Below are 288,358 nucleotides of genomic sequence, written 5' to 3' on the forward strand. Positions count from 1 at the left end.
GAGAAGCTGCCCCAGTGAAAAAGTCACCCGTAGCACTCAGCGCGCCTCCTCGCTTTGACATCATATGCTCTCAGACGCCGCAATGGATTGCCGTTTTCGCGCACTTTGTATGACTTTCTTCCTGGCATCGTTCACCCGGAGGTCAGGTGCGGTCGGGCCGGTGATCCGATGCGAACCGTGTGACGACGGAGCGCGGCTTTTGTGCAAACCTTTACCGAAAGATTGCGTGGAGAAAGTCCGAGAACCGGGCTGCGGGTGCTGCATGACTTGCGCGCTGAGCTCCGGCCAGCCCTGCGGCGTGTACACCGGACGATGTGGCTCCGGACTGACGTGCCAGCATCAGCCCGGTGAGACGAAACCCCTGCAGGCTCTGCTGGAGGGTCGCGGGATTTGTGCGAACGCCACGAATAAACGTCTCGTCGACAGACCGCCGCCTCCTGTCAATGAACTACCAGGTAATTCCCGTGCGTGCACCTCTTCGCGCCTTCCGTGCGTAATTCACTTCGCCCAGTTAGAGGTCTTGCAGGCGTCAAACGAGCGCGTTCGGCGTCCAATAAATGGATGCGGTGTTTGTTTATTGTTAGTTTTTAAAAATGCCTTGTGATTGAAAAATTGACATATGTGTGTGTGTGTGTGTGTGTGTGTGTGTGTGTGTGTGTGTGTGTGTGATCCCACTTATTATCTTATTAAGATAATCATGTCATATGTCAGAGAGGAGAATTTTTAAGTCCTATTTTGCAAAGGCAAAGTGCAATTAAGAATTCCACCCTCTCAGATTCAAACCCATAAAGATTCAATTTTGATTTGGTTAATTCAGGAAATGTTAATTAACTTCTGGCTAAAAACAACCCAAAATGATGGTAATAGTCCAAACTCCCACCCAGATGCTAAACAAAAAGATACTTGATTTTTTTTTTTTTTTTTTTTGTGAATGGTGGTGCTTCACTTTGAAAACAACCCAAGAATTGCACAAATATCTTAGTATGCTGTTTTATGAATAAACGCATGTTGCTTTCAAATTTTGGCAGACACTTTTCAGGCTCAGGATGAGGAGCTTAATTCCACTGTCTCAGGCCTTCAAAAATTGCACAGCACCCACAGACCCATGGGACCCATCAGACCTCCGCTTCACCCCTTTCTCCCCTCTGCCAAGTCAGACATCCTAAGAAGAGGGCAGCAGAAGAGAACCCAGAGCTTTAAAATGGAGGAGCTCCCAGGACCACTCATCACAGACCAACAAAACTTCTCTCTAGAGATCAAACAGGAGCCTGAGTATGTAAGTACCACAACCAATATTTTCCTGTCTTCAGAGCATAGAGAAGGAATGTTTTTCTCCTCTTTCTCTGTGTTTTGGTGTTTTTCTCTCCCTGCGGGTGATGAAATGTTTTGGGTAGCGGTGCTAATGGTTGGCAGGCATCACGAGCAATAGAATGGCATGGCAGCAAGCGGGGACGATGGCCCTGCGGTTGACCTGGGTCAGGCGGTTGTTTGGCCACAAGGCGTCCGCGTGCCGGGTGTACTGAGAGCCAGTGAATGATGGATTGGCCAATGTGAGTGCCTGTTGGGAAGCCCTGCTGCTATTTTGATCTTCTCTTTGGCCAGAGAAGTGAGCACACACTAGTAATGGGCTTTGACTGGCTGCTTTGATTAGTGACTAAAGTACTTGGCCTTGAGGACAAGCCTTTTGGCTTCGCCGTTGAGCTCTTTGAATTCACTTTATCCTTCAACTTTTGTGCAAAGTGTAAGAGTTCTGAGCAGCTTTGGCAAACTGCTAAGCCTCTCCAAGTTGGTCAGATGAATTCATTTCTCATCCACCTCCACCTCTTTCGTATTGTGGCCACCATTGTTGAGGTATTACGCCAAAGGAGTGTGATGCAACGTGAGTCAGCTTTGCTAAAGTCTTTATTCACAGTCCCAGACAATTCATGTCCAAATGACTGCGTGAACGGGATAGACTCGGGGTAGCCACACACTCGGCTGTTTTTTTTTTTTTGCTTTCATACCGAGGTACTGATTTTATAATGCAGACGATACAGTAACATTTTATGTGTTCCCTGTCGTGTAGGGTCCCTGTCGGCGAGAGATCGAAAGCATTCTCAGCAGCCTCAAGATTACAGACATTCTCAACCCCAGAGGTTTCCGCTTACCAAACTGTGACAAGAAGGGCTTCTATAAGAAAAAGCAGGTAAAAAACAAACAAACAAACAAACAAACAAACAAAAAAACGCACGTTCGGTAAATTCCTAAAAACGCGTGATGAATTTCGACGGTGGCTACAAATTCTCATCGACATGTTAAATCTTATTCGGTCAAGACTTTTTTCAAAGCTACGAAAGGGAAGCAAGCATTTCCCTTCATTGCAGGCTACATTAATAAAGACTCAAAGCTCAAGTATAATGACTCAAGCTGTAGGCCTCCTGCAGCCCAATTATAGATTTGAAGCTGTCCTCCTGTATTCATCGGTAGTTATTAGAGCCTCATCATTGCACCACCATACCAGTGAGGTCGACCCTAGCCACTGGCTCTGGAGACAGGAACCACAGGGGCCAAACCCCAGTGGCGTTGACGGCTGGGACGATGCTCGTTTAACGGGAACCTTCCCAGGGACACAGACGTCAAGGTGGCCACCGGCACCCGATGCGCTCGCCCCATAATTGCTGGACTTTTGAGAAGCAAGCACAGAAATAGAGTTGCAGCCATCCCCATGCTCACATGGTTCACCCACGATCGGGTTGTAATAAATGAGTGGTTCTGACGCATTCATATGGAGGCACTTAGGGCTTCTGCGCCACTGCATCACCAGTACAGCTTTTCTTATTATACTGCAGTCCCTCCTGCTTAATGGAAGCGTACTGCTTAACTTGCAATCATCTTATAACCGCCCGCACAATGCCAGGCTCATTGTTTGCGTTTATGTAGGACGGCTCTAGAGTGATATGCGGGGAGACGACAGGAGCTGCAGGCATGTGGGGCGTTGCGCCGTGCACATGCGCATCTCCTACCATTCACTACCTGTGCATTTACATGCATAGGTAGGAAATGTGACTGGTTCTATTAATGTCAGGAAACATCTCCAGATGTTATAGATCAAGAAGTAGAGAATCAAATTGATCAAATTGCACACTTAATTAAACTTTGCTCTCAGTAGCAATGGGTTTGATTACGGTACAAGTATCCAATGCTATTTGCGATGCATAAGTTGACCCTGCTATCAAATGAACACTTAGTCACAAAACCGAGTGAAAATTGTGGGTGCTTTAGGATGAGACGTGTTTTTTTTTTAATTGTTTTTGACCTCACCTGCAAAAAAAAAAAAAAACAACAATCCGTTCAAGTGAGAGTGGTTTCCTCAGTTTAGACCAGATTTTGTGAAACCTTAAAGGTATATAAATAAGGATGATTTTGTCCCTGATCAGCTCTGACTCCTCTGAGGAGCAGCAGTACAGTTTCTTTAGCCCTTGAAATGAATGGCTGCATGCTTTACTAGAGTGGAGGTTGACCTTTAGTAAAATTGGCAGTAAAATAACAGCCCTTGGGTAGCTCCACAGACTCTGTAAGTCATTTGTAGTACCCATAATTTGGAGCTGTGGGGTATAATCAGCAACAGATGATTCGTACTGGCCACCAGCTTCTGAAAATAGATCTTGGTTCTCAGTTGTTCACGAACGGGACTAAGCAAATATTTTACCAGGTTTCTGTTTACCTTAAAGGTCTCTATATGTGTGTGTAACAGGAGGTAGACCATAAAAGTAGCTCAAAATACCACAGTGTGTTGGATAGTCAAGGCTGCGTCGACTCAGCACAATCTGCCCATTAATGCCTCTTAACTATTGCTGTTATACTTCATTGACTAAAGTGGGCTGTTATCCATAATGCTGCATATTCAACTGGATTTACACACTCGGTTGCACCCCTCTCTCTCTCTTCACCTTGTTCCTTCTTTTACTTGCAGTGCCGTCCATCAAAGGGCAGAAAGCGCGGCTTCTGTTGGTGCGTGGACAAATATGGACAGCCTTTACCGGGGTTCGATGGGAAGGAGCGAGGAGTCATCCAGTACTACAACTCTGAGAGCCAATAGGAGCAAAACAGGATGGAGGGAGGGAGGGTGGGAGTGAAAGATAAAGAATTGTACAAACAAATGGAGACACTGCGGATATTGGTATAGAGGTCGAGAGATGGCTCAGCCGATATATGGATATTTGCTATTTCTATCTGCTGCCTGTGGGACCTTTTGCAAGGCAAAGGAAGGGGAACAGAGGAACAGTGCCATGAGGAAAACAATCCCCCAAAATATAGCTCTACTTGTCTACCGTGGACGGATTTTTCTAAAACTGTTTACCTCTGGCCAAAACCCGACAATTTCTGACAAGAGGATACACTCAATGATTTTATCCCAGAAGCCCGTTTTGCATATCCCAAACAGAGACAAACGTACTCGTCCCGAACATCGAAGAAAGTACTCTTTATCGACACGCCGTTCCATGGCATTGCATAGATGCTTGTGGATTTCATCAATAACGTGTACACCTGTGACTTTGTGTGAAGTCGTGATAATGATAAATGTATATCTGAATATGTCTTGCTGAGTAAGCATGCGTTTCCTGTAAGACTTACAGTGAATCCATGTTGTGGATTCAGTTTTTTTTTTGTTTTTTTGTTTTTTTTTCCCAGTTGCCTCCTGCTCCTCAGGGAGCTGGGCAGGCCTGTGCAGCTCAAACACTAAAGTACATTCAACTTTCTGATGATGGATCTCATGCTAAAGACAATGGGATAGTCCTTTAATCAGTACTGTGGTTGTTCATTTTTTTTTTTTTTTTTTTTTGTCATTTTGCATAAGCTGGACTCATGGGGATTAAGGTCTAAAAGCCATTGTCTCTGATGTCTATATAGTCATTTTTATGAATTGTCTTGGCTGAAGTAAATATGCTTTTTGCATGTACATTGCAACCCTCAGAGTTCTATTTATACTTAATGTAGGCGGTATAAAATGACACAGGTATGTGACGTGTTTTTTCTCTCTATCTCTCTCTTGCCATGATTATTTCTTTTTGTTTGTCTGCGTGTTTTTAACATTTGTAAGAGACACTTTTCTTCACCGGTTGACACAGTTTAATTAGATGCACATTCACAGAGTAAAAGAATACATACGGATCCTGTTACGATAATACCAACAGTGGACTAGCAGCAGCATTTACAAACAGTTTACCGCTTACGACCTCAACAACACAAATAAAAATACATGATTGAATAATAATAAATATTAGCATAGATTCACAAATAGATAAAAAGTGACCCTCAAGACAAAAATGAGATAGATACATCCGTGCTCAGCAATCCACTGCTAAAGCAGCGGACCTGCAGAGACCAAGAGAGGTAGACAAATGTGAAACAACCAATCTCAAACTTCACAGTGGCTTGGATGAGCCCTGATATGTTTGTGCTTGGCCACCATGTGCATACTTGTGGCACTTTAAGTATTTCCCCCCATACCCATTGAGGAAACGCCAATGGAGATACATTCAGACAATGTCAACATGTTGAATGAATGAGTGGCTGTGTTGTTTTGTGGCCTGCACAGCTCTGGATCTGAATGAATATATTATTTAAAAAAAAAAAAAAAAGGATCCTGAAGACTCTGAAATGGGCTTGGCAGAATTGCAGACCTGTGGTTTTGAGGAATGGAGTTATTTAGTCAGAAATACAAATGTATACAGTGTTGCCCTATTTACAATTGAAAAAAATAGGCAAAAACTAAAAATGACGAATGGTTAATGCTAGTAGGAATATACAAGTTCTGAATAAATAAGTCTTGATACATCCATGTAAATAAAATGACCTTAGTTTCCTCTAAGAAATATTTCACATTTTGTGTTGATTTGCAATATATAAACTAATGTGAAAACCAACATCTCACTGGCTTGTGTAACGTCACATTCATCCCTCAGTGGGTGACTTCTTGATGGCACTCCGAATCAGCAAGTAGGTCACTAGCACCTGGGATCCTCTTCCCATTCCAGGAGGAGACACACCAGCAGCGAGAAGGTGGCCCGACGAGGGATGACTCACACTGTAACAGAGAAGGGAACCGTATTAAGAAGTCATGCGGGAACTTCAGAGGAATTACTATAAACGGGTGGAATTATATGTAATTATATCTGTTCTGTAAAAACCCTTGAATGATTTTACCTGCTTGGCCTTGTAAAAGCCATGCATATCACAGTTGGGAAGGTAGAAGGTGGTGAATTTGTCTCCCAGCTTCTGCTGAGAGCTGGCAATCATGTCCAGTGCACCGTGCAGCTCAATGTGGCAAGGACCCTGTGCATGAAAGAAAGTCAAACACTGAAGAAGATATCCACGCATTCACTGCATAGTTTTACCAAACCCGGTTTTCGTTCTCTTGTTCTCGGCCCCCGGCGCTCCCTCTAGTGGAAGGAAGGTACATTCGCCGTGTTTTCACCTGCTGTCCAAGTTTGCTCCAGATGGCATTGACTTTGGCCATGATGCTCTCCTGGACCTCTGCAGTGTCTTGGTGGTCAAAGGAAAGATTGAGGCCCAAAAGGTAGTGAAGGGAACCCTGCTCAGGAACTCCATCAGCCTCATCTGGATATGACATTTTCAAGAGAAAATTTCTTAAATTAATACTTCTTAATTTTGTTTAGCCCACGGAAGAAGAACATGTTTAGGCTTTTGGATTTCTTCACGTTACTCGACAATTTAATCATCTTGAATCGACCGACTATTCGCGATCCAGGTCTACGCTTTTACCTTGGCTCAGGTCCTCAGTGCAGACCCCCTGTCCTCTGGTCAGAGCGTGTAGAGGCCTGGCCTCATCGGGTCTAGGAGTGCACCGGAGGCCCTCGCCACAATGTGCTGTGTGGACTCCGCAGGATGCTCCTTTTTCCAGAGCGCAGGCCATGCAGCAGCCGCAGCCAGGCTCCCTCAGCACCTGCTTGCACTCTGCCGGGATGGCCGGACAGTCATTCAGTTTCTCCTGGGTACAGGGTGCGCAGCGGATAGGCTCCGGTCCTATCACCGGGGAAGACCTCACAATTACCGAGACGGCCAGAACCACCGCCGCCCTAAATATCAGTTTCTCGTATAATCCAGGCATCTCAAGTCTTCGGATAGATCAGCTGTTTTCGGGTGCCTTCTCTTCAAGTGTATCGGTTGGACTGTAGTTTTCCTCGTAATGGGGTGTCTTGAATCCACCTGTATTTATGAGGCAGTCTAGCCTCCACAGGGGTTAATGATTCACACAGTACCTAAAGATATAAAATATTTGTGACATGACTGCTGTAAACATCGGATGACCCTGCTTGATGTGCGTAGATACAGGTTCACAAGGTCTGTTGTCAATATTGACTTTGGAACATAAGGTGATTATACATCAAAACAACCCCTTCTAGGGGCCAAACGATCTATGACTTATGATCTATGGGTTATGAAAACAATCGAATGAAATCGAAGAAACGCAAAAAAAAAAAAAAAAAATGAAAGAACACAAGATTTAGCCTATGAGTATGCTTTGTTACGATTGTGTGCGACTTAATGTTTCACTCTCCCTTTATGAAGAAATGTGAACAGATTACGCTTTGACCCTGTTTTGGCACGGGACGTCTGTTTGCCCCTTCAGTCTCTGTCATGAGGGTTCATCTTACTTAGACCGATAAACAAGATGATGCCCCTTTAGTATTGCATAACCCTAGCATTAGGGTTGCATTTCTCTGCGAGTATCACAACATGTTTGTCTGAAGAGAAGTGTTTATAAAGAGTTGTTTCCATGGTGTACTATTTGCCTATGCCTATATATGGCAAAAGCCAGAAAACCCCATAAACTGACATTTACAGAGTCACATTTAAACCACAACTGTTCTCACCTCACATTATGTTAATCCACGGTTTTCCTTTTCATGAGCTAGCCTTCTGAAAAACATCCGATATAATAGCATGTCACTCAAGATGTAAAATAACTTAATTTAGAGATCTAAGAGCCAAAAAATAATTCTTTAACCAGGGGAATTTTGGATGAATTACTTTTTTTTCCTTCTAAATTACAGGGCTTGTAGGCATAATGATATATGATAGATATGAGTTGAAGATTTAGTAGTGATCCTCCATGCAGAGTCAGTTGTGGTCGTGAATGCTAGTGGCAACGGGGAGATAGAGTTGCAATGCAATTAAAAACAAAATGAGGAGCATATGTTCCACGCACATGTACAGTGGATATATTTGATTGGGATGTTATGGTCAGAGAGTGACCGAGTTGAAAAAAAAGCAGCATCTTGTCCCGGTGCACTAGAATGAGCCCGATGAACACATGACAGCAATATAATGACTTAAATTTGGACTATGCAGGAAAATATTTAACCGGTGTCATGAGAAATGCCAAGGCAAGGTGGTCACTCACTGAAGATATGTAGGAGAAACAGATTCTTTGTTGCAAACACGGTAAAATTCTTGGATTACGATTTCCTCTGAAGCATAACTCAACTGTATGAAAGTTATTTAAAACAATTCTCCCGAACATATGAAATAAATTTACGCTTAATGCTTTAGTTCTTTTCCATTCAACCCACATACAAATGCCGTTGGGGCATTTTGCTCTTAGCAAAGACAACCTTTAGTCTATTGCTCTAAGTTAAACACTCCCACCCATCCAATCGGCGTTTGTGTATGTGATGGTGAAAGAGCCTTGGCCTCTTAAATAACATTTTGCTCTGACATTCATATCAAAACAACACAAACCCAGAAAAAGGTAAAGGGTTCAGGCCAAAGCTGATAAGGAGCGATGCACCGGCATTAGGGAGGAATTGAGTTCAGTTGGGCTGTTGGTGAAATTAGAAGCAAATGATGGAGGGGTTTGTCAAAAAAAAAAAGCATTTATTGAAAAAATAATATTAATCCATGTACTCCATATATCAATTCTGCTTTAATGCTTTTGACAAGACATGGACCACATTGATTTTACTCTGGCAGGGTCAAAAACCCTTATCTTAACATTCACAGTCTAGGTCAACGCTTAACATAGTCATCTTTTAAAGTTACTCCACTGGCTATTCAACCAGCAGTTGATGAGTTTTTGCTTCTTCAATGTTTACCATCAGTTCCAACAGCCACTGAGGGAGCTGCACTTCCTTGGGGGAATAAGAAGAAAATGGTTAGGAAAGAAATAGAAGAGGGAAAAAGAAAAAAAAAATGGGGGTAAATCCTAACCGTAGGTAACTTCTTGTATTGTTTTTGTTGTTCTTTCTTTTTCTGCATGGGCTGCTGTAGTTTGTGGTTTGTCGATCTTTTTGGGGGGACCTTTAAAAAAAAAAAAAAAGATAATAATATAAAATAGAAAAAAGTTCTTTTATTCGAGTACCATACCTACCTTTACTTTCAGCTCCTCAACGCTGAACCATAACTTCTGTGGCACTTGTTTGGTGCTTTTAGACTTACAGGGTTTTCTGATACTTTCCTTGACTGGTTGCACTGAAATAAAAGTTCTTTGGCTGGGGGAGCGTAACAGTCGTCTAGGTCTCAGAACCTTTAGCGAAACATCATCGTCATCCTCTTTTGACTCATTCCCTGCTATTGGGGCTTCATCCAGCATGGCCTCTTCAGTATGGAAACACTCCTGTCCCTTTCTTGATTTGCTTCCTTCCGTTTCATCTTCATGCTCGGACTCTTCCTGGATCGGCTCCAGATGTGACTTCTGTTCCACGGTATAAATCCATGTTCATTTAGAGTGTCACATATTCCCATTTATATTGTTCAGTTATGGGATTTTCTTTTATATCTTGATTCATGTAAACTGTATTGAATCAAACAAATTTAGGGATCTCAAACTCACACACTGCTGCTGAAGATCCATTCAGGTAGATGATGGGATGATCCCCTGACATGAAAAGATCCTGCGTTTTTTCCAACTGCAGGCTGAGCGTTCACACACCTGACTCAAATCCTTATTTAAGTCAGGTGTAGCAGATATGCAATTACCGATGGAAAGCGGAGGCAGTGGAAACAAGCGGTGTCCGAGAGAGCTAAAGGGAAATCATACATGGATTCGAAATTCTGAACGTGAGTAGTAGTAGGCTTTTTTTCAGGGAGTGTTTATAACTGCTTTTAAGCTGAGCAAGCGAAAATGTGGGTCGGTGTCCAAAAAATGAAACTGCCGTTGTTGTGTCAATATTTACTTGAAAATGCTAAAACTGCTATCACTCACCAAATTCAGATTTTACTTTTAATATAAATTTGTCTCATATATGGGCAACTTTATAACAATACCATTAACAAAATACCACATAAAGATGATACAACCTCACTCATTCTTGTCCCCTTTTAGGTCTGACATGTTTGTTAACAGTCCTTTACCTCAGATAAACCGAGCTGTGGCATGACAGTCTGGGCCGTTGACCACGTCAGTTTATGCTTAGATTATTTTCTTTCCCATGAGTTAAGAGCTATGTCAGAAAGCACCATCATTACATGTAATTTACAACATTTAAATATATATTTAAAACAAAAAAAGGTAAAAAAAAAAAAAAAAAAAAAACAAGTCCCATTTGTCTGCCTGGAAACACGATTGAGAGAGCCAGGAATGTGTTGACCAAATATCTATATAGAATGTAAACCAATATAAACATTTGGCCAGAATTTGAGAAAACCATCTAGTTGTACGTTTTTCAGGATTATCTTAAAAATTAAGCTTTGCTAAAAGGTGATTCATAAACTGACGTGTTGAAAAATATTTCAAACAAGGTTGGCAGAAAACAGGGATTTTGCGAAGAACGATGACTTGCCTGAGTGTCAAAATGTTTGTGTCAAAATGATGGGAAACTAAATCATGTTGGGATATAAACTTGTAGACGCTTGCTTGTACACTGAACAGATTTTGGACTTTGATAAGAATCAATATTCAAAACAATATGTATTTCATATTTTATACACCAATATTGTCTTTATTACAAAATATTCAATAAACCAACTTTACACTGTACAAGATACAACATAGTTTACAGCTTTTGGCTATATACAAAAAAAAATCTGCATATTAAAGTGAATATCTCTAAAAAGGCAGGTTGCAATCACTGTAAGCTTATTGAGTAAGGCAAAAACTTGAAATATGATGTATTTACACTTTTGCAGATCAAGTAATAATATGCTGATATAGTCTATAATAAAGTCTGAGCCAGCAGAGATGTGCTAAAGCTGATAGATTTTGAGGAAAACTCAAACATAGCTCAAACATGACTTCAAGCTGGATTATAGTGTAGTGTGTCTGACGGACAACAGTTGTTGGATCCTGGGTCACTTTTTCTTCATCTGCTCTGAAATGCGTGACTGTCGAAGGAACATCGGCGTTGTGAGGGCAAATAGAAAAGTTGTTTGATGTGGTTAAATTCTGTGCTCTCTTTCGTGTTGTTTGTGTTTGTATGGGCCACAGATGAGGGTATATTGGTGCTACTGTAAGGTATTTGCACTTTGAGACTGGTAGAGTTTTGACAATAACTGCTTCCATAAACATATGTTCTAACTGTACTGAATAGCATTGTAGATGCATGCGTCTGTCTGTGTTTGGCCCACTTTGAAATCCAAAAGTACATATTATTCTGTTTACACATTTGAATGGCACCGTGACTCAGGGCAGAGCTTAAACATGGGAGCCAAGTTGCTTTCGATTTAAATCAAAGTTAAAAAAAAAAAAAAAAGTCCTGCAGACACCTGAAGGTGTCTCGAGAAGACACATGTCCCAGACACATGTTTCTTGTAGCATGAGGCAATTGACGAACAAACTATGGAAACCTCATAACTTTGGTTGTCTTACAAAAGGAGTCACTATGGCAAATAACTATTGAAAAAAAATCATGCACCATTCATGGTAAGTGAGTCTAACGGTGACAGCCTGTTTTGCAGGGTGAGTTGTGAGTATAAAATGTAATTTTGTGCTGTTTTCTCTACAACGCATCATTTATCACACATGCATACACATTCACAAGTATACACATGCATGCTTACATGCACCAGAAAGAAACACAACACTGTAAATAATGCAATGTATCCTTGGCATATTCAGAAAGACAGTGCAAAAGCAATGGCAAAATCAGTCTTTTTTCTCAATATCAATGCACATACAGTATCCCTTGTACACGGAATATATACTGTACATGTAAAACAAAGATGCACATTGTATCTGAATTTAAGGGACCCAGGAGAAGCACAAAATCTAAACACCTGGCAAAGAGATGTTAAAGAAGAGACGTTGTGCGTTGGTCCACAATTGTATGTCTGTCCTCAAAGAATGGCAAGCAGTTCACATTTCCAAGAATAAAATATGATTGTCTGGATCTCCATGCGATGACTGGAAGTTTTTTGGTGTTTTCTTTTTATCCTGAATGAGTGTAATGGTTGTTGCACTGGCAGTTCAGGATAAGTCAGAAATACCGTGACAGTCTCATCTCCTCTGAGCTCTCACCGGGACTTTCTTTCCACTAAACATCTCAGTTTAATGTCTTGTGTTTGACTACACAATAACATCTGCAATAGCTGCCACAGCCTGAATCTCAATCTCTGTCACCTCTACATCCTCCTCCTCCTCCTCACCAACCACAGGCACGCAGGAAGAGGGCAGGCATGCTGCTTGGCTATTGCTGCTATTGGCAGTGTTCATCTGAATGTTGCTACCCATGCTGGCATGAATAGTCAGGCTGGCGGCCGAGGAGACACTGCCCAGATTGGTTGGGACGCTCGTCTTGCCGCAGGAGTGGATGCGGCGTGCCAAGCTGGCAGAACGCACCACTGAAGAAGTGGTTACAGTACCCACGCCCTGAACCTTACCTTCCAGGAAATAGGTCATCATCTCACCTTTCCCCTTAACACTTACTTTGCCACGACACACCAGGTCATAGTTAGAATTCAGCATCCGATAGACCTCTTCAGTGACCTGTTTTGTTCGGATGGATAATAAACACAAGTTTTTTTTCAACAAATTAGCGAAGGGAAAAAATTTGCTCCTTAGTAATTATGCAAGTTCTGCAAGGCAGTATTATTTATGTTATATGTTGTTATGGGAAAAGACTCATGGTGACATCCTGACATGATGTTTTGTTTTGTTTTGTTAAAATAACAGTGCATTTTACATATGAAATGAACCTCATGGTTGTTATCATTGTAGCAATTCAATTTTGGTGTAGTATTTATTGCATAGCATCATACAACTCTAACAAAACACTACTGTAGACCTTTGGTTGCATTTTGTTTGTGCAATAATTTTGTAGCTGGTCTATTCAGGACATTTTGGATGACATTTATAAAACAACATATATATATTTTTCTAAGCCTCTTCTAAAGTCATTTACAACAAAACCTCAGCCTTCCCGGGGTACCTGAATCTTTCCCGGTATTCCAGTGCTGTCCATGCGACTGGCCACGTTAACCGTATTCCCCCAGATGTCATACTGAGGCCGCCGTGCACCAATTACCCCCGCAACCACCGGGCCCACATTGATCCCTGCAAGAATTTAAAAAATATTCGTAAAGGGAGATGCAGCACGGTTATAGATTTTTTTTGTATTTCGAGATATACAATACCATACAAAGGAAGAGACATACCCACTCTCAAGACAAACTCATTGTATGACTGATAGTTGATTTCATCCAAAACATCAAACATCTCAATGGCGTAGTCTGCTATTGTGCTAAGATGGTCATAGACAGATTTTTTGGCCTAAAAAGGGAAAATTTCACAATTAATTTCCAAGTGAAGAACACGCAGATGCAAAAAAAAAAAAAAAGAGCAATATGTCACCTTGGTACCAATGGTGGGGACGAGACCCACAGCTGCCATATATGTGCTGCCAATGGTTTTGATTTTCTCTATGTCTTTGTAGCACTCTTTATCCATGAGCTGAAAAAGACACGTTCAAATAACTGCACAAAGTCAGGACCAAGTCGAGGTATGTTCACTGTCTTTTTTTTTTCAATGAATACAAGCGTTGCACCTCGTCAAAATCTGCAATTATCTCATTTAGCAGTCTCAGGCACTCAACTCCCATGTTGTTGCCATCCAGTTCGATGTAGAAATCATTGAAGTTGGGGATTGAGGCGAACAGGACACCTACTTGTGCATATGACTGATAGTACAGATCCTGATGGAAGAAGAAGAAACCTTAATCAAAATATTGATATCGCTTTATTTCTTTTCTATTTTTCAATATTTTTAGCTCTCTGCCTGTCTTGTGAGGTTCACCATGTTCCTTGGGTTTGATAACAGGAAGTGTTGGGCCACATGTGCAGGCAGAAGGTTGAAGAGAATCCTCCTGTTGTCAAGTTTGACTTTTTCCATGCCATCCCTCTCCTCCTCTGCCTGAAAGAATATAATACTCAGGAAATCGTTTTGATGACTGTGGCTTGTTCCAGGTTTCCACCACCTGGGGTCAGTAAAAAACCTCACAACATGCATTCCTGAAGCTCTAATAGCAGTTATTGCTGTTGTTAAATAATGTTTTATTTTTTCTTCGTGCTATGCAAAATTGTCTTATTTTTTTTACATCTCTGATGCCAAAGAAACCCAAGCCAAAACAAGCCTTATTTTTGCCAAAGAACAGACAGCTGGCAGCCTATAAATATAAATCCTCCGCACAAAACCCGAGAGTTTACATATAACAAATACCAAATGGCAGCATTTCCGCTTCTATGAAAAGTTAGATTATAATAATGAGATTCAAGCCTCTCCAGGCCAACTTCTATGGCTCTCTCATGTGCAAGACCACATATAGATGCACACTTCCTGACCTGCACAGCCCAAAGGAAATCCAAGCGTAGTTTGAGGTCAAGTTGCCTGGAGTGGAGGGCCAGGGCACTGACAAAGAGCAACAGAGACAGGATGGGCTCATAGCCTCGGATGTGGAAGGACCCCCCACTGTGGAAGAGACCAACACACAATTCAGCACTGGGTAAGACCACACAGAAAACTGCACGGGAGGGTTGAATGGATGCCCTATAGTGCCAAGAGCAATTATACGTGAAGGTATATGGGTGCAATACGTAAAATGTAGATTTCAACATCAAAACAAATCATTACGGCTAGGAAAACACAGCGATGCAAGTGCTTTGAGTGTGGCCGAGCTCTAGAAACATACACATAGTTTAATTACTGCAAGTGGTTATAAATAAAGCAAGGTTTTTCCAAAAGAGATTGTTCCTTACACTGGAAAATTAAACAAAGTCACTTTTGAAGGGCAGATTTATGATCTAAGCGCCAATAGAGTTGGTCAGGTCCTGTGACGCTGAGGTGAAGCAGCTAACGTGCTCCTATCATCCAACCCACATCATCCTTCCAGGGGTTTTGATCTTTAACTAACGAGTACATGTGCTGCTTCAAAGGGTGGTAAATGAAAGAGTGTGTTGGCTACAGAAAAGCAAAGACTCTGCGCGTGCCTGTCTTCATCTGTGCACACACACACACACACACACACACACACACACTCGTACACATCCTTGCAAATGTAACTGTAAAATCTCTCTGGTTATCTGTTCCTTCGCTGGATCAAACAAATGTGAAACTGTTGCATGACATTCACAGACAGTCACTCTTTCCAAGGCCAAGATAATGCCCCGTCTGTGTTTGTGTGTGTGTGTGTGTGTGTGTGTGTGTGTGTGTGTGTGTGTGTGTGTCAGGGGGGCGTTCACTATAGCTCATAGTCTTGGGCATTTAGAAAGGATACTTTTTCAAAGGGTTTTTAGCAGAGTACTACACATCACTGCAAACACATCATTGCATCAACAAAAATGCGCTGAGATAGAAATGCATTATGTTTGTAAAAAGTCGGTTATGAATTTATGAATGCATTGCTTATTTAAATTGTTGTGTTCAATTTTCAGGATATAACCTGCAAGATTCATCCTGTTATATCCAAGATTTTTGCGTTGTATATTTGTGGTGTAAACAATTGATCGGTGAAGTTCTATTGATCTATAAATACAACCGTTTACAGCAAATGAAAGTTTAGGTTTGCGTTATTTAGATATCGTGAAACTCCAGGCTCTTTCGGATTAAGTTGAGATATTTGACTGATGCTTGTTTTTGTTGTCGAATATCAGAAACTGAGATTTGATTTTTACAAGTGAGAGAATTTGATGTTTTTCAACAAGTTGTGTCATCTTCCTCACCCCGCAGTCTTGCGAAAACCACTGAGCTCCAACACAGTGACATACAGGACTCCCAGAAGGAGCATTAGCATCATCTTTGGCAGCCAAGAGACACGCAGGAAAACCGCCAAGGTAAGGGTGCCGACCACGCAGGACAGAAAGGCATATCTGGCGCCATCGCAAGGCAACTCTGCCATGGTGTGGTTGGCGCCGCTGTCCACATCAATGATGATAATCGAGCTGTTAGAATTGGCACTACCCCACAACCAGGGCATACAGCCCACCTGCAAGGATGAGCACAGAGATATAGGAACAAGTAAACACATTTGTGAGGAAGCCTCTCGGATTACAGGTGAAATTTCATCAAGGAAAGAAACCTAGTCCAGTTGCCACTATGAGATTTGACTGGGATTGGCCATCACCTCCATGACTAAGAACCTCCACGTACAAGTTATCACATTCATCCTGGTGATTCTTCCCACATCCTGATAATGCCTGACAGATTGAGGCATCCTAAAGTCACCTTCATCTACCACGCTCATCTACTTAGAAGCAAGCGAGACGATGTTTGAGCACTTTACGGTTGCATTTGCAAACTTGAAATGACTCGAATAACAATAACGCCTCCTCATGTTCTTTGACATAATAATATGGATAATAATTACAGCCCCGTTGATACAATTTTCTTGCTGGTTGGCTGGTAAAGCGAGACATTTCTTGTAAACTGCAATTTCCCTGCTGCCTTGCTCCCTTACCACACATGCTTGGGCCACAGCGTAGATTAAGAGCACTATGAGAATGCAGAGAGCGGTCCGGATCTGAATGGTTAGGCACCCTGGAAAACACTGAGAAACACAGAAATAAAGATAAAAGCATTGGTTGAATTTATATTATTCAAGCTTATGTCCATGCAACTGATCTCCAATAATAAATGAATAGGCATATATTGCCACATTGGAACATCACAATAGAAGAAAGTGTTGGTAAAATGGTGTAGAATAGAACAGCAAAATAATATTCAGGTTGAACATAAATCAAATTGAAAAGAGCAAAAGAGAGACAGAGAAGGATTCTGAATGTCTGTTTGACCAAGAAATCATAAAAAAACACATGGTTAGGAGCTTTCACACTGTTAGTGTTAGCAAGAGCTGAACTTACTAAACCATAAATTTCCATCTTAATTTGAATTTAATGTAAGGGCTTCACCGGTAATTACATACTGAAGGAATATTGAATCATTTTTTAAAGGCTTTCCTAAAATACAATTACATTTTTTTTGTCTTAGGTCAGCAAAAATAGCTGTAATACAATGAAGTAAAATTACCAGCCCTATTAGGCTCCATGCCCAAGAAGAATATGCTCACAGATATAAATTTGTGACTGCGACATGAATGATGATGAGCATAAGTTTAAAAGTTAAAAACAACTTTAATTAAAAAAAGATAAAAAAATACCTGAACTCTTGTGATATGCAGGTACATTATACAAGCGACCAGGAAACAGATGCAGAAGACGAGGAGGACAAGTACGACTGTGCCCCTGGAAGGGAAAAAAGAAGTTGGGGAAAACAGCTTTCAACTTATGAAAGAGAAATAAGAGGAGGTAAAAATGGAGATGGACCAGCTGTTAAAAAATGTCATATGATGAATGATTGTACTCACTGCGGTATGATTAAAAGATAAACAAGGCCACACAAGGCTGCAAGGATCAGAGAGAGGACCACTGCGCTGGTGAAGTACTCATCAGGAACCTGGTGGTACTTCGTAAGATCATAGATCGGATAAAAGTGGGTCACAATCCATGACAGTTAAATGATTTCTTACAGAATGTACCAGGAGGGTCCCTTACCCTCTGCTCACGCTCCGAGCATTTATACATGAGTGTGAGGAAGTGAAGGTCGGCAGTATCAGACTCCGTCTGGCGAGCCTCGATCAACCGACCGATGTAGCGATTGACCCGGGTTCGGGGACTGCTCTGGATCACATTAGCCTGGTTAGCATTTGAGCGGTTCCTGAGTTTCTGTGGAGCGGTCCTCATAGCTCTCCGCTAAAGGAATAAAAAAAAAAGACGACTATCTGACACAGTGAAATTACTCAGATGCCTGTATTATAATCTTGTTTTGACCAACAGTGATCAGTTAGAGAGATTATCATATTATGAAGATGACAGTGGCCCCACACTGAACTTCATGTATATATGCACCTCTGAGTCTATAAAAATAAAGATCTCTGGTGCTGGAGCCAAGCTAAAGAATTCACATGGATGAGAGAGAGCAATTGTGATATTGATCTCTGGACTTTTTATGCCCCAATTGCTGGGTTTGAGTAAGTTAAGTCGACGCCAATTTGAAATGTTTAGCTCGATGACAGCGACAGGACAATCACTAGTTTATGACTTCATTACGTGAGATACGTACAGGTTTCTTGCTTACGAGCCAATATCTATTTACCCTCACTTGTTGAGTCCCTTCACTTCCCTACATTTCATTTGCACCCCTTTCTCTCTGCTTCACATGATTCTCTCTCTTGTCTCTGTTATCTATATCTTTATTTTATCATTTTGTTATTTCCATATTTAATGTTCCTGCCTATTTGTGTTTTTTCAAAATCCCCACTAAATCTACTTTTTGTCTTTACTTCTATAACACCTTCCTCTCATTATTTATTTTAATGTCTTCCTAACTTTCATTTCCATCTCAGTCTTACATTTTCCTCACAGACCATGTTTTTGCCATTGTAGTACAAAACTCATCCTACAGCCGTGTCTGCTGCACCAAAAATGCAACGCATGCATCCCCCTGCCCCTCATATCACTTTTCTCCGTGCCTTGAATACATATGTCATTTAACACACTTGCAGAGTGTGTGGTCTGAATGTGAAATTACCAGTCAGTGGAAGATGTGTGTATAACTTCCCTCCCTGTGTGTATTGCTGCAAACTGCCTTTCATGTATGCTTTGAGAAGCTTGTGCTGAAGAGGACACGTGTTAAGGGTAGACATTTATATGATGCAGCCTCTGAGGGCGTAATGATAGCATTATGACGATGCTTACTTACTGAGAAACTCTACATAGTCTACGGTGCAATTTCATCCAAAATCTAATGTCATGACCGACCAGCCCTTGGCTTAAAACCCAGCGGTATACTAAATCCTTATCAAGTCACAAAATAAAGGATGATGAATCTGCCGGGGACTATTATTGGGCAGGTTTCACGCATGCACCGACACACCCCCACCCACCCAGTGACACACACACACACAAGCACAGCAGCGCATCAGGAGTACCACAGTTGGTGGAAGACATTTACAGCTGCCAGGTCAGAGGATTTCTCTTCAGACTCACAAGGTCAAATACGCTCTTTGACATTTAGCCAGGCTGCCAGTGATAGTATATGGGTGGAAATTGCTACATTGCTCTCTTGCTCGAGAAATATGTTGAGGTCATTATAGCTGACAGGATTGTGCACTCGGTGACCATCTCACACTCGCTCCGCATCTTGCTGTGTGAAAGAATGAACGTATTCAAAGCCACACAATATTTTTCCTTTTCTTCTTCTAAATTCTGCTAAAATCCTGGATTACATTTTCAGCTAAAATAGAAATTATAAGCCCTAGGGCACAATGTTTTGTTATACAATTAATGTCCTTTTTTTCTAGACATTGCTGGAAGCTCTCGGTGAAACAGCCATTTACATTAAATGTGTGAACTTGTTCTGTTAAAGCTGCTTTATGTTAGGGTTAATGTTAGGGTTCCAAAATAAGATCCAATTGAAATATATAATTGGAATATTATATATAAACTGTCAGCTAACTAATGTGAACAACCCCTTTTTTTTTACATTTAAAATACTCGTTTTGGGGTATACACAACCTCTGTGATATAATCAAGCTGCACAAAATCAGCTTTAAAACACTGACTTATGAGCATATACTTCACAAAGGTTAAATTGAACATTTGTATCAATATATAAGGGGAATGTCTTTTGACATACATCTTGTACATCTTTCCCTGTGCTTACATTATGAAAGGGCAAGTGAACTGAGCAAGAGACATTGGCTCGTATGGCTGTATCTCTAAAGATTGCAAAAGAAGTTTCTGTTTTGCGCAAAAGAAGTTTCTGTTTTTGCACAAAAGCCCCAAAAAACACCAACTGATTGAAATCCAACATTGAAAAATAATGCAGCTCCAGTAACCAAGAGTCCACTGTATATCAGGATGATGTAATGCAGTAACACATGAAGTCAAACAAAGAGTTAAGTTTTCACAACTACAAACCGTAAATACGAACAACAATGGATTTAAATGTAAATGTAAATGGATTTGCCTCCACCCCATTAACACAAACACAAAAACATGAATACAGATACGGAGAGATAATACCTTATCACCATCCTCGCAGTTCATGACATTGGAGAAGGGAATCTCAGCCTTGAACATCTTCCTGCAGTGCATAAGCTGCACTAATAAGTAGCACACTGTTTTGAACTTCATCTTTTTGGCAGGCTTTATATCCGAAAGAATCAGTCCTGGGAATATCTGTCACCGGACAAGAAATGGGAACAGGGATTAAATCATGATACCCCACACGATAATATTATGTAAGGGTCTGCATTCCAAGCACAGGTCATGGACAATGTGAATGTGCACAAATGCATGCACGCACACACACACACACACACACACACACACACACACACACACACACACACACACACACACACACATATATATGTATATCTGGCTCAAGATTTGAACTGGGAAAGAGGTTAAAATAAGGTAGGTCAGTCCCAAAGGCCCAAAGGAAATTCAAACAGTTGAAGGACTAAGTTGCCTTGATTTCACTTTCATGAAACTATTTAAAGGTTTGTGTGTCATGTGCTGTACCAAACACGCAATTAGATTGATACCCTGGCTGCCCCCCTCCCCCCTCCGACCAGGTGTAATCAGTGGTACCATAACAGTGAGTTGCAGAATATTCAACGCAGCTTAGTTTTAGCACATCTTCCTTTGAGTCATGTCTCTGATGAGGTCTTGCCATCAGTTTCATTAAGAGGCTTAGCGGAGCCCCCCCCCCCCCCCCTCCCCGCTTATCACACAAACATACACGCAACTGGGATCTTATAGGTTCCCTGTGTGCAAGCCTTGTCTTGCAAATAATGCAACCTGCTAGAAGAGGATGAAGGAAGAGAAGAGAGGGTTGTAAAACAAAAACAAGACTGAAATTCCCTCTCCAGCAACTTGTGGCAGATCTGTACATGTGCCTGTTTGTGTGTATGAACTACCACACACATATCTGTGTGCTTTATGAACTGTGCAAATTTGAAATGATAGATGCCATGGGCTTTTTTTTTCCTTTCTCTTTAGAGTGTCAGTCCAATACATTACAACTGGAAGTGAGAGCATACTAACAATAAATATATATGAGAACTCCATCATATCAAGTTAGACACAACAGCCAACATTATCGTTCTACATCAGGAACAGTCATTTCTGCAGACCTTGGCATGGGAGTAAAGTCTAGTCAAGTTCAGCCTGCATTCAATCTAGTCTTGTATGACTTTCCATTTATATTTATTAACATTGGATGTACCATGTGAGTATATATATATATATATATGTATAGCATATCTGTATATGCAGTATGCATGCATGTATTCTATAAATGTATATCATGTATATATAGTGTGTGTAGTTTATATATTGCTTCTTAAAATGGTGCAATGTTCATCTTACTGTGCCTGAAAGATACACACAACAAATATATTAAGTGCAAGAACAAATCCAAATATTTTTTTATCTGGTGTGAAGTTTATTATTTATTTTTTTATTTTATCTGTTACAAATTTAATGTTCTATTGTAATTATTCTTATTCATGAAAATGCTGTAGAGTGCAATGCAAACAAAATCTTGTCCAAGAAGTGCATTGTGTGTATGTCTTGGAAAACAACATTTTTGAATCTGTTATCAGAATCTACTGTAAATCTTGAAGTACACCCTCCAGGTATTGCTCGCATCTCTTCATTAAAAGACATTATAGAGAGATTATAATGAAAAAAATCAACTCATCATATCATTTTAATCCTGTCTTTTTAGGATTTGTTTGCAAGGAATCACAATGCGGTACCTTCCGTCGGTGTGATGGCACTATAAAGAAAGTTTCAATTTCGTGTTTTTGGAGGAAGGCATTCCTTTCATGGCCATTTCCAGGTTCCACCTCATAATCTCCATTTAGGCACTCTAGAGTAGATCTTGTGATGTGGACTTTTCTGTGCAGCACAGAAGCAGACAGGGAAAATAAAATATGCATTAAGTAACTTGCGAGCAAGCCAGAGCACAGCTACATTATACATTTCTGGAAAAATGGTAACTGTAAATGTTAACATCTTTCTGTTGGAGTCACTGGTGACATTGAGGTAAGGTTTTCCCATTATGAATTTTGTGATTTTACTTGAGGCAACGACTGGTATCATTAAAGCCCAGTAGCTATATAAATGGTGATAAATAGTTTTCCATAGTTGCTATTAACACTGATAATGTCAAATACTGACCCAGGTAGTCCTCCAGCTTCCATCACATTGGCCAGTGTCACATCATTGGACCATACATCGTACTGCCACTTTCTGAGGCCGAGCACGCCGCACAACACCCGGCCCGTATGCAAACCAACCCGCATGTTCAAGTTGACTTCTGTGGCTTCTGCTACTGACCTGCGGTAACAATGAACATTTAAATTTGAATATCTATTTCTACATCTTTATATCCATACGTCTTCATCTATGTCTACCTGACCTCTCCTTTATTTGTGTTCATAAGCAGACGGTTTAATTTTATTGCATAATCTCATTTTCTGAGACACTCAGTAATGAACAGCCTTAAAGTTTGTAATACATTTTTAACAGCTTACACTTCAAAGAAAATATGAAATTTGTAGCAGCAGTGACTTTTTTTTCAAACATAAAAAACTAGATTGTGTTAAATCAATGCTTAAAATGCTCTATTTAGCTTTAACAAACAAACTAACAAAAAACACATTAACGGTACAAAAGAGAATTGTTTTGTTGCCATAACTGTAAAGAATGTGGCCTCAAAAGGTGCCTTTGTCTGTTTTTGAAAATGTAGAGAGAGAGTGAGTACAATCAAGCTCCTGGGAAAAAAAACTGTGTTTTCTTTTTGTTTCTCAGCCAATTGTGTTTCTGCTTCTCAGATGTTCAGTGACAGAATGAACTCCAAGCACACGTGGTTTATCAAACTGCTAATCTGGGTATTCTCTCATCACTGGCTTGATTTAACAGTGAGATGCGAAAAACAAAACAAACTGATGTGGACATTATTTTTTAAGAAAAAGACTATTGGACAAATAAAGTAGATATCAATATCACACTTCAAATGTTAATCAAATGAAATGGTTTTGATGGTATTCAAATGTAAAATATATATTTAATGTGTATATTGTGTGTGTAAAAATATAAATGACGCGTGATCACTCACGTTATAGTATCAATCATATCTAGGCCCATTTCTACACAGCAGTGAGCGTGGTCAGTCTTGGGTTGGGTCAGTCCAGACACACAGTAATAACAATCCCCGAGGATTTTAATCCGGCGACAATGGTTCTCCTGTCAATCAAAAGACAAAGGGAGAGAGACAGATTGAATTTTAGAAGAACAAATCAGATAAGAAAATGCATATTGACCTCTGTGTTTTTTAAACCACAGACTGACACAAGCACAGCACCTCAATTGAAAATATATCGTACATATAATTGATGGTCTCCTCAGTCAAAGATGAATTTCGTAGCGTTCGAAGTGTCCGTCAGAGTTTAGAGAGCTAATATCTAATTTTAGTTCATGCATTAAACTCATTAGTTTGAGAGACATCCCTCAAAGAAATTGAGAGAGTAGCTTTGGCTATTAATTCATTCTAGTTACACAATTAAATGAATTCTGAGAGTTGCTTTTTTCCCTTTCAAATATGGAGGATTTTTCCATGAATTAATGAGCTTTGTGTAAACACTGAAACCCGTACCCAAATTTAAAATCTGTCAGCATTATTGTTAAAATAAATTATTTATTAATAGTTGATTGTTGTCACACTGATGCTAACGTGTCTATTTTATTTCTTCCACCTGTTTTATTTTGGACACATATTAAGAGAAGAGAGGGGTGTTGATATTCTAATTTTACTCAGAAGAGGAGGACTTGAGACAGCCAAATCCCTTAACACACGCACAATGTTTTAACTCCAAAATGTCTTGTTCAATGGTCATCTGCGTGACCGAACAGATGCAGGTACGTAAAAATACTACATTTGTGACAATGATGTCCCAGGGTCTCCAATGCAGACTCATTTAATGTTGAAATCACAGCAACACTGAAGCAAGTCTCACATGTAGACCGAAAAACACAGCTGAGAGTCACACTAGAAAACAAGATGAGTTGCTTTCTAACTTCTCAGGGAAAGTATCGAGTTGCAGGAAAAGTTGGCTTGCAAATAGAAGCCAATATTAAAGTGTTTGAGCAGTAGACATTCATTTTTCCAGGGTGACAGAGTGTCAGTCGACGCCGTCTCATAACCCTTTATTGTTTCCATGGCGGTAAAGGGTTCACTGGCCATGCATATGAAGAGCACAAAGACTTATAACTATGCATATCGGTAGGCTTGAGACAAGACAGATGCTTTATCTTTAATATGCAAGCAGTGTGAGTTTGACAAAACAATAATTACACTAGCCTGTTGGTAACTCATGTGATTTGTGTTTGGTCTCACATGCTTCAGTTCAACTATTGGAGCGCTAATCTGTGCATGTGACACTGATGTCACATGCACATATATGCAGATATGGTACAGTGACGAACTGCAATTCGTTCATAACGGAACTTGTAACGGCACAAAAAAAGCTCAAAAAGCATTTCAGGAATACAATTAGAGACGGAAAGCGCAACACATTTAACAGAAACAATAATTCCAGTGGCAAGTTAAATCCCACAGAACTAGTACTCATGAAAAAATGATTGAAAGAACATGAGCCATACATTAGTCGTTAGAATGGCTTGAAAGCTATTTCATTTAGATTCATCTTAAGATGACAAACCAGAAACAACAGCTTTTGCAGCAGCACTTTAAATGTAGGGAAACACAGAAACATGTCAACTTAAAAGTTGTCTATAAGATGTTTACTGTTCCAAATCATTAGATATGTGTTTTGGATCAAAGTTGTTAAGTTCTTTGCAGGTGAGTAAAAAATGTACAACCAATGAGGCAATCAGAGATAGAGATTGTGACATTCTATCTCTTATTCCAACCCTTGTACTAGTGTTCCTGATCAACTAACCATCTAATTACTGACTGACCGTAATAAACAGACCACAGGCCCCTGTAGCAGCTCATGCACTCCGAGGTAAAAACATTTATATATTTCTTGTTTGTGACCTCAAGACTTCTTTCCTCTTGAACAAAACTGTGCACTTTCTGATGATGACAGTGGGAAGTCTGAATGCAGCGCCCCGGATGGCATGACATCGATAATGAGGTAGCCAGGATTAGATTTATATGTATTTGTGTACTTCTGTAATGCTGAAAAATTGTTCTAGCAAACAGTCTATTAGTTTATATTGGATTTTTTCGTCAACCATTCTGGTGCTTTTTCTTCCAGAATGAAGTGGTGATACTTTATAAAAGCCGCAGTCAATGAAATTAGCTCAGTACTGAGCTGCACACAGATGGCCGTGAAGTTACTGTTTTTCCATCTATTATAACACTTTGACTGAGAGATATTTCCCTCTGACACATTGTTGTTGCCAACTTGTTAATTTTCTTTGCAGTCTCTACATGTGAAGGAAAAAATTCACATGAACGCCCTTAGAAGGGACATCAAACTTGTTCAATGAATATAATAGGAAAATCTATTTGAAATTGACAATTTTGGTGTCTTGTGACTTGATTTTGATTAACCTCTAAAATCCCATTCATATAGAATTAATTTAAATACACTTTAGTACAGGAAAAGTTTGCTTAATAGCGAAAAAGCTAATGACATCTCTCAAGTGTCACTCAGGTCATAGACAGTCCTTAACAGATGGTGCTACAGTAAGGCACAGCAACACCGGCAGGAAGCTGGGAAAGCCCCGGTACTTAAAATGTCTTACTCTGTACTTTCCTCTGCTAATCTGCACTGTGTGTTTAGGAGCTGATTCAGACCCAAGCAGGATTACAGCCATCATGTGACTGAAGCGTAGTGGGTAAAATCTGGACGGTCATGAGCAAAGAAGAGAGACGGGTGCAATGTGCTTGACTCTAGCCGTTGTGGTGTTTTTGTATATTTTCGAATGATACTACTTTCAACAGAACACCTATGGTCAGGTGTTGCGTGGCTGTCAGCACTAGCGCTTCATGTGGTTTCATGGAGACAAATTAACAACCACTTCAGTATACAAGGATAAAGAGGACCGAACAAAAAGGAAGAGACAAATAATACAGCAGGGGAACATTTAGTAAATGAATACAAAAGAAAAGGTGAGGTAACAGCACAAGTGAATTTGCTATGAGCTGCTGAATAAAAATCAGCAAACTCTATGGTTTGTTTTTGATGAAAACATCAATACCGGCACACTATCAATAGAGGCCTTACTATAATACACCCATTACTGAATTACTAAATCTTTTGAAGGCTTAAAATAGACATATATACTCATTGTAGGAAGGGATTATAAAAATATACAGTTAGCCCCAGACATTTTTGGACAGAGACACAAGTTTTGTTATTTTAGCTGTTTACAAAAATATATTCAGGATACAATTCTAATAATTAATATGGGCTTAAAGTGCAGACTCTTAGCCATAAACTGGAGCAAGGGTTTCGGAATTACAGCTCTTTGATACGTAGCCGCCTCTTTTTCAAGGGACCAAAAGTACAAGTATGCAAAAAAATACCAAGGCTGCATTGGGCTCTTCCCTTAGTAACCTGTCATCAATTAAGTAGTTAAAAGACCTGGAGTTGATTCCAGGTGTGGCGTTTGCATTTGGAAGCTGTTGCTGTGAACACACAACATGCAGTCAAAGGAGCTCTCAATGGAGGTGAAACTGACCATCCTGAGGCTGAAAAAAAGAAGAAATCCATCAGAGATAGCAGAAATGTTAGGAGTGGCCAAATCAATAGTTTGGTACATTTTGGGGAAAAAAAAGAGTGCACTGCTGAGCTTGGGAACTCAAAAAGGCCTGGACGTCCACGGAAGACAACAGTGGTGGATGATCGCAGAATCCTTTCCATAGTGGATAAAAACCCCTTCAACATCCACTTAAGTGAAGAACACTCTCCAAGAGGTAGGTGCATCAGTATCCAAGTCTACCATAAATAGAATACTTTATGAGAGTAAATACAAAGGTTTCACCACAAGGTGCAAACCATTAATCAGCTTCAAAATAGAAAGGCCAGAATTGACTTTGCCAAAAAAAACACCTGAAGGAGCCAGACCAGTTCTGGGACAGCATTCTTTGGACAGACGAGACTAAGATCAACCTGTACCAGAATGATGGGAAGAAGAAAGTCTGGAGACGAATTGGAACAGCTCATGATCCAAAGCACACCACATCTTCTGTAACACATGGTAGAGGCAGTGTGATGGCATGGGCATGCATGGCTTCCAATGGCCTTGGATCACTTGTGTTTATTGATAATGTGACAAAAGACAGAAGGGCTAGGGTTAGGATGAATTTTGATTCAGAATTCATGCAGTAAAGGCCTGGCAAAGCATCACAAAGGAGGAAACCCAGTGTTTGGTGATGCCCATGGGTTCCAGACTTTAGGCAGTCATTGCTTGCAAAGGATTCTCGACAATCTATTAAAAAGTAACATTTTACTTGGGGTTATTTGGGGGAGCGTTTGTATGAAAATAGCTACAATTCCTACATGTTTAATCATAGACATTAGTTCAACTCCCTGAATTAAACCTTAAAGTCTACACTTCAATGCCATTGTAGTTGTTTCATTTCAAATCCAATGTGGTGGCATGCAGAGCCCAAATCATGAAGATTGCGGCATTGTCCAAATACTTCTGGACCTGTGTGTGTCTGTAGAAGCCATTTCTTATGATCAGGATTTAAGTGTAACTCCTACTAAGGCCCAGTTAATTAGTAGAAGACAACTCTGTGAAATATTTTGGTGTCACAAAGGTGGGAAAGCACTTTATGAATAAAACAAAACATTCAAAGATGTCAAACTGTTCTTTTCGTTTTGGCTTTTCCCTTCAGGGAAAATGAACCTCCTCCACCCAACTCTGTTCTCTGTATCTTCTTCTCTCACATCAACTATCTTCATGTCTCCTTTCACTACATCTGTAGGTCTTTTCTTTGGTCTTCTTCTATGCCTCCTGCCTGGCACTTCCAATCCCAACATTCTTCTACCAATATATTTACTATTGTTTTCACAATTGTCCCCAGGTGACAAATACAATTTATTGAATTGAACTGATCCTTCCTCTGTACATGACCAAACCATCTCAGCCTGACCTCTCTTTTAACTTAAGATACAAAACTGGCTCTAGTTGTTCAAGCCTATTTGCTGTAAAGTTACAGTAAGTCAACAAAGCTTCAAAAAAGTGTCCAAGTACCCAAGAGGACGGTAGTAATAACCCTTAGCAGGTACCTCCCAGGACAAGACATTATACTATCACACCTTTTTTCCAATTTTACCAGCCATGTATAGAATACAGAATAATTTGTTTGAATCTGTTTTATCATTCCTCTCATACTGTAAGAACCCTGAAATTCACAGATTAAATTTGACATAGGAAATGTAAAACAAGCCAACAAAAAAAAAAAAACAAACAAAAGGAATTTGACCATGACTTGGAAGGGCGAAAACGTTCACAGACAATAATAGCAGCATCCATCATAGTGAGAAGCTATATTAAAAGAATATAAGATCATCATTTTGATTTAATTGCAATATTTTATGAGACTCATTTAAAATGTCAAGAAGACCAAATGAGGATCCTCCAAACCGAAAAAAAAAAACAGTGCAGCTCCCTGTGTAGCTTCATCATAGGATTCAACTGAGTAAGCTGACTAAGAAAATAACAGAAATTCTTTGAAAAGTCTGTTGAAAAATTCCTACAGTTGAGGGGCCTATGTGCAAAAAAAAAAAAAAAGGAAGGAAACAAACTTTGTAACTTACCATTAAGTATGGAGCCATTTTTTTTGTGCAAACAAGTAAAGTAGTTGTCAAAAATAAGGTTATCTCACATATTCATAAAATTCTACAAGAAGAATTAATGGATAACAGTCTTGATGCTCAACACAAATCCAAATTGGAAATGAATACTATAATTCCAGATGAAAAATGGAAGCATGCAGAGAGTGAAACACTAACGAAGAGCCCAGTTTGGAAAGAGTTTCACTGCAAAGCCAAGATGAGATTTTTTCAAAACCCCCTTTTCTCATGTCCAAATTTGTTAGCATGTCTGATTGGTGTTGGCAGGGTTTTGGACTACTGAGAGATCACACACACACACACACACACACACACACACACACACACACACACACACACACACACACACACACACATACATATGTTCTGGGACTACTCCAAATTGACTACTTGAAATTTGACTTCGGCAAATTAAATAAAACAATGTTTCTGGAGTGGTCTTGCCAGTCTCCAGAACTGAGCCCAATAGGAAATCTTTGGAGGGAGCTGAAAGTCCATATTGCCCAGCAACTGCCCCGAAATCTGAAGGATCTGGAGAAGATCTGTGTGGAGGACTGGGCCAAAATCCCTTCTGCAGTGTGCGAACCTGGTCGAGAAACTATAGGAAATGTCTGATCTGTCTCTACCAAGGTTTCTGTGCCAAATATTAAGTTCTGTTTTTCTGATGTATCAAATACTTATGTCATGCAATCAAATGTATTACTTAAAATCCAGTGACACGCAGTCAGTAGAGGCAGGGGCGGCCGGGCCTCACCTGTCATTATGGAAAGAAAAAAATGCAAAATGAAAAAAATTAATTAAATAGTTATATTTATTCAGTGATTTGTACTATAAAGTTATTTTCCACGTAGCGTCACCATTTATAGTTTTTTTTTGTTTTTTATTTATTTATTTGTTTATTTATTTTTTCATTTAAAAAAAAAAAATCACATTTACTGTTCTAATACGAGAGACCTGCGGTAACGCGGCAACCAGCTGAACCCACTATGGATTGCGCAATGATTCTGCCACCTGTGCTGCCATGCTATGCACTGAGACCATAGTGCTGTCTCTGTGGATGTCACTATTAAAAAAACACTTTTAATAGAAGAACCACATTTCCATAGTTTAGCTGATGTGTCTAATGTTTTTCTTCAACAACTGTAACGTGTTTTTCGTGTTTCTCGTAAACATAAAACGACTGAGAAGAGACGTTAAGTGAGGCACGCAGTGACGGTGAAGACTTCTACTAGCAAGCTATCGATGCTTCAGAAGGAGCGGCGCATGGACTTCATTTCTAAGTAAAGGTAAGGGATAATAATGTTATTTTTACATGTGCTTGTTTCTATGCTACAGTTTGAATATGTAAAGAATGCTGATATGCTATTTTAAACACTACACGTCAAATGCTGCCAATAAAATGGTGAATAAGCTACTCTGTAGGTTCCTGTTTGTAAATCTGACTGTGATGACGTCAGTGCCTCACCTGCCATGAACCACACCGCACGTCACATTGTATGATTTTATTAAAATCATACAATGTGTTTTTCTGGATTTTTGTTTTAGATTCCATCACTCCAATTTGAAGAGTAACAATGATAAAAATTTCAGACCAACATGCTTTTTAAATGGGAAAACTTGAAAAATCAGCAATGAAATACTTGGGCTCCAGTTCTGTTACATTTCTGAGCCTGATCATAGGTCTTTATAAATATGTATATATTTTTTTTGTTGCTTGTTGTATATATATATATATATATATATTTTGGTTTTTTTTTCCCTCCATGCCTGTTCTGAGTGTGATATGAGAGGTATGCGGTCATTATTAAGTTACTTGTAATATCCGTTTAAGCTCGTTTTCTCTCCTTACTCCTCAGCCCTGTATGTCCATTGAAGGGATGGTCAGATAAGAGGATTACTACATGGACTTTTGTATTCATATGCATCTGTATAATCCCTGATGACTGAGGAACCGATTATCATTTGTTTAAATGTATGAACACATGTTCGATTCTTATTAAACAAATGGTTCAAAAATAGAAAAGTCTGCTGAAATGAAGGCTGCAGGATCTCAAGAAAATGTATACATTTAAACAGAAATGGCTTCTGGTATAAACACTGTGGGCACAATTATTAGGCGAGTGATTATTTTGACCATATCATAATTTTCTCCATAATTTCCAATTTAAAGCTGCTGTAAAAACTTTAAAAACTTGTAAAAACTCAACTGTTCGGCTGGCCAGTAAAGGCCTTAAAGATGAAAAACTAATGACATGGCCCCCTTCTTCACCTGACTTAAGCCCCATTGAGAACTTTTGGGCCCTTCATAAGCAGGAAATTTACAGTGAAGTTAAACAGTACACCTCTCTGAACAGTGTCTGGAACGCTGCGGTTGCAGCCGCACAAAAAGTTGATTCTGACCAGATCAAGAAACTGACTCTGTGAATGGAAGGCTTGTGACTGTTATTGAAAAGAGGGGTGGCTGTATTGGACACTAAGGTTTTGTTGTGAAAATAAACAAGTGAGATGAGGAAAATCTTTGTTTTTCATTTAGTTGGATAATAATTCTGCACACTAATAGCTGCCCAATAATGGTGTACATATAGATATTCTCTTAAGAAAGCCAAAACTTCACTTTTACGACTTAAATGTTCAGGTTTGAGGGTTTGTTAACATTCTGGATTGACCAAGAGCACTGTAGTTATACAATAACAAAATTAATCCTCAAAAATACAACTTGTCTAATAATTGTATATATTATTAGATGCACATTATTAAATGGACGACGCTGTTTCCTACATTTTTTCTCATTCATTATCATAACCATTCACTTTCTCATTTGCATGTCTGGGCAATTTAGGGACTGCAATGAACCTATTACTTATTTTTGGATTGTGGCAGGGCAGACACGGGTAGAACATGAAACCTGCACAGAAAGCCCCACTGTGGAATCGAGCTAGGGACGTTCTTTCTGTAAGGCTGCACCACTGCTTTCCCAACATTATTTCAGAAAATAAATGTGATAACAATATCACACAATTTTTAATGGAAGCTGAAAGATTTCATGTCAACATTTAATCAATATAGGCAAAGGAATTATTAACTGCAGGGGACTGGTGTCAAGAGAATTCTTCCAGAGCTCTATAAATGTCTCATTGATTCTTTATCCACACAACGGGCTACACAAGTTTTGCCTTCAAGCAAGCAGTGACTAAATATGTTCTTTTGTTTTCCACTACTTTTATTGATTTGATTTAATTTATTATCAGTTGTGTGCAACAACAAATTAATAATTTATCAGCATATATCCTTGGTCTGACACAGCCTGGTGGGTTGAAGAAAGTGGGTACTGAGGAATAGTGACGGAAACCCATTTATGTACATATATTTAACAAATATAAAGGACATGATAAATAAATACTACTATGTAATATTATACTCTTAACGATGAGAACTAAAATGAAAATTACTTATTTTGTTGGCAGATTGACGACTGCGTGATTTCTTAAAAATAACTTACAAATGTGTTGACTCATGCTTTAATTACTGCACAGTTACTACAAGTCTGTCTGTTAAAGTATACTTCTATAAGACAAAAATTCCTCTATATGATTTAAGGATAGTCATTGGTGACTAACAACACATAAAATGGATACAATTTCATGCATGAAAATAAATGTGACATAATGTGGGACATCTTAATCTAGTCAGAGATTACATAACTGAGTTTCAGTCTAATCAACCGTACTGTGTGTGGGATGCTTCAGTACATATGTACATAGTACATACAACATGGGTTAAAAACTCATTCTATCAATGTAGTTCTTTATCAACCTAGAGATACAACCAAAAACAGTGGTTTGCGTCTTCTTTTCATCAGTCGATTATAAAAAATTCTTCCTCCAAATAACATTTTGGTGTTACTTGTGTTAACAGCTGGTAAAGAATTGGATTTGTAAACACAAATAATGACCCTCAGTCTTCTCGAGACCTTCACAAACATGTATTTTCTTATAGAAAAAAAAGAGAGAGACAAAAAATAAATAAATAAAAGGGTTCCAGAATAATTTCATTATTATCATGATAAATTTAAGCAGAACATGCCATTGTTGACAAATTATTTATAAGCTTGGTTATTGCAACCCTCCATTTTTGATAAAACAAGTCATTACAAAAAAAAAACAATAGCATTTTATGGTCCGCTGAGTAGAATTAAATCATAATATATCTAGATGATTTATTGTTGGGAGTGTGGTTAAACAACTTACTTAACTCGGCTAAAAAGTTATTTATAATGAATGTTGCAGATCTTATTAGTCTTGGGTGACTCTTGGCCGTTCTCACAAGCATAATCCTTCACAGTGTGGCAAACTGCAGTGGCCAAGAAGGAACATTATCATCTACATTTCCCTGTCCTCAATAATCGGAGCTGAACTGCTTTTCAGCAAGGCACCTAATCCCCAATGCCACATGTTTCTAGGCCTGCACACTATTCATTTGTGTGGCTACCGCGTGTGCGTGTATTTACATAAGGCAGAAAAGAATTTACACCATGGAACGAATGAGCTATAAACACAGACACACTTTGCTGCTGTTTGCTGTCACAACCATTTTGCACAGATGCCTTCGTCACATTGCTCTGTAACACACTGGAATTTCTTTTGATCATACATAAAAAGCAACACAGAAGGTATAGATTCTCCCATTAACAACTGAAAATGGTCAATGGTCAAATTGACATGTAGAATATGACAGAAGTTGTTTGCATCTTTTTCAAAATTTGAAAATATCCTATGAGGATTTGAGACAATATGACTATATCAACTGATAATAATTAAATTGTAGACCAAACACAATTTTATTCCTGACATTAGAAATGTCCTTTTTTCTGACTCAACTGTCAGAATCCCAAGCTGGGTGTTTGGTTTAGGTTAAGCTTCAGTCCACAGTTTCTACCACACAGGCATCTGAGGGAAACAGTGGGACTTGACAGTGATCCGTGCACCTGCTCATGGGACAAACCCAGTTGGGGTTATTTCAGTTGTGTTTACACCCAGATTTCAGTGTCTGGCAGGCGGCTGTCACAGTGTGGACACTGACAGTATGTATTCTGAAAATGTATTAAAGTAAGCAAAGGTAGGTTCTATCTTAGTTTTATGCCTCTTATGTACAAGTGATCCAATCTATCGGTTGGAACACTGAAATTGGCCTTTGTGTAGAGGATGTGTTGGATGTTATAAGCTTATTTTAATTTTTTCCATTAAGTATTTTTCTGTATTAATTATGGGACTATAGTCATTGCAAGTGAATATAAGAGATTATCTTTTTGGTTTTGAAAAATACATTTCATACAATGAATATACCATAGAGCAAAGTGACTTGGGTCCAAATTAAAAGAAGCTCTCGACTATAAACAGGGATACAGTACATAGATATATCATTGAACTATCTAAAAATGGCAACATGAGACAGGAAGAGAGTGCAGAGAACCACAGGGCACCACAGTTGAAGGAAGTAGGCTGCTGCATGTCAATCAAAAAGCTGAGAAACAAGGAGCGGAGGAGTCTGAAAGCTGTGATGCAGGGAGGTGTTGTAAGAAGAAAAAAAAACCACAGACAGGAATGAATCGCTGTATGGAACTTCTGCCATGGAAACAGCAAGGACATACACACACACTCACACATGCACACACACATAAACACACGCATAAACTCACAAAACCATTTTTATTCCAGGTCTATTAATGTTACATAGCATCACAACAGCCATAAATTAATCACAGAGTCCCTCACACAAGTGAAACTGTTGTTTTTGGTGCCGGACAGACTGGTGGAAACATGGCCAGGGAGAGAGTGTTTCAAGAGCGAGGGTGCTTGAAGTAGGACCAGTTGGTGTGTCAGTTTACAGTCTTGCTATCATCCTCTGAAATGAATCTCCATCTCCAACAGTTTCTTTTTATCATACTGATGATATGAATCTTCAAATTCAAAAGTGAGGAAATAATTTAGTTACAAAGCTCTCACTAAATACCTTGTGTAATAAGTCAGTCTTAATGGATTTTGTTAATTGCATTGCCAGATATAATAAAAAACCCAACAATCCCTCCAGGTTTCTCATACACCTATTGTTGGCGCATGGAATTATTGCAGCTCTGCGTGTCACTGTTATGTCATTTTCTAGATTTAAATTTAAGTGAGATTTGGGTAGTGATAAGATTTCATAGCTTTTCAGGGATTTCTCTTCAGTCTCAGTGGTAGTCAGCAGATTCTTGGGCTGGTGGTGAAGAGTTATAATTACTCCCAGCTTGTGTCCTTGTGGGTGGTGGGATTCAAACAGCAAATACTGATCACTGTGAGTGGGTGTCGTGTAAACCTCACTTTTCAAGCCTCTATCGTCTAAGAAGGCAATTTTTTACTTTTATGTTCTTTGATTTAAATACGGTGCTCTCTGTTGACAGAGATATTCAGAGCAAAGGTTTAGATTGTCAGAAAAAGTTGTTAATCATCCATAGAGTCATGAATAGCTGTTTTTTTGGTTCACTATATATCATTCTGGTTCTTGCTGATGACACAGAGGCAAAAGATAATAAGGGCACAACAAGAATGTCCGCAAGGACCTTAAGAAGACATCAAAATGGAGCTTTGACCTGCTTTTTTGAGGGCCTGTTTGTCCCAGCCAGATTGCATCAAATTTACACCTAAAGTTTCCCGTGAGAATCAAGACTTCTTCCAACATCTCTTTTATTTTCCATGTTATTATTATCACTCTTTATTTGTTTGTTTGCTGATTTAGTTATGTGGTAAAATGGTTTTGCCTGGTTTCATCTTATTTCCCTCTGGACATTGAGTATCTAATTGCAAAAGCAGGCAAGTTAGGTTGCAAAACATTGTCACAGAGAGAATTCTTCAGATATGCACCAACCAATTTAAAAAAAATAAATAAAAAAAAAATACCATTGATGAACGTTTCTTACCAGAAACCTTCTAATAATAATGATCTACTTCTCTGGCTCTATGCATTGTACATCTAGGATGTTTCAGCAATTTATCATGGGGCTACAGTCTCACAGTTCTCATTACCCCCTCTACCAGAAGCATCGGGCCACAAAAAGCTCTTTTATGAACCCTATTTTAAACATCTGCTTAACATATAATTGCAGACAACTGTAAACAAGTTCAGTACCAAACCAAATATCACAAATGATTTGTCACCGAGCTTAAATAAGTACGTGTGATGGATTTACGAACAGGCATCTGGATATGCTAAGACATCCAAATGATATGTCAACATACCACTTCATTTTTTTCTGAAGTCCCTCAAGAGGCTTCCAAAATCAATCAATATAATAATATTCGACTATAATCAAACCCTATAAAATTGTCAGAATCAGAATGTTAACAAAAAATGGGGAAAATGAATGAGTGAGTGAGTGAATGGTTGTCTGTCTATATATGTGGCCCTGCGATTGACAGGCGACCAGCCCAGGGTGTCCCTGCCTCTTGCACGATGATAGCTGGGATAGGCTCCAGCATCCACCACGATCCTGAGTGCAGGATAAGCGGCAGACGATGGATGGAAGGATGGATGGAATTTTAACATAAAAATATTAGATTCAATAATAATCAATAATAGTTCAATTCTCAATCAAAACTTCAATTCACAAGTAACATTGAATTAATCATTTCAACTCTGACATGTGTTGAAAACATCGAAATAAAAATTCCTTTTGTTTATGTTTTTGATGACCAACATTTCGATGACAATGTCTTAAATGTTGCAAAATGGATGAGAGAACAGAGGAGAGGAGAGGAGCGGAAACGAGACGAGACGAAACGAGACGAGACGAAACGAGAGGAAAGGATAAGAGGCTTGGTCTGCGACATGAACAGCCCTCCAGGAGAACACTGCGTTCTTGGCCCACTCCCTATGCAGCTTGACTAGTCCAAAGAGTGGACAGGTGGTGTGGGGATGGTGCTGGAATAGTATTATGAGATGATGCCCAGTGGCCATGTGGCATCACCCGCTATTCGTATGGAACGAGAAGAGTCTGCATGGCCAGAGTGACCACAGCTATGAGTCACTGGCACTGCCACTTCCTGCCTAAGCAGATCAGAATGAGCGGGGCTTTGGGTCAGGGAAAGGCTGGTACATTAAATGACAAGTTTCACTGCAGGGGACCGCCTTTTGGTGTAACACCAGGCTCTCGTCCAGCTAGCCAAGTGAGATCTGACCAATATATTTAGTTGTAACTCAAAGAATGAGAAAGGTTGATTGAGACTGAAAAGAAAATGGTTTTCTGTAACAAAAAAATCAAAATTAAAATTTCATGTGTGAGTGTGTATGCATTTGCGTGTGTGTCAACCTAGACATACCTGTAATGCCTGAGACATAGCATTCCTGAAGTAAGCACCTTCCAATTATAATCTCTTGATGGTGGATTCCTAAAATGTGTGCTTGTTTCTTTGTTTGTAATTTGGATTAATTGCTCTGATTTATTTTTTTTGCATAAAATGATTAGTTCCCAAAATAAGAGTAAGATGTGAAAGGAAACTTTAAATAGTTGTTAATGTGTCATAAATGGAAATTTCAACTGCTTTCCAATCCCACTGTTATTCCCACACATAGAAGCGTAAACTCTCAAAAGGTGACAAGACATATAGACCTTAAAAGCAAAATAGCTATAACAGCAACCAGTAAGAGAAGACTTCTCACATATTCATACAGATACTTGCATAGAATGAAATGCAAGTAATGTTCTTTATAAGTGATAGAATATTGGATATTTATCAGTTGGTTGAAATAGTAAAAACTAGGGGGAAAAATGTTTCAATCAATAAGAATAACCATGGAAGTGAAATAAATTAATAGCCAAATTATTTGTGTGAAAAAGCATAAAGGTAAGTAATTCAAATGAATAAAGTGAAAAACTACAAGGGTAAAGTTAATATCAAAACTGAAAAACTAAAAGAAAATGGAATTTTAGTTTAAGGTTTAAAGAACATTATTGTCAAGCCCTCTCAAAACCTCAGTTAGGCAGTTTTAGTATTTTGGAGCAGAACAGCTAAATACAAACAATTTTGGAAAAGGAGAGAAGAAGCAGTGGTTGTAGTTGGTTTTTCATGGATCATAAACCAGAGGCATTTCTGAGAGCCAGTATGGCATAGTTGTGTTTTTGAAAGTTATCTTGAACTTTATGAAATTATTTTTGGGTCACCATTGCAGAGATGCAACATTTGCTCTTTTAATCTGACTTTGTATGAGTGCAGCGCAATTTTAATTTAATTGCATTTAATTTAGTTTTGATGGTGCAGAATAGACAATTTTTAGAGTGAAGCATAATGTTCCTCTGGGTTGCAATAAAGAAGGAGTTAGTCTCAAGAAGGTCTATTCAAAGTCTATTCAAAGGTTCCCTTAGGAAACTAAGAGGAATTACAAGACAATATAAAAAGTCAAATACAATGCATTCTCTGTTGAAACGTTTCTGTATTGTACTATTTCTGCAAGCAGACAAGCTAAAAATAGTACTCTAATCTATGCTAAGAAAAGCCTTCCATGAAAGCAAAAAGGGTTAAGTTGTAATACGTAGTGGATTAACGGAGTTGACAAGAGCGTGTGCTCGTAAATGTAACAGAGGCCAGACTACATAAAGAAAAGGTTGCGGAAAAGTGTTCTTCTGGAAATACACCAAGCAAAACCAAAAAAAGAGGAAAGTGCACTAATGAGTATTTTCCTCATGCAAACTTGAACAAACACAAACATATCCCACATCAGAGTTCTCAGAGATTAAGTAACATTAAGAACATAAATGCACATTCTAAAGCATCTATATAAACACGGGTGTTGAAATTTAAAAGAAAAGTTGAGTGGACTTCATGCACTTGAAAAACAAGATGTGAAATACTGACAGATGGGAGAGCTGAAATCCTTCTTACATGCAAACCAAGAATGACTGAGTTCCTTTATTTATTCTATTTTGCATAGCCACAGTGGAGGCGAGCTTGAACCTGATCAAATCTGGACCAGATTAAAGAGGTCTGTCAATGCTTCATCAAATGAACTGCTGGATGACATTATTAAGCATCGTATGGGTCTTCGCTATCTGCAACGTTATGTGAAGCTGTTACACAAGTGGTATGTTCTACCCGTCTGCAGCTGAAGCAGTCTGCACAGTCTTGCCATGTCAAAGTTTGGCCACAGGGAAAAAGAACATCCTTTTATGCCAACAGTGCCTGTAATTGAGGGATATGTGTTCATAGAAGGGAAACAGACTCACCGTGGCGAGCTCATCAAACTTTCCAAACAGCTCATTTAGTAGCTTAACCAGTTCCTGGGCTGTACACTGGGAGGCCAGACTAGTGAAGCCCACGATGTCTGCAAACAGGATGCTGTAACAGAAACAGAGAGAGAGAGAGAGAGAGAGAAAAGTGTTTGATTCAATGCAAGTTATTTTTAGCAGTACGTTTTGCTGTATCAAGGAAACAAGATTATCGGTTGCCAAATCAGATTAGTTTTGAGGAATATTTTTAAAAACGGTCACAAAGCCTGAGCCGAAGACAATTTTGAAAATGCCCATTGTACAAGTTGTTTATGCCAAACTAATCAAAGATTTCAATTAAACGCACAGGAATCAATAAGAAGAGACATATAGAAGGGGGGGAGAGAGAGAGCGAGTGCGAGAGAGCCTGCTCCATTTTCAAATTGACTGGTGGAGCAGTCAAGCAGAGCCTCTCAAAATAGAAGCAAGAGCATTCTCACGGGGATCAAGGTGGAGATGTGTCCTGTTAGGAATGGGAGAGAAGTCATTCTTGGCTATAATGCAACCGTCACGTCAACAGGTGAATTCATGTCACGTCATGACAGCTGACATGCTGGACTAAAACTGACCGAGATATAAACTTCGCATCGCAATGATAAGTGAGGCTCATTTTACTTTCGATTACCTTATGTATTATGAATTAGCAGAGAGGCCCCCCGGGGGGAATGGTTGTTTAAGATGAAAATCGGTGTCCCCTTACCAGCTATTATCAATTAGGATTGGAGCGGTAACTTTGCAGATGAAAGATGCGCCCCGAGTACTCCACGGAAATGCAGGGTGTGAAAGGGATTAGTCATCAAACTCTTACTGGCCTGACAACTTGCATGTCGGCATTTCTCATGCTGACGGCAGACAGTTTTCATGTGGGCTGTAGTTTCACAATGTGACAGAGTGCTGTTTCTCTAAGGGGAATCTGCAAAATGTCACTGTGTTGTCTCACAGCATGATGATGGGCAAGGCATTCAATTTACGAGACGTTTTGACCGGCAACCATCTGCGGTCGGGAAATATTCTCAATGGTGGATTTTGCTTGACTGCAAAATGATGAGTTAGGTTTACTTACTTAAAGTGTTTAAATAAAGGATTTCAGTGGACAAAATAAAGGAGTACACATGCGTTCAAATTAGCATGAGCATCAACAATAAATTGGCTGAAAGCAGGGCAAAGAGCTGGATGATGCCCAAATTAATATTAAGTGATCAGCCTACACAACACATGGTCACATATCTAATCCCACAAGCTAACACAATAAATACTGTTTCAGGCTTGCAAGAGATGCCGAGCCAGAACATTTTCAGTTTTTTCAGGTTTTTCTTGTAAAGCATCTTTCATATACTTAAAATAAATTGAACTAGTCTTTGGAAAGTTAAGCTGTGCATCTCCAGCCTCCTGTGTGATAAATTTAAAGTAAATCATGCTGTTTGTACAGTTATTAAACATCCATACTGTTCCCATCCAAACTGAGTGCAATCGATATACCAAATGTTCTCAAATCTAGTGTTGTCATTTTGTTTTTGTCGAACAACATATAATATCTCATTATCTTTTTGTGAAATACATTTTAAAGCCCTGCAGGCAGGCCTGAAAGTTGCCTCCCATTCATACTTTTGGAACGATGCATTCTGACAGACCCGTGCAAAGTTAAATGTCTCAGTTTAAGGTTTGGTCATGATTACTATGGTCTGACACAAAGACTGTGGCATGTATCTTTTTGGCAGTTGAAGGTATAATCATGACCTCAAACTGAATTCTGACATCAGCATTTTATTTTAGCAAATGCCATTAGATATATATATATACTGCACGCTGTTGTTACAAGTCAGCGGTGACTGCCTTTCCCGTGCTGGACTCAAATTACCCTCTGAGGCAAAACAGATGCACAAAAAATGATAAATGCATGTAATCCAGGATAACTGTTATCTCTGCATGCTCACTGTTGGTTTTTTTTTTCTGTCTCAGGGATGTATACTAACGGTGAATAGAGAATTTAGAGGACAGGAATTTCGGTGGCTGTGACAAAAAAATCCATTCAATGTTTCACTAAATTCTCAGTCTAAGCCTGAGGATAAAAAAATCTCTTTGAGATGCATCACATGATAGATGCCATTCTTGCAATTCCACAGTTTGGCCACGGCAAATATTTGCCCCACATTTTTCCTTGTTCCAGATTTTAGAACACATAGATGATCAATCTGTAAAACATCTATAAAACTCATGGAAACCACACATCTCATACTGCAAATTGCATTAAAAGCATAGAAAGAAATAAAGTCCTCAGGTCAACTCTTAAAGTCAGGTTCCCAATGGCTCATGACTTCATGACCCAGTTATTTTGGGCTTTATTACCTCATTTGAACCACATGCACACCATTGTCTCCATTCATTTGAAGTATGTACAGAGCACAGAACTTGCTTCCATTTGAAGTTGAAATTAGAAATTAAAGCATTGCGCTAATTATATATTATTACTTATATAAAGCATGCAAAAGAAGAGGCCTGTCAAGTGCGGTACCATAAGAGAAAACAATGTTTAGACTCTGTTTTGTTGTAAAGTCATGGACCAACATATACAAATGTTAATTATTTCAGACATATGAGGAAATGTTTCAATCAACGCATCAGTCGGCAAAAGGAACTTCACTCCAGAAATACCGTTAAACGCAGGCTCACTAAGTAACGACTGTCATCCTATTTGTATGAAATGGCAAGGTATTTGCCGCAGACATAAAGGTGAAAATCATTTTCTTTGACAAATAGATTGAAATGAGAAAGGTAAATGGCACACAAAAATGATTATTGCTGTGATGAGTATAATTTTTGAATTATCTATTATTGCCTAATAAAAACCCCTCACTTCCTCATCTATCCTGTTCTCTCCACTGGTACATATTCAAAGAGTTGCTCACACAATTATCATAAGCTCTTGCTACCCTCTGTGGGAGACATTACTGTAGCTTTTGGCAGGCATGGTTTCAATTTAATTACATAACAAAATACACAAGGCACGTGCCAACTTAGAGTTTAGTTCTAATGTGCCCCTCTGGACCTACAGTATATGAGCAGACAATGCACTGTCTTTGGCACAAGGGAAATAGATTGAAAAAAACAAAAAACTTGATGTGATCCATTGGTTGACGCAATGGCGACAACATTTTTGAAGAAAGAAAGGAATGTTTTTTAATTTTTAATGCATATGAATGACCTTTTTGCTTCATAAAAAAAAAAAAAAGTATTTTTCTTTTGAATATCCTTTTGAAGTGTGTATCTAACACATATTACTACGGCGGAAATCTGAAACTCACAAGCAGAACCTGGAACTACATTTTTAAGCTTTAAACTGAGGGTGCTGTAATTTCAGATTAATTTACTGACCGGTAGTTTCTTTTCATTGAGACACACATTCAGTCACTAAAATGCAAGCTCAAGAACTGAACTCCTTTCCCAAAAGAATTTTGAAACGACAGGAAAACAGCCTATGTCAACTTTAAAGGCCAAATTTTGTTTGCTGTTCGTTGTAAAACTTTTATTTTATACACATCACATGTATGTGTCATCATAATGACCTCTGATGACACAATAGGTTTTTTAGCAGATCATGGTTCATTATTCATATCACACGAAAAATCTATAGTCATATTGAAGATAAAGAGTTCTCAATGATCTGATGTTTATCTCACGTAATCAGCATAATGTACTTTAACTTGATATTCCGAAGTAAACAAGACAACAAAAATCACTGAGCTGATCAAATTGCACAGCTATTTTGAACAACGAGATATCTAGATTTTTTAATATATCTATAATCTGTTTAATCCGCATTTTAAACTGATAATTTAATGTGATTAAATCTAATTAATTAAATCAAATTTAATGTACCGGTATGTCCTTTAGGGTAGAATCACTATGTGTTGTAATTATGCAATAGATTTTGATTGAAAGAAGAGTGGTGAAAACACTGTCATGTTTGAACGTTTGGTGAATGTAAACAGTACAGTAAATCTGAACGTGCTTTCTTTAAGCATATAGGAGTTTAAATAGTCCCTGTTTACAATAGATAACATCATCTACATTATTTAGCATTACTGAATGATTTAAAACATTTTAATTATTGAAACAGTTTGCAGTATTGAGAACAGCTAAAATTCATTATATGTATGACTTACTTCATACAGACAAAATTCTGTGTACCCCCGGAAAATGCCTCTCCATCCCGCCCGGAAGTAACTAGATATAGACATTCATTCATTCATTCACTATCTATACCTCTTATCCTGCACTCAAGGTTTCGCAGTAGCTGGAGCCGGTCCCACCTGTTATTGGGCGAAAGGCGGGGTTCACCCTGGACCGGTCAACAGTTAATCACAGGGCCATATTGAGACCTATAACCATTCACTCACTCATACACACAACTGGTCAACCCAGGAGAAACCCATGCAGACGCAGTAAAAATATGTGGCCCAGATATAGACATGTATAATAAAAATGAGAGAGCCTTCTTATTGAGATTTCATGCATATCCATGTGCACTCTACTTTAACTCCTGGCTTGTTTATTGACAAGACTGGTCAAACACCACAGTACTATTGCCGTGATGGTGAGAGTTCATATAGCAACATGTATCTCTAGTTCCTACAATAGTATGATATAAGATATACTATTCAGATAATATATAGTTTCAGTCATGGATTTGTATTCATGACAAGGGTGGTTTTTTGCATTGGCAGGGGTCTGTGCTTTGCAAGTGTTCTCAAGGTTTTTTAATCACATCAGTCACAATATTTATATGCGGAAATATTGCTTGCATATATTAGTATGGGGCTTATTAATATCCCACATCTTATCAAACAACAGCAGCAACATTTTGAATCATATTCTTATATTTAGTGACTGATTACACCAATATCTCTGTGGCTGCATTTTAATCAGATCAAGCACTGCCCACAGTCTCAGAGCATAATGAAGGAAACTGTGAGTAAATTGAGCCGCATACAGTTTACTTCCTAATTACAGTCCACCCAAATCACATAAATCATGTCTGCATCCAGTTTATATCACTCTCAAGGGGTGGTGCTAGCTAAAGGAGTTCAAGGCACAAAACTAATCAGCAGAACTCCACTGAAATGTGTCCATATTCATCCATAGCCAGCATGTGCACTCACACAAACGCAGCATTATGCAACAAGAATTTAGTCTCGATTGCATTTAATCCCCTGTAGCAACTTAATCCCGGGGCTGAGCAAACTCTTATTCCCAAACCTCCCTGCTCCACTGAAAACACAGACAAAAGATGTAAAGATGGAAATATTTGAGCAGGAAAGACAACGATTAACAATACAGCAAAAGAGGCATTAATGGCTTCAGGATATGTAATGAATTTGTAGGCAATATAGAAGTTAATGTAGTTTTTTTTAGGAACAATGTTTAGAATCAAATTTTAAAAAGACAGATCAAAGCTGACGGCGTCATAAACTTTTAATTTTCCAGTTCCAGTGTTTTTTATTTTCGTTCAAATAAATGGTGTGGTTTTGAGAAGTTATATTTGATTCTGTCTGCATTAAGATGTTAAAAAACAAAGGAAATCTGACTGTGGTTGAATTAAGAATGGAACAATAAAGTAGTAAATTGGGACAAATTCCTACAGAAGGCTGTAAATGGTAACTATGAAGTAGCTGCTAAATGTATTGTGGCTTCCTGTCTACATTGTGATAAAAAGCAGCATCCCTGCCCTTGAAATTTTTTTTTTTACTATGTGTCTGTCTGGCAATGGTATTTCATCACTATTGAATCAGCTGTCAAGAGTTTGGAAAAGAGTTCAGCACAAATAAGAAGTATAGAAGCTTAGAATTACTTACAATGGTAAAACAACAACAGTAATTCAGGTTTGCGAAGCCTGAAAGAAGGCAACAAACAAGCACACCCTTGACAATTCTTTCATTTCCTTTTTATCCTGAAGAAACACCTGCTGCCTGCTAAGAGGAGCTGCTAACATCATCAATTTATCTGGAATTAGTGTACACACAAACTTGAGGGGGGGGGACAGGGCACACTCAACGCTCCAGAGGCTAGTCAGCAAATAGTGTGTATCTACAATATGTGGGAATCTATTTTCCCTAGAGAGATGCTTAAAACCTCTAAAGAGGAAAAAACATATCATAAAAAAACTGGACGTGGATTTTGTATTAAAAAATAAATAAAATAAATGAGTTTATAATTGTTTTTGTTTGCAATGGGAATAATAATAATAATAATTAATAATAATAATAATAATAATAATAATAATCATAATAATAATCATAATCATAATAATAATGGGCAAGGTGGCGCAGTGGTTAGCTCTTGGGCCTCACAGGACAAAGGACCCTGGTTTGACTCTGACAAGGGTCAGAGTCTGCACCACGCAGAACTGAACCTTTCTGCGTGGAGTTTGCATGTTCTTGTATGCTTGGGTTTTCTTCCGGTTTCTCCGGTTTCCTCCCACAGTCCAAAAACATGCAGCAGGTTAATTTTTAAAAACCTGGAAAAATTGCCCAGAAGGGGTGAGTGAGTAAATGGTGGTCTCCAGCATCACCACGATCCTTAGTGAGAATAAGCCGCAGGATGGATGGATAATAATAATAATGATAATGAATCAAATGTACATTATTTGAACATTTGCAATAAAATTAGTCCTACATTGTTGCATACTTTTTTAATTCTAAAATGTTTTCAGACTTGCTGTGCTCGGCATCGTAAAACACGATGAAGGAATTAATGATCTCGTGAAAAAAAAGTTACTCCAAATGAATAAGGGATGTTAGACAAGTGCCATATGAATCTCCCTCCTTAATGAGACGGACTTAATCTGCCTTTCTCTTTCTTAGAAGAAAACTGGATTTTAAAAGTCTTGTTTCCAAAGGTGGGAGGTGAAATATGATGCCTTCAGCTGTGGTATGTATAAAAGAAATGTAACCCAATCAATATATGGTCATATTTTCATCCTTGGTATTACTGGCTGCAGAATTAGTTTTGAGAAAGCTACTATATCATAGAACATGTAACTCATGATAATCAAAGTGAAAGAGTAACCTCATTTTGTTTTTTTTTTCTTGCATGAGTTATCTGGGCTAAAAATATATTAGTGTGTCGCGGGCTGGTCTTTTCAACATGAGGAGTGTAATATTTTGCTTTTTCTATGCCCGAGTATGATAATCTAAGGACTACACTGCGCGATATAACGCCACATAGTTTTAAAGCCTTTAGTTCTTTTTCAGAGTACATTTTGCCCAGGGTTTGGTTTTATTTGTAACATACACTATAAAGCCTTGAGACACATAATATTACAGATTATTCCAGAGATTATACCCACATATACCTCTCTTTTTTTTGAATACATTAGTTCACAAGAAGGAGGGCTTAAATTATGGATGCCATTGGTTGTTCGAGTCTTACCTCACATTGTCATGGCGCTGTATGTAGATTTTGTGAAAGATCCTTTCTGGGGGCTTCAGGAAGTCCTCTTTCATCTCCATAGCTACATTCCTAGGCAACAAACTCATTAACAGGCGCTCCTGAAAATATATGTGTTTTTTGTTGTGCGTGAAAGAGGGGAAAAGACAGAAAGTACGGGGGAGAAGAGGAAGTTTAGCAATATATTATTACATCGTCAAATCCAGCAATCATAGAACAGAGTTTGCAGTTATGCGGAATAATCCAAAACAAGTAGCAGAAATTAATAATATGTTGAAATGAGTCATTACTCAAAGGGGGAGGAGGGAACATCTAATTTTACCCACTTCACCAGCGTACAGGTGCCTGTACCTGTTTCTCATTTTCATCCTCCATGCGGAGTCTCTCTTCTATGCAGTTGCGAGCCTGCAGGAAGGCCTTCCTTTGGGCTCGTTCTGTCAGGATGCGCACAAAAAGTCCTGACAGGTTGACACTGGTGAACAGCACTGTGTTGGCAACTAACTGCAAACAGGGAAAACAAACATGGAAAGGACTATTTAAAATACTGCTATACATACACACTCGACCCCACACACGTGTGTTTTATTTATATATATATATATATATATATATATATATATGTAAAAGTCGTATTTGAGTGTTTACATATATATATATATGTATGTAAACACTCAAATACGATTTATATTTGTGTGTTTTCCTATATGAAGTTAGTTATTTCTTAGGCCTTTTTGTTGGCACAGAAATTACGCTCCAGTCATCAGTGCCACAACCTTCTCCTTGAAAGAATGCAGAGAGAACATTGGCTAAATAGAACCTGTTTTTTAGGGAGTACCATTAATATGGATGAATTATAATCATTGAAAGAAATGAGTATGGGGGCATTCTTTGTTACACACACTATCGTGCTACTATTCTCTTCGGAGGTCTGTAGAAATGAGGAGATCTGTGAGCTGGTTCATCCATCATAACAGACACATAACAACAAGACTGCTTGCAAACTTGCAAACGGGAAAAAAACAGGCGAGAATGTTTTTTTTTTACTTTGTTTAGCTGCTTTTTACAGTGTTTTTTACTTTGTTTGTTTGACTGACCAACCACACAAGGTCTTACATTCCCCTTATTAGTGTTATACACTAATAAGCTATTGTCCTGTAACAAATGGGTTAATACAATAGTCATTAAATAAAAGGATTTCGCTCCTGCTATATGAAAGACACCATCATTTTATCATTATTTTTCCTATAGTTAAGTCAATGAAATGTGCAAGGTACAGGAAAAGCTTGAACAAATTCACCATGCCCCACTCCCACTCCCTACCATTGCAGTGTGTTAGAGCATCAATCCAATGTAAACTAATAACAAAATGCCTTGAAAGACTATTTTGGCAGCAGGCACCAATCTTCATGCTTAGCTTCCATGCTGGCAAGCATCAACATGCACTGCCCAAGTTAGAGCCTTGACTAAGTAGATGTTAAGTGGTGTAAAGTGTTAGCTCTTAAGATCTTGATAACTGGCAGTATTACCTATTTACAGAGATGCCTCTGTACAATAACATGTTTGTATCTCGTTACCAAGAGCAATGTAACATCATTACAAACACAAACTCTATAAGAGGAGGTTTCAGTGATGAGACTAACTGCTGTTTTATTCGTAGCTCGAAGGGGGGTCAAAAATCTTTTAAGCCGTGCTTTATTTTTCTTTTCTGCTTCTTGAGTACAAACTATCATTCAACTATCAACATGACTGCTGGACGTATCAATCAAATACGGTGATATCGTTTGGTTATCACCTCTTGTTGTATCACAGCATACAACAAGACCAAGCTGAAAATCTGGAAACACGCAAGAAACTACATTCGAAGCAATGCGAACACCTATTATTCTGCCCTTCAGGTACAAGGATCCATGATGCAGAGTAACTGTCTGAGATCTAGGTGGGTGGTTGGAGCAAGCTCGGGCTGTGCAGGGTCATGCCACACAGCTCATCTCTAAGCTTAATGGATTAGCTATCTCTGGTCACACAGCTAACACTGTCCTTCACATGGCTACGAAGGTATCTCATAGCCCACATAGAGGGAAAACAATCTCCGCAAACATGCAGTCATCATCCGAGGGGCATGATGAACTGATCAAATCTCAATTTTGCTTCCAAGAAATGCACAATCTTCACGTCAGCATGTTGCACCGAGGCAGAAATGTTCCATTACCTCTGAAGGGTTTGACTGATGTGACATATCTTCTTTCCTCACACCTGATGACAGTCAGAAAGGGGGAGCATGTCTTTGTGTGTGTGCCTGTCTGTGTGTGTGTGTGTGTGTGTGTGTGGTTGTGCGTGTGAGTGTGTGGTGTGTGTTTGTGAAAGAGAGGGAGGGAGAGAGAGAGACAGAGAGATGTGAGGTCTGTATATTATGGTGTGTCCCCTTTTTTAATTTCAGATTCGGAATTGAGTGTGTTGATTTGGCTTTCAGTTCCGAAACTCGGGCTTAAAGCATTAAGAAAGTGAGGTGGGTTTGTGCTACTTTAACTTGCCCTATTTCTGATCCTGGCAGGATGTCACTCTGGTTCTTCATTTCCCCGCCATCTCCTTCGGGGATGATTTATATCCCCCAAACGGAAACGGTCAAAGGCATACACATATACACACCTCTTCCTCCAGGTTTTATTTGTTTTCACTCCAGTCGCGGCGCGGCCTCATACAGTCTCACTTTCAGTGCTACCTAATAAAAATCGAATCAATCTCAAGCATTAATTTAAGAGCGGTGTGCAACACAAATCAAAGCATGATTCATATGTTGTCCCCTCGAAAAGCTTTTCATCCACATTGGTCCTCTGTAGTTTTGCGCTTTTACGGGACAACATGAACTCGATGGTCTTATTTGTTATCATAACAGACACCTGGCAGAAATGTGCCCTCTGCTGAATTTGACAAAAATATAAACATATGAGCAGATCTTTCAGGTTCCAAAAGGGAGCGCTGTCCTTAGTGCTGAACTGGTCATAACTATGTTTCTACAAGGGGGCCCATATTACAGGCTATTCACATCTTTTTGGGGGAATTGGGTACATAAATAATGGGAGGGAAGGGGGGGTAAAGGCCTGTTAATGGTTAAAGTAGCACCCGAAGCGACGTGCGACACTCACCGTTCTCCACAACTTCTGCGTTTTCACCGTGACTGACGTGGCGGTCACAATCAAATGCGAAATGGAGACCATTATTCCGAACACGACGGCCAGGAGCGTGCGCACGGGGAGCAGCGCGTACGCGACGAAGGTGACGAGGATGAGCTGCCACATGCCCTGGTCCGGGGACGTGGGGGGCTCCATGCCGATCGCGCCCAGGGAGAAGGGGCAGCAGAGGAAGGAGAAAGTGAAGCCGAAGAGGAGGGTGAGGTTGACGATCTGCTGGAGCTGGGTCACCTGCAAGTACTTGACGTTGGTGACGATGAAGAGGGACACGAAGATGACACAGTGGACCGGATGGGAGCCCTTGGAGATGGTGAGGCTTGGTCCGGACAACAACTCCACCACGGCCAGAGTGGAGGACATGAAGATGAGGACGCCCAGGGCTTTTAGGGTGGACGTCTGCTCCAGCTTCAGGTTGTAGTTCTGGAAGAGCGACTCCAGTTCTTTGCAGTCGAACTCGTCCTCGCACACGATGGTGGTCAAAGGGACCCCCGGTGGACAGTGACTTCTCTTCCGCCTCGTTTTGACTTTCTGAAACGGTATTTCCTCCATGTCAGTGCCATTCATAAACTGAATACCTGCTCAGGTGGTTTCAGGGTCAAGCGGAACCACCGATGCCAGCTACGCAGACCGGAGCCCAAAATCGGACGGGGAGGTTGGGGGGGTGATGGGGTGGGTGAGGGTCGGGGTGGAAGCGTCCCAGATAGCGGCGGAGGTTGAGGGGGGGGGCAGGACGCGCAGTATCCACAGGTTGGACTGCGTTGCTCAAAGACACAGGCGACGGGGGCAAGCGTTCATGCCCCGCGCTCCGCTCCGCTCGACGACCTGCAACGCAGAGAGAGCCGTGAGAAGCGGAAAAACAAAAGACGGAACGCAGGGTGAAGTGCGGTGCGCACACGACGTCCAGTCCTGACCGTAACTTACCAGCTTTTTGCGGGGCTCAGATAGGGATCACGCCTGCGCATTGTGAGGCGAGGATAAGACAGGACGGCGACTGGGCGTCTCGACGCGCAGTCAAGACGATCCGAGCGGCGGGGACGCGGCGGTCCTCCCCTCGGCAGCCCGGCGGATCCGAGCGTCTGCAGCGGCGTCCGCAGCGAAGACGTCCCCTTCTTCCCGGCGTGCACGCGTTTCCATCGCTGCGCGACTCACATACAGATCCGGTGGACGCGCTTTCCCCCTCCTGACTCATTCACACACACGCCGGCGGAGATGGGAGGATGCCCATCGCTTGGATACGTGCACGGATACGGGACACGCTTGTGCGCGAATAACCATCTCTGTCGCGTTGCCACCCCCTCTTCAACAGCACCCCCCTCGGTATGCAGGGGGGGGTTTGTCATTGATCACAGAGAGAGTGTGTGTGTGTGTGCGGGTGTGTTTGTGTGTGTGTGTGTGTGTGTGTGTGAGAGAGAGAGAGAGAGAGAGAGAGAGAGAGGAGGGGGGGATTAGTCATCCGTCATCGGCGGCCCTTACCATGACCCGTCAGTGTCAGGGAGGGTGTAGAGGAGTCACAGATGGATGGCAGGATCCCCAGTGCAGGGAAGTCCGACACTTTTACCATGCGACCCTGCATGATACTCCAGTCCTGATTATTTTAGTCTCTCTCCCTCCCTCCCTCCCTCCCTCTCCGTGTGTGTGTGTGTGTGTGCGCGTCAAGCATTCACTGATCCACTCGGTTATTGACTGAGTGGATGTGGGGTCGTGGGGGGTGGGGGGGGGCAGACAAACAAAGGTGGAGGTGTGGAGTGGAATTGAATGCAGTGAAATAGAATAAAAATATATAAATAAGTATCAAATTAAAAAAAAAAAAAAAAAAAAAATGGCACCCTACCCAATTCTGAGACCAAAATAGAAGCACAGCTTTCTAAAGGATTAATCCGGCCGTGGAATAACATCAGTGTTTTATGACGCCAGCGAAAATAAGGAAAGAAAGAAATCATTTATTATCGAGGTGAGATGATTATTTGTAGAAAAAATAATTTTGCAAATATTTTGATCGAGGAAAGTCACCATCATTACTTCTGTCTATCGCTTAGAAAGTAATGCACGGAGTTAACATTTTAATTGTGCATTGTCTTTAGTAAAATGAAATATTGCATCAGGAGAGTGAAGATTAGGTAATTTAAACATTATCCTCTTAATTTCCTCAATTTATGTGGAGTCATTCAGTCATACTATCTCATTTCATACGTATACAGCATACTTTAGAGATTTTATTTCACCCAGCTGTACTTGACAATTTGGTGAACATTTTTATATGATTATTAAAATTTAAGTTCTTAGATTTGAGCATTATTTGGTTGCTTAAACAGCATGACACCAATCATCTATGATAATGCATTAAAACATTTATGAATTAGTCTAAATCAATAATTCAAGAACTTCAGTACCACAGCTACATAAGATCACAAAGTTAACCAAAAAAACCACAAGCCCTTCCTACATTTCTCCTCATACAGTAAACTATTCAAATGTTGTTCATATTATCCTCAATATCAAGGATATATTGATCTTCAGTAATGAGGCAAATATCTTGTTGGCTTGAGAGCATTATATTTTTTTGTTTGCAAGACCACATCCATGAGGCACCATGATAATAGTAGAGAAGGTAAAAAAAAAAGCCCTGATGTTTGATGAGCCATCAGATTTTTCAATTTGTTCCAAAGCAACTCCATTAGTTTTGTAGTATAAATTATGCAATATTTTCTCCAACCCAACAGTCACACAGCCTACCAACTCACCACAGATTAAGCAGTCAGTATCGCACATCTGGTTATAGCTAAAGTTCAGCTGAATGGTTGAACTGAGCAAAAACTTTGCAACACAGCAGGTTTGCACCTCCAAGGCTTAAGTGCTTGGTGAAAGAGGTGTAAAAAAAACATAGCAATGACGTGACTCCACATCGATTGCCTTAAGATATATTAAGGCGATCGGGAAAGGAATGGTAGTCTGGCTGAGCTGCCAATCGGGTAGTGGCACAACAAGTGAGATTCAGCAAGTAGTCTGGCATTGAATTTCCAAAGATCTTTCTGTGATCGTAGCTGAATAGAGATGCCGCTCGTCCCCCCTGTTGCCCCATTACCCCATTGCCTTTGCCAACTTGTGGCCTTTGTTTTGTAGGTCTGCAGGACAACATATTCACACCAGGTCGAGTCACTGCATCTTTTAATGCGCTTTGCTGCCTTATAACATAATTTTTTGCCATGCTGACACCGCCTCTGCCTTTTTTTAAAGCACATTTTTACAGAAAAGAATATTACTTTATATTACTTTGTATGTGTGTTATTATTACTCCTTATTACTCCTTTATTTAACCTCTAGTTCCTTTTTTTCAGATCGACAGTTCTATTATTGATCATTTCATTTTCCCTCGGTAAATCCTTTGTAATGTTCTTTTGAAAAGTGTGATATAGAATAAATTTACCATCGACTTTGTCGGAAAAAAGCGAAATATTATGTTTTCAGCTATTTGTTCAATTATTCCTCGGGATAACACTGCAAATTAATGTCTACTTACAAACCCTTTTGTACTTTTGTTCAGTTTTAATCATTTCAGATTCTTACACTGATAACCCCAACATTGAGCCTGCCCCGCATATACTTGCCACACTCAAACCATTATTGATGGGAATCTCAAAGATTTTCTAGTGAGGGATCATGCCCCGCCACCAGGTTTGCATAAATAAACCAGTTCTCATCGACATCGTGCATCTACATCTCCACTTTCTGCTATTCTCTCTTTGCTGAAGGCTGGGGTGCGAGTGTTCAAGCTGAGTTGCAGCTAGTTGTATGTGTTATTTGCTAACAATGCCAGATTGTGTTGAGAATTTCTTTTAGAGTACACGTTAACTGAACTAAATTTAGCTTGAGCTAGGGCTCTGTGCTTGGGATGTTTTGCATCTAGATAAGCAACTGAATGAAGTTCAGTCAAGTCATACGACATCGGAATACTAAATTATACGTGGAGACATTCAGTCATACTCTCCTTTCCTATCCAAACAAGGCACAAAGAAATATTATATAACCAAACATCTTGGACCACCAACATATTACTTGAAGATTCTAGTTAAAGAAAAAATGTCAAGAAAATAGTTATGGTTGCTGATATAAGATCTTCCATTCCATGTCACTATTTGAAATACAATTAAATAGTTCCTTTGAAAACAAAACAATTTTCATTACACAGCTTTGACTCTTTTCATATGTGTGAGTTCCAGATCTGGGATGAGAGGAAAATCATTTTAACAACAGGAATAATAAAGAAGACAAAGAAAGACTAATAGCCTAAAGATTCTTTTTCTGCTGACCGATTTAAAGTCAAGCGCAATCTGGTTACTCGCAATTTTATTGTTACTTGCAACTTTTATTGCAAGTAACACAAAATGCTTGCCGTCAAATGATCTGCCACACTGCTTTTCGGCCTCAGCCATATTGTTTTCCCTCTTAGCATTATGCACATTACTTTGCTGCACTGTTTATTTTGGAAGTGCATCATGCTTTATTATGCTTATTTTTGTACATTTTGTATATATAGCGCCCATGTTTATTGTGCATATTTTATACATATTTTTATTTTATCTCGTTTTGCTCCTAATTGCTATCTGCTGGGCCTCTGTAAATTTTCTTCCAGTGTCATTAGACACTGTCACTCCTTGAATCCTTTAACAGAGATTCATCAGCTGTGAGAGAAAACAGAATCTCTTACTGTAGTTGGACAGGGAAAATGTAGAGAGCCTGAACCTCAGTTAAAGGTGATGTGCAGATTATGTTAAACAGCATCATTATTTAATGCCTTTTGACCGCAGTGCAATTAATCTGGCATATCTTCAGTGTCATTGCCTTATCAAGACTTCAATATTCCTTGTGCAGCAGGTCACCAAATTTATCTGAATAATGAGTAACACGTTTGGTAAGACATTTCATATTCCTTTGATGCAAATGTCACAGTATATTCAGAAAAGATGAATATCTGACATTCACATTGATTCAAATAGCCATTTATGTGTCTGCTCATGCAGATCGGGATTGCTGATTGGCAGCTGGTTTCTTTGCATTAGTGTGAAGGTGTGCGGAATCCCGCAAGGAGCCCTTGGCCTACTTGTGCCAAGACACTTTGGGAAACAGAGGAGGCATGTAAAAGTGTTATTGCCTCTTCTTTTGATGGCTTCTGGGTGTAAGTGCATGGCCGAACTGTACCGGTCCTCATCTCCCGAGAACAAAGAGGGGTCTTATGGGAGTTCACTTCACAAAGCAACATACCAAGGGAATCTGCCAAGTGGATAGAAACCTACTTCCAGCTGTCTGACTCCTCAGTCGTCTTTTCTATTTCCGTCAGTTCCGTCAGTTACCCGCTTGTTAAAAAGTCCTCGATATGAAACAGCTGAACATCTGAAATAACATAAAATAGCTGATTATGCTGCTGTCACATTAACATCGCAAAATCATCATTAGAATAACACCCAGATGACTTGTCTATGTGCTTGATCTATGTGCAGCAATTAAAATCTTCTTTACCCCATGTCACCTATATAGTTTCTTTTTGAGTAGCATATAGAAGATCCTGTGCTATTTTTGCCATCCAGTTTGACTCTCAAAGAGCTTTTTGAAACGTTGCCTTTTCATGTACAGTGAGCTGTGAGAAAAGCCACCCTCTCACAAAATGCTTTGCAAAGATTTCCATTGCCTTTGATTCCACAACCAGCAGGATGTCTGCATCTGCAAACAGATCAACTAGTGTGTCGCTGGTTTAGTTCAGAAGAGGGACAAGGAGATTAAACTGCAGTGGATATAGAAAAGAATACTTAGGGTTGCCACATCTTTGTAAACAGTGCTTTACAAATGGCTGTCATCAAGCGATTATCCGAAAGGATCCCATCAGTGTCCAGATGTGGCAGAATTATTGCTATTGCAATTACAGACACACTGACTTAACACCAGCAAATGAAACAGCCAAGACAGACCCAATAGGCAATGGAAATGCATGTTGTAAACTAGCTAATGTCAGCTTTAATTAAAATGTGCTAAGTAACTCCCCCCTCCCCCCGTTCCCAGTTATATGTTAGACGTGCTGCTAATGCATTCCCTTCATGGGCTGTCAGTGTGAAAAAAATACTACAAGCTTGTTATTTGCATTTCTTTCACAATATGGGCAAAGGATTCAAGATTCAAAGCGTTTATTGTCACATGTACAGTGTAAAAACGTGTTTCCCTGTACAGTGAAATTCCTACTTTGCTGACCGTCGTGCATTTGGATATGTGTTCATCGTGTTGAACAATATTATAAATATGATTATAGATATGGATATGAACAATGCAATATAACAGTGACAGTGCAATAAGACGTTTGAGTGCAGCCTGGTGTTTAACTCACAAAGTCCAGGCGCAAAAATGAGTGCAACTTAAGCGGCCAGTAGACTTTCCATGTGCAAGAAGAATGAGTGTCTGCTGTTTAGGAGTCTGACGGCAGTCGGGTAGAACGAGTTCTTTAATTGTGTTGTTCTACATTTCACACTCTTGTACCTCTGGCCGGAGGGTAGAAGTGTGAACAGTCCGTGTTGGGGGTGGGCGTGATCCTTGGCAATGGAGGCAGCCCTCCTGTGGACTCCATGGTGGTAGATGCTTCGCAGAGAAAGCAGTGGGGTTCTGGTGATCCTCTCTGCAGTCTTTACCACTCGCTGAGGATCTTAAGCGACATGCCAAACCTCCTCGGCCTCCTCAGGAAGTACATCCGCTGTTGAGCCCCCCTGACCGTCTGCGTGGTGTTGAAGGACCAGGTTAGGTCCTCGCTCATGTGGACACCCAGGTATTTGAAGCTGCTCACCCTTTCAACCTCAAGACCTTGGAGGAACAGTAGCTGATGATGTTGTCCTCATGGGAGGTGACACAGTCATGGGTTTAAAGGATGGGGCTGAGTACACATCCCACAGGAGTGCCCGTGTCCATGGTGCTGCTGGCTGAGGACCTGTTACCTATCCTGACAGACTAGGGTCTGCCGGTCAGGAAGTCCAGGAGCCAGTCACAGAGGGTGGGGTGCAGGCCATTCTGTTCGTTAGTTTGTGGGATGTGATGGTGTTGAATGCGGAGCTGCAGTCCACAAAGAGCATCCTGATGGAGGAGTCTTTGTTTCCTTGCTGGAAGAGGGAGTTGTGGCGGCTATGGCGTCTGAGGTGGACCTGCTGGGCTGGTATGAAAATTGCACGGGATTTAGGGTTTCCAGGACTCTCTCAAAGCACTTCATAATGATCGGAGCGAGTGCTACTGGCCTGTCATTCAGGCTGGTGGGTGGGCTCCTCTTGGGAAGGGGGACGATGGTTGTGTTCATTAAGCAGGTAGGGACAGTGCTCTGACTGAGGGAGAGGTTGAAGATGGAAGAGAACATCAGCCAGCTCATTGGCGCAAGCTCTGAGGGCACGTCCCGGGGATGTTGTCAGGTCTGGTTGCCTTGCGGGGGTTGACGCTTCTCAGCGCTCATTGTACCTGGTCTGATGATACTGTTGGGAGAGAGGAGGAGCAGGGGGGGCGGGGTGTTGTAGTTCTTATGTGTGTGTGATTCACCTCTGTTTTGTGGTTGGGGTCCTCGAAGTGGGTGCAGATGATGTTGAGGTCGTCCGGCAGGCTGTCTGCGGAGATGCGGATGCTAGTCGTGGACTCGTAGTCCGGATGTGCTGCAGGCTTTTCCACAAAGAGTCTATTTATTCAAATGTGAAAAAGAAGAGGTATCATAAATCACATGTAACCCAAGGTCAGTCATTTTTCACATAATCTTAAAGGAAATGACTCTTGGATTTTGCCGCCAGCAGTGACCAGTGCAACTCTATTTGTCGTAATACACACATAATAACTAAATCAAAACTGGATTCCGGGAAAAAATCCACAAGCATATCTTTTATTCAGGAGAAAGCAAGGTTTCCACTTCAGACCACATCTAGAGTGCAGTCCCAACAGGTAAGGGTAGAGGCTGTATTCCCGGAATCGACAACACCCGTGTAATTCATCTCTCCTGAAGGCGTCAGAAGGTCAATGGGTACATTTGGACTAAATTTTATTCTATTTTCATTTTTTGCTAAATAAATGTCATTGTCAGTTATCATCACAACATTCCGATTTGCAAACAAGTTGAGAAAAAAGCTAAATCAATGAGAATAAAAGAATAGGTTGATATAAATGCAACACAGCCAAATTGTGGTTCATTGGAGAGCCTAAATTATCCACCAATGTGAATGAGGGGGTGAATGGTCTCTATATGTGACCCTGTGATTGACTGGATGTATCCCAACTCTCGCTCAAAGAAAGCCGGGATAAGCTACAGATAGGCTACTGCATCCCCACTGTCAAGGATAGATAATGTAGATAGTGAATGGATGATAAGTAATGAAAATACAGCACGTGATGCTACTAAGCTTGATCTACTTTGTCATTACTCTGTATTGGTGAACTTGGTGATAATATACTGTCGATATTATCAGTCATATCAATGATAATATAAACAAAATATGGAGCCATTTTTTTTACATCAGGAATAATGTAAATAAAGGCAGTTGAATAGGGTGTGAAATGGTACTCATTTTTCTGTGTAACTAATACGAGGGGAGTGAAGTTTAAATTGCTGCAAATCGAAGCCATATAAATTGACATATATTTTGTAGGCAACGAAAAAAGAAAAGGTTGTTATTTCAAGCATGGCTTCATTATCAAATGTTACACAGCTACTGTATCTCTCCATTCCTGAGCAATATGAATGATGCAGTTCACTTATGACAGTTTGCTGATTGCAACCTTTTGCTTATCAGCCAACACATTTATGGGTCTCACGCTGTCTCTTCTATTAAAGATAGCACTAGCTGCCTAATCTCTCACATCAGCATAGCTAATCAACCCCAAAGTGAGTGCTTACTGTTCATGTTTCAATAGCAGGCTAAGCTGGAATTATCAATGCGTAAATAAAGTCACACTAGCATCATTTATTTATCTGTTAATTTGTATATAGCCTCCCTTCAATAATCAGTGGATTACTCAAAGCTGGTGTAGATTTGTGCTATTTTTAAATAAATTAATTGTAAATGTGAATTCAAGGAAATACAACGTTGCTGGAAGTAGAATATCCAAGACCACGAACACAAAAAATGAGGCCGCAAGGTCAGAACCTTGTTGTTAATGACAAGGGATAACAAGTGTGCCTGTTTCATATGTGTGTCAGTGGGCAAGCTTAGAATGGATCAATAGCCATCAGGTGTATGAGATTCAAGAGTAACACCCTCCTATTGTGAAATCCTCTTAAAGCCTCTGATGGCTCAAGTAATCTAGGCAAAGCAATTTGTGTACGTGTATCAGTGCATATGTGTCAATTTGTTTGTTTGTTTGCGTCCGGTCTACGTGTCTCATCTCCTTCCTGGATAGCGGCAACAAATGTACCACACTGGATCTGAAGAGCTGAATCCATAGTCACGGTAACGGTGCAGCGTTTAACGTCAACTCGTGATCTGTGTTAATTCGGCAGTCTTAATTTTAATGAAACAACCAACATTCATGATGCTGATAATGGTGCTGGAGTGAGAATGTTAGTCAAGATAAAATGAACTCTATTGTTAATTTCTGCATCATATATTCTCTTTTGACAGGTCTTGTTATGCCATAAATACATATTGGGAAAAAAACTACAAACATTTTGGAGAGAAAATACCAAATTACAAAGATCGATTTAAAATCTATAAGTGGCACGCAAGCACAGCCTGGTTGAGGTCAAGTGTCTATTTTCAGTTGAACAAGCCAGTCAAAGAATAATTAATGGGCAAAGATAGGAAAAGGTAAGGCCTGGAGGGCCATAGAAATAAACTGCTCAATAATCTGCAGGTCTGTTGAGGTCAGTCAAACCGTCGTATCCGTAACAAAGAAACAAACAGAGCTGACCAACTGGAGTCTGATGGATGAGGGATTGCGCCACTTGGAAGGGCCTGCTGTTTAACAGGAACTCCATTTTGAATTTAAAAGGCCCAAACAAGATTCAGCTGGCATAGGTTGAGAGCTCCCTCTTATGTGTGCCCTGTGTCACTCTCGCAGGAGCCAAACAATCTTCCGGGGAAGGTGGGGCCAGTGATCAATAACCCAGAGAAAGTGGCCATGAGCCTTGATCCTAATTAGTGAAGGGTTAGAGCAGATTAGTTTGCACCTGAGCCCCCACCTTAGCTGCTCTGAATCAACAACAACTCCCTCCTGATTGGAGAACTTCGGTGCATCAGCAGCACCACCATTTAGTTATGGAAGAGTGACACTGTGGTTTGTATAAAACAGGCAATCTTTTCCTTAACTGTCTGTTATTATTGTGAATTTTTTAAACGCTCTACTTTTAAGCTTCTATTACAGATCAAAAAAATGACAGAGGATGGAAGGGGTTCTCATAGCAAAGGAGGATTAACTATAAAGACTTATCAACCTGGCCGAGTCCTTAAAACACACGCAGTTCAGGGAAAGGTCGTGAAGAGGACACCGTGGGGGGATTGCACTATGTGCATGTGTTTGTGTGTGTGTGTGTGTGTGTCCTTTTGTGTTTGTATTCACTGTAGTGTTACTTGGTTTGTAAACAGTGTACTATCAATAGGACCTGGGCTTTCATAAGCATTCATTGTATTTTTATATGATTATATATATATATACACACACACACACATATGTGATATCCTTAATTTACACACACACACACACACACACACACACCTATATATATATATATATATGTGTGTGTGTGTGTATGTATATGTAAATGAAGGACATTGCTTTAAATTGTACTTTAAATGTTACAGTTGCTTCTACATCTTCTTTGATTTGTTTACCGGTACTCTGCCATTTCAATGGTTATTCAATTTCTAGCCATTTAAATCAAAATGCTAGCATTGTTTTTTAAAGGTACACTTTAATTCTGGTCATAGGTTCTTGCACTTCTTTATAGCTTAAATGTCTTTGTGTCTTGTATTTTACCACAGGTCTGACCGAGCATCCCGGGACCATGATTTAATTACCCCCGTGTTTACTCACTTTCACCATATCAAATTGTAAATCTTAATTGAGAGAACCAAAGATCATCAAAGACTCCAGTATAACTACAAAGGTACAAAGTTTGCATCTGTACTTTTCACGCTTACGATTTGCCCTGCCTGACACCAAAGCTAGGATAAACATTCTGATTACCCACCATCATTACCCGATACTTTGCTTTTTCCAAACAGACAACACCCAGAATAGGTCATGAATTCAGTCAACTCACATCTTGAAAAATGTATGCATGTGCACAGACACGTACACTTGAAATCTCTTAAGACAGTCTACCTCCTTGAAGTCATGTGAATCTTTTTTCAAGAGTCTCCTCCATAATAGGTCATATTGAAAATTGCATGTTGAAGCATGTCTTCAAACAACATTGCAGGAATCATTCGCTTGCAGTTCTTGGCAGCCAGGGAATATAATACAACACAAAGCATAAAACAGAAATCAACAGGCCTGTCTTTTTGTGTTGTCGCAGAAATACATTTTCAATATGGATTTCTGATTTTGCTGCAACATAGTGTCCAGGTCTTGCTAGTAGTTTACTGTTACGTGGGCAGCCACATGAGAACATTTGATTATGACTAGGACGTCTCTTAAGCGCCTCCTTATGTACTAATGCATTACTGACAAATGACACTTGACCTTACCTCTTCTAGAAAGGAAGTAGTGGTAATAGAAAGGGAAATGAGTAAATTTGATCATGGCAGTGATGATGATGATGACACTCTGTAATAGATGATGACATTTTATGTTAGTGAAGAGATTTGATTTGGGAGCTAATTGTGGACCATAAAAAGCAAGCGCTTGGATGGCTCATTGAGAAGTAATAATCAGGATTTTGGGGATGAAGGACAAACAGCGGAGTTGTGCTTGGCACTGTAATGCAGTGCAGACAAATGATAATATGTGATGTAGGCAAAAATTAAACTTTGGTAAGGTGTCAAACATAAATGACATATGTATTTACATAGCAGGGAACATGATTTTCTCACTCTCGAACACATCCTGTCTCCTACCTCAAAAAATTCCCGTATTAATGTCAACTGGACATTGTATTTGACAACTAATTTCGGGTTACGTAGTTCTCGATGTCTCCCACTCCCTCTAAGTACATTTATTATTTCAGTAAATTCAACTAGTAATGACAAAGCAACCACTTTGAGCCTATACCCCCCAGAGAAGGACATCTGCAATCATTAGGGAGTGAGGGATTTCGGAGAGGGTTCAAGTAAGCTGTTTGCAGCGTAAAGTTGTAATGCACTGCTAATTACATTTTGCATTGAATTACAACAATGAATTACCTAATGTATCATGAACAGGGCACAACAAATTCTTTCATGCATGACCCTTGAGAGTAATATGGAACAACACCACAAAACCAGAAAATGTCAATTAAGTGGTTTAATAATAACAGTGAGGATATTTTCATTGACCCCCTGTAGAGGATACATTTTAGATGTTACGCAAGCTGATTACAAGCAAATGTGAAAACATGTAATTGTAGCATTCAAAATTATTTGGTTCCATTTTTTTCCCCGATCAACAGTTGTTGAACACATTTCCAAAAATAGACATTTTATTATGTAAACATGTATTCACTACATCATGAATAAACCATGACATGTGACCATACTTACATTATATCAAACACATCACAAAATATGAGAATGAGAAAACAACATTGTGCTTTGTACATTTCAGGTTTAAACCAGAATTTGGTCAAGGTTGTATAAACACTTTCAAAGGCACAAGATTATGTTATTTATGAGCTAATCTGTTCATTCATAACAGAAGATAAATGACTCTTGGCACAAAGAATGGGATATTAAATGGTACAGCCTTTTTTTATAGTAAAGCATAGCTAAATATAGTAATTCCCTGCCAGCACCGAAGACATGATATGTAAAACATAAACTGACATGGACTATTGTGCTAATGGTAACATTCATTACATATTTTATTTTTTGAAACCAGTTGCATAGCTTCTTCTTAAAGACTATCACATCCGACAATTTCCCATTTGCAGTTCAACCAGTTGTGTATTCAAGTATTGACAGATCTACAAAGATAAATTATATACAACCCTGCCGCTACGAACCATAAAGAGTTGAACAAATTTCAAGGCAAACACTTGGAATGATAAAGAAATCTTTTAGGCTTTGAATTGCTATAGATTACATGAGAGGCAGCTCTTTTCTGTCAGCAGGTCAGTCCAGGGGTTCTTAAATAACCTCTGACTCGTGTCGTGCCAAAGCTGGAGGCAGTGTAGTTCCACATGGGCCAGGGAAATGGTACCTGTGCCAGATAACACACGAAAAAGAAATATAGTACAATGAAATGAGAAAGATGAGTTATGTTGCTGAGCATATAATGGGAAAACTTTTTCAATACTGCTATTCCATGACCTAAGAGATCCCAGTCGCCTATTTCAGAGTCTCAGACACCAGACCATTTAGACCATTGATCATTAATTCAAACATTTAAAGTTTACACAAAGGTACTAGACACTTGACTGACTTACGTAAAGTACTCGGTTTTTGGTGTTGGTTGTGTGTTGAACTCTGCCACGGGTACACCCCTCGATGCAACCCGAGGGCCAAACATGGCTGCCGGGTATACGATAGAAGATGTGCCCACCTAAAGGTAAACAAGAGGGTGCAATTGCAAAAGCGTTAGCGCTTCTCCAGGACCAGGTCTTGAAAGGTTACAGGAAAATACAGTATTACACAAGGTAAAACAAATAGGAACAGGATATGACATACATGTTGAAGAGCAGCTTACCACTAGACAAAGGTCACAGATTTCTAGTTGTTTCTCCACCTTGGTCAGGACATGAGAGTCCAAAGTCTCCCCAAAAAACACCACATTGGGCCTCAGCAAACCTTGGCAGTCACTTTCATCACACCTAGATACAGCAGTAAGGTCCACCATGTGACATAAAGTGTGTCACAGCGGTGGACACATAACAAACAATTGATGACAACACAGAAACATTTATCCAAAAAGGTGAAAGTGCAAGTGTATGGCATTTCTGGACACAAAAATTACTAAACAGGTAGCAATTTGGATTCAGCTGGTAGGTCAAATCCCTTGTTGTGACATCAGTGATTGGGTGTAGTAAACCCATATGGAGTACTTTGAGACAGATTTCTGACATCTATTTGACAATTGAGGACATAAGAGCAATGGAAGAGTCAAAAGCACTAGAAACCAACGTTAGGGAGGGTAAATCAGCACTAGGGCCTGTCCTGTGAAATTATGATCGGACTTAAAAAGGATCTCATTCTTGACACTGCAAGGGTCAAACAATTATGTAAGTCATTTCATTGCTGATTTAAAAACTTGAAGGATATTATATAAATGAAAAAGGTATGGGGAAAAAAAATCAAAAGTAAAAACAATGTCTCACAGTAAAACTAAAAAAGGGATACATATGAGATTTTGAATCTGATGGTCCAATTTCTAGAACATATAGTAGTGTTTCCTGAGAGCAATGCAGCGATGAGCCATTAGTGCGAAGGTGTGAAAAGGGGATGGTTAGGATGCAGGTGACAGAGTGCAAAGTGGGTTGAGGTGGATATGGAGGTGTAGTGGTTGTATTATTAGTTGAGGGTGAGCTGGAGTTGCACTCTATTAATACTGTATGGATTGATATAGTGCATGAATTAGAACGGGGGTGCATGGGCCAGATGAAATGACATAACTTCTTTTTCTGTACTCTTTGTGTGTAATTATTGGTAAAAAAAAAAAGCTTGACAACACAGCTGTATACATACAGTGTCATTTTCAGCTGCACTTGTTGGTCAAGGGTCTACAAGAAAAGTTGAGATATTCATGGTACTTCGCTGCCCCCATGTGGATATGCCAACATCTTCATCCATGGCATAAATTAGTAAGAGTCTGCAGAGACTTTTGAGAACATTGATTAGTGGGTGAAAAATGTGCCAATGCTTCTAACTGGATTGAAACTTGTGGCAAAATACACTAAACCCTAACTTACTGTTTGAAGCAGTACAGCAAAGGGCTGTCGCAAATAACAGCCTCAAAAATAAATGAGTGAAAAAATAAAAAAAAGCTTGCAGCTGATGACAGAGGAAGGGGGCTAATACTCAATTTAAGGGCAGAATATTAGCTGTATTTCCAGATTCACAATTCTTTAGTAAAAAGAATCGTGTGAGTATCAACTCTAAGAGAATATGGACTGGTAAGACACAAATGAGATATTGCAGCGAGACATGGGTATGGTTCATATACAGTATAAGTAGATATCAAGGCTGAGGAACAGCACAGAGGCTCTGATCAAGCAGTTGCTCTCGGCATATGATTAGTGGACAGAGGAAACCATGACAGAGGCAGACCATCTTAGTTGCAGGATATTAAATACATGCAGGAAGAGAGTACATGGACAGCACCTGAGATATGTGAACTCGAACATCTGTTCTGAGAAAAGAAAGGTGTTTGAAAATAGTAGAGATAAGATCTGATGGGGCATCATGTTTCAGTCAGAAAAGCATATACTGGCTACCAAAACATGCATGCAAAACATGAAAACAAACAAAACATGAGCAGTCAATGAGCACCAAAACTGAGATACAGTAAAGCCCATTCTGGAATGAGGATACCAAGAAGCTACAGAAGATTCAAGAATTAAGGGGAGAACTTCTTTTAAACTGAAGGATCCTGTGAGAACCAGACTTGGGATCCTGACTTCGAAACTGGGAAAATGTCTCCAAAAGTCACATCTGTATTCTGTAACTATATCAGTGTCTTTTTAAGAATATTTCAGCTCACTAAAGATTCACATCACTGCAAAATGGTAAGAGGGAGATTATGTATATCAATCGTAAACTCACACTCTTTCAAGTGCAACGGGTGAAAACTAAAAGGTTGGCAAATGCATTCAACTGACAAAGGTGAGGATTAGGAAGGAATGAATGGTACCTGACCCAATAAAGTGACATAAATTGTATAACTTGGAAATAGTAAAATATGTTGAAAATACTGTTGATCACCCACTAATACTGTTGAAAGGCACTACTCCTTGGACACTGCACTTTCCCATGGTTTTAAAATATGAAACTTAACAGGCTAGATACATAAATAAGAAAAAAATAACATGTTTGCAAAGAATAGTTGAAAAAATTTACAAGGCAATGATCAATGTCATGTCGGCAGTGCATCTGAGTATTCTATTTCCTATTGGAGAGAATTTAAAAAGTAATAATATGATAATAATAATAACAACAATACACACCTTCATATTGTTAACACATTCTCAAGACACTGTATAATTGAGAAATTCGGTAAAAATGATCAAGTTTGCCCTCATATGGATAAGAAGTTGAGGTGAGAGTGAAAATGATCCCACCTTGGTAGTTTATCCACAGGAATCTGAGCATCGGCAACATCAGCGTCAGGTGCGCTTAAAAAAAACAAGGGAGGGGAAAAAGCACAATACCCTTATCATAATTAAATTTAGTCACATTAATGTCAAATGGAAATGACAAGCCAACAAATCTCTTATGGTTTCCAACATGTGTTTACTGTGTACAGTAACTGATTCTTACCCTTTGTCCTTCAATGCAGTACAAATAGGGCTTTGCTTATTCACGGTCACATGTCCACAACTGACACAGCGTGTTTCCATTAGACTGCCTACAATTACATGAATAAATCAGTTAGGCCCTGTAAATCACAAAAGTGCTTTCATTTAGTTGAAATTTCTACTTTTAGGTGTTGCCTCATTGTCAAAATGTGACAAAGATGCCAGAAATACAACATGAATGCTTGAACTAACATGAACGAATACGTTGTTCCATGTTCATATGGAAGTTAACCATTTCAGCAGATCTTATTACGCTGTACCTTTTGGAGTTGTATGACTGCCATATTTGAGTAAAACATGTTTCCATATCTAATGGTTGTCAAATCTCATCGTGGCAAATGGACTTAAATTAATTCCCTGAAGACACTTCACTGTTCATCTGGGGAAACTCAAATGAGCCTCTTGAATGAGATTGAAGGTCTTCAGGAAAAGAAACTAAGTCCATTCCCAAAGACTAAGGTTTGACAATTATTGAACCTGGGTGACTTAGAACCCTTCACAGATGCTTTCCATAGCTTAGTTAAACCAGTGGTGATTACGTTTGTAGAGTGGATGACCCTCCAATCGAAAGCTTGGAGGTTCAATTCCAGACTTCCCCTGTCAACATGCCGAAACATCCCGAGGCAAGACGCTAAACGCCCAGTTACCGCCCTGCTCTTTGAAACCACAAGTTTTTGAAAATGCTATACAAGTGGGAATCACTTTCAGTCATGCAGAGATCTCAACATTGTAAAACATACAGTTTGTGAAATCTTGCTTTTTTAAGTTCACAACTGTAGTCTGAGCTGCACATTCATTAGCAAAGAATTATGATTCCTTTTTTTTTTTTTAAGTAACCTTTCACATTAACATCCAATGAACAAGGAGCTTTGAATAAGGAGCAATGAATAAGCTTTATTTCAGTTTTGTGTTTGCTTCTCACCGTGAATCTTGAGCACATGTTTGGACCCGGCTTTCTGGTGTAGATCATCAATACACTGGGTGATGACAACTAGAGAGCGTCCCTGCTTCCTTAGCCGGGCCTCACACTCTGCTATAGCCAGATGAGCAGCACTAGGCTTTTTGGTCAAAGCAAGCTCTCTTCTGTAATGGTAGAACTCCCACACCCTGGATGGCGTGCGAGAGAAAGCCTCTGGAGTAGCTAAGTCCTAGAGAATTGACATTTTTTGGGACAAAGCAAGAAGTTTTTCAGGCTTTGAACCAAAAATGTATGCTTTCAGGCAGGAAGACGGATACTAAAACACTGAGAAGATATTAAAAAACCTGATATTTGACAAGAGAATCTTTCATGCATTTTTATGAAACCTTTGAGCAAAATAATGGTAATACATAACATAAAAAAATTACCTGTGACAGCCATTTCCTCCATCTCTCATTTTCCCCCCTAAAAGTTGGAACTCCGCTCTCTGCACTCACGCCTGCTCCTGTGATGATTGCTATGTGCTTGGCTTTAGAAAAGACCTTGCGGAATTCTGACATGTCTATGAAAGTAAAAAACAGAACCATCATATGTCTCTTGAACATAATATGTGAACTTTTACTCACAGGTGACATTTACACAAGAGATGGCCATCTAATACATCTTATTTGGTATATATTTAGACATAAAGTGCTTCATGTTTCAGTAAGAATTCAAGCATGGGACATAAATGCTGTTTAGTCATAAATGTTAAACTATATCAAATCATATTAGGGAGACAACATTTGCATGATAATACATTCGGTTTTAGGGAAATAAAAGTTTTATTCTATTCTAAAAAAAACAGGCACTGCCTGTCGCTAAAAACATGCATCACAACACTTTCAAACATATATTACACAGAGTAGAATTGTTGATCGCTTTTTTTTTGATGTCCTTATAAACACCGAATGCTTATAGATGACGTGATGAATTGATAGTTTTGAACATAACCAATCCTTCATTGCAGTGTCTAAATAACCTTAAAAAGACTATAGCTGTTTGTTCCTTTGTTTATGAATCTTAAATGCTTTAATTAAAATAAGTGGCTGAAATTTGAATTTCTGGTCCATTCATCACGAGATGTATGAGGTTACCTGAGAGTGCTCTTGTTGTGTCCGTCGAAGGGCCTCTTGTGGTCACATGAGTCGAGCACATGCGAAGACCGAGTGAAACAACAGCTCGATGTTGGATCAGCATTGTTGCTGTTTGAGGTTAAAAAAAACAGATGATTTTTTGGCAGTAGTCAAATGAAGGAGAGGTTCTAAAACGACAATGACAATTGATAAATTGTCAAAAATGTCTCTGAATTTGTTTTTTCCACTATGTAAACTCGCAACTGTAAGAAGTGTCACGTGTTTTGTCAAATACAAAATATGTGTACACAATACTAAGAGAACTGAGTTGTGAAATCTCAAAGCAGTGATACCCTCAGTCCAAAAGTGCAGAAGCCTAGATTTTGGCTGGGATAAGTACAAGACTGTACATTTGCACAAAGGGCATTGCAGAATTAGCCTTCAGATGGTGTCCTCAGTCAAAAAGTTATTAACAACAGACGATGGGTGAGCCTTAAAAGCCTGGGCGGAGTGACATTCAACTCTAAAGAGACAGGTTTTTCAAGTTGCCCCGAAAAAGCAGAAAATACATTTTACTTTGTAATCAGAACGAAAGGATAAAGCATGCGTCCTTGGCGAAATGCACGAACAGCGTGCATTTAAAAAAATGTCTTCTTTCATGACTATCAAACAGTTGCTTCACGCTAAACCATGGACATGTGGCTGACATAAAGGGGAATTTACATTTACATGGCTTTTATAAACTCTTAAGATATATGTTTACTTACTAGCTTGGGATGATCAGTTAGCCGAGCTCATTGTCAAACAAGAACAAACGTGTAGATTCAATCGTCCGTGCTTTTCCGTAAAGAACATTTCGCAAACAACCTTCTACATGTTGGTATTTTAAACAACTTTCATCCAATTAAATAAAGAAAGAAATGCAACAAAATGCTCGTGTTTAACTTACCACGTCCGACGTTGCGGTCACAGTAGCAGGTCAGAAAACGACGGCAGGTTTGCGTGTTTACTTCCGTATCGCTGCAATTAAAGCGAGGGGCCGTAAACGGATCGCACTGTCGTAAATTTTCCTCCAGAAGAAGCGGGACTGGTTGAGACGCTGGAAAGGGGATGGAGCTGCAAGAGCAGAAGATGTGTGATTTAGGCGAGCCATCTGGCGGCATGAAAGTGAGATTCATTCAAGGATGATTCATTCATTCACGTTACGTCGAGGTTGCAATTTCCAATTTAAAGGCAAAGCGTCGCTTTGCGTGTAGAGACGGTTAACAATTCACTAAGCAGCTAAACCCCACGGTCACGAAAACACACAACGATGATTAAAAGCAACCATACATGGACCATGTGCGTTTTTCTACGTGGTTTCTGCCTGTAAATCCCTGTTTTCCAATGATTTCATGATCTCTCTCTCTCTCTTTCTCCCTCCCTCTATTCCCCCTCCCACTCGCTCCTTCCGATTGTGTGTGCGCGCATCCTCAATAGCCTCCCACGGTGTGAGTGGTCGCTGACTTGCCTGAGCCCCGTTCGGCCAGCAGTCCACACTAAGCAGTGGTTGAAATTGATGGCGACCACCACAGACAGCAGCAAAGACCGCCGACTTATCAGGAGACTGCGTTCAAAGAGCGACACCCCATATCTTGTAGAAGCCCGACTCTCCTTCAACCTGCGGACAGGTAGGCGCTCATCCCCCTCCACCCCGAGTGTCCATGTCGTCAGATGCTCATGCCAGGTGCCGGAACGTGGGTGTGGGTTGTTTTGTTTTTGTTGATGATGACTCCCCCAATAACCACCAAATGTGATATTGCTATAGAGTTTGCGTTAGTTTCTGTTATGTGCATTCAATAACATCCGATCCTGATCTATTCCCGTTACTAGATGTGTGACCAAAATGTTATGCAACTTTGTAGACCGATCCAGATACTGCTGACTGCTGCAGATGCATTTAGGCATTTTTTTTTAAATCAAGCGTCATTATAACAGCTGTGAATTGTGTGTGTGTGTGTGTGTGTGTGTGTGTGTGTGTGTGTGTGTGTGTGTGTGTGTGTGTGTGTGTGTGTGTGTGTGTGATTTGGGATTTATCGGCTACCAGTGTCTTTCAACGAAGTTACATAATATAAAGAAGCTTCAACGTGACCTGTAGTTGCTCAAGCATCCGAATTTGCGGTGCCCAAATTCGGAGATCATATCCGGATCGCTCTACTCCTCGTTTTCGATAGATCTGGCTGTTTTAGATCCCTCTTTGTGAATTTTGTCTCATCACATTTTACACATCTTTTTGCATCCTCTGTTGCCATGGTGACTTGGGCTTTCATGTGGGCTGAGTCAACACTCGATCGTTTGCACTACAGTTTAATTTTGGTGTACGCCTCATACCGTTATTAAAAAATCTCTGAAGGATGATTGGCTCCTTCACAGGAAGGATTTTCTTTGTGTGTGTCCCTGTGTGTTTGTGTGTGTGTCCTCCTGTAAACAACTGAATGAGATCAGTAGTTTTTGCAGCTCAGTGCTGATGTTGTGAGACAGGAGTGATACAACATGTCAGTCCACACCCAGTAGCTCAGCTTGCTGCATGCACACAATTTCATCCATTCAGCAAAAAATGTCAGATGAATTCAGTGCCATAGATCTGCAGCAATTGCATTAAGTACATTTGAGAATCATTTGTCTTACATGCATTTTTGCAATGCTTGGCTTTCAGTCTTAAACTTATGGCGAGAATTTGGAGCAAAACATATTCTATTTATATGTTTCCTTTGTGTTCTTTCAGAGACTGGCTAGCCCATAAATCAGGATTCATTTTGCACAGTTCATCTACTATAATACATAGCTATTTTCATATCATGAAAGCATTTGAAATATATGTATTGTGATGAAACCTATACGAACATCACATTTAAAACAGAAAGTCATATATTATAATCCTGAGGGTGAATGCAAACAGGATTTTTGTTTTATTGTAAAAGGACATTAAGACAAGTTTGTGCAATCTTGCGTGTGTCAGTTTAGTTAAAGAGCTTCATATTTTTCCAGTGTGGCTCCTCAGAATTCACCAGTTTTATAGCCAAATGTTCATCTCTCAGGTGTGCAATATGAGCCTCGACCTCAGTTTCTGTTTAGGAATGTATGTCTGTTATAGGTAGACCCCCTCTGTTTGCTGCCATCACGAGCCACCATCAGTGTTTGGACAATGAATGAATGAATGAATGAATGAATGAATGAATGAATGAATGAATAAACAAATATGTGAAAGCTTTTTGTGTTAGAGAAACATTTCCAGCTCGTTTTCTTGCAATTTTCCATGTGGATATACTTAATTGCAAGATATTTCCATCAGGCTATATGCTTCTCTATTATTCCTCTACTTTATAAGTCCTCAAAAAGCATGAGGATGGTACGGGGGCGATTTGTACAACAGTACTGTTGACTCACTTCCACCTGATGAAGTGTAGCAGTATTTAGCTTGCTTATTACCAAGGAAACCAAATGTCTCATGGTAGTTTTCCTAGCTCAATCATTTTAAATGACCAGTGCTACTGTGAACTTGCACAAATACAAGTCACTTGCCTTTGTGTTACTCAGAAAAAGATATCTTGTATTGTTTCTATTTTCAGGTTGAATGTATTGATTCATATACAAAGTTCACACAAATGACTGAATTGCGATAGGTGTGCCATCCAGAGGAGACAAAACCCTCCTGATTTTTTATCGTTTATCTCAGAAAACTCCTGTTTGGCGTTTTAACGCATGGCCACAAATGTTTCATTTACATGCTGGGTGACATGATATCATATTTGAGGCCTTGGTATTTTTTTCTCTTCCATAGCATATCCCAAAATTTTGGAGGTCACAAACAAGTTCTTGACATAGCTACATAATATTGAGGTGACCAAAAGTGTGGCTATATTTTACACCAAAAGTGGCTTTTTTTATATGTAAAATGCCCATTCATTATATTGTGATCTAAAGGTCCCTCTTTTATTCCTACTTTTACACTATTTTATTTTGCTTATAGCCATACATGTCATGTTGGGGAGGCAGCATCTTGTTTAAGAAATAAAACTTGTGATTTTGATGTCATCTGTCTTTAAAAGCAAAAGTTACTTTTAGGTATACTCATCTGTAGGGAAATTAATCACAAAACATGAATCACGCAACGTACAAGGAGACTTGTTCTCTCGGCTTTTCCCTTCAGGGGTCGCCACAGCAAATCAACCTTCTCCATCTAACCCTATTCTCTGCATCATCGTCTCTCACACCAACTACCTTCATATCCTCTCAACTACGCCCATAAATCTTCTCTTAGGTCTTCCTTGAGACCTCCTGCCGGGGAGCTCAAATTCCAGCATACATCTACCAATGTATTCACTGTCCCTTCTCTGTACATGACCAAACCATTTCAGTATGACTTTTCTGACCTTCTTTCCAAAACATCTAACATGGGCTGTCTCTCTGATGGACTCATTCCTGATCCTATCCGTCCGGCCACTCCAAGAGAGAACCTTAATGTCTTCATCTCTGCAACCACCAGCTCTGCCTCCTGTCTTTTCATCATTGTCACTGTTTCTAGACCATACAGCATCGCTGGTCTCATCACTGTCTTGTACACCTTTCCTTTCATTCTGGCTGATACTCCTCTCCTGCATAGAACCCCTGACACTTTTCTATACCTCTTTTCCACAATCTCAGTTGCTCTGGACTGTTGACCCTAAGTAATTGAAATCCTCCAATCCTCCTCTTGATCTGCACTCCCTGTCACCTCAAGGTTCCACCTGGGTTCCTCTCATTCACACACATACACTGTCTTGCTGCGACCAATCCTCACTCCTCTCCTTTCCAAAGGATATGTCCACCTCTCAATATTTTCCTCAACCTTTTCTCTGCTCTCACTACAGATCATAATGTCATCTGCAAACATCATGGTCTATGGAGATTCCTGTCTAACCTCATCTGTCGGCCTGTCCATCAACACTGCAAACAAGAAGGGGCTCAGAGCTGATCCCTGATGGAGTCCCACCTCCACCTTGAACTTCTCTGTTACCCCTTCAGCACACCGTACCACCGTCTCACAGCTAGCATACATCTCCTGCACCAGTCTAACATACTTCTCTGCCACTCCAGACTTCCTCATACAATACCAGAATTCCTCTCTCGACACCGTGTCGTATGCTTTTTCAAGGTCTACAAAAGAGCAAAGCAGCTCCCTCTGACCGTCTCTGTACTTCTCGATTAGCATTCTAAAAGCAAATACTGCATCTGTAGTACTCTTTCTAGGCATGAAGCCATACTTCTGCTCACATATGCTGACCTCAGCTTTCAGCCTAGTTTCCTCCACTCTTTCCAATAACTTCATTGTATGGCTCATCAACTTCATCCCTCTATAGTTTGCGCAATTCTGCACATCCCCTAATTCATCAGAATGGCACCATCACACTTCTCCATTCCTCTGGCATCTTCTCACTCTCTCTGTGTTCCTTTTCTTGATACCTAACCTGCCCATCCTGCTTCATTTCCTCTATTGCCTGCACCAACATCTCCACTGAAGTCTGCATCAATTACCACTCTCTGATCTCTGGGGATATTCTGCATCACTTCATCTAATATATTCCAGAACTTCTCCTTCTCCTCATATCCCACCTGTGGGGCATAGCTACTGACAACATTGAGCGTCACATTTTCAGTTTCCAATTTCTTCCAATTTCCAATTTCCAATAGACTCATAAGTCTGTCTGACATTATTTTCACTTCCAGAGCATTCCTCACAAATGCCTCCTTCAAGATAACTCCTACTCCATTTCTCTTCCTGTTGGTACCATGATAGTACAACTTAAAACCTGCTCCTCAGCTTCTAGCCTTACTACTTTTCCACCTAGTCTCCGGGACACAGTATATCCACATTCCTTCTCTACATCATGTCAACCAACTTTCTACCTTTTCCTGTCATCGTCCCCGTAATCAAAGTCCCTACTCTCAGTTCCAGACAGTTGCCTTTCTGCTTTTCTCTCTGCATCCGAACACATCTTCTCAGCTCCTCTCCTTCTTTGACCCACAGTGGCCTAATTTCCACTGGTACCCTGGTGGTTATCGGCACCAATGGCAGTTATTGTTAACCTGGGCCTCTACTGATCTGGTATGAGATTCTTAGGTTTGATTTGCATATTAGGTTTTGGGACAAGTTTTACGGTGGATGTCCCTCCTGACACAACCCTCTGCATTAATTCTGGCTTGGGACCACCTTAGGGAGATACTGGCCTGTGCCTTTACAAATACACAAGGAGCACATAGCTTAATTGTGTTGAATTGTTGGATCCTGGATTTGTAAGAGGCTGCTGGTATTTGAAGCATCTACCCTTCTCTTACCTGGCATGAATGTAAGCAGTAATGGCTGCATTGCAGTTTTGACAGACATAGACAGTATTTTGCATGCATAATTTTCTGTGTTAGTATAAGAGTTCATATGCATGTGACAAAAATATGAAAAAAGGATACATGCATGGAGAACGCTTAATACATGAATAAACATATGAAATAAATTCACTCTGTAACCTTATTCTGTATAACAACCACATTTGTAGAAAAAAAAGCTAAACTCAAGACGTTCACCACCCACTACTCCCTGTATGCTGCTCTGTGTTGCAATCACTGTGTACAGTGAGCACTGCTGTCTGAAAAAGTACAATCAATACATAACAGATGCACAGTGGGGCAGGCCAGATTTCTTTTGCAGAGCCAGGCTGATTTACACAGATCCTGGTCTGGGCAATATCATAGTGTTTTTCAGAAGTCTTGGGTGCATGCAAATGATGCTTTGTTTATTCCTTTTCACGAGGAGTGTAAAAAAATGGGTCCAAGGCCAGAGCAGTCTGTGATATGTTATATAAAAATATGTTAGATGTAAACAGGTTCCACCAGGAGAGATGCTGGTGATGTTTTTGGTTGGTTGAGTAAATTCCTAAATCTGTCTACAATTCTTATTCATCAGACAACTGCCAGAGTTCAATATATAAAAAGATAAGTGCATGTTAGCCATAGCCTTCTAGTTGTAATTCATTGTTATGGGGGTAGGCTACATCATGCTGTATAAAGCTCAGCTGTGCAGTTAAAGTTAATATGTTTTCTGATGATATTGTTTTAATTTGACTTAATTTTATACAGAGTTCCAGATCTTGTTGATTCCAATAAACCACTAACCACCATGCAAAATCTGCGCCTTATTTCCCATTGCCAGTCGTGCATATTTTGAAACTGGCACATTTGCTACGTCTGTGAATTGTTAAAACAGGACTAGTAACGGCGAACTAATAGTGCAGCTACTTTTATGATGTAATTCCTCTGTCTTCTTGATAGCATTCCAGTTCCTCAGCTCCCAACACCTCTGTTAACCCCCCTCGCTTCCCCACCTCTACCCCTTAAGTTTATTGCTATTTATGGTATATTTGTATGTGTACAGTACACTGTATCAATGTACAGTTTATTGTATGCTCATTGTATAGATGTACATATATTTATAGATGTACAGTTTATTATTCAGATATACATTTTATACATAGATGTTTGGACCTTCAGACACTGATGCTACCCCATGTGCCCTTGAATTGCCCCTTAGGGACGAATAAAGTGATTTTGATTCTGATTCTGATTCTGATACACCACATGTATTTCAGGGAGTTCATGTGCTAATAGTCCCATAGATACATTCATGGCATTCTTATGAATTATAAACAAAGCCACCTACATCACTTGATGCAGGAGGCCAAGGTTGACCCCTCCCCTACCTCTACCCACATCAGTCACAGCCTAAGAAATTCCTGTTAATTTTCTTCCAGAATTACATTTTGGCTGAAATGTAACTTTCCATTGCAGCAATGTTGGTGGTGTGGGAGCTGCTGCACTCTTCTGAAGAACTTCTGATTCCTCTGTACAGCATGTAATTAGTAAATTGAAGAGATTGTATAATTCATGTGTGGGTCAAGACTTCCTAAGGTTTCACTCAGATGTTTCAGGCTTACATATCTCCCACACTCACACACACACATCATGTGATTTACTAAAAGGCATGAATCTTAAAAAAATAGACGTCTATTTTCCTTCCTTGGCTTGAAACACAGCCTTCTTCTGCTGAAGCCTTTCCAGCCTGAATAAAACATGAGAGGGTTGAAATTGAGAGCAGAAATAGAAATGCTACATCCAAGACTGCTGCAGTGCAAGTATGCGATTGACCATCAGTGTCACCTGTCCAGAAAACTGTCGCAAATATGTGGCAATGAGGTTTAAAGGAAAAGGCAGGCAGGTGTTTTCTGAGAGCCTGCAGAAAGCTGTGTCTACTTTCATTTCATCTCTCTTCCTCCGCAACACTTGGGAGACGGAAAATGCACCTGATATGCTTTCCTCCCAATAGCTGGGAAATGACACCTTTTCAAAAGCTTCCCAAGATGAGGAAGGTGACAATGTACTTATAGGTCATATTTAAAGCATGGCAACACACTGAGCAGAGAGAAAGATAATGCTATGTGAAGAGAGCACTGCCAAGAACCAAGCTCTACCAGGTTCAGCGTTGCTTAATTTATGGCTATGAAATGAGTGGAACAAACACTTGAAGAAAAAGTATTCCACTCTGTGTCTCTTCTTAAAATAGAAGACCCCTGCTGTGTTTGCCTCACTGCTTTTATGTGAAAGCATACTAACAAAATAACAATATTAATGCACAACATCGGTGTTATACAGGTGATGTTCATATGTTTGACTAATAGCAGCTATGCCTCTATTTGCTTTGTAGCAATGTATGAGCACAAACTGAGTGTATCCTGATTGGCTTGAATAGTGAGAAATCACTGACTTTGGATTTCTGTTGCTTGTACCTTCTTACCAAATGTTGCCTCAATCTTGAGTTGCCTGGCTTTTGCAAGGAGCGTTATGATATGGTGACAATTACCATAATATTATAACGCAACCTTGATCTTCCAATTGCTAGACAATTCACACCTGGTTGCCATTAAGAAAAAAAACAATGACTGGAAAAAGGAAACTGACACTGGTACATTATTGATTTCAGCCAACTGGTGTAAGTGGCTTTGACCAAGCTACTTTTTCCCCCTCAAACATGCTGTGCAGGAAAGATAATGATGATGATGATGATGATGATGATTATTATTATTATTATTATTATTGTTATTTAATAAGGATATGTTAATCAGGGAACATGAGACTGTTGTGAGGAAGCATTTACTGAATTAGACAAAAAGTCTATATAATTCCAATCATTGACTATATTATGAAAGAAATCAATAGTCCATGGCAGGTGGGCATTTAATGGGTTTACATGAAGTGGATATTATGGATGTCTAGTGATATTTGTAACAGGTATCTCCAATGCAGTTTTGTTGGTGCACCAGCTCTATAACACATTTCTGCTGAGTAAGAGACCCTGCAGAGTCGGATCTCTTCAACACTGCTGTAAACCTGGGAGTCTGTTGAATCGAAGCTGCATTGCACCATTCAACAATCCTGTGAAACTGCATTTTGAATAATAATGGAAAAAAAAACATCAGGATGTACTTTATGAATACGGTTCTCAAGATTCCAAAATGTTAAATTTATTTTCAAATGCAGTTTTAAAATATCAAGGATTTTATATTAGATAACCAAAGTGAGCATCCAATACCCCTTTAAACTTTAGGTCATATCCTAATAACTACAACCAATCAATTATAAGGAAATATACCTTATTACAATGTAATAAGGTATGGTGTTTATGCTCAATAATGACCAAGAGTTATTTTAGATGACACAACAACTACTCAGCCTAATGTTTGGGACCTGATTAGCCAGCTAAATAGCCAGCTAAATCATAGTAAGACGACAAAAGTAGAAATTTTCTCGCAATCAATTGAATGTATTACTTAAGAGGCACCATTGCTAAATGTAGCCACAGAGAGAATCTGACCATGATCAACTTTCAGAGCACCAAAAAGTACATTTTCTTGGGTGGCAACTCAAGAGTTGACCCAAAATCAAACATCAAGTTGCTGAGCTTTACAGCATGTTTACAGCACTAGAACAAATGGCATCAGTTTCGATGCTGACTTGTCATAGCTCATTAATAACTGAGGGAACTCAATACCTGAAACAGGTGAAGAAGCTGAACTGCAAGAGCAAGTTATTGGAAACATTAGGGATCTAATCCCATTGGTTGGTAGTCCTCTCCATATAAGGAGAGCTCACTGGAGAATGCTCAATTCTGATAATAGTTTCCCATTATTGTGTTAATTTGTGTTAGCCTCCTACATTCAGTATGACCTCAAACTTTTACTTCCTTGCGAGTGTTTGTCATTGCTTTTTCTGCTGAGAATCTCCTTTTTTTTATGCCTTTCAGTCTGGCCCTGGAATTTCACAGAGCCCGAAATCAGAAATACAGTTTGCTCATCAGAGTAAGAGTTCTGTATGGAGGTATAAGAAAAAGTCAAATATTTGGGGCAATAATGAATGACAATGAATGACATGTCATTATCATTATTTTTCAAAAAAGCAAAGATTAAAATCACATCTCAAACTATGCCAGCCTGGTATCTGTTCAGATTATCTCACAATTCCAATTCAGGTTTTGCAAGCATAAACTTTTGTCCCCTTTTTCGAATGTCATTCGACATGACAACACAATGATTCAATTATGCTGGATTTTCCTGATGTCATGAGAATCTTCAACTCAATTACTCAATTATTTATAGAGAGTATATTCTGACTGGATAATAGTCATGAGGAATTCTTTGGAGCACTGCTGCTCTCTAGTGGAGATAGCCTTTCTTGCACAGTGTGTATACCGTTACCGTTACAAATGTATTATGGAAGAATGCAAAATGGTAATCATTACCAGTAAAGAGTGAAAGGCTAATTATTCATTTAATGCCTCTACCCTATCTTGATTTTATTTATTTACTTATTCTACTTTTTGTAGAAGTAGTTCACAATTTACTGTTCATTAGAAATGACACAGGGTTTTTTTTTTAATATATCTGTACCTGCTTTTCTTTACAGACAATTTGTTCTCCAACACTCCAGGACAGTAATACTAAGTGCCATTTGCACAAGCTCAATTTTTGTCAGGTACAATTGTCCAAGTGCATTGGTGGCACTGTTTTTGCCAGGATGTTATTTGCCCCAGTCACAACTTGGGGAAAAACTCTCATGGAAGCATTTTTTGGTACAAAGAGAATTACTAATTGCATCTTACAATATATTTTCATTATTTCCTCACCTTCTCAGTTTGTTTTGGATCTCTCCTTTTCAGGAAGAAGCATTTATGTTTAAGAGGTGCGAAGTCCAACTAGACTCTGGCTGTACATACAAATCACTCACCGGGACCACTTGCATGATTGTGTTGACACACGTCTAACATGTCTAACTGTGCCTCAGTCCTAGGCAGCCAACTACAGATCATGTGGATCTGTATTGTCAAGTTAAAATAGCACTGGTCTAATTAAAATTGCCTTTCTGGATAATTAGTTTCAGTCATACAAGTCATACAAGATTTCAGTGCACAAGATTTCAATGCACAAGTGAAGTCATCTTAGTAAAGCAAGTAGTGCACGACTTCCAATCTATTCATTTTTCTTTGTCATGGTTTTGCTAATCAGTACTGATAAGTTTATTTTATTTGCTGAAGAAAAAGAAGAGGAGCTAGCATGCAGAGCAATTTGAATATTACCATTCAGACTATTGCCAGGTTTTTTAATGTATTTTATCAAACTACTGATGAGTTTGTGGAGGCTAAGTGACCAATTTAAGAAGCATCAATTTTTCCTATTGGATTCATAGATCCAATTTTTGATTCACTCATCCTCTCCAGAGGTTTAATGATCATGCTTATTTTTACCGTTAGATGCAAAGCGCTTTGTGGATTCATCTCTCAGCAGGGAATTTAAGCAACATCGACAGTTTCTGTTTCTGTTACTCATAATGTCCTCCGAGCATTACTTTACAATATGACCAAAAGTAAACTTTCAAGTGAATGAAAGTTAGTTTACCTGCTTATATAACACACTATCATCAGATCAGGTAATACCTTTTTCTTTTTAGCATTCAGAAAGGAGGATGATTTGGGATACACACACACACATGTAAAAGGTGCTTTGCTTTTTATTTTCTGTATATATTTATTCACTTTAGTAAACACAAAATGTACCGTTACCTATAGAAGTTCTGTAACATAAGATAAAAATCATTAAAGCTGGTAAAATTCAGTAATTTTAGTGTTTTCTGAAGTGGCCTTGTCGTCCACTAGATAGCAGCATTGCAGTGGTCTGTGGAACACTGTCCGACAATGAGTGTTGATCGTTATTGTCAATTTTTGAGTGTATTCTCGTTGGATGTAATAAGACACAACTGAAACCAAATAAATAAATATGATGTACGTGCTAATAATTAAGCAAACATACAAATGGACATTTTGGCATGCACAATAGATCTACAAATAGCGGCATTATTCGAGCAATACAGCATGATACAGAATAGTATCACAATCCAGGACATTCATTTTAGGTTGTGAGTATATTATACATGCTACTGCAGGTTTTGTCGATGTAACCCTAACCCTGTACCCTGTTTCAAGATTTTTAAAGTGAGTTACAGTTTTCATGATCAGTCAATTTTCTTCATTTTTCACAATAGGAACAATTTTTTTTTTTTAAACTTTGTTTAATCACTTATAATGTTATAAAAATGCCACATGACCCATATATCAGGTTACCTCCTGATAAAAATGTAAATTATGTACATTTGAATACAGTGGTTTCCCAACCAGTCACGGTCTGCAGATCATTTAGTAGTGGTCTGCAAAGAAAAACTTTCTGGCACAAATTAAAGTTTTTTCATTATACCTTCCGGATCATATTTTGAAAAAAACAGCTGTTTCCGCCTTATTGTAATTGCCTTACATAAAGTGTAATTGTTGTATTCAGATTAAATACTATGAAGTGACAAAAGTTTTTATTATTTGAACACCTGCGCTTCTAACCGGTCCACAGAAACATGTTCATGCATAAAACTGGTCCCTGGTTCAAAAAGGGTGGGGACTGCTGCCCTTAGGAATGGAATAAGAAAAGAAAAGAAGGGAGGCAGCCCCGACTATATTGGGAACTTAACACATTTTACATGGCGCTCATAAAAAAGGGTAGTGTTTTTAGTCAATAGGAAGATGAAATTTGGTGCTGAAAGCAAATAAAAAAATAATTGCAAGAAAAAAATGGATGTGGACCATTTTCAGATCATAATTCTTTTTTCTCTCCCTTGAAAAAGAGGTTTTTAATCTCAATGGTACTTCCCTGGTTAAATAAAGGTTAAAGAAAAGAAAAAAAAAAGAATTTCCCTCCATCAAATAGAGTTACTGAAAAAAGGCTCACATTTAGTCCAAACAGATTTAACTCACTTTAAGACATCTTGGACTAATTCATTTTGAATTGAGGTTTAAAATTCAATTTAGGTTTAAGATTAGTGTCAGGATATGTTTACCATGGTTAAGGCTTTAGAGCCAGGTACAAGAGAGTGTTTTATGCAAGTAATGAGTGCTACGAATTCAGTGCTTGCATTTATATAACGACGAGCTAGTTAGACAGATAATAGCCCAGAGAGAGAGTGACAGATGGGTTGAGACAAAGAGACACAGAGAGAGGGGCGCGCTGACTTATAGTGACGGACTGTTCAGTCGGAAGTCACAAGACTGCATAGCCCAAAATTCTCAGCACAGGTATTGAAACTAGTGTAAACAAGGACACCAAAAATGGTCAAATCAGTGATATTTCCTCTCTTTGAAGTAAAGTATACGCCACAAGATTTAGACATGGTCTATTTTGGAAAGCATCGGAGTCGCCTCCTAGGCTTTGAAGTCGGGAACTGATAAGTAGGCCTAGTCAGGTATTGGCAAATAATTCTTTGAGTAAGTGAGGGAGCCTGAATTTTCATGGCATTTTCTTTGTCATTAACTAATAGAAGAAAAAAAAAACAGAAATTCCATGCTGCCCCAATGCTACAGCATTAAAGTCATTGAAGACATCTCCATGGCTGATATCGCCAAAGTCATCAAAACTCATCAAAACAATCCTCTTCCTCTTCTGTTCCTTCAGGCTGCTCCCTTCAGGGGTCGCCACAGCAAGTCATCTTCCTGTATCTAACACGGTTCTCTGCATCCTCTTATCTCACACCAAGTAACTTCATGACCTCTTTCACTAGAAGTAAACAGCGTTGCTCTTTTTCTTTCTCTTTGTTTCACAAAAACACACACGCCTATATCAAATACCATTAAATACACATCTGTAGTTTAACTTACAGCCTTTTTCGGGTGGAGGAAAGCGTCCTCCCGGGCCATACGCGTAATATTCAGTTGCCATTTCAGCAGCAAAGGAGATATTTTTGAAGCCAAAAACGGGTACGCTTGGGCAACTGCTGCATTGCAACGAGGTGGGATTAGATCGAGTGCCTCCGTCCAGCAGTTCTGAGAAGGCTTTGGTTTCTCTGGAAAAAGCTGTAGCTCACTGAGGGAGCATCAAAGTTACACACTGCAACCCATGACCATTCAGGGGTCTGTTCACTTTTCAGTGTTCAAAACATCATTAACTCTTTATCAGTGTTATTCATTGCATTAAAAACATAATATCTTGAGTGACTATTTGGAATTTGTGATGTTGAGAGAGAATATTTAATGCTTGTCTTTTTCTGCAGGCTGCTCTTTCTCATTTGAAGTATTGAGCTCACTGATAAATCTCCCCATGCTATTTATTTTCTTTGATTTTGATTCTCTTTGCTCTTGTCTGATATCACGCTGGCATAAAATAAGACATTTTAACATTTGTATTCCTATCTGTGAACTTTGTTGTGAATAATTTCATGTAGGAAGTTCTATTCTATTCTCTAACCAAACTATACACTCCAATCATTGTCCTTCAAACTGCTCGTATGATTATGGTTGCCAACTCACACAATAATTTCTGTAAAGAGATGTTATTGCTTAGATCTCCAAATGCATTTTGGGCACTTTTAGTGCCACATAATAAATACTAGGTCATTTGCCAAATTGGTTGGTAAGGCAGACTTCTTTTGACCCTTAACAGACCTAGATCTCTGCAACCCACACCTACTGACAAGAGAGAAAAATACATTTTTCACCTCCTTTTTCCAGTGAGCTGTCTCTTTAGAGGCTCAACAGCTCAGACCACCTTGAATGTGTTAGAGTCAAAGTTAAAGCAACTTCTCAGCCTAAGCAAAGAGGTTAAAGTGGAATGGACTGAAAACATGTGGTGTGTGTGTGTGTGTAGGTTTGTCTATGGCTGCATGACTTCTGTTTTTTTTAATTGCTTATTTATTCATTTGGTTTGTTTAAAAAATGATAAACGGGGTACCTGTTGACTCATAAAAATATGTGATGTCCATCATAACTGAAGATGCTTTTGAGAGGTTTGATTTGTGTGTGTGTTTGTGCGTGTGTGCAACCAGGACAAAACTGGACTGACTGAACCAACACTGTCATTATCTGCACCCTCATTCTATTTACCCCTATGCAGGCTATTTTTATTTTTATTTTTTTAGCATCAGTAGACTTATAGTCGTAATAGCATGAGTAGTTTTCGTATAATAATAATAATAATAATAATAATAATAATAATAATAATAATAATAATAATAATAATAATAATAATAATAACCACAATAAATTATAAATAAATAAATGACCCAATAAATTATTATTATTGGTTTTATTATTATTATAAAACAAGCATGTGACGGTAAATTTTCCTCCATCCACGCTGGCCTATTGGAGTAGCGCACTGCGCAGCCAATCAGAGCCGCGCACCGCTGCGCTCCTAATCGTGGATTAGCCACAATCGACTGCAGTCTGCAGCTCTTTGGAGGACAGGGAGGCTGTCACTACTATTCACTCCTCTCCTTTTTCTTTTATTATTAGCTATCTTGGATTTAGCAGCGGGGGCGAGTGTCGACTGCCTCCCGCGCACCTTCGGATCTCAGGTAAAGGTGCGGCGATTCGGCGGGATAATGAGGTTTTCGGAGCCAGCGTGGAGGCTGCGTTTGTAGTTCAGGTAGGAGTGGATCGGTGCGTTCGCTGAAGCCACCCACCGTCGTTGTACAACCGCGAAAGCGTCCGCGTTTCCCATGTTCAAGACGGCCAACTACCCCGCGGTGGACCCCGCACCCACCATCATGCACGGCACTTGGTTTGCCACGGGGTGCCGAGAAACCATGCCCGTAGCCGTGGAGAAGCCTAAGAAAAAGACCTTCAGCTTGGCCAAAATCATGTCGTTGAGCAACAAGAAGGCGCACGGGAACCAGCCGCACTACAACAACAACATGCCTTTTACGATCCCATGTCACATCGGCAAGGAGATCAAGCACATTTGCAGCAACTGCAGCCGCGGGAACGCCGCTCAGGAAGGTGAGTGAGATCCCTCGGTAGCCCTGCGGTAACTGGCGCTGCCCTCCATGCTCCATCCGCTGCGCTCTTCTCCAGTGTTTGGGGGATATAATCCATCTACTATCGGTTCTCTTCGCTCGAGCAGTCATCCGGATTGTTAGTGTTTATTCTGTGAAAGCTACAGTCGGATGTGTTTATGGGGAAACTGCCTGTGGCTGCCTGCTTCACAACTATCTGGTCGGGAGTTGCTACTCTATGCTCAATAGATTGATGGGAAGCTCTCCATTTTGGAGAAACTCACCCCCGCACCTTTAAATTACATTTAAATGGCATGAATGTGCAGGCTTCTTGCATCAAGTGCTTATCTACCTTTGGGTCATTACATCATCACTCAGCCATCTTGCTGTGCAAAAAATGTTGTAATTGATATAAGCCACATGGGTAGTGCAGGTAAATCAAATGCAACACGGCCACCAGAGTGTCATAAAACTGACCACTTGGATTATTAACCACTATCATCGCACTCGTTTCTCATTGGTCCCATTTTGGCTCAAGATTGCAAATATTGAAGTCATGCTCCCAAATCTCATGCTTCTTCAGTTTGTGGTTTCTTTTGCTATGATTTCATATTTGAACCCCTGCAAACAAGCGCTTCCTTTCACTTCAGAAAGCCAGATTTTTTTTCTTTTCGAGAACACTTCAAAAGCCGATCTCAATGCATTTTACTTGAAGCAGTGCACATGAAAAGTGTTAGGCTTGCCCTGTGAGATGTTGGTTAAGTAAAGGGCAGCCTTTCTTTGTCTGCAGCCCAATTAAGTCATCATCATCAGTCTATGAAAGCATGGTTTCTATTTGGTTACTGGATTTTTTTTTTTTTTTTTTCATTTCTTTTTTTTTTTTACCTGTGTTTACTAGCTTTTGGACCTGTAATGATAACATTTACTCCCACTGGATTCAATTAGCATTGACTGTCGAGTTATTTATAAAGTGATGTGGTGTCAGGATTGCTAAGGTTGTTGGGTTTGAGGCACCAGATGCTGCAAATAATGGACCATAGGAGTGATTTTCACTGCATTACTGTCACATTATTTACCATTCTGTCTAGGATCTGATTGGCTCTGCAAATTGATATGTTGGCAAACACCATGATTGGGAACATGAATTATTATTTTAAAAGAAGGACCTGTCTGACAGCATGCTAAGGGTGATGGTCTGATAAAATGCTGTCTAATTTACCAACATTTTATTGTGAGCCATACAGGGCTCAAAAAAGGAAATATAAAGGAAATTGTTTGGTTCTTTGTTGGTTGTCAGGCTATTCAGCTAAAATCCAAACTTCCAGGAATTGATTAATTAATGTCTTGCATTGTCTTCAGCGTGATCCCCCCCCCCCCCCCATCTCATTCATCAATTGTTGCCTAGCAGAGACAAAAGTAAATTAATTAATCAGGGAAAAAAATGCTGTTTAAATTTAAAATTTAAATTCCCCTTTCAGTATTTAACTACAAGCTGTATTTCTGTTTAGTTTTGGAAAATTGTACCTCTTGTCTTTTGACATGTGTTTTGGGCCAGTACAGCAATTGGCCCCACAGTGGATGTATCGGAAGGCAGAAACAAATTCTAACACAAACAATTGAGATTGAACTTTTCAATAAAATGTTTTTACCTGTAGCTAATTCTTCATCACTCCATTTATTTCAGTCTGCTTTACGAGTATCAAGTATTCCCAGACACTCGCTTCAAGTCCCAAGTCATTAATCATTTTGTAAAGCTAACAACGCAGAGTCGACAGGAAAACTGATGTGTTTTCATCTTTTGTGGCTGTTTGTTACACTTGTATTAATACATTTGCCAATAATGACCTGAAAAGGTATGGAAGTAGTTCACTGGCAGCCAGAAGGATTAGTTGCATTTATAATAGTTGCATTTAATAGTTGCATTTATGACCAACAAAGTGGCTTGTTGTCTGTGGAGGTTCTTGGTCATCCGGGTCATGGTGATTTCTTGTCGAAATCTTCATGTCTTGGCAACTGGACTTGAATGTCTTCACTTGAAGACGTTTCACCCCTCATCCGAGAGGCTTCTTCAGACTTGTTGAAAGAAGGAAAGAACGGTGTGTTTTTTTAACTATGTCCTAACGTGTGTGTGAGCCACGTAAGTTGTAGTTTAGAGTCACTATCCTCCTGTTTTCCACCAGAGAAATGCAAATATATAATTTAAAGAAAAAAAATTATCCACTGAAAATCCATCCGAACACATCTGATTATACATTTGGTGAAACAGCATCACAATTTGACAACTCAATGAGTGACAACTCAATCTTCCTATCATAAAAGTGCACCAAATAGATATTTATGGTGTCAGCGTGTAATTTTCGACCATTTTTAGTTACTTTCCCAGATTGGTCTGATTTTCTTCTTTGCAGTCACTGCAGTGATTACGTGGACAACTTTTACCACAATGGGCTTTGACCTGTATATGCATTGCAATAAGCGTTCTCTGTTTTTAAGTCGTGCTGTCACTTTAAAAGATGCTCTAATTCGTACATGAATTGAAAAAAACATTTTTTTGATGTCTCATTTTAAACAATCATCTAATGGGCTGGTCTTTGTGAATATTTAAAGAAGGGAAGGAAGTTTTCGCCATAATGAGGTGCCTCTCATTTTCATAAGTGGATTTGGTAGTCCTCTGTAGAACACTCAGTTAAATGCAACCTAAATGCTAATCTCCAGTTCTTGTTTTTTAAACTTCTCCATCTTTTTCCTGTCTTGCTACACTTTTAGCTTCACAATATGAACGGATGTACAGTTTGACCAAGAAGAAAAACCACACCACGTCGTCAAATGGATAAATGAAAGGAAATGTTTTCTTGATTCTTAGTCAGAGCCAAGAGTATTTGCAACCTCAGAAATATTTCAATGCTGTTACAAGTTCATTTTTATCTAATAGAAGTTACGTGTATATGATCCATGCAGCAGAAGTACATTGCATCACATTGCATACAATAATTCAGAGATTTTTTTTCTGCAGTGATAATCTTTAAACACCTTTAAGTTACACTATATTTTTCTGTAAAGGCATTTCCTGGAGAATACTGAGAATAGTCCCACGATTTGGGTTTTCACAAGACAAAAAGTGTCTGCTGCATGCTTTGCTTTTTATTTTATGTCATTTTTCACCAGAATATCACCACGTCTGCTTCCTTACTTTAATGGGATCACTCTCGATGCTCCTATGTTACAGCTGAGGAGGTAGAGAGGCTGGCCGTAATGCGTTCTGAGTCCCTCGTCTCCGGCGCCCACACTCCACCCATCCGATGTCGGAGCAAGTTTGCCACACTGGGACGCCTCCTCAAGCCCTGGAAATGGAGGAAGAAGAAGAGTGAGAAGTTCAAACAGACCTCTGCCGGTACATACTCCATTTTTTTTTTTTTTTTTTAAAGATAATTTCAGCCAAGAAACTAATGCAGATTCCACCTATACTTGTGAAGTACTGTTCTCTGTCTCGTTTTGAAAAACGGAATTCACTGTTGCTCGACATATGTCCTCGGTTTCGGTCTCTAGAGTGATCAAAATGCAGCAGATTGAATCAGCAAAAGTGCAGCTTTGGATTTTCATGTACCGAGGACTCGAGTAACTTTGATCTTGCAGTCCAGTGTTGTCAGGGGCGAGTGAAGGACATGCTCTCATCAGATGCGGCTGCATTTATTTTTCTTGGCTGACGCATCGTGAATTCCGTTGTCAGCCTGGTTGACAGGAGCTGGCTTTGTCAGACTGCATCTCCTGGGTTGGAGGCAGAATTTTGCTTTTGTTGAGGATGAGCAATGCACAAAGAACTGCATCTTGTCTCACCAGAACAGGGCGTTCTGATACTGCAGCATCATTAAATAGCATTAAAAAAAGCATCCCAGGAAAAATTTGCTGCATGAAGCAGTCTTTTATTTGAACATGCATGCTATGAAGTCCTCACTGCCTCTATAACGCCTGATTTTGTCTGTATTTTAAGTATTATATGAGGGATAAATGTGGTAAACCCCATCATCTCCCATGACTTGCCAGCAGCACAAACCTGTTTTGTGCTGTGATAAACCTTTGGCGAATGCAACTTTTACACCCAGACCTTGACTGTTACTGCTCCCAAATATTTATTTTCATCTTCGAAACATTTCGCAATGATCTCATAAGTTGATTCTTGAATATGCTCAATGAATTATACTATAGCCAAAGCTAAGGTTTAGCATTATACTCACTACTTTTCGATTTTCTGTATTTTAAAATCCAGCAGTGCTTTATGACACGATGACCCAGCCTATTCATTGAGTGGTGCGGTCATTTATGACCGCACCACTCAATAAACCAAAATGGACAACAAACTGATTTTTTGTTATCTGATGTTACAGTGTCAATATAAAGTACAACTGAGTCACAAAGCTCATTTGACCCCATTGTTGTCCACTTATTTGTATGCATGAAGCTGTAGTCTCCAAATTTATTGTTTGCATTGTTCTACGCAAAGCTGATCTGGACAATAATTCACAAGTGGCCTGTGAATGAAATTTCTGCATGGTTTTGAAGTGCTGCAGCTGCAGCTGTTGCAGCTCAATTTCTCAAGGGCCTTCAAGGCTTAGGCAGGTGTTTTAATCACTGTGGCCCGCTGTCACATCATGTCCAGGGAGACACATTGACTCAGAAAGTCCCAAATGTGAATTTCAACGGGAGTTGGCATCTAAGGGGTCAATTTTCCTTTTTTTTTTTCCCCCCATTGACCAACAAAAACAAGTTTTGTTTTGTGTTGAGTTCTAATAGCAAATGTAGAATTGTAAATGAAAGAGGGGAGGAAGGGCAAGTCAGCCTTGCTGCGATGTGCACCATGGGAAAGTTGGCACGGTGATCTACTCCCGCACACAGCTTTGTTTACAAAACTGTTTTGCATCTCTATTTTCTTAACCTTATTCAAGTGCTTTTGTGCTTGAATATAACTCTTTCTTTAAAAAGGACATTTCATTGCAAGTACTAGATTTCACTGTAAGTCCAGCCAAAATATTCTCTGCTTAAACCAAAAACAGACCTCTCAGTCACGTAAACACGCAACCTTCTCTTCAGTGGGTAAAGTATAATTGCAATACTGTTTGTAGTGTAGTCATTGAAATCATATATTTTTGTCATACAACGAACTTGAAAAGGGAATTGCATTTCATTTACATGGATTGATTGAAAGGCTAGATCTATTCAGTTAAGAGTGAAACACAACAGTCGTGCCTGCTAATCATTCCTTTCGAAGTCAGTGAGCAGCTAAGAATGCGGTTATATCCTTAAAAGAGCTTTTTGCTGAAATAGGGTAAGATTAAGTTCCATTCACATTGTACCAGTTCAGTAATTTTTTTCAGTGTTGCAAGTACAACTGCAGAGGATGTTCATCCACTCCACCGCGCTCAAATACTTCAGCTACTTTTTTTTATCAGAGTAAAAATTCATAAAAGGCAGAATTTATCTGCCTTTTCACTGACTCAAAAACAGTGCTAGTGTTTTATTTTTGTTCCATCAAAAAACCATGGGCCAAGGTTACTTTTACAACTTCTTAGACCATATTTATTTACTATAAACTATATATTTTAATATAGTTTATTGGTTTTATTTTTATTGGCTATTAGTTAACATTGTTTTATGTAAATATACAAAATGTAGGTGTCATGGTATTTTTTGAGTCCCCATAAGTTTTTGCGACAATTTTAAAGTAACATTTGTCTGTATTTGTATGTATTGATAAAAACACAAACGTTCACACATTTCTTTATAAGCAAGATGGTGCTTTTATCACAAAAAAACTTCACCTAAATTCATAGCTCAAGTTTTGTCCTGAATTTCAGTAATTGTACATTTACAACAAAATGTGTGATTGTTACATCTTTAGTCATTTGTTTTCGTTGAACACAGTGGAGAATTCCTCCACCTTCGTTCCCCTTGAAGCCGCAGTCTCCCGTGATGCCTTACTGTCGATTATGTTTCCTGTGTCAGCAGGGAACTATCGAGCCACTGGGCATGCAGATGTTGTCATTGGTAATTGTACATCGAGCGCAATAGCAGATTATGAATTTATTGTGAAACTAAGCAGATGAGGGTTAGCTCTCTAGAACGACACTCCTCAACTTCAGACGGAAGGAGGGAGGGCTCGACAGCTGGATGTCTCATGATGTTGTTTTGCAATGCTCAGTATGTTCTCGCTGTGAGCTTGTAGGCAAAGTGATTGCACTCGATCCAAGATAAAAAGAGCATTCACTGGGTAGCCACATATTCTATTTTAAACCAAGTAGATTGTACAATTCTCTGCAGTCTACTTAATGTTCTCTCCTTGATTTATCCATGGACCTCTGAATATACCCCTGTATACTGATAGTGCTATGAATAAAAGAAAATATCTTCAAATTCCTAACCTGCTGTCTGTTTTGGAGAGGGCTTGTCTAGTTGTATCCCATCCTAATTTTTATTTTATTATTACTTTTTTTTTTTTTTTTTTTTTTACTTTCATGCTTGTGCCTTTCGTTGATAAGAAGCCATGAAAGTTTTAATACATTTTTTATGAAGTGCAGGCCAAGAGAATTGCCTTGGTAAAAGCCTCAAGTTTGAGCTATTGAGCCTCGGGCTTGGTAGGATGTCTTCTGACTATCTGGGTCACTTTGCAGTGGAATATATTTTCCCTTTTAAAAAAAGAAACATAACTCAGTGCAACATTCCCACATCAATACGGGCTACACTCAGATATGCAGGTTTCATTTAATATGCCTTGAGCTACATCTCCCTGATGAGTGTGTAATCGTCTCATCTTGTAACTGATTGAGTGGCTGGAGCATTGGACCATGACATCACTTGGGCTTCTGCGGAGTGAACACAGGCTGTCCGTAATAGGGCTTGGTTTATATTTTAAGCCATTTTTCAAATGAATATATTGATGAAACCTTCTAGTCAAAATCTTTTTCTCGTGGCAACTGGACTTGATTTTCTTTCCTTGAAGATGTTTTGCCTCTCATTTGAGAGGCTTCTTCAGTTTGGATGAGAGATGAAACGTCTTAAACGGAAGAAAATCAAATCCACTTGCCACGAGAAAAAGATTTTGACAAGAATTAGCCATGACCTGGATGACTGAGAACCTCCAAAGACTTGATGAAACATTGTACCATTAACTCTCCTTTGGTATTCATTCACCAGGTTGTTTTTTGTAAACATGTCCCTGCTGTACCATTTATTTACAGAGTTAAAATATCCTACTTCAAACTGACCGATAATACCAGTGACCTATTCAGGTTTGCTGATGTGTGATCACTGTTATGCAGTTGTTTTGTTCAGCCCTCTGTGATGAAATCGACACACAATCCAACTATACCTGTGACTTCTGAATCATCCGTCCACTGACTTGTTCCAAAAAATTTTTATCAAATACTTGTGGTTTCATTTTATAAGCTACAATACACGTTAGATCCAAAGACATGTTTTTGTTAAAACTTCTGAGGTAATGGTATTGCGTAATCTTGCACATCCCGTGGCACAGCTATTATGTCATAAAGCTTTGAGTAATTACTTCTCATTTTGGATGAAACAGCAGTATAATCCTGAGCATATTATAGCATTGCCAGACTGCTGTTGACCTTTAACCTGTAGTCTTCCCCCCTCTAGCAGGGAGACAAAGATTTTAAAAGATAGTTCTTGTTTTGTTTCAACTATGATTTAGTGAACAATATATACATATCTTTAACTATATTCATAGAAGATGCCCTTCCCTTAGTGAAGTAGAGTTCTTGAATTCCAGTGTTAAACTGCTTAATTTTCCAGTTACCGCTAGATGTGCCTTGAATGGAAAGACTAATAGAAATGAAATATTCTGAATAATAAATTTTGCATCTATCATCCATTATATCTAATCATACATTACCTTTGTACTGGTAAAAACAGAATTTGACTCTCTAGTTTATGTTTAAATGGAGAACATGTGTTCTCATTTACCCAGAAGCTAAACACAGTTTCTGTCTTTGGATCGTATTCCCACCTCACAAGACTTTTTCATAATTGAAAGTGCCACTGAGATGGTTGACAGTATTAATGGAGGGCCCTCTTACTAAAGTGCTGCAAATTGTAATGAAGTTTGACAATGCAGGTGCTGCTGGGTGAAACATGAGATACTCTATCTGAGTTGCCTCTTCAAGCCTGTGGTACTTTAGGAAATTATCAGGACTATTTGGATTCATTTCCAGTCCAGGAACTGTTGACCTGTGGCAACACGTTTTTGTTAGATCTATACTATATCACCCCTGAGATTCGATGTATAGTTAATTTTTATTTTCCTCTGAGAAATCTCATTGTGACGCAGTCCCAACGTAAGAATTCAAAGTAGCACCTGTGAATGACCACTGCCTCTCATTTCACACTATCTCTTAACTCTGAGTCGATCTTTATTGGCCATCTTTTAGAAAAAATAAAATAAAATGAAGTGTTACGTGATATAGAACATCTAGCATCCTAGAAGAGCTGCAAATTGAGTTGTTAGTTATAACTTTCTCTGCTTTTATCTTTGAAATTCAAATTCCTGCCTTGGAGACATTTATATGACTCTATTGGTAACCCAACATTTTGTTTAAAATCAAATTTGCTGTGACTAAGGGCAAGGAAAAGCGAGGTCTAGCAGATAGTATTTTCAGAGCTCTACACTGTACATGAATTGACAGAGAGCACAGCTGTCATCTGACTGAGGCGGGGCAGTGCTTCTGGATCACATAAAAAGCATGAGCTGGAGAGGCCTGCGGGGAGACTCCTGCTCCATGTGCTCAAATGTTGTTGCTGATCCTAATTTAACATTCTTAATTGGTTTCTATGCCGGGGTAGTTTGCAACAGCCAGCATGATTTCCAACTGCTTTCACTCAATGCACTGATTGAAGATGTTATGCGCTTTAACCTTTGAAACCTTAAAATAGAAACAAGCACGAGCTCCGGACACGCCACCCTGTGAATAATGCTTTTCAATGTGAAGTGTTGTTGGTGTATCTCTCTTCTTTAATACCATGTCATCTCTTTTTTTTTTTTTTTTTTTTTTTTTTTTTTTTTTGTTAAATCTTTTTTGTGTTAATGAAGGCTTAAAGTTTAGCTGTTGAGATGTAGTCAGATAATCTTTTATCTTTTAAAAACACAGGAGTTTGAACACAAGCTCCTTTTGAATACTGAATTAGAATGTGTGCACTGACAGAGTTTTTTGATTTTTGTCTTGCTATCATGACCTGGGTGTTTGGTGATAAACTCTAAAACATCTCAAAAATGTTTTGACATGATTTGCAGTGCTGGAGAGGAAGATGTCAGTGCGACAGAGTCGAGATGAACTGATTAAAAGAGGAGTACTTAAGGAGATTTTTGAAAAAGGTAAGCTACTGTACACAAGCAAAAAACAATCACATCATATACTGTATGTCTAATCCAATCACAAACTTTGTTCAATTTTTGGTTTGCCATGGTTACGTGATGAAACTGCAACTGTGGTCATGAATCTGCTGACTTTTTGTTCCACCCTAAGTAACTAGCGGTTTCTAATGTTCTCTCTTCAATATTTATCTTGGAATGAGATACAGTACAATCTTTTATTATGGTTTTGGAGACTGTGTATATATATATATATATATATATATATATATATATATATATATATATATATATATATGTATGTATAAACTAGGCTCACAGCAACGTTATACACGTTTTTTTAGAACATCAGTTAATTGACTCCAGCTAAATGTTAAGAGAGTAAAGGAAAACATTTTTTTCATATTTCATTATAAAATAAGAGTAAAACGAACAGTATGAACACTTAGTTACCATTTCATTCACGTGGGGAAAAAAAAAATCGCTTCAGCTTTTTCCACATCTTCCTTTCAATTAAAAGCCCTCGATATCAGGAATGTGTTGTGTCCATAAGTATTGATTGATCATAAATAATAAGCATTTGCTTGCACAACCTCAGGGGTATGAAAGCGCTATTGTTTTATCACACCATGACGGAGACACTGAAGAATTAATTATTAATTTTGCTGTGTGATACTAAAAATAGATATCGAGCTGGAGGAGCAGATCACGCACGCACACACACACACACAGAATCTCATTAGACTATTTTAGATTTTTAATCTACTTTTCTTAATCATCACCTTTGAATGACATGTAGTAGAATAAGAGGCAAATCTCAGTTAGAAGTGCAACCGTCCTTGGCTTTTCTACCCTTGGATTTTTTCCAAGGCATGATAACCAGAATAATGGTATGTTGGAATGGGATACCTCAGAGCTATCACAGTTTCCAAAAAAAAATTGACTGAGGTGAAATATCTCAGAGACAATGATCACAAAGTTAAAAATCCATCTCAGTCTAGTTCTTTTATAAAAACTTGAAAACTTATGATACTTGGAAACTAGTTGAAACATCATTGCAGACAAGAAGACACCAAATAGTGGTTGAGGCTAAGTTGCTCTCAAAAGCCTTTTATTGTAAATTTATTCAGAATTTGTTCTGGATTCATATCAAGCTTCCAATACTCTGTCTGTGCTATATTGTCCTAGAGCTGAAACATGTATCACAAGCCAGTTGAATCTTGCTCTCTGGTCTGCATTTAAAGGATGTACTATAATGTTGCCTGAATTAACTAAAAATGTTTTTACAAGTGCATTCAAGTGAGAAGAAAATAACCTTTTTATACTGAACAAAGAAAACTTATGGTATGACCCAAAAAATGCCTAAGAAATGCCTGGTAGTGGAATAAATTTGACATCAAAATTCGGAGAATATGTTGCACGGTGGCCCAGTGGGTTCCTTAGAGGAAGAAGGTTCCTGGTTTGATTCCAGCCGAGGGCCTTTCATTGTGGGGTTTACACGTCGACCCCTTGCCTGTGTCGGTTTCGTTGGGCAAAAAACATGTAGGTTAATTGGTCTCTGAATTCCCCAGATTTGTCCCTGTGATCGGCTGGCAACCAGTCCAGGTTGAACCCTGTCTCTCGCACGATGACAAGTGTGATACCATGGTTACAATCCAGCTGACTAAATATTCGTGAAAAAACTGATTAAAAAGACCCTGAAAATTAGATGATGTTAATGCAGCTTTGTAATTCGGGAGATACAAGTGTCATATCTGTTTGAGAATGCATTTTTTCTTTAAATTGCATTAGTGCTGTGTGGGGAGAAAAAAAAAATCAAAATTTACAAGTATAAGTAAACACACCATTTTGAACGTTTGACCTCCCCACAAATTTTCTGGCATGTGCAGTAAAACTGTTTTTTTTTTTTTTGCTTCTCTATTAAGCAACAGTTGAGTTTCGATCATCAATGGATGGCAGTGTCTGTACTCAGGAGCCTTCTATCAAGTCATCTACGGTCCTACCCATCAAGAAAACTGTCACCTACCCAGGTGACCTTCAGGATACCCCAGCCAAGCCACCGCTCTATCACAAGCAGCCTCCTGCACTCCCTCCAAAGCCTTTCTCTCGGATCCCAAATCATAGCACAGGTCTGTTTTACGAATTGAATTTTTAAAACATCTTCGTTTCTGCCAATATCGTTAATAAAATTAAATTTAACAGCAGACAAAAATAACTCATACAATAGTAGTCTGCATTTTTTTTTTTTTTTTACGCACAAGGTATGACTGCTCTGAAAATATTTTAGGATAACCTCATCCCTGAGGGAGCAAGCATTTTTTGTTTTTGTTTTTTTTTTTGGAACAACGGCATCTTAGAATGAACACAACAGAAAAGTGCAAATAAAACAGAAAACACGACAATGGAGTATAAATATAGATCAACACACGGAGAATAAAGATGTGTATTTGGGATTAGTACACGTGTGTGCGTTGCTACACATGTGCAAAGGATTATAGTAGTCTCATTAAATTCCCCTTTGGTTTGGTCAGCTGGGCTATCTCTGTCTGTCACTCTCAATCTGTCTATCAGAGCAAAGTGGCATTACCCTGGCCTAATTCCCATCACTGTGCGCCATGTCTGAGCCTTATGAGCTTTGTTTGTCTATCCTAACATAAAGAATGGAATAGCAGTTTGACTAGTAGTGAGTATAAGTGAGTTTCATGGTTTTCTGTTTTTTTTCTTCTTTTTTTTATTTCGAATTTAGATTCTTGTCAACCAATGAAATTGCCCTGTATGCCCAGTGGAAAGCACTCGCCGCCACTGCCTCCCAAGAAAGTAATGATTTGTGTGCCTCCGGGGGGACTGGACTCCACCTCCCCCTCTCCATCCCCTATTCCTCTGAGCACTCTTTCCCAAAAGTGTGCCCTCCCTCAAGGTTTGTCAAACCACCACGGCACCTTGCTGCCCTCTCAGCTCGCCGGTCTATCTGGTCTTCACTCGAGCCACGGTCATCCGCTCCAACTTCAATATGGCAGCTTGCAGCCACCCAGCCGCATCATCGAGGAGCTCAATAAAACCCTGGCGTTGTCTATGCAGAGATTTGAAAGGTTAGTCATCGGGTCGTCACATGTGATTGTCCTTGATCCCAGAAGTTATACTATGAACCTTGCTGGATTGTTTACAGAATATTGGGATGTGTGTCTGTCTCCCTGAATTAAGCAAGAGTTTAGGCTTCAACAAGAACCCTTTAAAATGATAGCTGTTGCTAAGACATCACAATCAGAACAATTCATAATCAACAGGTTGTATCCTGACTAGTTTTTTTTTTTTTTTCTTAATCAATTCGTCTGCCACTTTTAAACATATCAGTGTTATTTAGGTCATATTCTCCAATGTAGGGCTCGTATACAGGTCTAAATCAGCTCACTTCCTCATAGGGCAACATGGCCTAATTTTGAAGTAAATGTGTGTATGTGTGGGCACAGGCACATGGAGTAGGCATTCATCCAGCAGTTGGCCTGACATAACATGGTCAGCTGCTCTCTACAAGGGCCCGCTTCTTCATGTTTGGAGAAACGGGACAGGATAGCGGATTGAACATTATGTAATCTCTTACATTAGGATCTTGTTTTCACCAAAGCCATTGGGCCAGGGATAAGCAAAGTAGTGGTCCCAAGGCTTTTCACAATTAGTCTGAAAGCTAGAAATTGTTATATAATCGTAGCTAATCAAATGAAACTGAACTGATTATAGATTTATCAAATACCACTTGTTTGCAATTGATGGGCTATTTATTGCGTGGTTATGTTTTAGTACATTTCTTATCATGTATCTTGTTTCTTTACAGGTTTAATTTAACTTAGTTTGCATGTTACTTCTGGTCTCATGATTGAAATCCTACATTATACTTTGCGTCCCTTTTATCTTGCTTTTCTGTGCCTTCTGTCTTCGTTAAGAGCATTTGATTTACCAAATGTGGTTGTTTGAAAATAAATCTTTAACCTTCACATATATTCCTACCCCGGTATATATTTACCTCCATTACATATGGTCGTCTTACACAACCAAATGCTCTGGTAATGAAGACCTATAACTTTGAAGCTCAAATTTGTTTAAAAACCCGACACCCTCCCCTTTGACTTCCATCAGCTCCATATTGCATAGTAGTCAGTGTGCTCCTCTGGACAGACGAGAAATACCATCAGTCATCATTAACTATGAGGATGACAAGGAGAACATGCCCAACGAGTCTGACTACGAAGACCTGCCCAGCATGTATAAAGACGAGGACGATGTAGATGATGATCATGATGATGAGGACGATGAAGACGATGATTCCATCTTTACAAGTTAGTGGTTCCCGTTGAAGCACTGGTTAAACATAGCCTGTAAAGAATTAGAATGCATTTTCACATTTTCCTAAATTTTCCTTCACTGTATTGATCACTATATATATTTTTCTGATTGTTTGATCATTGACCCTTTAATCTCCTAAACCCCCCCAAAAATATATTCTAATGGTATCTTTTTCTCAGTGTTTTCAAACTATAATTTTGTTTTCAATCAAGTAGAGGTTATTGAGGATGTGTAAAATGCCAAACATATGTAAATTTTTAAATTCAGAACTATCTGATTTTGTAGATGTGAAAAACATCTGTGCACAGGTATGATGTCACGTTTGCTTGACTTATTCTGATACCCAGTGCAGTCAGCGTAACATAAAGTGTCGTAGTACACAGATGGTTGTTTGACCTTTAATGCAAGGACAAAATTGTGTTCGCTAAAGTGTATTCAGACACTCATCCGATACCTCTTGCAAAACAGATGAGATTTGCAAAGCTTTTTGTACCTCAGACTTCCAATCCTTATTTTCACATGAATGAAAGTTAGTTGGAATTGGTCACGTGTCCTAGACCTCACCGGACTTTACTGTAACTTTTAAGGCGCACTGGAACTAATACGAGACCTTAAATTTGCAGGACACTTTAATCCATCTTTTTACTTATTTGGAGTGTTCAAAGCATCACATAACATTTGCTGTTTACATCTATGTCTGGAGATTGCTGGATTCAATATTTTGACCACATTTTATCACAGAGGTAAACTGCTCGCATTTCCCCCGCAGGTAAATCATTCAAACTAATGGGAGGTGGGGGCAGTTTCAGACATTTAAAAAGTACAGTTAAATCATGTCAAAATACTCTGGTACTTCAGGCTTCAGAGACAGGGTTTGTGCCTGCAGCTCCTCATGTTGAATAATGGTGTCTTGCTTTAGGTACACTGGCTCAGAAGGTCCTGAGGAAAGACTCTCTGGCCATCAAACTGAGTAACCGTCCATCCAAAAGAGAGCTAGAGGAGAAAAACATCCTGCCTATGCAGACAGACGAAGAGAGGCTAGAGTCAAGGCAGCAGATAGGCACCAAACTCACCAGGTGAGACACCTGCATGTGTGTGCGTGTACACACACACACACACACACACACACAAATATGTTTAATAAACCTGCTTGGTATTGCAGTTGTCAACTCAACAGATTTGTTTGGGGAAAATGCTGATTCTTGGCAGCTGAAAAGAGCGTTTTGACTTACATTGAGCTGACAAATGCCCAATGTTCTGGCTAATGCTGCTGAGAATCTCTCTATAGCTGATGAAAGTATGAGACTTTTTTTTTTCACTGAAACGCTTTTATATTCTTTCATTTGTTCCTTTTCAACATCCGATAAGGATAAATGCTTTATCTTGGTGAAATGAGACTGTGAAAATGGAGCTGACCTAATTTCAGCAATGCATCACCCCTCCTCTCTTTTTTTTTCCTTCTCTAGTCTTCTCTCTAGTGTGCTCTTTCTCTCTCTGTCTCCTTTTTTTCCCTCTGCCTGACTTCCTCCCTCACTCACTGAATCACCGCGGTGATGCATGTGCCAAACTATCTCTACCCGACTCCTCCACACAGCTACATCACACCAGTCACCTCGCACCCGCAGTTTACACACATACTCAACACTGGTGCAGCATGTACAAAATACAGGGATTTGTATACATGTATTGAGATCATAAGTAGGAAAACAGACAAGATCAAACAACATTATGTTTTCCCCAAATGGATCAGAGGCCTCATTTGGTTTCACTCTGTTCTTTGAACATGACTTGCATATCTGAATGAAAGGAGATGTAATGAGGCGTTGAGAAGAGGCAGCTGGGAGTAAGGGTAGGAATGAAAGCCTGGATAGCAAAATAAGAAGGGATATAGAGGAAATATGATTGCAAGGGAGTGAAAAAATATTATCTAGAGACACTGGCAGAAGAGTAACTATTCCCCACTGTGACTTGAAGCAGTGTGTGTTCCCAGAAGGTCTGTATGATTTGCTATCAAGCTTCCAAAAATCTCTCGGTGTCCTTTTCATAGTGTTATCCAAGTCACAATACAACATCTTGTGTTTTTTTTTTCCTGTAGCATTTTCATCTCCTAACCATGTTTTGTGCCTGGTCAATCAGGATTGATTACTTTCGGAGGAGTCATTGACTTTGACTTAAACAAGTTAACAAACTGAACAATCAAGTAAATTGAAACTCAAAGTTATTAAAGAAATTGTTTTTTTTTCTGAAAAAATAGGTTATGCTAGAAATGGTTAAAAAGGCATTGAAACAAAGAGAGTCCATCAGTTCCTTATATGTATGTGTTATGCTGCTGTCTTTTATTTTGCATATTGTCCACTTATTTGCTGTGGGATCAAAACGTACTGGCAGATTAGTTGAATGAAGGAATAAAAATGTATTTCATTAAACCAGAACTCTTTTGCTGGAAAGAGCAATAGTCAATCTTTTAAGCCTATGCAATAGCTGATTTTCAGTGAGGCAGGCAAAGAATTAACTGTAAAATGTCCCACCGTATCACAGTAGAAATAATATTATTTCTTGAGAATCCATCCATCTGGATGGATCTGTCCGCAGCACACAGACAACCATTCACTCAGTCATTCGGGGCAATTTTCCCATTTTTTTTTTTTTCGAATTGACCTGCTGCATGTTTTTGGACTGGACACACAGACAACATGCAAAACAACACACAAAAAAGGTCCCCTTGTTGGAATCAAACCAGGGTCCTTCGTGCTGTGAGGCTGAAGCGCTAACCACTACGCAACCGTGCCGCCCTTTCTCAAAAAACGGAGTGCTTTATTTTTTTCCAAGGTTGTCTTCACAGCTGGACAGCACTACCGACAGGAGTCTTTAAAATTTAAAGGTTTATTTTTCCCTTTTGTAGTAATCTATTTTAATTAAAAAACACACTTTAAACACAATAGTGAACAACTGCAATGCCTCTTTAGGTGATCAGAACTTAGCAACTTATGCTTCATTCCAAATATTGTCCAATAGCGATTAGCCAAATGTGTTTGCCTATTTTTGTTTTTTGTTTTTTTGTCTTCCCTATGTCTGGAAGAAAACTTTGTACCAATTGAAATAAAAATAAAACCATAAATTGCAGATAGTGAACAATGGCATTTAAATGAAAAGAACACTCAGTTACATGTAAGTCCTTAAAGAAACACTAATTTCTTATCAATCAAGTGCCCGATGTTGAGATATTTTTGATTGCAGAAGACTCAGCAATCCATTGAAAACTGATAGATTTATGGCTAGTTTTGAACTAATCACCAACTATTTGGATAATTGATCAGTTGTGTGAAATTAAAATTTAAATTGTGTCATTCCATATCATCAGTTGGAGTGTCATTTCTATTACAGTAAGTCAAATATCTTTGTAATTTTTGGAAATCTCCAAAAGCCGTTCTGCAGTATTCTGTATCAGTCGAGAGCTCCGTCCTCCAGATGATCCAAATTCTCACTGGCGCCGTCCCATACAACAACGCGTTATCGAGCAATTATTCATTTAAAAAGGAAGGACCGGTGATCACGATGGAATGCTCTTTTGGGATGACTTAAATTAAGAGCTAAAATTACAACCGCCGGGGGGGTGAGGGGGGGAAACGTAAAAAAGCCTAATGATCTAAAATAATGGATTCTAAGAATCCAGATGGCATTCCACTGAATAGCTGCTGGGGACTGCAGCATAAGGTTGTCCTCTCAGTAAAGGATTCATTTCTAAAGGACGCCATAAATTGAAAATAAGAGGAACTATAAGTCATGCCACATATATACAGTTGAAGAATATTTATCTATCAGATGTGTAACGATGACGCAACTTTTGTTCCGCAGACTAAGAAATTTATGTTTCAGCTCCTCCTTTCCCTTCATGTTAAGTAAATATTTCCTGCACTCTTACCTGCGATTGCACCCTGACTATGGATGTATATTTTATTTCACCAGACGCCTGAGCCAGAGGCCCACAGCGGAGGAACTAGAGCAAAGGAACATTCTCAAACGTGAGTTAAATTTATTGAAAACGTCCTATCCTGTCAGTTGTTGTAGGCACCGTCAGCTCTGAATAGCTAATTTAATGAGACTTACCATATTTAGAGGGCAATTTTTGCCCACACAGGCTTTGTACAGTGCAACCAGTTGCGGGAGAGGTCATGCGATGTGAATGCTAGTGGCATTCCCTCTTGGGCTGCTTTCTCGTCCGTTGTAGGCAGGCAGCAGCAGGGTTCCCAAAGGAGCCCTGTCCAGAGAGACTGGTCTCGCAACAAAAACACACGCTATCACAAAGAAGCAGTTCTGTTGCTGGGAGCCTGCAACTTGCGCATCAAAGGGTGGTTTACCAGTGGCTGCTGCTCTCCCAGGGCCTGCATGATTGGAAGAACGCAGGAAGCAAACAAAAAATAAATCCTGGAATGTATGACAAGTCCTGCCCCTCCTCTCCCAAATTCTGACATGCATACAGCACCAAGGACAAACAAACAGGGATAGTTAATAGAGAAGTTTTCATTGGAAAGGAGCAGGATTGGAGATACAGTATTTGTTAAACACGAGGACACATGCAGAATGTCTACTGAGGCTTTTGCAAACTGGAGCAACATCCCAAAATGCCTCCTGTTTACTCTCCTTTTAATTTGCTCCTCTTGAGCTTGAGGCTTTTGTCTGGGTAATTGAGTTGGAACATATAATGTAGTACATTTCTGAATTTTAACAAGATATGAAAAAAAAGAAATCACACATTTTATTATTTCTTTCTAATCTATTTGAAAATAGGTTAATCATCTAATCATAAACATGAACCGGAGAAGCCTTGGATAACTTGAGAGGAACAATCATGTACCCCAGACACCCATCCCTAATGGTGGTTAACAGCCAATTTTGGAAACTATTTTGGTCTATAAGGACATTACCCGGTTTAGCATGAATTCATTGCCTGTTAATTGCCCATATTAGATCAGTCAAATGTGTTTATTTCCCTCATTGCTCAACATTCTGCCAGCCTCCTCCTCTTTGTTTGGAATCACATTTTAACACATTTTTTTTTTTGTTCACTGAAGCTCGCAATGAGCAAGAGGAGATGGAGGAGAAGAGGGAGATAAAACGGAGGCTAACAAGAAAGGTAAGGCCAAAATAGCTCCAAAGGTGTAAACTCACTTTTGATCTTGCCGCACATGGATAGAGTAAACTGTTCACCAGAATAAACAAATGCTGCGACAGTGACTCATCTAGTGAGAAGTCTCTTCAAGGACTGGCATTGTTGCTAGTAGATCTCCCCCAAGAGACACTGATGTCCTGATTGTCCTTGGTCTTCAGCATATTGGCTGCCAAATCGTTCGACCCCATAGGGAGGCGCTGAGCAGAGTCCCATCATTTTCAATTAAATAATAACACTTTTCCACATATCTGCACACGTGCTGTTCACAACCCCAAAATAAATCTGCTTGATATTACATTGCTGTTTACATTGTAGACATTTAAAAGACTTGCAACTTGCACCGAATTTTGATAAACAGCATGTAATCCTGTAGCTTGTTCCTTTTACCACCAGTGTATATGTAAGAACTTGCATGTTGTTGCAAATGTCCTGTACAGATAACAATTTGCTGCTGTTGTTTTTTTTAATACAGAATAAGCAATACTCTTTTTTTTTTTTTTTTTTCTTTGCATTTATTCATTTATTGGATGTTGGATATGGTCAAAATGAATTTCTTAAAATTACATAACGTGTGTCAACGAGTCTTGATTTATTTATAAATTATTTGATTTGAGGTATTTTGAATTTATGTATTTTTCTCTTTGTGTTTGATCATTTCTGAAACCAATATTTTGTAGTGTTTTTATACATTTCTGGGTGTGTTTTGTTTTAATGGTCCATATTTTGGCATAACTGTTGGTTGACTACAGTCCTTCACCAGAATTCCTGGAGGACTTCTTGGACCACTTATCCCTAAAAATCCCCCTCTCATGTGTTTATGGCATGCAAAATACTTAAATGCATCCTACAGTTCGTGTCTATTATTGTAAAAAAAAAAAATTGTGTTATACCAAAAATCTATATATCAAAATCTTTAAAATTCAGTACATTTACCTTGCCGTTCACAGTATTTGTCACGTGGAGGCTAGTGGTTTGTGCGTCATACTTGTCTGCCAAATATTGGTCTGGGACTGGCTTCACATGTTTTGGATGACAAAAACCTTGAAATGACATTTTCTTTTACCTTAACACACACTTTGATCAAGAATTCTGTGTGTGTAGGGGGGGACAACACACACACACAAACTCTGCACAATGCATCTTCTATTTTGGGGGCGGGGGGTTATTTCTTCTTCAACTCTTTTGGTGTTCTTGTCCTAGTTGAGCCAGAGACCCACGGTGGAGGAGCTGAGGCAGGCTAAAATACTTATTCGATTCAGTGACTACGTGGAGGTTTCCGATGCCCAGGACTATGACAGACGGGCAGATAAGCCCTGGACCCGGCTGACCGCAGCTGATAAGGCTAGTATCATTTTCATAATATTACGTTTCATTGACATAATCTTCATTAACCTCAGGATCCATGACTGCCTGCTTAAGAAAATATGAATATAAACTCCCACCCCGCCTGCCTCATATGATGCTATGTTTAATGCAGAACAGTAATGGAGAGTACATTGCGCTCCTTTTATTATAGCACGTTCCACCTCAGCTGCCTTGTTTCCCGCCTTGTGAATAAATACTCTACGGCTATCTGGCTGCCCAAGTCCCATGTTCCTTGCTCCTGACCTTTTAATGGGGTTTTGATTTTTATTGAGCTGCAGAGCCGAAGCCCTCCATTCTGTTGTCCTGAACACTTGGTCACACCTGAGAATCACTCATGTGAAAATCATGGGGATTCAGCATTTTGATTATGTAACCGCTCTCCTTACATAAGAGTAATCGGACAAGTAGTGCCTTAGGTCCCCTCGGCTTCACCGTTGCACTGCTGACATTATTTTTTCTTGTTTGAACCATCATCTTGCTAAGATTTGAATATTGCTTGTTTCCCCTATTTCACAAATGTCATTCCCATAGCATGAGAGGTTTTGTTGAGAAAAGAGGACATCACAAAGTCTGGTCTATTGCCAAACATGACATTTAAGTGGGGATGTAAAGTCATTAAAATGTGTATGGCTTAATGTTTCATCCCCTGGGATCTTTATTGTTTCAATTTCATAATTTGTCACTCCTTTTACCCATTGGCTATGATTTAATGGGAAGCGATGTGAATATATATCTATGTATATCTATAAATAGATAATGACATGAATCATCTTAAAATATTCAAAGAAAATAGATTTTCTGCAAAATATAAAAGGCAAGACTAGTACTTACAATTAAACCACGGTATCCAGACATTTTTGCACCGATGGCCTATTTTCATCTGTCTTTAGTCTCAAGAGACTGTATGTTGCTCAAGCTTTTCATCCAAGGACTAATAGCTGGTTGCATAGAATACCTATACATAGGATTAAATGTTCTAAAAATACGTAATAGGAGCTTGTAATTTATTTTTCTATTCTTGTCCTAAATGGATGCAAATTGCTGGCATCACTGCTACAAAAGCCGGGATGGTATAAAAAGTGAAAAATGTTGCTGTGGTCTGACTGCAACTAGGCTAGTTCTTTAACTGTTCCAGAGGTGATAATTGAAGCATCGTGTTATGTCAGTATATACCAGAATTACTCCTTTTTCATTGGCACTACTGATGCATGAAGCATGCCAAAAAGAGCGAAAGTCAAGGCGTAGAATTTGCTGCTTTTTTGTACTAAGCCTTTGCTGTCTCTCAATCCTCCCTTTTTTTGTCATGTGCAGGCAGCTATACGAAAGGAACTCAATGATTTCAAGAGCAATGAGATGGAAGTGCACGAGTCAAGTCGCCATTTAACCAGGTAACTGGGGCACTTATTTATTTGCATATGAAATGCAGGCATAATGATTGCATTATATATTGATTGGATGGAACCTTATTTTCATGCGACGAAGTGCTTCACACAAGCTACCTAAGCTGAGGTGCTGAGATACACTCCTTGAACCTGTTCTTGTATCTGGATTTCAGGTTTCACAGACCCTAGGAGACCACCACTGTCTCAAGCAGTGCCAGAACGGTACTGTCCTCCCCCCTGAGAACCTTAAGTGCTGGACAGTAAAATGGTAACCGTTTCTACAATAAGGCCATGTCTTCAGAAATGCCTTTTTCAAGACCCAAAACAACGGAGTTGGTACTACACCCAAGATTTAAACAACCACTGCTCCATCTACTGTAGTAGCACATAATGAGTCCAGTTGATTCTTAACCCTGGCTTGCCTGCCTCATACATCTCAAGCAGGAGCTCAGCTCCGTGGCAATCAGACAGCCGGGCACTTTTTGATTGATTGACTCCTTCTCTGTCTGAGGGCAATAGACCATTTTCTCTCTCGCAACACCAACAGACCTTCCTCTCTCTCCTTTCAGCATTGTTATGCTGTCACATCACTACCCCGAGACACAACCGCATGAGGATGCAGGGTTTACTGTTTGGAGGGCTCACTCTATCCGCAGGGGATCCATCTTTATTGAACCTTGTGGGACTCTGGAAATGGCTTTAATAGACACGTGTGAAAGAGAGAAGTCGAAACATCTGAATCATGTGCAATATTTTATTTCTTCGTGTTTCTGAGTCTATAGCACCCTCTGGAGTTTACTTTGTGTCTCACCTAGCCCCGTGTTACCTCTTTGCTCATACAGTACGTGCAATTTTCACTGTACTGACAATGTTGTCATCGAATTGCTAACTGTGAATCTGAGAGTTTGCACCGCACTCTCTCCAAATGTACATTTTGTTTATACTGAAGAATGAACGTAACATTTAAAGAAGAATCATGCTTGACAAAAGTTTCATTTGCGTCAGAATCTTCTATATATTTAGTGTAAAAAATTGCAGCTGCCAGGTATAGTAGAGTACCAGTGTGTGCAACAATTCTAGGTTTTATATTATTTTAATGAGTTTTTATTAATTTTTTTTATAGAGGCACTTAAATCATAAATTTACAATGTCTTGACATGTCCTTGCTCTTTGAGTTCATAGTCTTTTTTTTGGAGTTGATACAATGAGCAAGTCTCTTCACGATGGTATCTTTTAAATTTTGTGTTTGGAAATGAGTGTGCAATGATTTTTCGTTCATGATGTGCATTGTATTAAAGTCTTTACTTTTATAGTTGTAACGTCATAAGCTTTTAAACAAGCAATATATTTTGTTTGTGGAAAAAAAGGTTAAACTACAGGTACCTCCCCTCTCATTTTTACTCTTACACGACCTCTTTTCGGAGTTTTTAGTTTTGTTTGATACTCAACATCAGGACTACAGGAAGATTTTTTTTCCGAATATGTCTTGGCTGAGCCACTCAAAATATCTGCCTCTCATTTGAATAAGATGCGATCCAATCTCAGATCTAATGCACTCACAATCATTTAAACTGTTTCAGATTTTCGTGGATTAAATGAGCCAGGATTTTTAAATGTTTTTTGCCAAATCTTTTGCACTGTTAAAGAGGCTCACTTTTCAATGGTCATTGTTCCGGTTTGGGTTCAAGTGTGTAAACTATCGTTGGATGTCTGATCTGTGACCATGTTGTCTCTTTACGCAAATGGTCTTGTCACATGATCACTGATCCCACACCAGTATTCCAGTGCTCATAAGCTTTATGTACACAAAATATTTTTCTTACTTTCAACTGAATTACTTCTAAAACTGCAATATTTAACTCTTGTCAGTAGTACAAAAAGTAGTATAGTATCTGTATACAAAGGAAAATAAGTTCCCTTTATTTTCAAGGATATGATTAACGTTTGCAATTGAAACAGACTTTTTATGTTTTTTTTTAATGTAACAACGTCAGACTCCGAATCTGTATATAGATTGTTTCGCATTGCACCTGTAGCCACAGTCAGTGTTTCATTGGGTCATCTAACCTCGGAGACATGGAAATGTGGGGTGTTTTGTGTTAGAACCAGCGTCTGTATGATTCCAGTAACACACCACTGAATGTCCATCCACAGATTTCAAGCAGTAGAGCAAACTGAGAAAAACCTTTGTCCAAATGCACCCCTCTTCTATTTATCAGCTCTTGACAGTGAATTTGAGTCATGGGGCTGAAAACATGAGTGTTTCCTTTTTGCTGGAATCAAGGAACATGAATTCAGCAATAATCCGTTTCTTTTTACATGTTGATGGAGCAACCGTAACAAGTTCAAAAGTGTTGCTTTTTTGTTTTTTTTTTCCATTTTTAGAATAATGAATATCATGTACAGGATACATCTTACCAATTAAATTTAATTTCTGAATGCATTTTCATTGTTAACCTTGTCTTTTTTATTTATTAAAAACATTCAGATCTGGTGTGTATTACCGCTTCAGTACAAGTATTTCTACTGATATATATACTATATATATATATATACTCGATGGGGACTATAATCATATTTGTATTTCTGTACAAAAGATTGGCTGTCAGAGTACATGTTATCCCCAACGTCACTAACATAAGGTATTTCAGACATTAGCAATTATTTGGTCTTCATAAATTGTTGCCAGATATTCAGTAGTACATTACTCCAATTATTACTATAATGTATACAGTACATTATTCCAGTTATAACTATAATGCCTTTTACTTCATCCTATTCCGGTAACAGTTCCAATGAAAAGTCATCATTATTATTAAAATGAAACAATTAGACCTCTTCATGTGGCACACATGGGGTGATGAATAATGTAAAACACCTGATGCTCCAGTACAACTAGGCAACACATAAATCAGAAGTAGCATTTTACAATGAAGGGCTGCACGTTGGCACAGTGGTTAGCGCTTCGGCCTCACAGCATGAAGGACCTTGGTTCAACAAGGGGACCTTTCTGTGTGGAGTTTGCATGTTCTCTCCCGTGTCTGTGTGGGTTTCCTCCCACAGTCCAAAAACATGCAGCAAGTTAATTGGAAAAAAATTGGGAAAATTGCCCCGAATGAGTGAATGTTGTCTGTCTTTGTATGTGGCCCTGCGATTGACTGGTGATTAGTCCTAAGTGTACCCCGCCTCTGACCTGATGACAGTTGAGATAGGCTCCAGCACCCCCAGCGACCCTGAGTGCAGGGTAAGCAGAAGGCAGATGGATGGATGGATGGATGACTAATAAATGATCATGTGTATTGGAAAATATTTGTGATCAAAGTGAATACATTAGTATCATCGCTTTGTATTTACATTTAAAAAAAACATTGGTTTCCTCATTTACAGTAATAAAAGCAACTTTCCACAATCAACTGAAATCGGTAAAGTACAATGGTTTGCACCTGCATTCAAGCTCCCATCCTGGCTGAGATCGATTTTGGGCCAAAATGTTGAAATTGAGGTGTTTATCAAACCAGAGCCAATTCCTTGTATGGGTGAATATTTTTGACCAATAAACCTGATTCTGATATTATTAGGTATCTTATTCCAAAAGGACTCACCAATGAAAGATCACTAGTAGACATTTAAATGTTACTTAATTAGGGGATGATTTTTTTTTTTTTAAATATTCTCATCAAAAATGTTTGATGAATGACCCAAAATCATCAAAGACAAAGGTGTCTTTTTTTTCAATTGAAAACACATGTGGGTACTTTGACTAATCATATTTCAGATTGTGAGTACTTTGGGAAAGTTGATTTAAATTTAGTTAAATATGTAAGTGCAAATAATTTAAAGATTATAGGCCTTGTATTAACATATGTACATGTGATACTTCCTCAAAGTATCCCATTTGTATATGACACAGAAAAACCCTTTCCAGTTTGTCTGCAGTCTGGAATTATTTCAAATCTGATATTAAGAGACTTCCCTGCCTTTTCCCTTCAGGACATTAAATAATTAAGCTGTGGAAGCATAACACACAGCCATTCTTTCCAGCGTTAATTAAATTCAATCCAAATTACTGTTGTTATTTATCCAGTATTATCCCATTTTTTAATTTGCTGATTACTTGTTTATTTCATAATTTAAGAGATTGGTAGAAAATGGGGGCAGAAAAGCCTATCTGTAAGTTTGTGAACAAAATATTCCGATAAGTGACACAATGGATGAAAGAGGTGTGAAATTATTACTTTTTATTCTTATTTTGGTGGTTCATTGTTTCAATAATTGACAATTTATTTCAGCTCTGAAGTGAAAGAGTTGCTTTACTCTGTATTCAAGGCGTTTTTCAGAGCGAGCAAACTGTTTCGGTTTAATATGAATATGTAGTTCAAAGTCTTTGGATCCATATAATTAAGAAATAGTGTCACCCAGCATTTCGAACGAAAATCCAAGGGGTGCAATTTGTGTTTTTACCTCTAGGTGGCGACAAACACGACGGAACAGGACGAAATGAAGTTGGTTCCAATCTGGTAGATAAGGAAAAAGATGAGGGACATTTGCACTGACGCGTTCTGGTGGTTTATTATCACTGTTCTTACACGTTCAATGTGAAGCCTCAACTATCATTTTGAACTTCACTCGATCTGTGAAAGTATTATGTAGTATGGCTCAAGGTGTGCGTATGCTTGTCATTGAAGATACACCGGACCACTTGAACATCATACCAAAAACAAAACAAAATACAATGATACGAAGCAGCAATCTAACAATATACACGGATAATCATGTCATACCTGTCGTAGACTATCTCAAACAATCTTAATCTGATTTGTGAAGCAAAAAACAAAAAAAAAATCTATACAGGTCAAGTCTGTACAACCTCCAGTGATGACAGCAGATTATTCAGATTCAGTGTTACAAATATTTAAGACAACAATTGCCGAACGGACATGCAACGCACAAAGGGCAAAATCCAAAGTGTATTTCAAACGTGATGTTTTCTGTCTTGATGCAAATTAAATCAAAGAGTAAACTGTTTCGTTTTCGTACACGATACAATAACTTGTGCGGTTGTTTTCTTTTACATAATCGTAATAACGATTTCACAAAAGTGTACATTTTGTTTGATGTGATTATCGAGGGATGGGTCAGACGGTTCCCGCATCCAAATATTAAACAAAAAAAAACAGAATTGTCCCTTAAGCCTTCCCTTAGCTGCAGAATCGGAATGTACGAATCTCAAGCCAACTTCAGCGTCGGGCCTGTAAAGCTGAGTCTGTGTGTGAAATGGCGTCCTGATGAGATGGTGCTTAACTTATTTGCCGCGTCACTACTTTGCTAACACAACTCTTCCCACGGCGGAGACACGCACAGGCCTCTGAAGAATGTTGTTTTCAGAGAACATTCACACTTATCTTTGTACATGGTATCCACAGTCATTTTTCGTGTTCAACAGATGAGAGCTTGAAAAAAAAAGTTTGTCTAAATACTGCAGGATCTGTCTGCGCTGACGATAAGTTTCATTTAGTATTTAATAACCATAAGATGTGTCCCTTTAATGTGTCAATCACTGTAGCTTGTTGGCTTGCGCCAATATATGAAGTGTGTTTACGCCTCCGCTCTGCCTGCCATCTAACCTGATGAAACGGACCAAAGGGTCGCTTGGGAAATGTAGTTTTTGTGTCATTTCTTTCCAACACACATCAACGCGAGATAAAACGCGAACGCCTGGCATTTCCCACAATGCATTGCGCCGCGCGAGCTACCCCATCTTGTGTCCTCCTCATGAATATATAGCAGCCAGTATTTGCGTAGGAGGTCGGCCGACGTTCATTGCATATTCTAGCGCCGTATTTTGGTCCAAATGGGACGTACTGTCACGTTTGCCTCGGTCTGTCCCCGCGCCTCCTGCCTCTTCCCAGCGAATTTAATCGGTAAAATGCTTCTTCGGAGCGGCGGCGGAGACCCCGGCAGGGAGAGGACGGCGAGAAGTGAATGACCACTGGGAGAATTAGAAGCCAACATCGCCCGCTCGGCGGATAGTTCGACACGGTGGGCACGTTTTTTAAATGTAGACGCAGTAGGAGAAACCAAGTGCGCACCGTTATTTATTTAGAGCACGGGACTTTTCATTGGCGGAGATGGAAAGTGTTCAGGCTGCCGCTGAGGTCTGCGGGTCCGACGGAGGCGCGACCAAGTTAATGAAGAAGCCGAGCGGGCTGTCTGTCGCCCGGGGGACTCCGGCGGACGATTGCGCTGGACATTTGCCACCCTCCCGCTTAGATGTCAAGAACGGGAACGGCCTCCCTCATGCCGCTCTTACAGCAGGATCTTGTGCGTCAAGCAAAACTGTGGCGTCTGCTAATGGCCGGGGCTTATCCAGCAACTCCAGCTCCCTCCTGTTGAGACGGAGGCGCCTGAAGAGGAACCTCTCCGCCGCAGCTGCCGCCGCCACCCCAGCTGTCACCGCCGCCTGCAGTGCAAAAATGAACTCGGCCCTGTCCTCTGCGTCTTTACATACCCGTAGTCTGGATCGCAAGTCTTTACTGAAACACCGACAGAACATGCAGCTGCAGCCCACAGATCGCGAGTGGGTGCGAGCTGATCTCCACCGCGGCTCCATCCACGTCCATGACAGACTGACGCCCTCGTATCCCAGGCCGGTCCTTTGCACTATGGACACTACTGCCGGCGAAGTAGCGCTCCGTCTAAGTAAACTAAATAGTAAGTCAAGCTCTGTTGTGCGCATTTTCAGTAAAGAGAACTCCAAAATTGACCAGAATGGCAACTGCAATGTGAAGTATGAATATGATTATAATCACCGCAAGATAACCGAGGACCCCAGTATCAAATGCAACCACTTGACTCCTTTGGATGCCACAGAATTAAGGGGTCATTCGAGTGACAAGCTGAGACTGCTGCTCATGAAGAATGCAGACGACGGGCAAAAGCAACAGGGCATTGATGGAAAACTTTTCACCCCCGAGTCGGAATCACAAGACAACATAACCTGCTCGCTGTCAGATTTGCATTCTAACTCTAACATGGATACCCCGAATGATGACGACTCGGAGCAAAGAAACGGCATGGACATCTATGGCTTGAACTCCGGCTCAGATGTGGAAAGCAGTGCATTTGATGACCTGAGCTCTGGGGCCCAGCTCAGCGAGCACAGGGACTCTCTGAGTGATGACATGATTCTTGGGACGGACGCATCCATCCTCAGCCCGTCATTTGATAGCGCCACAGAGGGCCACGATATGTACGGCAGCTCCTCTGATGAACTGGAACTGGATTGTCCTGCATCGAGTACAAGCATGGACCCCATCTCCCAGCATCAGAGCAATGGCATCAGTACGATCACCGCCAACTGCAAGCAGTGCGCCATAGGGCATTTAAACGACATGACAAACAATTCACACATTCTTGGCAGCGTGCCACCCAGCAGTAGCACAAGCTTATTGTCAAGTGCCTGGTCCACAGATAATACACCTGACATCCAAGATCCAGACTGCGGACAGGGTGCTGTTAAATCAGGGCTAGCTACAGACTACGATGGAGAATCTGGTGACTCAGTCCCCACACTGTACGTCCAGTTGCACGGTGAAGCGGTTAGGAGGCTTAACCCAGATGAGAGGCCGCTGCAGATCCAGACTGACTTTCTCTTTAAGCTTGGATTTAAGGACCCATGGAGAGTTCAAGAGGAAGGGCTGAACACAGAAATTGGCTCCCTGTTACGTTTCTATGCAGGTAATATTCATTTGTTGAATTTTGATGAACGTTCATGATGGCTTCAAATGAAATAGGGCAATGCCACTTCTCTTGTTTCTATTTTTTTGTCCAATGTGCGACTGGTTCTGTCTTTGCATTTCCCTTATGTCAGAGATCAGACTGCAGAGTCTGAGATTTGCACTGTTTATTACAATTAGACGACCTTTTTTCACAGGGAAAAAAAAGTTGTATGCATTTAGATGAATAATGAATTCTGACAAATTGGTATTTAACACATTACCATTCATTTGACAAGATTAAAGGGTCGGGGGAACAAGAATTATGTTGAGTTGCTGTCAAACAAGTATGCTTTGTGCTGTTCAAAAGGTTTGTGCTTTCTTCAATATATGGTGTTACACTTGTTCTATGCTTGGCTAAAACAGCTTCATAACGGCAGCTTTCCATGTTCAAGATTTACTCCCTGGGTATAGACCGAGCTTATGGTCCAAAAGCTAATGGTTTGGCAGACCTGCCTTTCCTCTTGAGCTTTGTTTTAATTTTCTTGTCTTCTTGTCTATTTTATTTTTTTGTTGTTTGGTCTTCTGGCCTTGACCATCTTTGGCAGAGCATAGCAGCACACTGTGCTCCCATGGACACGCATGACATCACCACAAAGCCATCACCACAAGTTATGGTGCTCAGACATGGGGCCCTTTCCGGCTTTTGCCCCATTATCATCCTAATGAAAAGGCTGAATGCCTTTGTGGTTGGATGGAGTGTAGGGGTGGGAGCAGTATGGCTAGGAGGACCATAAACTCTCTCTGGGGACTCCGTGAATTGTAGTCATTGAGATGCTGCTCGGGGCCTGTTCTATTGGTATTGAGCAACGCCACTGTCACAGTAACTAACTGCCTGCCACACTAGGTTAAGATGGCCCTCCAAAGCTTGGGAAGTCCTTTTCTTTCCTATGCTATTGCCCCAAATTCTGCTACTGTTGCTATTGATGCCGATGGGAGTGAAATGGAGGGCAGGGAAAGTGGCTGATGAGGACAGAGGAAAAGAAACAGCTTGTTGGGCTTACTGTATGGAATAGAGATGCTCAAACACTCGCCGCTTTGTGTCCCGAGAGGCTGTTGAGCCAGAGGTCAGTCAATATGAAGCTGATAATGGCCACATGCTCTCTTTGACAAAGTCCCTTTCATATTAGGACTCATCGTCTCCTTAATACTGTTTCATGGGATGTTGCGAAAAAAGAAAGAAAAGAAAAGATAAAAAGTCACGATGCCTCTGCACCACACCATAGCTATGTCAAGTGGCGTTTTTTTTTTAGTCCACCATTTGTCTGTCCTATTATATCAGGAACACTTTGACATCATTTCACTTTATACGTGTCATGGTTAGGAACTGGACTGCCAAAGTTCAAGTTCACAACCTGAGAAAACATTAATTTATCCAAAACTATAGGGGCCATATGCTTAAAATTATATTTTTTTGCATAGATATTCTCCTCAGAATCCTGGGGGGTTGCTCCGGGAATATGGGATACTGAACCCGTTATACGGGCTGTTCAGTCCCCGTATGACCGGTGTCGGACAAGTTGGTCTCCGCCAGGGCTGCCCTTTGTCACCAATTCTGCTCATAACTTTTATGAACAGAATTTCTAGGTGCAGCCAGGGCATCGAGGGGCCCTGGTTTGGTTCTTTTTGCAGATGATGTGGTTCTGTTGGCTTCATCAGTCCATGATCTCCAGCTCTAGCTGAAACGGTTCACGCTCAAGTGTGAAGGATCAGCACCTCCAAATCCAAGACCTCGGTGCTCAATCGGAAACCGAGCTCAACTGGAAACCGGAAACCGGAGTGCCCACCCCGGGTGGGAGAAGAGTTCCTGCCCTGAGGAGTTCAAGTATCTCGGGGTCTTGTTCACAAGTGAGGGAAGAATGGAGCGGGAGATCGACAGGTGGATTAGTGCAGTGTTTGCAGTAATTTGGACTCTGTACCGGTCTTTCGTGGTGAAGAAGGAGCTGAGAGAGGAGCCAGATGAGGTGGCTTGGGCATTTGGTCAGGATGCCTACCAGGGGAGGTATTCCGGGCCTGTCCATCTGGGAGGAGGCCACGAGGAAGAGCGAGGACATGCTGGAGAGACTATGTCTCTAGGCTGACCTGGGAGCGCCTTGGGGTCTCCGCAGACGAGCCGGGCCATGTGGCTGGGAAGAGGGAAGTCTGGGCCTCACTGCTTCGGCTGCTGCCCCCGCGACCCGGCTTTGGGTGAGCGGCAGCAAATGGATAGATGGATTCTCATCAGATAACTAATGAAGTTTGATTGAAGTTTAATGAATTTGATAAACTGACATTATTATGTTTGTGCTGTGGGCTTTGATGGCAGAGACATACAGACTGTCAGTTTTTCTTTTTGAGATTGAGCATCATAAGCAGTTAATCAAAGCATGTACAATGGAGATCACGTGAAAAGATGTGCATGCAGGACACAAATAACATTATTTATGTGAGTCCCTGCGGCAGGCATTGGGAAGAATAAGTAGTCAGAATATAGGGTAGATTAAGTGCACACTTTGTCAAAAGTTCATGGCCGCTGGAAATATGGAAATGTGACCACCGGAATTCATCACGCATTCTCCGTCTCTGGCTCTTGTAAGGGCTTTACTTGATTCATGAGCACGTGCCAAGTGACAGCCAATCATAATCATTATTTATTTGCTGACACCATTGATATGCAGCATACAAATGGGATGATATAAGAAAATGAGTGCATACATTGTTAATTGTTCAAATGTCAGATCAACTTTCTGGCATGTTAGCACCGTGTTTACCTATAAAGCAGTATTTATTCACTTTTTTTTTTAAAAAGGAATAAATCTCTCTGGTATTGTTCTACCAAGAAGTCACCTGTGCTATCAAATAGCGGAAGCAGGGAAGAGAAGCCCTGACATACCCCTCAGTTCACGCCCCCATATCCCATGTGAGACAGCTTAACTGCGGTCATCTGAGCACCCCCTCCCACTCAGACACACACTCACACAGACATGCACGCACAGCCAGCAATAGTGCTCAACACAAGGCAACCCCGATCTGCATAAATAAAAGGCCCTAATTTTAATTCTGTCAGTGAGGCCATGGAAGATCACTTTGCCACACTTACAGATGGAAGCCATGTTAAAGGACAGTAGTCCTGATGGCCTTGCGACATCTATGCTGCTCTTTCACCTGCTGGTGCAATGACGGAATGTTGGGAATGTACATGGACTTCTCCAGAATGTGAAGCATGCCTGCTGAGGAGGAAGTAGAGTGACGTGCTACGGGGGACTGGTTGTACAGGGGAGGATACCATGTTTACACATGTTGCACTGACTTAAAATGTTTGTCCTGCTCTAATAGTGGAGATTCGGCCAGCTTCAGCTGACTTATTGGCTGAATCTCAGGCGCAGCTGCCACAACTGTAGACCTCAGTCACACTAAAGGCCTTTTGTCTGCATGCCTGTGCATGCAGAGGGGTCTGTGATACAAGGAGTTTTGTATCCAAGTCTTTATTATCACTCCTTTACTCCATGTATCCTGACCTGTTCAATTTCAACCCAATGGATTGCACTGTATATTTTCATGGGAATGAGTAGGATGCAACATGTTTACATAAGCTGTGCTATAATAGCTATAATACACTCTAAAGAGAAATTAGTTGCTGAGGTGCACCTTGCCAGATGCTGTGCACAATGCAGTAGCTAGCTTGACTTTGAAGGGGTCAGGTCATGTTTGAGTGCACAGGCTTTACAGTGACCAGATGAGAGAACTCTCTTTGCCCTGCCAGGCTCACAAACACATGTATACATACACACGTATAGAAGCCAGCCTAGATCAAAGGGCCACTGTCCTTGTTGGCACCCTGACGAGTGATCCTTTCAGAGCTACCCACACAGGAGCCTTTTGTAATGCCTAGCCAGCACTATTCGAGTTTGAGTGTAACAAAAAAAGAGTGATGAAATCAATAAATGCATAGCTTGTTACTCACAAACGCAAGCTGCCAACCTCTAATAAAAGTATCTGCTGCTATAAGAGACTGAACCAACAGGCTTTTTAGAGTGTAACTCCTAGCTACAATAGTGCTGCACACCAAGGTATGACTGTACAGGTCAGTTTGGCTTAGGAAGAGAAAAAGAGCTTCTGCTCTCTTGACAAGAGATCTTCAGCCAGCAAGTAATGAAGCTGTCTCCTGCGCGGACGGTTGTGTGTGTGTGTGAGTGTGTGTGTGTGTGTGTACACAAGAAAGGAAATGGCATACTGAACCCTAACACTCACTGGCACAAGGTATCCCTAGAGGTTTGAGGGCCCAGCTTTCTTAACCAAACCAAAGCAGCACACTTAAATAATTTAGATTCATCAGGTTACTCAGCTTTGCAAACACTGTCATCCTTGTTCACATATATTTCAGAACCCACTGCTATTTGTGAGTGTTATACTCACCGTACTGAATTAGAAATGTTTTTCTCATGAAAGCTTATTTATTGTAACAGTGACTTTGCTTTCATTTTGCTTGCATTGTGAGCAAAATTAATGATATACTTGTTTTGAAATCATTGAGATATTTGCTACTGTAGTCTCTATTAAACAAATTGACGAGCTGCTCTAGTTGTCCATATTGTTTTTTAGTATGGGCTAGTAAACTGAACTTGACAGGAAGAATTTGTCATGCCGAACTAATGAAAGCAAAGCTATGATAAAAGGATTCAGATAATGTCACTCTCTGAACATAGCGATATAATAAACTGATTGCAGCTTGCAGCTTAACACATTTTGCGGAAGTTTGTATCTCACAATTTAGTTTTAGAAAGAGAATCACTTCTGTTTTTCAAAATGACATGTATTGCAGTTTGTTATTGCATTTTTTTTTTCCTCTTCAAATATATTTCAAAACTCATAAAATTTTTTCGCCCATTTCTTTGCATTTTATGAGGTGGTTATTTACAAGACTGAAATTAATACTCAGTACTTTATTGTTTGGGGACCAAGGAACAACTGTAAAGATAAAATTGCACATTCTGCACCCTTTGTCACCAGTGTCCACTGTTTGTAGGTAACAAATCAAATCAAATTTTTTTGTGAAGATAAAAGATATTTTTGAGAAGAGAGTTATAGCTCAATCAACCTCAATGCATTACCAAACTCTTTTCAGGACTGTAGATATCTACTCTTACCTAAGTTTATCTCCGAGGAGGCAATAGCTGGTGACGTGATGACTTAAAGGACTCTGGGGTTTAAAGGCTTAATGAAGCTCCCTGTTTTCAACTGCAGGCTCTGTGACACTAATGTAGCAGAAAGCACTCAGTCATTTTATCCGTCCAAATGAAGTCTTAACTTTACAGCCTACACGCCACAGATACTTTCTCTGACCACATAAATATTGCCTTCTGAAAGATATACAGGCCATCATCTAAAAATCAGATGTTTAAAACATTTGTTTGTTTATGTAGCTTTAATCCAGAAAATAACATTTGATAAAACGTTAGTACATGATTTCCATGAGTATACACACTCAAGGGAGAACTTAGCAGAAGTTAGACATCATTTCTCACCATTGATGTCCTCACCTGACAGCTAATGAGTAATTATGTAATTTTATCATCAGATGTTGCCCTTGCCAGAGCTAAGTCTCACAAATGGGTCATTTGAGTGTCTGTGTGTACTTATGTGGTTGTGTTTTGTTACGTGTGGAAATTTGAACTCAACAAATTTGATGACAGTCAAACAATAATGGATATAAGGCTACACATGTAGATATGTTTTAAAGGCTAACTTTGGCCATACTGCCTTACTCAGTATAGCAATGTTTTTTTTTTTTGTAGGAGTCAAGTACCGGTATGTGTGTTTTCATTGTTTGAGAGGGATGGTGGTGTCAGCTTGTAGCATTTAAAGCCAAGAGAACTGTTTTCTGTCTAATATAGATTGCCTTCTTGGCTGACATTCTCCCACCCTCAACTTCTCTCTCGCTGAATCTTCCTCCCTCTCTCAATTTCTCTCATGATCGATCCCCCTCCTTCTCCTCTCACTATCTCTCCTCACATCTCCTCCTCCCTCACACCATCTGACAGTTTCCATTTATCAGCCTATGTCTCTTTATCTCTCTCTAGCTCATTACTTATCATTTTAGAATTACTGGTTACCTTCATGATTACCTTTTTAAAGATCTTTAAATACATGGCCATATTGGAGGCAAACAGGTTACTTGTTTTTTTCAGCTCTTGATTTTTTTCAAAGGCACATTAAATAAATATCTGTGAACCAAAGTAACTAACAGCATTTTTAAGAATACCAGCAAATGATTTAAATTCTCATGGTTTGGTTGGCTACTGAAACTAAACTAGTTTGCATGATGGCAAATTCTGCCATAAGGAATTTGGACAGGCAGTTTGTGGGTCAGGGGCTTTTTCTACACTATAGGAGCTAAATGCCCTTGCCCAGCAAAATCTTGGTGTTTGTTGCAAGTAGGCAGACCGTCCAATAACCGTGCACCAGCCACTGCCCTGACTACATGCAGGAGGGGGGATTAGAGGCAAGCCAGCAGGGGCTCACTCTCTGCAGTTTTGATCACCAGCAGCACAGCCTAATACCAGACAACATCTGCAACTCTCAGCATTAAAGAGGCCCAAAAATTCCGATTAGGGAACACACAGCCCGCTTGCCTGCTTGTGCAGGACAGAACTGTGTCAATTCCTGGATGGGAGGTTTTTAAATACCACTGCTCTAACGGTGCTTGCACTGATTTGTTTTACATGGCCTGAGATGCATGAGCTATTTAACATTATTATGTTGATTTGAGACTGCTGTTTATCAGGGATTTTCTTGTCATGGTCGCCATCCTTCTGTACGAAAAACATTAGGTTTACTGGATTGTATGTTTTGAAACCCCTTGCGTTTGAGTGGAATCCAGAATATTATCAAAGTGCCCCTGAATTCTGTGTCGTGTCAAAATAGCTAGATAAGGTGTGTTGGGTGGAGCTTGCTCTCTGTCTTTGGACTCGGGGTTAGATTTGTTGATATGAAATGATCTAGTTTATAGTTCACGAAGACAAATAAAAACAGAAACATGGGAATGGTGCTTCTGTAAGTTGTTTAATAAACACAATGACAAAAGCATTACAACAGCATCACAAGTCATTATTATTATTGCCAATTATAATGTATCATCATGAACATATCCAACAGTTTTTGAAACATCTTCTGGCATACCTTGGCTATTACACTGTACTTAAACTAATTACATATCTAATACATCGTTTTTGATATATCTTAGAGTCATAAGTTAAATTAAGTACTCCAATACAGTTTAATGCCATGCAGTTATATATTAAATCAAAGTCACTCTGCACTCGTAGCTTCCATAGCTTTTGATTATAGTGCCTACTTATATGAGTCATACAGAAATAGTCATATACTTACTCGTACACTAATTCTTAGTCAGAGTAAAAGTATTACTCCCAATGTCAAAGAGCATAGAAACACTCTCTGAGATGTAGAAAAAAACAAACGTTCTTTCCAAACGCAGGAAGCCATGCTAGGATTTATTAAAATGTAAGCTTTAAGGAGTGGCTGCATCTTGTTACAATAAAATTAGTAGTCTACCAATTTCAAGTATAGATTCTTCACTTTATTCTTAACCACAGTTAAACCTTAAATAAAGTTAGTTCTCATCACTGCAATGATGTGCTTTCTGTAATATTCTTTTGAATTTTCTCCAAAGTATGACTAGTAAAAGCACACTATAAATCTGGCATATTGCTCTCCCTAAGAAACGCCTTATTCGAATCAACATCAATTAAAGTGAATGGGTACATGTCTCTTTATGTGGCCCAAGGATCAACCTCTGACTGGTCCAGGGTGTAGCAAAGCTTTCACCCCTGAAAACTGGGATAGGCTCCAGTCCCACTTTGACCCTGAGGCTAAGATATGTGGTATAGACAATGAACGAATAGATGAGTGATTGAATATATCGGATAACATTAAAGTGCACCGGCACACTCAAAGTGGGCTAGAAGAGCTTAGATCTGCAAAGCAGGAAAAAACAGGCCAAGAGAGACGTCTATCCACGTGAATTCACATAACATTGTAAGATGCCTGTCTCTTGCTGCCAGTTATGCAGCTTGATAATCGCCAGAGTTGCTCTAATGAAGATGAGCTGTCATTTGCTGCACCAACAGGTTAGCACTCTTCCATTGAACTCTGTTCTTTGATTTAAATGTATTTCTTTTTTTCTCACCAATGTTATTCATCATCCTTTCCCCAGTGATAAAATGCTATTAATGATTAAATGCTCACTTAGCCTCTAAAGACTGTTGCACTTCCTACCAATGTTTAGAAATATTTAATGAAGGAAATCATCTCCAAAGTTCTCCTGTTTTTCCCCAAACCCCCTTTTTTAATGCTGGTCTCTCCCCCCAGCACCCCAGTACTACAGCATTCACATGGCCCCCGCATGTGACATGAAGTTGATCCAAAACGCATTGGATGCCCGCTTCAATACATCACTGTTCCAAGCCTTATTAAATTGTAAACAAAACAAAAGGAGGTGGGGAGAAGAGAAAAGTGAGCCTGTGGGACCAGGGGAATGTGCAGCAACATCATAAGCTCACTCATCCAGTCCCTGTGCATCATCCAAAGGGTGTAGCCCTTTAACTCCTGCTTGGTACAGCCAGCCCCCACCCCGTGTTCCTTGTGTGTGAAACACTTACTCTCTATCTGTGTCCACACTCTTTCCTCTGAACTGGACTGACTCCATCTTAAAACAAAGATACAGGGTCTGATTACTTTCTGGCCTGTCAATCTGGGGGATTAAGAAAAAAAGCAGCAACTGACAGCTCCTGCTGTCTTCATGGACAGTGTCATTCTCAGTCACCCAAAAATTGGTTCAGCAGTATTACAACAGTTTGTCAAGGAGGAATGTACCTTTTGTCATTGCTTCCTCCCTGTTGTTTTGTGCCCTATCTGCCTATATCAAAAGAACGCTACAGTATGGCAACTTTTGCTCTAAATGATCTCAGAGCAACTTTCAATATCAGCCTGGATGATTGCCAGATTTTGTTAAGCTATGAGTCCTTTATAGCCTCCAATAATGAATGCCATTAGAGACGAACTGCAAACAATAACAATAATGTGCTTATCTGTCTGTCGTCTTCCCTCAGGGAGACTTTCAACTGAGAATAATTTTGTTGCCTTTCATTGGGGCTTAGCAGCAATTTATCCCGACCAAAAATATCAATCAAGTAATTGTCTTCGTCACCAAGCTTTACCTTTGAAGAGACAGTTTTTTTTTGCATTATGATGAAAGAGACACTAATTTCAGCTGTGTATATAGCATGGCTTCAGAGTTAAAGTTTTCAGAAAAAAGGTTCATGTTCAGGTCATCCTTCCTATTGATTTGAATGTATGTTTGTATATTTGAGAGTTGGGGTATTTTTTATCGTAAGTTGTGCAATTACAGCCTTTTCATCAATAAATGCACACACCAAAGAGCGAGATACGTGAGGAAATTAAATGGTTAATCACAGCCCAATAGATGACATATGAGATCATGGGAATACACGAAAGACTGTTCTCAAATTCTTCTGTTTTTCATGGTGAGTATACACTCGGGATAAAACTTGCACATATTAATACTAGGTACATAGTTGGCCATTAGACACAGGACCTTTGAGTTGAACTTCATGACTGACTCAGGGGCAGATAATACAAAACCACCATAACATATTATATGAGAAACAGATGATGATGCAGCTTCTTAGTTGACTCTCTGGAGATCAATTGAATAACGTAGAGGTCCCAGTGTTATTGCCCAATTCAGATGTACTGTAAGTTTAGTGTCTGCTGATCAGTTTTGATTTCTGGAATGACACTGAAATTATGCATGGATGCCTTCAGTTCCTTGATGCAAAAATAATGGTTTAAAGAGTTCCATACATAAAATTGCACTTCAATGTCAATACATTTTAGGGCAATTTATGTTCTGCAAAAATGATTGAATATCAGAATCCCCACATTTATTTTGGCGACCATAACAAAGGATCTAATTACCCTTAGGTCCTGTGTGACCTTTACATATTGTGGTGAGAGATAAACTTGTTGTTCGGCATCATTTAACCAGAATACTGGCAGGGGCTGACTTTGTGAAAGCATGTGAGGAATGAAAAGAAGCAGAAAAGTGAGGGACATACATTGTAAAGCTCTGAATTTATAATATTGGTGCTTCATTTCTGTCAGTGACAGCCATTATATATGCAGTGTTACAAATTAACAGGAAGACCCAGGGCAAAAAAACAAGCAGGAGGATGCTTGAAATTAATCAATAACGCAAATATATACATAGAGGCACAAACGTGAATCCTTCCCTATACTTGCACATGTATGGCCACGCTAACTGTAAGCATGACATCAAGCCTTTACTAGCTTAGAAAGTAGCAGTAGTGTCTGTATCACAGGGAGGTGTTGTCGGCATCCTTCTTCTTTGCTGGCCTGCTTCATAGCTGCCTCTCAAATTTCTCCCTCCCATGATGAACATCCCTGGGGGGTTGAATGCTAGGTACGTAAGCTAAAACCTCTGTGCCTGGGAGGTGGGCTATCGTTTTGGTGCCTAAGGTAACAATGTTCTATCTCATTGCTCAATCTTGGTCTGTCCAACACTCTTTATACGTTACCAAACTCGATAAGGTGCAGCCCCATTAAAGCTGCAGAGACAAGCTGCAGTTGTGTACATGATTTTAGCAAGTGCTGTGTAGACTGCTCAGGCTGGTGTTTCAGTGATGCTACTAAAGTGAAACTTATCATCTGAATAATGTTAAAACTAAAGGACAAGCTCAGTTAATGTTTTTTTGCAGAAGTAGTTTTTTTTTCCTCATCTCCCCAGGTTCAGAGGACATTTTCTCTCATCATGACTGCTCTGGCTTAATTTGACAACTATGCTTGAAATAGATTATGGCATTTGCTTTCGCTTTTGAAATATTCCATATTTTCTTCAATTAGTTAATCAGTCATCCTCTAAAAGACAGAAAGGTTGTTTTAACAGCCCTGTTTTATACAGGGATTCAGTTGCAAAGGATTTACATAAAACACAGTAAATGTTGAGATGCTCAATGCTATTTTTTTTGGAGTGTAATTTTTTATGAGGTTGAATCTAAAGGCATATGTGCTTTTAGAAAAGCCTTTTATTTATTCATGATTTTTTCCAGTTTGTGGTCATTGTGGTCAGTTTTTATTTTTTTTTAAAATATTTTAAGAATCAGTTGTGAATTTTAATCAATTTAGGTCTGATTTATCTGGGCTTTGGGAAACACAGATGACCTGGGCCCCCTCTCAGCAGACAGACAATTCAATCGATCGATTATTTGAGAAAATAATTCACTTGTTATTGATACGGTGGGAAAATTTTAGTGCATTCAGTTAGCTCGTAGCCTTAACTCTGAGACTGCACTGCATATTGTTCTTCTGTAGTTGATCATTTGCCATCCATGAACAGAATATTCCTCAGTTGTGCATGCTTTAAATGCTCCTGCAAGCAGAGATTCCATCACATTGGTGTTTATGGCTTTCGGGTATTCGTTGTATTTGTGCCTTCAGATATTGCTGTGATCTTCGTGCCATTGTCAGTGTGCTAGGCTGATTATGTGTCCTCATGGGTTAGCGAGAGCTGTACAACTGAAGGCGAGAGTTGCATCATTAATGAGTGTGTGCCACCCTGTGACTGGATTGCAGTGACCCATAGCTGTATCCCTGAGTATGATGGCACTGGCTGTGCCATCATACTCTCATCATACTCACTGCAAGAACTACTGGCATGTCATGGCTTGTGGGTTGGACTGGGGGCTGTATGTGCCAATCTGGGGGCAGGAAAGGCCACTGCAAATAGAGAAAATCACTAAATAGGCCTCAGCAATGATGTAGGTCATTGTCCATCTCATTTTGGATGTATTTATCTCACCTCCTTTAACATGAGTTATTAGCAGTGGATCATCTATTTTGTGCCTAGGTTCTCCTTACAAAGTGTCATTTCAGATGGGAACATGAAGGCCAGGAAAAGAGGACCCAGACTACTGATTATTATTCACTGCAAGGGCAGAAAGATTAATCTTCACTGACTTTAAACCTGAACAAATCTTAAGATAAAGAGAAAGACTAAGAATGACTGTTTTGGACTAAAGAATAGAAACAGCTAGAGATATATTTTAATGGATGATAGGGAAAAATGGATCAGAAGACATTCTGTTCACTTGAAAACCCTTTTTCCTTTTTGAAACATGCAAAACGACACAAATACTTGGAGTGTGCACTGTGTCAGTGTGAGAGAGAGAGAGGGCAATAGAGAAAGAGAGATTATATAAGTGGACACCCCAGCTCCCCTGCCAGTTTACTATCACACAACAGTAACTCACTCAACACATGTGAAGACTGGCTTATATTGTGCTTTACACCCAAGACTAATTTGCATGCATTCATGATCGACTGATAATTCATTACTTTTCTTGTAAAGAAAAGCCATGCCTATTTAACCCAAATGTAAGCATTTGAACAAGCTTATCATACATTTGAAGGAAACCTGCATGGACCACTATTACATAAACACAGTTGGTTTGACAGTGAATGCATTTGACCTTTACTGGCAAGATCTAAGACACTCGGGAAGGGAGGAAGATCTCGGCATTTGAAATACCACACAAAGGACTGACTGTGATAGCTTGGACCTTTACTTATCAATTAACCTGATATCTCCCTTTGCCATATTTTGGATTTTGATTTAAATTTTGAAGTTGGTAAAAATGGCTTTTGCAATTGAGCAATGCAAGTATTTTGGCTATTTGTGATATTTGATTATTTGCAGAATTCTTGAGGTTTGGATAATTCGGCAAAAGGACTTCATCAAACTCTGATGCACAGCCTCTGACAGCACTAGTGTACTTCACCTCTGAAAATACCCCCCCCCCCGTTCCTAATTTGGTCTGATTAAGAATCATCGTTTTGCATCCCATTTTCTCACATCTGCTTGCTCACCCATGAATATACTAAGTAATTAATTTATTGGTTTTGCACTCTATCCTTCTCCATTTACATCCATTAAGTTATCTATATTTAACAATAACAATAAAATTGTATTTATTCTGCATCCCCTGACAAGCAGTTGTGGATTTGAAGTCCAAAAACATCTTCATACACTCAAGTTATTTCTGTGCATAAATGACAAACAGTGGGTAAAAGTGTTTCTTATACACACACACACACACGCATATACATATATGCACTCACACACACACTATATGGCTAAAAGTATTTGCTCACCTGCCTTGACTCAAAGGCATCCCATTGCTAATCCATAGGGTTCAATAAAACGTTGGTCCACCCTTTGGAGCGATAACAGCTTCATCTATTCTGGGAAGGCTGTTCACAGGGTTCAGAAGAATGCTTATGGGAATTTTTGACCATTCCTCCAGAAGCACATCTGTGAGGTCACACACTGATGTTGGACAAGAAGGCCTGGCTCTCATGCTCCACTCGAATCCATTCCAAGATCATCCACAGCAGACTATGTCATCCATGTCTTTATGGACCTTGCTTTGTGCACTGGTGCACAGTCATGTTGGAACAGGTCTAAATTGTTCCCTCAAAATAAGGAGCATGGAATTCTCCAAAATGTTTGTGTATGCTGAAGCTTTCAGAGCTCCTTTCACTGGAACTAAGGGGCCAAGCTCAGATCCTGAAAAAAAAACACACTGTATTCCCCCATCCACCAAACTTCTCTCATGGTACAATGCAGTCACAAAGGAACTGTTCTCCTAGCAACTGTCAAACCCAGACTCATCCATTAGATTGCCTGATAGAGAAAACCATGATTCGTCACTCCAGAGAACCCGCAATCACTGCTCTAGTGTCCAGTGGCAGCGCGCTTTACACCACTGCATCCCAATGCTTTGCATTGCAATTTGTGACTTGTTTCCTGGATGCAGCTGCTCGACCATGTAAATCCATTCTATGAATCTCTCTGCGCACTATTCTTGAGCTAATCTGAACGCCACATGAAGTTTGGAGGTCTATAGCAATTGACTCTGCAGAAAGTTGGCGCACTATGTGCCTCAGCATCCGTTTAAGTGGCTTACCACTTCATGGCAGAGTTGCTGTTGTTCCCAGAACATTTCTTGTAATACAGCTGACAGTTGACTGTGGAATATGTAGGAGCAAGAAAATTTCACAACTGGATTTGTTGCACAGGTGGCATCCTATCACAGCTCAACGCTGGAATTCACTATGCTCCTGTGACCCATTCTGTCACAAATGTTTGTAGTTTGCATGCGTAGATGCTTGATTTTATACACCCGTGGCCATGGAAGTAATGGGGACACCTGATTCCGATTACTTGCATGGGTTAGCAAATACTTTTGGCCATACAGTGTGTGTGTGTGAATGTTTGTGTGTGTGTGTGTGAGTGTGTGTGTATATATATATATATATATATATATATATATCCCAAGTCATTCATGATTTTGTAAAATTAACAATGGAGAGTCGACGGGTTGTTCTCATCTCATCTTTTGTGGTTGTGTGTTTCACTTGTATTAATACGTTAGTTACTAATGACCTGAAAAGGTATGGAGGTAGTTCACTGGCAGCCAGAGGGATGATGTACAAAAAATTTGCATTTAAGACCAACAAGATGGCTTGTTGTCTGTGGAGGTTCTCAGTCAGGCGGGTCATCGTGAATTCTTATCAAAATCTTGTTGTAGTAACTGGACTTGAATTTGTTCACTGGAAGAGGTCCTCCCCTCGTCCGACATTTGATTGGCAGAAACTAGGTCTAAGCCTCAGTTCATGTGATCTAACAGGTTTCATTCCTTTGTTTGGCTTTACCTTTTCACATTCCAATCCAGGTAATCCCACAAAAGTTGCTCTTTTGTCCCAACGAATGACACCCATTAGCATAACCACCCCCTCAGATCTAGTTTCTCCTGATCAACACTTATATTTACATAACAAGCCATCATAACCTAGACCTGCTCCAAACCCTGGCAGTTATTTTCAGAAACTCCCCACCAGTCATTAGAAATGAAAAGCCTCTCTGATAAGGGGTGAAATGTGTTAGAGTGAAGAAATTTATGTACAGTTGCCACGACAAGAAGATTTCAACAAGAATATGTACATTATATATATGTATAAACACTGTAAGTGTATATTTAAGTAATATACGTACTTGGTTGCTTTTTTCTACTGGTACATTTCACAATGATCATTAACTCCTTTTTTCTTTTGAATGCTCAAACACTCTGTGTGTTCTACATTACTTAGACACACTCTAAATTGGACAAACATTGCAGTGTACAACATAAACAACCAATCAGAGCACTAAAGAAGGTAAGCTCTAATTGGTCATTTCTTAAAGTGTTGCAGTACCAATGCCCTAGTAACTCTCCATGGAAACTCTGGAGATAATAGCTCAGCTCAGTATGGATACATATCTTATGCTGGATTTTGATGTAAATGTTTGGCACTAAAACTCATTTGGATGTAGCAGTTTTCTACACAAAGGTTTTTTTTCATCTATTTGATCTCAAGTTTATTATCTAATTTTCCTTTTAATTATAGAAAAATATCAAGGCTGGTCAGCCCTACACTAATTTGGCTTAATATAATGTTGCCAGCCTGTCGCAGAAATATGTCATCATTCCTCTGTCGTTTTTTTTTTTACTACTCCTAAAAGTCCACTCATGTATTACCCAAGTACTTTTTTGGTCGTTTTTGGGTAATACATGAGTATTACCCAAAAACAACCCATTAATGATGTGATAATAACTGCTTGATGATGATGAGAAAATTGGCCTCCAGGCTATCAAGATTAATCCAAAGTAGATCTAAATGGTCCCAAACCTCCTACTTTTGCACATCTAGAGTTGTTATTAATATATATTTCTATATGGGTCCACCAGAGGGACAGCACGTTAGATGTTTCAGAGAGAAGGTTAGAGAAGCCAAACTGAGATGGTTCGGTCGTGTACAGAGGAGGGATAGTGAAAATATTGGTAGACAGATGTTGGAATTGAAGTTGCCGTGCAGGAGGTCTCGGGGAAGACCAAAGAGAAGATTTATGGTTGTGGTGAGAGAGGATATGAAGGTAGTTGGTGTGAGAGAGGAGGATACAGAGACTAGGGTTAGATGGAGAAGGTTGATTCGCTGTGGCGACCCCTGTAGGGAAAAGCTGAAAGGAGAAGAAAATTTCTCTATAAACATACTCGATGATCTTAATTCTTCATTTGTTTAGGGAGAAAACAAGTGGCAGTCAGAACACTGTAATTGTCAGTTGATGTTTATTTAAAGATTGAGGGAACATCGTTGAGGATGTCCCTGATGAGTCTGTCCCCGCAGGACAGGTCATTAAATCACTAGCAACCATCTGGCAGAAGTGACTACAGAAGCCATAGTGAGCAAAACAAAAAAAAAATGTTTCCAGCCAAATGCCTAGCATTTTACTCCAATCTACATAGAGAATTGAATTCACAGTGGATGTGTATGTAAATCATTCACACATATTAATCGGGTTTGGCAAACTGGTAATAGGATGTCGTAACAATATCTGTTTGGGAAGGTTACAGACTGTAATCTTAACCACTTTTATACCATTCTTAGATGTCTAATTTGCCGACTGTCTGTATTTGTCCATCTGAGCAGGAGTCTATAAGTTCAGAGGTATTATATGGGCTGTAATCTATGTTAGTTGTCAATCAAAAATTCTCAATGAAAATGTGTTTGAATCCAGTTGAAGTCTTATTAAATTCATGTAACTAATACATATGTCAAATCTACTCTTTTCACCGGCTCCCAGAATGCTGTAGCATGGCTTCTGGCAATCAAATATGAGTGTGCAGTGAGGAGAGAGATTGAAGGATTGCCTTGTCGGTGCACTGAGCGGGGGCCCGCCTTTAGAGATGTATTTTAAAAAGTTAGAGGGCTATGACATGTCCAAAAGTGTAATGGCAAACAAAAAAAAATCAGTTGTTATGCCAAGTGAAAAAAGATTTTTATTTTTGTTTTTTTTGCAAGATAATTTGAGTATGCATGATTTCCACTTTAAAATGAAGTTATACATTCTTGCAAATTCTTTATGTTCTGTACGCCACCAACTGCTTACTTAGGAAAAGGCACAAATAAGCATATGGTCATCATTGTTTGCCTCAACTTGCTCTCAAACAAAGGGATGGAAACAACTGTAGCTCTGTATAAGTGTGTTTGAACTCTGAGCTAGCTGATCAGTAGGCCTGTGTTTTCCTATATGAGGTTACGTAACACATGCACGTTACATAACAGCAGCAGGAGTTCGACTCTGAAGAGGGAGAGGGGGCCACACTCATGTACGTCAGCATCCAACCCTTCAACTCAAAGGGAATCACTGGGGACAATTTTCTGTATCTCACACACAAACGCTAATGCCTGCGAATTGTAGATATTAGAACACATCACTCGCTTTTCTTTGTTTCCTATGAGGGTGGTTAAGTGGATATTGATTGAATTACATGATAAAGCATGTTCACCATTTAAAGCTGCTGAGGCATATGCTGTGATAGCTTCCTTCATTTTGCTCACTATATTCATTTAGGTAAGATTCAATGTGATTATTGATCACTAACAACACCTTTTTTTCATTGTTGTCTCTCTTTAATGTGGCTGTCAAGCATCTGATATATGATTGCATTGCCTCTGCTTCTGCCCATCAATCAACGAAGAAAATAACACTTTAAATTCCATGAAAGGGGAAATATATATATCAGATCATATACAAGAGAGTCAAACTACCAAAAAAAGACAATAATATGGCTTTATAAAACCCACTGTAGATTCTTCTTTCGGTGAAAGCCTTGCAATCTTCTGTATCAAGCACTTCCTCCACAAGTAGTAAATATTAATTCCTAACAACCTGATAACCATTGTTGTACAATGCCATTAATGGCATAACAGTTCCTGTTATGTCAGGGGCAAAGGTTAATAATGGTTGGGTGGGAAATATATTGCAGGCTGTGAGCCCCATTTAAATTTGGGATGTTTTTCACTGTACTGAGGGAAAAGTTGGTCTTAAGTTTCTGTTGTACACATATATCTGTATTTTTTTTTTTTTTTTTCATTTCTGGTTACTTCCCCAAGAGAGATAAGCCAACAGTTTGAGGAATCCATCAAACTACAAATTATCCCCTTCCCCCTTTCTCAAGATACAAGGATCTTAACAGATTCCAGGCATGATATTTATCCTGGAGCGTCTTGTCTGAATGATCCTGCATCCTATAATGCTATTTCATGTTGTTAGACCATACAGAAACGGGGGAACTTTACAAAGCATATTACCACTACTGAGATACAAGATGAAGGATGTTCAGTATCACTCAGAGCAGTCCTCAAGACACATCTGACAGCAAAAAAAGTACAAAAGTACAAAAAAGCCTTTTTGTACACAAGGGGACCTTTATTCTAAATTACTTGTACATATAAAATAACTATTCTGTAGTCAAACCCTCTCCTATTGGGAAAATATGAGTTAATATTAAAAATGCTTAATAATTAAATCCTGTTTTATTTGTTATGTGAGCAAGCTGCCAAGCTGCCTTGTGAGCTCAGCCAGCTAATTAACAACAGTGGATGGTGATGTCTGTCCAACAGAACTTGTTACCTGTTCACATTTAAAGAGGATCATGCACAAAAATCTGATTGGTAACATAATGACAGTGTCCTCAATACAAGTTAAGCTAGCATTACTTTTTGTTGTTGTTTTCCCCCGTTATAGCATCACCTTGTCTACCATCTGTACAGTGGTATGTTTGTTTGTTTTTTTTAAGACTATTATCACTTTTTAATTTCATATGCAAAGTAATATTCACCACTAATAAGAGTTATATCATGGCAATTTTAAAAAAAAAATACTAGATGTGCAATTTATTTTCATCCAGTAATTATTGTTGTGAAATAAATATTACTATTTTTAGAATGTGTCTGTGGAGGTTCTCAGTCATCCATGTCATGATCAAAATATTCATCTCGTAGCCATCTGGACTTGATTTTCAAGAAAGTCCAGTTGACACGAGTGTTTTTAGAATATGTTCTTGAGTACATTCAGATTATTTTTCAGTAATGGTTTATCAAGTTACATCTTGGAATTTTCTTCATTTTGTCATGGATCATTGCTAATACGCTATCTCAAGTTCATTCAAATAAATAATAATTACCACATTTAGAACTGTCTGGGGATTTTTCCTCTAAATACCACAATGGAAAAAATAATAATTTCAATGAAATGGGTCAATTTAGAATATTTACCTGTATTTTATTTTATAACTTGTCTCAAACAAGCATTATGAGTAACATGTGAACAGCATTTTAATGCTTGTTTGGTCGAGCTAATGTTAACAAAATGCTTTTAAACAGTACATCAGAGATTACAGATATATCCCCATGCAACAAAATTATTAGTACAGTGTTTTTCTACATATTTCCCTCAATGTTGGGAAGGCTGTTAAGTCCCTCTAAATCATACTTGAGGTTATTATTTCAATAAAGTGGCTCAGTTACATTCAAATGTCTCTCTGATTAATGTAGTGCAATCCAGGCTACAGATTTGAATGCCATTGAGTACAATCTAAATCCTTTATCACATGTCTATGTTGGGCAGGCTCTGCAGCAAATCAGGGCTAGATACTTCTTGTATTTCCCCTGCATTGGTAGGTGTTATGATTTAAGAAAGATTTATAATGTATATAAATAGGTATTGTAAATGTTAAAAAACAGTACAAATGTAAAAAATTGCTTCAAGCCGAGTGGCTTCTGTCTTGCATGATAAAGAGCAAGCTAATAGGCCAGAGAATGTTACCATCACAAGATGTCAAGATAATTCTTATTATTGAGCTAAACATGTCAGCTACCCTGGCAGTCCAGTGCAACTTGGCTCTCTGAACAACTGGGGCACAGGATCACAGTAGCTCCAGAATTCAATGTGCTCCATACAAGTTGCAACTGTACAGCACTTTTGGTCTAGCATTTATGATAAAAAAAAATGTTTATATATTGTCTTATTGTTTTGAAATTTAATAACATTAACCTTTGTTCGATTGCTGTATGATGGGAACATTTTAACATGTTGGTTTTACAATTTTTTTTCATTTTGACAACTGTCCCGCGTATTGCAACAATTGTTTTTCAATCAGAGAAACTAGGGTATGAGTCCAATCTGTGTGAGGTAGGGGGATTATGTGACAGTTTTTTTTTGTTTGTTTTGTTTGATTTTTAAAGTTAATTTTACATTTAACTTTCCAAAGAGTATCTGTCTGTGATTTCTCAGCATATGAGGATAAAAAGCTGAGGATGACTCAACAGCAGAGTGCCACACGAACTTTCCATGAAAGGTTTAACAAAGAAGTCTTTCTCAGTAGTGGCCTCTCTTCCAATCCTACCTCAAAGAACCTGCCTGCTGTTGGTGGGGCAAGAGGAATGTGTTCCTTTCTCACCCAGCTGTCCACCAAGTAGCTCCTGTTTGCAAGCCTCCTCATGTCAGAAGGGGTCAGAGATTTCCCTTTAAAAGCCGCAATTCTTTTTTTAAGAATCATATAGTGCATGAATTCCTGTGTCCTCACACTACTGCTGACAGATTTTTTTTTTGTAAATGTCACACAGGTGCATAATGAATATATATGTAAACAGACAGACAGACATACATTCATAAACATGTTTATTCATAAAGCATTTTATAATTCTTATTATTTGACATATTGAATGACTAAGACCATCTTTAGCAAAAATGTTCTATCATTTAGTAACTTTTTTCATGTGCCTTTTTCCCTTCTGACATGTGGTAAGACGTGTCAACATTTACTTGTATTGATAAGCAGCACTGGTATTTGTAAAGTCATAATGATGCCCATACTTATATGATTGTTTTGCTAGTACTTGATCATAAAAAGACCAAAACAAAATCTGGATTTGTGCAGATCCTGGACTACTGCTGCCATCATGGCTGAAAACAAGCTTTCTTAGAGCTTTCCAATGTGTCCTTGTTTGGTATTTTGTCTTCTGAACACTTTTGTGTTAGTCAAAACATCAAAGTTTGAAAACAGAAGCTGTATCTCGACTTAAAACAAGATAAGGAAAAAAGATGTATGACACTAGTGTGAACACATTGTACAGCGTACATCATGTGGAGATAATGTATGATCTTCTCCCTTATTTCCCATGCAAACGCATTGCTTATCTTCATATTTACACAAGGGGCAGCTTAACACATTTCACACATCAACTCCTCTTCACTCGCAGGGGGGAGAGAGAATCCCCTCTACCTCTATGTACCTACTAGTGTGAGAATGTCTGGGAACTTTTAACTGGGTTTTTTGAAGGATTAAGAAACAACTAATTAACGCTATTCCTTTATAAACCATGAAACTATTGTGTTTAATTGCCCTGAGACTTTTTTTCTGGAAATTGCTGCCCCCTGTTTTTCTTTGCTGCACAGATACATTTTAACATACCTCATCTTGAGAGGTGCGAGGAAGAATAATATACAGTACAGTGCGAGGTAAATTGCTTAGCACTTAAGAGACCACACTGCATGGCTTGTCACTCGCAATGGCCTAAGTCACCTTCCAGGGAAGATTGTCAACTGCTGCCTGAGAAGACCGTTCACCTAACATGACTTGTCACATTACATCTAGGTAATCACCTCAAGTCATTAACACTGAAAGAGAAACTGAGGGAGGAGAGACGGTGAAACAAATAAAGGACTGGTGTTACAGAGGCAAAGAAGCATAGCTGATCAGATGTGAGAGGCAAATCCATCCCTTGCCTGCAAACACACACCTTTCAATGTATTTTTGACCATGCGTGTGTGCACCCGTGCATGTCTGCCCACGTTCTAGCGGGAGCATAGCACTACTGTTAGTGTCTCATTTTTCAGTCCTCCACTTATTTCTATCTCATTTCATCAATTAATTTTTCTAACATTTATGAGTGCTACTGCTGTTTTTAGTCCTTTTAATTGAATTTTATAGGATACTAAATAAGTTAGATTGGATATGGGAAGGTTAGATGTCTTTTAAGGCCTATAATTGTGGCATTTAGAATATCACATCTGTCTTCATCTATAAAATAAGAACACGTGAGTATCTACACATGATTGTGCTTAGCTGTGACTTATGTGGGTCACTGATGCCCTATGGTATGGTGTGCCCCATTGTGTAGTGAAGGTGTGATGATATCAGGTTACATTTAGCAGGACAGGATGATTAACCGGGGATCTGTCCTTGTTACCAAGAAGCTCTTGAAGATGAAGGGGGGAGGATTGGTCAAACGTGACGATGGATGGTGAGAGGCTGGCCTTGGGTGCTGATCACTAACAATGATGAATAACAAGGCCACTGGGGCATCTGAGAAGCGCTGCTCTTGACTGGTAGAAGAGCCACTGCAGCAGCTAAAAATCACTAATTTAGCATTCCTTTCCCTTATATTTCCCTTATATCCATAGAACATTGCACATTTAGATTATTTTTCAGTTTATTTATCAGAGTTCTTGTGTGTTGTCTATTAAGACAGACTTCAAGAAGAAGTTACATCTGCACATTAAAAATGTATTAGCAAAAAAGACTTCAACACATAAGCTAAGAAGGTAATATCCTATAAAAGGATGTGGTAATATGTGAGATAAAAGTGTCGGAGTTATAATTGTTCCCACTTAGAATTATATTAAATTGGGCTAATGGAACTACCGGTATGAATTTTTAATAATTTGCCCTATTATTAAAATTCTATTTTCTAGTATCAGGTCATTATGGATTAAGACAGAGAGGTCTACTGGGGAACAAGCTACAAACTCAAAATATTCTTTTATGATATCAAACATTAGGTTTAACTCTATGTACTGTTTTCAATTTGATTTTATATGTTCAGCTAATTGAAAAGCAGAGCTCATACTGAGTTGCTATAGAAATACAGAAAATTGATTGATTGAGCGCTAGGAAAAGGAAAAAAATATCAGTGACAAAACAGATTTTGTGCTACATTGTCACACCATTGTGACTTGTTAGTGGCAGCAAAACAGCTTCCAATTATTATTTCTTTTTGGTTCTGCTCTTCGTTAAGGATTTCTTTAACCCTCTGCAATCCAGTTTGCCCCCTTGAGACATGATAAAAGATCTTGCTCAATAACACAGGCAAGTGCCTGCAAGTGTGTGAATGTGGGTGTGTTCCAGTAGTATTTGAATGGAGTGTGCGGGCAAACACTCCCTTCCTGAACTGAAAGGAAGGAAGCCATCTTTATTGGCACACACACTCTCAACAGCATACATGCATACACACACACTTTGTTATTCCCGACACCATATCCCTGTTTAAATGCTAGCAGAGATGCTAAATTCAGATGAGCATTCAAATATTTGCCATGGAAATTGCCTGTGGTTCAAAATTTTTGTTGTAGCAACCATGACCAATGTGCAGAAACCATAGGTTTCCCTGCTGCACATCCCATAACCAGTTAACTCACTTGGAAGCTCCTCCCATGTGCATTCCCATGTCTCAACTAATTTTTATTTTTCCAACATCAGTCATTCTATATCCATGTGAGACAGTAGTAAACAGATGCCTCAAAGCAGGGGCAGCATTCAAACTTTCCTTGTCACACCAGTAGCCCACTCAAGCTGTCTGTATTATTCCCCCTTTAAAATTACATGCAATGTTTTGTCCCATCAGATCTTAAAAGGGACAAGTATATGGGTGCATGTTTGAAAATGGTTAGTGTGTGTGTGTGTGTGTGTGTGTGTGTGTGTGTGTGTGTGTGTGTGTGTGTGTGTGTGTGTGTGTGTGTGTGTGTGTGTGTGTGTGTGTGTGTCAGCAAGGCAGAGTGGGAGGAGGACTATAGTGCCTGTGTTTGTGCATAATATGTTTATGTAGAAGAGAGCATGTTCCAACAAAAGGGCTAAAATAGGAATATACCCATGTGACATATTGAGGCTAAAAGCTTGTGAATAATTTGTCTAATGCATCACATACCCCCTTCCTAAGCTCAATCACAAAAACATGCTCCTGCTGGTTACCTCTGCCTGCCAGCCAAATTGGAAGGAGGTAACCATCCTGGTCATTCACCTTAGTTAGTTGTCACATGGTTTTGTATGGAATTTGGCTGACTGTAAGATTTAGATGTAATAACCTGGCCACATAAAGCTGCTTTTAATAATGATGCTTGCTTTTCTTTTCATGTCATGATATTGTTCTTGAAATGAATGCATTGGCACAAGTAGAATTTTGTGCATTCAAACGACACCCACGTTAAAAAACAATATTTATTATTATGATAAGTTGTAAGAATAGATGTGTCTTTGACACCCATGAATCTGAATAAAATGGGCAAAAACAGTTCATTTCTTTATTTTTTTTTCTTTTAACAACCAGTGAACCAATGTAGTGTTCTAAAGAAAGATGCAATCAGAGTGATACTGTAGAGCAACTCCAGATTGACCATTTAGAAAGTCCACTCATTACTTACACACATATGACATTACCAGTAGAATAGAATAGAATACCCATCCATGATGGGTTAATTACAGAGGATGAATTTCCCTATGAGGGATTAATAAAGTACATATATATATATTCATTACTTGTAGGACTGTTATGTGAGCACCTAATTGAGGAAAAAAATACATAGGTGTAGGTTTTGCAGTTTTCAATTTGTGGCATCTGTTCTGTCATGCTGTAATTTAGTTATGAAGCCTGGTTGTAAAGATTTGAGAATTCCCCTGGCTCTTGGTTAAAATAATGTTTTCGAATCAGCCCTAGTCACTTGGAGAAAGTGAAGAATTTGTGAGGTTTTTGAAGATGAAAAAAAATATTTATTGATCATCATGATTTCAAGTTGGATTCAGCAAGAAACGTTACAGCTACAATGTTATTAGAGTTAAAGGATGGGTGCTGTACCACACTGCATAAGACTTTCAGTCAGCAAGTGGAACACCTGAATTATTTAAAGCTTTCTGGGTATGTGCAGGTTCATGCTTGCTTACTCTACTGACTCTTTTTTTCCTTTCTTTCGCTCTCCTCCACTCACCTTCCTCTGCTTCTTTCTCTGTTTGGATTAAGGTGAAACACGTGAAAAGAGATAGCCCATGTGGGATGCTGCATGTTTACAAACTGATATGGGATGTGAGATATTTTTCGAAGAGCATCTGTATTTTCCAAACTTTTCGTGTTCAGATGAGGTCAGCATTGCATAGGCACTGAAAATACACCTATTGAAAGGATACGCAAACCCAAATTACATCCCTGACAGTAAGATAAAGGATAACTGATGCACATGGAGCCTGGGGAGATTTTTGTAGATGTGGAGGAAGAAACAAATCAGGTGGAGATTTAGATAGTAGTCCTGACCCACAGAATTTCTGGTAAGCACTCAGACTGTCAGGTTTGGCAGGCCGGTGGTGAAGCGAAAGAATAGTACATGGATAATAGATAGTGTGAATGGAGTCTGCTCAGAAATTGTAGGGACGTAATATACGTTGGGTTCCATGCTATATGAAATTAAATTGCTCCTTCCTGTTACAAAATATCTAAACTGTAATCAAAGTACTTCGACAACTAAGCAGTTGAAGTTAGTTCTCCAGGGACAAATTTCACTTCATGTGGAAGTCACACACACAGACACAATGGCTGTCCATTAAACAAATTGCCATTCAATCATTTGTAGTCCTGCTGAAGAGGAGTACTATTTAATCTGTGTTTTTTGAGCTGTGTCCCAGACACTGTATCAGTGTGATATCAACTATGAGATATTTTTACTTTGATCAATTGATGCCCATTTTTCTAATTAAATGAACAATTGAAAGCCCATTTGAATATAGTGCTGAGTCTTTCACACCACAAACAGTAGACACCTGCAGCTGTCTACTGCTACTGGACTACAATGACTTACTGTTGCTGCTTGCAGAACAAAGTGGTATTGTAAGATAAGAGGGGCCAGCACTTGCTCATTCAGACTAAAATGATCTCCTTATAACATAATATGTTTAAAAGTGTCTAATCATTTTCAAGGCCTCTTTTGTTTCTCAGCGGTAACTACACAATTCCCCTTACTTTTTTCTTTTCCCAGGGAAGCCTCAAAATATTGAGAGCTCAGAGCGCGTCCAGCTTTCCGGAACATACAACGTTCGAAAAGGAAAACTTCAGTTACCAGTCAACCGCTGGACCAGGCGGCAAGTCATTCTTTGTGGCACCTGCCTGATTGTCTCCTCTGTCAAGGAGAGCCAGACTGGGAAGATGCACATCCTGCCACTCATTGGAGGAAAAGTAGGTCTTAAGTGATGTGATCTTTTTTTTTTTTTTTTACATCAACATTTTGTTTTCAGTTATATGTTTGGCGTCCTGTACCTTAATGATGATTAGAAAGTCTCAGGCCTATTATTTCATGTCACTGGATTGACCTTTTGTGACCCAAGTCATTCTCTTTCAAATTTCTTCCTCCCATATGATATTGATGCCTTGCAAAAATGATCTCCTTCAAAAACTGTCTTTTGCTCTAACATCAATTGATAGATGCTGCTTTATTCATTTCAGCTCAAAGGCAAGCAGAGACACATTTTACAGGGTCAAAATGGTTTCAGCGATTGGCAGGTGTATTTGGAGTCAATCTTTACCATCATATTTAGTGTAATAAATCCCATTGCTGTCCAATTACCTTTATTTCTCATTGCCCTTCATAAAATGTATCTCCCTAAAAAGTGACCTTTATCCATTTATTGCTTTATGGATCTGTGTATTTGCAAGGACTTAGTAAGCTCAGTAATCTTCCATGAAAAGCCCTAATGCAATTGGCACTTCAGTTTTACTACACTTGGTTTGAAAGAATCTACATAAAAGATATGACCTTTAGTCGACTATTCATCCACCCAGTGCCTTCATGTATGCCGATCTTGTGTATGTGTGTTGGTAATGTATTAAAAAGTGTCAGCAATTTCTTCATAGCCGACATGCTGCTTATGTGACTTTGCATGTCTAAATATGTTTCACATACAGTTATTTCATGTCAAGCACATATGTTCATTATATGATCTTACATGTTGTGTATAAACAAGTGTTCTTCTGGTTCACTGACATCTTCTACCCAGCTGCCATTAACTATTACTTATGAAGAGTCAAAGATTAAAATTTTTATTGTCACACGTACAGTGTGACAATAAACCAATTTGAAAAATGTTTGCCTGCACAATGGAATTCTTACTTTTCTGTCCGCAGTGCATTTGGATTTTTTATTGACAAAAAATAGGGAGGATAAACATTGTTAAATAAAACATAAAACATTGTTATAAATATGAACATTGTTTGCAGTGCAAGTAAGGCATTTAGTGCAGCTTGGTGAGCAAGGTTTAACAAACAGAAGGTGTACGCGCATATGCAACAATTAGGTGTCCATGTATCGTTTTTCCTTTTTATTTCATTATTGAGTTTCAGGGAAAAGTCAGTATTTCTGTCTGTGATATGTGTTTGTCCTTCTACAGGTGGAGGAAGTAAAAAAGCACAATCACTGTTTGGCATTCAGCTCTGCCGGGCCTCAGAGTCAAACCTACTACGTCAGCTTTGACAGCTTCACGGAGCATCTGCGCTGGCACAGACATGCTTCCAAGGTACTTTAAGTGCATTAGAGTTCAAGAAAGAGAACATGCATATGCTGCCCGGCACTACTTTCAGGTCGGGAGCTATGTAAATATAACCATGTAAGCTCATAGTCATGAAAACATTTCATTACTTATGCTGTGATACTACTATGTCCTATATAATATCATTCAACTGAAATGAGAATAAAATTAATTGCTATCAGCTGTTCAGTGTATAAACCAAGTATATCTGCATGCATGTAAATCCTCAGTCATGGTTCCCTCCTCTTTCCCATTTAAAGTCAAGTAGGCCATAGGCAGAAAGCCTCTTTTCTAAATATTAACAGGGACATGCATGTCAGAAGCACCCAGAGGGCCACTCAGAATAGAAGCCCGGACAGAAAGCAGCTCGTGCCCTAGTGACGATCTCAAAGCCACTAGCTGACTCTGCTATGGCAAGACTAGAGTATATTGTCTCTTGCTCCCCCCCCCCACACAATGAGAGTAAAGCTCTCTTTTCATCTGAGATAGCAACTTCTACGTATCTGAATATTGATACTGAACAAACAATGAAGCAATTGCTGGTTCAACTGAGCCATGCACATGCAGTTGACAAGATTACATGATGATGTCATCTGTAATGTTAAGTCAGTGGTGTGGACTTACCTTCTAGACTTTCCCTTGCTCCTCTTGTAATCCTTAGAAGATTGGTCATTGAATGACACTTGACCTCAGCAATAGGCTACACACAGTTAAGCACTCAATACTAGTGTAGTAAAGATAATCCTGTTAAATTTTTTTTTTTCTACCACTCCCCTAGATGGTGTCCCAGCGGATCAACTCAGTAGATCTGTCTTGCTGCAGCTTAGAGCAACTTCCTCCCAACCTTTTCTACAGCCATGATCTCACCCATCTCAACCTTAAACACAACTTTCTGCCTGCTGACCAGTGGCTGCAGCAGTTACAAAGGTAAACAGTGTTTTGATTCTGCTTCAAACACCAATTCAGAGAATAATAGACGTCAGGGATGAACTCTTGAAGGAACTGCAGTTTTTTGAATTGTGTGGTCACTCTTTTTGTGGAAAATGTCAGACAAAGATTCATATAATTTGCGCATCACATGCAACAGCCTGTGCTTTACTTGGCCCAGCAGGACATGACTGATATGGTCGGATTACATAGCATCGAGTTTGCAAGCCACAGACCAGGGTAGTCTAGGAATGGGGCCATTGATACCGTAGGACCAGAGACACTAGCCTCTACTAGGTTTGGCCAAACGAGCCCCGAGCCCAGAAGGGTGGATGCATCTGCAGGGAAGCTTTTAATGTGTTGGCCCTCCTCACTCCCTCTCTCTGTGGGCACCATCTGCTGCATGCTTATCATGCTTCCAGATTAAAGCCCACAGCCAAGTGTGTGTGTGTGTGTCTGTCTGTGCACACACACACACGCACGTGCAAATGCAATGCATGCATTCATGTATATAATGATTTGTGCCCATCTCCCTTTTTGCTCAAGATTACTGCCATAATATGTACAACATTTGATTGAGAAAATTTGGGGTAGATATTGGAAGTGTTGTTGGAAATTTTCGGTTACCTGCCTATGCGAGCTTGTGTTCATGTATGGGTGCATGTGCGTGTCTGTGTGTGTGAGAATTGCTTGCTTGTAACTGAAAAAGTGGCTGCCGGCTACATATTTGGGGTCAGTGCATGCAATGTCTTGATACAGTATGGCATGTTTTGTAAATGTTGACTGCACTGATGGAATATGTGTGTGCCTCTGTATTTATTATTTTGCATAATTCTGTATCTTGAGAAAACCTTGTGAATGAGAGGGAGGGCAGTATTTATGACTCTTATTCAGTCATTTTTTGGACTAGTGACTACTGTGGGTAAGATAATCTGCATTTATTTACTCTATATCCTTACATGTGTAATGACAATAAAGTTGAATCTAATAATCATAGGTTTATATTTTGAAAAATGGGTGTGTGATACAAAACTCCCCTACTGGTAAAGGGGGGAAATAATAATTTTGGTTGCTAAATTTAAATAGGCTCATCCGCATTTGACCCAACCAAACAGCAAGTAGGTCAGTAATGCGAAATAAATAAATAGTTAGCTCACAGAAGAGTGAATTAGACTGAAACCTAAAGCAGAATCTGTAATCATTGTGTCATAAGTAACTGTACTATGACTCATTACACAGTATCCATTCAGCAAAATAATTGATATCTACTGTATTACCATGTAATTTATTAAACATTTTGATGTCTAGTTCTTATCATGATATGGGTTCCAAGTAATTTGTCTTTTTTTTAGAAGGGTGTAAGATGTAAACCTTGCACATACATTCTGCGGTCTTTTTTCTCTTTTGCCAAAAAACAACCACTGTGTGATTTGCTAGTTTCTATGTGCCTAGTCAGCTGCTGATTGCCTGAAGGTCTAACAGATGTCTGATTCATGACAAAATGTGAAGCAAATGGTTGTATTTTTTGCCAAGTGAAAGTTTGGCCGGTATTCATCTTTGACGAAGTACACAAGAATATTATACATATCAGCTTTGTAAACTGTTGGCTATTGTAAAATATCAGATTGCAGCAGCACAATTTATCTACCGCTGAGTGACAGTCTCCCATTTAGGCTTAACTTTTCTACCGATCAACTAATCAATTGATTGCATCAAAAATTATCCGTGCCACTTAATATTTATCGAGCATAAGAGATTAAACAAATCTCAAAGACAATGGAATAACACAAAATATAAGAGCTTGATAATAAAAGCAGAGTGTGAGGATTGCTGTAGAATGCTGTGGCTCCTTGCAGTTTGATTTAGTTTTGGGTTGATTCCCCCCCCCCCCCCCCCCCCCCATTCCCGTCTACGAATCATTCCTACTTCAACGTACTTTACTGCCCAAATCAATAGTCCCGGCGTCTCAGTTCCCTTTTTTTCACCACCAAAAAAATCTGTTTGTGCAATGTGTGAATGAATTGAGACATAATAGTGTAATTTAAAGCACTTGCCTCAGCTGGGTTCATGATACTTGGTTGTATGTGCTCAGTATGTCTGTAAATGTACAGCCTTTTTCCTGCTTCATGTTATTCCCTTGGCCCCACCTCTCCCTGTGGGTCTAACCCATTTGAAGGTCAACCCTCTGCCATAGGACACAAAACCAAAGTTCAATGGAAAACCATTGTTTGAATGAATAACACAGGCATAGGCATGGTTAATTGTTTGCTCAACAAATAGAATGGTTAAGTCCTGCTTGTCAGGACACCCTGAAATATAACATTTTTTGTCTTTTAAAATAATTGGGTTTGATATGCTGTGCTCCCTCCTTCATTTATATGTTTATGGATATTCTCTCTGATATATCTATGCAGATAAAAGTCATTCTTTCCTTTCCTCTATGCTCAGGTTTTCTCGTCTGCGAAGCCTGAATCTGTCAAACAATCACCTCAGTCATTTCCCACTGGCCATCTGTGACATTACAACGCTGACGGAGGTCAATCTCAGCTGTAACTACTTGGCATCTGTCCCCAGCTCTGTAGGATCTATGACCAAGTAAGTAATGGCAGGAAGGTATTGAGTGTGAATGCGATTATAAGTATTGTGTCTTTTACAACATGTGTTGCATCTTTTGTTTTCTTGTCAATAAACATGCCATTTTTTGTTTTTAGAGCTTAATTTTTAGCACATCCGGTACATGAATAGGACTTCAGCTTATATTATGTTTACTAATGAATTCATTAATTTAAATTTAAATTTTGACCACCAGTGGGTACATGGGGATTACAATCCTCTGATAGCTTGTGGGTTTGGGGCTAGAAGTTTGAAAACACTGAAGTGTGTATAGACTAGGCAGGGGATACTCTTCCCACTGATGTATCAGGACTGCAAAACCAGTTAGTGTTTGCAAAAAGCCTTATGCCAGTTTGGGTGCCAACATTTTGCATAGACAAACGTGGGGTTACCTAGCAACCAGCACACCACATAACTTCCTGTGTGTAAAACAACACAACTTGTACTGATCCTTTGTGGTATTTGCCATTCAGATCATCATCGCCTGTCCCTCATCCCTGTATTTCTAGTCCTTTTTTATTTGCTTTGTAGTTTTGCTCACACCTTTGCTGATGCATGCTTTCTCTTGAATGCTGTCATTGAGTGAGGGATAGAAAACTGTTTAGAACCTTGACACCTCAATATTAAGTTGATGAAGCACACAGACACTACATTTATAAAGTCATCTTGTTAAGCCCTACTAATAACTTACTCAAGGAAAATATGCCCCATCATTATTTTAGCTGATTAAAATTATACAAAAAATATTTCTTGATGTCGGCAGAATACATTTATAAGTTTCAAGCTTTAGCTTTTGTGTGCTACCCCAAGTCATTTTTCAAAATTCTGGTTGGAACTTAGTTTTGGTTTAATACCAAATTTGTTGGGAAGGCTGATCTCTCAAAAATCTAAGTGTAGATGAGAACCTATAATTGATGAGAGTAGCGTAGAATGACTTCTTGAACCATTTGTTCTGTTTTAGTTGAAGGTACCGGCACTTTGCCAGAGGAGAACTTTCCATTACTTTCTTTTAATAGAACTATTAGCAGAATAAAACACAGCACTTCATATGTCTATTAAAATTTGCCTGGTATGCTTCCACATTTACATATCACAAAAATGTGGGATGAGCTGCAAGGCTTTCAAGCTGTATCTGAAGTCATCTTATTTTTCTATTCCAACTCTTTTTCTTAGTTATTATCCGGGTTATCTCCATAATGTCAGTTATTTACAATGTAGAGGCATGTGTGCCTGAATAGATCAAGAATGGAACGAGCGTGGTGGAAATTCATTAAGTGGCATTTTTGGTGTTACTGCCATCTGCTGGGTAATATAAGGACTTGACATATAATCATTTTGAGGAACCTCATCATGTTTCCAGATGTGTATATAAGATTCTTTTGTTATTATATTTTATTTTTCCCACTTAAGCTTCATTATAATTCTGTTACTTATCCAAAACTCTTTCAGTCTGCAAACATTCCTGCTGGACGGCAACAGTTTGGAGGAGCTGCCCACTGAACTCGGTTCACTCCAGCGCCTGAGCTACTTGGGCCTTACTTTCAACCAGTTCAGCCACGTGCCCCAAGTGCTAGAGCGGCTAACTTCCATGGAGAGGCTGTGCATGGCTGGAAATAACCTAGAAACACTCACACTACAGAATTTCAGGCTGCTGCGTGTCAAACACATTGACGTAAGGTACGTAAGGTTTCCCAGTCCCCTTATAGTCAACTCAGAATAAATAAATTATGATTTCCTGCTTAATAATGTTGCTTTGACCAGTCATGCATGTGTATGTTCCAAGCAACGTGTTATTCCACTAATGGCAAAAGCTAAAGCAATAAGAGGAAGCCAAAGCAGAAGCAGTCAGCTAGACAGCACGGAATCAGGAAATCATTTGCCCACAGAGGCTTGATTACTTGTCATTACACAGTATGGAAAAGCACAGAGCCTGAGTTACTTGAATTATTTGTCTGTTAATATTTCACTCCTTTTGGTCTTTCAAGGCATGTGACGAAATATTTTTCCATTTGTTTTTACCTTCTTTCCACATAATCATTTTATAAATGTTTTCAGGTTAGCAATTCTCTAGTGATTTAATGGGAATTTTGTATTTCAAGTAACTGCTTAAGTCAAGCTGAAAAAAAAAAACAGAGCAAACATCTCATTTAAATTGCCTTTTTTTTTTTTGCATCAAATGACTGTGTCCCCATGCTGTCAGTGCTTCAAAATATTTTTTGGTCCTTACTGATTATCAGATCAAAGTTCTTTCTTGTATTTCACAATTTGGATGACAAAGTCAATATTATTGAGATTACAATTTATACTTTAAGTACCGGTAATCGGTTGTTGAGTTATTTCAGTTACCGGTATTTGGCATTTTCCATTGAATTTGAACATTTGAAAGCCAGTCTGCCAGACTGTGCATTTCTGTTGGAGTAAACCCTTGTCTTTTCCCCCTCAGATTGAATAATATCTCCACAATTGTGCCGGATGAGCCTGACCTGCTCCGACATGTGATCCAAGTGGATGTAAGGGATAACAGGTTGACAGAGCTAGATGCCTCAGTTTTTCCAAGGCTAGAGGTTCTTCATTGTGAGAGAAACTGCATCAATACCCTCAAGATTAAGGGTTGCCTGCTCAAAGCCATCTATGCCTCTAACAACGGTATGTTGCCATGGAGTATTTAACACCATGTCCTATAAATGATAAGGACCCATGCACTTTCTTCTCTCTTGGCCACTACATCAGTTGTATATACGCTGCAGATCTATATCTGCATGTTCTTATCAGGGCTGAAGTCTTGTCTTAGTCCATAATTTTTCTTGAAAGAACCAAGAGGTACTCAATTTTATTAGCACATGTTAATGTAACAGAATCCTTTCGTCCATGTTGTAAGTTAATGTGTTTGGATTTCTCCCAACAGAATTGCAAATTTTTGATGTCAGTCCTGTTCCCTCCAATCTAAGTTACCTGGACATTTCAAGGTGAGTTAAATCCCATAAGGTCACCGAAATTAGCTTTTATTGTTATATGATATAACTATTATCTGATAGTTTCTCAACAATTTTAAAAAAGCACAATAGAGGTCTGCATTGCAATTTGATCATATTTTAGATCAGCTATGTTCACATATAAATACATTTTCAAATTTGTATATCTCACCTTCTTGGCCAATATGAGGTCAACAGTAAACATTGCAGATAATTATTACAAAGTTTGTGCAAATTGTAAAATTCAACAAAGTAAAATTCAACCCCAAGCTGTTTGAAGTGTGTCATTAAATCGTGCAATGAATAAAGATATAAGTTGTGCAACAGTAGCACATGATCAGTTCACTTCAGCAGTAAGTACCAATTCACCTTTGGTGTCCATTCTGGTATTTGTTAGCCGTGTTTCAATAGTCTATAAGAGATACAATTCAATTTTCACAAATTAGTCTTTCGTATTATCTAAAAATGTGATAACACTTTAAAAATTACACATGATTTTGTACACTTTCGTTTCTATATCCTCCTATAGGAATCATATGGAGTCCCTGCCTGACTGGCTTTGTGAAGCAAAGAAACTTGAAGTTCTGGATGCCAGCCACAACCTTATCCCTGAGCTCCCTGCACGGTGAGTCTTTTGTCAGTGTGGTGTCAGTAGATTTGAAATGTAGTACAGCACCGCATTATACTCCCGACCCAATGCCAACCAGTAATCTATCTCTATGCCGACTCATACATCACACAGAAAGCCTGTAACCTCCACAGGCTGTGTACAGTGGTTTCACCTTTGTCGTGCCTTTTAGAAGGTGACTTCAGATGCCTCTCACCACCTCCTCCTCCTCCCCATCACTCCCATCACCCCCCCCCCCTTCCTATCTTTCTTGGCCTCTCTATCACTCATATGCTTTATTTTAGATGTTTGTTTTTGCCCACCTAGGTAACACAATGATGAATCTCATCTACAAGTGCCACTCAAAGTGCTGTTAAATATTATTGGTACATTCTCCCAAGTCTTTTTCCTGCTGTCTCCACATTCATGTGACTGTGCATGTGTTACTGTCTATCAAACCTACCTAATCTTGTACAAAGAAACATGCATATCTTGATCTGCTTCCCCCAACAACAGCCATTTCTGTGTTCTTCATGTCGCAGTTTGTTATGCAGCAACAGTCTGAGGAAGCTGAGTGTAGGACACAACCAATTGCAGAAGCTTCCTGAAAGAGTGGAGCGCCCTCTGCTGGAGGTTTTGGATGTACAGCATAATCTACTGGTGGAGATGCCCTGTAACCTCTTCTTAAAGTCCGACAGGTACCATTAAAGACCACCAGTTGCAAATGTATTTTTTCTAATTTCAGGTAATGCATGTGTGAGCTGAGTGCAGAAAATGTAGCTATTCGAAGAAGATGGACAGGCAGTACAAATGCAGTTTACAATAAATATTGATCCAACACAAGATATAAGCCTTTGCAAGACTGAGGGAATTAAACAAAGTATTCAATTTCAAGATCACAAAGCTTGAATTTGACCTATTTAGTCAAGGGGTCTTTTTTGAACGTTTACCCTGATCAACAATACAGAATCAATTATCTACCGTGCTTATTTTTTTCAGTTTGCGATGCATTAACGCATCAGCCAATAAGTTGGAACATCTACCACCATCCACCCTGTCAGAGGAGAGCCACAGCGTTCTACAGGAGCTTTATCTGACAAATAACCGTCTGACAGACAAGTGTGTGCCGATGCTGACGGGCCATTCACACCTCCGAGTTCTGCACATGGCATACAACCATCTCCAGACTTTCCCAGCAAGGTGAAGACTCAGTGTCCTATAGCTTGACTTATGTTGAATGCAATTATTAATGTACGTATCGTAATTTCTGGACTATTGAGCGCACCTGCATATCAGCCACGCCGGCTAAGAATAAATAAATAAATGTGTACATATATAGACCGTGCTTGTCTATAAGCTCCAGGTGTCCACATTGTAACATAAGATAATTACACAGATACTTTTTTTTTTTACTTTTAATTGAATACATACTGGTAACATTCACCAATACGTACGGGTGCTTTTTTTTCTGAACAGTGCCTGTAACATGGCTGATGACAAAAATTAAAATAAATAACACAAGGAAAAGTCCATCCATCCATCCATTTTCTATCCCGCTTTGACCTACCGATCACTATCTTTGTCTACCACCTGTGCATTAAAACCATTAAAGTCGTCTTCTTCAGTGTCAGAATTGAACAGCCTCAGAATTTCACGGTAATTTCATTGGTCTGATGTGAAGAGGCGAAATGTTTTGGCGGCATGAAGCTCTTTAGCCCCCAAAAATCCATGAATTAGCCGCATCTTTGTTTTAGCAGCAGAGTTCAAAGCCTGTGAAAAAAGTAACAGTTTATAGTCCAGAAATTACGATAGATCACTGCTTGCATTGGTCTCAATATCAAAACCAATTTCAAAAAGAGAATTTATACCCAAATTGTAATTTGTGATGCTGGAATCAGCATTTCACATCATGTACATTGATCAATCCTAATTGTTGTCCATTCATGTTCTTTCACAAAACCTAAAAACCTGACTAAGAATTGATACTTGAGCAACTCTTGTTATGTCTCCGCCTTAGTAAAATGGCTAAGTTGGAGGATTTAGAGGAAGTAGACCTAAGTGGAAACATGCTGAAAACCATACCCACCACCATCATGAACTGCAGACGGATGCACACACTTATTGCCCATTCCAACACTATCGAGGTCTTTCCTGAGGTCATGCAGCTGATGGAAATGAAAGTAAGACATTTATAATTACAGGTGTCTTTGTATTTTTATCTGACCTTAACCATGTAGTCTCATTATTTTTGCTTGTACTAACATCAAGTATTTTTTGTTTTTTTCAGTGTGTTGATCTTAGCTGTAATGAGTTGAATGAGATCACTCTGCCAGAGAATCTGCCCCCAAAGCTTCAAGAATTGGACCTGACGGGAAACCCACGTCTCAACCTGGACCACAAGACCCTTGAGCAACTCAAGTGTGTTGTGTTTTTTTTTTGGTTTGTTTTTTGTTTTGCAAGTCAAACATTCATGAAAATGAAGCAGCAGTGGTCACGAATATTCAGACTTGTGAACTCTTTAATTGTAGTCCTACTTTAAACATGAGAAGTAGATTTGTGCAGTAGGGTCCTGTTATTATTATAATGAAAATGTTATTTGACTTATTTTATCAACCATGCAGCAAACTTACCGATTTGTTTTCAGTTATGTTATTTGTCTATCTAGGAAATTGGTTTAACATCAGCAGTTATAAGTATATAATACAGTTAATTGTTGCATGTTTTGATGTTTTTCAGTAATATTCGCTGCTTCCGCATTGATCCACCTCCTATGTTTTCATCGAATGAGGCATCCGGTGGGCCTGCTGTTTGGAGCCATGGTTACACAGAGGCCTCGGGCATTAAGAACAAGTGAGTTCAACTAGTCAGTTATGAAAAAATAAGCATTCTTAACTTACCCAGTTACACTTTACTCATTTGAGTCTCTTGAGAATGCATAATGTTCTACCACCGGAGGACTCAAATGGAGGAAACGTATAGCCAGCTCTTATTGGAAACAAGAATGACACTAATTCTAATGCTGAACATCTCGCCTTGCACTACACAGTTGACTCAACACTTTGATATAAACCTATATTCCCTTTTATTTCCTGTAAGATTTGAAAAGAAGACTTATTACTCACTTGAAGCCTTCATTGTTTCTGTACTGAGACCATGACTCAACAACGTTATGGTCTTTTGTTTTCCTCCCAGACTCTGTGTTGCAGCACTCTCAGTAAATAGTTTCTGTGGAAATCGAGAGGCTCTATATGGTGTGTTTGACGGCGACAGGAATGTGGAAGTACCCTACCTTTTGCAGTGCACAATGAACGACGTGTTAGCTGAGGAACTACACAAAACTAAAAGCGAAGAAGACTACATGACAAACACCTTCCTTGTCATGCAGAGGTGAATGACAGGCATTTCCTGCAACTGCCCACGTATTTAAAACGATTTTAAAATGCATACGTTTTGACTATAACCGATCGCATACTTAATTTCTACTTGGTATAATTCAGAGTTGCTGCTCTCATCGTTCTGAAAGCCCTCCTACTTTTGCTATGCTATGATAGGAAACTGGGAACAGCTGGTCAAAAACTGGGTGGCTCAGCAGCGCTGTGTCACATCCGCCATGATCCCACTGACCCTGGTGGCTGCTTCATCCTGACTGCTGCCAATGTGGGCAAATGCCAAGGCATCCTTTGCCGAGATGGAAAGCCACTGCCGCTGTCCCTGGTCCACAACATCGGGCTTGAAGAGGAGTATCGAAGGATCAGGCAGCATAGAGCTATCATTACAGAGGTATGCATTGTTGCTCAATCGCATGCACTGATACGTAGCAATCACACTGGAGTATAAATAAAAATGCTAATTTAGGTGTTCATTGCATAAACAGTGTTTCTTCTTTTCTCCACAGGACAGCAAGGTCAATGGCGTGACAGATTCAACACGAATTATGGGCTACTCTTTCCTCTATCCATCGGTCATCCCTTGTCCCTACGTACAGACGGTCACTCTGACACCCCAAGATGAGTTCTTCATTTTGGGAAGCCGGGGCTTGTGGGATGTTGTGTCGCCCACCGAGGCTGTGGAAGCTGTCAGAAATGTCCCCGATGGCCTCGCCGCTGCTAAGAAGCTTTGCACACTGGCACAGGGCTATGGCTGTACAGACAGCCTCAGTGCTGTTGTGGTCCAGCTTAGTGTAAGTGAAGACTGCTGCTCTTGCTGCTGCTCTGAGCCTCCGCAGCCACCTCCTAGTCCCAGCTTGGGCCCATATCCCTCCTCTTCCTCTGCCATCAAGGAGCGACCCTCAGATGGCTCCCTTCCTGTTCCCCCCTCCTCCTGCAGTGAAATCAGTAGTGAGATCAGCACCAGTGAGATGAGCAGTGAAGTCGGATCCACAGCTTCATCAGATGAGCCTCCGCAGAGCTCCTTGATATTGCTTCATGAGCAGCCCCACCACCCTCACCTCCACCATCAGGCCCACTCACTATCCCTACAGCACCAGCAGGCTCATACTACCACCCAACCCTGCCAGTATATGTATACAGGTTCAGAGCTGCCATCCGCGCGCAGTTGCTGTGCCCTCCATCCAGCCTGCTTAGCAGGCTCCTTTCAGAGGCAGCTCTCTAGTGCCACTTTTTCAAGCGCTCTTTCCGACAACGGGCTGGACAGTGAGGATGAGGAGCCTATCGCTGGTGTTTTTTCTAACGGCAGCCGTGTGGAAGTAGAAGCTGATGTTCACTGCCTCAAATCAGAGTCCTGCTCTTCATCACCCCAAACATCACTGCCGCCGTCCACTGGTCAGGACCGCACTCTGCTTTCTCTTCCCCCACCTCCTCCCCCGCCATGCACCCCGGAGCCTTTGGAAGATGGGGTAGAAATGAGCATAGGAGAGATTGAGAACGGGCAGGAGAGAGAGGATTCATGGCAAGGTATTGGAATAGGAGGTGGAGACGGAGTAAAGACTTTGAGTGGAAAGTGGAGGGGTAATGGGTCAGTGGCACGCCAGGAAAAAAGTCACAACCTTATTGAGGTGGCAGCTGATGCTCCATCTAAGAAGTATGGGGGTTATTTCACAGCTCCCGCTCAGCCCGATCCAGATGACCAGTTCATCATCCCGCCTGAACTGGAAGAGGAGGTGAAGGAAATCATGAAGCAGCATCAGCAAAAACAACAGAAACCCCCTGGGTCCGATCAGCCTATGGACTACTATGACACCCCTCTCTGAAGAGCAGCAAACTACAGTCTCAGCTCTTCCCCGAGCTGCAGCATGCACCCCATTCTCTTCTCCCACCTAACTGTTCTGATTTTCGTCATATGTAAAAAGTATCCTTTTCCGAGGCTGTAAAAAAATGCACATAAAGGTCCCATCTTATTTTTCCCGAACTGCCTTTCTGTTTCTAAACAGTCTCATCATATAAGAACCACACATATTTTTATTCAAAACAACAAGCAAACAATCCCTTTAAAACTCAACACTCATGAATGCTTTGTGGGCACAGCTTCTGTCTGTTGGTCTGGCTTTTTGAAAGACTGTGGGATGATGTTTTTTTCGTTAGACAACCAGCTGTGTATTTAACCAATACTTGTCTTTTTGAAATAGCAGTAGCTAGACCCAGCACCTGTCAATATGGGTAACAATTCAATGGTTTGTTTATTTTTTTTGTAAGAACTTACCATATCTGTTAATGTGAAAGCAGTGAAGTTGCTGAAAAAACTTTTTAAAACCAACACATAATCTTTTTATTATCAGTAAACTATGTGGAATGGTACACCAGTAATACCACACTTAACTGTTGTAGATAGGGCACTTAAAAATACTGTATTTCTTCAGTAAATTGTGGCTCTTGGCCTGTGAAATGGCATAGAAATATTTTGTAGAAATTATAAATACTAACTCCTAGGAGTTGCATACTCTATATAGTGACTCAGTCACTTTTACTAATCTTCTCTGAGAGAAATGGTGATGATTTTTTTTCCAATTACTGTAAATAAGAGAAATGTTGTATACTGAGACTTTTAAAGGAACTGTGTACCTCTATGTTGGTGAGGGTTTTATCGCTAAATTGGATGTGTGGTTCACACAGTGTTTGCTGTTGTGGAGGTGTCACACCCCTTTTATCCCTTTTACAATGTAGACTCACAGATGCAACACATACATAGAAATGTATCAGCCTGACATTCCATGCAATACAACGACAGAATTGCTATGGTTTGCGCTATGTTTGATTGTGATGTCCTGTAGTCATCACCGTATCTAATTAACACTAAATAAACAATTCCTGCATGCATACATGCATGCATGCACATGCACACTCACTCTCTTTCACACACACAAACACACGCACACACCATTACACTAATATAGATACTCACAAGTGATAAAAGTACCACAACCCTCCAACAGTAACTGTAACCACCGGCATGACTGTGTGAAATTACATTATACAATGAAGTATATTGACATGGAAAACAGACAACACACATGTTCCTGTCTTGGTATAATAAATTTTAATTTTGTGAATATACATTACACTGTCTTGAGTTTTTAATTAATTTACAGCACGTATGTAATCCAAAACCAACCTTAAAATCCCAAACCATAAATTCACTCAATATTCTCACATTGTTCTCATGTTTTTACATTGAAAGACCAGAAGATGGCAGTCATCTATAAGGCTATGATGCAAACTACAAAGTAATTTGCTTTTAAATATTGGACTTATAATTCTAATTCTAAAAACAAACACCTGGCTTCGACCGAGTGTTTTGCTTAAACATCACTATGATTAACTGATTAATTTAACCTGAATTAAATTCTGTCTCAATTTTGTTCTTGTTGCAGGAAAACTTCAGGTCACCCACTAAAGTTACTAACTGGCGCACGTGTTTCCCATGACAGCACAGACAGTGAAGAGGCAAGTGCAAGAGTGGTTTTATACATGTCTGACCACCTGAACTGACAGTTGGACCCGTAGTACAACCAGTCACCACCCATTGCACACCTGGAGAGCAGAAAAACACAATAATATCAAACGCACTTCAATGACCATGGAAAGTTGGCTGATGGCAAATGCAAGCCAAGTGTTGCCATTTTGATATCACTTGTACAGTTAGTTTCCTGGTTTATCTTTCTTCTTTGACCCCCTCATGAAGTTAGAGAAGTTGTCAGAAAGGTTATTTCTGAACCTTTTGTAATATTGCAAGAAGTGTTGTCATAAAGGGCTTCATAATGAAAGTGGTCGTTATAATTTACCACTCAGAATTGATGTGCTGAAATGGATTAGTTTCTCCACTCATCAATCCAAATTTCATAGATAACAGCTTAAATGCTCCAGGCAGTGTAAGTCAAATCCAAGCACAATAATCTTATAAAGATAGTACTTATGAGTGCCTGTATAGTCTGTGTATTGTGGCGGTCGATGAGTGATAGAATTCACCTGCAAACAGCTATTCCTTTATCCACCATGCAAATGCCATCGTGCAAACACTTAATGTCAATGTAGACATTAGAGGGTGAGGTGGTGGAGGGCATAGATTGGTATTGGTGGGAGGCACAGTTTTGGTAGCAACTGGAGACAGAGGTTTGGTAGTGGTGGAAGGCACAGTTTTGGTTGCATCTGGAGACAGAGGTTTGGTGGTGGTGGAAGGCAAAGTCTGGGTAGTTTTGGAAGACATATGTTTGGTAGTGCTGGAAGGCACAGTTTGGGTAGCGGTGGATGGTGTAGGCTGGCTCACAGTCAGATGAGACACATCTAGAGAAAGTAAGCAAATAAGAGACAAGTTAATTGGACTGAATTGGGTGAACATTAATGAAAAGGAAATAAAAAGCAATAATTGAATAGAATAACTAATATGAGTTTATCTTAATATGGGTATTTGAATTAGGGATGCAATAATGGCACACAATCCTGCATATACTCTTGACTTGGTTAGGAGAGATAGCCATGGGATACGAATGAATAACATATTGTAAAACTGTATAAGAGGATGGATGGGTTTTTACAGCTTTTGTGTTTTTTTGGCCAGGAATTGCATTACATTTATATGTCTACGTTGGCAATGAAAAATCACATTTTCTATTGGGAGTTTGAAGTCATCTGATGCTTTTACCCTCCATGGTCAGTAGAAAGATGGCATCCCCTGCTTTGATGAAATCCCTGCTCTTGGCTCTCAGATGTGTGAGATAGACTGGTGTGCCATAGCCAGGGCCTCGGAAATACTTGGACCCGTCTGTATCTGTGACCTCATAACCCACCTTCCGAGGATCGTCCCAGAATAACATGGTAGAGTCTGTTTAAAGAAAGTTAAAACACAGACTTGGTATGACTTGAGCATGTGAAATGTTTTTCAATATTTTTGAAATTAAATCCCACCAATGTTGAACAATTTGGCACTGAATGTAAAGGCACCTGATGTTTTCTCTTCAGGGTCAGTTGTGACACTGCGCTGGTTAGACATGCGCTTTTGGATGTTTGGGTGCTGGTCCATTAACATCATTGTCATTTGCTTCCAAGGACATGGCCATTGCAGCCCAGTGTCCCCTTCACGGGCCACCAGATGTGCGTAGGCTGACATCTGACCAGGGTAGCCTTTCCTACCACTGGGGTACAGCTGCATTTGGAAAGTGTAACCCTCCTTAGAAGTGAAGGGGGGGCTGAAGATGGATGAGTCTTCAGGACTACTATCTAGAAGAGTTCTGAAATTTTTCACACGCCATACAAACTCGGGACAAGTGGTCTCAGAGAGGTTGATGTCATCCAGAGACAGTCCTCCTCCAGATGGACCAGCACCCTTGGTCCCTTTAAAAACAACACGGAATTTTCTTTTGGCGTCCAGGCTGACATGGTGAAGTTGCCACAGTGCCTGAGGGGATCCTGTAACACCATGAGTTTTAAGACATAGGATTTAGTGGAGAGTAATAACAAGATGGTCAGGTTTATTCATAATAAACCTGGATAACTGTATCCACCATCTAAAATGATAGCATTTAGTAATTATCACCGTCAATGGTCTTTATGAGGCGCAGTGCTCCATTTGAGTTAGTTTTGTCATACTCCCGCACAAAGATCTCCAGTCTGTCGTCCTGACTCCCGCTGTTGTAATAGTAAAACTGCAGACATTGGTAGCTTCGTTTGGGGTAAAGGATCCTGCTTTCAAGCAGAGCTGTAGCCCCAGTGGCCCCTTGACTGGTTTTAAAGTGCATGAAAAAGCCAGATCCTAGACATTCAAATGCTGCTTGATTAGTAATATCAAAAAGTATTATGCACAATAGTATATTGAAAGGAGGATAATAGAATCAGCCTATACTAAATGTAATCGTGTAAGGATAAGTCTTACCATTACATTTCCCCATGTTGGAGTAGTCGCTGATCGGCCCTCCTTTAGCTTCTGTGACCCACATCCAGTCATCTGTATCCCCTTGTCCCTGGATCATGCCACATATGTTCTCACGTTCAAAGTCACAGAAGTCCAGAAATGTGGAGCCCTGGGCTAGAACATATTTTATATTCAAAACCAAACATAAGTGAACTTTGACTTTTAGCCGCTATCTACAGACTTAATACACTGTTATGATAGTTTGATTTAATAACCCAATGTAGTGACAACTGAACAATTAGTAATGAATTTGTAATTATACAATCCACAAGTGGTGAAACATTATCGGTGATAAACGCATATTCAGCATTTCCTTTGCAGGCAATGAAACAGATCTTGGTTATGGTTCGTAGACTCTTACTGCAATTGTAGAGACGGCTGAGTTTAAGAAGGTCGCTGTCACTGAACTCCATGCGCTGGCCAATGACGTCACTGAAACTCTGGATCTTAGTGACAATCGTTGATTCATTGCCGCTGTTGAATGCTTTTTTACTGTAGTGCATCATTGAGCCGTAGTCATATGGAACACCCAAAGAGCTGGAGGTGGTGTCATTGTAGGACCTGAAGTTGTGTTCTTTACCTTCAATTTCACATAAATACAAGTCTCATTATATTTCATAAACATTACATAGCATTTGGCAGACGCTTTTATCCAAAGCGACTTACAATAGAGGACATCTGCTTCTCAAGCGCGTAGGATTATCATCAAATGCCAATCACAAAATACAGTTTATCATTGATTTAGTGATTTCATTTGCGCACTTAATGCCAGCGAAACCGTACCACTCAGCATAACGTTCCTTGATCCTCTGATAATATTTTGTGCTAGTCATTATATTTGAAGAAATCATGCTCAAGTTTATCACACAAGCAATAACACATTCCAGTCGTAAAACACTTCTTGAGCACCGTGTGCATATCCTTTTGCCATCCAACTAGACTGTGATAATTGTGCAAAAACATGGATTAAAAAATGGAGGTCATCATGCATGCATGCATGTCATTAAGGACTATGTGTCAAGTGGGAGCAAGAATAGATAGCCTTTCGATTGGTCATAATTTTGTTGCGGAGGTCGCAGAGAGCGTTTCAGTACCGGGTAAGATGCGGTCCCACATGATTTGAACGTAATCGTCTCGGTCTGCTCTAGACTGCTCATGCCAGAAGCCTAGAGCATGGAGGAACTCGTGCTCAATGGTGGCAATGCGGTCACAATTTCTCCCGATTGACAGCCTCTGCTTCCCAACCCGCTGGTTACCCACAGATGAGAAACAGCTATTGAAAGAATAACAAAACTTTTATGAACAGACCATCCATAATATTTAAGATATGACAGAATATTTTATTCTCGCCTCCCACATCTGCCATAAACAATAAAAGAGACTCTTTCCTTACCCACTGCCTTTAAAGATGAAGATGTAGTTTGCTTCTCCACTCCAAGGCTTGAAGTCAATACAGGTTTTTAGTCGATATTGTTCGAAAGCCTTCAGAATCACGGCTTTTGCATTGATCTCTGCAAAGATCATCAGTCATTTGAAATTAGCATAAGAAAAATGTCTTACACATTCTCCTCAGGAGTGACCACGAGTACGTTCTAATTTTCAATAGCCCCTACAATTAGGCAAAGTGTATTGCTTATCCAAAAGAAGAGTTTAATAACAACTGATTTCAAAGACATTTGATGTAAATGTATTGTTAAATGTATTGTATTCATGCTGCATATCTTACCCAAGTCATCTCCCATATAATATGGAATTGTTGTTGGCCACCTATACTCATTACCTATTATCGAATTCCGTGTTTGCCCCTGCAACAGTCAATCACAGTGACTAAAAGATGATAGCAATACAATGAATTGAGTATAGGCATATTTCAGAAAATCCAGTGAAAGTTATTAGCTCACCTCCCCAATCACAATGTCACCCTCAAACAGATTTAACCCTGCCTCTGTTGAAGACAATGACAAAAAAAGTAGTTCACAAATCTAACGTGGAGCCATGATTTAAAAAAAAAACAAAAAAAGAGAAAAACACATCTTGTACCTTCATTGATTTCAAAAATATCAAGGTCCCGTCCGCCATCCATGTCATAGTCTGCAGAATTTGTTGTGAGAGTATGAAGGAAACTCACAATGTAGACAACCATAAAATGCTGTTGCTGGCTGATGGCAAAAATCCACTTACCTTGTAATTTTGTTGTGGGCTGCAAGAACACATGGTGAAAAAAGTAATTTGTTTACAGATTTCTCAGAAAAAGTTTTTCATTCACACATTGCCAGAGAACAGAAGTATTTCCTACCCAACATAGTGTAACAGCAAGGAGGTGATATAAAATCACAACTGCGCCTGTAGACTTCTTTTGTACCATTTTCTTAAAGGTCTCCCAATAAGGGACAACACAAGTGAGTGGATGTTATTCTTGCAGAAACTTGGAGGAGAAATTATTGGTCAGAGGTGCATGTCGGGATTTAAAACAATATCCATATGAAATACATGTAAATAATTAATAGAGTTGTAAACTTGCTGAGTTATACAGTAACTTATCTACCAACAATACTTTACACAGCTGCAGTCAGCAAAGTAGCCTACAGGAGTTACCAAAACTTCTGAATGATGGTAATGTACGTTGACTGCATACAATAACGTTTGATGTAATTTATATATGGTTTTTCATAGGTCTATACTAATCAAAAATCAGCATATATTTATTTAATTTTGACCAAACCATAACAAATCAATGCATTACAAATCACATGCTCTTCATTTCTTTGAGGTGCTCTCATGTTATACTGCTTTTATGTTATGCATTCAGGCATGTCATTTTCTTAGGGCTCTTTGATTTAAAAATGCTGTGCTGAGCAAGAACACTGTTTGCTGGTATATTGATGGCTGAATGTGAAAACTGAATGACATGCTTTTAAATGCACAGGCATGGTGTCCAAACTGAGTTCAACCCTCAAATACAAAAGCATGTTGACGAGGAAGAATACACATAAGATCTGAATGTTTTAACCTTAAGAACCATTGATTGTGCTGTTTTAATAAATGTGATGACATGCTGAAGTGGATTCAGGCAAATAATCCTGCTCGCTCTGCAACAATATCCTCTCTTCTGACATCTTTCCAATGATATAGTTAGGATTTGATTTTATCTCTGTCGCAAAGCCTTTGTGGCTTGATGCTTTTAAGTCTAGATTTGTCTGTCCTGTCTTTGCTCAGTGCCAGAATAAGTCTCACTGGCTGATTCCAGTCAAGTTGGAGGAACATGATGTTTTTAATGGTAACCGTGGTGACATTTCTTGAACACGTTCTTACTAAACGCTCAAGGAATTACGGCCACAAGTTTTATATCGTGAGAGAAATCCCTCATACGGAGGGGATGTCCTAGTCCAGTCGAACAGGGCCGTGTTAATTTTGACTTCGTAGTGGGTCGTCCCACCTTTAACACTCTATAGTCTCGTCCCCGACATGGTGTCAAGCCTGAAATCACAACGTGACAAACATGCACATTTGTCACAACAGCAAAAAGCAAGACTCATTCATTTGTGCTGTTTGTGCACACACTTAATTGTCGCGACAGCACTTCTTCTTCTCTGCTGGGTTCGGTAATATAAATAAACCATGTGCGATGATGGAAATGCATCAGCTAAAAAAAGTCCCACATAACTAAATTGTTAACACGCTCTCCAAAGTATGCCATTGACCATCTTATTGTACAGACATTTTTTCTGACCCACAATTTTGCCAGCAGCTTGAGAGACCCTCAAATAGTGCAAGAAATCCCCCTACCGCTACCACCACCATCATAGAAGTTATGTGGGTAAGGGGGGGACAGGAGTAGTGGTGATTTGGGATTGGTCATCACTGCTCCATCATAAGCTTTTATAAAGTCCCTCCAAACAACATTCAAATCAATCCTATCCAATGACAGACACTGGCCTTATTCTAGAAAATCCTGAGTACCATTTACTTTACTAATATCCCAAAGAGGAAGTTATCTGACACACGATGAGTCACAATAATATACAATAATAATCTGTTGTGTTATTTATACAAATGTGGGCATGTAGGCGTTGTATTCAATTTTGAAGTTTAACAACATCCACATTGAAGGAGAACATTTTAGTTGTTCTGTGAGTTAGAGGCTGACCTGAATATTGTACACACAATGTATAAAGCTGCTATTCATTGTTAAACTGGGACAAAGTGAGGGGAAACAATCAGGTAAGCCTGTCACATTCATGCAAACATGAGGCGATTCAACCATATCAGTTTTTTGGGTGCTGATAATTACTTATTGATATTTTTGGAGCTTTGCTTTATTATCCTTAAAATGGGTTCTGGGATCTGATGGAACTAATGGAACAGAACTAATGCATTTCTGCCGCTGGATATATGTTCTTTTAATTTGGCTGATTCTTTGGAAGTGAAGGCCATGGAAACATTGTATAGACCCTTTGGATGGAGATCAAGTATTTTTCATATACAAAACAACTGACCTAGCAAAAAAAACAACATTTCAGAGTGATATGAGCAGAATAAAGAAGTTAAGAAATTAAAAACAACGTGCAAAAAAAAAGCATTTACAATCAAGAGGGTATTCATCTATTTAATGGAGTCAGCTTGAGTCATGCTTTAAAACAGACCATCACCAGCACTCTACAGGAAAGCTACAAAGATTCAACATAGAGATATATTTTGTATCTCTGTTAAACGCATGTCACATAAACATGTTTTATTCCCACTTGAAGAGTGGTTTGTGATAATGATTACTACTACTTTACTATTAGCACTCTAATCTCTTGACAATCATCATTTTAAATGTAATAAAAACAATCATTTGTTCACAGACTAATCAACGTTCTTTGTATCAATGTTCTTTTTAAGTAATTTCCCCCCAAAATAGCGAGTCCTTGACTTATTTGGTAAAGATGTTTTTTTTAAAACAAGTTTAAAATCAACATAGACAAAAGATGAGCGAGACAATTATTTGCAAATTTTTACAAAATAAATGACAGATATTTTCACACCTGTTATATCACTTTAAATGTAGGTCAAAGCCAAACAATAAGCTCAGGCTTTGAAATTCTTCATTTTTCTGTTGTTTTGGTCTATTGGTTGTTTGTTTTTATTTGTTTTTAAAAATCAATTCTTTTTCAGGTGAGCACCGACCTCAGGCCTCTCAACCCTGTTGCAAATACTCATTCATGAGCCGGATATATGTTTTTAGAGCATAATTTATCCATGTAACTTTCAAATTATGGGCTGATGTCCGTTAAAATCCAAATCAAACCTTATTCAGCATCTATGCTGACATTAACACTTGTTGTGTCTTGCAAAGATTTCTCACATGCCAGCTTTTCTCCAGGTGATCGAGTTGTGTACAGGTTGTGCTGTGCACTTGCGAAACAGCACTTATGGAATGGAGTTCCTTTTTTTTTTCGTAACAGTCCTGCCAATGCTCAAAAAACAACAGAATGCAAAGTGTTGAGTTGATCAGCTGACCTATCTTTTGTTGTTGAGTGTACCATTTCAATAGTTTCATGGGGCTTTAGTGCATGTTGTCTAGGTTACTGTAATTTAGCCTTGCTATTTCTGGATGCATATGTCATTCACCTTATGAAAACTTGTTAGAATATGTTGAAGCAACAACACCAGTGAAGGCATTTTTTTTACAGCAACTAATGGCAAATCGGAGGGATGTCTAGCATTTGCTACCTCAAGTCTAATGATTCGATCACAAAGTTGATCTTGAACTGGTACCAGGTGCACACGTGCACACCTTTACGCCTGAACATGGTGTTTTTATGGACAGTCTGTGACGAGCACAGAAGTCCAGTAACAAATCACTGTTTGGTTTCAGATCGGGGCGACTTTTCCTCTCAATCTCACCTTTCCACATGGCTTTCCCACGTGAAAGTCTCAACTGCTGTTGGATGCTTCGGCACACACAACAGCCAGAGTAGAAAACTCCAAAGTGGAAAAGAGTCCGGCCCCCTCTGTCATTTTTATTCATCTTTTTCATCATTTGGGGGTCTTCTGTCTACTTTATTGGACCGTGTAGTTTACTGTTTTTATTCTGTATGCTCTTATTTGTCATTCTGCACTGCGCTTTTAGTACCACCCTGTATTTTATGATATCGGTGTGTGTGAGAAGCAGCTGTGCTGTATTGATGATCTAGGACGAATTTCCCTCATGTGACGATAAATTTATCTGATCAAACCTTATCTGATCTGATAATTTTGGTTGGCAAATAGACAGACTGATTATCAGACCAATACAGGATTTTTGATTTACAATACCAGATCACTGGATTGGTTTTGGTTGGGTTGGTTATCACATAAATGACTTTTTTCAGGGTCTCTAATTGGTTGATTGATTGTTCTAATGTTTGGGCCCTGTCTGCTTTATGATCAAATTATGTGAAATATGTTGCATACAAATGTAACCATCACAAGAAAAAAAAACATAATTAGATGTGTTCAAGTAGTTGTAATGTCAAATGCTGCATAAACCATTTTATTGTTTTGCAAACAGCAAGTAAAGAGGATGATAGAAAATGAATAAAAAGTAAGTATGAATATGAATGCATGGCTCAAATTGCCCGTACGAGATTATCTTCTAGCTCTGATGTTTTATAGCCCCACTTTATTGCAAGCATGTGCTATTTACAACACAAGTTTTTTCATGAGGGCAGAAAACTCATTGACCACTTATTAGCCACAGCCAAATAAACAGGTAGATGTTTTACTTTTGCCCTAAATTAACCATTTGTACAAATTGTTCATCAAAGAGAAAATGTAAATAGTGCTTAACACGGTGAAATTTAAGTATTCACCGGGGTAATAAATCAAGTCATTATGTTTTCTCATGGACATGATATAGGCAGTGCTATGTTGGTGGCAATGGAGTCAGCAGTGGTGTCCTGTAAGGAACAACAAAACATTTGTGGTGAGTACATAAGACACTAAAGTTAAAGTTTAAAAGAAACAACTTGAAAATTTAATGGCTCAACATTTTGATTCAATGGGTTATTTCATTGTCTATACTGCTTATCCCTAAGTGGGGTCCACCCAGGACTGGTCATTGGACATTCACTCACCCATTCACTCATTCATAAATTTGGACGATTTATAATTGTCAGAGCTACTGGGTTTTTCTTTCTTTCTACTTGGGATGGGGGAGCAGAGAAACAGTGGACAACCCACTCCAGTGTGGAGACTAGAAACCATTAAAACTGAATGAATATCTCGCCTGCCATTTTAGTCTTTGGGACTCGAAAATCATGCGGTTACAGGAAGTCCTCCATAGTGATGAGGTGATAATTCCTGGTCTTTCCGTTAAATAGAAATAAAAAAAAATAGATAACAGAACCAAACTGTCACAGAAACATCCATTGGGAACCATGTTGTTTTTTTTAACCTTGCCTGGTGAGCCTGATTTTATTCTAAATATATATACACCTTCAATATTTCTTTGAAGGTTTAGCCTGCCACACAGAGCCTGTGCCACCTCTGATACCCAATGACAAGAAAAATGTACCTTGGTATATATATGATACCTATAAATGATAATATTTAGTCTTAATCATTTATTTGATGCCTATTTCAACCATTTCCGTTGATGTCAGAAAGCAAAGCATTTTAGAAATCAGATTTTACAAACCACACCTGCTTTTTGCCTAAAATGGCATTGACATTTTTTTCTGCATTTAAAGTAATATCAGATGTCTCAGGAGAAGGCACAGCCCTATATATTGAAGGAGAAATGCACATTACTCTGTATTTTCAATAAACCATCGGTGGCTTGCATAAACACAGTTACTACATTGCAATAAAGCATTACATTTCAATACAAAGCGTAATCGATTTTCTGCCCATCTGCTGACTATCCACAGGTAATTCCAACTTGTTCCCGTGAGGTGAAGTTTGCATTAAATGCTTCCTCTGTATTCCCAAGGGACCACTTTGATGTTCATGCTTATCTTATCGCAGACATTTCTTTCTACACTCTGGAACCATCACAATTAATTCTTCTTCAACACCATTACACCTCGAATGCTATTTTCATCACAGGCTTTGGCTCATCCTGCTGGTTCGTGTGCGTGTGTGCATGCGTGTGTGTTTGTTTCCAGTAGATATTACTCATGTTCTGGGGACATGTGTGTGTTGTCATATTATATTACGCACTTCTCCAAACAAACATCTTTTAGTTTTGAGGTGAAATCCTGATTGGTTTAATATTGGTAAGCTAAGGTTAGGCTTGGGAGTCGAGCTGTAGGACATTGTCATCGTCATGTGATGTCCTCTGAAGTGATAGAATCGTTAAAGTGTGTGTAAGCGCGTGCCAGTGTGCGGCAGAAGGGGGGTACAAATGTACGAAAGAATGAGAGCAAGTACCGTGTAAAGCAATATTTCCACTGTACCTAAGTCTTTTGAAGATAATTCATCTACACTTTCAAGGTGAGACCAATCGGATTGTTTCCCTTTCTACTTTTTCTGAGACAAATTCGAAATTAATTTTCAAGTGCTACAATGTTTTCCTTTGACTTGCAATTGGTTTCATTGAGGGGTTGTGGAGAGGATACAAAATATTGAATTGTAATTAAAAGTAGCAGCAGCACATCATTTCTGACACAATGGCTCACACAGTTACTGATTGATTTTATTTAATAAAAAAAAAGCAGGCCCATAGTCATCATGAAAACACATTTTCAAAGGGTGGCGGCCCTCATAGGGATAAAAATAAAATTATTTTCATACCCTGAAACATTTGTTGAACATGAAATACAAGGCTTTGAAGAGTTATAACAATAAAGAAAGGTGAGTAATGTATGAAATAGAGACAACAGCTGTTCTTCTGCCAGGCCTGAATGGAATACCTTGCATGAGATAACTGACAGATAAAAGCCCATAAAACTAACAACCTGGACTTGCTGACCAATGCACAAGGTTAGGTAAAGACCTTTGGACATTTTTTTTGGTACGTTGGATTTGTGCCTCTGGAGTTACTACACCTTTAATCACCTTTTGATTACTCAAATCAAAAGCCATGAAGTATCTGAACTGCCTGATATATGCTGACTTGGCAGGTTTTCCGTGTAGCTTTATCCAGAGATTGGGAGCAGATACATGAGTTTTGAATGTTTAGATTGAGGGCCTTTTTTTTATTATTCATGCCTCCAAGGCTGGGAGAATCGCTGTATATCAACTCTCAGGTGCTTCTTTTAGTAAAACCAGATGTCCAGTGAGAGTTTACGTTTGCATAAACAACAGATTTATAACAATCTGGTTAGATACACAGATTGGGGGACGTTTACATTGGCCGAATGCATTCCAGGCAGACTGAATTGCCTGTTTGATGCCATACTTTTATAATCAAATCTTTTATAACTTCAAGACAGTGTCAGTGGAGTGTTCTTTGTTAGCTCCTTCATCATCACTTTTTGATAAACAACCTCAGTAGCCATTTATAGCCAAGAAATAGAAAAATACGTCAATAAATGTTTGAATACTTGAGTACTCAATTCACAATGCCGAAGAAAGGTGCAAACACCCGCCTCGTCCTCAAAGGAACACAAAAAAAAGAATGACCTTGTGACATTGATAATAAATAATAGTAAAAGCTGCATACAAACCCATCGCTCGGGGACTTGGAGCCAGTACGCTTTAAGTGCCATTTTGAATAGATATCAGGAATTCATATGAATCAAAAGACCAGTCAAATGAACATCCATGGGTTTGTAAGGTTTAATATTATAAAAAAATGGTTTGTTGGATGCCATGAGACAATTGAAAAACATAGCCTTTATCCACCTCTGGTGTGTAGAACACGTGTGTGTAGAAAAAGTGGTGTGTGTGTGTGCATACGTGTGTGTGCGTACGTGTTTGTGTGTGTGTGTATTTGTGTGTGTGTGTGTGTGTGTGTGTGTATAGAGAGAGAGTGGCAAGGGGGAAAGTTGATATGGTGACAGTTTTCTCTTTCCCTGTTAGAAAATGGAAAATACACATATATGTGTGTGTGTGTGTGTGTGTGTGTGTGTGTGTGTGTGTGTGTGTGTGTGTGACTTTGTTATTATTTGTATATCAAAAGGTGCTCTTTTACTTGATTTTCTTGATGGAGAAAATGTTGCCATTTATACATGTCCACTTTTTTTAAATACTAAACAACAATTGGATACCTGGGAATAACATAAAAACAATGTTTGTTAATGTTCAGTGTGAATGAATTAATCGTGTAGAACCCCTTTTTTTAATGTAAATGTATTTGTATAATATTAAAATCAGTATGAGGCCTTTTGGGGGGGGTCAGCATCTTGGGCTGGGGCGGAATGTAGGGAGTGGGATGGTGGGAAGAGAGTTCCACATCCTGACAGCCTGGTGTATGAAGCTGTTGGTGAGTCTGATGGCCCGGAGGCTCCGGTACCTTCTACCTGAAGGCAGGAGGCTGAACAGGCTGTGCAGGGGTGCTTCGCACAGCTCACAATCGAGGACGCTTATGGGTGAGGTGGGTAGTGTGTCTGTGTTTCAGGGAGGGAAGTGGAGCACCGATGATCCTTCCAGCTGTGTTCACAATGTCCTGCAGAGCTTTTCTGTTGCAGGCCATGCAGCTCCTGCCCCACACAATGATACAACTAGTCAGGACGCTCTGGATGGTGTCCTGCTAGAAGGCGTGCATGATGGCTGTGGGGGCTTTCGCTTGCTTGAATTTGCGAAGGAAGTAGAGGCGCCGCTGTGCCTTCTTTGTCAGTGATGCGTTGTTGCTGGTTCAGGAGAGGTCTTCTCTGATGTGCACTCTCTCCACGGCAGCACCATCGATGGTCAGTGGGGAGTGCTTGGTGTAGCCTCTCTGGAAGTCAACCACAATCTCCTTGGTCTTGCTGACATCCAGCAGGAGATTGTTGTCTCTGCACCACGTGTGTAGAAGGTCGACTTCCTTCCTGTAGTGAGTCTCGTCGTCCTTGGTAATGAGACCCACCAGAGTTGTGTCGTCCACAAACTTCACCTTGTGATTGTTGCAATAGGTGGGTTGCAGTCGTGAGTCAGCAGGGTGAAGAACAGGGAACTGAGCGCGCAGCCCTTTTGGGCCCCTGTGTGATGCGGTTTTGAGATGTTGCAGACTCGTAGAGCTTGTGGCCTCTCACATCGGAAGTCCAGCAGACAGTTGCAGAGGGAGGCATTGAGCCCCAGCTTTTGTAGTTTGGTGATTAGCTGTTGCGGTATTATGGTGCTGAACGCTGAGCTGACGTTTAGAAACAGCATTCTCACATAAGAGTCTTTGGTGTCCAGGTGGGTGAGAGTTGGGTGGAGCAGATTGCGTCCTCTGTGGAGCGATTGGCCCGGTATGCAAACTGGAAGGGGTCTAGAGAAGGTGGGAGGATGGTTCTGATGTATGCCATGACTAGGCGTTCAAAGCACTTCATGATGATGGGGGTCAATGCCACAGGATTGGGCGGGCTTCTTTGGCACGGGTACGATAACGGTGGATTTGAAGCATTACGGGACAGCCGCTTGCCTCAGGGAGGGGTTAAAGATGTCCATGAAGACATCCTTTGGTTCCTCTACACATTCCTTCAGCACCTGACTAGGGATGTTGTCTGGGCCTGCTGCTTTGCGGGTGTCAATGGTGGAGGGCTGAGGATGGAGACAAGCGCAGGGTTTGGTCTTGGGGGGGGCAGTGGGGTCTTCTGCGGATGAGTGTTGTTTGGGGCCTCAAACAGTGCAAAGAAGCTGTTGAGGTTGTTCAACAGAGAGATGTTGTCATTGCAGACCTATGGTTTAAGGTCTGTGAGGGTCTGGAATCCCCGCCACAGCCTCAGTGTGTCTCTGCTGTCCTTGAATTGGCTGGTTATCTTACTGGTGTATTTGCGTAATTATTGCATTATTAATAATGATATTAGGGCAGCTTGGCTGTAAGGAGGTAGACGGAACATTCCTGGGTCGATTCCTGGCTCCTCCTAGTGTGTCGAAGTGTTGTTGAGCAAGACACTGAACCCCTAACTTCTCTCCTGAACTGCTCATGGCTCATCCATAATGGATTAAATGCAGGGATAGAATTTCCTCAGGAGGGATTAATAAAGTGTAAATTGTCATCATTTCATTATTTTATTTATTTATTTATGTATTAATAATAACAGCAACAACAACAACAACAACAATAACAATAATAATAATAATAATAATAAGAGGAAGAAGAATAGCAATACAACAACAATTTCCTTCCGGATAAATAAAGTTGTTCTCATCTCATCTCTCATCTCAACAACAATAATAATATTATGTTAGAAACATCTAATGACGAGATAAGCTGAGTTGCGTGGGAGAAATTGCGGGTCGAAGCAGGCTTGACGTCAGGTATTGATCAGAGAAGCTCCAAGTTTGTGAGATGTGAGGCTGAGAGCCACAAAACACTTTCTCCATTCTACATTCAAACGCCCACCGGACTGAGGTGCAACTCTGGTTCCCTGCAGACGCACCGGGTCAGAGGAATCTCTGCCATTTCTACAATTACAACAACAACAATAAGAAAAAGGATCCGTTTTGAGAGGATTTGGAGAAACGTTGGAGTGAGTTGTGCATTTTATTTGGATCAAGGTAAGGATCATTTATTTGTTATTCATGCAGTCGCTGCTTACCACGTGGGTGGGTAATTGTAAGTTTAAATGGACAAGCAGGAATCCGCGGGCTGGCGATCGAGTCGAACCTGAAAGAAATAAATGATATTTGGGTTCGCAGAATTCTGCGTGCGTAAATTAGATTGACATGAGAAGGAATGAGTTTATGTGAAAGTCACTAAAGCACTGTTTATCCCCCCCCTCGGATTGTTATCCATCATATTCCATCATTTAAATTAAAAAAAAAAAAGTTGTTCCCACTACTATTGAAAAAAACAGCAAACGATTGTAATAACTTTCAAAATATATTATCAATCAGATCCACTTCAAGCATAAACACTGTGATACCTCAGATTTTAGATTTTCCCTGCGCACCCACATTTCTTCTGATTATTCATATGTATGAATATCAATTCTTATGTCTTTGCCATGACTATTTGGTTAAAACAACCCGCTTATATTACTTTTAACAAAGGTGCGTCTGGTTTGAGTTATGCGTCTTTACGCACTGAGTGAAGCCGTAATAATCTATGAATAACGGACTAGTGAACCTGTTTTTTTTTAACCTTTGCATATTGCTCACACTTGACTTATTTAAACTGCAAAGGCACTTTATAATATGAAAGGGGCACTTTTTGTAGTTAACATATATTTAAGATATAGCATTGATATTTAACAGTTTCTTTGAATTGTTCTGTACTCCAGGTTATTTAAATATCTGTACTATAGTGATAAAACATGTCAGATGCTGCACTTTTCTGGCACCCACTATGAACTACTTGCTAATTGACCCTCACTCATCTATTGATCTACATAGGGCTGCCAGTTGCCACCTGACTGTTGCTGCTGAAGCAGAATGAACCATGCTCAAACAAAGAGAATCAATAATGTAATGATATAATCCCATTGCAGGCACTTTACGAGTTACTTTTCTTTGCATTTACCATAAACGCAAATCATAAACAGTTGCGTGTTCGGTATCGGCTCCACAAAAAAATGAAATAAAATGTTTCTTTTTTTTCAGATGGTGTTGTTAGATGACGACATTATATACCACTCAAACATACCAGTGCCACTTGATATAACTGTGGCTGTGGTCTACTCTGTTTTTGGTAAGTAAAGTGTCCAACTAATCACACTATATTATCTATATTATATTTCACACAGGCTTTCCTTATACTTGGCATGAACCTTTGCATATGCTAAAAATATATAAGCAGGTCTGTACAATGCAGCTCTCGCTTGATCTGAATGTGACTCGAGAGTGAATTTCCGTTATAGGATTCTATGGATTAGCCACAGGCAAAAAAAAAAAAAAAAAAATCGGTCCAGTTTAACTTTCATCTCAATCTTTGATCTTGGCAGCATTAGTAGAGAATCTTTACATTTCATGGTGTATCACAAGTCATATGAGACATCTTGTCATATTCAAACTATGGGGGGCATGTATATATTAAAATAATTTTGTTTGGAATAAGTTTGTCAATGTCCACCTTTATTAATGATTTCATTTTTTTTTTTAAATATGACATGAAATAAAGCAGTCACCTAGTGAAAGAGCTTTTTCTCCCTGATTTTTTTTTAAAGCGGTTGTTCACGCATTTCAGACCGAGTGTTATGGCTGATGGTGTAGGTCTGTTTAATGCACTATGGTAAAACATATGATGTTTCAGCTGAGGAGGAAGGGTTGTTAGATTTTAAATACATGTCTTGTTCTCAACAAGAAAGGGCACACCAACGATGTTAACCCACAGTCTTCTCTTTTACTCTGGTTTTCCCACAGGAATATGTTCCCTCATTGGCAACAGCACACTGCTGATTGTCTCCTACAGGAAAAAACACCTCCTGAAGCCAGCAGAGTTCTTCATCATCAATCTAGCTGTTAGTGATTTGGGCCTCACTCTCTCCCTTTATCCGATGGCAATAACATCTAGCTTCTACCACAGGTACGACATCAGGAACCACACATTGGGAATTAAGTAGAGAAAAAAAAAGGGTCTATTTCTAGGCTAATTATTTCAGGTGTGACTTTTATTGTCTTGTAATAGGATTCTCTTGGACTTTGCATATGAAGAGTCATTCTGATACTTTTCTCCTCTTTTCCCTTTCTCACGTCTATCCCCTTCTCCTTACTCACACCCTTGCCCGCCAATATAGGTGGCTGTATGGAAAAACAGTGTGTTCTATATACGCTTTTTGCGGCATGCTGTTTGGCATCTGCAGTCTAACCACTCTAACTCTGCTCAGCATGGTGTGCTTTGTGAAAGTATGTTATCCACCTTATGGTAAGTCTTCAAAGACGCGGCTGACTCAAATAGACCAGACTAACCGCCATATCGTGAAGAGCCCACATGTTAATTTGTCTGTAGAAGGAAAGGACATGATGATCCCCCCATGAGAAGCAGCACTTTACCTTTTCTTTAATGCCTGACAAATCCAGTGCTCGATATGTAGTAACTGTGATGTTGCTTAATGCAGTGTAATGAGGGTTTCTATTTGATGTCAATAGGATGTGTTTGCTTTGACGGCAGGCCTTTCATTTAGTATACATTAATTGACACTCACTTGGTCTTAACCAGTTAACTAAAATGCTATTATTATACATTTCTGCAGACGACAGATGTGTATAATCCCAAAAGCATGTTATACATTACTGCCAAAAATGATGTAATTCAGCTGCCTAGTTATCAATTTTCCCCCTATTGCTCTTGTCAGAAATACTGGGCAGGAAAGTATTCAGCTTGTATGTATTCGCAGTTTTACTTAAATGTAAAAAAGCCATTATTGGGTAACTTGGCACAGGTAAGTCCACCTGCTGGGAATTTCTCCTTGAATCTCCAGACAGCTGTTAATAAAAATCCGACCAAAAGTTCTTTATTATTTGCATTAGAAGCATATTTTGAAAGGTAAAATCCTCTCTTTGAATCTTCCCCCAGAAAAACAACAGATGCGAAAGGTCACCCTTTTTATTAATGAAACAGATGAATTCTTTAGTGATTTTGGTGTGCTTCGTGATCACAGCTCATAAGAATCACAGTTTGAGTCGTCAACATTCATTAATGTTGGGACAAAATTTCCTTCTGTCTCCATGAATGAAGTTGCTGCAAATTTGACTTTGTCACCTAATGTCCCAGATTTCCTGTCAGGCATTCTTTCAGACTTTTTATGAATTTTGAAATAAAGGCATGGATTTATGGTCTGCATGCCGCTGTCCACACATGGCCTGAATTGCATGCCATGCTTGTAAACCACGCAATACTGTATGAAACCGACCTGGCTGGATAATAGTCACTAACTGACATGAATAACGTACAAAACTTATGTCATTTCTCGAATCATACAATGTTCCAATAAGCATGGTTTACATGATTTGAAGGTGTCCATGAATAATCAAAAAAGGTTGTACCTGCCTCAGGGACATAAACTGACAAAGGTAAGTTGGTAAATTAGACATTCTCATGTATAAATCCATAAACTCCATCACCTTGAAATAAAGTCATATTCCAACTACCATTTTAGCCATATTGGTTTTTGTAACAATAACAAGTCCAAAAAGTATCTCAAACAATGGCATATACCTCCATAAGAATTAAAAATTTAAATTCTACAAAGCAGGTAATGCACAATGCACATCATTGTGACATGATGTGTGTTTTTTATTCCATTGATCCGGAGGCCTTCTCTGTGTAAAAATGTATTAATAAGGGCTCCACCTCTGGGAATGGTTCATTCTTTTATCCCAAGAATTTAAGAGACCCCGGACCCCTTAGTGACCATAGTAATATGTGATATCAGAAGTATTATTTTTAGATATTGAAGTGCTGATCATTGTTATCCTATAAGTTCCATCCTACATCTATAGTGGTATTGGTCTGGACCTGGATAAGGAGGAATCAACCTGTGACGAAACAAAGTTTGGTGTAGATCCCTGTGACGTGGTTTCAACATTGGCCTTTTTTTTTTTTTTTTTTTAATAATGTATTAACCTGATCCTAAATGCAACTAATGACAATTCTGCTCACAATCAATTATCAATGACTTGCTGTAACTGCATTTTAATTTGCTGCTTTTCGTAGGAAACAGGTTTAACTCGGTTCATGGCTGCCTGCTGGTTGGCTCTGCTTGGGTCTATGCGCTGCTGTTTGCCTGCTTTCCACTGGCCCACTGGGGAGAATATGGACCGGAGCCTTATGGCACTGCCTGTTGTATTGATTGGCGCTTGTCCAATCAGCGCACTACAGCACGCTCCTACACTGTGGCACTATTTGTCTTCTGTTATATCCTGCCATGCTGTGTTATTGTAGCATCATACACAGGAATACTGGTCACTGTGAATACATCCCGCAAAACGATGGAGCAGCATGCATCAAGGCAGACACACATGAGCAGCATCCAGACAATTATTGTCAAGGTAAGAACTCTGTAGTGTATGGAAGGCCTGCTCAAATCCTTCGGGAGGCCATGAGTTTACATGATCAATCCTATTCATTAATCCAAACTACACGCAAAGGAGCAATATATGATAAATGAAACACTGCTGTAGTTGAGTCGATCTGAAAACTCTATGTGCATTTGGGATTCTCTGAACACCTTTACTGGACGTCATCATAGCTGTGTCACCATCTGATCACATTCCAATATGTTCGAGTAATTACTAATTTAGTTAGTGGTAACGCTATCGGACGAAAAAAATGTTGCCCGCAAAACTTGAATGATGTTTACTCATTAAAATTCATGAATTCTAGTAAAAAGTGGAACCAATATCCACACATTTTCTGATATAACATGAAAGGGAACTAGAGGTTAATTTAAAGCCAATCCCTGAGGGACAGTGCTCTTCAGTCCCCACTAGTTGCAGAGCTGTGCAGTGAACCAAGTAGTAGAAGCTGTGTTACTTCTAGTTGTGTGAAGGTAATGGCTCTGGTTGGAAGAAGTTTCCTTCCAACCTGACAATGTTGGTAAGATTAGAGTGCACGTACTGGTGCAGTCATAGAGAAAACACTATGTTATTATCTAATATGGTATGGTTCACAACCATGGCTTTGTTACCGTTTTACATCTGACTAATTAAGTGTGAAGGATGAGGATTGATTGTTTTTTTTCAGCTTGTTGATGCCACATCATCTATGAACTTGTGACCTGCAAGGGTAGTGCTTTGTTTTGTTTTGTTTTTAATTTCATGATCAAATGGTATAATTGCTGGGGAGCCCAAAACATTAAAATACATGTGCAGCTGAAAGTTACGTAGACGTTTGAGTTAAAATTAAATACCGATGACCATGTAATATTAGGACCGACTCAATTTAGCATTATAACTATCATCTGCTAGTAAAACTCACAATTACTGTTGCAACTCTTAAACTCTTGCCACAGCAAAATACTTGATTTGCAATTCAGATATCGTTATTCTTTATGATAACAGAATGTTATACAGTGTGCTGAGATGTTCACGTTTAGCCTGTAAAGTGTAAAATCCTGTGACTGATGTATTATCCCCATTCTTTGTTTCCTTCTTTAAGCTCAGTGTCGCTGTTTGTATCGGTTTCTTTGCGGCATGGAGTCCGTACGCTGTGGTGTCCATGTGGGCTGCTTTTGGACACATTGACAACATCCCTCCTCTGGCATTTGCTATGCCGGCCATGTTTGCCAAATCCTCCACCATCTACAACCCAATCATCTACCTAATGCTGCGGCCAAACTTCCGCAGGATAATGCGCAGGGATATTGGCACCCTTTGCCACATTTGTCTGAAGGGCTGCCTCTGTTCCCGCGGCTCAGTGAAATGCTGCTCCGGGCCTAAGATCGAAGTCAAACTCAGCATTGTTGACAGACAGGCCAGCCAGTTCCCTTCACCGAATTCCTCTACTCAGCCTGCCATGATAGGGTTAAAGGACATCAGCTGTGAACACTGCAAAGATGCTTTGGAAACCCTCAGACCCTCCTCGCATACATGTGGCACAACCAATTCTGAACCATCCAGGTATCACAACATTTCAGTCTCGAAGAAAAACCAGGAAAACCCCCAGAGTGTGTGTCAGAGGTCGACTCTCACTGCAGTGTGTGCAAAAAGAACTTCAGAAACACACGTTCTCCATCATGATTCAGAGATGGTTCCTGGGCAGGCAAAAGTGGCTTGGCCCTAATGTTTTCTCCAAACTAATGTTGACATAATAGCTCGGGACATATTTAGCAGGAATTGTTGTGTACGGTGTTCAGTAATGTAATTCATACATCCATGAATTTTGTAATGAGAATGTACAACTTTACACCTGGCTCACACATCCTAAAGTTTTGTTTTGACATTGTTAGAGGCCTAACAAATATTAAAATTCTATAATAATTGCATGGCACCTCCAAAATACACCCTGCCTGAATATCTTAAGGTGTTCATGCAGTCCCAAAACCAGTCTTGAGCCTAAGGGTTGCCGGTTGATATGATTGTTCCGCATAATAAAAAATGAAATATTGTGCTCAGTACTTCATTAGTGTGACATAAAACCGGTACCTTCATGTTTCATGCAGAAACTTATACATTATGGATCTTCTATCTACATACATTCTAATGGAAGCTTTCTGCAGGCACATTGAAATTGCCAGAATACATCCCTATATGCAGTAGTTGCCACTGAGATTTCAGTATGTAACCGCATGAGTCTGCAGCATCCGCAGCATCGGCAGCAATGGCGCTGAGATTTTGTGGGTAAACCATGACTGACTGACCTAAAGATGTCTCCTGGTGCTTCTCCTCGACACTACATAGACTGTCAACATAACATAATTTTGTCCAACACCTACACATTTAGCCTGCCTTAGTTACCAGGGTTGATTTCAGATTCTAAACGGTGCTTACAATCGCCACAGACCAACAAGTGCTGTAAGCAGGATCCTGCCAGATCTACCCCCAAGGAGAGCAAAGTAGCATCCAAACAGACTCCATGGATCCCTAGAAATTCGAGCTGCCAGCTTGTACTTTAGCTTGTTGTTGTTATTAAACTCAAATATATTGTCCTGGTTGACTCCCGTTGGCTGTGGAAATATTCTTCTGTTCCTATCAACTAAGCGGTTACTTCTGCCAGTATGACAAATGGCTTATTTGTGAAAGTCATAAAGTATTTGTGTTTTGGAGCATCATTCATTTTTAAGCCAGTCTGAAACTTATTTCCGAGCTCATATACAAGTGTTTAAAATACCTTTAGTGCTTTGATTGTGTCAAATGTTTTGATGCACCACACACTGAATTATAACATTTTTGAAGAGTGTTGTATTTTAAGGCTACTTCCAATCACAAACTAATTTAGATGTTTATACTTATGTACATATCTGCACTAAAGGGAATTTTCCAATTCAATAAAATAAAATACGCAGATACAGCACCGCTGAACGTTAAACATTCATGTTTGTTGATGCTGTTTTTCCAGCGTGGCTCATTTGGTAGCTCCAGCTTGTGTTATCAATCGTAATCACTGCGCAAATACTTGTTGACTGCAAAAGAGGGCATTTGTGCTGGCTTAGAAGATATTTTGACATTGGCTCTCAACAAACTGCTAACCCACGTCTTAGTTCCTCTTTGTTCCATTTCCCTCCAGAATAGATGAAGAAACCATTTCCTCTACTGAGTTGCCAATTGGAGCTATGATGTTCTAGAGAAAATTCAGTTACTTCAATGTAGTATCGGATTTTAATCTTTTATCTAGATTATTCTCGTCTTCTTCTCCTTTTGACTTTTCCCTTCAGGGGTCGCCACAGCGAATCAACCATCTCCATCTAACCCCATTCTCTCTATCCTCCTCTCACACCAACTACCTTCATATCCTATGTATCCTATGTAATCATAGTGCATAAATTAATGTTTCTGATATTTTGAATGACTTTCATTTACTCCTAACTGAGACACACATAATTCTCAAATAAATGTACATATAATAAATGAAGGTATTCATAGAGTACAAAGCACAACAAATGCAGTGAAACATAGAGGAGAATTTTATTTTAAATTCATCTGTAAACTTGTTTAAGATTTTAGCTAGGTTAAGCTAAGAAATCAGATGCAATAATGGCAGAATTCCTTGGATGTGGCAAATGGGTGCAAAAACTAACTGTTACTAAAGTAATTTAACCTCTTCAAGATCTTCAGCAAGTCACTTTTGGCTCTTGTACACGTTTGTTTGTGTCTGTTTTGGTTGATGGGTTTTTTTCAATTTAAAATCAATGATCATATAATATGCATGATAGCTTCAACTACAGCAGATATAATATGCAGTTTTTTGTGATGTGTGTGCTCCTCTTGGATAACAGGTGAATTGTAAACAATAATGAAAACCCCACGGTCTGTTGATGTAAGATTGAATTTTCCAGATTCATATTGTCCAGGTGATTGGTGTTAATTCAAGGTTCTATTCTATCCTATCCATCCTGGTTGCTCCCAAAGAGAACCTCAGCATCTTCATCTCTGTGACCTGCAGCTCTGCCTCCTGTCTTTTCATCATTGTCACTGTTTCTAGACCATGCAACATCGCTGGTCTCACCACATCTTGTCCACTTTTCCTTTCATTCTGGCTGATAGTCTTCTATCACATAGTAACCCTGACACTTTTCTCCACCCATTCCAACCTGCTTAAACCTGTTTTCCACACTCTTCATTGATCTGGACTGTTGACCCTAAGTACCTGAAATCCTCCAACTTCTTGATCTCCACTCCTTGTAGCCTCAACATTCCACCTGGGTTCCTGTAATTCACACACATACTCTGTCTCGCTGCAACTAACTGTCATTCCTCTCCTTTCCAGCGCATACCTCCACCTCTCTAGATTTTTCTCAACCGTTCTCTGCACTCACTACGAATCCCAATGTCATCTGCAAATATCATAGTCCATGGAGATTCCTGTCTAACCTCATCAGCCTGTCAGTCACCTCTGCAAGTAACAAGGGACTCCAAGCTGATCCCTGATGGAGTCCTACTTCCACCTTGAACTTCTCTGTTACCCCACAGCACACCACACCACTGTCTCAGCTAGCATACATGTCCTGCACCAGTCTAACACACATTTCTGCCACTCTAGATTTCCTCATACAATACCAGAGTTCCTCTCTTGGCATCCTGTCATATGCTTTTTCTAGGTCTACAAAAACACAATGCAGCTCCCGCTGACCTTCTCTGTACTTCTCTATTAACATTGTCGTAGCAAATACTGCATCTGCAGTTCTCTTTTTAGGCATGACGCCATACTGTTCTTCACAAATGCACAAATCTCTGAGTAGTTCCCACTACTCTTTCCCATAACTTCTATGAATGGCTAATCAACTTTATCCCTCTATAGCTGTTGCAATTCCGCACATGCCCCTTATTCTTAAAAATGGGCACCATCACACTTTGTCTCCATTCTTCAGGTATCTTCTCAATCTCTTAAGATCCTTAATTATTCTATTATGATCGGTTATTATCATAATGGTAACGTGTAAAGTTTTTCCTGTGCATTCACTTGGATAAAGATTATTAGAATTACTCATTGCTTCAGCTTGTCTTGGTAATGGTCTTGTTAAATTTTTTTTGAAGTTTGAAGTAATGGTTTGCCTCTCCGAAAGGGCTTTTTCAGAACTGACCACCATGACCTGGATGACAGAACATTCATAAACAGGACATGAAATATAACCTATTGGCATGACTTGCAGGGGAGACATTTAATATTTTTGTTTAATTTTGCTGCAATGTCAGGCCAAAGCATTTTTAAGAGAAAAAAAAGTAGTCACATTACATGACAACTGTTGGCATAGAGAGATTGATGGTGCTTGATCAGGTACCAATACACACTGTAAAAGAGCAGGCTGTTGCATAATATCAACAGCATTTTACAGAAAAATACTTAACCAAATACACAACTATTTAAGGTATGGAATGAGTGCCGATCCTACTGAGAGACTAAGCAAGGTTCCCAGACTAAAGAAATTGTGTTCTTCATGATGATCCTGTTTTCAGAATTCAGTTTAGTCAAAAAATGGGTTTGTATGGGGTGCAGTGTATACCATCCCAATATGAATGACAACGTTACAATTTCTGTGCTTAACTGGTGAAGGAGGAGCCACTAGTGAATAATTTCAAAATAATTTAATTGAAATACAGCTGTATGTAAATGTCACATTTTCTGTAAACCTTTTTGTAATTGTTAGAAGATCCATGTGTCAATAAACTTTTGACTGTTTTATGATTTGAGCAGTCAGCAGGAGCATCAATCTCTTTTCAAACACTTTCAGCTTTTCATTCACATTCATTAACCATCCCCTGAATTGTTTGCTGAGCTGCAGCAAGATCTGTTTGTTTTCGTTTTTCAAAAGTTGAACATTCCAATTGTGGCATATTTTTCCTTCCACACAATGTGTACGCTTTTTAAGAACCAACTTTTCAGTTCTCATGGGGTTATTTTATCAGCATCATTAAATTAGGTTGAAAACGGATTCGACAAGAAAGCCTAACACAGTTGTATCCCTCCACCCCATTACCAATCATTCATGGCATCAGTCAAATTATATTGGTTGTTTTTGCTAAAACAAGTGAGACATTAGCACATTTTGCATATCATCTATGAAGATACAATTACCAATAATTAAAAGGGTCTTGATTATTAATTACACAGCTATGTAGAGACAACATCAAAAGTGTGTAACCCATTTTCTATCATTCACTATTAAAAAAATATATGTGTAATATAATATACTTGACAATATTGATTGCATTCAAACATACATTACTGTAAATGTACACATGGACATGAACTTCTCTTTCTATATTTTAAAAGCTGTGATTTAATTTTCTGGTGTGCTCACAAAGCTCTTTTTATCAGATGTTGTTTCCTTTAAGCACCGAGAGGTGAATTTTGTTCATCATTATTGAAAATACTCAAGTCCATTAGTATCAATGCATCTGATATTTAGAAGAGACGGCATTCATGTTCAATTACAAAAGGCATTAGGAAGACATGAGCGAAACATTCAATGTGAATAATTCGAGAACCAGGTTGGGAAAGGCAAAATGTGAATATACATGTAATAAACATTTGGAAAAAAAAATGTAAGAAATACTTACAGAGTCATACTGTTCAGAATATCAGAATGGAAAAAATGTTAGATCTAGATTATGGTAATGTTAAAATTTTATCCATTAATACGCAGAACTAAATCACAATACAAAGCACCAGCCCAAATTACCAGCAAAAGTAATACTGATTCTATTGTTGGTTTGACAGTCTTTCTGACTCATTTGGCTTTTCCTACAAATACACTTAAGGTGGGCCTCATGGCTGAACATGCAGAAGATTTTATTGACTAGTTCTGACTGTAAGGAAGACTATATAAAATAGGCCATTAAATTTGAAATTCAAAATGATTTGTATATTCCTATGACAAACATGAGCCTCAAGTCCCTGCATGCAGATATCTGATTGTTCTCAGTCAAAAAAAAAGACAATTGTGAATATAAAGTGAAATGGGAATCTGGAATTGAATGAAGTTCACATAGGCTAGGCTCAAAGGATCTGAGAGGAAGAACCACATATGTCCAGCATTTTTTGGATGACCTCTACCTTAACATTTCCTTCGAGAGCTTGACAAAGCTTGCCTATTATACAGCCAACACTTCCTTCCTTCATTTTCCAGCGTTCTAGCATCTGATGCACCATCTCACGCAGGCCGTCCGTGCGGAAGTCATGCTCAATGGCCTCTATTTCGATATCGCCCAGACCCAGGCACCGTGCACAATGCTTCCATTTGGCTCCGATGTTGGCCCTCAACACATCCAGATGTTCTTCAGTCACAGCATAGTCCTCTAAATGAAACAGTAGACATGCATCTATTGAGGAAGCAAATTACTGGCAACGTTTATATTTCCAGTAGTTTAAGGAAGATGCAGCCTAAATGTGCATTTTTTTTTTTTTTACAACACAGGGCCTGCTGAAAGCATGTACTGTATTTTCCGGACTATTTAGCGCAACTGCATATAAGCTGCACTGGCTAAAAATAAACAAATAAATACATGTGTACATATATAGGCCAAACTTGTCTAAAAGCGGTGGCTGTCCACTTTGTAACATGAGATATTTATACAGACACATTTTTTTAAACTTTTAATTAAATATATACCAAAATTACACAAGGAAAAGTCTGTCCAACCATTCATTTTCTATCCCCTGCTTGTCAAAGTACAGCTGATCGCTATCTCTGTCTTCCTCCTGCACACTAAAACCTTAAATGTCGTCTTCTTCAGTGCTGGAATCGTACAGCCTCAGAATGTCACGGTAATTTCATTGGTCCGATGTCTCAAGGCTAAATGTTTTGGTGACATGAGGCTCGTTAGCCCCAAAAAATCCATAAATTAGCCACATCGTTGCTTAAGCCTCAGTGTTGTAGCAGCTTATAGTCCGGAAATTACGGTACATAAACCATGAAGATTTCGGCTGATCTTGCAGAGACTGATTCATCTTAATCATCAAATTGAATCCTTGAAATACTATCTCTTCACATTATAAACTGAATATCACCATTTATTTTTTTATTTAATTGAAAAACAAAACAATTTGAATATTTGCTGAAATTGATCCGTATAAAGATTGAATGTTTTACCATATTTCAGAATGCCTTCTTTGATGGGATTGACTGTGGAGCCCATACCAGTGTAAATTGATGAATTATGAGGGGAATCGTAATTTCGAATGCTCAGTGTGTTGTTGTTGCCAATCTGGATCCCCCTGGCATTCTGAATATAAAGAGATCCTGGAACAAATAAAAACACAGTTAATCCTTTCTGTGCCGGCTAAACACAAGAGCTTAAGTTTTGGAGAGATAGGCTTGTACATACCTTGATCTTGGAGAGGGACATTCTTGGGGGCCAAGAGCTGCCTGGGATTGACGTCAGCTCCATATGTGTGATGCTGCAGCTCAAAAGGCCAGGATTGCTGACGATCATAGTGTGAATGTGGATGTTGCTGGTTAGAATGTGAGAGAGACGGAGTACTGACAGACACTGCCACCTGGGATGCTGTGAATGTGTTATAGGTCATGGGCTCATATAGATCCGATGCAGGGTGATGCCTAACTTCATCTCTGTCAGTAAGATGTGCATGATCGAATTTTGTCCAGGACTGGACAGAGGATAAATTATTTGATCTGTTCTGTTCTGGTTGCCTCACGTTACTGTTTGCAAAAATGAAGCTGTTTGGCATTGAAGCATTTGGGGTGTCTTGAAGAGTGTGGTTGGTAGCATCCGGCGGGTCCTCGAGGTTATAACTTCCATTTTTGTGGTAGTGAAGCTCCCGATCCAGTTTCTTCTCCAGTGCAGAAGGGATACTCACAGCTCTTGCATCGGTCTGAATTTGGGGCTCCACTGCAGCCAAAGATGACCCGTACTGTGTGGCATGCAGGTCTTCAATACTTGCTTCAACTGGCTCTGATAAACTTCTCTCTGTACTAACCAATGAACTGGGAATATCTGAAAGAATATGATGCAAGTGAACTAAGTTCTTTTCAAGGGCACATCATGCTGTCATTCAGAACACAGATCTTGAACATAGATCCACTAAGAAATTAAGCACCCTTAAGATTGCAAGCATGTCTCACCTGCAGAGAAATACTCACTGGTCATTGACAAGGATTTCATTTTCTCAACAAATTCATCTGGAACGTCATATGATGCCTGCATTGAAGAAGTCACATATAGTTCTTACAGAGCATCTTCTAATTTTTAATTTACGCCTTCACTGTATGTCTCAGATGAGTCTGTAACATTACCTACTGAATGGAACTTACCCTGAGGTGTTCTAAATCTTCCTCTATATGGGGTTCAAGTTCTTCTGTGTAAAATGGTAGAAATGAGTCATAGCACTCTGCAATTAGAAAGTAAATGAGCACAAAGTCATTGCTTTGACACTCTGCAGGAAATATTCAAATGAAAAAATGTGTAAAGAGAGCTGAAAGCTACAAATGAATTAAAATAAGCAAAATAAATGAATTGCTGTGGTAGGATGGAATCGTATAATCGTATCAGGTGATTGGAATACTATAATTCTTTTTCCCAATCAAGGATTATACTGACAGAGATAGCCTTGTTAATGTTGAAAAAGAAAGATCTGGAAGACCCAGAGCTCATGCAATGTCATTCATTGCAATATAGTAATGTTATAATGGTGGCAAATTGGATTCAAAGTGTTTGTTGTCATGTTCAAACTAAGGGCACATGCTTCACTGTACGATGAAATTCTTACTCTGCTAGCTGCCGCGAGTGTCAGATAGCATAACAAGGCTTTAGAAACATAGAAGAGAAATAAGTATCTTAGTAAGGACATAATACAAGTAAATGCATAACAGTATAATTACAGGGCAATGAGTGAAAGATGCAGTAGAAATAAATAAAATAAAATTCAACATTGAATGTTAAATTTGTATCTCTCTCATAAATGGTCTTAAAGGCCCCCCTGAACTGTGTGATTATCCTTGAATGAGCAAAGGAAAATATCTTATAATAGAACAAATGTATATAGAGGAAAAAACTTGCCTCGAAACAATGGTCTTTGCTCCGGACAGTGATCCCAGCACATCTTCATTAACTGAATCATCTTCACAGGAGTCTTCTGTGGTATCAGATCCTCTGACGGTCTGTCACCGTTACAGACACACTGGCTGATGTGATCCTCACTCCTTGCATCTGCACATAAAAATGCATCCAAATTGAATGTCAGAATGACTTTACTTACATTTAATACTCATGGCCTGTTAAATTCTATGGACTGTTTTAGATGTCAATACAGATTATACATTTAAACAAGGTGGAGGCATTTCCTGATGATTGATCCAGTACAATTACAAGTTATTTTGGGCTCCCAACTTACTGGCATATGGCTCTTCATTTGTGAGAATGACCCAAACCACAATTGCGAAGCTGTAGATGTCAGACTTCTCTGTGGAGACTGTATGTATGCTCTTTAGATGCTCAGGAGCCATGTAGCTAAGTGTGCCAGCACCCCTTGTTCCAGCTGTAGTGCCCTTATAGCTCTTCTTGCGAGACTCCTTCTGAGTGAGTTTACTCCATGTCTTGCAGGTGGCAAGTCCAAGGTCTGCAATCTAGAGACACAAAGAGAAAAGCAACAATCACTTTGAATGTATATACCCATTCAGTATAACTTGTTGCACGAGTTAGTTGTATTACATACCTTGATGTGAAAATCTTTGTCGACTAAAATATTTTCTGGCTTAATGTCCTTGTGTATGACATGCTTCTCTGTGAGGTACACCATCCCTTCCAAAATCTCCAAGATTATCCGTCCCTTAATTGGCATTGGAACGCTTACCTAGAAGCAGAATTCATGCTGTATTATTCCCAGAGATCATATTTAGAATGAACTGAACTATTATCAACAGATGTTTAACTATTTGTTAGAAGTTATGAAAAATGCCAACCTTTTGTAGCATTTCCAACAGGTTGCCCCGTGGGATCCACTCCATGACTAGGGCGCACAGATCATTCTCCAGGATGACACCAAGTAACTTGACCACTCTTTCATGGTTCAGGCTGGCCATAATTTTGCCCTCCTCAAACAATGCATTTTTGCTTTGTCTGGAAGCATTTGAAAGCAGTCAAGAAATTCAACATTATCAGGTGAGTACCGTAAGAGTGGGTGGTACATGGATACATTTGACAGATACATTTGGTTACATGGATACTCTCCCAAGTATGTCATTATACTGTTAATTACAACCATGCAGTCATGTTATCTGCCACTCCTTACCTGTTTCATGAATATCTGACTCAATATTGCACTGCATACAATACTATTTAAATAATCTCCAAACTGATTTCACGATTTTACATTTAGACACAGGAAATGTGGGTTGTGTTAGATACACGAGGAAATTCACGCCATGTTGTTACTGAATGTGTAAATGGTTAGTGACCACACGTCTGGAAAAACTAGAAACAAAAGCCAAAGGAACACTGGACGACGACGAGCTGTATCATCCGCCATAGTGTTTTTTTCTCTTTTTATCCTGCTCATGGCACTCAAATGACATTTGATTCGCCTTATATTATTTATCTCAGTGATGTCAGTGTGGGATCTCAGTGTGATGTCTGTCGAGGTAGCTTCGGTCGACCGTTCAGACGCAGGGGAATACCCAGTATCAGGCACACACACAGAACTTACTCGTTACTAAGAGGGCCTGTATAAACCGTCTTCAACGCCACATGTCCGAGGTTCACATGGTAGCACAGATAAACCTCTCCGAACCCCCCGTAATCCAAATACTTCTTTTTGCGCAGATCTTGCGATCTCATAGGCATAGGCTCCGGCGCTGTGGCCATAGCTGGGTCGAAGTCCCACGTTAGATATGACCATCCAGATGTCAAATCTCAGAAATGCAGAAAGACAGAGAGATAAAAAGAAAGAAAAAAATATTTGAAAGTGTCGAAAACAAAGAGTGGTTGACTGCCAAACCCCTTAACTGACAAAACTAGCCAGAAATACTGGCCATGCAAGGAAAAGAAAAAGAAAACCAAACCAAGTTCACAATCGCCTCATTAATGCTAGTACGAAAGAGTTAGATTAGCTAACTTGTTTGAGAATACTTTCGCTCTCTCTTTACTCACTGTGAACCCTTAACATTTGCTATCAGTTAAAATTGGCGCAGAAGAAAAAAACAACAACTCACCACAAGTGCTTTAAAACTAAGAACAGGACAACTTGCTTAGAAGTTCCCTACTTCCTAGTTTTTTTCAACTCGAGCAATGATGAAACGTAATCGCCAAGGAGTCAAGAAACTACAGACAGGACGACAAGTCGCTAACAGAGCACAGGCGCTAGCAGACCCACAAGGTTGAATGGAATTCCATCGGTCGCATCCAAGAAGTCAAATTATTGTAAATAATAATAATAATAATAATAATAATAATAATAACAATAGTAATAATAATAATCATTATTATTATGATAAATATCTATTGTAAATATTTTTCATCTTGGGGTGAAATGGGTTGTCGCTCAATTATGTTTCTCTGTAATGTAAACATTTCAGTTTTGGCTGAAACGTGTGTGAATTTTGTTATGAGTGTTTGTCGATATCTAGTGGCGACGCTGCATGAAATAAGAAATTTGTGAATAATTTAACATTTTTAGGAGACAGCAGTTTGCGGCAATTAACGCCCCCCAGAAAAACAAGTGTCACAGGAGATCATATGATCTGCTCCAATAATACCTGCACAGAATAAATGACTGATGCACAGTGTCCATCTGTTCTGAATAATTTAATCTACATTTTACTCTGATATCAAGAGCGTTTAAAACATTGGTGTCTTTAAAATACGCAAATATCCAGCAAAAAACGAACAAATTATTTTAATTATTTCTATGAGCACTATATAATACAAATGCTTCATAAAAAGGGTCAGTTTGTTCATCAGGGCGAATCTGGGTGACGCACCACCAAAGCACAACAAATGAGGGATTTTTAAAATCACATTCCACCGCTGTTCTAGCAGTTCTGACCATTGTAGCTGCCTCTGAATGTAATTAGACTGAGAGAATTTATTATAATTCTGTAGGCATCGGGTGTTTACAGAACGCAATTTCGGTTGGATAGCTAGCATCTTTACTGTATCCCGATATAAAACACAGTAAAGTGTAAGTAGGTAAGGTGTGTGAACAGTGAACAGCAGCAATTTTATGCAGCATTCATATAGTAGCGTGCCGTGGGGACACAGGCCAGCGAAACCCCACAATCCTCTGCGAGTGATGATGACTGTTTGGAGCATCTTGTTGCTCTGTGTTAGAGAACTCCATTGTTGAATAGCTGTACAGTGTTATGGTTGCTTCATGACACTAACCTGCACTGTTAGCTGTTGGAACGGGGGTGCACCCTCAGTTAGCGCTGAGAGACGCCCCCTGGGTTTCCACTGTTTTTTGACTGTTGAAATAAAACCATCTCTCAAAGAGCATACATCCGAGAGCAAGTTTCCCTTGAATCCAGTTGTTACGTTGCTAAGCCTCTGCTCGTCACAATACGGCAGTGCAGTTAAATGGGAGCAGTGGGTTGTAGGTACAAGAGAAAACAAAATGTTACGGCAGTGAGATATGCATTTCCAGGTATATGAATAAATAGATAACTATGCCAAAAAAAGTGCAGCCGAACAGTAAGAATGTGCAGTTCGGAGGTAGTGCAGTTGTGCAGTTATACTGCAGTTCATTTTTATAGCAGCAGTGGGTAATGTTCAGTCAGCGTGCTTTGCTGCTCCATGGGGAATCGCCCCATTTTTGAGGTCAGTCTGGTTGAAATATTTTTTGGGGGGCAAAAAACAGTCACTTCAATGCATTCCCTATGGGTTTCGAGAAGGCTTGCATGGGCATGCTCTCATCATTACGCAACCTTCTCAAGCTTGCACATGCACACTTCGTCATCCGGGCAATGATCACACAGGTTTCTCCCTTCAGAGAGATCTGAAGGTGAACTGACACTTTCTGCTACGAATGAATGGTCAATCAACTATGGTCAATGTAGATAATTTCACTTGTAACCCATTTCATTTGTACCTATCTTGTTGCTGGAGGGAACATATTTCTGTTTTCTCACCACCTGTTGGTTACAAGACTTATTGTTATGTAATATTGACAGTCCAAACGTCAAGTTTGACAATTGTCTTGTCAGTAGGTAATTTACCATTTTAATGGGTCACCGAAGTCGTCATACAAAAGTCCCCAAAAAAGCCCCCCCCCCCAAAAAAAGAAATCAAATAACATGCACTGTAATATTTGAGATAACAAATGGGGTGTGTCTAGTTTTGGATTAAGTTTCAATCTAAAAAGGGGAGTGTGGCTGCGCTGCACAGGTTGTAGAAAGTTTAGGGGTGTTATTTTCAAAACTACGCCTTGATTTTGTATTTCGGTTGTTGCTGGAAAGAGGAAAAGCTCACACATTTGTTTGCGTGCATTTTGATTTTTCATATTTCAAATATTTAATATAGCAAATTACGCCACTTGATCCATTCTTATCCCGTGCACAGGATGAGACAAGTCGTGTAAACAAACGACTTGATAGTCTTAACCATGTTAAGACTACATTTGAGGTCGCTTTACTTCCGTTATCAGAAAACTACAAGTCCCAGCATTCAACACGGCGTGCTTGAGCAGCTCTGTTCCGCTGGTTTGGAAGCGCAGATTACGTGACCCTACACTGGGTTTGTGAGACCGTCAAGCCTCGGGGATACTCGTTTTTCGAGAAATCGGGAGTACCGGCCGCCACAGGCAGCGTTGTGTGACGTCGCTGGTCGTCATGGGAAATGGCATCAACAAGGTACGATTTCCTCGCTCAGCATGTGCTTTAGTTTGAAGGCTCACACACCAGAAGTCTCCGATGGTGCCGTATTTGACTTTTAATGTTTGTCACACAATTGTATTTTCATTGATTCAAATCAAAGAAATCCGATCATTTGATTTAATGTATCGCCGTTTCATTACTTTTCAAGCAGGTGAGGACATCAGACTTAATTTGAACCACAGGCTCAGAAGGTTTTTTTCATTCATGATATCAACAAATGTTACCTTTCCAAGTCTAAATCCACTCAACCAATTCTCTGTCTCCGTAGGTCCTGCCCGACTTATACTTGGGAAATTTCAAAGGTGTGTTTTGGCATGTGTGGAGGTCCTGTTTTGCTCATAGAGTTTGACAAAATAAGAACCTATGTCATGTTTATTTTATCCTTTATTTGTTTTTATGTTTTTGCCAGATGCAAGAGACAGAGAACAGCTAGCCAGGAACAACATTACCCACATCCTGTCCATTCATGACAGTGCTGCACCCATCCTCCAGGTAAGAAGATGCTTTTGCCTCACATTTTTGCCCCCTGCTCAAATCTGGCATATAATATGTATAATATTTCTGATTAATATTTCATCAGGATAATGCTGCCCATCACACTTGATTGGCCGAGACCATTTTAGCAGCTGTGCATGTGATCTAAAGCTCTGCCAAAGTCCATAGACTTGTCTTTCAGGCTATTCGGGAAGTGGGACTAGTTGTGTGCTGGTCAATTGTGCTTCTTCATGTGCAAACAGTTGTCAGTTGAATCAGCAAACAGTAACTGGGGAGAATTCTTACACGTGATGCTATGGTTATCTTGACAGTGCATACAATGGCAAATGCCCGTCTTCCACAGTCAGTTTTTGCTCAGTATACTGAGCTGTTGCTGTGTGGGTTTTCACAGTAGGTGGTTAACCTTTTCCTTGATGACACAAAATAATTGTGCTTCATAACTCACATCGCTATTATACTACTATTGGTATTTTTTTTATTTTGTGGACATTTTGGATTGATATGGGTGTCCATATATAGCCATATATAATGACTGAGATGAACATTGCCATTTAAGTATTTTGATATTGCCATTGTTTGTCATTAATACCTCAGTCAATGTAAAACCTTAAGGTTGTTGTGTTTTGGAATTTATTACCAGCTGTTTATCTCTTAGCAAGTGATAGTTGACAGGTAACAAGTACGCATTGTCCCTCAGGAGATGACCTATCTCTGCATTTCAGCAGCTGACCTTCCCACACAAAACCTGTAAGTACCAAAATGTGCTGCACAGCAACACCGCACAAAACAATGAACGGCGAAGAGAGAGAATGTACTTCATCCATTTGTGGCTGCCCTGTGTGGGTGTCTGAGGTTCATATTCCTTCAAGCCAATGTGTAAATGCTGTGCTTCCACAAGCTCAAAGGTTCAACTATGAGCTTTTAGTAAATTATGGACTTCAGCTGTGAATGGCAAACAGTTTCAGCCCTTGATGACACATACAGATGACAGCTTTTATGTAAGAGAAAGTTGGTGTTGTAAATTAAATTAAAATAGAAAGCAGACCAAAACAAATAAACCTATGTTCTAGTTTTTGACAAATACACTTACTGAACACATTCAAATAATTTATCCTCATTTGTGTTTTCTTTGAGAGAAACCTATCCAGACAAGCTGAATAAATGAGCGTAGAGAGTCTACTTTTGTGAATTTAATTCCGACTGTGTATCTGTTTATATACTTCCGACTTTCATATGGCCTTGCACGTACGTGCACAGGCAAATGCAGACTAATGCTCCTGTTATCCTGACTGCACCAATCGGTCATTGCATTGTGTGAAACATGGACTACGGCGCCACCCCTCTCAAACCTGACATGAGCACACCCAAATCCTGTAAAATTAGTATGGCATCACCTGAAGCACTGTAGAAATGAGGTAAAAATTACTAGGAAATTGTTGAGAAGTCAAATGAATATGAGCAGTAAAGTATCCCTAAAATCTTGTTGCAGTTCTCAACAAAGACAAAAGAACAGCATTTATTGGTGGTTTTTACAGCATTGTCACAATGGTTTAATGTGGTCATGACCTTTTATGATAAAAATGTTCTCATCCTCCACAGAACCCAGCACTTTAAAGAAAGTATCATATTTATGCACCAGTCCCGTCTGAAAGGAGAGGGCTGCCTTGTTCATTGGTAAGAAAAAAATACCAACTTATAACAGCATATTTTTGTCATAAAATAAGCACTATTGTGTAAATAATCACAAAACTGTATCCAGTGCAACCATGGATACAGTTTTCGATAACCGCTCTGCTTGGTTTGTTTTACATACAATTTGCCACTGTGTATAAATGTGCCTATTATGGCTGTAGTGAACACCTGATTCCAGAAAAAACAGGAACATAGGGTAATTTATAAGAGCGGAGGAAGGAGCATGCAGGTAGACTACATCTTGTATAGACGAGGTAGCCTAAAAGAGATCAGTGACTGACAAGTAGTTGTAGGTGAGTGTAGCCAGACAGCATAGGATGGTGGTTTGTAGGATGACTCTGTATTTTAAACTGGTGCAGGACATGTATGCTAGCTGTGAGACAGTGGTACAGTGTGCTGTAGGGGTAACATAGAAGTTCAAGGTGGAGGTGGGACTCCATCAGGGATCAGCTCTGAGACCCTTCTAGTTTGCAATGGTGATGGACAGGCTGACAGATGAGGTTAGACAGGAATCTCTATGGACAATGATGTTTGCAGATGACATTGTGGTCTGTAGTGAGAGCAGAAAACAGTTAGAGAAAATCTAGAGTTGTGGAGGTATGCCCTGGAAAGGAGAGGAATGAAAGTTAGTTGCAGCAAGACAGAATATATGTGTGTGAATGAGAGGAACTCGGGTGGAACGGTGAAGCTACAGGGAGTGGAGATCAAGAAGCTGGAGGATTTCAGGTACTTGGGGTCAACGATCCAGAGCAACGGAGTGTGTGGAAAAGTGGTGAAAAATGATCGGAGAAAAGTGTCTAGGCTACTATGTGATAGAAGACTATCAGCCAGAATGAAAGGAAAGGTGTACAAGAAAGTGGTGAGACCAGCGATGCTGTATGGCCTAGAAACAGTTACAATGAAGAAAAGACAGGAGGCAGAACTAGAGGTTGCAGAGATGAAGATGTTGAGGTTCTCTTTGGGAGTGACCAGGATAGATAACATCAGGAATGAGTCTTATCAGAGGAACAGCACATGTTAGGTGTTTTGGAGAGAAGGTCAGAGAAGCCAGACTGAGGTGGTTCGGTCATGTACAAAGGAGGGATAGAGAATATATTGGGTAGACAGATGCTGGAATTGGAGCTGCCAGGCAAGAGGTCTCGAGGAAGACCAAAGAGAAGATTTATGGACGTAGTGAGAGAGGATACGAAGGTAGTTGGTGTGAGAGAGGAGGATGCAGAGAATAGGGTTAGATGGAGAAAGTTGATTCGCTGTGGTGACCCCTGAAGGGAAAAGCTGAAAGGAAAGGAAGAAGATAAATGTGCCCATTATCTAAAGTAAGAATAAAACATCGAGATTAACCAAGCATATAAATTGACCGGTGTATAACAACTGCAATGATGAGATAAGAAGATAAGCAAAAATCTATTCTTGAACTTCCCATAACAGTCCAGCGATAAAACCATTGTGAGTGTCTTGAATTTGTAACTCTGTTGTTCATGCCAGTAATATACATTTAAAGTTAAGTCTGGTTCTGTCCAGAACACAGATGTAGAGGTGAGTCTTACTTTCAGACACCATATGTATCAATCTTGGGAGAAAATCATGTTTGAGAAATCTCAGCGCCATTAAACATAAACACATGGATCAGACTTTTCAACTGTTAAGCAATTTGTTGTTTAAGGTATTTATGGAAATTGAAATTAAGGAGTTCTAGGAAGTAAGTCAAAGATTGATGACTGTCATCCCCTCAATATAATGTGGAAGACTCCATAAACCATTAACTTAGATTAAAAATGAGTTGTTTATAATTTTACATTTTAAAAATATTCTCAGTTTCATCCTGCATTACAGTGGATGTTGCGAAAGATATTTGATATTTACACTACATTATCACTCATATTCTGGCTTTCCACAAATTATGAATGCCTTTTTGAACATTTAGAAATAGACCCTTTAACAGCATACACATTCTCCCTAGTTTGGCTGTCTCACCCCATCTGATGTCAAATCTGGTGCTTTGATTATACATATCGATTATACATATCAATCTTCTTGCAGATGCATGAGTATGTAAAGGCATTAGTAAAGTTGTTGAAAACATTATGTATGACGTACATATATGAAAGTGGCGATAAATGTTACAAGCGTTGCAGCAGGAATCTGTAGGAATGTGCTTTTCGTCTAATGAACCATCGCAAACAAAGGGTAATCATAAAACTTTTGATGCAAAGAGGACGGGGGAAAATGAGGAATCAATAATCATGGAAAATAAACATTGTATCAACACCTTTTCTTATAAAAAGTAACTAAAGAATCACTTTGACCTCATTATGTACATACAGCACCTGAGTCATAGTCATGAAATTCCAAGAATAAAAAAATCTGTTGTTCCAGTGATCTTGTAGTGTTCGCCCATCAGGGATTTGATCTGTATGATCTGTGGATTTGATCTTTGCCTACCATTTTATGTGATGTGATTTTTTTAAAGGAATCTGTGACATCAATTAACAGTATAAACTCAAAAGGAAAGTGCCGAAAATACTTATCCTTCTTTGTAGGTACATGTCACTGTAAGTACGGTTTACATGTCTGTAATATTATGTCTAGCTGATCTTTATAGGCTGTTACATACACCAAATTCAAAGTATTATACTATTATTGGTGGAGGGTGAATTTAGTTAAGTTACTAGAAAACTCGTCTCTGTCTAGATTCGTCACTCCAGAGAATGCGTCTCCATTGCTCTAGAGTCCAGTGGTGCGTACTTTACACCGCTGCATCCGACGCTTTGCATTGCACTTGTTGATGTGTGGCTTGGATGCAGCTGCTCGGCCATGTAAACCCATTCTATGAAGCTCTCTGCGCGCTGTTCTTGAGTAAAGCTGAAGGCGACATGACATTTGGAGGTCTGTAGCTGGTGACTGACTTCGCAGAAAGTTGGCGACCTCTTCGCACTATGCGCCTCAATCATCCGCTGACCCCGCTCCGCCAGTTTACATGGCCTACACTTTGTGGCTGAGTTGCTGTTGTTCCCAAATACTTCCATGTTCTTATAATGCAGTTGACTGTGGAATATTTAGGAGCGAGGAAATTTCACGACTGAAGTTGTTGCACAGGTGGCACCCTATCACAGGTCCACGCTGGAATTCATTAAGCTCCTGAAAGCAACCAATTCTTTCATAAATGTTTGTAAAAACAGACTGCATGTCGAGGTGGTTGATTTTATACACCCATGGCCATGGAAGTGATTGGAACACCTGATTCTGATTATCTGGATCTTTTAATTACACTAAAAAACTAAAAACCAAACTAAAAAACTGTCCATAGTTAAGACAGAAAAGTGAATGAGGAGTCTACTAATGTTATACTCCAACTTATACCCGGTGTAGCACGCTCTACTGCGGTTTTATATTCACATGCATCATCAAGGTAATGTTTTTGAGCTGCCATTAACAGTTTTTTTTTTTTTATATATATTGATCACATAATTGGTTATTTTTTAATAGAGAGATTGATTGAAATTGTGGCTAGAGTGTTAATAAAAATGTGAATTTACACAATATACTCTCTATATACATGTATCCTTCTGTGAGGAGAAATCATACTTATCCTTTGGTTCGAAAATCATATGCATTATACTGCTTTTCCATCCTTGTTCTTGTCCTTGTCCTCCATCCAGTTTGGCAGGTGTGTCCCGTAGTGTAACCTTGGTGATAGCGTACATCATGACGGTGACAAGACTGGGTTGGAGGGAAGCACTGGCTGCGGTGAAAGTTGTACGGCCCTGTGCTGGTCCCAACCTGGGCTTTCAGCGGCAGCTGCAGGAGTTTGAAGCAACTCAAGCTAATCAGGTCAGTCCTTTACACAAACAATGGAAATCTGAGATAAAATAATAGAAAGCAGTGGGTCACCATTTCATTTAAAAGTGTTCCTCTGTGTCCCTGCAGTTTAGAGAGTGGCTACAGACGGAATATAAAGACAACCCCTTCAATGATGAAGCTGATATACAGGACTTGCTTGGGAGGGCTTGTAAAGACAACGGCGAGGGGCTTGAAAACCAAGTGTCTACCCCGTTGTGATCGGCCAGAGATCTCATGGAGCGAACACCACCTTTTCATGTACGTTCTGGATGGGCTTTGGATAATGGACACTGGTAGAGACATTGAAAAACAAATAATATACTTTTTATTCATCATCCACTGACTGATGTTTCAAATGCTTTCGTTTATAAATGTTGCGAACCGTTCGACGCTTTGGCACCGCATGGTCATGATTTCAAATTTTTGAAGAAAATAAAAGAATTTCAGTAATGTGTTGTTACAGGAGTGTGGACGGGCTCAAAGAAGACAAGTCATATTATGTACTTTTTGTTTCCTGATTCTCTTCCTGTTTGTCTAATGTGCAAGGATGCATGGTGGCATACAAACAAAACAAGAAGGCGTTCTTTATCTGTTTTTGGTCTCTGTTCAGCTATGTGTGAAATGAAAATAATAAATGAAAAACAATTTTATTCAAACTAACGCAAGCAAAACCGCAACAGTTTATCTTACTATTTCATCTCTGGACATCCACTGGAGGGCAGGCATTTCACGAGAAGCCAAAGTGCACGCTTTTCATCACTGGTGTGACCATTTCCACGTCACTCAAGTGACTGAAGAGTCAAAGGGGGGAAAGTATGTCTGCAGTTTCAAGTATTTGGAAACTGATTGAATCAGATGATTTCTTTAGAAAAAGAAAAAGAGAAAGAGAGATAGACTTATTGTGATGCAATGCGCTCAGGGGGGGGGGGCACTTGTTCCGTTCCGATTCTCAGCTGTGGAGGGATTCCCCTCCGAGTGGGCGTCTTTCAGAGAATTGAGCGCTTAAATTGCGCCGCCGTTATGTGTTTGTTTTAAACACCGAGGCCGCCAGACTCCTCCCCGCAGATAAAACGCATGTTATAACGCTTGTTATTACACACAGGGCGTCACTGAGAAATCGACTGAGCAAAGGTGAGTGTCAGCTACTTAAAATTACTTTTAGCCTCTCCATCTTGGCCGGATTTTGTGATTCGTTTGTCAAAATAGAAGATTGGCTAAAGAAAAGAAATGAAAAAAATAAATAAAAATACAACGTATTTGGGGATGTTTGAAAATTATGTGCGATTGAGGTATTTTAATTAAAATTTAATTGATATGCTCTCCTATGTGATATCAGATCATGTTAATTCTACTCATACCATTTTATTCCCAGTCATTACTTTAGTCTGTTTTTCTGTCTTGAGCCAATGTAAAAATATTTTGACCTGTTACTGTTAAAGATCTGTTTAGTTTTTCCCCTGTTTGATAATAGTGATGATTATGAGGTCACTAACCTTTATCCTTTTGGATGGACAGGTATCTGGGCCTTCCAACAGAAGAGATGCACTTCTTTTAAATTTTGAATTTTATCAAAACAGTCAACGTTTTTCTGTGTATTGACAACAAATTTAGAAGTGAAGGCAACTTATAACTTGTTACCAATGTTCTTACATTTTTTTGGTGATGCATGGAGGCTACTTTGTGAAATAAAAACAAATCTGGCAAACTCTATATTTTTGAAATAAAAAAAAACAAAAACAAACTAGACAACCATTTTTCTCCCTCATGGATGGTAAATCTACTGAAATTCTTATTGTAATTTATAAATATATATTTCTATGTTCACTATCCCTTCATTTTCTCTGAAAAAAGAACCCCACAGATAAAAATAGTGAGAGCAATAATATACCTCAACCATAATAATAATTATAAATTTATTTACAGCAGCACTATGATGATGACATAAGCTGTAACTTGCAATTAATAAGTTACATGTATTTATGTGAATCAGAGTGAGAATCAGTCCTGTGCACGTTTGTTGACCGCTGCCCCCCCCCCCCCCCCCCCCCCCCCCCCCGGCTAAATTTCTTTTTTTTATTCATACCTTTGAATCTCATACTAAACAAACCCGCATTACATTTCCCGTTCTGCTTTGTACTTCATTTCCAATGATTTTGTCCTGCATAGATGAACGTGGAAGAAGAGAATGGCATGTTGGGCAGTTGTGGAAATGGCAAACTGAGACAGTGGCTGATTGATCAGATTGACAGTGGGAGATATCCTGGCCTAGTGTGGGAAAATGATGAAAAAAGCATCTTCAGGATTCCTTGGAAACATGCAGGCAAACAGGACTATAACAGAGAGGAGGATGCTGCTCTCTTCAAGGTCAGACCATCACAACTTAAATCTGGAATCTGACACTGTGCACCTGAAGCATCTGAATAAATTAAAAAACGAGAGAGATGAGCGTATTTATATTCTTTAACTGTCTTTTTTTTCTGCCGGTGGAATGCATATGCGTTAGTCTTCAGATTTCCACACATTTTTTTCAAATCTATTCCTTATGATGCTTCAGGCATGGGCCATGTTCAAGGGCAAATACAAGGAAGGAGTGGACAAGCCAGATCCACCCACATGGAAAACAAGACTTCGCTGTGCTCTTAATAAAAGCAATGACTTTGACGAGTTGGCGGGAAGGAGCCAATTAGATATCTCAGAGCCCTACAAAGTTTACAAAATCGTTCCAGAGGGAGCCAAAAGAGGTAAAGCTAATTGGAGAGGAGGTTTTCCAAATATTCACTCCTTGTTATATTTAACATGTAATTAAATATTGGAGCCCTGGTGCGGATGAGATAAAGCCATGGACAATTTGTAGTATAGCGCTGCGACTCACAGATGAATAGTTGCATATTAACTATCGCCAATTCTTAACACTCACATGCAACAGTTCAGTAGATTCTGATGAAGCAGGAAACGTAAAGGAAACCAAAGTATGTACTAAAGGCCAAGTGCTTTTTTTAGAGGGCTTCAGTTACTATGTGCAGAATGCATAATACAAATGCAGGCAACCTCCAGCCTTGCATAACTAATGCTCTGTAATAGTCCAACAGTTTTTCATGAGACCAGAACAGTTCTTTGGTCTTTCTTACTCCCGCAAAGTAAATTATTAATGAAGATGTATCAAATGCACTTATGATATGATCAAGGTTAGCACAGCAAAACATTATTACTAACAAACAACCTGATCTTTTAAAGTCACAGCAATGAAAACTTCCAGTATAGACAAGACACCATCACATCGAAATTCCCTCGGCTATATTCCTCCATACTCATCTTTGCATAATCAGGTCAGCATATTCATTTTTTGGCTCCTAAACCTTGCAGACCTGATCCAGCATATCAATGAGTTATTATTGATTTCTTTTGCCGTTCTCATGTCAAACAGGCTATGCAAGATTTTGCTACATAAATCAATTAAATCTATCAACTAAATTATATATATATATATATGTATATATATACATAAAGATATCATATTATATTTATCTATTGTCAGGTACCCACCTATATAGTTTCTCAGGAGAGAAGGGAATGGAGAGATTATAAACACACAGAACAATCCCTCCCTGTGCAACGTGGACCGCATGTGGATTTGCAGTACAGCCAGGGCCACTACCCTTCACCTATAAACCGGGCTTGGCCTGGGTTGCACACCGAAAATGGTAAGATTAAACAGATGTGCATAATGAGCATGCATAGCAAAATGCACATCTGAGAAATACATTTTTAGGCTGTTTATGAAATTGTAAATTACTATTTTGTTTTTTAATGTCCAAAATTGAGAAATACATTTGCAACTAATTTTCAAAACCTATCATGGTAATGTTGATGATTGAGATTACAGATACAAAGAGCAGTAAGAACAGATTGAGGTTCCAGAGAATAGAAATGAACCATAACAGTATCTTACAGTCTATTCGAAACAGATATGCGGAGAGGCATATTCAAATTCAAATTCAAAATATTGTATTTGTCCCCTGGGGGCAAATATGACAACAAAAGGCTTAATAAATTGATTCTAGGGAGAAAAATCCTTCATAAGCACAAGGTTAAATAGTTGCCTAATTAATTTTAATAAATATGGATTTAAAGTAATAACATTTTTAAGAGAACATAAAAAACTGAGCCATATATAAGATAAGGAAGTTGATCGAAATAAACATTTTTTGTCAAAAAAGACTTCAGCAATTATTTTAAGAGGGTGATATTATTTCATTTCTCAAATCTTGCTCTCAAATAAAGAGACACATGAATTAAATATAAATTCAGCACTGTCTTCATATACTACTTGAATGTATTTTTTTTTTGACAACCATCTACTGGTACAATGCATTTTAAACCTTGACAGTACATTATTTTATATCTCGTGGTTGTCTGTATTACCTTAGGTCACCATCGATAAATAATTTCACACACAATCATGATAATGAATGATCTAAATTATCAATTGATAGGGCAAATCCAGCAATCATGTGGTCTCATGAGATGATGGGACTGAAATTGTCTGGTGGTCCAGTGGTAGTTGAAGTGGCAGATATCCAGTCCATGATAAACAAGCAACCAGTGCAAATGATCTTGAGTTGAATTTTTAGCTATTATTTGCTGTAAACTGTTGAAGAATGTATGAATTATTGTATTGTATTATTGTAATGTATTATTGAACTTTCAGAATGGCATTATGCTATTTTGACAAATATTCCAAGGTTTGCTTTCCTCCAGATTGCATCTAGTAATGAAGACAGCACCTAGTTCCTGTAGTTCCAAAATATCACTATTAATATCCTAATTGTGATCAAAATCTTTCTATTTTGCAGGTATTCAGTTGTCATTCAACTCTTACTTTTCAGATGCCCAGCCCTCTGTGTATTCTGTTGACGGCAACCATGCTATAACAGGTAGAGAAATATGACAATAATACACTCACTACTTAGCATATCATATCACCATTATTCAGTGTAAGTTTATATTATTTTGAATAGTCTTGCATTTAAAGTCAAGAACATACAACTTTTTGAGTTTGAAAAGTTCTGCTGGCATGCAATACCTCCTAAAAGTTCGGCTCTCCCCCTCTAGATTTCAGTCTGCATGTGTCCCTATTCTACAGAGAGTCTTTGGTAAAAGAGGTTACCACCAGCAATCCAGAAGGTTGCCGAATCACCTCTGCCTCCTCCTCCTCCTCCTCTCTTTCATCCTCTTCCCCCCGTCTACAAGACAAGTGTCACAGTGGAGCAGAAATTATTCTCTTTCCCTTCCCCTATCCGGAGTCTCAAAGGCAAGGTGCCGAGTTGCTTCCCAATGTATTGGAGAGAGGAGTACTTCTTTGGATGACATCTGATGGGATGTATGCAAAGCGCCTTTGCCAGGGGCGTATTTACTGGGAGGGACCTCTTGCTCCGTATACAGATAAACCCAATAAACTGGAGAAGGAGCAACCATGTAAACTGTTTGACACTCAGCAGTTCCTTGTTGGTAAGTGCTAAAGAGGAGTTTGTAATGTTGACCTATATACTATAGCAGGGAGACCAGAGCAGATAGTACAACCTCAGTGCAATGTAATTTGTTTTGTGACGCTTATGATTTCATGCAAAATCACTGATAATGAACAACTATTTTCTATTTTTTATCATTTTTTTTGTTCATGACTTGAATGCAATATTTGACATTGCATAGTCTTTAATATTGTGTATACTTTTAATGAAATGTATCTGTAGAAACGAAGATTATCTAAAAGAAGAGGAATGAGCATCAGAAAATATATTCTGTAAAATGTAAAGGATCACATAAACTAAGCTCATTTTCTGATTATACAGCAATCTGCCTAGATATGGAATTTGTAAAGGCCTCTCTAGTTCATCATTATAACACACTGCAATCATTATTTGTGTAGAAATCACATGATTAATGATTTTTTTTCTTGTGAATTTGCAAATATAGTCACAAGACTTACTTTATCAATGTTGTAATTGAAAATGCAGATTTTGTCTGGGCAGGCACAAGTCTGGGCAGGTCCCTCTTGAGTGTTATGTTGGTACTGAGATGCCAGTCCCCATCTCATTGTGGGCCAGAGGTTTTGAAGTTTCCACCCGTCTTTTTATGGTCGGCCACCTAATACGACAAGATGGTGTTTTTCTGTGGCATTTTATGTGAAACTTTCCATCATCCTCATCAATAGTTTACAGGAAAGTCTGAACTGGGACAAAAAAGGGGGCCACAGGAAATATTTTTACCATTACTGTTATTTGGAATATATTTCAAGTTGCCATTTTTCGATTACTGTTTTCTAAATTAGTGATATATCACACCCATCCATTTGTGTTAAACTTTCAGGACTTCAAGATTTTGTCCATAATGGACGACATGTACCAAAATACCAGGTGGTACTTTGTTTTGGAGATGAGTACCCAGACCCACAGCGCCCAAGGAAGATGATTACAGCACAGGTACTTATACATACTGCATAACATAACCTTTACAAATAATGAAAAACACTTTTTGTTTGGTGGAATTATGGTTTTATTAATATTACATTAAGTAATTTGGCATGGAGTGACTTCAGGAATAATGTATTTGAGTTATTGTGATTAAGCATCAATAAAAGACTGTCATTGCTAATATTTTAAAACATCTTAGGCTTGTATACTGTATTTAGCAGACACATCATGAAACAGAATTGTCATGTCTGACAGCTGTTCTCTAATGATTGGCGAAATGCAGCTAATTTTCTACAGCACAAAATTTACTGTAGTTACAGTAACATATTTGTGATGAAACCATGTAATCTCTGCTGTGTTGGGTTTCCACTCAAGTGCAATGTACTTTTATTGTTTTAATATAAGCTATAGCCATCTGAAAAATTATTTTGATTACAATAAATTAAGAAATGCCTAGAATTGCGTAATTCATGTCAAATCTCTATCATCGCTTTTTTAACCCATCATAACCACATGTAAAGCACCGTGCAGTGATATGATAATTTAGAGAGCTCTTTTAATCTTAGGTGGAGCCGGTGTTTGCCCGAAAATTGGTCTACTATTACGAGCAGAACAACAGCCCCTACCTACGAGCCTACGATCACATCCAGGAATACAGTACACCTTCAACAATTGACTATCTTTCCTAAAGATCTCCCCAACAAACTCAGTGGTGACAGACACACACACAACCACACAGTGGAGTGATTGTAAAATCAGTCTTTTTGCTATTTATCATATCTTGTGACTTGAGCTGTTCAGATGGGACCGGGAGAAGGTTTCATGTCATGGAGGGTTATACTTGGGGAAGGTCCTATCATTTACACATATGAATTGCATTTTGGAACTGTGGACCTATGATTTTTTTTTCTTTTTCTGCAAGTGTGCTTTTGACAGTGTGGAGGATGCGGTTTTTAGGGGTGGGGGGAACTGAGGCCGAGACAGGAAGTTCTATCACAGGTGCACAGGAAATATGGCCCCTCAGGCAAACACTGATATGTCAAGGAAAACATTGAATATTAGGTTTTCACATTAACTGTCAATGATTTGATGGATGTTCCATTAACTCAACGAAGAGGCACTGATGACGTCTTTTCTTTCACACCTATAGTCAATATGCAAATGTAAAAAAAAAACAAGCCGTGTGAGTGTTGGAGAGCAACTATTTTAAGACTATAATTGACCACACTTGACAATGAAGCTACAACGAAAAATGCAGGATGTTAACATTACTGATCTGTTCTTGTCTTCGAGGAAACCAGTCAAGCAAAAGTTGTCCTCTTGGCTCCCACGTCCCACATGCTTTTGATGTATAGTTAAAATGTGTGGAAGAAATGTTGCTCTCCAACTCATGTCACTGTGATTAGAAACTGACACCCCAAGGTGAAGCGCTTTATCTGTGCATCAAAGTTATTTATCGAAAAATGAAAGGGAATGTTGTCATTTTATGACAAATATTTCACAATAACCACACACAGCTTTCAATGTGTGATTGACAGACCTCCTATGGAACCCATTCATTTTATTGTGAAGGGTTAGTAATTCAAGGCTATTTGTGATATAATGTTGTTAGATTTGTTTTGTCTATTGTAGCTGTGTACATGTGGGTTAAATGCAGTCACTTCTAGTACATCAATGATTGTTCCTAAATTATCAACAATGAAAAGGTGCTCCAATACACCTAATATTACATTCATTGTATGAATATAACTGGTGCAGCTCTAAGAGATGTCCCTCCAAAACTGCATAATTTATCAGCAATAATTGATCGGCCACAGTTCCAAATATAAACATAATTTTAAGGCAAGATTTATTGCAACTGTGTGGTTTTACATTGTGTAGATTTTCTCATCTCTCCTTTCATTGATCTAAGGGAATATTACACCTTGTCATAATAATGATATCGTCAAATTAACCTGATAATCTAGAAACAATTAATTAGCTTAAACAAGCGTGAAAATTAATCCTCAATACCTTTTGTCTCAGATCAAGTCACATATGTTTGAGTGCTATGTCTATGTATGGCCTTTATGTGAAACCTTGCTGTAACTGCTCTGTCAGAACAGAAATGGGAAAATCACACCTATCCCATCACTTGCAGCCAGTTCCTCTAAATCTGAAACCATTGGTCTCATTAATAGGAAGGAAAACTACCTCTGTGGTCTCAGCAGGTTTTAGCTCGGAACAAACTTTTTGACTCCCATGCCTGAGATGATGTCAAAGTGAACAGACTGGAAGTGACTTCCCTCAAAAACTAATTTCTGTTAATTATGTCAAAAGACAATTTTTTAAAAGGGAATATCCATATATAACATCTAATGAAAACGTGAGGATGATGAAGAGTGAGGGAGACTTTTTTCATTTCGATAAAGCACTGTTGAGGCAGCATTAGTAATTATAAATGGTTTGTTATGCATTTATTTTGTGGCCCAGAGTTTTGATCTATTTACTTCCTTCCCACCTAGACCTCAGCACTTTCACAATTGTTTTGTAAAACATACGGTTAGTACGACAGGTTGGAATGTTTCTTTTGTATGCATGTGTGTTTATGTAACTGTGTGATACATTCCCATAAAACACTTTTTTCCCTGTCAACAACTTGCTGGTGCAACTTGAAGTTAATGTTTGAATAAGACAAAATCATTCACTCAGCTTAGTCAAAATCAAATCCTATATGTGATAATGTTGACAGCTCTGTGTACACTGTGAGAAAGTATTGATGGAAGATGGAGTATCAGTATCAGGACTGGATATTTATGGACGCAAAATAGAACAGGACTCTCAGGGAGGAAGTAATGTCAATAATTACACATTTTTTAACTGTTACAGCTCTTAACATGTAATATATACAGATTCAGAAATACTGAAGTTTCGTAGTTCAGAGGTCCTTGAATTAAGCTTCTTGACACATGGCTTGTATACAAAACCTTTTTTTTTTTTTTGTTAATAGTCGCTCATATGTCCACCAGCAAGCTCAGCCGAGTTGCCTATAGACAGAAGACTCAAAAATTGTCCATGCTCTGCTATCATACAGCTAATTCTCTTCTGTTACTGTCTAAACCGTTTCAATTCTTAACTGTCACAGAAATCATTTTAGAATTACAGGATAAATCACAAAGCTGGAGACCACACACATCACACACATTTTTTCATTTTTTTCCATTTTGTAAATGTCTGAGTATTAATGAAACAAATGCAACTACGGAAAGAAACCTAAAGAAATAAATGTTTTTTATTTTGTGAGAGCATTGTCAATCCGCTACTGAAGTCTACTGTGCTGTCGGAGTTACCATGGTGTTTCCCCTCAACCCACAACAGGAAGCCACATCGTTTTGCCTTCATTTTTTTTGCTTTGTTTCCAGGCCTATATCAATTTATTTAACCATCAAGATTTAGGGTTCTTTCCCTTGACACAAAAAATAACAAAATGAATGATACTTTATTTATCCCCTAGGGAAAATTTGTGTGTTACAGCAGCAGGTGAGCTACTGCAACAGGCTGCAGTCATCCAGCGCCATCTTGAGACAGTGTGTCACTTTATCAATTTCTGCTATAATCTAATTATTGTAATAATCCATGGGTCAAATTATTGTTGTATATCTCTTTCAGGTTTCACTATAACAGCAGCAGCATTAATTGCATTTTGTGTTAAAGTTTATTATTATTTTGAATTTGAAAAGTAATCTTCCAAAATCAGTGATAATGTAACTGTATTGATTGTCACAAAAGTATCAAGCTGAGTTTGTCGTCAAAAAAATACAGGCATTGCTGACACCTACTGGCTAATGTAGAAAGTGAACGTATAGAGGAGGGTCAGCAGTTTAACCTGTGTAATACATCACATAGGGTGACAGTTCTTACTGTGGCCAAGATTCAAGCGTATCACCATAACAAGTTCTTAGTATTAAAATTAAATGATTATAATTAAAACGCCTAACAAATTAGACTCACTCTTTTTTTAAAATGCCATGGCATACTCACACGAGAGATAACAAAACTATAAAAGAAAAAAACAATTCTGTGCCAACATTCTGCCTGTTATAAAGAGGGTGATACTTCTTCCATGATGAGGTTGCACAGTTCTTTATATCAAATTATCACCGTGTTCATTTTTTTTCTTCATTCAGTGCTCATACGTGCTCTGTAAGTCATCTTATAAGCCCAGTTGTCTTTTCTTTTCTCTTTTTGTAATTGCTATCTTTTCTCCATGAATGAGAAGAGAGTGTACACACTCATGTCGTGCCCATTCAGTGGCATCAGACTGTGTGCTTTCCATGTGTGGCACTCTAACTTGAAACAAAATTATCCTTATTTTTCCAGATATTTTCTTAAGGAAAAAAACTGTGTTTACTCTATACCACCTTGAAGGTCAGTGACCTCTGCATGTTTGGGGTCAGAAATCAGTAAGGCCAGGGCTTTCGACGACAGTTCTACTTAAGCCTTGCTTACTCTTCTTACTCATTGGCCAGTTGGACTCGCAGCCATTGACCTAATTTTCCTCTATGTATTTTCTCACAACCCACAGATTGTGATCCTGTGCTCTCAGCCAGTTCATAGGTGCAAATAGTATAAATAATATAACTAAATAAATAATATGGCAGCATATAATGACAAATAGCATGGGAAGTGTGCAAGAAAGCAATCATATATTATCATATATATGTAACATACACATAATATAATCAAGCACACTATTATTATTAGCATTAACATTATTGTTTTCATTCGTATCATCATAAGAAGTAATAGTTATAGTGGTAGTTGTAATAGTAATAGTAGTATTTTTACTACTGTTAGTACTACTATTAGGATAAGCGGTAGGCGATCGATGGATATATAGTACTACTACCATTATTAACTCAAGAGGCTCAGATAATTGGCTACTTGACCAAAAATGTTATCAAAACTTAGAAGCAGATTAAAACCAAAATGCAAGTTATGGCCTCAACGGGACAAATAACTGATGTCTCAGTTTCAGCTGACTCTTTTGACCAGCAATTTGGGCTTTTTTTTCTTTCTGCTACTCCCTCCAGGGTTCGTCACATTGAACCAACCTGCTCCTTCTAACCCTATTCTCTGTATCCTCTTCTATCACGTCAACTAACTTCATGTCTTCTTTCACTACATCAATACATCTTTTCTTTGGAAATTTGGAAATGAAGCAGAGGCACAAATCACTCACTAATTACAATCCATGATTACTAATGCACTACTTTACACACACCAAAAAGCAACTGTTTACATTACCCTTAAATTACTTTTTATTACCCTGCAACATCTCCTGAAATGTATTTGCATGGTAATAAGATAACCTCAGACGGAATGCATTACTGACATACCGGAACAAATGTCTCAGATAATTAGGGGAAATAAACAAGACTGTTCTATTTTCCTTTAATGTAATCTAAATAATGCCTTAAAATTGTATGTCAGTTACTGAAGACAGAAAACAATTCATGATTTACTCTGCCTATTACATACAATGTGACAAAGGTAAGATTATCCATGTGATTAGTAACTCTATTATGACAAATGCAATGTGATTATGGTATTGCTTTTCATTGAGATGCACAGCCCTCTGCAACGATACCAACCACCTCAGAAATGATAGTGCTGCAGTTAGATTAATAACCAGCAGGGAGTGATGTATTACACACTGGCAGCAGCTTGAGATTTCACCACTCTTTCTCTATAAACAAAGAGATGCCAAAGTGTCTCAAGTGACACGCCAAAGCAGTGGTGACAGCGAGACTGAGGCGGTCAGAGTGACAGCTCATAGGCTGTGTTGCGTGAGAGTGACCGGAGCTGTTCTCAGACTCTGTGTGGTCTGGGTGTGTGGTCTCCAGCTGATGGGCAGGGAGGAGGATGGGAGAACCCAGTGAGTGTATGTGTGTGTGTGCTCATGTGTTTACTTTATCCAGAGTCAGGTCCATAGTCTCTGTAGCCATGGCTTGGCTAGAAAGCCCTGCCTTCCGGCACTCAGCATTTTCTGTCCGAAAGATAAACACTCACTGCTACCACTCTGACGTGGCTCTTCTTAGGATAATTTTGATCCATGTATACTTGTGGGACCTGTGAGATCTTCACAATCTTGAGTTAGTTTGTACTTTCTGAAACTGTAGAGAAATGTATTATTTCACTTTCTGGTCAGAATATGCAATACTCATAATAAATAAACATGTTATATCTCAATTCTGATATGCTCCCCAATACCTAACATACATTGATCACAGCTGTGTATAATACACAGCCTATATTAAGATTATATTAAGTGGATTTGAATTTTGTAGTTTAATTTATACTTAGCCTCTAAAAGTATTTCTTACACAGACATATAGATGAATTTTCTGAATTTAGGTCTGACCATTTTTCTTTTGAGACTGTTTTATGGGTGTGTAATATGTAAGTTTGTATTCAGCAAATGCAGCTTCATAACTCTATTGTGTTTAAGTACTTAGCAGTGTTGTATTTCGCTATTTTGAATCATATGTGCAAGCGGGTGTACATGTATATGTAAGGGGGCGTGGACGTGTTTGACTTTTGAGACATTTTTGAGTATCTTTAAGAGAAATATTTCATTACCATTCAATGTGCATTCATTGCACATTAAAAAAAAAACGAAATTAAACCTTACGCACCCTCATTCCTTAGACACACACACGCACACAAACACACACACACACACTCACACACACTTGACCACTGGGCTTCTCTCCGTGGTTCTCCCTCTCCCACAGTGATCTCAAGGGAAGGATATGTAATGTAGCACTGCTGAGAACGCGCCATGAAAATATAAATACAACCTTGCTGCATTTCAACCATGCAAATAAACAGGGCCACCCATATTTCCAATTAGAGCTGGTGTGGAAGGCAGGAAATGTGGTAGACAAGAGGAGACCACACCCCCATCTTTAGCCTTTACTTTTGAATGGAGTCCAGGTCAGGGACATGGGACAGTGGCAAAAGAGGAAAAGCAGGACACACTATATTCGGCACTTTAGCCAGTTTTTGCGCAAGCCCTCCAGCACCAAGAGGCCTGTTCTCATCATATTACCTTTCAAGGATGGAAATCACACAAGCTTACACAATTCAGATACAGTGAAGGAATGATATGCTTGATTTCTTAGGCTATTTCTATCTATGAAATCACTATGATCCTGGTAAAACATGATTTTTGGATCACATATCACCTCAAACATTTTATTTTCTTTATTTCAAACCTTACAACAACTTGCATTATCAGTCCCATCTCGGTTATCAGCCGATTGTTATCAGTCTGAAATGAGGCATTCTCCCTGTATTCCACATCTTCTTGGAATAGCAAGGCACCCTTATTACACAGTTAAGCTACGAGACCACCCAAGAGTGGGGGTCCAGTTGCGCACAGTCCTTGTTTTGATAAAGAAAGACAAGCTGTCTCTACAGTAGATTGTACTTTGATTGTTGGGTGAGATCCTCCTGATAGCCGCTGGATAAAAAACTGATAGCCCAGGCTAATACTCTAAAAGCTCATGTACCTTTGGGTCACTGTTGTGCTGTGGTCAGCTTGTGAACATCATTGGGCCTGTTAGTTAACATAAACATACATTTTAGGATGATTGCTCCATAGAGACAAACACTTGTGTCATGAAGATCACTTTTACTTCAAAAATAGCTGATCTTTCTTTACAAACATAGCTCACCTATGAAATGCAAGACACATTGGATTAAGCTTGAAGGAAACATCAAGTCATTTTTTTGCTTTTGTCTTACTTTTTCTGTTGGCACTAATACACCCCAAAACTGTTTTCTGTTCAATACAATCCCTGTCAATCATCATTGATCGTTTTTTTTTTACTTTTTCCGTCACAGCTCCCAAACAACCACACAGGAAATCAGTGAGGTAAGCACAAGGCTCTGGAGATTCTCCCACGGCTAGAATCTGAGGTAGGCCACATTGTAAACATGAAACTGAAATGGTGGCTACTAATTTAGGAAACATTTACTTTGACTGATTTTTCATGAGAATATCGGATTCATAACTACTCATTAGACAGATGTATTCTCTTTTGCCCAAATAAGATCTGTACCACAGATGTTTGTGTGATCAACTGCATCATACTGTTTAAAATGGTTATATCAATTTGTTCAAAGTGAGAAATCATTTGGAATTTAGTGGATGTTGATAATTTATTTACCCAAAGAGATGATATGTCATAAATTTCATACTTCTCCTTAAGAATCCCAGAGAGTTTGATTAATAGGAGAGTTAAAGTTTGGAACCAGAAAGCGCATTCTTTTGTTCATCTTGTGCTCAGAGTTCATAAATTATTTTTTTCTCATATTTGGTAATCATTTGGCAATCATTTGAATAATATCTCAAGTGCAGCATTCCAACTGACCCCCCATTATTTGGGAGGTTAGAACGAAATTAAATGGGTCAGACTAAAAATTTTATTGATGTTGATTTCAAGAGCTTTAGACCTCATGAAATGGATTTAATGCTAATTTTAAGAGGGACTACTACAAGCTCTTTGCAGAATGTATTTTTAACAGTCATATGGTGGTTTTAACAACCTCGGTCAGAACAACATGGTAACACCCTGGTCCTGGATTAAATGGCTTGCTGAACATTAGGGGGAAAAACATTGAGGTGTATTTTCCCAGGGAATATTCATTTGCTGTGTGATAATTTAGATTAGCTACAAGATGGACTGTCCATACAATATGAATGGTCCTCTTGTGTGCTCTGCTTTAGTTTTAATATTGTTTGAGTCAATATAGGCTAGATTGCTTGCATTCTATAAGGGAGCCATAATGCTTCATGGTCTGAGTTGTCTGGATAATCGTAGTCAAAACACAAGTTCTGGGATGTGGAGAATTTTGCAGTTACTAGGGTTGCTACCACAAATGGCAAAAATCATACTGCATGGCAGTGTTTTTAGAACTTCAAAATTATTTTCAAGGATTAGGTTGACATTTTAAGTTGCTATATCAAAATGTGTTGGCATTGAAAGACATAACTGATCAAATCACGGTGGCTTCATAAATATAGATATTTCTTTGATAGCAACAATCATGCCAATGCCTTTTAATGGTTAACCATTTTTACATGTAAAGTTTTTTAAAAGAATACAGATTGCAATTGAGGCCATGCCGCTAACTTAGTTGTTCAAAGATATTAAAAATATTATTTTCAGTCAGCCTTAGTTTCTGAGGAAAAACAAAATCTTTAATTGAGAAATGTTGCTATTCTCTACTTACTGTATATTAAGTTGGCAAAGTAAATAATGGAAAATTATAGAGATATGTTTATTTGGGAAAATCGGGGAAAAAAAAAATTAAGTAATGCTTCATGTTTATAGCGGATGGTTTAGATGTTTTAGAATCCTTTGACATCAGCAAATGAGTTTTTCTATTTCATAGTTGTTTTACAAACCAAGTCATCAATTCAAATTTTTTGTAGGCATTTGAACATTTTGGATAATTAAATGTAAAATGGGTCATCACCAGGATAACATTTTTGAACATGCATTTATAAAAAATCTGGTTTATTTTGGATATCAATTCAAACTGAATCCCCATGAGCCATCGCTTTTACTGTGGCCAGAAGGGGGCATGAGTAGAGAAGAGAAGAGACGAGAAGACCTTGTTCAAACAGATGAAATAGATATATTAAATAAACACTGTCACATTACTATAACAGCTATTAATGTTTAATCAAAGAATTACAAACTTGTGGAATTTAAATGAAAGAAGGAATCATTTTGATCAAGCATTTGATTGAAGGGCTGTACCCCAGTCCAGAGTGTGTATGGGTGAGAGTATGCATGGAGTATGTGTGTTAGGCAGAGTGGTGGGGCTAAGGTTACGCTAACTGGCTGGTGAAGGTTTTTAAGGTAAGGTTTCCACCCTTTTTTCTGAATGGGAGACCTGTGTGTACATGCTGTAGGATTTCAGTTTGGATAGTACTGCACCTGTGTGTCACTAGAAGTGCTAGATAAGCACTCATACTTGAAAATTACACGCACAGCGAGGCGAAAAAGTATTTAGTAGGCCACCAATTGTGCAAGTTCTCCCACTTAAAAAGTTGAAAGAAGCCTGTAGTTTTTTTCAGAGGTACTCTTCAACTATGAGAGACAGAATGAGGGAAAAGGAAGGAAATCACACATTGTAGGATTTTTAATGAATTAATTGGTAAATTCCTCAGTAAAATTTATATTTAGTCACCTAAAAACAAGCAAGATTTCTGGCTCTCACAGACCTGTACTTCTTCTTTAAGAATCTCCTCTGTCCTCCACATGTTACCTGTATTGATAGCACCTGTTTGAAGTGCTAATCAATGTAAAAGGTACCTGTCCACAACCTCAAACAGTCACACTCCAAACTCCACTATGGCCAAGACCAAAGAGCTGTCAAAGGACACCAGAAGCAAAATTGTAGACCCGTACCAGAACGGGAAGACATAATCTGCAATAGTTAAGCAACTTGGGGTTAAGAAATCAATTGTGGGAGCAATTATTAAAAAATGGAAGACATACAAGACTACTGATAATCTTCCTCGATCTCATCTCACCCCTTGGGGTCAAAATGATCACAAGAACGGTGAGCAATAATCCCAGAACCATGTGGGGGGACCGAGTGAATGAGCTGCAGGGAGCTGGGACCAAAGCTCCCATCAGTAACACATTACGTCGCCAGGGACTCAAATCCTGCAGTGTCAGACGTGTCCCCCCTGCTTAAGCCAGCACATGTCCAGGCGCATCTGAAGTTTGCTAGTGAGTATGTGGATAATCCAGAAGAGGATTGGGAGAATATCCTATGGTCAGATGAAACCAAAATAGAAGTTTTTGGAAAAAACTCAATGTGTCGTGTTTGGAGGAGAAAGAATGCCGAGTTGCATCCAAATAACAACATACCTACTATGAGGTATGGAGGTGAAAACGCCATGCTTTGGGTGCTGTTTTTCTGCAAAGGGACCAGGACGACTGAGCCATGTAAAGGAAAGAGTGGATGGGGGCATGTATCGTGAGATTTTGAGTGAAAACCTCCCTCCATCAGCAAGAGGACTGAAGATGGAACATGGCTGGGTCTTTCAGCATGACACTGATCCCAAAAATACCACCCGGGCAACAAAGGAGTGGCTTTGTAAGAAGCATTTCTATGTCCTGGAGTGGCCTAGCCAGTCTCCAGATCTCAACCCCAAAGAAAATCTTTGGAGGGAGCTGAAAGTCCGTGTTGCCCAGCGACCGTCCCAAAACATCACTGCTCTAGAGGAGATCTGCATGGAGGTATGGGCCAAAATACCAGCAACAGTGTGTGAAAACCTTGTGAAGACTTACAGAAAACATTTGACCTTTGTCATTGCCAACAAAGGGTATATAAGTATTGAGATGAACTTTTATGATTGACCAAGTACTTATATTCCACCATGATTTGCAAATTAAATCTTTAAGAATAAGACTTGATTCTCTGGATTTTTTTTCTCATTCTGTCTCTCATAGTTGAGGTGTACCTATGATGAAAATTACAGCCTCTCATCTTTTTGAGACATTTAGTGTTTTAGAGTTGTGATCTCTCAACTTGTGAAATAGATGAAGTTAAACACTATGGGAATCATATATATTTTCTTTGAGTTGCAGTTTTATGTTGTTTCTATTACAAAGGTAGACATATTTACATACTCAAAAAAAAACCACCATGTCTGTCATTGTTTGCATTGTCATTGTTTGATCTCCAATAGGCCCTTCTCACTGCCTGACAATGTACAACTGATTGATTCATTACAGAGCATTCATCAAATGTCAAGAAACTAAAAAACAGTCTTCCCCTCAAAACAGAAACAAACCATCACTCTGTCATGTTATTCAATGCATTATGTGGAAAGAAAGGTGTATGCCTTAATATGACTACCACTGATTATTAACTAATAATTTCCTGCAAATGAATGTGAAAATACATACAGTAACTAATTTCAGTGTGTAATTTACACCGTTATTTTGGGAATATATAGCAGTATCTGAAGGAAAATTGGGCATCACCTTTATAGCTAGAGGTTCTTGGGAGCTCTTTGGTCAGAGTTGGAGAGCCCCGCTATGCGTGACTGGTGAGAGCACAGCTGTCAGGAGGTGTGGAAAGGCCTCTCTGCGGCACTCAGCTGTGAAAACATTTATCAAGACACCCTTCTTCCACACCCACACACAAACAAGGAACGATGTATTACTTTTATTTGCCGATGAACAAAGTAATAATATCACCGATATCAGTATCGCTAGACTCTAGATATTTGATAACACTCGGTTCGAAAAAGTCAACAGCGCATTAAGTTAATTATTTTTTTAAGTTGTCTACTGCCCAATGGTTAAAACGATTACTTCTTGTGTTGACAGTGGCATAGTTGTCAATAAATGGCAGAATAAAACATGATAAAAACATGATAAAACTATTAACTGACTTGAAAAGCTGATCATACTGATAACCAGTAGCTCTCTTGCTTATGTAAATGAGCAGTTGGGTCAAGAATCACATAAGGTTTTTGGTTTAATTCCGCTTACCTGATGCAGTTTTCTATAAATATACTTAAGCAAATGGTCTCAGCAGGAACATAACACTTGCGTTTGAACACTTTTTGTTCATATGTTTTGTGTCTTGTCAACATCATCCATTTAGAGCAGTGTTTCTGTTGAACCAAAATATGTTTCAGATTAAACATTGTTACAAGGAGATTTACTTTATTCATCAGTATTTCCATTTCTTGATTTTTGTCTTGCAAGGTGTACAATCATTCGAATTGTACACAATAAATAAATATGATAATGCAGTGCTGTCTTTTTTCTTCTCCTCCTTATCTGTATGTCAGTTATTATCCCAGGTCCAGTATATCAACTGAGGCTTTGTTTGAAGTCACACAGACAGGAATTTCTCTTTAAATAAGTGGACAGTTGAATTGCAACTAGTCATTATCTAATACTGCTGAGCACTATTGCATCAACAAGTTTGGACATATAGTTTTCTGGCTTAGCCATACACAAGAGTGTTTATGTTCCTTACCCTACAAAGCATGCCAGATGGGAGTGACACTTGTCAACACTTATTACACTGCGTGCCATTCATTCATGTGCATGGAGACTTTATTCCTTGTGGTTTTCTAAACTGACTATTTGTATCATTGCGCCGTGTCTTACTCATCAGTAAGCTGATTTACGATGCTTTAAAGTCCCAAGTAGATTTACTTGTGAATCCATTTTTATATGTTCACTCCAGGGCAACTTTTCAGATGAATGATATTGGCTTCTTTTACAGCACAAATCTTATGTTATTAATGTATTTTGTATTGGACATTTCGCTGTCACTACCAAGAATATCTGTTCATCCACATTTAATTTGTGTGATGGACTTGCAGATATTGTATTAGACATGAATTGTATAAGTAATTTATGGAAGGTCTGAATACAGAATTATACTCGCCTCTTGTCATATTATGTAAATTTTAAGTTTGCTGGAAACACATGACAGCATTTCATATCCCCTTCTAGTTTCTGAAATTACATTTGGTGTTTATTGGTTGTATGAGGCTGTTTTTAACTGACAGAACAATTCATAACAAAAGGTAGCTTCTAAAGGCAGCTGGTAATGCTTCATCCAGAGATATCAACACGAGTTATGAGATAGAGATAAATAATCTAATTCATATGAAGACAGGAATGAAAATCACTGAATATTTATTACATAAAATGTGTGATTTAAGACGTCAAAGCATCATGTGTAAACCTTTGAGGCGTTACATTTCAATTAATGTTTCATCACTTTCCTGTTGATCTGCATTGTTTCATTTTTAATTGCACTCCATGATATTAAGGTGTTGGTTGACTTTTATGGGCTTTATTACTTGTTGCTGAAAGCAGCAAGTAGATATAATATCAAGGATTGGCAGACAAAGAATGGAAATTATTTCATCACTTCATCGGATAGTTTACCGGGTTAGGGGTTTGTAATGTGAACTACTTGATGTACCTAAATGTGGTGACTTGACTCATTTTTCTCTTTTTTTTAGTTGCTTTTTTAGAGTACAACTTAATTTGAAAATCAAAAGCACAGTGGCATTATAACAAAATGACATTTTAAGAACTTTCTTATACATTTTGTTTGTTTATACATGAGTCCAGGTCACTTAACAGCATAAACACTGAATTTGTTATAGTTGTATTTTGCAGTTGCACTTGTGTAGTTGTAATGTAATAACCGTAACAGCATAGACAAAACAGCATTTCAGACAAAAAAGCCGCACCCTACTTTGTGATCTGTAGAAAAAGATAAGCTGTTGAGATACCTGATGCGGATTTTTGATGTTGTGTCACTCTGTGTTAGACTGCAGACACTTATGTGTCATTTCATACAGAATAATCTTCCAGCAGGTAATATTACCTGCTTTTTTGTTATGTGTGCCTAAAAATATCTTCCATGTCCTTTTCCGTACAATTGCCTAAACCCAGTTAACCTTTGACCTTCAATGTTCTCAGCTACCATCACATGAAGTGGAAAGTATATTTTGCTTTTCAAGATGCACGGTGTTGTCTTTCAAAAAATCTGAACCTGGCCTTGGTTGAGCGGTTTCCACCTGTGCTCTCAGGAATTTCAGTTTTTCTAAAATGCCTCACATTCTACCTCTTTTGTAACTTGATAGACTGTGACAATTGTTACTTCTTTCAAGTGTTTATGGTCAACATTTTTTGCACAATTGAGGACATCTGATAATTTCTTTTGCTGTGTTTATCCTCCCCCCGAGTTGAATACCTTTCCTCTTATGTTGTATTATTATAACAATGATCAGTTCCGCATTTGCAAACAGAAAGTGTTTGCAGCTTGGAAGCCAACTCGTTTCTCGACTCCGGAGTCTCTCTCTACAATGGCATTGTGTTAGCCCGAACTATTTTTGTGGCCTTTTACCTCAGCGTTTGTTGTTTTGTTAGTAGAGATTGTTTGACGCTGCATGAGGATCAGATTACAAAGGTTTTGTTTTTATCTCGCTCCCTAACATTGCAGGCCTGGGCTGACAATAGGTCAATGGAAAGGAAATGCTTTCATCTTGTCTGACTCTTTGACTCGGCCCTGCATTGTGTTTTTGGGCCAAGTTCATGCATCGTGATGGACTTCCCAGATCATCATTAGGTGCCAATATTGAATAAATTGCAGTATCATTACAATGTGTGGCTACAGATGTGTCAAATTTGTGTTGTATTTATTTGAAATACACATTGTAAACACACATGCAATGAGAGAGACGTACAAAAAACGAGATTTATGAAGGAAAACTAGCAGACATTTACTGGTTCATTAGTTCTATTAATTTTCTTTAAAACATATGACTACATATTGGGGAAACACAGGCATTTTAAAATGACAATTCAAATTCAGTTGTTCAAATTGAATTATCATGCTCCATCATTTACTGTGACGTGAAACTCTGGGTTAGAGGTAAAAGACAAACTGTGGATCCCCAAAGGATGGACATCCTCGTTTCTCAAAGAGACTAAAATAGCAATCGCAACTCCCTGAAACCCTCAGTTGGCCTCGTGGTCAACCACCTGCCCTTGTCAAGCCTAACAAACATTCATATAGAATATAGAAAAGAAAACATCCTTTCGCCAGTTGTTCCACTGCCAGTTTCCTGGGAAAAGGTGTACCCAGACTCTCGCAACTTTTCTAAGAACCTGAACCTCCCTTTTTGGCAACAACATGCAGCTGGTGAGTCATCTCAAAGAGCTAAGATTTTCTTACAGTATTATTTTGAGAAAACATTGGGTCTATAAAATAGACAATGTAAACAATAGCGATCCTCATTTGACATTTCCATGGATAAGTTTCTCTTTCACGTCTCCCAAGAGGCCAGTGAGCAAGTGAGTGTGTGTGTGTGTGTGTGTGTGTGTGTGTGTGTGTGTTTCAGGATGCTTCCTTAGACATTTTTAGTACAGTGAGACACATAAAGTTGCATGCCAGTTGCATGCCTAACTTAGCACAGTGATGCAAAACATTAAACAATGTTTTGTTGGTGCCCCTTTTTTGAAGGAAATCATTCTATAAACACAAAAAATTATTTTGAGATTTTTTTTCACGAGCATTGTGTTTATGCTCAGTAAAAGGCCATGAAAGACAGATCTTATATACATTCTTCTCATAATGTCCTGAAATGTGTTACTATTCGGCCATTCATACTGGCCATTGCATATTGTTGCCTTCTTAATATAATTGCCTAGTCATTTTTCAAGTTTTTCAGAAAACACAAATAACTAGGCCATATGTTGAATAAGGAGTTGATTTTGACAAAAAAAAAACAAAAACAAGACCAATAATGACTGAGGCAATTATTCTAAGAGTTTTGATGATAACCATTTACTTTGTAGCATAGAGAATCTAGAATGTCTTTCTCTCTCTGAGATGGCAGGATTACTGATGCTGTGGCCTCACAGCAGCATCTGCGTGGAGTTAGCATGTTCTCCTGTGCTAAGTGTGGGATTCCACCTTTCCCTTCTATAGTGCTCGGGCATCCATCGCCTTAAACAACAAAACACTAGGTGTCAGTGTCCTTCACCAGGGCTCTGGTGCAAATCAAGACTCACCCCCTTGATGCTGCACAGCGGCTGCAGTCCTAGGGTTGGAGTCTTAACCTCACAAACCCTGCATGGACCTGCGTCATGTTGAGTTTCTCAAATTCACCAATCAGGACTGTTTATGTTATGTTACTTTATGAGATGCTCCTGGTCCAATAAAAGAGGAATGATTCATGAAACAGGGTGGAGCAGTACCTCTCACGCACCTTTACTGGCACCTTTACTGATGGTTGTGCTCAAATCTGATAAACTTTTGTTTAGAAAAAATACACAATACATGTTTGTGACTCTTTAGACTAATCCTAAATGGAGAGAAGTATTGATTTAATGTGGAAAAGAATTCATCGCTTTTACATATGTCAGTGGATTTCATGAAATGCTGTGAGTGCCACATAATCTCTCTTAGATATCTGAACCAGATGACTTCAAGAAGAGAGGATCAGGTTCCAAGCAGTTTACATTCTTGTTGATGCAGACATACCACACACCATGATACATACTTGTTTTGCAAATTGAATATGTTGAAGATCAAAGAATTCCTGTCTGCTTCGTAAGCAGAGGCTGGTGGCTGTTGAATAAAAGTCATGTCCTGGCTGTCTTTAGATGTGACTTTATCTTAGCATTACTTCTCTATAACTGTGTATTAACTATTTTAAGGCAAAATGTTTTTTTTTCCTCAATGTCTATTTTGGATCAAGCTATTACCAAGTCACTAAGTTAAAATGCAAGTCTTTCTGTCTATCAGCTCGTGTTACTTAATTTGTTAAAATGGCTGAGACAGTTGGACAAGTGGCATTCCTGTATTGTATCTACACTGGGATCTACTGTGAAACCCAAACATACATATTTAGTTGTCATCAAGACTGACAAGTATATGTTGCCCATAGAAATACAATAACTTTTAGATAAGTTAAACCACCATGCACTATTTTTGACTTTTCTTCCATTTTATCGAATGCTAAACCATATTTGACCCATCACAGATGGATCTTCACTAAACTTAAAGAGGTTTAACCTACTCTAGGTCAAATTACAAAAGTAATTCTGCCTTTGAGACAGAAACTGTAGAAGACTATGGTCTTTGATATATCAGATAAACTGGCATCACAGAAAAAATATTTTTGAACCCCATTTGGTACTTGCAAAATGGTTGCTGTTCAGTGGCAAAGAGTGCTATTATTCTATTGGTTCAACATTGGTTCAACATCTACCCATTGCAAATAACTCAATAAGCTTATGAGTCATTCTTTGTTTATAAAAAAAATCCAGGACGTTCCAATTGAATTGAATTCAAGAGTGTGTATGTGTGTGTGTATATACACACACACACACAGCCATCAAATGTTGATTTCTCACACGAATCTTCTTAACTGCAACAAACATGAAATGCAAGTAAACTCATATGTACACCTATGGGCCTCTGCATTCACCAGCCAAAAGGAATTGCATACTAGGTGCAGAATCTTAGTTTTTTTTTACCATTAACAAAAACAAAAAAATCCAATAATTCCTAAATATATAACACTAAAAATCAGCGGCCAAAACATACAGCACAGTATACAGTACTGCAGGCATTCAGACAAAGAGTCAATCAGTATAAATCTTTGTACAAGTAGACAACGGAAGTCGCATTTTCTAATATGCATAGCATATTCAAATGCTAGGTTTTGTCACATTTACCACAGGATCTACAATGGTATGCCAAGGACCACTTAAATTGATGATAACAACATTAATTTCCACAAATGTAATAAATAAAATAGAATATTTGTACAGATTATATATTAAATTGAGGTAATTGATTTAAGTAAATACCATTCATTAACTAATAATACATTTTGTTAATGTGATTGACTGATTGACTGTGGGTTCTTTTGCTTTGTAGCTCTTACTAAGAACTAATGAAAGGTCTCAAAGTAGCTTAGCTAAGCTAAAGTAACAGTGGTGTGGACTTCATTCAGGTTTAGGAAACATTCAGCAACAGCACATAGATGGAGGCTGAATCACCTACAGAATAGTTTGTCTGGCCATATGTGTATCCATGTGATCATAGAAGAACCATTACAAGTCTCTGCTTGTGTAAAATCACAATATGAGCCAGCATACATATCCAATGAAATTTGCACCGATACAAGCGCTTCACGAATGCACACATCATACTTTCTATAAACACTCAGACACATTTCAGGCAATCTCACAACAGACCTGAGACATTGTGCTGATGTCATGTCCAGCTGAGAGTGGAGAGACTGGATCTCAAAAGCAGAGTATGTGGCTTGGAAATAAATATCTTTTAACTCGGCTGTCAGATCATATTGGGCTCTGCTGAGCATGCCAACATCACTGAGAGCTTGGCTGCCCTCCATGCTGGTGTTGGGTTCTCCCTCCCTTCCGTCTTAGACACGCACATAGACACAAACATGCTTAAACCACCACTCACTAAGAAACAAACACAGACAAATCTGCACACATTTAGACCACCAGGGAGATCTGTTTATTGAGACCAGCAGTGACCACATGAGAAACAGACATCACTTTTATTTCAATTAAAGCACAAAAAATTTAGAGTCGTTTACTGAAAGCCAGATAGAGTTCTGTCACAGCTGAATAAGGATTACAATGTCATGCCATGATCACAGAGCTTGTAAACAAACACAAAAATACTCATGGTTTTGGTCTGTAGCTCTATGCTTGATGCTTCCTTTTCAAACTGTTGTGAATCAATCTTGCCCAGTGTTTTTTTCTTTTTGTTTTGCTTTGTTTTACTTAACAGAAAGGATGAGCTGAATTAAAAAAAAAAACACCCCTGGGAACAAGGGAATAGCATGGTCATTAGGTCCACAGTTATTTCAATTTGAAATGGGAAAGATGGCCTTTGGCCACTGTTTGACTCTAAACTAAGAAGGTGTAAATATAGGCATCTGCTTATAAACTTGCAGTGGTTTCGTGCAAAGGGCTCACCTAGAGGGAGTTCCTCTTTCCATTTGCACGATGGGGCCTTTGTTGTCTAAACTCAGTTTTCCTTGTCATCATTCCACTCATTTGACAATAACCCAAACAGGTCCTGTAGACCTTGTAAGCAAGATATTATCTATGCTACTATTGAAAGTGGATCCTATCACCAATATTTTTTCTCTCTCTTTTTATTTTTTCTTGTGAAATATGAAACCTGAAAACCTGAAGGCACGCAAAACAAGTTAAGCATGGTTTCAGTGCATGCTAACCGATTGCTGACAGGTTTTATATTATCTTTCAATCTTCCCCTTAGAATCTTTTCTTCTCTTCTGATTCATTTCACTTGTGCGTTACAAATGAACAAGGAAGCTGTTTGAACAAATACTTAAAAATTCAAAGATCTTAAACAAATAGAAGATGTGAGATTATACATTTGAGACTGTTTCCTGTATAATTTCCATGTTTCCACAAGTCACCTGCATGCTGATTTATGGAGTTGGCCCTAAATGTTTGGTCAGAGAGCAGCGGAGCATGGCTTACTAAAGCAGCTGTTGAAGCTGATAAAGCCTGCACATTACTGGTAAAAATCGTTATAGCATGCTGAATGATCTTTAAAAATAAAACGCTGTCTTGTTAAAACACAACGGTGCTACGCCAGCGTTAGGAGATTGTCAGACAATCTCAATTATTGTGATTTATTTAATGGAAAAAGACTTTGCCAGAGGCTCAATAATCTTTGTCTCATAAAAAAAAAAAAAAAAAAATCTATAATTTAATGAAGTTTTAGGCAGCTGTTTTTCAAATATCCCATTTTCCCCTTACTGAAGTGGTACTGAAGTTTAAAGGGAAAATTAGAATGGCAAATTGTTGAAATGTTTCAGAATTCTGACAGCGCTTCACATGGCATAACATACAAATCAGGAAGGAAAAAAAGAAACAACCAAATAGCTCCACTAGTCTTTCCAGTCTACTACCACAACATAAGCAAATTGATCCAAAAGGCACATTTTCATAACATAGTCTTTGTTTTTCTGCAAGGAGGAAACTCAAGGCCAAGAATTATTCTTAAATTGCAACCACAACCTTATGTTGGGTATTTCATATTAATTTAGTGCTGTATTTTGTATGATGCAATGAACAGGGAAATGGACAGAGAGAAAGAAGAATAATGCCTCTACCTGTTGAACCTGGGATGGATGCGAAGTTATGTGTTTCATTGTAGTTATCTATATTTAATTGTTGTGTAAAGTGCAACATTATGGCAGAACATTGGATGGATTATTGGACTTGAAATTAGATTTTTACATCTTGATATTTGCAGGGATTTTTTAAGATATTGCACATTGGAAGAAAAGGGAAAAACTCATTTAATTGCCTTCATATCACATTCATATCAGATTTATGTATTAATGTGAATGAGGCAATATAACATGGCTCATCCATCACTATTAATAAGCCATTTTACAGACATTTCCTCTCCAGAAATTAAGACATAACATCAATCATTATGACAAACAACAAATTATCAGTACAAAGGCAGTAGAAAATAATATTTAAAAATCTTTCTTTAATGAATTATTCTCAGTTACTGAAACCAATGTTTGCTGTTTGCCTTACATTGCTATTCAGGATAATGATTAAGAGAACAAGAGAGATGATAGAGGCCTCAGCAGCTGATGGTGAGGATAACAACTTTAATATCATTCCAGTCTGTTGCTATCAGCTATCCTTGATATAAATGCCTAGTTAAACTATCTATTTGTGAGTTACAAGAATGCATACCATACTTTGAGACTGCTTGAGACATTTGTCTTACCTGTCACTCTAACATGCAATGGTGTTCAAAGTTTCTTTGCTCTGCCACTTGTCAGTAACAGTTTACAAACCTACTTGATACATGCCAACTTTAAACACAAACCCCCCACCCAGTACCCAGTACAAGGAATAGAATAAATACAGACCAAAAGTGTCATTACTAAGACTGTTATTAAGCAATACCCCCAGGAATTGTTCTCCCATTTGCAAATCAAACTACATTCCTATTCTACACAATAATTGCGGTGCCTTGTTGGCACTGTTTATGGCAAACCCTCTGGTTTTGTCTTAACATGCTAGAGTTCAGTGGCACATACAAATTGTTAAAGGGAAGTCCAGCATGCTATGTATGCCTACAAAACCTCATCCTGCAGGGTTTCCTCACCGTCTTGACTCTAACTGCTGGATGAAAATATCAAAGTGTTTAAGTTGGAAGCATTTCATTGAGCTTAGAACTTATTTTATTAAAATAAGTAAAAAAAAAATTTCTACTGTGGCTCTCGCTAAGCTGCATGTCTATTACTCTCCAGTTACAAGTGTGTTCTTTTGTGCTATTTAAATAGAAATACCATTGATAGATTTAAACATGATATTGAAGAAGAAATGCCATTATTGTCACATACAGTTATACATAGAGATTCAAGATTAAAAATGTTTATCGTCACATGTACAGTGTAGAAATGTCTTTCCCTGTACAGTGAAATTTCTACTTTGCTCTTTGCAGTGCATTTGGATATAATTACAGTGAACCCCGAACTGCTCCCCTGGCACTGATCGACAGCAGCTTACTGCTCATGGTTCATCCATGATGGGTTAATTGCAGAGAACAAAATTCCCCACGGGGATTAATAAAGGATAAATTAAAGCATTTTAAAAATTTGAAAATTATATGTGGTGAGAGGAAGATTGAAACATCATTATGAATATGATTATAGATATGAATATGAACAGTGCAATAGAACAGTAGCAGTGCAATAAGACTTTTGAGTGCAGCTTGATGTGAAACACTCAATGTGCAGGTGCAAGGATGAGTCCCATTTAAGTGGCCATTAGACTTTAGACTGCAAGAATGAGTGTCAGCTGTTAAAGAGTCTGAGCATAACATCAATGAAATTTGAGTTCTGCATTTAGCTCCTCATGGATGCAAAAGGCAGCTAAGGGTTCATTGACTTGTTCAACAATAGTTCTACAGGCTAGGAGGAACCCGGAAGCAAACCAGGAATCCAGAAATGATCGGTTCCGAGAATGATCGCTTTACCTTCCGTGCCACACCAACCAAAGCTTTAAAAAACAAAAAAAGTTGATATAAAGTTTAACTTTTTTTCTTGCAATTCTTTTGAAAGGAAGGCATTAATAAATATATGACTTTGTCCTTTTTGTCCTTTTTATAAATTTATTTCTTTATATTATCCTAATCCCCTCCCTTAACATCTGTTTGACAGTATGATTGCATTAGCACTGATGTGATGAGACCAAAATAGAAACCCAGCATCAAATTTGGGCATGTTTTCAATTCTTGATACACTTCTCTTTCCAGTCAAGACAAATTACGATTATTTTTTTCCACTGCCCCTTTTCCATAGTTGAATATGTAGGCCAATACACAAATTCCCTGAAGGAATTTACAGTATTTCATTTAAACAGTGAGCGCTTGTGAAAAAAAAAAAGATGTGTCCATAAGATGGAGAGATTTAACAAGAATAAGCTTGCAGGCTGAAACACTTATGATGACACTGCTGACTGATGATGGGCAAGGATTGACATGTTTGTGTAAAATTACAATGCCAGAGGTACATACTGAGACATTGTCTATGAGGCTTCAAAACAGAGCTGCCAGATTACTATAATTAGTGGTCTATAAAGTATTTTCAACAAGTCCTGTGTAATTTATAGAGACAATACACTCATGGCTACCAAAAATAGCACAAAGAACTGTCTGGAATCAACATTAACTACTATTTTTATTTTCTACCTTTGAAATAGACTTGAACGTTCTTCCTTTAGGTGACAATAATCATCTGAGAAATATCCTGACCTCTTAACCTGACCTCTTAATGCTCTTTCTATAACCACACAAATTATAGAAAAAGATTTCCCTACACAAACAAAGGATGGAACTTGTTTTTGATATCACATGTTTGTTTTACCATCCGTTGCATGGGTTACTTTTTTTTTCTGCTCACACTGACCTTTTAAAACATTGTCATGCAGTTACTTTGTGTAAAACAAAGTCCTGGCTGGTGTACTTAATGTATAATTACAAATTATTCCAGTCTATCTTGTCATGAATGTATAGTGGTATAGTAATCATCAAACAGAATCAAAATCAGAATACTTTATTGATGCCCAATGGGAAAATGGGTTCTGCTCATAGGGCACAGATGTTGTAGAGTAGAAATATTCTCTATTCTACAAAGATGACAGTTTATGACATAAGTACACACACTTTCTGAAATGTTGAACTCTATCAAGACAGAAAAACTTTTATGGGCATTTTACATCTCAACTCCTCCACATTTAGGTTTCCATCCATGAAACGTTGCAAGATTTTAACATTTTGAATCATGTGTATCCCTGGAGGTCATGTTGCATTATGCTGAAGAGCCTCATTTTTTCTGTAATATTATAAATTAGTGAATCTCACAAAGTGAAAACAGATGAAGAAACTGTGGGTTCAAATAATTTTCAGCTTTATGCCTTGAAATAATGTATTTTTTAACCACACAGACAGACAGATGTGCATGAACAAACAATTGTAGTGAGTCAAAAGTGTGCTAATAAACTATTTGTTGGTTTATATTTTCAATATATAGAGTAACAAGAGATCATATCGTCAGTAAATCATGCTAGTTTTCAAAACACAAAACAATATATTTTTTATCATCCTGTAAAGAATAAAATCACTTTATTTACCTTAAATTATTATAATAATTTTAACTTTTTAATTCCTCCACACAAGGTGCCTAATTATATACAGGACTGTCTCAGAAAATTAGAATATTGTGATAAAGTTCTTTATCTCCTGTAATGCAATTACAAAAACAAAAATGTCATACATTCTGGATTCATTACAAATCAACTGAAATATTGCAAGCCTATTATCATTTTAATATTGCTGATTATGGCTTACATCTTAAGAAAACTCAAAAGTCCTATCTCAAAATATTAGAATATCATGAAAAAGTAATTTTTGTTTTTTTAATTGCATTACAGAAGATAGAGAACTTTATCACAATATTCTAATTTTCTGAGACAGTCCTGTATTTTTTCAATCAAAGATCTTTGACAACATGTAAGTTTCATTTGTGGATGGAGGTCAACAGCTACACGACCAGCTGTCACTTAAGGGATTTTGATGTTTATTGTTGAAGAATAATGACTAATGAATGGTGGTTATGCCGTCATAGAAGGACTAAATGCATAAATGGTATTTAGTTTTTGTCACCGTGTGTGGTTCGGTTGCAAGAATCCGTACATGACATGCAACCTTTCACAATAATGACTATGCCTTAATTGGGAATTACACACACAACACAAACAGAGCATTAGCTGAAATTCAAAACATTCACACTAATGTAAACATGCAAAAACATTTTCAAAAGTATGGTGTGCATAAACAATGTCTCAGCTCTCCTGCTTGGCATTGAGACAAGATATCAGCATCAGCATTCTGCTTCCAAGTGGATGTTGAGTGTTAAAATCAATTAAACTACTGTCTTTGGCCTGATAATTTACTCGATATGAGACTTCCCGTTATGCAAGGAGTATTGATTTCAATGTGACTCGAATGAACCAAAGGCATTTTGCTGGAGGAGGATGTAGCTAGTGGCACAAGACATGGTGTTATTTGATGAAGATATGGTAGTTTTAAGAATTTTTGGGTAACTTTTTCCGTCTTTCAGAATAAATAACACGTTCCTTACATTGAATTATATCACGGATGACTGTTTTAATTCCAAATTCTATCCGAAGAATAGAAATAATCACTGTATGTCAAGGGCCATGAAGACCATACCTTGATCCTGTGTTGTTGAGGCATGAATACATAGTTTACTTATTTAATCTAAATAGACTGGATGTAGAAAGCATCAACCTGTGTGCTCTTTTTATGCTATTGTATCTAATTACAAGAACCGTACAGGGCAGAAGCAGGTTTATTCATTTTTGCCACTGAATACAGTGACGACATGTAACTGGATTTTCACCTGAAGGTATATTACCTTGGACGGACACACACACACACACACACAATCGCATTCCTAAGGTGGGAACTTGGCAGCAAATAGTTAGCGTGTTTCCTACCCTGTAAAAGCTTAGGGTTCACGGAAACTCCTCCCTCCTGGGTTGGCCCAGAGGTAAGCTATAAACATCTGCTCACACCGGCTGTAGGTAAGAGAGGCGCGTTTCTTTGCAGGTGTGGCTACAAACCTTCCCTGACAACGACTGAGGGGCTTCGTCTTGACGCACGGAGGCACGCACCAACAAGATAATTGATCATAAAGAGAGAAAGAAAAAAAGATTTAGGTTTGTGTCTGTGTGAGGAAACCACTATAACAACAATAAACGTTTTTCAGATGTCCGCTAAGGCGGAGGAGGGTGTGCGCACGGTGTCTGCGGAGGAAGAGCTGGGGTCGGATGGAGACTGCGTGGCGCACAGTCCCCCACCTGTCACTTCCTGTTCCACGGATAATTCAAAGCCGTACACGAGGAGACCCAAACCCCCGTTTTCATACATCGCTCTCATCGCCATGGCAATCCGAGACTCCCCCTTTGGACGCCTGACGTTGGCTGAAATAAACGACTACCTTGTCAACAAGTTTCCGTTCTTCAGGGGGAGTTACACCGGCTGGAGGAACTCGGTGAGACACAACTTGTCCTTGAACGACTGCTTTCTCAAAGTGCTCCGGGACCCGGCCAGACCTTGGGGGAAAGACAATTTCTGGATGCTCAACCCCGAGAGCGAGTACACCTTTGCGGACGGTGTGTTCCGGCGCAGGAGAAGGCGCATTATCAAAAATTTGAGGGGTGAACAGGAGGCGGTGACGCGCTGCGCCTCGCCGGGTGCAGCCGCCGCAGCTGCCGCCGCCACCGGCCGCCATTCTGGCTCCAAGTTCACCAGTTCGTTCGCAATAGACAGCATCCTCAGCAAACCCGTCAAGGTGGAGGCGAGCAGAGGTTTCTCCCTTTTCCCCGTCTATAAACAGCCGCACTTTACAGAACTAGTCATGCCTTATTCGCTTACACTTGCCTCATTCCAGTGCGCGTCGTCGCCCCACGACGCGGCCTCTGCGCATGTGCCGGACGACCGCGGCGCTGGGCATCTCTCTCAAAGTGCACTTTTTACATTGAATTTGGGACTTTCTAATTTCGGGTGACTCCGAAATATCGCTGACCAGCGTTGATAAAGAAAAAAAAGGTTTATTTTTCCTTTTGGATCTGGACCCAATATAGTCATTATTTTACCTATCCCGCCCCATCCTCCTGTTTTTTTTTTTCAAATGTTTCAGAATTTTTACTGTGTTTGTGTTCCCTCCAGAATTCTTAACACTTAAATGATTAATACAAAGTTGTCAATGGAAGTGAGTCAAATTGCTGTGAGACATCAACCGGTGCCAACAAAGTCCATCCAATATTTGACTCCATGTGGTAAAAATCAGACTGGTCTATATGTTGCTTTTAAGAATCTTTAATAATGTCAGAAAATCAGAATGTTTAGGTTTGATTTTATGACTGTATCAGGTCTGCAATAAAGATGATTATTTTGCCACATGCAACTACTCCTGCTGCTACATCTACTACTGCTAAGCACACTGACAGTGATGATGAAAATAATGATGATATTATTATTATTATTATTATTATTATAAATAATGGCAATACATCAAATACTACTACTGCTAATAATAATATCATTTAAAATAGTAAATAATATCTTTAAAAACTACTATAGTCTCCTTGTTGGAACAATAAATTAAGTAATGACGCTGCACTATTTATAGTAATTTTTGTGAATGTAATTTGTCTGCCCCCTTGTCTAATGTTTGCTTATATTGTTTACTTGTTGAATTGTTTTTTTTTTCTTTTTTTCGGTGTTCTCTGTATTTTGTAGCATTTATTTCTCTTTAAGTTTTCAAGTTCTGTATCTTACTATAGGAGGGCCACGTGACAAACCTGGCTGGATTTTATTGGCACCTCCAGCACATCTCTTCTATGTCGGTTTTGTTACACTTCAATTTGTTTAATAAAAATAGAGAAAAGCAAAACAAAAAAGGCTCCATGAGTTTTGTATTCTATTTTTTTCCTCGCATTTTATGTGCAAATAATGATAATGATAATAAAAGAAATAATATAATTGACACTTTATTGATATTATCATAAATTATATTGTTATCATTATTATCATTATTATAAATAATGATGGCAACAACATCGATAATGATAATTATGCCAGTGCTACTACTATTATTAATACTTATAATTATACTTCTGCCACATCAATGCTAATAATAATACTAATAATAGTAATTAAAATGATAATAATAATAATAATAATTAAAAATAATGATGATAAAATGTTTTAATATTCCACTGTGTGCTCTGATGGAAGCGTTCCAGCGTGGCCCTTTGTATCAGTCAGTGATGAACTTGAATATTTCCCATGGATTTCACCCATCACGTCCCGTCGAGTCCACCAGCCAAATATTCCCCGAGCAACGCGAACGTGATGTTTTGGTAAGAGGGTCGTGGGAGGAGATTCGTCGTCCTAAACTGCGTTGTGTCCGGCTCCGAGTCGGCTTTCTGTCCAGATGGGGAGGGAGTAGTGCTTCACGATTTTATGGTGGGATTTCGGAGGTTTGGATGGTCAGAGGCAGATTGAGGAATTGATAGGTTGTCGCGCTGTGTCTGGTACGAGAGAAGGCTGGGGTGGAGGAGCTTCAGCTCCTCTCTTCTGTGGGATTACTGCCAACAATGGACAGAGCGAGGAGGGGAGAACAGCGGCTGTTTTTTCTTAGGTCCCTTGCAAATAAACGCGCAGACCCTCTAGCTCTCCACGTCTCGTAGAATTTACCCTATATTTGATTTGTCACCTATGTGGGTACGTCAGTAAAGACGCGCAACCATGACAACGGAGGGCGCCAAGGAACACTTGGATTCGTGCGAGCTTCCGCGCTGCGCTCCAACGGCCGCTGCTCTGGGCGCTCAGCCGCCGACGGAGAGCGCACACGGTGCGTCGGCCAGGGGCAAGAAGGGGAGCTCAGGTTTGAGGCGTCCAGAAAAGCCTCCTTACTCTTATATTGCCCTCATCGTGATGGCGATCCAAAGCTCTCCATCCAAAAGGCTGACCCTGAGTGAAATTTACCAGTTCCTCCAGGCGCGCTTCCCTTTCTTCAGGGGTTCATACCAGGGATGGAAAAACTCGGTCAGACATAACCTCTCCTTGAACGAGTGCTTCATCAAGTTGCCCAAGGGTCTCGGCAGACCCGGCAAAGGCCACTACTGGACCATCGACCCAGGCAGCGAGTTCATGTTCGAGGAGGGCTCCTTTCGTCGCAGACCCCGGGGGTTCCGCAGGAAATGTCAAGCTTTAAAACCCATGTACAGGATGATGAGCGGTATTGGATTCGGTTCTTCCATGCTGCAGCAGAACTTTGATTTCCAATCCCCTTCGGAGTCCGTACCGTGTCATAACAGCTACAACATAGACTTGCTGGGGAATTCCGTGCCGGGGGGCTTCGATGGACTCGGAGGGGGTCATCATCACGTCCCGCATGTGTCTCCGAGCTCAACCTCATCGTACATGACTGCGTGTCAGGTGGCTTCCAACCCGGACTACTGCCCGGACAGCAGCAGCAGCCCCCTGCAATCCCCGATGATGGGACCTCTGGACTGTCAGTCCAATTACGCAAACCCACCCTTGCATTGGAGTCCAGCCGGGGTCCCTTCGTACATCAAGCAGCAGTCTCTGGCACCGAGCGGCCCCACTTCCACCGCCTTGCACTCCGGGATGTCACCCTACACCCTGGACCAGGGGTACCTGCATCCCGGCGCACGGGATTCCTCTGACATTTCAGGTAGAGGCTCACCAAGACACGTTTCTATTTCTTATACCCGATTCGAAATGTGGATTTCATTGAAATGATAAATTAAATGGCCATTGGGTAAGACTAAAATGGAAATGAGGACTTCTGAATCGTCTTATGAGACCAAAGCTAAATTGTGTTAAAATGCACAATATATGTATATATAATATTTGTTTTGTACGTTTTTCATCCGAATCATTATTTTAATTTTACTGGAAATTGATATATTTACATTATACACACACACACACACACACATATATATATATATATATCACAGTTTCTCTCAGATCAATGAACTTCAGTCTATCCATCGTCTATCAGATATACATGATACCGATTTTTTTCATTGGTTTTGTTTGACTCAAAACCGTCTACTTTTGTGTCTATTCCCCCTTTTTTATTTCTCAGAGCTGCATTTATGCATATAGTGTAAAAAATACACAATAAATTAAACATTTGAATATGTCCCTTAAACCAATTGTTTTGTCAAACGCTTTCACCTTTACGTGAATGATAGCTACTGTAAAACACTTTATATTTCCCTTTTATTTTTCTCCGATTCGTTTTTCCAATGGAGATGTTTTTTCAAAAAAAAATATATGTAAGCAGCGCACAATACTATATTCCGTTCCTCAGACTTAACTCATTGACTGGTATATTTAGGTCATTAATATTTTCCTACAATTCACAAGGTTATAGAGTGATACAACCTTTTTAACCGAAATTATTATACATTGCTACAGTATAATACATCACGATATGATTCAAATTCTTTATGTAGATATGGAATATATAATGATAATAATAATAATAATAATAATAATAATAGCTCTACTTAATTTCAATAATCATGTTGAATTTCGGGCCTAATACTCTCGTTTCTTTGCAGTTGGGTTGTCCCGATATTCCAGTCACTCGGCCCCAGTCTGCGAGAGGAAAGACCTGGTTTTCAACCTGAATGGCATCTCCTCTCTTCATCCCAGCCCAGGAGGATCTTACTATCATCAGCTCCATCATCACCAGAGTGTATATCAGGACGTCAAGCCGTGTGTCATGTGACCAAGCAGGATCAAAACGACCGTTCAAGTGCGTTCAAGTCGACACTTTTAATAGGGAAATGATAAAATATGGATTCACCAGGGTTCTGATCAGAACTGATAATATGAGGATTGGTAATGACGGTGACCATATCCCCTGCTTTCTAAGTAGTCGACATTATGTACTCCGTTACAGCAGAATACCTGAAGTATTGTCTATTTCTCTTCTTGATGATGTAGCTGAGATGTTGATTAAAGAGATTTATTTTTGAGGGCGTGTGGATTTTCTTTTAAACTTAACATTTTCTCGGAAATTTTCCTTTGGAAGATTTGTGTAACCTTGTTTTTTCAACGATTTTACCGTTGACCGCAGGCCCGTTTCTTCACTGGCCGTGGAAAATGTTGTTTTCCGCTTGGAATTTACAACACCGATTCAAAACACGTATGAGTTGTATGAATCAAACTATATCATTCACAGTCCTCGTATAGTTCCAAGAAATAAGACAAGGCTATTTCAAATTTAGTATTAATAGTGTTTTACTTGCTTGAAGCAAATTGTAATTTTCAGATTCTATTTGAAATCCTTATCAAAAGGGCACGTAGGCCAAACTGATCGTAGCAGACGTCATAGTTTTAAATTTATTTAAATAATAATTTAATATATTTTTCGTATTTTTGCCCGATTCATTAAGCATTTCAGAATTATATATGTGGATTTTACATTTAAAACAGATAAACGCTCAACCCCCAGACGTGAACGGAACGACCCTTAACTCCCGACGTGTGATTATTGCGCCATCTAGTGGTGAATGCATGTCATAATGCAGCGTCCCTTTGCGCATAAACCTTAAGGGTTTTAGGTCAAAATTTTGGAATACGTGCATTTTTTGAATATGAAAAACAAATAAAATAGATAAAGAAAATATTTCCAAGGTAAAGGCCAACTGAATTTAATTTGATTATTGTGAAGACAAGGCAATTTTATCTATTTAAGCCAAAAAACAAACACAGCTGGCCTGAAGAGTCTTTAGAAGTTGGATAACAAACAACTGCCATTAGATCCTCATTTGTCCATCATTTATCCATCTCCACACCGATTAGTAAACAATTATCTGGAGATTTGATTTGTGATTTGGTCCTGCCAAAACTACAAAAACAAACAAAGCAACATAAAGAGTAAGCAGAACGCTCAACGATACTTTACTCAATGATAATTTTTATTGTGATACTTATGAAGAAGTTATAACTACAGGCTCTGAATTGCACTCAAAGGTACACTTCAATAAATATAATATAATATAATATAATATAATATAATATAATATAATATAATATAATATAAATCTTTCAATTTATCAATTTATCAATTTATCCTCCCACAGTCCAAAAACATGGAGCAGGTTAATTGAAAAAGTTGGAAAAATTGCCCCAAATGAGAGAAAGAATATTTGTCTGACTATTACACGCCCGATTACAGCTCGAATACGCTCCATGGATGGATGGATGTAATATAACATGTAATGTTAAATTACAATATATTACACTGTATTATATAGTATATTGTTCTTGTCTTCTTGTCTTGTTCTTATTTCTCCTTGTCCTTTCAGGGGTCACCACAGCAAATCAACTTCCACCATCTAACTGTATCCACTTCTGTCACGTCAACTAACTGCATGCTTTCTTTCACTACATCCATAGATCTTTTCTTTGGTCTTCCTCTATACCTCCGTCCTGGCAGCATCCTTCTACAAATATAGACACTATCCCTCTTCTGTACATAACCAAACCATCTCAGCTTGGCCTTTCACCTCCTTGCTTTACCTCCAGACATCTAACATCTACTGTCCCTCTGAAGGACTCCTTTCTGATCTTATCCATTTATGTCTCTCTCAAAGAGAACTTCAACATCTTCATCTCTGCGACCTCCAGCTCTGGTTCAAGTCTTTTCTTTAATGCCAGTGTCTCTGTACCGAACAACATCTCTGGTCTCCTGACTGTCTTGTAAACATTTCTATTCTTTCTGGCTGATACTCTGTTCTCACAAATTACCCCTGACAAATTTCTCCAGCCATTCTAACCTGCTTCAACCTGTTTCTCTACCTCTTTTCAACAGTCTTTTCAAAATCCTCCACCTTTTTTATCTCTACTCTCTGTAGCCTGACTGCTCCACTTGAGTCCCTCTCATTCACACACATGTAATCTGACTTGCTGTGTCCAACCTTCATTCCTCTCCTTTCCAGAATATACCATCTCTTGAGATTTTCCTCCACCTGCTCCCTGCACTCACTACAGTTCACAATACCATCTGCAAACATCATGGGCCGTGGAGATTCCTGTCTAACCTCATCTGTCAGCTTGTCCATCACCACTGTAAACACAAGAAGGGGCTCAGGGCTGATCTCGGATGTAGTCCCACCTGTACCTTGAACTTCTCTGTCGCACCGACCGCACGCCTCACCGCTGTCTAACAGTTTGTATGTACTGTATGACCTGCGCCAGTCGAACATATTTCCCTGCCACTGCAGACTTCCTCATACAAAACCATAGTTCCTCTCTCAGTACCCTGTCGTATGTTTGTTCTACATCTACAAAGGTTCAATGCAGCTCCCTCTGACCTTCTCTGTACATATCTACCAGTATTGTCAAGGCTAATACTGTACCTGTAGTACTCATTTTAGGCATCAAACCATACTGTTGCTAAAAAGCGTACAAAAGCGCACTTATAATCTCAGTGTAGTTTCAACTACTCTTTCCCACAACTTTGTAACTTTGTAACATTGTATGGGTCATCAACTATATTCCTCTATAGTTACCACAAATCTGCACATCTCCCTAAGTCTTAAAAATGGGCACCATCACATTTCTTCTCCATTCCTCAGGCATCTTCTTACTCTCTAAGGTACTGTTGAATAATCTAATCAAAAATCTAATCAAAAACTGTACTGCTGCCTCTCCACAGACACTGCCATACCTCCACAGGTATATCATCAGGACCAACTGCATTTCCACTATTCATTCTCATTCTCATTCTCATTCTCATTCATTCCTCATTCATCAACTCTTCAAAGTACTCTTTCCATCTTCCCATCACTCCTCTAACATCTATCAATACATTTCACAAACTACCCTCAATCACCCAAACCTACTGCGTGTCCTTTCAACTTCTATCTCTCGGTTTTGCCCACCTGCATAAGTTATTCTCTCCCTCCTTACTTTCCAGCCGAGCATACAAGTCATCATACGCCCTTTGTTTCACCTTGACCTCTATCTTAAACTTGTGCTGCATCTCCATGTTCTCCTGTCTGCTCTCTTTCTCTGTATATACTCCTGCACTTCCTCATTCCACCACCGAGTCTCCTTACCTACTTTCCTTCGACGACACAACAAGCATGTTCTTACGTGTCTCCCTGATCATATTAGATCCAGCTGTCCAGCCATCAGAAAGCTCTCCCTGACCACCCAGAGCCTTTCTTAACTCTCTTTCAGATTACACATCTATTCAAGATGTAGTGTTATTGACTGTTCCTACCTCTGCTCTTATAGGTTACCCTCTGTTCCTGTGCTCCTGGAAAAAAGTGTTCACTACAACCATTTCCATCCTTTATTCGCGTCCGTCCATGTGCGTATCCTGGATACCAAACCTGTCCATCACTTTGTCATCCCCTCTATTGCCTGCACTTGAAAACTGCACCAATTACCTCTCACTGAACTCTTGGAATATTCTGCATCACTTGATCTTACTCGCTACAGAATTTTTCCTTCTCCTCCAACTCACATCCGACCTGTGGGGTATAACCATCAATAACATTTGGCATCACACCTTCAATTTCTAGCTTTAGACTCATCAATCTATCTGACACTTTGCACCCAAGAACATTCCTAACAAACACCATCTTCAAGATAACTCCTACTCCACGTTTCTTCCTTTCAATTCCATGATAGTACAATCTAAAACCTGCTCCTTGGGTTTAGCCATGTCTTTCCACCTGATCTCCTGGACACGGTATATCCACCTTTCTTCTCTGCATCATGTCAACCAACTCTCAAGCCTATCCTGTCATCATCCAAATATTCAAAGACCCTCTTCTCAATCGTGGACTCTAGCCTTTTCTCTTGTCTCTCTGCTTCTCTCCTTCTTCGACACACAGTAGCCCAATTTCTACTGCCACCATGTAGGTTATCAGCACCAATGGCGGTTGTTGTTAACCTATACCTCAACAAATCCATTATGGAAGTCATAGGTTTGATTCGCACAGTTGTTTTTTGACATAGGTTTTTTAAGCCTTTTAAGCCATCCATCCATTGTCTGCTGCTTATCTTGCTCTCAGGATCGTGGGGATGCTGGAGCCTATTCCAGCTGTTATCGGGCCAGAGGTAGGGTACATGCCAGGAACCCCGCAACTACTGGTCGCCAGTCAATCGCAGGGCCACATATACAGACAGACAACCATTTATTCACTCATTCATTTGGGGCGATTTTCCCAATTTTTTTTCCATTTAATTAGCTGTATGTTTTTGGACTGTGGGACATGGGAAGACCATGCATATTATATGATATTATATGATATGGTATTATATTATATTATGTTATATCATATTATATTATATTATATTATATTATATCATATTATATTATATTATATCATATCATATTGAACATTTGTCTTCATTCTTTCATTCATTCACTGTCTACAGGATTTATCCTGTACTGTGAACAAACAAGACAAAACAATGTGGCACTGTTCAATCCTCAATTTATCTTCATCAGACAAAGAAGCAAACAAATAAAACACTTGTGAATGTGCATGTATTTTTACATAAAGTCAACCTCTTTAGGGGTTTAAATGCAAGACTAAATGAAGAGTTGCAATGAATGTGCTCAGTTGAACCTTGGAGCATGTTATAGTAATTTCTTCTGTTTTCTGACAATTACATGGACCAGGTTATCACAGACTAGAGACACAATGATTAAGATATTTATTGCGAACTAATAAACCTCAAGTCTTTTGTCAGAAACACAACTACTTGCACTGTCACAAAGCTTGCGTTAGTTTTGATTGATTTAATTCCTTACTGTGTCTTTGCCGCATATTACTCCTCAAGGGATCACCGTTTTTGCAGACACACACTATTGTAAATGAGGGAAAAAAGACCTAAGACGATGAATCTACGGGACATACTGCAGTGGAAAAATATTTAATTCAAAATACACCATAAACATCACACAGTATCAAGATATTGCTAGATTTGTCTTTTAACCCCCCACATTCTGACTAATAATAATTTTATTACTCAAGAGCTGCAAGTTATTACCATCACTATACATTTTATGATTTTATAACTTTTCGTTAACAACAACCATTAGCATCTTCTTTTCTTAAATAGAAAGGGAAAATTTTCCAGTCTAAATATGTATATCAACACTAATATGGACTAATTTATCAAGTAAAGTTTCATTTTAGAGAAGGTTACGTGATCTGTTTTGTTGTGATGAGTTACTAAAAGTGGCAATTAGTCCATGAAGCCTGAGGTAACCTGCTTAAATTGACTGACAGTTACGGGTTAATCGATGCCTCCATATCAGCTTGTTATTTATAATGACAAGCAATAAAGGATACAGGTCTTCTAAATAAATTATAATTCCATTCTCATACAGTATCTTCTATCTCACATCTCAGTCCTTTTCACGTGTTACTTAAGACACTTTATAGTTTATTTATTTCTCTTATTTTTTTAACTGCTTATACAATTTTTCTACTATTATTTAATTTTTATATTTTTCTTGTAACTCCGGCACAGCAATTTCCTTCGGGATAAATAAAGTTGTTCTTACTCTTATTTTCATTGCTCCCGGCCTGACGTAAACTCAAATGACCACAAGATGGCAGCAGAGTCCAGTCAGACAGCAAGAAAGGATTATTCGTGTTTACCAGGGAGTGAATACGTTGGTCGAGTGATGCAGAGGTTGAAACTGCCAAGCAGGAGGCTTGGATGAAGGCCGAAGAGAAGATTTATGGATGAGGGAATGAGGACGTGAATATAGTTGGTGAGAGAGGCAAGGACACAGAGAATAGGGTGTGATGGAGGAAGTTGATTCACCATGGCGACCCCTGGAGAGAGCAGCCGAAAGAAAAAGAAGTGGGTTGAAAATAACCTGTTTTACAGTTCTGCCCCGGAGAGGCTTTGGGTCAAAAAACTATTCATCCTCTGAGCCGTCGTATTTACAACTGAACATTTGAAAACCTTATCATTTTGCTCCGATCGACCACAAAAGTAAATTGTCCGCTTAGAGAAGGAGCCCAGTAAAATTGAAAGAAACTTGCCAGAGGGGTATTTTCTTTGTCGTCTATTTTTGGCATTCATTCATTGATCAACTCAGAGAATTCAATCGAAGTATCCTGGCCACCAGGGGGTGCCACATTCATAGTTTTGAAATAAACCTTAATACTTCCAACCCACACACACCCTTCCTTTTCTCAGCATCATTTGCTCGTTGAGTTAACATCAGGTTAATTACACAGATACTACACAACCCAACGGCAAAACATGTCACTTGTCTCAGGGTTACATCGATTTGAGACAGTCGATTATATACAAAGAGCATCGTTTTGATTTATTTTCGACTTGTTTTAATCTCATGATGATGTATTATAAAGAAGAATATTATTAAAAACATCGAGAGGGCTGATTGAATGTATCAATGATGCTGATAATATATTAACAATAGAAGACTAATTCGCATTCGAATAATATTGAATAAATTGTATATCACAGTGTTGGGTATGTGTGCTTAAAACATAAGATGTATTTATGAAAAAGGTTGCCCCCGACCGAATTCTAGAAATAATTTACAGTTACTGTTATTAAAACATATTAGTATTATTTTTAAACTTTAATTTTTTTTTTTACCCTACGATGTTTCGGTCGTCTGGGATACCTAGAATTACAGGGGTTGGGTGGCCAAAGCCACGGGTTTGAGAAAGAAAAAAAAAAGAAAAGGGCTTGTCGTGGACTGTGTCAACAGCTCAGGGCGGTGGAAAAAGTTCATGCCCGGGTCCATGTAAGGAGAAACCGTCAGGCAGCGGCGGGCCTCCTCACGGAGATTTAATGAAGACGACCTGCGGAGGATTACTCCGATATTAGGAGTGTAACTTTGTCTCACAGTGACTTTTTAACAATTTCATGCGCGGTCGATTGACGCATTACTGAACCTCCTCTCTTCATACATCCAAGAGAACCAATTATTCAATTGTTTATCTTCCCACCAAACTTGATTTGGCGATTCTATTTTTTCTAATCGCACAAAACTTTTAATGCACGACTAACTCCTGATTTTTTTTTTTACATTTACCGATTCTCGATCACCAAACAATATTATAGTCCGTGTGCATAAAGAATCTGGGATTATAATCATTTGATTAAAAAAAGTTGAGATACTTTGAATCGATTTTGACTAGACAGAATTATATATATACGTATTTATGTGTATATATAACATATCTCTCTCGCTACATATATACCCATACATAGAGAGAGATAGTTATATATATGTTTATTATATATATAATGATGGAATGCAAAATGCAATCAACATTGAAATAAAACCCACAGCATCGAAGGTGTCGTTTTCGTCCCATATACCCATTTGCCCCCCACCCCCCGCGTCTCCAGCCTCCCCCTGAATAAACTCTCACACCTCCGGCCTCTGGCCGACCAAACTGTCCTCATTGTGCTCGCAGTGAGGGCGGCTCCTCACCCTTCGTCCTCACTTTGATCTCTGGGGGGGAATTTAAATCAATAAAATGTTCTTACAGGGATGTAAAAAAAAAAAAAAAAAAAAGAAATGCGATCTGATAACGGCGCCATTTGGTTTCTGTCGGCATTTGCTTCTACCACACAAAATAGGAGTGAGTTATTTTGACAAAAGAATAAATGAGGGGAAAAAACAATGGGCAGCAAAATCACGGCGCATTCGGACTGGTTACACCGAATGAATCCATCTTATTTAAATGATATTAATCCATTTGGAATACAAATGTTGAAACGAGTGGCGCGTAATTAAAGTGTGATTTTTTTTTTCCTCCCCAGTGATGTGTGCGCGCACGCGTGTGCGTGTATCCAACGACAACGTGTGCAGGGGGAGTATTCAGTGTGTGACCCGGTGTGTTGTCCATGTGAGGTGCTCCGTCACGTCTGAAATCTGGCCGAGGACTTCGCGACACCTCCCCACCCGGAGCTCCGCGCTCCGGCTGCGCTGCCCGCCGGGCCTCCCATTGGACGACGCGGCAGCCTCGCAGGGGAGGAGCTTCGCTGGCAGCAAAAAAGGGGGAAAGAATTTAACTGCGCAAAAGTCCCGTGTAGTGACGGATGTCCAAAGTTCCCGACTTTTCCGATGCGCGCTTCGCAGAGAGAGACAAGGAGATGGGGACGTCTTAGAGAGCGCAGATCCTGCATGCCGCTCTATTGTTGAACTTTTGTGTTGCTTTTTTTTTTTTTTCCCCTCTGGAGTTTTGGTTTGGTTTTTTTTTTTCTGTACTCGGAGATAGTGGGCTGCGAGTCCAGCGGCCCGGCGACAAGAAGGAAAGGAAAAGTTGTCGTCGCCCCTGTGTATTTTGGACCTTTATTTTTTTTTCTCCCCCAAGTGCAAATAAGAGAAGAAGAAAAAAAAAAAAGACATGCAGGCGCGCTATTCCGTCTCCAGCCCCAACTCCCTCGGGGTCGTGCCTTACATCAGCGGCGACCCCAGCTACTACCGGGCCGCCACCGGTGGCGGATACACCGGGATGCCCGCACCTATGAACATGTACTCCCATGCGGCGCACGACCAGTACCCGGCGAGCATGGCCCGGGCGTACGGACCGTACACCCCGCAGCCCCAGCCCAAGGACATGGTCAAACCCCCTTACAGCTACATCGCGCTCATCACCATGGCGATCCAGAACTCACCTGACAAGAAGGTGACCCTGAACGGGATTTACCAGTTTATCATGGAGAGGTTTCCGTTTTATCGCGACAACAAGCAAGGCTGGCAGAACAGCATCCGACACAACCTGTCCCTCAACGAGTGTTTCGTCAAGGTGCCCCGCGATGACAAGAAACCCGGCAAAGGCAGCTACTGGACCCTGGACCCGGACTCGTATAACATGTTCGAGAACGGCAGCTTTCTCCGGAGGAGGCGACGGTTCAAGAAGAAGGATGTGATGAAGGAGAAAGAAGAGCGGCTGCAGAAGGAGCTGCCGCCGCGGCAGCAGCAGCAGCAACAGCAGCAGCAGCAGCAGAGTCGGGACCAGGAGCAGGCGGTGCAGGGCTCCCAGCCCGTCCGGATCCAGGATATTAAGACGGAGAACGGCACCGTGACGCCGCCGCAGGCCAACTCGCCCTCTCTGAGCACCGTGCCCAAGATCGAAAGCCCGGACAGCAGCAGCAGCATGTCCAGCGGGAGCCCTCACAGCATCCCCTCCAACCGCTCCATCGGCATGGAGAGCGCCGAGCACCACCAGCATCACGGTCATCCGGCGTCGACGCAGGGTTTCAGCGTGGACAATATCATGACCTCCCTCCGGGGGTCCCCGCAAGGGGCCACGGAGCTCCCCGCCGGCCTCACCGCCTCCACCAGGACAGGTATAACCCCGTCTTTGTCCTTAAACTATTCTCCGAGTCAGACGTCCGTGTATAGTTCCCCCTGTAACCAAAATTCAGTCTCCACTACCTCCAACGCTACCTACCATTGTAACATGCAAGCCATGAGTCTTTACGCCGGGGACAGGGCCGGCCACCTGGCGCCGAGCACCACCGTGGACGACACGTTGCCAGATTACTCGGTCACGACCACCTCGTCCTCCCTGACCCACGGCAATCTAAACTCTGGGCAGGAGGGCCACCATCCCCACCAAGGGAGGCTGACCTCGTGGTACCTCAACCAGGCCGGAGACCTGGGCCATCTTGGCGCGGCGTACCCGGCGCAGCAGCAGAACTTCCACTCGGTGCGGGAGATGTTCGAATCGCAGCGAATCGGCTTGAATAACTCGCCGGTGAATGGGAATAACAGCTGTCAGATGTCGTTTCCGCCGAGTCAGTCCATCTATCGCACTTCGGGAGCTTTTGTGTATGACTGCAGCAAGTTCTGACAACCCCCTCCTTCCCTCCCTCATCTTCCTCTCCTTCCTTCCTTCGCTCCATCATAGAATTTAACAAAGAAAATTACAGGCTGAATATGCCCTCCACGGTGTTGAACTATTCTAGTGAAATCCAACTTTTTTTTTATCTTCCCTCACGATATGGACTAATACGAGACGCAAAAAGAAACAGAGAAAAAAATAAAAGACTCGATCTTGTTTTTTTTCCTCTCCCTAAAGAACAGTGTTACTTCAAAATAACACGTAAGTCTCCTTTTCTTTCTTTTTTTTTTTCTTTTGATTTTTTTGGCTTTTATGCGATATGTTAAAATATGTCAGTGTTCATGGACGTGTAACTTGCATATAGTAATTTATTTCCAAGTTGTAGCCGGATGTTATGGACCAAACACCAAAACAGTGTTTCTAAATTGAATTGCCTTAATTGTCCAAAGAAAAGAAAAAAGGAAAAAAAAAGTTCCATTATAAAAGTGACTGAAGGAACGTGTATATCGCCGTACTATTTTAAAGATTCTTCATTTGTTGAAAAGTATTTTTGAAGGATTTGTTTGATTGTTTAATAAATTGTCATTTTATGTGAGTTTAAGTTAAGCTTGATTTATTGCAGACCGGTGACTTTGTGCTCCCTGGCTCCGTGTGAGAGAGGAGGCCTCGTTATGACCTGACCCTCCGCATTTTTTTCTAATGCCCATTTAAAAAGAAAACAAAAAACAGATAGAAAAAAAAGAATAATAAAGCAAAAAACAAAATTCAGACTGAAATGTCAGTGCGAGCCGTGAGTGACTGTCCATATCAAAACAAATCGAATAAAGAAGGTGATTTATTGCACTCTATAAAGGAAGGGTACATATACATATATATATATGTGTATGCAACAACAAATTCGTAAACTTTAACTGTCAGACTGCCGTCTCTCGCCGTGAAATCGTCACAGATGACGACCGTGGACCCCACTGAAGTGAGGCCTGCGCCAGGGATACAGATTACGCAGCGCAACTTTGTTTTGGATTGCGATGTGTGTTTACTGGCGCATACCAGCGCTTACCTAATATCATGCCTTACATGCCAAAGATAGCCGGTGATGTTTGAATTCTCACCAGTCTGACTCGAGACTGACGTGGACGCGGGGCGATGACGGCCGTCACGTCCTACACCTTAATCCACGGAGCTCTTTAACATCGGGGCCCATTTTAATGCGTAATATGTATATATGAATACAACTATCAGGCCTTTTTGTGCTTAAAAAGATCTAAGGGGTTTGATTTTCACGCATTTTTTTTTACTATTTTTATTATTCTTAATCCGAAGAACGTTTTTTTGAAAGTATAATCACGGTACCGCCTCGATATCTCTGGGGAATAGTTCAATTTCAACTCAAAACATTATAAAATCGGATTCAACTGGCGGCGATATGTAGGATACCGCGGTAGACTCATTTAGTTTTATTTTATTGTCATACTGAAAAAAAAGCAAAATACAGAGATCTATTCCTTTTGCTTATTGCATTATTTTAAAAAAAAGATGCATTTTAATAATTTCGGTTGAATAGATACGTGCGTAAAGTGTGCGGAAAATTGCGCATGTAACAACGCTAACACCAGCAACACTAATAATAACTATATTAGTCACAATGCAATAATAATAATAATAACAATAACAATCATAATAATAGTAATAAAATAATAATTTGCAATTACACGCTAAACTACTCTAATGAACTGCATTCAAAGAATTATGCTGAAAATGACAAATTTACACACCCCATTGACATTTTTTTTGGGGTTTTTTTTTTGTGCGCAAGTTAAATTCTCTGATCCGCTGATAGAAAGATGCATAATGTCGCACACTTTTGACAAGTGCCAAGGTACTTCTGTAAAAAAAAAAAATCACCGCAGAATGTAAAGTGTGCAGCAGCAGGAAAAAAGGCTGGGCAAGGTGGGCTTATTTTATGCGTGCCTACAGGCCGCTTTGGGGCCTTTATATCAACAAGCCCGGGGGCGATAGGGTCGATGGGGGAGAGAGCATACGCATCCAAACGTGGCACACGTGTGGCTTTTTCACGTGATATTTGCTTGAAGATTGAAGATGAGCAGTAAGAGCAAAGGGAGAGAGAAAGGCACACAGTGTGTGTGTGTGTGTGTGTGTGTGTGTGTGTGTGCGTGTGTGTGTGTGAGACAGAGAGAGAGGGAGAGAGAAAGAAAATGTTGCAGCGCTGACTCTCAGCTCGAAACAACTTAGAACCGGGACTCATAAAAGTCATTAGATACCATCCCAAGTTTCGGGCCCAATAAACAAACGTCGCGTTAGTCGTAAGATTGATGGCGCGCTTGGAGAAAAGACCAGGTCAGGAAGGAATAAAATTCAATCAGCGAGCTGGAATCGTTTTTCATGAGACGGGGAGGGAAAAAAAAAGAAAGGCAGAGAGGGAGACGAGGGTCAATGAGGAGGATGTCGGCCGCCACTGCGCTATCAACAATAAGACAGGACGTAGCACGGAGAGGGGGAAGGGGTGGAGGGCGCTAAATGGAGATATCTGCTCGTTGTGCGTGATGTCAAGTACTTCAAGTAGTAAATAAGTTCATACAATGTATTTCAAGGAGCAAACTGAGCGTGTGATCCAGATTTCGCCAACTGCGTGATCTCAACTGCGAGGGCGACAAACATTCAATCTCCCCTGTTTGGGATGATTACGGTATATACATTTGTTTTTTTTTTAATTTAAACTCCAAAGCATTTCGTGTTAGCGTGTAAATATTCTCCAGAAAGGAAATCCCAAGCTCGGTTTGCATTAAAGCTTCACCTCTCCCACCTTTTTGTTGCATTCCTGAAAACCTCCTTTACAATATGGGTTTAAAAAAAAAAAAAACAATTACAAAAACGCTCCGCCTCGGCCTCGTCTTTTTACGCAAAACACGCCGTACTCTGGTCATTCAACCATTAGTTTTTGCTCCCGTGGGCTTTTAAAGAACCCTTTTTTTTTTGAAACGGTCAGACCTCATATTGTGACGGTTTCACAAATCACACAATTGCTCCGAGACAAAAAAATAAGTTGCCAGTTTAATTTGGGTGCGGAAATATTTCTCCGTGTCAGAATTTGGAATACCGAAATCGGTATAGTTCCGGGAAAACAAAATTTCACAAAAGACTGGAAAACACCACGACACTATAACAGCGACTGAATTATTCAAAAATGGTCTGTGAAAAATATTAATGAAACTGCAAACATAACTGTCACCAGGGCTGCAACTGTAACGTATCACCGTCACCTCGGCAACCGTGGCTAATGTTTCTGACTGGATAGATCGTAAAGGCCCTGTTTTTTTTTCATTTGACAGATTTTGAGTTAAGTTATTATTTTTTGCCGCAACCATTCTGGTGCGTTCAGGGTCAACAGAAACTCTCATAGCCTGGGCATAGTGGAGAAGATTGAAACGCCAAGCTTATATTTGCTTTTTTTTTCCTCAAGAAAGCAAAGGGCACGATGCGTAAACGATCGGTTACAAAAGGAGGTCAGGGGAAGGGTAGAGACTGCAGGACGGGATGCACAGACGCCCCTGCAGACTGCGTGCACCTGTATGGGCTCGAAAGGCCGGCTCAGCTCAGCTCAGTGGAAAATGCAGTGTTTCAGCTCCCTGGGTTTGCGCTCAGGACCCCAACTCTGTGCGCCATCTGGTCCTAATTATGAGTCCATAGACACAAACTCTGTCTGCTGTGCGGCCAAAACGAGGGAAAGGTTAGAGGTCCAACACTTGTCTCTCAAAAGCAAAAAAAAAAAAAAAAAGTCTTTATCATGCATGCGTCGTCGAGACGTAATTCAACTTGATTTGTTAATCTAGGCGCAATAATGAGGCGTGATAATATAATAAGACTAAGAATAAGAATAAGAATAAGAATAAGAATAATGACAGCAAAACGCATTTGGGTTCAATAATCATCACAGAATAAGCAGCATCTTCAACATAATGGGGTACTGTGGATTTAGACCTGGGTGTTGTGTGTGTGTGTGTGTGTGTGTGGGTGGGTGGGCGGGCGACCTGCGAATAACCCGACAGCCTTGGCGAGATTCTTCGAGAAAAAAAAAAAAAACAGTGCAGCCTTCAAGTTGCTCAAAAAGTGGCTTCTCTGCCATTGCGGCCGCGGTTTCTGCTTCTAACACCTTTTCAGGTTACAAGAGTCGAATGTCCTGGTACTGCGGAGCCTGTTGTGCAGTCGTTGAAAGCATCACACTAAAGGTTGTATTGCATATTTGAGAAAAGAAAACACTTCAAATTTTACACACACACACACACACACGCACACACACACACACACGCACACACACACACACACACACATATATATTCATATATGAGGAAGAAATTTTATTATTCTGGTGGGATAAAATAATTTCACGCATTAAAAATAATCCATTATTCAATTATTAACTTTCTATAATTTATTTATTTTCAACTGATCGTCAGTGTGGGACGAAGCAAATGCTGTATTAGTCCATGAAAGCACCAGATTAAACAAAAAACCGCTAAACCAAACGGTTATTCTTTTACTTTTTTTTTCTCCCGACTTTTAGGACGCTGGATTTAATTATTCCATGCACGTCATGTTGACTCGGATGCAAGGTGTGGTTCCTGCCACCTCATAATAGAACAAATTCTGGTCAATATTTATATACAGTGGATTATTTGTGTGCATTTTGCATAATCAAATGGAATCACCTCGTGTCCAGTATTCTTTCTGCACTTCCAGCGTATGTTGCACAGAAATGAGGGACTAAGTAAATCATTCCTCAACAAGGGTTTTTGAGGAGCCTCCTGATAGGGAGCAAACAAACTTGAACTTAGTAACTTGTGACATGAGAGAGCCACTTCAAAGCTGCCCAGCTACTGCTATTTGAGCCACAGTAGCAGTTGTCTGTGTCTTTCGCAGGTCTCATCTCATTTTATGGGGCAAGGCGGCCACTGGGCTATGAAAACATCAACAGACTGAAGATTGCTGAAACGAACACTATTTTTTTTTGAAAGAGAGGTGTTATCCAGACTACAGTTCAACGTATAATTACCCTCCATGTCAGAAATGCAAGACACGAGTAAACAGATGGCTTTTTTTTCTTTTTCTTTTCACAGACTGAGGATTTGCCTCTGGAAAGGTTAAACAATACGACCGAAGCTGCAAACAATATCTGCCGCATTTAAAAAACATATACAAATAACAGTTTACATCAACCGTCGACAGAACAGATGTAAATTATCAGCTTATTTTTTTCCAATGATTCAGCAATAATGGTTAATCAAACAGCAGAAGCTTTGCGCATAACCAAAATAATTTGAGCAAGTTCATAGCGGTTTATTTATCTTCTAAGAACCTCTTTAAATAAGTACACAATGGACTCGTCAGTTTAAATTATCAGTTCAATAACTTATTCTGTTTAAACCCCATTAAAAGGGATCATTGCGTATATGCACATCACCAGTTCTCACCACGCTTGCCTCCTGATCCCTGCATATTTCTGGGTCATGAAAGTTGGTGCCATTTACACTGAAAGAGGAGGAGATAGTGCTGGAAGTGACCCATTTCACCTTTATGGTCCTCAAGTCCCTTTGGGGAGTAGAAAGTGTCACGGCAACCAGAGGGAGAGACAGTGATAAATTGGCCTGTGGAGTAAATGTTCGCTTTTCTGGAAATAGAAAACAGAACAATGAGAGTGAAAACCTGTAGGCATACATAGGGGTTGTTTGTGTGTGTGTGTGTGTGTGTGTGTGTGTGTGTGTGTGTGTGTGTGTGTGTGTGTGTGTGTGTGTGTGTGTGTGTGTGTGTGTGTGTGTGTGTGTGCGTGCATTCAATTCCTGGTGGATTGTGAAGTTCCCTCTAACAAAAGGGCTTGGCAGATTCTGAAATCATTATTTTCTCTTCAAAGTGTTTCTTTTCAAGTTTTTGATTTTCAAGTTACAATTTAAGTTTGTGATTTCAAGGTGCTTGTTATGTTTTCTTTATTGTGTAGTTCAGATGACAACAGTAATCATGTCATCACAAGGCCAGGAATGTTGTCAATAGTTAAAATGTCCCAGACATCGATATCAAACAAATCCAGAACAGCTGATGCATTAAAAAGACATATTTGGCATTGTTTCACTGTTCGATGGTAACTTTAAGCTTTGATTATGTGCTTAATCCACAAACCACAGAGCATGGCTTGAAATTATCAGATCAGAAAGCACTAAAATAATGTGCTGTTGGTTAAACCAAACAAATACTTGTCTTATTTTCTGCTGTCTCGCCCCCCTGGCCATTTTCCTGCCATATTTTCCGCAGACTGGTTTTGTCCTGATATTTGGGTAAATAGATCTGGTGATGTTATTATAGAATCAAATCCGTCACACTACATGGGTTAATTTTTTTTAAATTTTCTGATCAATCCAGATTCTCTTTTCAAATTGCTTTTTAATGCTACGTTGAATGACAAATTTATGCCATCATTGTGTGGGTGACGTATTCACCCAATCGCATGTTATTGTCAATCACAACAAACAGCAGAGTAGGAAGTGGAGATTTACTGGTGCAACTTTCCAACAATCACCTTATGCAAAAACAAATAGAACTCTGTTTAAGTTGTTCTGCCGGAGTGAGTGTGAGCAGAAACGCGGACCAGAAAAAACATGTTAGACAACACAAAGACAATTATGTATTTTCTACTTTTGAATAACAGCATAAAAATTGTGAGTAGATATATATGTATATTCTTATTGCATGGGTTATAATATCAAGGCTAACCACAAAATTCCACGATCTGAAATGTTGTTTATTTTCAGTGAGATATTGTGAAGTAATAATAGCACACACCAGATTCAGAATTCAAGTGTGGCTGTGACAAACATGCAGGCTCTGTTTGAAATGAGCAGAGTATCTCAGATATCAGCTGTCAGATTTTGTGTCAATGGACAACCTGCTCTTTGACCTTTGAGATGAAAACCCTTGCGCTTCAGTAGGGCTTTGAAGTGAATTAAAACTGAAAAAAAAAGACGGGTGTTTCGGCAAACACACACACACACACACCAACACCCCCCTCACACACACACACACACAGACGCTTGGACTTTTACTACTATGCTGAAGAGCATCAAGGATATCAAGAGCAATGCTCATGGATGCTGATTTAAGTGACTCTATCATTATTCGTGTTTCGTTGTAACAAGGTAAGTTTCCAGGTGATTTTTTTTTTTGTAAAGTGTCAGAGTTGAAGATGGTCGATTCATTATTCTGTTATCGTTACAAAGCTTAAAGAAGGACAGATAAATCCGAAACCATGACGCAGAAATGACTTCCATAAACACATTTTGACTCGAGTCATTTCTAAACTTTCAGTTCTGTCATTATCAGCACCCCCTCAATGCTGGCGAGAGCTTGTCCTCTATCTTGCGGCGAGTACAAGCTCTACCAAAAAAAAAAGAAAGCTGACTCAGAATGCATCCTAAGCATTTTGGTTTGGGTTATTGCAAACTTGAACTAGCTTGAAACTGAGCTTGACTTCACGAAGCTGCGGCGGGCTGAGTAGCAGCACTGCAGTTTACTGGAAATGCCTGCAGGCTTGTTGACCGAAAGCAGGCGCGACCGACTTCAGAGGCGTGAGTGGCACAAGGCCACGAGCTGAACTGCTAATCTAGAGAGCACGAGACACAACTCGATTCGTTCGACAAAGACATTAAATGATTAAATGAAAGGGCTGTCCTGTTTTTTTTTTTTTTTTTTTTTTTCAAGATTCAACAGTGAACTGGACAATGTCGTGATGAGGGGAAATCCGCGTCGAATGTAAATACTTGTTCATTAGCCGACCGAAGCGGGCTATGCAGTGAGCTAAGAATCCAAGGAAACACTTCCTTCCTGTAAGACAATATCCTTATTAAATGATATCTATCAGAGCTAAAATATGACCAAGCACACAATTACTTCGCTGTAAAAAACCCAAACAAAAATCGGGATCGAGAAGCGACAGTAAAACTTCATATCCGTTGCCCTTGATGGATTCCTTGTGAGGTGTGCAGGTGTGAGGTCTTCTCTGTTCAGCGAGATATAGTGTTTGTGTTTGATGGCAAGCAGCAGCGATACAACGGCGGTTCCTTTCACATATCAGCCCTCATATCTCTGTTCCATCTCCAGGCTCTCTGCTCATATAAACATCCCCGGTCCACAGGGCTCTGATGTTTTTGTCATTGTGTTTACAGAGAGAAGTCAGGCAAATACGTGAACTTCAAGACAAAGGGAACAAGGATGAACAATAGACAGTGAGGACTTCTTAAATTGGTTGCAGAGAAAACATATACGTGAAATAGAGAATTTTATGAGGTTGGCCCCCTGAAAGAATCAAAGAATCTTTGCCTCGGTTATGATTCATTTTCTACCCAACACTGAAATATTGCTTGCTTTCACCATTATGCTCTCTATTTTCAATACAGTTTTGGTGGCTTTACAACTGGTGGACTGTGAACAGTACGGCATTGCAAAAATATAGCAACAAAAACAGTACATTCATAAAAACATATGTCCAAAATAAACAACAAATGGTAACAATGCAAGAGACTAATCAGAAGAGCTATGGAAGCTGAACCCATAAGCTATAAAGTAAATTTAAAGCGAGTAAATTATTAATTAATAAACATCTCATATGTCTCATATCCTTTGCCACCGGCATATAGATCTTCTAGTGTGATTAAACAAACACCATTTAGTCCTGTGGAGGATTTAATATACAGCCGGCACTATTCAGTCTGTACACTGTGGTCCATTCACAGTTGGAAACATGTTCTGTTACACTGATTCAGCATGGACTCAGACAGAACAAGGAAAACAGTAAGTCACATTTGAGTATTCAGGGACCGGGGTAACTAAAATAAGGAGTTCACAGAGAGTGGAATCCAAAACACGCATACTCACGAACGCACGCATACACACACACACACACACACACACACACACACACACACACACTCAGGCAATGAAAAATTCACAATCATGGTCAGTTCTGCAAGAAATTGAAAACGTGTTTGTGATGGAGCAAATGTTGTTCTCAGTTTTGAAAACGGAGCTTTGTCTGAAATTAACTGCATCAGAAATTCTCATTTATAATCAAACCCTTTGCAATCCTATACGACTCCAACATCAAAGCTGTCTCAAAGCAATTGTCTCCCCCTGCTCCTTTTTAAACTGCAGCCTTTTAAACTGTAGAGCGGAGAAAAATCCCCTGCACATCAAAGAGTGAGACGAAGAAAGTAATTTACCCTTATCTTAATTAGGCTGCAATTTTAATAATGGTCTTACACTTTGGGACCAAAAAGGAGAGAAGGAGCTGCAGGCTGCAGCACAGGAGGCTTCTATGCACCAGTGCTCTACATGGATGTCTAATCTCAGCTCCAGACATGTCATTGGTCAGTGATTTATGATGACCTAATGTTTTGTTTACTTTATGCTCATAACAGAGGGGTAGATTGCATAGGGCATGCCATATAGTGAAACATGAAAGTGCCGGGACAGCTTGCAGGCCTGCAGCCCTCAGCAGTCCTTAGAAATAAACAGCTCTACTTCAGCCACCTGGCACATCACCTCCTTTACACTGAGGGCCGGGGATGCGAGCCAATTTGAAGTTTACAAAAATCCTAAACTTTGTATTTCATTGGCTGTCATAAGGCAACCATCAATCTGAATCGTAGGGGTTACACACTTTATATAACCTATGGAAAAGCACTTTGACCCTCTGTTCGTAAACTTTCGCAATAATTGACTTTCCTTTGCCATACAAGAAAGCAAACATATGGGGTCTGACAATTGCTTGACAGTTAGGTTAAGGGCTCAGTAACTTAGTCTAAATTTCAAAGAGGGCTGATTATGCTTCTGTTGGTGAGCTGCGGTGGACTCAAGTTGTAAACGCAACATAAAATTAGCTTTGCCGGTGTGATTTCAATGATAAGATTTTGCGAATGTATCGGTGATTATTTGCAGTTCAACCCCTGATCGTGGACACATTGTCTTGTCTGACCCGGACCTGCATTTCACAATCACAATGCATTTTAAAGCAGCCACTGAAGCAAGGAGATAAACATAAAAAAAGATAAGGGGATGCATTTCCCCACTTGCTATATTAGGGTTTCACATCTCCAATGTGAAGTGACGGTTCCACAAGACGTATTAAAAGTCCAAGTACTCACTTAAATAATGGAGAAAGTAATCATAATCTGCCAGGTTTCATGAATTTCGATGGATTATTCTGATTACTCTGACTTCACAGATGTATTTGTTTTTTTAGAAACCACCTGTAAACAAATACTTGACAAAAAACATTTTATTCCTTGGAGGCAAATCTTTCAGCGTCCAGTATGTACTGTACAATTTGTCCTGTACAGTCTCACTGATTCTGTTCATGGTTGACGCTCTTGCAAATGAAAGTTTCAGAATGTTGACTTTGGTGTTCAATCTTTGTGGATAATGGGAACCTCGCATTCTTATGAGGTAGGAAAAAAACAGTTGAAAATCAAGGCTGGATATTCCACACAATTACAATAGCAGCGAGGGTTTACTGGTTTGAGTTTCAACAGTTACTTTTTTTTTGTGCTTGCCTTGATCAAATGTCTCTTAAAACACAGTTAGGTTTTAATATTTATCATAGCATGTTTTACTAATCAAGGCATAGATATTGACAAGACAATTAGGGAATCAATTAACTGTCTTAGACCAAATGTCAAGTAATTTTTCATTTTATGTCCTCGTGTTGTTAATAACACCACTGAGCAGTTCTGCCTACACCTTCCAGAGATGTAGATGTTAGTTGTGTAAATATTTTTCTCCTTCCCTGTCTGGCCATTCAAAATCCAATTCGAAAATCCCATCAGATAGGCATTTCCTCTTACTGCACGATCAACCAGAGTAGGCGACTGCTACATTCTTATCTTATCAGTGGCAACAATCTTGCGTCGTGCCCAAACAGGGAGAAAGAGAATCATAATGAAAGTGGTATTTCAACTTCCAACTATTTCATAAATAATGCACATATTTAGACTCACACACAACTTCTTCACTCATCACTCCGGTTGGAAATTGGCGTTCTGTCAAGCAAAAGAGAATAAAGGAAAACCCCTCTTCTTGCTCTTAACACTCCCCCAACTTCCCCCCTTTTTTTTCTTCGTCTCCCCCGGCTTGGTGACATGCATGATAAGAGTAGAGCAGCAACCTCTGTCTGGGTCTCTACAGGAAGTACAAGCGAATCAGTGGTGTTGTCCATCAACAAAAGCTATGCTGAAAGCTCAAAGCAGAGAACAATGACTGCAAATGTAGGTAGTTGTTCTCTCTAATGATCTAACAGAGTACTTGAAGGAAAATGAAAGTAGTCCCAAAACCTCTACAAAATCCCAAAACGAGTTCTTAGATTTAACTCTTTTCAACTCTGCTCTGGAAAGAGGGGTCAAGAAAGTAGACTGGAAAGTCCTGTTATGTTACTATTAATACATTAATTCAACTACACATTGAAGCATTAGGTATCCATTTTATATTTTATCAATATCAAGCTGAAAGTATAACAAAAAAAAACAATTCATGTTTTAATTAAATGTATTAAGAATCTTTTTCAACAGTTATAAGCATGTAAATAAAATAAAATTTTACAGCCTGATGTTGGGATCTAAGTAATTCTATGAATGCATATTGAACTTGTTTCAGGGAAATTAATTGTTGCTTGGTTATTCAAAAAATGTCTGCATTTTAAGGTGTGAAATTGGAGATACCAACATTATTTACACGGTTGAATATATATAATTATAATGTATCTACAATTAAATATTTAAAATGTGTAAGATTAGTATTTGCCAGATTACCAGATAATGTCATGAAAAAAGATAAACCAAGAAATATACAAACAAGCCAAAAAAAATACTTACCTGAGATTTCACATTTCCACCAGCTAATTTGTTTTACATGCTAATGATCACGTTGGGTAGAACTCCGAGAAAATCAACCTCATGGCCGTAGGTATTAAAACCTGACAGGCCCACAGGGCCAATGAAGGCTTGATGAGCTACTGTGAGCGAGAACTTAGCGATGTGACACGCTCACATCATCATTCATCATCCTCCACACAGCTGTACCGTGCAGTTAGTCATCTACATTTACACATTCCACAGCTTTCTTTACAATGTAGGCAATCTAACCCTAATCACCCAATTGTAAAATAAAGGTTAAATCTCCATGAAAACAAACTGAGCGTAGAGACTTGTTAATATAATGCTTTAGTGTACGTTATTGCAAACGAAGCACTTTTTACTGCCAACACAAACACATTCCGCCCTCATGTTGCACATACTGGGGATGAAATATAATCAAAAATGCAGTGACTAGTGTAAATAATGGTCCTGACTGTAACTGTAACGATGATAGATCCAATTGCTTCTGTTAAAAAAATTTGTTCTGACTTCAGTGGTATGAAAAGACTGGGAATGTGGGTTGCCTAGGAGCCCTACAAACCTTCCTTTACAATGGTGGAAGGTATGGAAAACATACACATCAACTTGCTTGACACACACACACACACACACACACACACACACACACACACACACACACACACACACACACACACACACACACACACACTCAAGCCATCTGTACCGGACAAGGCACATCGAGTGCATCCTTCAGCTCAAACTGACTGGAAGGGAAGTCGACCCTTGAGGCAGTTGCATGACATCACTAGAGTAAAGTAATATCATTTATCACCGGCCACTGAACATGGAGACATTCATAACATCCTGACAGGAAAATCTTGTGGAAAATAATCACTTGGAACTTTGATAACAACTTGGCTGTTTCTTTTGTTCCTTACTTTTGAGAGTGTTCTCTGCTTGTTCTTTGCTGCGAGAAGACTTGGAATTATCTCTGACCTTTATTCATAAGCTTGGCATTGAAACTACAGTTGTATGAAACAATCTCTCATTTAATCATTCTCAGTGATTTGTTTGTGAATTTCCATTGAAATACACACACCAACTAAACAAAATAAATAAATGACTCATTACGAAGAAAGATTCAGAGCGGCTTCTTCCGATGGTTGCTTGATGGTGATCGCATACAGCATTACCTGGAGAAACAGTTTTCAGTCAATGGTATGATGGCAAACACACAAAATAAGTAAGAGGAGATGACTATGTCTTTCCAGAGCATACTCATTTGGGTCAAAAGGTTATTTTAGCCCTTTCCCGTTAAAGCAAAGCCAGAGTCACTTGCAACCCTTTGTAAATGACTTGCTCTCACTCCTGATCTCCCTTTTGTACCGAGGTGAGAGAGGGGCTTTTGTCATATGTCAGAGGAGCATGGACAGCAGCCAAGCCCGTCTGTGGGCCTTCCTATTTTGACACTCTGAAGCACCTGCCCTAACTGAAGCATGGCAGGGAACGTCACAGACAGAACAATAGAAAAAGGGCCTCTTTCCAGGCTCTCCTCGTCGGCCGATCCAGCACTGACAGTCCGTCACTCAAACCAGTGAAAGGTCGGCGTGGCTTTCTACCCTCCAACCCACATGAGGGCACACCCTGCCAGCTTGACGATCAGTTTTCCTTTCTGCCATTTCTCCTGCTCGCCACAGAGGTCATAAGAGGGGAATATCCCAGAAGGAAATGCCTGAGCTAGAAAGGAGGTGCCTGTCTCTGTATCGTCCCCTCTTCTCTTTTCTTTTACTGCAGTCCTGGGTGTTACAGTTCTTATGTAAGAGTGCTGGTTCTGATAACAGGATGTCAAAAAAGTTGCTTTGCTCTTGAAACCTTAAACTTGAATAGCTTTGGAAAGCAACTATTTTAGTTCTGTTGTTAAACAGTAATTAATTCATTATCTGATATCTATATATCTGATATATATATGCACACACAATATATATATATATATATTGTGTGTGTGTGTGTATACATAAATTCACACATATACGTAAATAAAAACAAAACAGATAGTTTGTTTATAACAAAAAAGATCAATCCCATATGGTATATGATGGTATTAGGTAGAAATATTTTATGAATTATACATGCAGCCAATTTATGAAAGCATTTGTTTTCCTTAATGAAAAAAAGTCACAAAAATTGCATTGTAAATGTTACTCACTTTCTTGAATCAATTAATAAAATTATTATCGTAGAATCACCTGGAGGGGATGACTGGTTGACTCAGGGTGGCAAATGACAGATTCAACTAAACCTCTTCCTGAGCAGTAACTCACTTTTGATCAGACATACTGCTTAGAGTCATAAAGCGCAGATTTATGGAATGGCCTGTAACTTACAACCAAACCGCTATTCATTACAGGTGCCTAAAATAACTGCGCATATTAAAATGTTGGTAAAAACTCTGCAGAAAATTGCTACACAAAACATATTTGCATGAAAGGCAGCTTTCAATGTCAGATTGAGCTGTAAATTTAATGGGTTTCATCCCATAGTCAACCGGTATCTCATATCCATTTGGCTACATTTTAAATTAATATTAACAACAAAAGACATGTGAGTACTAAACATTGACATGCATACAAGCAGGCATGCACTATCAAGAAAAAGTGTTTTTGTTCATATCAGCCTTGGCATTCCAACCCCTAGCACTGGTGTAAGAAATGATTTAAGCCTCTTCCTTCTGATAAATGCATACCTTCTCTGTAGTAAAGTGAGAAGTGCAGGGGGAAGGAATAGGAGGCACCTGAAGCAGTGAAACTGATGAGACAAGTCATTGTGGCCATACTTCCTGCAGCACCTCGTTCATCTCCGAGGTTGTGTGAACAGATAAATCTCTTTTTTTATGGCACCTCCGTCATCGAGTGCAGGAGATAGAGTGAGACTCACCCCTATTGCTGCACCACACAGGGCTGACATACAAGGAGGTATGTTGGACTTTCTGATCCATTGAGACCAGATATGAAGGGGCTAAATGATAAGGAACATCCCTATTTGGCTCAAATGGAGTGTTACATTGTGGGCTATTGATAAAATATGTAAAACATACAACATTTTTTTTCAGGTATAGTCTAATTAATATAGGCTGTGTCGAAGGGGCATGTTAACAAAAGGATAAAGTCTATTTAGTGCCCAAGCAAAGGTGATCCTATTTTGGAATAAAATGAAAGTTTCAGGTATGTAATAAACGTATCTTGTACCAAGATTAAATATCCCACGAAGCAGAATAAATGGTGAACTTCGGCAGCTGTCTGTTCCCCCCGTTTAAAGGTAAATAACATTAATGTGTATTTTTTTTTCCTCCAAGGAGGGTGAAGGATGTGAAGGTTACATTTACCTCTCCAATGATCTACTAATACCCCCAGGCAGGACTCAACCACTGGGCTGTCCATCATCGAGCTACAGTTCCTGCCTCTGGGTTAATAGTGAACATGTAGATAACATTACTCAGTGCACTCGCTGCTTTGACATCTTTAAAGGGGATAATAATTCCAAACGATTGCTGGAAGCTTATCGTCATTTTTGTTACAAGAGCATTTTGTCTATCTTGAAAAAAAATATTGTGGATTGTTCCTGTATGGATCCAGGAGTGTGTTCACGAGGATTCTCCCTGGAAATCAGAGCATATCACTCTTAATTCATTGTCGCAGAGAACAAGAGGACACATTGTAATATGTTTTCGCAATGTGAAATTTATATGTCTTGAAAACCAAGTTATAAACCATATGAGTGACGGGGATGATAGCAGGTTGCTTGCCTTGTTCATGGCAGCTGTCAGCCTTGGCTCGTGGTTCCCCTTCTTTAGGTCAAAGGTCATCCAGCTGCGCCCCTCCCCCACCCCGACGCAGCAGATGTGGTTGGACCACCATGGCGAGGGCCTGACCACATCTGGCTTTGATTACAGCCAGACAATCCAGCTTTATCAACTCCATCCACTTTGCTGAGCTTTGCTATACTTGTTCTCCCAGAGGTGAGGTGTGACACATTCTCAACTCACCAGCACGGGCCTTTCGGGGTGAGCGTACATTGTTTAGTGTACTGTATTTCGGTTAACAACTGAAGATCAATGTTAGCTTGAGTAAGATAGCACTCGGATGTTTTGGTACATCGAGTGAATATAGGCACTTCACAAAACGTATGTTGACGCTTCTGTATAGGAAATATAAGGTAACAAATCCTTGCTATTAATGACTTGTGCCATTATGTTATACGGTAGTCTCACCGCTGTTCTCTATCTGTCAGATATAAATGGTTCTCATTACCTTGTTCTATGACTATAAATTAGCAATCAAGTGTCTCTTATTGAATACAAGAAAGTCTACTGTAGTACTAGCTATCAAACTAACTACAGAAACAATGTATAGTGCTGTGCATGCGATCATTATGCTGTAGGTCAGTCATGTGATTATAATGAGAAATATGTCACACTTGCAGACAGAAATCCCAACATCCATAAACAAGGGAGTTTGAGAAAGGATTATGTTGCATCTAAGGATCAGTGACTGCAGTTTATTTTCCCAGGGTGCCTTTCCCATTATCCCCGCCCTTTTGCCAATGAAATCTCCCCAGCTCTTAGTTCCTGCAGTCACATTGGGATAGCTAATCACTTCAAACAAACAGCTGGGATGGAATTCCAAAAATATTAAAATATGAACCTGAAATTGACACCGAGACTTGAAATTTTAATGAATCGATGAACAAGGAGAAGAATAATGGCCGCTTGTTTTAACTATTACAATACCTGTCAACTCAAAGTTGAACTCCCGTAAATCCCTTTCACATTCATACTATTTCTCCCATGGCCTGCTGTCCTCATCACATTCAAGGCTAACAGAAGCAAAGATATGTTGTTAGTGATCACGATACTCTCGACCCTTCTATCCTTTCGACTTTCATCACCCACTTTGACCCCACTCAATCTGAACAGCGGCCCAGCGTTGGACCACTCTCGACAGCCTTCCATATGTCAGGGGTCCTCGTGCAGTCCACTCGCAGGGACACAGGCATGTGCACTAAACCTGTCACCGCCTTCTATGGCTGCCATCGCTGGAGGTTATCTCCCCCCCCTGAAGTCACCACTAGCCCACGGTGGCTGTTTGATCTTTAATACCAGTGAATTACTTCTGTTTAAGCCTAGCAGGGTATCTGGATTTGTGACCCCAAAGCATTCATCATATCAAAGGTTAAAGTTTGATGCGCTTGGCAACAAGGATATTCGTACAGTGAGACTCACAGCAGTGGCTGACACGAGCTTGACTGGATTGCAACTGTATTTTTTGCTTTGCAACCAGGTCGCGCTGTCGATGTCACTTTATGGGTTCTTTGTGCCATGGGAGGTGCTGGATGAGGTTTGTTGACCTGTGAGAGCAAATAAACACTAGGCTGATTAGAGGGGTTCAATTGTAAATGGCCTCCCACTTGTTAAAAGTGCAAATGAGGATCGTCAATTCCCCATTTCTCATTTTTAAACCACTATAAAATGTATTAGCCCAAAGCTAAATTACATTTGTGATTGATCTGAATGGAAAATATGCACATTTCTTTTGTAATGTATTTTTTTTTACAACATAATTTAGCTCAGCAATGACTAGAATTTAAATTTCCCGTCATTGTAGATTAAAAATCTTCAATCGACTATAATCAGAGATTGGCAAGCAACATTTTTTTTCCATGATCTTTGTTCACAAATGTCCCCTTCATCATATATGTGCCGTAAATATCTAAAGTGAGACAAGCGCAGGTCAATATGCAAATCATTACCTCTCAAAAAGTGTGAAAGCCTTTTACCAAAATGGCAATCATGTTTATCTGACTGACTTTTTCATCCCTTTCTTTTAAAGTGGAAAATCCTTCAAATCAGACATGCTGACAACTGGCAGATGAGTTTCCTACTTTTTAGGTGTCATCAAACTCACCCAGTTGGATAAACCTCTAACATGTGTGGGAGTGTTTTCTTTTGGGGGAGGAGTGAAGGTCCAGGGGACTGCAGGGAGCTAATTAGGAGCTATTCTCTAACTCAGGGCCAAATGGAGCAATTATCTGGCCGAGTGAGTAGATAATTCCTTCCCATTCATCTCCCACTGTCAGTGTCTTATGTGCCCACAAACCTGCACCAAGGATTGGATGCTGGGCCTGCTGACACCTAACCTCTCTCACCTAATAACTCCCTTGTAGGTAACTCCTTGCTGTCTGTTACCAATGGGCAACACCATGGATCACCTATTTCTCCCATGGATGTCACATACCATTGCCTCCCCACAACAAAATTTATGACTACCACATCTTGTGCTCAGCAAATGAGTCTGTCAAGCACTGGTGGGAGAGCTGGCGAAAAGGAATGGTTAATGAAACAGCCTGATGAGTCCTATTTTTGATCAAAAATTGCGGTATGAGGACTTGTTGACTGAAATAATTGAATCAGAACCAGAGAGAGGGTTAGTACAAGACCAAATAATAGCCAGGATAGAATGGAAAAAAATGCAGCAAGTCCCCCACAACATCTAAGTACAAAGTGCACCCCTAGTTCAGCCTGACTTAAAACAGGTGATAGATTTTTTTTCGTTCTCATTTAGTATTTTGGAACACTGAGAATTTAAGGCTAATATTTTCGGCACATAGGGAGACGGAGACCTGTGTTCGAAGTTTAATATTTCAGTGCACTCCCAAGGTTGGCAAGAGAGTTCATGCTGCTGACAGAAGCTGCCATTTATTACCATGTGTATCTTACTTATATCCAATACAAAGAAGGTATCCTTTCAACACATTTCCCGCAGTGAAAGAGGTGTAGAGGGAAAAAAAGACTAAAAGACTTCACTCATGCAGAGTTGAAAGTATGTAAGTCATCAACTGCATGTGAACATTCAGAAGTTGGTTCGAGTCATAGGATAATAGAACCTATATGCACACACACACACACACACACACACACACACACACACACACACACACACACACACAGGCATGAACGCACACTTACACGCAGCCACACACACACACGCACACCCACGCACACACGAACATATCTTCTTTGTGGACAATTTTTATGACTATAATTTAGCCTTTTGGCAGATAATTGTGATATGGATTCACAATTAGTGGCAGGATTTTGAACTAAGAAAAGAAAATGGCTTTGCTTCCAAACTCAGGACAAAGAGTTCATTTACAGGTATATCGCCCTCTACCTTAAAAAAACTCTTTTAGAAAGGTGTTATTATCAAAAATCTGACAGACATGGCTGCTGCATTTTTTAAGAGTATTTAATTTACCTATTCATTTTTATATATTTATAATCGTATAAATTTTCATCAATTTTTCTGATATTGAACATCAGTGATAAGAAGATATGACACTACTCACTAACATTAATTGCTCAAAATTACTTTATCAGGTACATTAATTCACTTTATAGCTGAATAATGATTTGTCTAGCAGAAGATCAATTTTTGTATGGGCATATTAATAAGTTTATCAACAGACATTTTCAGATACTTCTACACACACCTGCAGGAGAATGGCATGGGGAGCCCATTTCTCCTGTGGGTTTGCAGAGGAATCAAATCAGTAGAAGCCATGTGACCTCTGGCTGCATCTCACCTCTGCTATGTGTGAGGGGTCACAGTCAGAAGGAGTATTTAGAAATGCCTGGTACCAATCTTGACGCCAGTAATGAAATTTTCAATCACTGCAAGATGAAGTGGGAGACAGGAGACAACCCCAGACCTTACAGATGGCACACATCTGTAATCTGTCCTCCTCCCAGTTCTGTCAAATAAAGCAACATGTCAATTCACAGCAAAAATTTCTTTGTGACAGTCCTTTTGAAAATATCATTTTCTTGCTCCTCCTCTGTGTTCTCTCTATTGTTTCCTCTTTTTTTTTTTTTCCTTTGCAGCTGAGGTAAGAGGAAAGGGTGAAAGAAAAGGGGCGAGGCATCCACATGACCTTGGAATTAGTTGAACTCCTGGGACAGAGCTTGCTGGGTGGGACTGCATTGGCAGCTGCTGGATTTTCCCTCCCGGGTGTACAAGATTAATGCATGTATTGAGGGTCTGGAGGTGCTGAGGCTAGGGGGGGACTTTTAGGGCATGTGCAGTTGGATCCAGAACAGTTCAAGGCAAGTCTGCATGCTTAAAGGGACACACGAACGCATAAAATCCTGCACTGGGATAAGACATATAAGTGTATAGAAGGCAGCAGAAATTCAATAGGAACTAAGTAAAAGCCAATGATTGGCTTGATAAAAAGGTGAAAAGTCTGCAATTCTCAAACAATATGTGTTTGAAAAGCTTGAACTTTAAGTAAAAATTACTTAAAAGGAGCCTAGTTATTTTTGAGGAGAAAACGTTAACATGAGAGGTGGTATCTTCGTTGTAATGACTCAGGTGTTTTTTTGGTTTTTTTTTGGTTATTTTTTCAAGTTTCATACATAAGGTTTCTCCTGAGAATTAAAGGCACACATGTTACCTGATGCCTGCAGTAACAAACCTCCAGTGGCCTTTTTCCCACAGCTCAACACCCCTAGGATGCACTTTTACCCTTAGGTCCGCCACAGTAGCTCTTTCAATTGAGTTTCCAGACCTCTGCCTAGCTCAGCTGCTCAGGCAATCAGTGCTCTTTTTTAAATTTATGATTGACTCAGGCTGTGTGGACACGTGTTTGTTTGTACACTGTGACTTTGTTTAGTGTGTGACATGCTGACGTGTTGTAGCATGATGCATATATCAGCTTAGTGTGACTCAAATCCATTGCATTTATGTCCAAACTGTCATCGACTTGATAAAAAAAAGCCAAACAAATACTGGATGTAAAGTTGCACACTGATTGATATATCATCCACTGTTTGACTTTTGTATTTGTGCTCTAGCGACGTATATCGATTTGTCCAAGTGTATTTTGATTAACTGAAAACATGTAGAAAGATAAATGCCGAGGACCTTCGGACCCATTGAATAAGGTGTATATTTTCTCTGGCACTGCGAACTACTTTATAACTCTAATTTAGCACTACATTCATGTATAAGTAGTATTTGAGATTATGTAAAACATGTAAGGATTGTGTAAAGAGGCAATTAATCAGCAGAGCTGCTGGCTGTGTGGCATGCACATTGGCTGTCCTCACCGATCCGTTTCATCTGGTGTAAGTGAGAAATTCTAGGTTTCTCGTGGGTTCTGAACCAGGCAGCCGATCACACATTCCGACCATTTCTACTATGGTTTACTCAATGATTCACAGTCTAATACCACTATGCTCTTTATTAGGGTTCTCACTGATCTCATTAAGTAGTGTGGAATCTTGGTATTAATCGAGACTTTGGCTCAGCCTGTTCCGGGTCTCTCATCTTGGGAGTGCCTACAAAGGTGCCCGAGCAGACCAAATCCTGGCTTCACTTCTCCATATGAACTCATTTCCTTGTGGTGGTTCTTGAGTTCATGGTAATGTAACCTGAGGAGAGCATGGACTGAGGGCCTCCAGGGGCTGAAAGCATCCAAAAGCCAGAGAATTAACCCCTTGGGTCAACTGCATTATCCACCTCTATTTATAGTTAAACTTTAATTTTTACCGGGTGAAAAAAGGCAAAAAACAGGATTACAGGGGTCATAGCAAGAGATTTGCAGTTAATTAAATTAATCATAGAGATTGACAAAATCTGTGCCTTTTCCCTCCAATATTCTATCCACTTAGTAGCTTCTTAATTTGATTACACACAGTCAGATTTTGTAGGAGCGCCCAGGATCTTTTACTTTTTTTGGCAAAAATGCAGTTGTTTCAAGGCTTTATCCATTAATCCCACCGGGTTAATATTCCTGTTGAAATGAGGACCAATATACTGTATAAGAATTGAACACGATCACGTTTCAGTAGTGATTGCTCATAAATTAGACATAGTCTTCAATTACAGATTTCCTCACACACTTTCATGGTCACAAGTAATTTCAGTAATTCTACTTTGATTTTCTCTACCGAGAGTACAAATTCTTTGGTATAGTAACTGTTTACTCTCAATGTTTTTATAATAAATCTCTGACCGGTATTGTTGATAAAGACATCGGTAGTCACTTTAAAAGCAGCTAATACAATTAGGAAAAATGATCTAAGAGTGAATCATCAGTTTTTTAAATTACAACTCAGTGTGCTTCAAAAAAGCATGTGCCTGATGAGAATATTCACTTAAATATCCTGCATCTATTCTTGAAAAGAAACCCTGTCTTAAATTATTCCACTTTAAATGGATCCTCCAAATCTTATTGAACTCCCACTCAATTCCCTTTGGGAGGAGGCAGAACAGCCCAGTCTGTTATTCAGTCAAATCTCAGAATAGGAGTAGACTAGATTCAGTTCAAGACCCACACTGTTTTTTTTGGGTCGCTGAGGGATACTGTAATTTAAAAATAATTTACGTTGAGTATTTTTCCCTGCAAATATTTTAAACCACTCAGCGAAGCACGTTTACTGCTCTATCATTTTTAAGTGACAGATATGCAAATTTGTTGCTTTTGGTAGTTGCGCTTCTGTATTACTTTCATGCTGCCCAGAATAGTTTGGTTTCTCATATTGAACTTGTTTGATATATGGAAAATATTGTCTATCCTTTCGGAAAAAAAGCACATATTATGTGCTATCATTATACTGTTCTGCAAGTAAAATGACGGGACTGTGAAACTTCCCTTTGTCGAATATTTGTAGTAGCCCTTACATGGTCACTTCTTACATGGCGACTATCCTCAGTACTCCCGTTGCCTTCAACGCGGTTTCCCGGCCCCCTTTGCTCCCCGATTGTTCTGCACCTTTCTTTTTAATATTTTATGCCACTGGTCAGTAGATGCCACTGATTATCACTCCAGATATATGGATGGTACCTGAAAGACATTACAGTAATTATATGATCTTAACTGACAAATGACCAACAGGTTTTCAATCCCAGCGCTTTTCAGACACGTACATGTACACGTGTTTTTTTGGAAATATTCAAATCATGCATGTATATTCTCCTCTTGTGGCTTGTAAGTAAGATTGGCTGTTCCTAAAACAAGAGCAAAGGTAAGATCCAAGTAGTATTTGGCAATATGGCAAGAAAATTATGACCAGGTCAAAACTTTAATATCAAGGCACTTGATAGGCACATGATAAAGACTGAATGGTAACTGCTTCAACTCTATGCTTTTCCTAGCCAACAATTTCCTTAACCTCAGTTTGCAGCTGCACCCCACCAACCCCACGTAATGCAAACCCCAGCCCGGAGCACAAAGGGAGTCTGTGTGAGGTGTTCAGTCCTCCAACCCCTCACAGCAATCCCCTTACACGGCCCAGCCCCTCCACTTCCAGGTCCACCAACAAGGTATTCTACCCCCGGTGAAACTGATTTACCCCATTTGCTGAATGACAGACTGAGTGGGGCAAGGCAAAAGTTCACACATTCACTTTTCACATGGCAGTGAGACCAGCTTGACCCCACTGAGCCACTCATGGACTACCTCCCATGTGTTTTGGCAGTCTGCTGGCCCTCCTCCTTGCACTTCAATTTGTCCCCTTGTTTAAGGTTGGGCATGCTTCTACTGTCCTAATGCACTAGGTATTCTCACCTGCTTTCATGGTGCCATTTAAATGCAAAGGATTTGGATAGGAGGGGAGAGAAAGTAAAAGGAGTGTTTTTGTGTGATGTTGAGGGTTACCACTTTCGGAGTACACAATTAAACGAACCTGCACTTTATAGCGGCTTGCTGAAAGGGGTTAATATTACCTGTGCCACAATATACTGATGAATAGCGACAGTTTGAAGAGACTACACTTTCCAGGAACTATGTCCACTATGCCTTTGTGTGTTTATAATCAGGACACACAACATGTCTGGGTGGGATGTTGCACCAAACCAAACAAATGGCAGAGCACATAGTGCTTCCTCCTTTCCCACGATTCAGCTGTCTCAGTTAAAATGATCTGCCGGTGACAAAGCACAATTTGCTGTTCCCACTCCCCTTACTAAACCACCTTCCCTGAGCACACAGACACCCACCCTCTGAGCTCTCACATGTACTCCCTCCACCCCCAGCACACTCCATTTGAGCCCTGAGGAATTCATTTTCTAATTTTCCTTGACTGAGAAAACAATACACATTCCTTAACAATGTTGACATCTCTAATGCCTTAAAATGCAGTAGTAATGGTGCTTTGATTGGCTGTAAGTGGCTACACAATTACAAACACACACACTCTTCCACTGTGCAGCAGTCTTTGTGACCCCCCAAAGAACAAATACAACAAAGAGTAATGCAAGGGAAAATATGATCATGTTGGTGACAATAGATTGTCAGTTTTGCAATTTTCATGAATACAAGTGACATGTTGAAATACAATGTTCTGTTGTTCTTGCATTGGGATCAACTTAGGTTGTCAGGTTCTGCACAAACTACAGCAAAGAACATTTAAACTTTATATATCTGGTTACTTTCTGTTTCACTGAAGACTAGGCATAACCTACATCCAAGACTGGAGGAGTTCAGATGCACAAAAACTGGGGCTTGGGGAAAAAATAAACAAAAAAAAAGGTTGCCTTTTATTGGCTATATGAAAAGATGTATCATCCATATTGTGTTGACACACCTAAATACAATGTCTTTTGTCAGATAGCAAGGTATAAAATATAAGTTGTTAATGAAAAGTTTGTTAGTTTGTCTTGGACCTTATTTTGTTTCACTGTGTCAGACTTCAGGCCACAAACAGCTGTTTTCTACCTTACATCTTACATCTGAAATGTAGTAATTGTGTCTGTTGGTTTTCAGAGCGTTAAAGTGCCAGTTTGAAATGTACTGCTGCTGCTTATTCAGACTGCCAGCATTACAAGCATGATTTACAGTTCACCAACCACACTTTATATAAAAACATGAATGTATCAATGTCTCTATACTCTTTGTGTGTAGGTAACTTGCATTAAAGCGTTTTACTGGAAATAGGGTGAAAAAAACCCTTGCACTTGGGTGTTCTTTCCTTGTTACTGCCAATCATCTCGGTTGCTGTCAAATATATCAGTGAAGAGTGATGAAGAAATACAATGCGATTTCTACCAGTTCCTACTGAAGATTATTAAGGCAGTGGTATTCATTTGGTGACATTATGTTATTTACTGTCTGGATTACATTCTTCTCCACTATTTGTCCTTGACAGAGCCAAGAAAAAACTGAATGTTTCATTCAGAGTTTGTCACTCTTTTATTGTGGCACTATCATAGAATGAGGTGAGCAATCTATAAAACCATACATTAGACCAACGTTTTGAAAACTGATCATAACTGATCAGTGTAGTAACATGTCATACTGATGCAACTGTGTTAAGAAATCTTCCAAGCAATCATTGTCACTGAAATGTAATATTTAATCTTTAAAAATGAGTTAACCTATAGTTAACACTTAATACACACTAGCAATGGGGTTAATCTTTATCTCCATTCCAATGGTACTGGTCTCTGTCACACACTGTGTACGTGTTACTGTGCGGCTTAAATCCTGTAAAGAGGATGAATTGCTTCATGGTCACAAGAAAACAGACACTAAATACAAATAAAAGTGAATCTTTTAAATAAAAATTAATTGTGATCTGAGCAAATCAGTATGATTCATTGTGATCATTGTGGTACTGTTCACAAAAAAAATAGATCATTGTAACTGTGTTATGGGTAAAACTCAGAATTCAAGACTATGGTAGCGATTGGATTTTCTGTGTTTCAGTCTTGGTACAGTGAAGCGACAAAGTTCAAAATCATGGACATCCTGTTCCGGTAGTTTGAAAGCACCCTCTCCTACTTCTGGACTTCTGAAACCGGGAGTTATATTGGACACACCCTCCCACGACAAGACCATGTTTGACAGCACTTATTAACCAGTTGGTTTCCAATGAACACCTCTGTCTGTTATAAAGGCTAATTGTTAGCTAAGTTAACAGCAGCAGGGAATTTTGCCCTCTGGCCAGGTATTTTATCGTGAATCACATTTTTGCCTCAGACAATTCTGAGCAGTTCACCTGCAACAGTCTAGCTGATATATATTTAGCTCATGGAACATTTGGTGATTTGGTCTAATTTACTTTCATCTACCTATTTATCCATCTGAAGAATACATGTATTAATGTATTTATACATGTCTGGCTGCCTGTACACACATATGCATACATACAATCTAAAACCCTGTCAATTGCCCACGTTCATAAGCACATGGCTATAACCCAATTATCACATAAGGAAGTGTTTTCCTTTTATGGTTATCCCTTTGTATATCACGGAGCAAACACTCATTGACAACTTAATGTACCGGCATGATAAAAAAAAGGTTCAAAACATATTTCACTAACACCGAGTATTCATTTTGCCATCTGAAGAATAGACAAATAGATAAAGGTATATTTTCTTCTGTGTATGAAATAAAATTTTGAACCTTGAACAGACAACATCCTGACAAGGTTCATGATTGTTTCACCTGATTTTGTCCTCCACCATTTATGTGTTACCATAAAATCATCTTTTTCTTGCAAATGGGCCAATGAGTGACTTATGCCTTAAGCCGGCAGACAGCAAGTCCAGTGTTATTGATAGGCTGTTAGCAGTCCCAACACATGCACGCATACACACACACGCACACGCACACACACACACACACACACACACACACACACACACACAGGCGCGTGCGCAATGAGAGACCCCCACAATTATTCCCATGGTTCTTATTCTGGGCAGCAAGCGTGGTGTCCAAAGTTTCCCAGGCCCCTCCTAAAAAATGACACATTCTCAGACCAGATGCTTCAGACAGCCTGAAAAGAGCTGTGATTATTAGCAGAATTGTCTTTTTTTGCCTTGAGAGAGGGGGTGGCTATTTTTAACCCTGATGAAAGTTTGGATATCCTTCTGATCCTTAAGCACACCCACCACTATCAGACATCGCAACTATAACAGCCCAGGCAAGTGCTGTCAAAAGGAGCATTCCTTATATTTAAAGCACAGAAACAGCACTCTGCTATTACTGGCCATTCTACACTGACTTTCTATCACTGCACATCATGTATAACTGAAGTTCAAATTTTCTGTTGATAAATGCTACAGAAAGGTGCAAGATTAGTTTGTTTCTTTGTGAATGATCATGACTCCCATCTTGGCCCTTAGTTGGTTGGCAGCGATCGCCAGTGGCATTCCAAGAATCCACTTTTCCCATACATTCCAAGATGTTTAAGGGTCTTTCTGCATTGTGGTCTGTCAAGAGCAAGATGCAGATGACAAGCTGGGAGTTGAAGTCGAATGAGGGCTGTCAAAGCTCCGCCGTACCAGATCTGATGAAAAATGACAAACGCTTGAAGATGGGACAAAATAATGTCTGCAGTGGAGATCATCGGGATCATTGTTTTTGAGCATTTGTACTGACTTTTAACTGGAAATGACTTGGAAATCAAAACAATATTTTGTTCCATGTGACTCCGCACTGCCTCTTTCTGCTTTTCTACTTAAACTTGCATGTCATCATGAAAACAAATGACGCTTTGCAAATGCTGCATGGGGAATATGTGTTGCAAACAACTGTGATCACAGATCCCATTGTATCCAAATACCACATATTTCATTACAGACATTTAAACATACTCTCAGCACTGATTAAAAGTCCCCTGAGTGTCTTGTGCTTTTGTACAGTAGGGGGAGTGATGGAAATTTTGCCGTTAAGTCACAGAACCTGGCTTGGAACTGTGTTTAATCGGTATTTTCCGATGTCCCTTGAAGGCTTTTGCATTTGAAATTAGGTTTATGATTACAATGCTTAGGTGGAATGGTGGCGCTGTGGTTAGCACTTCGGCGTCACAGGACGAAAAACACTGGTTAGATTCAAACAGGGAACCTTTCTGTGTGGACTTTGCATGTTCACTGCATAGGTTTCTTCTGGGTTTTCCAGTTTTCTCCTAAAGTCCAAAAACATGCAGAAGGTTAATTGGGAAAATTGGCCAGATATGTGAATGAGAGTGAATGGTTGTCCGTCTGCGACCAGTCTGGGGTGCCTCTCGCCTGATGGTAGTTGGGAAAAGCCCCCGCAACCCCAAGTAGGATAAGTGGTAGATAATGAATGAATGTTCAGCAAAGAAGAATTCAATGCATGGATTTTTTTCAGCAATTAGGTCCGATAAAGATGCAAATTCTTTTTGTTTACACATGTAAGTGATATTTCTCAGATGCTTGCATCGCCATTAAAAGGCTCTCAGCCAAACAACATGCAAGAATTCTATCTTTCCCCTCAGACGTCTGCAGGCGCCAGCCACCACTGCACTGGAAATGACTAAGCCAGGGGAGTAGAGGAGCGAAAGACTATTTTTGGAGTTTCCCTAAAAATATTGCATAAATAACGACAGGAATGGGTGCTCATAAGTCAGTGTAATAGTCACCGATAAAGCTGGAGATTTGAGAGCTGGAAATAATGTCATGTGCAGGGAAATGTGTGTCTTTGTGCGTTTCTGTGTTCATTATTTTGCAGACGTTAAATGGAAAGAACATGCATAGTTCTCTCATTCCTTTTCTCTCTTAGGCTCTCCCTGTCTCCTCTTTCCATCACTCTTTCCCTCATCTCTCCCTCTCTCTAGGGGAGGAAGATCTCAGAGTTTCTCAGGAATGTTGACATCTTTGTGCCTCGGTCCCTTGGGGGACGTTGGTAAGGGTCTTGACCCTTCTCCTGTATCCCTGGAGCCTATCAGCTAACTAAGTTAGCATGAGATAACCCCCCATTGCTGCCTCTTTTCCTTTCCTCCCTTTTCCCCCATTCACTCAAGGTCCAATATGAGACAGGGACCTCATTAAATGCAGGGAGACATCAATCATTTTACTGTCTTATCTCAGCCTGTGGCAAAAGTTGTCTTTCAACTCTTGTCTTCCTCACTGACACTCCCGGCCGAGACATTGATGAAATCTCCATTGCTAATCTGTAACTGTGCAATACTGCCCTTCATACTTTGGTCACAGGATAGTTTGCGCATGTACGTTCATATGCAACCTTTTTTTCTATTCCGGCAATTGAGCATTATCCGGTTTATTAATGAAAAAGTGCAGTATACAGTTTTACAATGCATTGGAGTTAAAACATACTTTAAAGATATTTCAGAACTGTGTAACATTTCTTTTTAGCACACCAGAACAGGACTGCTTCCGACGGAGCCTGCATATGACTGGATTTGGATTGCATAATAATGGTAATAACACGACAGGTGAGTCTTGCAAAACATGATTCTTTTGGCCTCGTCTTTTGAAAGTCAGCCCTCAACTGAAATCAGACCTGTAATGTTGCCATTCGGTTCATGAGATTCCTGTTGATCTTTGTAACCTTTTTGTTGATTCTTTCATTCAAAATGTATCAGGACCATGAGCTAAAATTGACAGGGAGCTGCCTCCTGTGTGTTGTCTATTTTCTCAAGCCTTTCTTATTTCCCTGTAAGGTCAGTAACCCAACAATTTCTCCCACACTCTGCTTAGTATTGCCTGGCTCTATCACTTGTCCACCTCCTGTTCTCCTCACCACTCACATTGCCTGGGGTGCTGTTTGAACTTATGGACACACTTCGTCCCTCAGTGGGAGAACTTGGAACCAGGAGGAAATGGGCTTTTTTTTTCCCCCAAAGTTGAGACAGGCAATGCTAGAGAAAACATCAGGATTGGCTTAAAAGAGGAAACATGGAGATTACAGAGGATCAAAAAGAAATGGAAAATGCTGTACAAAAAAATGTCTCACTTTTAAGTAAAATTTTAAGTAATGTGTCCAGCACAGGCCGTGTGACTGCATTTAAATACTTTAATTGTATTCGTGTGGATGTTAAGGTTGATATGTAAAAGGGAATCCTTTAATTTCGAACCTAAAATGTGTTTTTTGGTATTTTGTGTAATAATTCTTCAGCACACCCCTTTTCGGGAAATTACTTATGAAACCTCCAAATACTGGCTATTACAAATACCTGCAATTGTCATCTCTATACCCTGTTTAAAATGAACTATACATTTTCTTTCCCCTCTGCTCCCAATGTATTGCTTTGTCTCTTAAATTAACAAACTGGCTACGGACGAATATTACTCACAAGACCAGACACTGCCAAGTTGTGGTTTGAGAGCCATTAAAATGTTTAAAAGTCAGCCATTCATATTTATGCTGGATTTGTTGCAGTATTTTAGATATTTCCCCTGAAATTTTCACATGAGATGTAGTCATGGTGTTGTCTGAGTGCACTGCATCATGCCTTACATGCATGACTATGCATCATTCAACACTATATACAGTATATGCTGTATACAGTAAAATTACACCCTCATGATTTTCCATTAAGATACAGCCAGCTAAATATCGCTCATGAGCAAGTGAAATGGAATGTCACCCAAAGATGGAGTCTAGCCAACCTCTGACGTGAAATCTCAATAATTTTACCACTTATTCCAACCATACTTGTGAGAAACGGTATGGCTTCCCAAAGTTCCCTGTATGTAAAAGTTTGACTGAGTGCAATGTCATTTTTAGAGAGAACAAAGCAACATTCTTTGAATTCATATGTCTGGCTGCCTGGTGCACATATCTTAATATTACCTCTCCTTTTAGCCCTGAGTCTGGTACTTTTGAGTGACACTTGTTTGCTTCTTTTTGTCTACTGATAATTTTGGACAGCACATTTCAGGCTTTTTTCTTCTTTTCTTTTTTTTTTGAGGAACAAACCAGTGATGGCTAATGTTGACCTCATGTCATGCAAATTCATCTCATAGAGTTATGGACCTCAAAAGTAGGGCATGAAGTTTGAGCTACTAGCTCCAATGACAATGTGGAATGAATTGACGCTCGGGCCATTGTTGTTACAAAAACATTGATTTGCGGGGAATAATATCTGCAGACTTTAATGAGTATTGAGACATTTTTCAGTGCAGCATGTCATCAAATTCCTTAAAGTCAAAAGGAGAATAAACTATTTTTAGGTCTGCTCTGCAGCCAAACTATAATGTCCAAAATAATGGTGAATTAATAGTGACGCTGAATTTTCCAGCTGTACCCTCCATATTTTTTTTTTCAAATGACTGATAAAAAAAAAAAATATATTGTTCAATTTCTAATTAATTTTCTCTGCTCTGGACCAGCTGATTTCACTCAACTTCTGGGGTGGTCATGAAGTGTAACCAGGTAGTGTCAGTCAGTGTAACCAGTTGAAGTCAAAGAGCAGTATATATTTCCGCCAGACACTTGGAAGACAAGTTTATGATGCTTTTTTTTTTTTTTTCCTCCTTCCAAAGCTGCTGATACCCTTCAACCAGGATGTTGCCCATTTAAACAGGCAATGAAAGATTCAATTGCTAAAGATTAACTGTTTTTCAAGTTATAACCTAACCCATCTTTTTAACATTCCTTTTTGCTGTTTGGAGCGATTCAACTATGCATTGCTGTGGATATTGAATCAAGAACTGAGTGAAAGTGGCTTTTCTGTGTGCTTGGCAGGAAGGCCCTTTGGGGGTGCTTTACCCTGGAAGATTCTGTATATGAGAGGCCAGGGAGTCATCCACACGGTTTGAGTTACACCAGGCCTATATGACCTCAGAGCCACAGGGCAAAATATAAAAGCAACAATAATTGCCCACTAAAGATAATGGGTTGGCGATTGAAGCCAATGAATTGTCCATAAACAGAGTTGTTGTAAACTTTAAATAAAAGATTTGCATGCTAAATATCCCTCGGAGTGATAACATGTTGGCTGATTTGATGGAGATACCCAGCTAATGTGTAAAAATAGCTTTCTCAGCTTTCTCAGACACTGAGGCCAATCACACGGATGTCAATCACATCACACAGACGCACAGAGTCCTTTGACAGACAGACAGACGGACGGACAGACGGTATACATACAAATCTACATTTGAATATAATTGGGATGAGAAGTATAGGCCAGCCTCTTAATGTCTCACTATGATGCAACCTGTGTTGATACTAAATTCATTCAGGTGAAAAAAAAGACAAAACATAAGCAATGTTATACATACAGCCATAAATACATATGTACATATATACGTACATATAATAATCCCTTTCGAAATGTATCATTCAAAATGCATTAAATGTCATTTCCATTTTGCGTCTTCCTGCAATCATAAACCAATTATCCATCATAGCAGCACCATTAAAACTTTGGCACAGAATTTTTCAACAAACCGAGTAATGTAAACATATTTTGTCCCAAAAATATATCAAATACCAATGTATCTGACAGGAGAAAAGGCGATGATGTTAGTAGCGAGAAAGTCTGAGCCACACTGTTTACCTAACCCTGGTCGAGTGTTTTTTCGGTGCCTAACCCTAACCAGACATTAACCGATGCATGGACATGCCATAAAACATGAAAACGGACTCCGTTTAATTTTAACAAGCTGTACTGTCTGTGAATGTCTTTCAATAAACTGCAAAGGCAGGGAGTTTTGCTTCAACAACTGTGTTGCCTGCAACAATTTGCTTAGGTAACACTGTGATATCAAAACAGTATAATTTGTCCATGGTCTACAGAAAAGTGAAACAGTCATAGTTTACAATTTATACCGACAACTTTTGTTGAATCTTCTGTTCTGAAAAGCATAACTCACTCATAACATCACTCAGTAATATACAAGGATAATAATGATATCACAAAATAATGTAAAATAACTACGTAAAAATAGCATTACACATAATATAAAAAGTTAATTGTCTATAACACTCATCCTGCACTCAGGGTTGTGGGGGTTGGAGGTGGGGTGCTATATCAGCTGTCATAGGGTGAGAAGCGAGGTTCACCCTGGACCGGTTACCAGTCGATCACAGGACCACATATGGAGACAAACAACCATTCACCGTCTTATTCACACGTCTGGGCAATTCAGGGTCTCCAATTAACCCACTGCATGTTTTGGACTGTGGGAGGAAACCGGAGAACGTGGAGGATACCCAGGCAGATATTCTGGGACCATGTAAATATGTAAACTCGAAACAGAAAGGACCACTGTTGGAATCAAACCACTATAATAATGATAATAATAATAATGATAATCTTAATAATTCTGATGATAATAATAATAATAATGATAATAATAGTAATATTTGTTTATATTGTTTAAAGACCCATTGATCACTAACACTGGACATACACATTAAAATAAATATTCTTTTCAAATTCGGATATGACTAGAGAGTAGGGAATACTGTCACTCCAGGATTCTGCTTTTATGCAAAGATTCTGAAAGAACCTCAACAAATGTATTTTTAATGTGTCTTTTTAAAGTAAAATGAACACATGTTCAAATTATTGTGTCTATGAGAACTCTGCTGAAAAGGTAATCCTCGAACTCACATTCAAAACATAGCACAACAAGGTAGATTTTTTTTATAGATTGTCGAACTTCGGCACACAGCCTCACTGACTCCGGTCACGAGAGGATCCATGTGGCTCAATCCCACAGTCTCCACAATGCCACAGTACTTAAATGACTTCAAACACCCCAAATTACAAAACAAAGTTGACTTTGATTAGGACTGATGAATAACAAGGGAGCCGGTGATGGAGTGATGCAGGATCTTGCCTGAGTAGGATGCTGTTGACGGGGAACTTTGTGAGAAAGATGGAGTGGGGTAGGAGCGGGGGAGCTTTGATGTAAACAAGATGAATATCTGCCATGTTTTCACATTAATTTGGTGCCCAATTGTAAGAAGATTAGTTACAAATTGAAAAATTAAGATCAGGTGCGGAGCTGAGAGCGAGACTTACCTCCTCTAGTTGAACCTGCACACTCATATTACAGTAAATATACAAACACATGCCTGGAGGCAAAACCTTGATCAGAGTAGCGAGGTCCAAAGAGCTCATGTTCACATCCACCTCGACCAGGCTTGTGGAAGTTTGAATTATACAACTTCTTTTTCGGTCTCTACAGCCACATGTGTGCCCATAAACTCTTTGTTAATGTATTTTTGTCACATATTTAAGAAAGTCGTAAGCGTATTTATAGAGTGTCCGTGGGGAGGAGGGTAGTGGTTGCCCTAACTGGAGCTGCATTGCTGCTACCCTCTCTCATAGCAGTGTGAAACATCTTGTTTTCATTACTGGGGGCTCAGGGGTGGGAGGAGGGCAGAGGCATAAGGAGGAATAGTTGAAGTAGCAGTTTTATGTGTGTTTGTCGGAATGTTTCTATGTAGATGTGTGTGCCATAATGTATGATGCATTTAATTGTCCTCTGAGCAACTGATTCCATTAACCCTCTGGGAAGATGCTTCATAGTTTGTGTGGGCAAAGATGGGAGGAGTTGATGACATCCAGATGACATTACCCCCCTTCTCTTCCCTCCTCTGCTCCGACTCTCCCCCTTCAATGAGCTGTCTGTCGTCAAAGAAATGTGGTTTGCTTACATGACATTTCTGAGCTACCATTTAAAAGCAGTGTGTTGCATGTTCACTGTGGTAATGTGTTCAGCAAGTATGTTATTTGCATCTTAAACCCAACACTACACTAAGCACAAGACCAAGAACACATGTGCACAATATTCAAACTTGCCTGACCTCTCAATGGTCCCACTTTCACTAAGAAACCGCTGACCTGGCTTCAGGTCCTGTCTCTGAACAGCCAGCTCCCCCCTATTGAGCACATACAGAGGCAAGCGCAGATTTAACAACACGTAGCTCTTTTATGAACAACAGTGCAGAATTGAATGTATTGCAATGTTCACTAAACAATCAGGTGACTGACTTCTCAAGCATTTTGCACACACACACAGAAAAAAAAAACATTATAGAATTTTACACAAAGAACTTCCATTCATTATAGTTGAGATACAAAAATATCTGGCCATATCTAACATGCCCTTGACTATCTCATGAGTAACCAAAGTGATTATGAGAAATGACTGGACTATGTACACTTTCACAGTGTCAGATTGTGATATATTGCAGTATGATTACCAAAGTCAAAATATCAAAACCATACAAGTTAGTGGAGGAAAAACTTCCAAAAATTAGTCAAAAGAGAATTAGCAATATGAGGGCAAAATGAAAGTGATATAATTGTGAAATATTTAAACACCGCCATCAGCTGAAGGAGATTGTGTAAAAAGTGCATTGACAAACTGAGTCAGTTTTGTCACTACTTCAAGCACAGAGGGATTTAGGCCCATTCATGCATGGAGAGAATAGGAAAGAAAAACAAACAACTCTTACCTGAAACACCCAGGTATTATAAACAACATAGAAAATAAGAGTTTCCTCTTCTTCCTATGACTGGGCTTTATCACCTGAACATGAATGTTTATTAATCCATTATCTATTCATACAGCAGTATTTGTGAAAATGAAAAGTGCAGTCTTCCTGAAACAAATTTCCCACTGCCTTATCACTGATGGCTTATCCCTCCGCCGCAGTCAAAATATTGACTTTTGGCCTCTGGTGTCAATGTTATTTTGCCATCATGGCCAAAATGGATCACTTCAGCAACATGCGGGGGTACTTCATATTTGTATTTCTTATGTTGAAACAAAATATTTATCTAGAAAATATCTTTGCATAGTTATTATCATCACCAATGCTTATTGTTTAAAGTGATAGTCAGCAAATATCAGTAGCTGATAACAAACACAGGGAATTACTGCAACGGAAATTTACAAATCACAGTAATCCAAACGTCCTTGATTAAATGGACTACATGCACAGTAGGTCCGGGGGGAGAACCGCTGGTGTCTCTGTCCACAGAAAAGTCTTTGAAAACAGCAGAAAACATGTGTAGTGGAAGTGTCGGAAACAGGTGCTTTGTGGTCCAGGCAGTTCTCCCCGTTTGATATCCTTTATAAGAAACAGACGGTAAGTGACGGGTGTGTCCATAAACACAGCCAACACAAGCCTGCAGAGACCACTACATGTCAGTTTCCCTGGCTTATTACATAGGATGAGGTATTTCAATGCATTTATCATGTTGAATGTGAGGTATGAAGTGAATAATACATAAATTAAAGTTTCATGTTGCTGAAATTAAAAAGGCTGTGGATAAAGGTGAAGCCATTTTCTGACTTTTCTTAGAGGCTTTCATTTGGTTTGGAATTAATTTCAGCAAATTCCAAGTGATTTTTACTCCATGTCAGCCAACTGACTTTACTCAAATCTTCTCTTTATGCTTATAGCAGCCTGAAGCCATTCACAATGTTTTAAAGAAAAGAAAATAAACAGAACACAAACATCAGGGGAATGTTCCAAAATGATCCTGTAAACTTTAACCTCTTTTAATTAGTAATGTGACATTGCCATTTTGAAAAACTGCCAACCAAGATAATGCCACTGCCAATAGCAAAATCTCATTGTCACTTTAACTTACTGCTTATGCCTCTGACGACACAGGAATGTACAACCATTGCATGCATGAAAAAAGAAACTGATATCCGATATCGGATATCTTCGTAAACCTCTGTGTGATTTATTGATTAGTTTTTTGAGATCATTTTCTTTCTCATACTGATAACTATGAGAACAATCTTAAATGCCAAGCAACATTAGTACACAAAGGCTCAAATGGAAAGTTTAGAGATGACTTTTAAATCACATAATTTTCCATATTTAATTTTCCCAGATATAATTCTAAACACTTTCATTTGCTTCCTGGAGCTGCTGCAAGTATATATGCGGTGCCAGGAGAATCCTCTCCAAGAGAGACACATCAAGGTTGAGCTTGTCACTCCAAAGCTCCCTTGGGGGAGGCAGATGCCAAAAGTACTGACACTCTCGACCTCCACACAAATGATGCTGGCACAATAAAAATAAATCACGCCTGATGATGTGATAATCTGCTGTGACAAAGCATCCCGCCTGTGAATTAAGATGTCATTTTTTATCACCAAAGTGACACCTGTTTATAATAAGAGGCCTGGAAGGACTTATGTGACTGTTATTCTTGCCTGTGCCCAGAGTGAACAGAGAGAGTGAGGGAAACTGGGCCGATACACGCGGCCTTGAATTTCACTACGATTACAATGCGGCTGAAATTACTTTCTCGGGTAGTGGTATGGATTTTAATCCCAGAAATGAATTCAATTGAACAGCTAGATGAGGATCTCATTAAACTTGTAAATAACCTTAGTTCTCACATGTTCCTTTCATGTCATCTGTCATGATAAAAATGTCATGTCTCATGTGTGTGACAGGATCCTGTGATAATTCTGTAAATACAATGCCTCATTTATCAGCCCATTTATTCACTTCCTAGTCTGAAGATTTGTATACACAGAAGCTCAAAAAACAGTTGCCACTAACATCACGGAGTGATCTGAGTCAACTTCCTGTATATGTGCTTGACTTAACTCTTTTGCTGTCAGACTAAACCGTGGGGAGTTAAAGCATTCGGTCCAGATGTAAGCCAAGGTGTCCACCCTCTCCGTCTAATCAGATTGATTAGGGGCAGTAATCTGCCGGGTTGGCACCGGCCTCTGCACTTCGTGAGCCTGAGTAGTGAGAACCTCACAAGATGGCTGGTTATTACACAGTCCAGATCAACTTAGGCATGCATGGTCCTCCAGTGCAATGACATGGGAACGCTTAAATAGAGTGGGGCTCTGAGTAGTGTATTGTGTCTGTTTTAAATCAAAACCACAGACTAAAAAAATATATATCAGGTAGCATTGGGCAATCTCAGACCAGTCTGAAACATTATTTTTATTTCTGTTTTTTTAAATAATTCTTGTCTTTTTAACTTGACTTCCTTCCATCGGATGAAACTGCCCAAACTTTTGAATCAAAGGGGCCAACATATAGTGTAGCAGAGCTTATAAACAGGCGCAACAACAGGAGGTCTTATTCACCCCGGCCTGAATTCCAGACTTTGAATCATACCCATTGAATTTATTTGAGAGGGATGTGGGAACTGAGATATTGGCTCTGAAAAGCAAGTGCAATGATCAGAAAAGGAAATGCTGCTCTCAATGACCGGACTGTTACCCATAACAACGCCACATACGACTCCCTTTTCTGATACCAGCCCGGCTCTGAAACATCCAATTTAGTCCCATCCCAGGAACTAGCCTTCCTCTCATTTCCTGTCTGCACAGCAACCGTCGCCTGTTTAAATTATGCCTCAGCGCCTACCAAGTTCCCCTGCACATTACTAATCTCTCTCTCTCCCTCTCTGTCTCGCTTACTTCTTTCCTCAAGAGCAAATGTTCGCTTTCAACGTGAAAATATCAGAAGTTTCGCAACATTACTCGCTTGTGATATCAGTTGGCATGATGTTCTCAATCTTTGGGAGCCCCAACATAAAGACACCTTCTTCCTTCTGCCCTCCCTCTTTTATTTTGCTCCTGCAGCACCTTATGGACGAGTTATTCATCTCTCAAACTACTGACTCCCTAATATGGAAATGTGGAAAGTGAATATATCCCCTCTGAAAATCTTTCCTGTGTGACCGGTCCCAGCCACTCGGCCCAAAGATCCATGTTAAAATGTCACCTACCAAAGATTTTTGTGCAGCTATTGTCATCATTCACCAAGAAAAATCGCAACTTTACATAAAGAAGCTTAAGAAAACTGATCAACAATGTAGCTATTTAAAGAACAATTTAGGATAGTGTGAAGGGACACTGGTGAAAACCCAACACAGGCGTTACCTGAGTTTCAAACCTCAACGTCTCGGAGAGCAGATGTTATCATGCAGTTTCAGCACACGTAAGCTGCTGACTCCGTGAGATGGACATTGTTTCTTTAACAAGCAATGATGTGGCTTTTAATGAAAGTAGGAGAGTTCCATAAGTCCAGACTACGTGGCTGATTCCCAGGAAGGCAGTTAAAAGTGAATTTATTATACTCGTTTACATTTAAATGCATGTTCCAGAGAAATCGGGGAATTATAAACCACATGCCTATTTTTCTCCTCTCTGAGTATGCATAAATGTTGAGAAAAATGCAGGCAGTGTTTCCCTTGTTGCTCAGACTACACTGTGTGAACACTAAAGTGTGGGTGTTGTACTCCGATCCCACTCACAAACACACCTCATCTGCTGCCTCAACCGTCTCATGTAAGATTACAATAATTTGTACTACAACAGCGTATGTTTTGTGTCTAAAAGGCATGATGTATCGTGTAACCAGTGCAAATATTTCAAACGTATGTGTATATGCTTCTAAAACTGTCCCTACAAAGTTTTATACACAGACCCACGTTAGGGATGGGGTGAAACTGATGTTTGGGATTTATGGCAATATGTGGGTGTAGTACTTCCAGTTGTTTTCCTCAAAGAACCAGCACATTAGGAAAATAGAAGATAAGCGGCTCCTCCATGGACGTGTGTCCCGGCCAAGTTTGCAAGGTCCCTCTGGTGAAACCACCTGCCGATCGCAGCTCACTCGCGGGTAAGTCACAGACGAGATTACTGGTTAGCAGAATATTAGTTTTGCGTATGTGAATCATCAAATAGCAAGGGGCAGAATGTTTGTGATATTATCTTCAACCCCTCGATCGCAGATATCGTGTAACATTTGGTTTGATTTCAATTTGCATTTGTATATGCTTTGTTACCGACAAAATGATTTGAAACAAAAGTCAAAATTAAACTGTTTATTTTTTCTTGTCATTAAATACGTTTTTGTGGTGGAAAAATTAGCGAGTTTAGATTTACCACATGCAAAAAAGGGAAAACTGTAGTAACTATTTGCTGGCCTGAAATGCTGAACTCTACATGTAATCTTTTTGATTTGCAAGATAAATCAAAACGCAATTACTGTGCTTCATCTTCACAATCAAAAACATTTTGTAAAAAAACAAAATTCAAAAGACAAGTCATGTCTTGTAAAACCTGATCAGCATCAAGCTACATCAAAATACCTGTCAAAGTGACAAAGAAAAAGGTATTTAATAATGCTGCGGTGAGATAAGAGTCCAACTGAAACTCCTTCTGTGAAGTGTTGTCTCTGCAAATAGGACAAGAATTCAATGATCCAATCCTAACATATTATTATATTGTTGTTCAGTCTCTGCAGTGTGCAAACACAAAGACCTATAGTGTAGTAATACAGGTCTTTCCACCAGAGCGAGCAGACAGACTGACATGTTGGCCAATAAAATCAAAAGAACAAGAACTCCTGTTGGGTTTCATGGTCACACTTGACATCAATCACTGATGTACAGGGTCAGCGTTGCAGTTTTGTCCGCAGGATTCCTCTGATCACTCCCTTTAGCTCCCCACCAAACTAGATCTCTACATCAATACTGAGCTGGGAGGGCACTTACTGGACATGAGGTTGCTATTGCCAGAGGAAAAAAAAAAAAAAAAAGTCTTCAAGCTGTAATACTGCTGGAGGTCTCCTTTGACGTCTGTCTTCAGACTATAAGCAGCAAAAGGGCAAAAGCTGCAAGTGGGCTTTTTCTCTGAAGAAAGGGAGAAAATTGTGTTGACTTTGGAGTCTCCCTTGTTTCTCTTCATCACAGGAGTGAGGGGTCCGGTGATTTTTATTGGGCGTACAGCTGACATTTTGATTTCAACTGTGTACTTTTGACTTTGATGTCAAACCCGTGCAATTTTTCTTGTGAAAAAAGGCTGCGGCATGTCTGGGTGGTATGTGCAATATTTACTGTATTTTCCTCGTCGGACATTTACTCTCCGTCCTGAGAGACCACTTGGGTGCGAAAGGTTTCGGTAGAAATGGTCAATCACTGAAAATCTGCAAACTTACTGTTCACACACGGAACCTGCATGGACTTGGAGGGCGGTTGTTCTTTTCCACCCCATGCAGACTTATTTCATTGTGTTACATTAACATACCATCTTATGGAGCTCTTTTTAAAGAACTTTCTTATTGTCTCAGCCGTTTGAAAAAAATACATTTGTTTTGTCTGCAGTCGTGTTCCGCAATGAGTATAGGGAATTCCCATTACCTTCTGTGAGAGTAAAGTAGATGTAAGCGACCAAAAGGCCGCGGCACCAAAGAAAGAACATGGTTTCTGTTCCTGTAACATCAGGCTTGTTAAGTCGGACGGCAAAAGTGAGCCGTACAATGCAACTGTTCTTGCAAAGAGTTTGGCGTTACAGGACCAGCCATAGTTTCTCATTTTTGTGAAACATTAATTCAGACATGTCGTTCTCTGGTGCCAAAATTCTGGAGGGAAACCATGCCATGTGTTTTTGTTTTTCTTTTCTCGTGCATGTGAAAGGCCATTTGGAAGCAATTTTTCTTTGTTAATATGAGTATTATTTTAATTGTTGCAATTATAGGTTAAACTGTTCGACCACTCAGAAGGTGCTCACCTACTTTTGATGATAAGACAACCTGACTCTTTTCAGTTAATTTCTGCTCTCTTTAATAATTACTTTTCTTGAACAGAAAACTACAGAAACTCTCGAATTCCGTGTAATATTACTGGGATTGCCAACGCTATACTATTTTTATCTTTCTTGTTGTCTTTGAAGAGGCAGATACACTTTTGTGTGTACAATAATCCTGTAACTATATTCTTCTGTAATTGCATGAACAAAAAGAAGAATAAAAAGAAAACCTTTTGGGCTTTTTTTTTCCTTAGACGCCGCATTAGTTACAAATAACATAACCTGCCCTGTGACAAATCGGTATATGATGGGGAACAAAAACTTTGAGGAAAGTTTCTGAGAGTTCAACTGTTTGCTGGCTAACCTCTTTGTGGTTTCCTCTTTCCGTGACCCCTGAATCACAACAGAGATATAGTAGTCCAGCTTAGAGCCTGGTAATATCCAACCTTAGTGGGTGGTACATCATATTTCACTTTAAATGAAGCCTTGCTAAAAGTCAATTATTTAAAAAGGTTAGCATCGTTTGAGTGAAACTAGGTGTAAGAAAAATCATCTTTTAGCATGAAATATGCACTGAGGATTTGTTTGTCCTTGGTAGGAGAGGATTCTATGAGACTAGACCTCTAGGCCAAATTCTTTATCTGCTTGAAGTAGCCCCGGAGGCTCATAAAGCCCTTTAAGAAGGATTTTCAGGAGAATAGTTTATGTAAACTGTATTAGGGCTTTTGTGAGAAAGTAAAAGTGGTAGTTGTCCACATTCCAAGTTTCAATACATAAACTATGGGACCGTCAGCCGTGAACAACCCAGCTGCTTGCAATTTGTATAGAAGATAATTATCAGGCTACATGCAAAGCAGCGTTCCTCTGTCAAGCATTAGGCTGTGGCCCATGCTGTACAGGAATGAGATGTTTAATGGAACGGTTGGTTTACTTTAAATAACCTTGGACAAGGGGAAAAACTAGACCTCCTCTGGCCACATTAGAAAAATCTTACTCCGAGAGCAATACAGATTATTTTGCAAGATGAACCAAGACATGGGCACATTCATAATAAAGTCTACTGAGAACATATGTGACCAACATTGGCCAACTCTCATATCACATGCAGTACTATAAATCTGGTGGTCAGCTGGAATTCCAATATTTCAAAAGTTACGTCCGACCGTGTAAAATTTTTTAAAGTAGTAATCGTTTGTCACCTCTCATCAAACACGCTGTTGTGTGTCGTGCTGCATTTGAAAAATGGCAACGCATAAAGGTGCCAAGTAGTTTATCTCAGTGAGACAGATTACAAAACCCAAGAGTCAACAGAATAATAACACAAGCACATCGAATGACAAGTTATTAAAAGCGAAATGTCAATATCTTCAATATGTGCAGAAACAAAAGACAACTGTAGAATCCTCTGAAGTGATTTATGGGCCTACTCACAGTCTCTACCATAGCACATGGTCACCTCATGAACAGCTGAGTGAGGTATTTGATTGGCTGACAGGCAAGAGTCATAGACTGTATGGCTTTTCATTGGCGCTCTATTCTTACATGAATGATCGAGTTTCATCTGGATCAAATGCCTTCAGCAATGTGCTCGCAGCAGTTGTGTTGCTCCAATGGTTCCAGGAAACTAGCGAATTTCTTAAGCAAGAGTGTCCTTGATTAGGGCTGATGAGTAACTTGGGGCAGCAGGGGTATTTGAGGTAAGACTGCAGAACAATTGTATTATAATTTCAAGAGTAACGGTCATTTATTTGAAATTGTGTGGCCGTAAAAATTCCTTTAATATTTCTAATTCTCAATCAAGATATGGCGTAAGTATTTCTTTTCTGATTCTCTTGTGAGCGGACTCATGGCAGCCTGCTTTATTTATACATTAGAATAAACTCAACAATGAGCTACCACTGATCTGTATTTTTTTCCATCTCTCTGGCACTGCGCTGACAGGTGCTGGTTCAGACTAAGAGATTAGATGATCAGTGTCCTCAGATTCCTTCTCACAGGGAATGCCCTGCATGCAGAGTCGGACAGACCTCTCCTGGCCTCCTGAGGCCAGGTGAAGGAAAGATAGGACGCTATACAGTGCCAGGATCACTTGAGCAAGACCAGTGCCTCTCATCATTTCTGTCACGAACCAATGGGTCTTTAAAATGCTCAAGACGATTGGATGAATCTATCGGACTCATGTTTTCAATCTAAAGTATTTGGTTTTCATCCATGGTAATAGAGCGTGTTATTTATAAAAAAACAAAACAAAAAAAAAAAAAAAAAAAACGTCCAACTGACCGAGTTAAACTGAAGTTAGCACTCTGCCACTCTATTGATGATTGTACTGTAATGGCCAACACAGGCTTTTCAGGGATATTTGTGATATGTTGGTGAATGTGCGTTGGTGATAAAAATTTAAAGACTATATTTTATATGGCAGAATACCATTTGGCTGTCAGACACTCCTGCCATTAAACCAATGCCAAGAATTTGATTTAAAATTCTAAAAACAGCTAATGCTCACACGGTGTTGTTTTCCGTGTTGTTAATTACAGAACTAAACATCAACCAAATGACCAAATAAGGCATGAACTTGTATAATGTTCTCCCAGATGAAGGGAATTTGGAAGTCTATTTATAGAACACATCTGGCAGCAGGAATTACAAAGTACCACAATAAAATCCAATACTTAATTCTCACTGTCAATGTAGTAAGTTAGAGCTACAACGTGATTCTAGTATATTATCTAAAAGCACACCATACAATTAACCAAATCCAATTTTGAGCATAAAATGTTGCCCCGGACATATAGTAATTCTGAAAAATCAATTAAATAACTGGTAATTATGGTAAAATACATTCGAAATGACAGAATTAATTAAAATCGACCTAAGTTAGACCAACAAAAGTATTTTTTTCCTACATGGGTGATGTTTTTTCGATTAGATGTAACTGTGCATTCCACGTCAATACAGAATTCAGAGACAGCGTCCCATCAGTAATACATTCCTTATGGACCAGATCGCAGAGGCATCATGTGTTGCTGGATGAAGCCACAATTTGTTGCTCTGCAGCAAGCAGCGTTGTTTTGGTAAATGCACTTATGTTGACAAATAAGACTAATCTTGTTAAATTCCCTTAACTTTGTTTGAGATATTTTACACTACACATGTAGAAAGT

At 39.4% G+C, this 288,358-nt stretch overlaps 14 protein-coding genes across 22 annotated transcripts; 9 read left to right on the forward strand and 5 right to left on the reverse strand.

The window, feature by feature from the left end:
* Positions 1-6: 6 nt before the first annotated feature.
* Positions 7-4,086, forward strand: LOC147218895 (insulin-like growth factor-binding protein 3). 2 transcript variants are annotated; one of them, XM_086172033.1, is made up of 4 exons: positions 7-455; positions 1,029-1,276; positions 2,066-2,185; positions 3,953-4,086. In XM_086172033.1, exons 1-4 carry the CDS (start codon positions 65-67, stop codon positions 4,076-4,078), a joined length of 885 nt encoding a protein of 294 aa, XP_086028159.1. In that variant the 5' UTR covers positions 7-64; the 3' UTR covers positions 4,079-4,086. The 2 variants fall into 2 exon arrangements, with proteins under 2 accessions (XP_086028159.1, XP_086028160.1); XM_086172034.1 differs by having other exon boundaries at positions 1,158-1,276.
* Positions 4,087-5,086: 1,000 nt separating this feature from the next.
* On the reverse strand, positions 5,087-7,199 carry LOC147218896 (insulin-like growth factor-binding protein 1). The gene is made up of 4 exons (XM_086172035.1): positions 6,766-7,199; positions 6,458-6,600; positions 6,187-6,315; positions 5,087-6,067 (listed from the first exon to the last, which is right to left on the reverse strand). The coding sequence occupies exons 1-4, from the start codon at positions 7,109-7,111 to the stop codon at positions 5,942-5,944; spliced, it is 744 nt and encodes a 247-aa protein (XP_086028161.1). The 5' UTR covers positions 7,112-7,199; the 3' UTR covers positions 5,087-5,941.
* Positions 7,200-10,915: 3,716 nt separating this feature from the next.
* Positions 10,916-51,790, reverse strand: LOC147218897 (adenylate cyclase type 1-like). 3 transcript variants are annotated; one of them, XM_086172030.1, is made up of 21 exons: positions 51,189-51,655; positions 50,223-51,089; positions 47,431-47,580; positions 47,062-47,180; positions 39,592-39,703; positions 23,621-23,748; positions 22,681-22,839; positions 22,257-22,398; positions 20,512-20,667; positions 17,980-18,177; positions 17,793-17,890; positions 17,586-17,670; positions 16,887-16,976; positions 16,153-16,415; positions 14,776-14,902; positions 14,213-14,347; positions 13,983-14,129; positions 13,790-13,888; positions 13,594-13,708; positions 13,368-13,492; positions 10,916-12,925 (listed from the first exon to the last, which is right to left on the reverse strand). In XM_086172030.1, the coding sequence occupies exons 2-21, from the start codon at positions 50,829-50,831 to the stop codon at positions 12,506-12,508; spliced, it is 3,477 nt and encodes a 1,158-aa protein (XP_086028156.1). In that variant the 5' UTR covers positions 50,832-51,089; positions 51,189-51,655; the 3' UTR covers positions 10,916-12,505. The 3 variants fall into 3 exon arrangements, with proteins under 3 accessions (XP_086028156.1, XP_086028157.1, XP_086028158.1); XM_086172031.1 differs by having other exon boundaries at positions 14,231-14,347; positions 51,189-51,654; XM_086172032.1 differs by lacking the exons at positions 50,223-51,089; positions 51,189-51,655 and adding an exon at positions 51,741-51,790.
* Positions 51,791-59,665: 7,875 nt separating this feature from the next.
* LOC147218898 (phosphatase and actin regulator 1-like) lies at positions 59,666-109,442 on the forward strand. 3 transcript variants are annotated; one of them, XM_086172038.1, is made up of 13 exons: positions 59,666-59,713; positions 70,423-70,613; positions 88,595-88,759; positions 94,670-94,750; positions 96,673-96,876; positions 97,494-97,836; positions 98,879-99,078; positions 100,005-100,161; positions 103,052-103,107; positions 104,158-104,219; positions 105,456-105,600; positions 106,936-107,008; positions 107,176-109,442. In XM_086172038.1, the coding sequence occupies exons 2-13, from the start codon at positions 70,502-70,504 to the stop codon at positions 107,189-107,191; spliced, it is 1,614 nt and encodes a 537-aa protein (XP_086028164.1). In that variant the 5' UTR covers positions 59,666-59,713; positions 70,423-70,501; the 3' UTR covers positions 107,192-109,442. The 3 variants fall into 3 exon arrangements, with proteins under 3 accessions (XP_086028164.1, XP_086028162.1, XP_086028163.1); XM_086172036.1 differs by lacking the exons at positions 59,666-59,713; positions 70,423-70,613 and adding an exon at positions 84,829-85,372; XM_086172037.1 differs by lacking the exons at positions 59,666-59,713; positions 70,423-70,613 and adding an exon at positions 84,829-85,372 and having other exon boundaries at positions 98,918-99,078.
* LOC147218899 (NAD-dependent protein deacylase sirtuin-5, mitochondrial-like) lies at positions 62,691-70,055 on the reverse strand. Its single transcript, XM_086172040.1, has 9 exons — positions 69,893-70,055; positions 68,965-69,072; positions 68,257-68,390; positions 67,832-68,057; positions 66,872-66,959; positions 66,673-66,726; positions 64,086-64,209; positions 63,826-63,941; positions 62,691-63,599 (listed from the first exon to the last, which is right to left on the reverse strand). The coding sequence occupies exons 2-9, from the start codon at positions 69,065-69,067 to the stop codon at positions 63,527-63,529; spliced, it is 918 nt and encodes a 305-aa protein (XP_086028166.1). The 5' UTR covers positions 69,068-69,072; positions 69,893-70,055; the 3' UTR covers positions 62,691-63,526.
* Positions 109,443-113,000: 3,558 nt separating the features above from the next.
* On the forward strand, positions 113,001-156,002 carry phlpp1 (PH domain and leucine rich repeat protein phosphatase 1). Its single transcript, XM_086172041.1, has 17 exons — positions 113,001-114,739; positions 140,834-141,030; positions 142,239-142,364; positions 143,155-143,303; positions 145,752-145,898; positions 147,366-147,593; positions 148,360-148,562; positions 148,822-148,882; positions 149,418-149,513; positions 150,038-150,193; positions 150,495-150,695; positions 151,513-151,675; positions 151,783-151,913; positions 152,232-152,345; positions 152,688-152,882; positions 153,047-153,275; positions 153,391-156,002. Exons 1-17 carry the CDS (start codon positions 113,131-113,133, stop codon positions 154,702-154,704), a joined length of 5,319 nt encoding a protein of 1,772 aa, XP_086028167.1. The 5' UTR covers positions 113,001-113,130; the 3' UTR covers positions 154,705-156,002.
* Positions 156,003-156,333: 331 nt separating this feature from the next.
* On the reverse strand, positions 156,334-162,714 carry mep1bb (meprin A subunit beta b). The gene is made up of 16 exons (XM_086173091.1): positions 162,642-162,714; positions 162,292-162,332; positions 161,037-161,055; positions 160,896-160,946; positions 160,757-160,800; positions 160,582-160,660; positions 160,249-160,366; positions 159,950-160,128; positions 159,217-159,435; positions 158,817-158,969; positions 158,481-158,696; positions 157,889-158,353; positions 157,590-157,769; positions 157,112-157,231; positions 156,917-157,007; positions 156,334-156,481 (listed from the first exon to the last, which is right to left on the reverse strand). The coding sequence occupies exons 1-16, from the start codon at positions 162,712-162,714 to the stop codon at positions 156,334-156,336; spliced, it is 2,196 nt and encodes a 731-aa protein (XP_086029217.1).
* A 9,776-nt stretch (positions 162,715-172,490) lies between these two features.
* Positions 172,491-177,609, forward strand: opn7a (opsin 7, group member a). The gene is made up of 5 exons (XM_086172845.1): positions 172,491-172,578; positions 173,250-173,412; positions 173,624-173,751; positions 175,543-175,877; positions 176,986-177,609. Exons 1-5 carry the CDS (start codon positions 172,491-172,493, stop codon positions 177,607-177,609), a joined length of 1,338 nt encoding a protein of 445 aa, XP_086028971.1.
* Positions 177,610-181,553: 3,944 nt separating this feature from the next.
* On the reverse strand, positions 181,554-188,243 carry ripk1l (receptor (TNFRSF)-interacting serine-threonine kinase 1, like). 3 transcript variants are annotated; one of them, XM_086173061.1, is made up of 11 exons: positions 188,153-188,243; positions 187,648-187,852; positions 186,905-187,061; positions 186,658-186,795; positions 186,337-186,568; positions 186,003-186,152; positions 185,258-185,334; positions 185,087-185,144; positions 184,311-184,940; positions 184,076-184,225; positions 181,554-183,281 (listed from the first exon to the last, which is right to left on the reverse strand). In XM_086173061.1, exons 2-11 carry the CDS (start codon positions 187,803-187,805, stop codon positions 182,983-182,985), a joined length of 2,049 nt encoding a protein of 682 aa, XP_086029187.1. In that variant the 5' UTR covers positions 187,806-187,852; positions 188,153-188,243; the 3' UTR covers positions 181,554-182,982. The 3 variants fall into 3 exon arrangements, with proteins under 3 accessions (XP_086029187.1, XP_086029185.1, XP_086029186.1); XM_086173059.1 differs by having other exon boundaries at positions 185,069-185,144; XM_086173060.1 differs by lacking the exon at positions 188,153-188,243 and having other exon boundaries at positions 185,069-185,144; positions 187,648-188,130.
* Positions 188,244-190,650: 2,407 nt separating this feature from the next.
* dusp22b (dual specificity phosphatase 22b) lies at positions 190,651-197,497 on the forward strand. The gene is made up of 7 exons (XM_086172893.1): positions 190,651-190,786; positions 191,079-191,112; positions 191,220-191,302; positions 192,003-192,052; positions 192,905-192,979; positions 196,657-196,828; positions 196,925-197,497. The coding sequence occupies exons 1-7, from the start codon at positions 190,766-190,768 to the stop codon at positions 197,054-197,056; spliced, it is 567 nt and encodes a 188-aa protein (XP_086029019.1). The 5' UTR covers positions 190,651-190,765; the 3' UTR covers positions 197,057-197,497.
* Positions 197,498-197,592: 95 nt separating this feature from the next.
* Positions 197,593-206,483, forward strand: irf4a (interferon regulatory factor 4a). The gene is made up of 9 exons (XM_086172892.1): positions 197,593-197,968; positions 199,004-199,201; positions 199,392-199,578; positions 200,072-200,163; positions 200,373-200,538; positions 201,691-201,771; positions 201,950-202,345; positions 203,204-203,316; positions 203,874-206,483. Exons 2-9 carry the CDS (start codon positions 199,004-199,006, stop codon positions 203,994-203,996), a joined length of 1,356 nt encoding a protein of 451 aa, XP_086029018.1. The 5' UTR covers positions 197,593-197,968; the 3' UTR covers positions 203,997-206,483.
* Positions 206,484-229,109: 22,626 nt separating this feature from the next.
* On the forward strand, positions 229,110-231,065 carry foxq1a (forkhead box Q1a). Its single transcript, XM_086172818.1, has one exon. The coding sequence runs from the start codon at positions 229,277-229,279 to the stop codon at positions 230,075-230,077; it is 801 nt and encodes a 266-aa protein (XP_086028944.1). The 5' UTR covers positions 229,110-229,276; the 3' UTR covers positions 230,078-231,065.
* Positions 231,066-231,271: 206 nt separating this feature from the next.
* On the forward strand, positions 231,272-235,452 carry foxf2a (forkhead box F2a). Of its 2 annotated transcripts, XM_086172806.1 has the most exons (3): positions 231,272-232,774; positions 233,676-233,872; positions 235,431-235,452. In XM_086172806.1, exons 1-2 carry the CDS (start codon positions 231,823-231,825, stop codon positions 233,843-233,845), a joined length of 1,122 nt encoding a protein of 373 aa, XP_086028932.1. In that variant the 5' UTR covers positions 231,272-231,822; the 3' UTR covers positions 233,846-233,872; positions 235,431-235,452. The 2 variants fall into 2 exon arrangements, with proteins under 2 accessions (XP_086028932.1, XP_086028930.1); XM_086172804.1 differs by lacking the exon at positions 235,431-235,452 and having other exon boundaries at positions 233,676-234,013.
* Positions 235,453-242,098: 6,646 nt separating this feature from the next.
* foxc1a (forkhead box C1a) lies at positions 242,099-244,536 on the forward strand. The gene has a single exon (XM_086172042.1). The coding sequence runs from the start codon at positions 242,499-242,501 to the stop codon at positions 243,948-243,950; it is 1,452 nt and encodes a 483-aa protein (XP_086028168.1). The 5' UTR covers positions 242,099-242,498; the 3' UTR covers positions 243,951-244,536.
* The last annotated feature ends 43,822 nt before the right edge of the window (positions 244,537-288,358 follow it).

This window comes from Fistularia commersonii, chromosome 25, assembly GCF_037954325.1.
Source record: "Fistularia commersonii isolate RoL2024-O1a breed Wild chromosome 25, RoL_Fcom_v1.0, whole genome shotgun sequence".
Taxonomy (NCBI): domain Eukaryota; kingdom Metazoa; phylum Chordata; class Actinopteri; order Syngnathiformes; family Fistulariidae; genus Fistularia; species Fistularia commersonii.

Excerpts from the sequence above, each read along its gene's own strand:
- LOC147218895 (XM_086172033.1), top strand. The coding sequence starts at position 65 with ATGCTCTCAGACGCCGCAATGGATTGCCGTTTTCGCGCACTTTGTATG. Across the intron at positions 456-1,028 it reads TCCTGTCAATGAACTACCAG|ACACTTTTCAGGCTCAGGAT; the intron begins GTAATTCCCGTG and ends AAATTTTGGCAG. Across the intron at positions 2,186-3,952 it reads GCTTCTATAAGAAAAAGCAG|TGCCGTCCATCAAAGGGCAG; the intron begins GTAAAAAACAAA and ends TTTTACTTGCAG.
- LOC147218896 (XM_086172035.1), bottom strand. The coding sequence starts at position 7,111 with ATGCCTGGATTATACGAGAAACTGATATTTAGGGCGGCGGTGGTTCTG. Across the intron at positions 6,601-6,765 it reads CACTGAGGACCTGAGCCAAG|ATGAGGCTGATGGAGTTCCT; the intron begins GTAAAAGCGTAG and ends TGTCATATCCAG. Across the intron at positions 6,316-6,457 it reads GGAGCAAACTTGGACAGCAG|GGTCCTTGCCACATTGAGCT; the intron begins GTGAAAACACGG and ends TTTCATGCACAG.
- LOC147218897 (XM_086172030.1), bottom strand. The coding sequence starts at position 50,831 with ATGAATGGCACTGACATGGAGGAAATACCGTTTCAGAAAGTCAAAACG. Across the intron at positions 16,416-16,886 it reads CTGTGGCCCAAGCATGTGTG|GTGGGCTGTATGCCCTGGTT; the intron begins GTAAGGGAGCAA and ends TCATCCTTGCAG. Across the intron at positions 12,926-13,367 it reads GAATACCGGGAAAGATTCAG|GTCACTGAAGAGGTCTATCG; the intron begins GTACCCCGGGAA and ends CGAACAAAACAG.
- LOC147218899 (XM_086172040.1), bottom strand. The coding sequence starts at position 69,067 with ATGCTGATCCAACATCGAGCTGTTGTTTCACTCGGTCTTCGCATGTGC. Across the intron at positions 64,210-66,672 it reads CCTGTGGATAAACTACCAAG|GTGTGATGAAAGTGACTGCC; the intron begins GTGGGATCATTT and ends TGCTGTATCTAG. Across the intron at positions 63,942-64,085 it reads TCTGTGACCTTTGTCTAGTG|GTGGGCACATCTTCTATCGT; the intron begins GTAAGCTGCTCT and ends GTTTACCTTTAG.
- LOC147218898 (XM_086172036.1), top strand. The coding sequence starts at position 85,093 with ATGTTCAAGACGGCCAACTACCCCGCGGTGGACCCCGCACCCACCATC. Across the intron at positions 97,837-98,878 it reads TCTATGCAGAGATTTGAAAG|CTCCATATTGCATAGTAGTC; the intron begins GTTAGTCATCGG and ends GACTTCCATCAG. Across the intron at positions 100,162-103,051 it reads ATAGGCACCAAACTCACCAG|ACGCCTGAGCCAGAGGCCCA; the intron begins GTGAGACACCTG and ends TTATTTCACCAG.
- phlpp1 (XM_086172041.1), top strand. The coding sequence starts at position 113,131 with ATGGAAAGTGTTCAGGCTGCCGCTGAGGTCTGCGGGTCCGACGGAGGC. Across the intron at positions 145,899-147,365 it reads TCTGTAGGATCTATGACCAA|TCTGCAAACATTCCTGCTGG; the intron begins GTAAGTAATGGC and ends AAACTCTTTCAG. Across the intron at positions 152,346-152,687 it reads GCCTCGGGCATTAAGAACAA|ACTCTGTGTTGCAGCACTCT; the intron begins GTGAGTTCAACT and ends TTTTCCTCCCAG.
- mep1bb (XM_086173091.1), bottom strand. The coding sequence starts at position 162,714 with ATGACCAATCCCAAATCACCACTACTCCTGTCCCCCCCTTACCCACAT. Across the intron at positions 160,129-160,248 it reads TTCATCTTTAAAGGCAGTGG|CTGTTTCTCATCTGTGGGTA; the intron begins GTAAGGAAAGAG and ends TTCTTTCAATAG. Across the intron at positions 158,697-158,816 it reads CAACATGGGGAAATGTAATG|GATCTGGCTTTTTCATGCAC; the intron begins GTAAGACTTATC and ends TTGAATGTCTAG.
- opn7a (XM_086172845.1), top strand. The coding sequence starts at position 172,491 with ATGGTGTTGTTAGATGACGACATTATATACCACTCAAACATACCAGTG. Across the intron at positions 173,752-175,542 it reads AGTATGTTATCCACCTTATG|GAAACAGGTTTAACTCGGTT; the intron begins GTAAGTCTTCAA and ends TGCTTTTCGTAG. Across the intron at positions 175,878-176,985 it reads TCCAGACAATTATTGTCAAG|CTCAGTGTCGCTGTTTGTAT; the intron begins GTAAGAACTCTG and ends TCCTTCTTTAAG.
- ripk1l (XM_086173059.1), bottom strand. The coding sequence starts at position 187,805 with ATGGCCACAGCGCCGGAGCCTATGCCTATGAGATCGCAAGATCTGCGC. Across the intron at positions 186,796-186,904 it reads TGTTGGAAATGCTACAAAAG|GTAAGCGTTCCAATGCCAAT; the intron begins GTTGGCATTTTT and ends TTCTGCTTCTAG. Across the intron at positions 184,941-185,068 it reads CAGTGAGTATTTCTCTGCAG|ATATTCCCAGTTCATTGGTT; the intron begins GTGAGACATGCT and ends ATATTCTTTCAG.
- dusp22b (XM_086172893.1), top strand. The coding sequence starts at position 190,766 with ATGGGAAATGGCATCAACAAG. Across the intron at positions 191,113-191,219 it reads ATACTTGGGAAATTTCAAAG|ATGCAAGAGACAGAGAACAG; the intron begins GTGTGTTTTGGC and ends TGTTTTTGCCAG. Across the intron at positions 192,980-196,656 it reads GAGGGCTGCCTTGTTCATTG|TTTGGCAGGTGTGTCCCGTA; the intron begins GTAAGAAAAAAA and ends TCCTCCATCCAG.
- irf4a (XM_086172892.1), top strand. The coding sequence starts at position 199,004 with ATGAACGTGGAAGAAGAGAATGGCATGTTGGGCAGTTGTGGAAATGGC. Across the intron at positions 199,202-199,391 it reads AGGATGCTGCTCTCTTCAAG|GCATGGGCCATGTTCAAGGG; the intron begins GTCAGACCATCA and ends ATGATGCTTCAG. Across the intron at positions 202,346-203,203 it reads CACTCAGCAGTTCCTTGTTG|GACTTCAAGATTTTGTCCAT; the intron begins GTAAGTGCTAAA and ends TTAAACTTTCAG.
- foxq1a (XM_086172818.1), top strand. The coding sequence starts at position 229,277 with ATGTCCGCTAAGGCGGAGGAGGGTGTGCGCACGGTGTCTGCGGAGGAA.
- foxf2a (XM_086172806.1), top strand. The coding sequence starts at position 231,823 with ATGACAACGGAGGGCGCCAAGGAACACTTGGATTCGTGCGAGCTTCCG. Across the intron at positions 232,775-233,675 it reads GGATTCCTCTGACATTTCAG|TTGGGTTGTCCCGATATTCC; the intron begins GTAGAGGCTCAC and ends GTTTCTTTGCAG.
- foxc1a (XM_086172042.1), top strand. The coding sequence starts at position 242,499 with ATGCAGGCGCGCTATTCCGTCTCCAGCCCCAACTCCCTCGGGGTCGTG.